Genomic DNA, 280,542 nt, shown 5'->3' on the forward strand with positions numbered 1-280,542 from the left:
GCCGAGCAGTGGGGGATGGGGAAGCCCAGGGCTTGGCGTGCGCCAGGCTGCAACTGGCCACAGATGCCAAACTAACATCCCTTGGTGGGCGCCAGCGGGTGGAGGGGCCCATTTCCGTAAAGCCTGGGGAAGCCGCCTGTGATCAGCTGTCTGCTCCCTGCCGGCCGCCTCGGGAGGAACAGCCAGTCAGACCTGCTCCAGGAGGCAGGCAGAGTGTCAGATGCTGGCTCAGAAGAGTCATGCCTAGTGGCTGGAGCAGAGGGTGACGCCGGACCAGGAGTCGGGACTGGGCTGAGGGCTGTGCCGGAAGCAGGGACAAGCCAGGATCAGAACCAGCATGAAGCATGGCCGTCCCCTCCCCTGGTCACAGCGCCCCTCTGCGGAGGGATCCAGCAGGAGCTGGCGATAGGAAGCTCTGGGGGGCGGAGCGTTTCCGACTAACCCCTCGTCTGGGAGTCCAGAAGCCTGTCCCCACAAAGCCCATGTTCCCCCGGGGGCCCTGTGTGGCTAATCTCCACGTTAAGGGCACTGGCAGCTAAAAGCGCAGCTGACACCTGTCAAAAGATAGTGGAAGTAGGTTCCCAAAGGCAGAGGTAGGAAGCCAGCAGCCCTTATCCCTTATCTCCCCGCCGCCGAGGAGCCCGAGGTGTGTGCCGGCGGATTTATCTCCGCGAGTGACAAAAAGCCCGGAGGAAACAAGCTCCTGGGGCGAGGGGGGTCCCGACACATTGCTGGGCTGTGGCCGGGCGCTAGACGCAGTGCGGCGCAGGGGAGGGTGTGAGGAGTAGCCATGGCCACCGTACACACACGGCCCAGCCTCTGGCCCCTGGAGCGAGCCAGGCCCGCCCGGTCAGAACAGGCTCAAGACACTAGTTTAGACACAAGGGCAGAGCACAAGAGACTGCTCCTCTGCTCATCCTGGGACCAGGGATGGCTTGAGGGCGCGGGGGGCCCAAGCTCCCCAAGAGAGATGGCGAGGAGGTGGGGCCCTGATGCTGTTTGCTCTGGACTCTTGCACATAGCCACTGCCCCCGGAGCCTGGAATGGGACATGGCGTCCTGCTCCTGTGCCACTTGGCCCCCGGCTGGAAACAGGACAAGGCAGATTCGCTCACAGGGAAGCCGCTCCATGTTCCTGCTGGGAAGCTTGTACCATGGAACCACAAGATGGATTCTCATCTGGTCCAAAGGGGTGTGCGGTGGTGGGGAGCCGTGCCCAGGGGTTGTGTGGTGGTGGGGAGCCGTGCCCGTGGGTTGTGCGGTGGTGGGGAGCCGTGTCCAGGGGTTGTGCGATGGTGGGGAGCCGTGCCCAGGGGTTGTGCGGTGGTGGGGAGCCGTGTCCAGGGGTTGTGCGATGGTGGGGAGCCGTGCCCGTGGGGTGTGCGGTGGTGGGGAGCCGTGCCCGTGGGTTGTGCGGTGGTGGGGAGCCGTGTCCAGGGGTTGTGCGATGGTGGGGAGCCGTGCCCGTGGGTTGTGCGGTGGTGGGGAGCCGTGTCCAGGGGTTGTGCGATGGTGGGGAGCCGTGCCCAGGGGTTGTGCGGTGGTGGGGAGCCGTGCCCATGGGTTGTGCGGTGGTGGGGAGCCGTGTCCAGGGGTTGTGCGATGGTGGGGAGCCGTGCCCAGGGGTTGTGCGGTGGTGGGGAGCCGTGCCCGTGGGTTGTGCGGTGGTGGGGAGCCGTGTCCAGGGGTTGTGCGATGGTGGGGAGCCGTGCCCGTGGGTTGTGCGGTGGTGGGGAGCCGTGTCCAGGGGTTGTTCGGTGGTGGGGAGCCGTGCCCAGGGGTTGTGCGGTGGTGGGGAGCCGTGTCCAGGGGTTGTGCGATGGTGGGGAGCCGTGCCCATGGGTTGTGCGGTGGTGGGGAGCCGTGCCCGTGGGTTGTTCGGTGGTGGGGAGCCGTGCCCAGGGGTTGTGCGGTGGTGGGGAGCCGTGTCCAGGGGTTGTGCGATGGTGGGGAGCCGTGCCCATGGGTTGTGCGGTGGTGGGGAGCCGTGCCCGTGGGTTGTTCGGTGGTGGGGAGCCGTGTCCAGGGGTTGTGCGATGGTGGGGAGCCGTGCCCGTGGGTTGTGCGATGGTGGGGAGCCGTGCCCAGGGGTTGTGCGGTGGTGGGGAGCCGTGCCCGTGGGTTGTGCAGTGGTGGGGAGCCGTGTCCAGGGGTTGTTCGGTGGTGGGGAGCCGTGGCCATGGGTTGTGCGGTGGTGGGGAGCCGTGCCCAGGGGTTGTGCGGTGGTGGGGAGCCGTGTCCAGGGGTTGTTCGGTGGTGGGGAGCCATGCCCTTGGGTTGTGCAGTGGTGGGGAGCCGTGCCCAGGGGTTGTGCGGTGGTGGGGAGCCGTGCCCATGGGTTGTGCGGTGGTGGGGAGCCGTGCCCAGGGGTTGTGCGGTGGTGGGGAGCCGTGCCCGTGGGATGTGCGGTGGTGGGGAGCCGTGCCCAGGGGTTGTGCGGTGGTGGGGAGCCGTGCCCAGGGGTTGTGCGATGGTGGGGAGCCGTGCCCAGGGGTTGTGCGGTGGTGGGGAGCCGTGCCCGTGGGATGTGCGGTGGTGGGGAGCCGTGCCCAGGGGTTGTGCGATGGTGGGGAGCCGTGCCCGTGGGATGTGCGGTGGTGGGGAGCCGTGCCCAGGGGTTGTGCGGTGGTGGGGAGCCGTGCCCGTGGGATGTGCGGTGGTGGGGAGCCGTGCCCAGGGGTTGTGCGATGGTGGGGAGCCGTGCCCGTGGGATGTGCGATGGTGGGGAGCCGTGCCCAGGGGTTGTGCAGTGGTGGGGAGCCGTGCCTGTGGGTTGTGTGGTGGTGGGGAGCCGTGCCCAGGGGTTGTCCGGTGGTGGGGAGCCGTGCCCGTGGGATTTGTGGTGGTGGGGAGCCGTGCCCAGGGGTTGTCCGGTGGTGGGGAGCCGTGCCCGTGGGATGTGCGATGGTGCTCTCACATGGAACTCTGTCCTATGGGGTTGCCTCTGTCATGTTCCAGGAGATCTGGAGCATTCATCTCCATTCATCTCCAATTCCAGTCCCAACCCACAAGTGGCAAAGCCTTTAGGCCTCCCATCGGAATGAGCCACTCAGGATCCAGCCCTTCACCGTGGCCTTTGACCATCCTCCATTCTGCTATGGTTGACAGGCCGTGTGTCCTCCTCTGTCCGGCCATTCCTACCCACTAAGCAGCTACCAAACCCAGCTCTGCCGCATGCACAGCCCTGGCTTCTCCTCAGCTGGGTCCCCACCCCGGCAGGCTCCAGTCAGTGCCAAGTCGCTGGGAATGGCCCTGCATCGCCAGGACAACGCTCTGTTCTTTCTCTTCAGTGCCGCCATCTTTCCCTTCTTCTTAGGCAACCTCCCGTGCTGGGCCAGGCAGCTCTCGGATTTTGTCATTCCAAGCGGAGCGAAAGCCACGTTTTCCACTTGGTTTCCCTCCAAATGTCATTTCCATTACATCGTCAAGTCGGCCAGTTTAGGCTCTCGTCAGAATTCCCACCGAGTTTTACATCCCTATTTTAAGGACGAGATTTAAAAAGTGGAACCGTTTGACTAAAATTAGACTTGCCTGTCCCAGGGGACACTCCCGAAACGCACACTGTGTAACCCTGCGCCGAGTTCAAACGGCATTCCAAAGGGATCGCTCACAAACCTCCCTGGCAGGCCTGGGCCGGCGCCAGTCCAGCCCCACCGGTGTTTCTGTGCTGTGGAACCCGCAGTAACAATAGAAGCTCAGCGCCCAGCCTGCCGGCCAGCGTGGAATACAGCCGCTCGAGGGCCTTTCCACTTCCTTACCGGTGAGGTCAGGGTCAGGAGCTCCAGGACGGACTTTCGATCCCGTTGCGCCGGGGAATCCCAGCACTGAGTTCCCACGCTTGCCGTACGCCCTGAGCACATCCCGTGGACACGGCCCCGCCCGCCCCCTGCAGTACCACCCGCCCTGCAGCCACATCCCGGGAATGGAGCAATGCTCATCCTGACCCTAAGCCAAGGCTGCTGAGAATCGCCCCCAATAGCTGCTGTCTCCAGAAATGAAGCGTGTTCAGGGATGGTTTTATTAGCGGGGACGAGAGGGGGGTATTTAAATCACTCTGTTGTGCAGAGAATGGAATTACCTGAGCTTACCCTAGCAGAAAGTTGTTAAGTTGCTTTCAGACTCCTCGTAAGAACATCCGAGCAGCCAGACAGGGTCAGACCAAAAGTCTGTCCAGCCCAGTGATCCATCCCGTCGCCCATTTCCAGTCTCTGACAGAGGCCAGGGACACATTCTTACCCATCCAGCCAATAGCCATTGATGGACCCAACCTCCATGAATGTATCTAGTTCTGTTTTAAACCCTGTTATAGTAGGCGTGGCCTTCACAACATCCACTGCGTGAAGAGAAACTTCCTTTTGCTTGTTTTAAATCTGCTACCTGTTCATTTCATTCGGTGACTCCTAGTTCTTGTATCATGGGAACAAGTAAATAACTTCCTAATTTACGTTCTCCATACTTGTCATGCTTTTATAGACCTCTATCAGATCCCCCTTAAGGCCGCATCTTCACTTCCTGGACGCTTGCTGCTGCAACAGTCGATTTTCCGGAATTTGATTTAGTGGGGCTAGTAAAGACATGCTACATTGAAAGCTGAGGGTGCCCCCCATCGATGCGAATAGTCCACGAATTGCAAGGAGTAATGGAAGTCGATGGGAGTACTGCCAAGAGAGATGGTGCCAGGGTTCAAATGAAGGTACTTTGATTCCAGCTACGTCGTTAACATAGCTGGAGTGGCATCTCTTAATTTGAGCTTCCGCATAAGTAACTCTCCTGAGGTCTCCTCCAGCCCGAGGATTCGGGACTCTAGGGTAAGTAAAGCCGTGGTCCCAATGTCCTCTGTCCTAAGGGAAGAAGTCCCCGTTTTATTAAACTCTTCTGCATCTTTGAAAAAAAAAGAGCCAGTTTCTTTCATTTCCTTATTTGTAATTTGGGGTTTGGAAAAGCCCACCTCTCCACTGCTTCACACGTGATACAACCCTTCCGCTTCACCGTGCCCTTTGCTCCCAGAGAGCAGCAAGCACGCTGCAGCCTTCCCTGGCTGACAACCACACAGCTCATGAGGCTTGATGGATAAAGTCCACCTCCTCAGACGTGTTGGGTTCACGCGGACTGGAGGAATGTAGCTCATAGAAACAAGTTTCTGGTTTGAAATTCACAAAGCAAATGCAAAAGGGATGCTCTTCACTCAGCGCTTGGAGCCTTGTGATCTGCGCAGCCCCAGGATCGGGCCCTTCACAGAAACTGTTTCTCTAAACGTTCCTGCTAATTATCCCTATTTATCATCCCAGCCTGTTATCCAGAGACAGTGCTCTGCATAGTGCATGCTGCCCGTGCCCACAGCTCCCATTGGCCAGAATTCCCAGCCAATGGGAGCTGCAGAACAGGCGCCAAGGGGGGCAACATGCAGATCACCCCTGGGCCTAAAGAGCCAGGGCAGGCAAGGAGCAGCCTTAGCCCCACTGCGCCACCCACCGGACTGTTAATGGCCCGGTCAGCAGTGCTGGCGTTCCGGTCAAGCACCGGATACCTGGCAGGCCTATCTATGTGTCCCTGATAAGCACCTTCATGCTCCTCCCCTGCTGGAAGCCCTTTGCATGGCTGCAGCTTATCTGCTAGCTGAGTAGCCCAGACAGGCCCTATCACGAGAAATGGCCAGGACATTGATAACTGGAGTGTTTGGGGCCGGTGCATCCGGGACTAAGCATCAGCCCTGCCGGCTTTATCAGCTTCGCAGAATGCCAGCGGCTCTGGCCCTGGGACTGTGGAAATGGGAACAATCGGCCAAGCCCTTGGGCGCAGTCAGAAAGAGCGAGAGAGGGGCGGCTGCCCTCCGGTGTGGGCAAGTGGCACCTCTGGCTTTCTCGCTCCCTAGCCGGAACCCCTGGGGCCAAGGGCCTCCACAGCAGCAGGCAGAGCTCTGACCCAGAGACGGCGCGGGCAGGCTGTAAGGAGCAGGCTTCTGGCCCTCGCTAGGCAGCCAGTGGCCACAGCGGGCGGCGGTTCACAAGGGAGTGAGCTGTGGGTGGGCACCGCGGAGACGGCGTGGGGGCAGTCAGAAGCAGGCACTGAGGGGCAGTAATGGCGCCAGGAGGGAACAGAGCCCTCACTGGCAGTGTGTGCCAGGCAGCCCCAGGATGCAAACCCTGGGACCTGGAGCCCCCGTGCCATGGGCATCCGGAGTGGGCGGGGGCAGCTGGCTGAGCCTGGAAGGGAAGCCACCGTTCTGGAGTTGTGGGGGCAACAGCAGGTCAGGCGGCCTCTTGGTAATTCAGGGGGCCAGGGTCCGGAAGGGGGTGTTAGGTGTTTGGAGGGGGGTGCAGAGGTGGAAGGGTCATTCCAAGATGCCCGTCATGCCCAGAATGGGGCTCCCTGTGGGATGTGGGATGGGCAGCTAGGCTGAGTACTAGGCAGCCTCAGGCAGGGCTGGTCGGGCAGCTGTGACCAGCTGGGCATGCTGGAGGGAGCCAGGGCTGGTAGCCTGGGGAGGGGTAGCAGCAACCAGCGCTGGGAGGTGGGATCCGGCTCTCGGAGCCCTTTGTACCTGGGCCGCCGCCCTTAGCAGCAGAGAGCTCCCGACTGCCTTGGTGGTGGCCGCGATGGCCTGAGCCCAGCCAGCGCAGCCAGGCCAGGGCCACGACGCAGCTAATCCACCGAGCCACTTGCATGCGACCTCTTGAGCAGTGTTTAGAGGCCAGGCAAACAATTGATTTGGAATAATTGGTAAATGCTGCTCAAATAAAAACATTTAGACAAACGAGTTTGTCCTCGAGATGGTTAAATAAATATTTGGGGAAGTGACTGACACTTGGCCCGGTGCCTGGGGAGGCGCTGGCTGGGCCTGGCAGTGGTCGCGCTGTAATGGAGACCACAAGGCATTCCAGAGACACACAGCGCTCCCGCCCCACCCAGGCAGAGCCGGCCGCCTTCGCTGGGCCTGGCTTGCTGGCGCTGGACACGGCCCTCCTGGCAGGCTGGGCCAGCAGGAGGGACAAGAGCTGAGGGAAGAGCTGGGGCGAGGAGGGAGATGATGCGCAATGGGGGTGGCGCTTTGGGGGGCGTTGGCTGTGCCCTGGGGGTGGCGCTTTGGGGGGGCGTTGGCTGAGCCCTGGGGGTGGCGCTTTGGGGGGCGTTGGCGGCTGTGCCCTGGGGGTGGCGCTTTGGGGGGCGTTGGCGGCTGTGCCCTGGGGGTGGCGCTTTGGGGGGCGTTGGCGGCTGTGCCCTGGGGGTGGCGCTTTGGGGGGCGTTGGCTGTGCCCTGGGGGTGGCGCTTTGGGGGGCGTTGGCTGAGCCCTGGGGGTGGCGCTTTGGGGGGCGTTGGCTGTGCCCTGGGGGTGGCGCTTTGGGGGGCGTTGGCGGTGCCCTGGGGGTGGCGCTTTGGGGGGGCGTTGGCGGCTGTGCCCTGGGGGTGGCGCTTTGGGGGGCGTTGGCTGTGCCCTGGGGGTGGCGCTTTGGGGGGCGTTGGCGGCTGTGCCCTGGGGGTGGCGCTTTGGGGGGCGTTGGCTGAGCCCTGGGGGTGGCGCTTTGGGGGGCGTTGGCGGCTGTGCCCTGGGGGTGGCGTTTTGGGGGGCGTTGGCTGAGCCCTGGGGGTGGCGCTTTGGGGGGCGTTGGCTGAGCCCTGGGGGTGGCGCTTTGGGGGGCGTTGGCGGCTGTGCCCTGGGGGTGGCGTTTTGGGGGGCGTTGGCTGAGCCCTGGGGGTGGCGCTTTGGGGGGCGTTGGCGGCTGTGCCCTGGGGGTGGCGCTTTGGGGGGGCGTTGGCGGTTGTGCCCTGGGGGTGGCGCTTTGGGGGGCGTTGGCGGCTGTGCCCTGGGGGTGGCGCTTTGGGGGGCGTTGGCGGCTGTGCCCTGGGGGTGGCGTTTTGGGGGGCGTTGGCGGCTGTGCCCTGGGGGTGGTGCTTTGGGGGGACGTTGGCTGAGCCCTGGGGGTGGCGCTTTGGGGGGCGTTGGTGGCTGTGCCCTGGGGGTGGCGTTTTGGGGGGCGTTGGCGGCTGTGCCCTGGGGGTGGCGTTTTGGGGGGCGTTGGCGGCTGTGCCCTGGGGGTGGCGCTTTGGGGGGCGTTGGTGGCTGTGCCCTGGGGGTGGCGTTTTGGGGGGCGTTGGCGGCTGTGCCCTGGGGGTGGCGCTTTGGGGGGCGTTGGCTGTGCCCTGGGGGTGGCACTTTGGGGGGCGTTGGCGGCTGTGCCCTGGGGGTGGGAATCCCTGGGCCAGTGGAGGTTTAAGCCCCCCCCACAAACCTACAAAAACATATTCCTGGAAATGGGCAAGTCCCCGCAGCCCACCGAGTGGCCAGACTCGGACTCCCGGGGCTGGACGAGACCTCGGGAGGCATCGAGTCCAGCCCCCTGCTCCAGGCAGGACCGACCCAACTCAACCAGCCCAGCCAGGGCCTTGTCAATCAGGAACGTAAACACTCTAGGGATGGAGGTTCCACCCCTCCCCAGGGAGCCCAGCCCAGCGCTTCCCACCCGCCTAGGGAAAGAGTTTTTCCTAATATCCAACCTAGACCTGCCCCACGGCAACTTGAGCCCATTGCTCCTTGTTCTGCCACCCGCCCCGCTGAGAGCAGCCTCTCGCCAGCCTCTTTGGACCCCCTTCAGGTACCTGAATTGCAAAGTGCGTCCTTCTGGGGTGCTCACTAAGGGTCAGTGCTCGTGCAGCAGCCTGGGTCATCTGGCGAGACGTCTTCGAGCCCCTGTTCCTCAGTGTCCCACGCAGAACACTGTGCACAGGGCCCTGGGGGCAAAGGGGCTGGACCTCAACCAGGACCTTCTAAAGCTAATTTTTAACAGGTGCTGTAGCTTGTGGGGCAAAGAGGCTCATGTGCTGGCGTGAGGTGGTAACGAGGGGCAGTGTAACGCATGTACAGGCTGGGGAGGGTTCGCTGTCTATCGGTAAATGTCGATAACATCAATGTAATTGTACACGCGCACACACATGCAAACAGATTGCAAAATAGTTCCATTGACAATAGCTGAAATGTACCGCTAGGGACAGAAAAATGCTGCTTGAGAACGTATTCAAGTTCTAGTTCATGCTATTTACTTTGTGTATTTTGCCATGTGATACTGACAGTGTAACCGTTAGAATTACGTTTACCATCAGTCAATATATCAAAAACATCAGCATGTTTTGTTAGTTAGTTAGTTAGTTAGTTAGTTTGTCTTTAAAGTGCTACTAGACTATTTGTTGTTTTTAAAGTTTTTCAATAATTATTGTCTGATTTCCTGGTTGTCTAGGCCCCATGACCCCACATAATTTCCTGAAACAGGGAAAATTCAAATCAATATAAATGGGGGAAAGATGCTGAAATAAATTGATAGTATTCATCAGAATTATTTTAAAAATACAATGGTATTCTAGTATCAGAGGGGTCGCCGTGTTAGTCTGAATCTGCAAAAGCGATGAGGAGTCCTGTGGCACCTTATGGTATTCTACTTGGCCGACAGCATCGGGGGGGCGGAAGGGGGGCAGAGAAAGACGTGTTTCTATGGTAAGGTCCGGAGAGGGGTGTGTTTCTACGGCAGGGTCCGGAGAGGGGCCTGTTTCTATGGCAGGGTCCGGAGAGGGGCATGTTTCTATGGCAGGGTCCGGAGAGGGGTGGGTTTCTACGGCAGGGTCCGGAGAGGGGCGTGTTTCTATGGCAGGGTCCGGAGAGGGGCCTGTTTCTACGGCAGGGTCCGGAGAGGGGTGGGTTTCTACAGCAGGGTCCGGAGAGGGGCGTGTTTCTATGGCAGGGTCCGGAGAGGGGTGGGTTTCTATGGCAGGGCCCGGAGAGGGGCGTGTTTCTATGGCAGGGTCCGGAGAGGGGTGGGTTTCTACGGCAGGGTCCGGAGAGGGGCGTGTTTCTATGGCAGGGTCCGGAGAGGGGTGGGTTTCTACGGCAGGGTCCGGAGAGGGGCCTGTTTCTATGGCAGGGTCCGGAGAGGGGCCTGTTTCTACGTCAGGGTCCTGAGAGGGGTGTGTTTCTACGGCAGGGTCCAGAGAGGGGCGTGTTTCTATGGCAGGGTCCGGAGAGGGGCGTGTTTCTATGGCAGGGTCCGGAGAGGGGTGGGTTTCTACGGCAGGGTCCGGAGAGGGGCCTGTTTCTATGGCAGGGTCCGGAGAGGGGCATGTTTCTATGGCAGGGTCCGGAGAGGGGTGGGTTTCTACGGCAGGGTCCGGAGAGGGGCGTGTTTCTATGGCAGGGTCCGGAGAGGGGCCTGTTTCTACGGCAGGGTCCGGAGAGGGGTGGGTTTCTACGGCAGGGTCCGGAGAGGGGCGTGTTTCTATGGCAGGGTCCGGAGAGGGGTGGGTTTCTATGGCAGGGCCCGGAGAGGGGCGTGTTTCTATGGCAGGGTCCGGAGAGGGGTGGGTTTCTATGGCAGAGCCCGGAGAGGGGCCTGTTTCTACGGCAGGGTCCGGAGAGGGGCGTGTTTCTATGGCAGGGTCCGGAGAGGGGTGGGTTTCTACGGCAGGGTCCGGAGAGGGGCGTGTTTCTATGGCAGGGTCCGGAGAGGGGTGGGTTTCTATGGCAGGGCCCGGAGAGGGGCCTGTTTCTACGGCAGGGTCCGGAGAGGGGCGTGTTTCTATGGCAGGGTCCGGAGAGGGGTGGGTTTCTACGGCAGGGTCCGGAGAGGGGCGTGTTTCTATGGCAGGGTCCGGAGAGGGGTGGGTTTCTACGGCAGGGTCCGGAGAGGGGCCTGTTTCTACGGCAGGGTCTGGAGAGGGGCCTGTTTCTACGGCAGGGTCCGGAGAGGGGTGGGTTTCTACGGCAGGGTCCGGAGAGGGGCCTGTTTCTACGGCAGGGTCCGGAGAGGGGTGGGTTTCTACGGCAGGGTCCGGAGAGGGGCCTGTTTCTACAGCAGGGTCCGGAGAGGGGCCTGTTTCTACGGCAGGGTCCGGAGAGGGGCGTGTTTCTATGGCAGGGTCCGGAGAGGGGCGGGTTTCTACGGCAGGGTCCGGAGAGGGGCCTGTTTCTACGGCAGGGTCCGGAGAGGGGTGGGTTTCTGGTGGACGTGTTCAAAGGATGTGTTGGTGCCCATTGGCACAGAAGGGTTTGTGCCCCATAGGCGCATGTCTGCCAGTGGCGTGGCACAGAGGGCAGCTTCCCCATTTCTTGGGCTGACTTGCATGACTCGCTGCTCCTGGCCGACGGGCTGGGACGCTACACGAGGGCGAGGCAGCCAAAGGAGCTTGTGAAAGCGCCTGTCCTGTCCCCCGGCTGTGAGTGCGGCGGTGCAGAGCTGCGCCGCGCCAGGGAGCTGGAAGCCCTGCTGGAGTAGCCAGCGGCTGTGGTGTTTGACAGACGGCACGGTGGGAGGTACAGCCCCAGGCCCGGCTGGGGCTCATCCCCGAGGCGCTGCCGTGTTGACAGCTCCAGCCTGGCCTGCGCAGGGCGAGACGCCTGCAGCCAGCACACTCAGCGCAGGGCCAGCCCAGCCCAGCTGCCCGGGAACCACGCCCCAATGCCTCAGTCTGAGGAGTTCAAGCCCTGAGAAGCTGCCGGCCCAGGACACAGACTGCGGCGCGAGCGGCACCGTGCCCCAGGCTGGCCCGGCAGTCGCTGGCTCGGCCCGTGGGCTGCCACGCTCTCACACGAAGGCCTCGCCCCGCGCCCCCGTCTCCAGTTCAGTCCACAGGCCGCCCAGCACCCCGCTGCAGCCAGCCCCGGCTTTGTGCCCCCCCCATGCCTGGCAGCGTCAGCCAATGGAGCCGCCCTCCAGCCACTCCCCTCCGGGAGGGGAACCAGCCCATCAGCACAGGCCCAGGCCCTGCAAGGCAGAGGCGGATTAAACTTTTGTGGGGCCCTGGGCCAGAGCAGAGGGGGCCTCTCCTCCCCGCTTCCACCTGCCACCCCCCCAGTGCTCCTGCCAGGGAGCGGGGGTGGGGCACGGGGTGCCCATTTTTCCAGGACCCCCCAGTTGGCCGGGGCCCCATGGCACGTGTCCCATTGGCCGGGTGACTAATCCGCCACTGCAGCTAGGGCTCGCCTAGGCCCCTCACTGGAGATAGAAGAACTGAGGACCCTGGACATGGGGGCCCCATGGAGGCACATGTTCTAGCCCAGCGCTCCTGTCCTTACAGATGGGCTCACGCCGGAGCCACGTGGCGCGTCCCAGCACTGCGGGGGTGCACACCCAGCCCCCACGGAGGAGAGACTCTGACTGCGCCCAGGGCTCACACTGACACGCGTGGAACAGCCGGGGAGCCGGGCCCCACCCTGCACGTCAGGCTGTGACGCATGGAAGGCCCCGCCCTGCTCTCGGCACACCCGGCGAGCAGCCTGGACATTTGCAAGCCAATATTTATGGGAGTGGAAACCATTGGCCATAACCCTCAGCAGCCATGTCGTCTCTGCCCCTCCTCGGAGCGCTCGCTTTGGAGTCAGGGCTGGGGAATTTGTAAGAAGTAAATATTATGGGGAAAACATCAGGCAGCTTAATCGGAGCGTTAGGAAAGGGCAGACGTATTTGCTGTTAGTGTTGTCAGTTCATCCCAGCCCAGGGCTGCCATAACTCAGGGAACCGCCCAGACACCTCCGCACTGCGAGAGGGAGTTCGCAGCTCGAAGCCGAGGGAGGCCTGGCCGCTGTCAGGGCTAGCCAGACAGAGCTGCTGGTATCCCACCGCAGCCTCCTCCTGCTCTCAGCACCGCAGCCTCCTCCTGCTCTCGGCACCGTAGCCTCCTTCTCCTCTCGGCACCGCAGCCTCCTCCTCCTCTCGGCACCGCAGCCTCCTCCTCCTCTCGGCACCGCAGCCTCCTCCTGCTCTCGGCACCGCAGCCTCCTCCTCCTCTCGGCACCGCAGCCTCCTCCTCCTCTCGGCACCGCAGCCTCCTCCTCCTCTCGGCACCGCAGCCTCCTCCTCTCGGCACCGTAGCCTCCTCCTGCTCTCGGCACCGCAGCCTCCTCCTCTCGGCACCGCAGCCTCCTCCTCTCGGCACCGCAGCCTCCTCCTCCTCTCGGCACCGCAGCCTCCTCCTGCTCTCGGCACCGCAGCCTCCTCCTCCTCTCGGCACCGCAGCCTCCTCCTGCTCTCGGCACCGCAGCCGCCTCCTGCTCTCGGCACCGCAGCCTCCTCCTGCTCTCGGCACCGCAGCCTCCTCCTCTCGGCACCGCAGCCTCCTCCTGCTCTCGGCACCGCAGCCTCCTCCTGCTCTCGGCACCGCAGCCTCCTCCTCCTCTCGGCACCGCAGCCTCCTCCTGCTCTCGGCACCGCAGCCGCCTCCTGCTCTCGGCACCGCAGCCTCCTCCTGCTCTCGGCACCGCAGCCTCCTCCTCTCGGCACCGCAGCCTCCTCCTGCTCTCGGCACCGCAGCCTCCTCCTGCTCTCGGCACCGCAGCCTCCTCCTGCTCTCGGCACCGCAGCCTCCTCCTGCTCTCGGCACCGCAGCCTCCTCCTCCTCTCGGCACCGCAGCCGCCTCCTGCTCTCGGCACCGCAGCCTCCTCCTGCTCTCGGCACCGCAGCCTCCTCCTGCTCTCGGCACCGCAGCCTCCTCCTCCTCTCGGCACCGCAGCCTCCTCCTCCTCTCGGCACCGCAGCCTCCTCCTCTCGGCACCGCAGCCTCCTCCTGCTCTCGGCACCGCAGCCTCCTCCTGCTCTCGGCACCGCAGCCTCCTCCTCCTCTCGGCACCGCAGCCTCCTCCTGCTCTCGGCACCGCAGCCTCCTCCTGCTCTCGGCACCGCAGCCTCCTCCTGCTCTCGGCACCGCAGCCTCCTCCTCCTCACGGCACCGCAGCCTCCTCCTGCTCTCGGCACCGCAGCCTCCTCCTACTCTCGGCACCGCAGCCTCCTCCTGCTCTCGGCACCGCAGCCTCCTCCTGCTCTCGGCACCGCAGCCTCCTCCTCCTCACGGCACCGCAGCCTCCTCCTGCTCTCGGCACCGCAGCCTCCTCCTGCTCTCGGCACCGCAGCCTCCTCCTCCTCACGGCACCGCAGCCTCCTCCTGCTCTCGGCACCGCAGCCTCCTCCTGCTCTCGGCACCGCAGCCTCCTCCTGCTCTCGGCACCGCAGCCTCCTCCTCCTCTCGGCACCGCAGCCTCCTCCTGCTCTCGGCACCGCAGCCTCCTCCTCCTCTCGGCACCGCAGCCTCCTTCTGCTCTCGGCACCGCAGCCTCCTCCTCTCGGCATCGCAGCCTCCTCCTCCTCTCGGCACCGCAGCCTCCTCCTGCTCTCGGCACCGCAGCCTCCTCCTCCTCTCGGCACCGCAGCCTCCTCCTCTCGGCACCGCAGCCTCCTCCTCCTCTCGGCACCGCAGCCTCCTCCTGCTCTCGGCACCGCAGCCTCCTCCTCTCGGCACCGCAGCCTCCTCCTCCTCTCGGCACCGCAGCCTCCTCCTCCTCTCGGCACCGCAGCCTCCTCCTCCTCACGGCACCGCAGCCTCCTCCTGCTCTCGGCACCGCAGCCTCCTCCTGCTCTCGGCACCGCAGCCGCCTCCTCCTCTCGGCATCGCAGCCTCCTCCTCCTCTCGGCACCGCAGCCTCCTCCTGCTCTCGGCACCGCAGCCTCCTCCTCCTCTCGGCACCGCAGCCTCCTCCTGCTCTCGGCACCGCAGCCTCCGCCTGCTCTCGGCACCGCAGCCGCCTCCTCCTCTCGGCATCGCAGCCTCCTCCTCCTCTCGGCACCGCAGCCTCCTCCTCCTCACGGCACCGCAGCCTCCTCCTCCTCCTCTCGGCACCGCAGCCGCCTCCTCCTCTTGGCATCGCAGCCTCCTCCTCCTCTCGGCACCGCAGCCTCCTCCTCCTCACGGCACCGCAGCCTCCTCCTCCTCCTCACGGCACCGCAGCCTCCTCCTCCTCTCGGCACCGCAGCCTCCTCCTGCTCTCGGCACCGCAGCCTCCTCCTCCTCTCGGCACCGCAGCCTCCTCCTCCTCTCGGCATCGCAGCCTCCTCCTGCTCTCGGCACCGCAGCCTCCTCCTCCTCACGGCACCGCAGCCTCCTCCTCCTCTCGGCATCGCAGCCTCCTCCTGCTCTCGGCACCGCAGCCTCCTCCTCCTCTCGGCACCGCAGCCTCCTCCTCCTCTCGGCACCGCAGCCTCCTCCTCCTCACGGCACCGCAGCCTCCTCCTGCTCTCGGCACCGCAGCCTCCTCCTGCTCTCGGCACCGCAGCCTCCTCCTCTCGGCACCGCAGCCTCCTCCTCCTCTCGGCACCGCAGCCTCCTCCTGCTCTCGGCACCGCAGCCTCCTCCTGCTCTCGGCATCGCAGCCTCCTCCTCCTCTCGGCACCGCAGCCTCCTTCTGCTCTCGGCACCGCAGCCTCCTCCTCCTCTCGGCACCGCAGCCTCCTCCTCCTCCTCTCGGCACCGCAGCCTCCTCCTCGTCACGGCACCGCAGCCTCCTCCTCCTCTCGGCACCGCAGCCTCCTCCTGCTCTCGGCACCGCAGCCTCCTCCTCCTCACGGCACCGCAGCCTCCTCCTCCTCACGGCACCGCAGCCTCCTCCTCCTCTCGGCACCGCAGCCTCCTCCTCCTCCTCTCGGCACCGCAGCCTCCTCCTCCTCTCGGCACCGCAGCCTCCTTCTGCTCTCGGCACCGCAGCCTCCTCCTCCTCCTCTCGGCACCGCAGCCTCCTCCTGCTCTCGGCACCGCAGCCTCCTCCTGCTCTCGGCACCGCAGCCTCCTCCTGCTCTCGGCACCGCAGCCTCCTCCTCTCGGCATCGCAGCCTCCTCCTGCTCTCGGCACCGCAGCCTCCTCCTGCTCTCGGCACCGCAGCCTCCTCCTCCTCTCGGCACCGCAGCCTCCTCCTCCTCTCGGCACCGCAGCCTCCTCCTGCTCTCGGCACCGCAGCCTCCTCCTCCTCTCGGCACCGCAGCCTCCTCCTCCTCTCGGCACCGCAGCCTCCTCCTGCTCTCGGCACCGCAGCCTCCTCCTCCTCTCGGCACCGCAGCCTCCTCCTCCTCTCGGCACCGCAGCCTCCTCCTGCTCTCGGCACCGCAGCCTCCTCCTCCTCTCGGCACCACAGCCTCCTCCTCCTCTCGGCACCGCAGCCTCCTCCTCCTCACGGCACCGCAGCCTCCTCCTCCTCACGGCACCGCAGCCTCCTCCTGCTCTCGGCACCGCAGCCTCCTCCTGCTCTCGGCACCGCAGCCTCCTCCTCCTCTCGGCACCGCAGCCTCCTCCTGCTCTCGGCACCGCAGCCTCCTCCTGCTCTCGGCACCGCAGCCTCCTCCTCCTCTCGGCGCCGCAGCCTCCTCCTGCTCTCGGCGCCGCAGCCTCCTCCTGCTCTCGGCACCGCAGCCTCCTCCTGCTCTCGGCACCGCAGCCTCCTCCTCCTCTCGGCACCGCAGCCTCCTCCTCTCGGCACCGCAGCCTCCTCCTGCTCTCGGCACCGCAGCCTCCTCCTCCTCTCGGCACCGCAGCCTCCTCCTCCTCTCGGCACCGCAGCCTCCTCCTGCTCTCGGCACCGCAGCCTCCTCCTGCTCTCGGCGCCGCAGCCTCCTCCTCCTCTCGGCACCGCAGCCTCCTCCTCCTCTCGGCACCGCAGCCTCCTCCTGCTCTCGGCACCGCAGCCTCCTCCTCCTCCTCTCGGCACCGCAGCCTCCTCCTCCTCGTCCTCCTCCTCCTCTCGGCACCGCAGCCTCCTCCTCTCGGCACCGCAGCCTCCTCCTCTCGGCACCGCAGCCTCCTCCTCCTCCACCTGCTCTCAGCACCACAGCCTCCTCCTCCTCCTCCTGCTCTCGGCACCGCAGCCTCCTCCTCCTCCCCCTCCTCTTGGCACCGCAGCCTCCTCCTCCTCTCGGCACCGCAGCCTCCTCCTCCTCCTCTCGGCACCGCAGCCTCCTCCTCTCGGCACCGCAGCCTCCTCCTCCTCCACCTGCTCTCAGCACCGCAGCCTCCTCCTCCTCGTCCTCCTCTTGGCACCGCAGCCTCCTCCTCCTCGTCCTCCTCCTCCTCTTGGCACCGCAGCCTCCTCCTCCTCTCGGCACCGCAGCCTCCTCCTCTCGGCACCGCAGCCTCCTCCTCTTCCTCTTGGCACCGCAGCCTCCTCCTCTCGGCCCCGCAGCCTCCTCCTCCTCCTCTCGGCACCGCAGCCTCCTCCTCCTCTCGGCCCCGCAGCCTCCTCCTCCTCCTCTCGGCACCGCAGCCTCCTCCTCCTCTCGGCACCGCAGCCTCCTCCTCCTCCTCTCGGCACCGCAGCCTCCTTCTCCTCCTCTTGGCACCGCAGCCTCCTCCTCCTCTTGGCACCGCAGCCTCCTCCTCCTCTTGGCACCGCAGCCTCCTTCTCCTCCTCTTGGCACCGCAGCCTCCTCCTCCTCCTCTCGGCACCGCAGCCTCCTCCTCCTCCTCTCGGCACCGCAGCCTCCTTCTCCTCCTCTCGGCACCGCAGCCTCCTCCTCCTCTTGGCACCGCAGCCTCCTCCTCCTCCACCTGCTCTCAGCACCGCAGCCTCCTCCTCCTCTTGGCACCGCAGCCTCCTCCTCCTCCTCTCGGCACCGCAGCCTCCTTCTCCTCCTCTCGGCACCGCAGCCTCCTCCTCCTCTTGGCACCGCAGCCTCCTCCTCTTGGCACCGCAGCCTCCTCCTCTCGGCACCGCAGCCTCCTTCTCCTCCTTTTGGCACCGCAGCCTCCTCCTCCTCTTGGCACCGCAGCCTCCTCCTCTCGGCACCGCAGCCTCCTCCTCCTCCTCTCGGCACCGCAGCCTCCTCCTCCTCTTGGCACCGCAGCCTCCTCCTCCTCCTCTCGGCACCGCAGCCTCCTTCTCCTCCTCTTGGCACCGCAGCCTCCTCCTCCTCCTCTCGGCACCGCAGCCTCCTTCTCCTCCTCTCGACACCGCAGCCTCCTCCTCCTCTCGGCACCGCAGCCTCCTCCTCCTCTTGGCACCGCAGCCTCCTTCTCCTCCTCTCGGCACCGCAGCCTCCTCCTCCTCCTCTCGGCACCGCAGCCTCCTTCTCCTCCTCTCGGCACCGCAGCCTCCTCCTCCTCCTCCTCTCGGCACCGCAGCCTCCTCCTCCTCCTGCTCTCGGCACCGCAGCCTCCTCCTCCTCCTCCTCTTGGCACCGCAGCCTCCTCCTCCTCCACCTGCTCTCAGCACCGCAGCCTCCTCCTCCTCTTGGCACCGCAGCCTCCTCCTCCTCCTCTCGGCACCGCAGCCTCCTTCTCCTCCTCTCGGCACCGCAGCCTCCTCCTCCTCTTGGCACCGCAGCCTCCTCCTCTCGGCACCGCAGCCTCCTTCTCCTCCTCTTGGCACCGCAGCCTCCTCCTCCTCCTCTCGGCACCGCAGCCTCCTCCTCCTCCTCTCGGCACCGCAGCCTCCTTCTCCTCCTCTTGGCACCGCAGCCTCCTCCTCCTCCTCTCGGCACCGCAGCCTCCTTCTCCTCCTCTTGGCACCGCAGCCTCCTTCTCCTCCTCTTGGCACCGCAGCCTCCTTCTCCTCCTCTCGGCACCGCAGCCTCCTTCTCCTCCTCTCGGCACCGCAGCCTCCTTCTCCTCCTCTCGGCACCGCAGCCTCCTCCTCCTCTTGGCACCGCAGCCTCCTCCTCTTGGCACCGCAGCCTCCTCCTCTCGGCACCGCAGCCTCCTTCTCCTCCTCTTGGCACCGCAGCCTCCTCCTCCTCCTCTCGGCACCGCAGCCGCCTCCTCCTCCTCTCGGCACCGCAGCCTCCTTCTCCTCCTCTCGGCACCGCAGCCTCCTCCTCCTCCTCTCGGCACCGCAGCCTCCTCCTCTTGGCACCACAGCCTCCTCCTCTCGGCACCGCAGCCTCCTTCTCCTCCTCTTGGCACCGCAGCCTCCTCCTCCTCCTCTCGGCACCGCAGCCTCCTCCTCCTCCTCTCGGCACCGCAGCCTCCTCCTCCTCCTCTTGGCACCGCAGCCTCCTCCTCCTCGTCCTCCTTCTCCTCCTCTTGGCACCGCAGCCTCCTCCTCCTCCTCTCGGCACCGCAGCCTCCTTCTCCTCCTCTTGGCACCGCAGCCTCCTCCTCCTCCTCTCGGCACCGCAGCCTCCTTCTCCTCCTCTCGGCACCGCAGCCTCCTCCTCCTCTTGGCACCGCAGCCTCCTCCTCTTGGCACCGCAGCCTCCTCCTCTCGGCACCGCAGCCTCCTTCTCCTCCTCTTGGCACCGCAGCCTCCTCCTCCTCCTCTCGGCACCGCAGCCGCCTCCTCCTCCTCTCGGCACCGCAGCCTCCTTCTCCTCCTCTCGGCACCGCAGCCTCCTTCTCCTCCTCTCGGCACTGCAGCCTCCTCCTCTTGGCACCGCAGCCTCCTTCTCCTCCTCTCGGCACTGCAGCCTCCTCCTCTTGGCACCGCAGCCTCCTTCTCCTTTTGGCACCGCAGCCTCCTCCGAGAAGAGTAACGGTAGTTCAAATTAGAGAGCCTAATTCGAACTACCTACTCCGTGCTGCGTGTAGCCGCGGGCACGGAGTCCGCACTAATGGGGGTTTAAAAATGGCAGCGCCCGGCAAGATGCAAATGAAGCCCGGGATATTTAAATCCTGGGCTTCATTTGCAACTTCAAATGCCTACATTAACCACCCTAGTTCAAACTAGGGGGCTAGTGTAGACATACCCTGGGAGTCCAGTGAGCGTGGCCTGGGGATGGGCAGCCCTGGGCCAGGCGTGTCCCGGGAGCACGCAGACCCCACACGCTGGCTGTGCAGAGGCAGCCGGTCACGTGGCTATTTGGAAACACCGGCGCACATTCTAGTCCACAGGCCTAGAGCCACGAGCATAAATTCTGTAGCAGAGGTTAGCTCATAGTGCTCTGGGACAGGGTGCCTGCTCACCATGGAGGATGGCTGTGTAGACACACCTTAGTTCCCGGGGGGGGGGGGCAGTTCTGTATTTACTCTCTAAGGCCTCGTCTACACTTACTCCGAGATCAACATTCCAGTAATCAACCTTTCAGGGTTTGATTTAGTGAGTCTAGTAAAGATCATCTAAATCAAATGCTTATTGCTCCCCCATTGACCCCGGTATTCCACAGGATCGCAAGGAGTAAGGGAAGTAGATGGGAGAACTTCTCCTGTTGACCTCCTGCAGTGGGGCCATCCCAGACACTTGATTTAAGGTACATCGACTAAGGTAATTCTCGTAGCTGGAGCTGTGCATCTTATGTTGAATTTCTGGCATGATGTAAACCTGGCCTCTCTCAATTAATGCTTGTAGGGGGCTGAAGAGGGAGGAATCTAAGGTTCTATAAAGGGGACCCTATAAACCTACAGCATCTCATGGAGCACAAGACCTTTGCCACGTCCTCTGGAATTCGATAGTAGTGATCTCATTCCAGTTCAGAAGGCTGGTCCATGAGTTCTAGCAGAGCCTTCCTTCTCCCCAGCTGTGAAACGGCGGGAGCCTGGCCACGCAAGCTGCAGCTTGTTCCTGGTCGCAGCTTTTATCCACGTGCAGTTACCATTGGGCCACTTGCCAAAGGCTGCAATACCCTCTGCACCACTGGCAAGAGCAGGCAGGCAGGCTCTTGTCGTGCAAGGTGCACTGACGTGCAAGCAGAAATTATTTCAGTGTCTGGCCGTGACATGCAGAGCAGGAAGCTGGGCCCTTCTGGCCGCAAAATCACTGACTGTCACCTGAGCCCCCATCTCCCAGCTCAGTGCCCGCAGCGAGCAGGGGCGGCTCCGGGAGGGCGCCAGTCTCTGTTCCAGGGCCAGCCCAAAGGCCTCAGGCAGGAGAAACAGTCGGGAGTCGGGCCAGCACAGGCTCCAGCTGCTGGCAGCAGTGGTGGCTGATCTGAGACCAAGTCGTGGCCGTGGGAGCAGCCGGGCAGGTTCAAACGCCTCTGAGGGAGAGGCAAGAGCTCTCTCCCCTGCTTTGGGTGTGCCGGCTGCTTTGCTGCCTAACGGGGGCAGGGGGCAGTTACAGCACAGGCTGGAATCACCGCCACGGGGCAGGGGACTGGATGTCAGGAATCCTCATCCGTGTCTGGAAATGGGGTCAGGCAAGACCAGACAACCACTCCTGCGCCAGCCCTGCCCAGCCAGCAGCCCCTGCCCAGCCCCTGCCCAGCCACCAGCCCCTGCCCAGCCAGCATATCCATCAGTGCAGTGGCAGAAGGATGAGGGGACCCTCCTTTCCCACTTGAGGGGTGAAATTCGCTGCAGTTGCTGCAGATCAGAACGAACCCTTCTGCCCCGTGAGGTTTCTGCCTCTCGACCCTTCTTTCAGTCTGGACATGGAGGCTGTGTCTAGACTGGCAAGTTTTTCTGCAAAATCATCTGCTTTTGCGGAAAAACTTGCCAGCTGTCTACTCTGGCTGCTTGAATTTCCGGAAAAGCACTGACAAGCTCATGTAAGATCGTCAGTGCTTTTCCGGAAATACTGTGCTGCTCCCGTTCAGGCAAAAGTCTTTTTCCGAAAGACTTTTGCGCAAGAGGGCCAGTGTAGACAGCACAGGACTGTTTTCTGCAAAAAAGCCCCAATCGCGAAAATGACGATCGGGGCTTTTTTGCGGAAAAGCGCGTCTAGATTGGCCACGGACGCTTTTCCATAAAAAGTGCTTTTGCAGAAAAGCGTCCTGCCAATCTAGACGTGCTTTTCCGAAAATGCTTTTAACGGAAAACTTTTCCATTAAAAGCATTTTCGGAAAATCATGCCAGTGTAGACGTAGCCGGCATGTCTGACTCCCCAGCCACCCTGCCTGTAAGCAAGGGGGCAGCTCCTGGCCCTCAGGGGCCGTGGGTCTCAAGCCTGGGGAACGGGAGGCTTGGGCAGCAGGAACGGTGCAGGGGTGCAGGCACATTTTTAAGAGTGGGGGTGCTGAAATCCAGCTCCTCATTCTATACACCCCCCCCATCCCTAGTCCACACGCACGTGGAACTCTGACCGTGGGTGCCAGTCAAAGGAGCCCACTGGCAGAACTCTGGGGTCCTGATTGGCTCCCGACTTCTATTTCAATCCAGCATAGGCCGTTGGCCATGAAGTAGGGTTCAGCTTCCCTTGTGCTCCTGCCCCCCGTGCCTGACGCTGGCCTCCTCGTAGCCTGCCCTGCCTGGCCCCTGAATCCTGGAAAAACTCGAAAACCAGCGAATGGTCCCGCAGCACCTTAGAAACCCCCAAAACGTGCCGACGGGCTCATGGGCGGCCGTGGGCGCAGCCCGCTGCTCAGATGCCTGCAGTATGAAAGGCCCAGGTCCAAAGGGCACCGCGGAGCCTTCCCCAGCTTGAGATTTACGAACGAGGCTGAGCTGAGCCCTGGGTGTCCGTCACACTGTGCACAAGGCAGCATCTCCCTTGAGCCGGGGGCCAGGAGGAGGAGTGGGAGCAGGTTTACTGCAGCCGTTCAAACGCTGAGTCCCCCTGGCTGCAGGACATCGCTTACTGGGGGCTCCACACAGCTGCGCAGCCGCAGGCCCTGCACTGCCCCTGGGAATGGGCAGCAGGCCCCTCCACTTCACGAGTCCACGGCCCACCACCAGCCCTGGAAAGCCCTCGCTCGCTCGCGCTGGCACTGAACCCGGCAGAGCTGGGGCCATGACCTGTTCCATCCCTCCACCCCGCTCCTGCCTGCAGGCCCCTTGCTTCTAGCCCTGCCTGGCAGGGCTTCATACACTGCCAGTCCCCACCAAGGGACTTGGCTGCAGCTCAGACAGCAGGCCCCTTTGTTCCTGCTCTGCTGGCAAAGGTGAATTCTCCAACTACACTAGCTTAGCTCCCAGCATGGCTCCCCCGGAGCACCCCTGGGCAGAGCAGCAGGAGGGAGGATGGTGCAGGGCTCTGGGGCTGCTGGCATTGTCATCCTGGGCAGCTGAGACTGGCTTCAGCCAAGTCCCATGAGAGCAGGGGCTGATGGGGACCTAGTGGTAGGGTTGCCAGGTGTCCGGTATTGACCTGGACAGTCCAGTATTTTTGCCTTCTGGCTGGTAAAAAAATCCAGAAAATACCAGACACCTAAACTGTCCTAAACTGTCCGGTATTTGCTGATTTTTTTTCCCACCAGGAGGCAAAAATACCAGACACCTGGCAACCCTATGACACACTCAGCAACTGGGCCCAGCCCCCCAAGCCTCCCGGGCCCTCCCGCTTACCTGGTTCTGCAGGGAAGCTGTCAACTGGCTCGATCAAGAAAACAAGATGGCTGCCAGCAAAAAGCTTCAAAGGCTTTTCTTAAAGGGGCCATGCTCTTTTTTATTAGTAGTATTTTGTTCAACAACTTTGGTCTGCCCCCTTTTTTTTCCCCAACAGAATTTTTTCCCCTGTGTTTTGTTTTGTTTTGTTTTTTGTGGGGGCAGGGTTCAGTATTTTTAGTTAAACCATCTGGCAACCCTCCCTAGTGACTCCAGCCACCCTTCAGGTCCCGTGGCACTAACGATGCTGGGAATTACATGACCCTCAGCCAACAGTCCACAACATACTCCCAAAGACCCCTCCCCTCAGCCCCACAGCCCATCTGACACTCCCAGAGACCCCTCCCCTCAGACCCACGGCCCATCTCACACTCCCAGAGACCCCTCCCCTCACCCCCCATGGCCCATCTGACACTCCCAGAGACCCCTCCCCTCAGCCCCACAGCCCATCTCACACTCCCAGAGACCCCTCCCCTCAGCCCCACAGCCCATCTCACACTCCCAGAGACCCCTTCCCTCAGTCCCACAGCCCATCTCACACTCCCAGAGACCCCTCCCCTCAGCCCTACGGCCCATCTCACACTCCCAGAGACCCCTCCCCTCACCCCCCATGGCCCATCTCACACTCCCAGAGACCCCTCCCCTCAGCCCTACGGTCCATCTCACACTCCCAATGACCCCTCCCCTCAGATCCACGGCCCATAGTGCAGTTGCAGAAATCCTTGCCCTGAGCCCCACAGTCCGTGATGTGCTCTCACGCAGCCACAGCTCAGCAGAAGCCTAGAAGCGAGAAAGGCTGGGAGTGACAGGGCCAATGACTGTGCGTGTCGAGCACAATAAAGGAGGGGAAGAGTCGTGCACTATTGGGTTGTAGAGGCTCAAGATCCCATCTAGGAGTAGCGGGATTCGGGCTTTACTCTGCCTGGCTCTCCATGCCCTTCTGGGAGCAGCGGCCCTGCAACACAAGGGAGCAGGCAGCTTCAGAGAGAGCAAGAAAGAGGTTAAGGCCTAGGGGCTGCTGAGGGGGAAACATCAGAAGAGCCAAAGGTAGCATTTAAAGCCAGAAGGGCCCCTTAGTCTAGTCTCGCTGCCCACAGATCCCTGGCCATTGCCTGTTGCTCCTGTTTGTGCTGGGCCAGTCAGGAGTGGCTGAGCTAGGAGACCGGACACTGAGGGTATGTCTACACTACAGCGCTAATTCGAACTAACTTAGTTAGTTCTAACTAAGCTAATTTGAATTAGCGCATCCAGACTTAAAAACTAGTTCGAATTAGTGTTTTGCTAATTCGAACTAGCATGTCCACACAGAGTGGACCCTGAACCGGGGTTAAGGCTGGCCAGAAGCAGTGCCGGCAGGGCATCAGATGAGGACTTAGAGCATGGAGCTGCAGTCTCAGGCTAGCCGAGGGCTGTGCTTAAAGGGTCCTGACCCCACCCTGGACAGACAGTTCTCAGGGGATTCCCCGCTTGCAAAGCAGTCCTGGCTTGGAGTGCCTGAGTGCCCACACTCGGCACATCACAGCACTCGAACATCAGCCCGGCTGCACTTGCCGCAGGCTGCCATCTGGAGAGAGGGGTCAATCGGGGGGCTGCAGGAGAGCTTCCACCCCGAGGAGCCCACAGAGCCACCCCAGTCCTCCCCATTGGGGGCTCGTACCCCATTCCTCCCTCACCTCCTTCCACTTACCCCTCCCTAGGCCCCCCTTCCTGATGTACAAAATAAAGGACACGTGTGTTCAAAAATAGAAACTCTCTTTATTGAACAAAACTTGGGGAGACTGGGAAAAGGAGGTGGGAGAGGGGAAGAGACAGGGTGGGAGAGGGGAGGGCAACTACAATGATGAGGGGTTTGGAACAGGTCCCATATGAAGAGAGCCTGGGCCCGCACCCCACAGTGCCGCGGGGGTTATTGTGTCCGGCCGGCCAGGGAGCAAGGCTGGGGTTGCGCTGCCACCTCCTCAGCACTTGGCACAAATCTCATGTTATCCAGCCTTTGGGGCCTGGAGGACCAGGGACCCTGCCATCCCCAGCAGGCCGGCTTTCCTCGCCGAGCGCCCTGTGGGGACCTCCACTTACTGGCCATTTATCTGTATCAGGATGAGAGAGCTCGGGGGAGTCCGAGCTGACGACTGATCGGCCCAGGCCATGGCGAGGGTCCCCAGCAGAGCCGCCCTCGGAGGGCACGCCAGGGCGCTGGCCATGGGGCATGCCCCGCAAGGACACTGTGACTCCCGTGCTGGAACTGCCCAATGAGTAACCCTCTCATTCTGCCCGCTTCCTGCAGCAGCAGAGGGAGCTCCCTGTCATGCCCCCGAGGTCCTGACCGACCGGCAGAGAGTGAGAGACCCAGATTGTTTTCCAGCCAGAGCTATCAATCCGCCCGCCCCGGGGCTGTGCAGTGAGTCCCATCCCGCAGGACTCCCAGTGGCGCCGTGCTGGAAAGAGTTAAGTCCGAGGTCTGCTGCTATTTCGGAGCCGCTGGAAAGCCGGCTGTCTGAGACAAGGCGCCTCCCGATTGGCCAAGCTGCTGTTGGTAGTAATACGGATCAGATATCCAACTTCTGTCTTCCCCAAGACCCTTTAGTGATAGTTGCTGCTCCCTGCTAGACTATGACATCAGCCAGGACACCCAGTGATGCTGCTGATAGTAAACTCTGAGCAGGAGGAGGGTCCTGCTAGCGCCAAGTTATTTAGTTCAGCCCAGCACAGGGGCGAGCAGTTGGTTTCTGTGGAGGGGCAGTGCTGGATGGGACCAACTCAGTTCCAGTCCCCTGCTGCGTTCTGCAAGCCCCGCTCTGAACGCACCCTGAGGCCCTCAGGAGAGCTGGATGAACCCTGGGGTCCTGGCAGCGGCCCGCTTGTCTCCTCGGAGCCAGTCCCTGCTTCGAGCGCGGGGCTTTCGGGACCTGTGCACAGAGAGTCACCATGACGCTACTGGGTTCTGAGCATTCTTTGCTGATCCGGAGCAAGTTCAGATCAGGTAGGGCTAAGCATCAGGAATTGCGTCTAAAGCTTTCCTCTCCGGCCAGCCTCAGCCGGACACTGCTTTTCATTAAGTGTTCGAAAGCCGCATGCAAGTAAAATAACCAGGGAGTCGTAAAGCTGTCACGGCTTTGCGCTCCCAGAGGCTGCTCTGCAAGGAAGAAATGCCCTTTCTTCTTCTCTCTTACGGTTTAGCGGCTTCTTCGCTGCTTTCAATTGATGTCTGTGGTGTGTGTTGGGAGAGCGACGGTTCCCAGGGCTCTTGGCCTGGACCCTGTTGGAAAGGACTGGGTCAGAAATCCCAAGGAGCGGCTGTGAGAACCGACATGCCTAATCCCCTCCATATATATCCCAGGTGCTAGCCTGTACACACGCTCGTCAGAGAGCAGACGGGCCTGACATTTCCTCTGACATCCAGGCAACTGACTTTGTTCCATTAAGTGGTGACTAATTGGAAAAAAATGAATTTGCAGAAATGCGTCATTTTTAGAAGTAAAAATAACAAATGGAACATGCAAAATATGTAAAGTGACATCATCAGAGCCATAAAGCCAGAGCCGCCCAGCTGAGGGCCGCTTTCACAGGGCTGCAACTAAAACATGCCCCCCTCTCGCGAGTCAATGGAAGTCCCAGGGAGGGGGCGTCTCAGAGGGCAGCCTGCGTGAGTCCAGGTGAGTGACGGGAACCGTGGGATGGGGGCTCCGACTCAGCCCCGCTGTCCGTGGTCTATAGAGCTGGGTGGATATGGGGGGGCTGTTCTTTCTTTGAACTTACACTAATGAATGTAAATTAATTGATCGTAATGCAAGAACAACGTGTCTGACAACCTGCTCGCAGGTCCCCTCCGCCCCGCCAGACCTTCACCCACTCTTGGTTTGCCTTTGTGTGTGCTCGGGCTATAAGATCAGAGGCTTCGGTACCAGCCCTAGACATGCTGGTGTTATCTCACACAGCTGGGTGGTCAATTTAAACTTTGTTTTCTCAGCAAATACAAAGTTGGCAGTTGGTTAAAAACCCAAGTGTGTGGGGGTGGGGAACCACAAGGGTCCTAGCCTGGCTAAGTGCCACACAGCTTGGCTCCAGGACTTTGGTGTGGTTTCCGTATCACTGCGATCTTACATTTCATTAGATGGAGGCGTTCCTTAGACTCTGCTGGTGTATTATGGTCCATTCCTGTTCACTGGAAGGACATCTCGGTTCCTAGCGATTCAGGCAGCAACTCCAAAGCAACACTGCCACCTTCCTGAAGAGAGGGGGATGGGGATGGGGATGTGTTCTGTGTCATCACATTCTTTTCAAATGAACCACCCCTGGTTTTCAGACTCACTTCGGGGTATTTGCAAGAGGAGATTATTATGGAGCTGACTGCAGAATTTCAAAACATATTTTGCTAATGATTTTTTTAATTTAAAGTAAACGTTTAAGTGGGTCTTCACTTACATCCATTCTCATGACTTTCAGCAATTGTAAAGCAGTTGATTTCTGGCGCATTCTTCACTTTGTGGCTTTTGTTCCCAGAACAGCTGTTTGGCTGCCGAAAGATACGATGCCGATTTGACAATATGTTGCCTATTTATTACTTTAGGGCACATCTTCCCCAAATCCCAGCTTTGTGGATGTTTATTTCTAGCCATGGTGCAGCTGAGTGCCCGAGATGCCTCAGGGCCAGCATTAACAGCCTCCCAATCCCAGCTGCTGACATGGCTAAAACTGGGGGGAGAAGAGAAAGGTGAATGTTGGCAGGAACCAGAGTCCTGTTGGCTTGAGTCTGAGGTAAATTGCCACATGACACGCAATAGAGGAGCAAACTGAGTAAATGACTGAACCAATCACTCTCAGTTTGGAACAAGTCGTTTATGGGCTTGGCCCTTGCTTGCTCTTGCACAAACCCCGTTCACAGCCTCTGGAAAATACCCATGCTGCTGTCAGGGAGTAGAGGACAGAGTTGGGTCCCACACCCGCTTTGCACGGGCTTTGCATGGGTGTAAATGACACCCGGGGGTCAGGCATGGAGAAGCAGGCCCTCACAGGACCCTCTTGCCTTGGGAAAGGTGTAAGCAGGCAGGTGGCAGCTGAGGGCTGTGATCATTCCCTCAGGTAAACTCTTCTTTGTGACTCGTGATCACACGTGTCCATTGAGCAGCTCGGTGTCGAGGTGGCTCAGGCCGGAGGAGCGGGCTCTTGCCTGAGTCACTGACATACAGAAAGGGCTGTCGGAGACATAATGGGCAGTGGAAACATGTTAATGGTCTGACCCATGTCCTAGTGCCAGGCTCCACAGAGCGTGGCGGTCCTCCGGCGGTACAGACAGCTGTTCCCTCCAGTTGCTGGAGTCATTTTGACCTATTGACGGCCCATCTCGCCTAGTCGCTTGGCTCCACGTTGGCAGCTTCAGTGGGACCCAGGAAGGGAATGAGTTTCTGCAGGCAGGAAGAAGCAGCTGGAGATGGCCTCTGTCAGTCCCTGATGATCCTCCCTTGAGTCCTGTGCCCAGAAACATGGCGAGTTTCTCCTCTCTCAGCTGCCCTCAGCGGAGGGGAAGTCCTGGGCACAGCTGTGCAGACCCTGCAGCAGTCACCGTCGCATGCAAGGGACAGCTGCTCCGAGTGGAAGGTGGGAACCCAGCTGTGCTGTGCAATGGGAATAACCCACACGCCAGCAGCCCCAACGTGTTGCAGGCACTAGGGTTTTCTTCACCTATTTCCTAGAAGTAAGAGACAAGGATTTGTGTGTGTGTTTATTTTGTCTATTTTGCCAAAGATAAACATGCAAACCTGAGGTCATCCTGACAAATTTTGCAGGAACAATGATTCTTCCAGCTAGCCTGGCTGCCATGCTGTCCTGCAGGCTCCAAGTATCAATGGGAGCACATTAAATCAACTGGGACACGCAAGGGGCCGCTCCAGGAACCTATCTCCCTGAATGTATTTAACCCTTTCCAGAACAGACCCTTCCTACAGAGAGAGCCGCTGGTCTCAGGCATTACTGGAATGCCACAGCACACACCACGCACCAGCTCTGACAGCCAGCAAATGCAGCACGAACCAGCCCTCACTCTGAACCTGTTCCTAGAGCCCTGCATGTGCATCTGCACCCGCTCCATGGGCAGCCAACGTGGTCTGTGGATGCAGGTAAAAGCCAATAGCTGCAGACTTGCAAGGCTCTACTTGTTTCCACCTTCCCTGGTCACCAATGAGGAAACATTTTAAAAGTCCTACCCTAACAGTACCACAGTGCTAGGAATGGACGTGCAGGTCGAACGTCTCTAGTCCGACGTCCACGGACCTGACCGGCGCCGAGCCAGAGAATTTGCCGAGCCATGGGAGGCCGATATTGTCTAGCAGCATGACCAGCACTGCCGTGCTAACTGGGCCCTAGAAGGCATTTCAGGGTACATTCGAGCTAAATAACAGCACAGAACACTGAGAGCCAGGACTGGTGGCTGTAAACAAATGTTATGGGATTGCGGGAAACCTGGCCACACCCATGATAAGTGGCCATCCGGCTCATTCAAATCATGCCAGATCATGGGTGTTGCTGGACCAGAGAGCGCTGGAGTAGAGATTCAGCCTGTATAATATTCTAGACACATCTCAGCATGACCTAGCACTGATGGTGCCCTAGGCTGACAGTGGGCAGCCTGTGCTGTGTGGACGGACAAAGGTGCCTTTGTCTGGCTGCAGCAGGGGTGCCAGGCTGCATGTAGGTGAAGAAGTCGGTTGAGACCTTTGGCTTACAGTGAATGAGCAAAAGGGAAAGAGGGTTTCTCTGCACTGTACATGTACAAGGCGTGAGTCCCCTTGAGTGTCTGAGGCCATCCCGCCACTTACTGGAGGATCGATGCCCTGACAATTGATCTTCCAGGGTTCAATTTCGCAGGTCGCACGCTTAGCCTCATTTGCATATTACTCGCTCAAGAAGATGCGAGTGTAGACATAGCCTGCGGGGGCCTCTGTTGGCGCGGGCACTCCTTGTGATGGGACGTCGACAGGAGCGTTTCTCCCCTCGACCTCCTCCTGTGGGGGCGCCCCAGAAAATCGATGCCAGTACATAGACTCCAGCTGCGCAGATCCCATAGCTGGAGTTGCGCATCTCGCATCGGCTTTCTTCACCAGTGTAGACCTGCCTGAGGGCGCACAGCTCTGTTCGGTGGAGGGGGAAGCAGATGCGGTAATGGAGAGCAAGGAAGCTTCTGGGGACCGTCTGAAGATTGTCTGGGGACAAGGTCTGACCTAAGGCTGTTACTGGAATCGTGGCTCGGGATTCCCAGCTTGCGCCCCTGCCTAGTATCCCCGAGTGGCAGATGAGCCCCAAAGGGTAATCCAGGCAGCCATGGAGGCAGGCTGGGGCAGCTCCCCAGGGCCTGGGCAGGAGGGGCGGGTCCCATGCCCTCTGACAGGGAGGCAGGAGTGAGGCTGATGGAAACTCTTGGGCTGGATGCTGACATGTGCCCCTACCGGCCTTAGTGAAGTCGGTTCTCAGACAGACAAGGGCGAGGTTGTGCCGGATCACAGACCTGGGACAGACTCCCCCACGAAAAGGAGTTGCCTGTGTGCTCCTCTCAAGGCCTGATTCAGAGCCTTCACCTTGCAGATCCCTTAGCATGTGCGGGCCCCCTGCGAGGACTCAAATCTGTGCTGCGTGCTCTGCCTCCAGGGTGCTGACCGCGGCTCCCAAGCAGGAGCCAGGCTTTTCAAACTAGGGTGCCCAAGCTCAGGTGTGTGCAGGTGCAACCCCGGTCCTTGGGCCCTGTGCCTCAGCTTCCCCTTCTGAGAGCAGGGGCGATGTCACCCGCCGTCTCCACAATGCACCGGGCTAAGGTGTGGGGGCCAGGCTGGCCCTGCTGTTCCATAGGAGGGCTCCGTGCTCCTAGGGCACTTCACGCGCTGCTCCATGTTCCAGTGGCCTGCCCAGGCACACGCACCAGCAGGCTCTTGACCCAGAGGCGTCACGGGGCAGGAGCTGCTCCCAGATGGACTCCGTCTCCCAACCCAGTCAGTAGCAGGGGAGGGTCTGGAGACAAGCACGGATGCTGCCAGCCGGCAGGAGGAGAGACCAGGCATTAGTGGGTGCAAATCCTCTCTCTTCGCACTCCTATTCCCCCGCTGCCCATGACACACAAGGTGCCAGGCAGCAGGGAGCTGGCCAGGACCTAGCGTGTCCTGGGCACGGGACTGGCTGGAACGCACAGGGGCCTTGCTGCAGCCAAAGGCTGGGTCTCTGCCTGCATCGGCCACATGCCACCTGGGCCTCTTAGGCAGAGCCATGGCCCTGATCTCCCTCTGTCCCTCTGCCTGCCAGCACCTGCACCCCTGGGAGCAGGGGCTGGGGACTGCCCTTCCAGCCAGGCTGAGCCTGAGGGGTGATGGGGCCTGAGAAACGCCCAGTGCAGAGCCCATGGCGACAACGGGGGGGCTGTTCCTGATGCATCCTATGCAGAGTCCCTCCCCAGTCCCCACTGTGACTGCCACAGCCGCACACTGCCCAAGACCACGCTGCATCCAGCCGATACAATGCACTGGGGCTGGCAGCTCGGCCCGAGGGCAGGATGTCTCATGTCACAGACCTCGCCCTCCTGGCCTCTGTGCCAGGGGTCCCATAGACAGCCCTGCTCTCCCTTGGCTGACAGCAGCCAGGCCGTGCCCTGCTCTCGCTTCTCCGTCCCCCGGAGCTAGCCGGGAGCAGCTCATGGGCTGTGGCTGGACGTGAGCCGTCCATCAGGGACCTGACACACCTTGCAGCTGCCCTCTGGCCTGGCACGAAGATCTGGCCTTAGCAGCTGATCAGACCAGACCAAACCCTCCAGAGTTCGTGGGGAGGGAAACACGTGGCAGGTTTCCGGTTTCTGCCAGGGCTGCTGTGGACAGGCCTGGCCCCAAGAGTGGCTCAGCTGTCACCCCGGAGCCAGCAGCGAAATGGACTGTCTGCAGGTTCACCCTGTTTGCAGGCAGGCTGGCAGCTGGGGCCAGGCCGGCTCTAGCGACCTGTGGGTGCCGCACGGCTTTACCCTTGTTTGGCATCGCAGCGCTGGCCATGGAACTGTCCGCGCCAGGGTGGTGCAGCCTCTGACCCCCAGAGCAACCCTCCTGCACAAGCAGAGCCGGGCGTCCCGCTGCCTGCCAGGAGGTGCTGCTCTCTGCCGTGCTGTGGGCGCGCTGCCTGGCGTGGCCGGAGGCGAAAGGCCCTCTGCGCGTGCTCAGTCTCGGCAGGGGCAGGGAGGGACGGGAGCCGTTTGTAGAGTGGGGGCGCTGAACCAAACTGTGAGCCCGTGTGTGAAGGAAACCACGGCAACCCAGGGAGCGGCCCCCCGCCCGCGGCAGAGGGCTCTGACCGGTCCCCTGGTGGCCCCGGGGGGCTGACAGAACGTGGAGAGGTGCTGCCCCCTGGAGCCCCACGCAGGATCTCGGGGAGATGAACGTCTGGCTCCGTGGCCGAGCCAGGGGAGAGGTGGCTCCCTGTGGGAGCCAGTCCCACGTGGCGATTGACGGGGAAAATACCTCAGCCCGGCTGCTGAGACCCCAGGGCAACCGCAGGAGCCAAGACTGGAGCCCCCCACGGACAGCGAATCCACAGCTCGACTGCACGCACACTGCCCTGTCGGGGCAAAGCCTCTGGGAACGTCACGCCCATTCTCGCTGCCCCCGCTGAGCGGACGCTCACGGCCCCCTGGCCTGTTTCTGCCAATGGTGTCCCGGAGGCGCCTGCGGGCCTGTGGGCTACCACAGAGTCATGGGCCCTGGCTGAGGCCCAGCCTGTTACCAGTCTCCTGGGAGAGGACCAGGGGAAGGCCAGACCCCGGGACCCCCAGTCTGCTGGGCCAGGCCCATGGCCTCCAGGACTCCAGTGACACAAGTGGCCTTTGCAAAACAAGGGAATTGTTATGAGTCACCTGGCTGCAGATCCGCCAGCCCTTGGAGCAGCCCAGGGGGGCAAAGCTAAGCTGCGCTGTTGCCCACTCTGGTTAGCCAGAGCCCAGCGCACAGTCATGAGCCCCATGGCCAGTGCTGTCCCTCTCTCACGGCCGTTTTTCCGACAACACCTGAGTTCTGGCCACACTGCAATCCCACTCTTCCGAAAGGAAACGGGAAGAGCAGGGGGTTTCCGGCGTTGGTATCCTCTTTCTACGAGGAGGAAGCTCTGTCGGAAAAAGGTGCGTGTGGGCGGGGAGGAGGGAGTTCTTTCGGAAGAAGGGGAAAGAGGGAAAAGCCCCAGTGCCCTGGTGGCCCATAGCAACCGCAGCTGACGCGCGGGAGCGTCTGCTCAGTGTGGACGCTGTCTGGCCAAGGAGCAGGTGAGCTGCTCTGTGTGGACGTGCTCTTGCAGAAGAAGGTTTTTTGGAAAATCTCTTCTGGAAGAAGCCTGCAGTCTAGACATAGCCTCAGTGACATAGCCTTACTTCACAGGCTCCTTCCCCCAGCTCACACCTGCCGCTCACTCCACGATTGCCTGCTCTGTTCATTCCTTGGCACTGGCAGCGCGTTGGTCTGACCCAGTATGGCCAGCCTCCTTTGTTCCTGAGCGACTCCACAGCTTCTCCTGGCCACGGTTCTCCATTATCAATCAATGGTGTGTCCTGGCAAGGACGGCATGTGGAGACCCCCTGCTCTGCCTTTCTCGGGGGCTGCAGGGACACGCCAGCCACGTCCAGGAGCACAATTGCCACAGGGAGAATGGCTCCAGTCAGGACAGGTTGGGCGTTCCCCACTAGGAAGCAGGGAAATGTGTGTCCCTCTGGGATGGGAATGTCCTGGGGCAGGGGTTCTCGTCGCTTGCCCTGAGAACAAACTTGGACCTTTTTCCCTCACTGGGAAACCATGCAAAACACAGGGGAAACTGAGGCACGTGTCGCCTTTGTATGAATATTGCAGGCAATCCCCACTTTGCCACGGTGGCCCAGGCTAAGGGGCATGCTCCGGGCTTGCCTCGCCCACAGAAAAAGGAAGCATGACAGGGTAACTCAAGCCAAGTAGCCACTGGTCCAGCCCCCACACTGATGAATATTTAAGTGTTTACACACGGGACAGCTTGAGCATTCTTCCCCTTCGTGCGGTGGCGAGGACACGCTGCTGGGACATAGGAAAGTTGGGTCTAACAGGTCTCCCACATGCCGGGGGAGTGGCCGACCAGCCGGCTGCGAGGGACAACTCTCTCTCTCTCCCTGCAGGAAAGGCCTGACCGGGAGAGGCAGGGCTATAAATCCCAAGCGCAGACACCGAACTGCCCGTGAACGGGGCAGGGGTTCGCCCCCACCCCCACCCCGCCCCACAGCATTTCCAACCGGCACGCTGGATCCGGGCATCCCACGTCTGGCACCGCGCTCCCCATGCCCTGCGTTGCCTTTTCAGTCCCCGTCTCTACGCTGGACACGCAGGAGTAACCGTTAGCCTGGGCGAGGACTAGCAGCCCCAGAGAACGTGACACGCTGCCGGCTGGGTGCATGCGGAATGCTGGACCTCAGGCCTCCTGGATTTTCTTGTGGGCTGTGGGCAGACAGCGTGGGTTAGTGGTTAGTGCGATTCCCAAAGCAGCCAAGCACATCGATTGAGCACACGTCGCGTGGCTGAGTCTTAATTCTGCTGGCCTGGAGGCCTGGCTTCTCTGCCTCGCTGTGTCCCAAGTGGCTGGGGCCAATCTCGCACTTCGTTTGTTTGGAAAATGCTGTTGCTGATACTTGACCTGAGCTGACATTGAGGCTTTGCATGGCTGGGAAATCACAGCGCTGCTGAGCAGTGAGGGGAGAGGTGGGAGCCGACTGCTCTCCTTGCGCTCAGCCCCTGCTCACTTGTCCCTGGCACGCTGCCTGCCGGCGCTGACGCAAGCGAGAGGAAGTGAAGAAGCCTGGGACATTTGTAACAGCTGGGCAGAGCGCAGCCGGGCTGGTCCCTGCGGCTGAGCTGGGCAACTCGTGTGCCTTTCCACTCGGGCTTCTCTTTCCACGATTCTATGAGCTCAGGAGCCCGGTTTTCCGCACAGGCAAAGCCGCAATTGCTCCCCAGTGCCAGGGCCTCTCCAGTCACGACCCCTGCCCCACTGTGCATTTCTCCTATGCTGCCACCCGGGGGTTGTTTCCCCTGTGACTACAGCAGCATCCAACCCAGGGCTGGAGACTGGGGGAGCGGCCTGGGGAGCATCGCCCCCCAAAGTGGACATGCCTTCCCCTTAGGCTTCCCCTCTCAAGAAGCAGTGGTCCCCCTGCTGCACCCAGCCCTTGCGCCTGGAGAGCTGGACGATGCGCTGCCTTAGTGTTCGCACTAGCACCACCTGCGGGGGTCAGGGCCCTGCACTGAGTGGCCTCCCTGAAGGCTCCCGGTAGAGTCTCTGGAGACCCCCGGCCGGAAGTGGTTCCTCTGTGGAGGTGGCTGCAGTGTTCAGTCAAGGGCAGCTCCCCCGCGCCTGTCTGGCGGAGGCTCCGGGACCTGGGGACGCTGCAGGTGGTCAGTCCGTTGCCCAGTGTTGTCGCCATTGTCAAGTCCAAGTCGAGTCTCGCGTCACACACAATGAACCCGAGTCGTGTCTCAAGTCGAGTCACCGAGGCGCCTTAAGTCGGACTCGAATTCAAGTCGTGGGACTCGAGTCAACAACTCTGCCGTTCCCAACCTGCCTTCCTCAGGCAGCTCTCCCTGGGCCATGAGAAGCCCCAAGGAGCCGCTTGGACGTGGCTAGATGCAGATTTCCTTGGTTTTCCTAATGCTAATTAAGTATTTTAGGAAAAATTGCTGGAGCAGCCACCAGCAAGAGTTAGTGACCACACTCTGAAGCCAGCAAAGTAACTGTGAGCACCCGGGTCTAAACACTTGTGTGACATGTGGGTGCTGGGAAGCTAAGATCGGAGAATCATAGACCACAGAGTAAGAAGTGACAGAAAGGTGTAGCCCTCTGCCCTGGTGCAGGATTTGCTGTGTCTAAACCATGCAAGACAGATGGCTCCTTCTTTTGGAAGCTTGTCACGTCCCCTCAGTCTCCTCCTTTCCAGACTAACCACCCCCGTTCCTTCAGCCTTTGTTCTATACCTGCCATGCCATTGCTTTGATCCCATATGAAGAGAGGCTAAAGCAACTGGGACTTTTCAGTTTAGAAAAGAGGAGACTGAGGGGGGATATGATAGAGGTCTATAAAATCATGAGTGGTGTGGAGAGGGCAGATAAAGAAAAGTTATTTATTAGTTCCCATAATAGAAGGACTAGAGGACACCAAATGAAATTAATGGGTAGCAGGTTTAAAACTAATAAAAGGAAGTTCTTCTTTACACAGCGGGTAGTCAACCTGTGGAACTCCTTGCCAGAGGAGGCTGTGAAGGCTAGGACTATAACAGAGTTTAAAGAGAAGCTAGATAAATTCATGGACGTTAGGTCCATAAAAGGCTATTAGCCAGGGGTAGGAATGGTGTTCCTGGCCTCTGTTTGTGGAATGCTGGAGAGGGATGGCACGAGACAAATGGCTTGATCATTGTCTTCGGTCCACCGCCTCCGGGGTACCTGGTGTTGGCCGCTGTGGGCAGACAGGCTACTGGGCTAGATGGACTTTGGTCTGACCCACTACGGCCGTTCTTATGTTCGATCATGTCACCCCCCGGGAGCTCCCCATTTCTCCACATCCTCTCTATTCACTGGCGGCGACAGTGGACACAGAACGCCAGCTGAGGACTAGCCAGTGCAGAGCAGAGTGGGACTGTCACCTCCCGAGACTTGCCTGCTACATCAGGCGGCATTTGCTCCTTTGCCGACTCGGGTTGTGGGGCTGATCATCCCACTGCCTGCTGCACCAATTGAAATGAAGGAGGCATTAGAGCAAATAGCATCCGCTGCTCCTGTTGTATCCCTGGTGGATTGGACCCCTCCCCTGTGCCCGCCCCCCTGTCCTGGATGACCGATTACAAGAGCTCACAGGCCATGGTCATAGGGGCCCCTTAAGTGCCTAGGTCGACTGTGTCTCTGACAAGAGCCAGTGCTGTCGGGAGCAATGGTGTGTTCTGGGTAAGAAAGGGTCCAAATACCTGGCTCCTTTTTGCATAGAACGAGTCCTAATTTCACATGTGCGTGTGGAAGGGGCACCGTGCGCATGGCGCGTGTGGGAGGGGCACCGTGCGCATGGCGCGTGTGGAAGGGGCACCGTGCGCATGGCGCGTGTGGAAGGGGCACCGTGCGCATGGCGCGTGTGGGAGGAACACCGTGCGCATGGCGCGTGTGGAAGGGGCACCGTGCGCATGGCGCGTGTGGGAGGAGCACCGTGCGCATGGCGCGTGTGGAAGGGGCACCGTGCGCATGGCGCGTGTGGGAGGGGCACCGTGCGCATGGCGCGTGTGGGAGGAGCACCGTGCGCCTGGCGCGTGTGGGAGGAGCACCGTGCGCATGGCGCGTGTGGAAGGAGCACCGTGCGCCTGGCGCGTGTGGAAGGGGCACCGTGCGCATGGCGCGTGTGGAAGGGGCACCGTGCGCATGGCGCGTGTGGGGGGGCACCGTGCGCATGGCGCGTGTGGGAGGGGCACCGTGCGCATGGCGCGTGTGGAAGGGGCACCGTGCGCATGGCGCGTGTGGGAGGAACACCGTGCGCATGGCGCGTGTGGGAGGAGCACCGTGCGCCTGGCGCGTGTGGGAGGGGCACCGTGCGCCTGGCGCGTGTGGGAGGGGCACCGTGCGCATGGCGCGTGTGGGAGGAGCACCGTGCGCCTGGCGCGTGTGGGAGGGGCACCGTGCGCATGGCGCGTGTGGGAGGGGCACCGTGCGCCTGGCGCGTGTGGGAGGAGCACCGTGCGCCTGGCGCGTGTGGGAGGGGCACCGTGCGCATGGCGCGTGTGGGAGGGGCACCGTGCGCCTGGCGCGTGTGGGAGGAGCACCGTGCGCCTGGCGCGTGTGGGAGGGGCACCGTGCGCCTGGCGCGTGTGGGAGGAGCACCGTGCGCCTGGCGCGTGTGGGAGGGGCACCGTGCGCATGGCGCGTGTGGGAGGAGCACCGTGCGCCTGGCGCATGTGGGAGGGGCACCGTGCGCATGGCGCGTGTGGGAGGAGCACCGTGCGCATGGCGCGTGTGGAAGGGGCACCGTGCGCATGGCGCGTGTGGGAGGAGCACCGTGCGCATGGCGCGTGTGGAAGGGGCACCGTGCGCATGGCGCGTGTGGGAGGGGCACCGTGCGCATGGCGCGTGTGGAAGGGGCACCGTGCGCATGGCGCGTGTGGAAGGGGCACCGTGCGCATGGCGCGTGTGGGAGGGGCACCGTGCGCATGGCGCGTGTGGGAGGAGCACCGTGCGCATGGCGCGTGTGGGAGGGGCACCGTGCACATGGCGCGTGTGGAAGGGGCACCGTGCGCATGGCGCGTGTGGGAGGGGCACCGTGCGCATGGCGCGTGTGGAAGGGGCACCGTGCGCATGGCGCGTGTGGGAGGGGCACCGTGCGCATGGCGCGTGTGGGAGGGGCACCGTGCGCATGGCGCGTGTGGGAGGGGCACCGTGCGCCTGGCGCGTGTGGGAGGAGCACCGTGCGCATGGCGCGTGTGGGAGGGGCACCGTGCGCATGGCGCGTGTGGAAGGGGCACCGTGCGCATGGCGCGTGTGGGAGGGGCACCGTGCGCCTGGCGCGTGTGGGAGGAGCACCGTGCGCCTGGCGCGTGTGGGAGGGGCACCGTGCGCCTGGCGCGTGTGGAAGGGGCACCGTGCGCATGGCGCGTGTGGGAGGGGCACCGTGCGCATGGCGCGTGTGGAAGGGGCACCGTGCGCATGGCGCGTGTGGGAGGGGCACCGTGCGCCTGGCGCGTGTGGGAGGGGCACCGTGCGCATGGCGCGTGTGGAAGGGGCACCGTGCGCATGGCGCGTGTGGGAGGGGCACCGTGCGCCTGGCGCGTGTGGGAGGGGCACCGTGCGCCTGGCGCGTGTGGAAGGGGCACCGTGCGCCTGGCGCGTGTGGAAGGGGCACCGTGCGCATGGCGCGTGTGGGAGGGGCACCGTGCGCATGGCGCGTGTGGAAGGGGCACCGTGCGCATGGCGCGTGTGGGAGGAGCACCGTGCGCATGGCGCGTGTGGGAGGAGCACCGTGCGCATGGCGCGTGTGGAAGGGGCACCGTGCGCATGGCGCGTGTGGGAGGAGCACCGTGCGCATGGCGCGTGTGGGAGGAGCACCGTGCGCCTGGCGCGTGTGGGAGGGGCACCGTGCGCATGGCGCGTGTGGGAGGGGCACCGTGCGCCTGGCGCGTGTGGGAGGGGCACCGTGCGCATGGCGCGTGTGGGAGGGGCACCGTGCGCCTGGCGCGTGTGGGAGGAGCACCGTGCGCATGGCGCGTGTGGGAGGGGCACCGTGCGCATGGCGCGTGTGGGAGGGGCACCGTGCGCATGGCGCGTGTGGGAGGGGCACCGTGCGCCTGGCGCGTGTGGAAGGGGCACCGTGCGCCTGGCGCGTGTGGAAGGGGCACCGTGCGCATGGCGCGTGTGGGAGGGGCACCGTGCGCATGGCGCGTGTGGGAGGGGCACCGTGCGCATGGCGCGTGTGGAAGGGGCACCGTGCGCATGGCGCGTGTGGGAGGAGCACCGTGCGCATGGCGCGTGTGGGAGGAGCACCGTGCGCATGGCGCGTGTGGGAGGGGCACCGTGCGCCTGGCGCGTGTGGGAGGGGCACCGTGCGCCTGGCGCGTGTGGAAGGGGCACCGTGCGCATGGCGCGTGTGGGAGGGGCACCGTGCGCCTGGCGCGTGTGGAAGGGGCACCGTGCGCATGGCGCGTGTGGGAGGGGCACCGTGCGCATGGCGCGTGTGGGAGGGGCACCGTGCGCATGGCGCGTGTGGAAGGGGCACCGTGCGCATGGCGCGTGTGGGAGGAGCACCGTGCGCATGGCGCGTGTGGGAGGAGCACCGTGCGCATGGCGCGTGTGGGAGGGGCACCGTGCGCCTGGCGCGTGTGGGAGGGGCACCGTGCGCATGGCGCGTGTGGGAGGGGCACCGTGCGCATGGCGCGTGTGGAAGGAGCACCGTGCGCATGGCGCGTGTGGAAGGGGCACCGTGCGCCTGGCGCGTGTGGAAGGGGCACCGTGCGCATGGCGCGTGTGGGAGGGGCACCGTGCGCATGGCGCGTGTGGAAGGGGCACCGTGCGCATGGCGCGTGTGGGAGGAGCACCGTGCGCATGGCGCGTGTGGGAGGAGCACCGTGCGCATGGCGCGTGTGGAAGGGGCACCGTGCGCATGGCGCGTGTGGGAGGAGCACCGTGCGCATGGCGCGTGTGGGAGGAGCACCGTGCGCCTGGCGCGTGTGGGAGGGGCACCGTGCGCATGGCGCGTGTGGGAGGGGCACCGTGCGCCTGGCGCGTGTGGGAGGGGCACCGTGCGCATGGCGCGTGTGGGAGGGGCACCGTGCGCCTGGCGCGTGTGGGAGGAGCACCGTGCGCATGGCGCGTGTGGGAGGGGCACCGTGCGCATGGCGCGTGTGGGAGGGGCACCGTGCGCATGGCGCGTGTGGGAGGGGCACCGTGCGCCTGGCGCGTGTGGAAGGGGCACCGTGCGCCTGGCGCGTGTGGAAGGGGCACCGTGCGCATGGCGCGTGTGGGAGGGGCACCGTGCGCATGGCGCGTGTGGGAGGGGCACCGTGCGCATGGCGCGTGTGGAAGGGGCACCGTGCGCATGGCGCGTGTGGGAGGAGCACCGTGCGCATGGCGCGTGTGGGAGGAGCACCGTGCGCATGGCGCGTGTGGGAGGGGCACCGTGCGCCTGGCGCGTGTGGGAGGGGCACCGTGCGCCTGGCGCGTGTGGAAGGGGCACCGTGCGCCTGGCGCGTGTGGAAGGGGCACCGTGCGCATGGCGCGTGTGGAAGGGGCACCGTGCGCATGGCGCGTGTGGAAGGGGCACCGTGCGCATGGCGCGTGTGGGAGGGGCACCGTGCGCATGGCGCGTGTGGGAGGGGCACCGTGCGCATGGCGCGTGTGGAAGGGGCACCGTGCGCATGGCGCGTGTGGGAGGAGCACCGTGCGCATGGCGCGTGTGGGAGGAGCACCGTGCGCATGGCGCGTGTGGGAGGGGCACCGTGCGCCTGGCGCGTGTGGGAGGGGCACCGTGCGCATGGCGCGTGTGGGAGGGGCACCGTGCGCATGGCGCGTGTGGAAGGAGCACCGTGCGCATGGCGCGTGTGGGAGGGGCACCGTGCGCATGGCGCGTGTGGGAGGGGCACCGTGCGCATGGCGCGTGTGGGAGGGGCACCGTGCGCCTGGCGCGTGTGGGAGGGGCACCGTGCGCATGGCGCGTGTGGGAGGGGCACCGTGCGCATGGCGCGTGTGGAAGGGGCACCGTGCGCATGGCGCGTGTGGGAGGGGCACCGTGCGCCTGGCGCGTGTGGGAGGGGCACCGTGCGCCTGGCGCGTGTGGAAGGAGCACCGTGCGCATGGCGCGTGTGGGAGGAGCACCGTGCGCATGGCGCGTGTGGAAGGGGCACCGTGCGCATGGCGCGTGTGGAAGGGGCACCGTGCGCATGGCGCGTGTGGGAGGGGCACCGTGCGCATGGCGCGTGTGGGAGGGGCACCGTGCGCATGGCGCGTGTGGGAGGGGCACCGTGCGCATGGCGCGTGTGGAAGGGGCACCGTGCGCATGGCGCGTGTGGGAGGAGCACCGTGCGCATGGCGCGTGTGGGAGGAGCACCGTGCGCATGGCGCGTGTGGGAGGGGCACCGTGCGCCTGGCGCGTGTGGGAGGGGCACCGTGCGCATGGCGCGTGTGGGAGGGGCACCGTGCGCATGGCGCGTGTGGGAGGGGCACCGTGCGCATGGCGCGTGTGGGAGGGGCACCGTGCGCATGGCGCGTGTGGGAGGGGCACCGTGCGCCTGGCGCGTGTGCTGAGGCTGCAGAATTACTCTCCGAAAAATCTCACTTTTGTTTCCTAAGAGGTGCTGGAATTTGGCAGGACCCACCCTCCCGTGTGGGGTTTTCACTAAATATTTACTTTGACTGTAAGTCGCAGTTTGTATTCGGAGCACGGACAAGCACAAAGCAGTGACATGGCGCGTCAATGCTAAGGAGCCCGTTCCTATTCGGCTCCACGTCAGACCTGAGGGGAGTTTCATTCTGGGTACGGCGAACGGTGGGCAGAAGGTGAAGGCTAATGAAGGGGGGAGCTGAGCTGGTCTGAACTCCCCCAGGCTCCCAGACCCTAGACGTGTAGGGCTGGACTGGACCAAGTAAATCTAAACCTGCCTGACAGGTGTTTCTCCAACCTGTTCTTAAAAACCTCCAGTGATGGGGCGTCACCTGCACAGGGCTGGTGTTGTGCCCCTGCCCTGGAACTGTGTCTTGGAGGGAGGGTCTCTCTCTTCCATCCGGGAGCCCCACTGCCTCCTAAACACACCTGTGGGGGGGCCAGTTCTCCTGCGTGCAGCCCGTCAGACCTCACCAAGGGGGCTCTTCCCCCACCGGCTCAGTGGGAGGCCACCGAGTCCCTGGGGTCCTGGGTCTCAGGCCTGTGATCAGACCAGTCCAGTGGTCAATACGCCAGTTTCTGTGATGAGGCCCAGGCCCTGGTGCAGGGCGGGGCAGCAAGCAGGCACAGCAACAGCCAGGTCTCCTTGTGCAGGTGGAGATCCGGCAAACGCAGGCGGAGCGGGGAGACGGCCACCCAGGGGTTCGGTGGCAGGAGGGAGGCAGGCCCACCCCCTCCACTGCGTCCCAGCCCAGGGCCCTAACTGCAGCAGGGCAGCCGGCTACTGGGTCAGCGGGATCCGCACCGCAACTCGCTGACCGCTGCTCTGGCTCAGCCAAACTGTGGGCAGCCATCCCGGGGCTACTTCCGTTCTCCCCCTCTGTGCACACCCGGGTCTCCGGCCGGTCCACTGGGGGCTTGACAGCTCTGACTGGCATCCTGGGAGTCCTTAATGCCCCCCTGATCTTTCCATCGGCTCACGGCCCTGTGTGCATTCCAACCACCCTCCCCAGATGCACGCACTGTACGCTGGTTCCCTTTCGAACCGCCCCAGAGTCATCTGCACCTTTGTGCGTCACATTCTTCACTTCCCCTCCCCCGTGTTCCACCCAGACTCCAAATGGCAGGACCTCCTACCACCAATAGACGGAGGGGAGCATGGGCCTGTCTCTACTCCATCTTGGTTCTGCGGCCCCCTGGGCACATGGCTCCTTTGGATGTGGGCGGGTTAATGCCCTACTGGACCTCAAAAGGAGCACGCCTGTTAATACGCCCCAGAATGATTTTCAACTTTACAGCAACTGTGTCCCAATCCACTCTGCAGCCCTGGCCTTTTTCAGACGCGCTGCTGCCTGGCCACTTATTTCCTGGTTTGTAGTTGTGAACTTGATTTGTCCTTCCTACGTGAAGCACTTTGTATTTCTCTTTGTTGAATTACTTGTTGTTGAATTCCTTCCAATACACCACGTTGTCCAAGTCATTTTGAATTTTAATCCTGCCCTCTAACATGCTTGCATACCCCCCAATTTGGTATCAAGCAAAGTTTGTAAGCAGACTTTCCATGCCATTTCTTGAACTCGTTAATGAAACTATTGATAAAGTACTGGTAGTAAAACAGCACTGAAGAGAAACATTCACAAAATAAAAGTCCTTTTCAGTTACATCACATGAAGGGAGACAATGAAATGTTTTATAAGTTGATTGCATACAAATTCTAGAAATATCAAGATGTGTTAACTTGAGTGCCTAGTAGTAAAGTATGATATTGATAGAATAAGCATCACAGAAACTTGATAGAAGAATGATAATCAATAGCAGACAGTATAAACTATATAGGAATTACAGATTAGGTCATGCTGGTGGAGGAGTATATAGAGGAAAGAAAGTATAGAGTCAAATATAGAGAAATCTTAAATGACTCAAACGGTACTGTAAAATCTCTACGGCTAGAAATTCCATGCTGGAATAGTAGGAAGATAACAGCAGGAATATACTATCAGCCACATGACTAAGTTGGTGACAGTGACTGTGAAATGCTCAGGGATATTAGAGAGATTACAAAAATAGAAAACTCAGTAAGAGCTGGGGATGTCAACTCTTCCCATATTGATGTGGTTCTTGTCACCTTAGGCTGAGATGCAGAAATCAAGTGTCTAGCCACAATTAATGACTGCTTTTTGGAGCAGCAAAATCATGCAACCCACAAGGGAAGAGGCAATTCTTACTTTAGTCGTAAGCAGAGCACAGCATGAGCTCCGAGTGGTGAATAACTCATTAATAGTGATGTAATTAAATGTAACGTCCTGTGGGAGATGTGAGTGTAGCCAGATGCCACGGACGGGCCACAATGAGAATGCCATGCTTAAAGCACACTGCAAGAATCAAGGCAGACAATCCCCGAAAACAGGGGGTTCATTTTTATAGTTCGATCCACCAAGTCAGTATCCAAAGGGCTTTTGCGGCACCTACTGGCTAACCAGAAGCCAAACACAGTCCTTGGCTTCCACCCAGAGAAGTAGTGAAAGGTCACAGAAAACCCAATTCAGTCATATGTGAGGTTCCACTAATCCCAAAGGATCAGAGGGGCAGCCGTGTTAGTCTGTAACTTTTAAAACAATGACACATTAGAGACTCACCAAATATATAGCATCATGAGCGTTTGTGGGTAAAACCCACGTCATCAGAGGAGTTGAGAGGAAATAACAGAATCCAAGATACATAGAACAGCAAAAGGCATTTCTCTGTCAACTGTAGGATCTGTGTTAATGGAGCTGTCTAAGTGGGCTGGATGTGTCCCATTCATAGCTTTGGATGTGGAAATGTGAATGTTAAAGGCAGGGAAATTGGCATGTTAGTGCATTAACCAATTAATGCCTCTCTCTATTCAAGCCCAGGGTAACAGTGTCAAATCTGTAGACGAATACCAGTTCTGCAGCCTCTCTCTGTAACTGGCTGGTGACCTTCCTTTGTAGAAGGATGGCTACTTCTAAACCCAGGACTGAGTAGCCCCAATTTTCTCTGCCTTTAACATCCACATTACCACGTTCCAGCTTCATGTCCTTATGTTGCAGTTTTATACTGAATAGTAACAGACCCAGAACTGACCCCTGCAGGACCCTGCTAGATATGCCCTCTGTGACGGCGCGTTGGGGGTCCCCCGTCTCCTGCACCCCGAAATGGCACAAACCGACTGCACCAGCCGGTGGAATAGAGGAAGTTTATTGCCTCTCCAGGATACAGCACAGCACAGATGGAATCTGGTCACAGAGCTGGGCTAGGATGCCTCAGGCCCCCTTGAGATGGGGGGAGACTGGGCCCCTAAACTCCAGCCCCTTTCCCTAGGCTGTCTCCTCCATGCTTCCAGCCAGCCACTCTAACTAACTCTCTTCCAGCCCTGCCCCCCAGCCAGGGCAGCTCCCCCTTCCTTTGTTCCTCCATGGGGTTTATCTGGTTTGGCATCACCTTTGCATAGTGAGGTTTTCCCTGCTGGGTCTTGCTCCAGACAGCAGAGGTCACCACCGCCCAGCAAGTACCCCCACTACGTCACACCCTCCCAATTTGAGAGCCAACCTCCAATGCTGGCTTGTTGTGTATGGACCCACCTGACAGTAATTACACCTAGACCACATTTCCCTAGGGGTATGTCTACACTACCCCGCTAGTTCGAACTAGCGGGGTAATGTATGCATACCGCACTTGCTAATGAAGCCCGGGATTTGAATTTCCCAGGCTTCATTAGCATAAGCGGGGAGCCGCCATTTTTAAATCCCCGCTGCTTCGAACCCCGTGTAGCGCGGCTACACGGGGCTCGAACTAGGTAGTTCGGACTAGGTTCCTATTCCGAACTACCATTACTCCTCGTGAAACGAGGTGTACCGGTAGTTCGGAATAGGCACCCTAGTCCGAACTACCTAGTTCGAGCCCCGTGTAGCCGCGCTGCACGGGGTTCGAAGCAGCGGGGATTTAAAAATGGCGGCTCCCCGCTTATGCTAATGAAGCCCGGGAAATTCAAATCCCGGGCTTCATTAGCAAGTGCGGTATGCATACATTACCCCGCTAGTTCGAACTAGGAAGGTAGTGTAGACATACCCTAGTGTTTTTATGAGAATGTCAAATAGACCTGTTCCAAAAGTCATCCTAAATATAAGATCCCACACCTCCTGCCTCTCCCCACCCCAGATCCCGCGTCTCCTGCCTCTCCCCACCCCAGATCCCGCGTCTCCTGCCACTCCCCACCCCAGATCCCGCATCTCCTGCCACTCCCCACCCCAGATACCACGCCTCCTGCCACGCCCCACCCCAGATCCCGCATCTCCTGCCACTCCCCACCCCAGATACCACGCCTCCTGCCACGCCCCACCCCAGATCCCGCATCTCCTGCCACTCCCCACCCCAGATACCACGCCTCCTGCCACGCCCCACCCCAGATCCCGCATCTCCTGCCACTCCCCACCCCAGATACCACGCCTCCTGCCTCTCCCCACCCCAGATCCCACATCTCCTGCCACTCCCCACCCCAGATACCACGCCTCCTGCCACGCCCCACCCCAGATCCCGCATCTCCTGCCACTCCCCACCCCAGCTACCACGCCTCCTGCCACTCCCCACCCCAGATCCCGCATCTCCTGCCACTCCCCACCCCAGATACCACGCCTCCTGCCACGCCCCACCCCAGATCCTGCATCTCCTGCCACTCCCCACCCCAGATACCACGCCTCCTGCCTCTCCCCACCCCAGATACCACGCCTCCTGCCACTCTCCACCCCAGATCCTGCATCTCCTGCCACGCCCCACCCCAGATCCCGCGTCTCCTGCCACTCCCCACCCCAGATACCACGCCTCCTGCCTCTCCCCACCCCAGATACCACGCCTCCTGCCACTCCCCACCCCAGATCCCGCATCTCCTGCCACTCCCCACCCCAGATACCACGCCTCCTGCCATGCCCCACCCCAGATCCCGCATCTCCTGCCACTCCCCACCCCAGATCCCGCATCTCCTGCCACTCCCCACCCCAGATACCACGCCTCCTGCCTCTCCCCACCCCAGATCCCGCATCTCCTGCCACGCCCCACCCCAGATCCCACGCCTCCTGCCTCTCCCCACCCCAGATACCACGCCTCCTGCCTCTTCCCACCTCAGATCCCACGTCTCCTGTGTCTCCCCACCCCAGATACCACGCCTCCTGCCTCTCCCCACCCCAGATACCACGCCTCCTGCCTCTTCCCACCTCAGATCCCACGCCTCCTGTGTCTCCCCACCCCAGATCCCACGTCTCCTGTGTCTCCCCACCCCAGATACCACGCCTCCTGCCACGCCCCACCCCAGATACCACGCCTCCTGTGTCTCCCCACCCCAGATAGTGCATCTCCTGCCTCTCCCCCAATCCACCAACATCCCAGAGTCCACACCCCAACCTCCTGCCCCAGCCCTGAGCCTCTTCCTGGAGCCAACCCTACACACCCTCTCCTGTGCCCCAAGCCGCCTCCCACACCTCAATTCCTGCCTCAGCCCTGAACCCCCTTCTGCACCAATCTCCCTCCCGGAGTCTGCACCCCCTCATGAACTCTGATTCCCTGCCCCAGAATTCTCAGCCCGGAACCCTCTTCCTCACTCCAGAGCTCTTGTCCCCACTCGGAGCCTCCACCCCCTCCTATATCCCAGCCTCTGCCCCATCAGTGCCTGTGAGTGACGGGGGTGATCAAACGGGGGGGCAGAGTGAGCTGGGACATGCCCTCAGAGAGGGGTGGAGAAGGGGTGTGGCCTCAGGGCAGGGGCGGGGCAAGGGTGCTTGGGTTTGTGTGAATAGACAGGTGGCAGCCCCACTTCCACGTGTGCTACGAGAGCTCCCCTTCTCAATAGAGGCCCCCTCTGTGCCCCGAGCAGGGCTTGAGGGGCTCCCACATTCCCTGCACGGGGGTGGGGCACCAGGGCGGCCCCATCCCTTCCTTTCAGACACACCGTGATGGAAACCTTGCAGCCCCCCCCCCCCCCCCCGACTGATGGGACAGCTCAGGACTCTGTGCTCTGCGACAGGTTCCCTGCAGTATCGGGTCCACCGCTGGCCCATTTGGAGAGTTTTCATGCTCTTTAAATGGGGATCAGCTAAGAGGCCCTGTCTGTGCCCTCTCTCCCGCTGGTCGCTCGGCCCCAGTGGGACGCTGCCTTCCAGACACAGCTATTGAATCAAACAGACCACAGCTTGGCAGGAGCTCCCTGGCACACCCCTCCATCCCGGGGGTGCCTCTTTTCCGGGGCTACGGGAAAGCCTGGCTCTCCCCCTCGGTGGCAGAAAGGGGCGTGTCGCTGAATGCTCTGCTATGGGGCTGTTTGCAGAGAACGACCTGCCCAGGCAACGCGCCCATCTCTTCCTGACGCTCCTTCTCTCTCAGTTTTACAGTTACGGCTCCAGCAGAGACGAACCCGTGAGCAGCTGGCAGACCAGGGCATCATGCCACGTGAGTACCCACCTGCCACTCTCCAGGGTCACCAGAGCGCCCATGTGAGGCGCGGGGCAGGGCGTATATCAGACAAAGCCTGAATAGCAGGACAGTCCCTATAAAATCGGGGCCTCTGGTCTCCCTCCCTCTGCCCCAAGCCAGCGAACCAAAGCAAAGCTGCCAGTTCTTCCTGCACATGCTGCGCTAGCCACCTGCTGCCTGAGAGGCTCCCCCCAGGCCGGGTGCCATGCTCCCCCCTGGCCGGCAGGCTGGGCTGAGTACGCCCTGCTGCCTCCACACTGCCCTAGCTGTACTACACCCTGTCTGGAGGGTCACAGTGGGCTGTCGGCGGAGCCGCTCCACTGTACGCTGCTGAGGACCTGGCCTGCTCACCGTCATCCTTTGGAAAGTCCCGCTCTCTGGCTGCACACGGTCACCTCCTGTTCCGTCCGACGTCTCCAGTGTCGGCTCAGGCGCGGTTGGGCCACGCAGGTCGCTGCATGGTCAGAGCTGGAGTCCGGTATCACCTCTGAACCTGCCAAATGCCGGGGCTCTCCTGGACCTGCTCGTTATCGGGCACGTTCAGGCCCAGAGGCTGGCAAGCCCATAGCAGGTTGCGGGGATCTATCTGGATTTTCTGCTGGACTGAAGTTCCCGGAACGGGCGGGGAAAGTGCTCAGGGTTTCTGTCCACATCTCAAGCTGCTCTGTCCCAGGGCAGCGCCGGGCAGCTCAGCCAGCTGCTTCATTTCCCAGAGGCAGGAGTCAATAAAACCAAGGAGCTGGCTTCCCGGAGCCTTGCACAAGGTACAGCCTGGGAGCCAGCAGGGACTGTGCTGCCTCATGGGATGCACATCCAGCCCTTTCCCCGGTGCAGCCCGAAGGCCCCAGCAGGTTCGTAGCCAGAGGCCAGCTGGCAGCCTGGAGAATCAGTGCATCTCCCGAGAGCCAGCCCTGTGCTGCCTCCCCAGCTAAGCCCATCCACGTTGGGCCCCGGCCAGCGTGGGGCACTCAGGTGCTTTGCCCTGCTCTGAGTCCCAGGCCTCCTCGCCAGGGGCCGTTGGTGGGACCCAGGCAGCACTGGCTGTCGCCCCGTGCTTCCCAAAGCCAAAGCCAACAGCACTGGGCTAGCAAGGCAAGAATGAAAGCGGCACCTGCACTGCCCAGCTCAGCCCTCCCGTGTGCCTTGTCACGGACACAGAGCACAGGAGCCGGAATGGCCCCGGTCAAGGCTCTGTCCTCTCCCGCTAAGGACTGCAGCTGCGCAAGGCTCATCCACTTCTGGCTCTGGTGTTGGCTGCTCTGCTTTATGGTATGGACGCCCATTCACGGCCCTCAGGCCCAGCCAAAGAGAGCACTACGGTCTCTGCTCTCTGCTCTCCGCTCTCCATCTCCCAGCACTTCCCCCGCCTGCTCGCTCTCATTCTCTTGCTCTCACGAGGCCGCAATCGGTGTTGTTAGCAACAAAAGGCCAGTCGGCGTGGTATGGCCCCTCCGGCAGGCAGCACTCAGGAGTAAGGCCCCAAAGAATGAGGCTGGCATCATAAATATTGAGTCCTTTTGATTTGCACTCTGGGTTTGAGCTTGGCAGGTTCATACCTTCAAGCGTTGCTCAGAAAACAGGAAGTCTGGACTTTCTTATTTTTAATGCAAATTGAGATTCACATGTAAATCCAAGAGCCTGGGGTTGTAAGCAACGCCCCCGACATTGTCAGACTTGTGATAGAATTGCAAGAGCTGGTGGCGGTGCCAGTTTGCTGTGCCACCTCGAATATCTCCTCTCAGAGGAAAGGCCCACAGTTGTGAAGGGACACGTTCAAGAGGAGCGTGCAGAACGTCCCAGTGCGTGTGCATAGGCTGGTGTTCCGTGAACACAAAGGTCTGTGCACAGAACTCCCCTGATGGGATGAGTGCATGGGGCACCTGCCCCTTTAGAAACTGGAACCTAGTCCTGCATTCGGGCCCGGCCAACGAGCTCGCGGGGCCCACGCTGTGGTTGGCTGAGCCGCACGGCCACGTGGCTCACCAATCAGGGCAGCGAGTGAGCAGCTGGGTGGGCGGGGCCAGGAGCTGGGCCGTGTGGGGCCCTGAACGTGCGGGGTCCAAGGCATCCGCTTTACTCGCCTTGCTCGGAGGCTGGGCCTGCCTGCATTGCACTGGCTCTGGCGCAGAAACTTCACAGGCCTGTTCCCCTGGCTTAGAGCTTTGTCCCCCTCTCCCCTTCTGCGCTGGCGTCTTGCAGGCCCCGCCCAGGGGCCACGTGGGGAGAGACTGCGCGCTCAAATGGCTCAGTCATTTTTGCGAATGAAGACAACAAAAGACACTTTTGCTGTTATACAAACGTGCCCATTTCTGAGCAGCACCAGGGCAGACAGAGGCCATGTAACAGCGAGGGGGTGCTGCACCGTTCACCAGTGCAGCTTGCAGAGGGTTTGAACGCATGCGTTGTGCATGCACAATGAGCGTGCACTAACAAGAGGGCTCTGTTCCTAGTGGTGTCCCCCTGTTCTGCTGGCACTGAGCACACGTGTGTACACTGAATTCCTGAAGGGGCACATGGAATGGACCCTCATTCCATACACTGAGGTGAGTGTGGAATGAGGTGGGGCTGGAAGGCCCAAAACGTGCGGTCTACAATCTACCAAAAAGCTGTTCTTTAAACCTGGGTGCCGTGCTACTAAGGGCTGGGACCCACAAGGCAGCAGGCTGGATACGATTGCTCCTCGACATTGCTCAGGGCCTTAACTCAAATACGTTTTGTTTTTCTTCATTTCAATCGCTTCGCCGGGGTGGGGAGGGGGAGGCGGGTCCAGGTGCAGGCTGCCCCGGGGAGAGAGGACAGCCCAGCCCTCTGTCACTGCAGCAGCTTGAGGCCAGGTGAGAAGCGCCTCTCCGTGGCTGCTGCAGCTCCAGCGGGAGAGGGCTGCATGTCCCTGGGTGGGAGTCAGACAGACAAACAGACAAACTCCCTACAATATATAGTAGCTAGCTGTCCCATTCTCCACCCCTGCTGGCCCAGTGGGGTTAGAGCTGTCCCAGTCCCCATGCTCCCCCTTGTGGCCCATCTACAGGAGAACTGTCTCTCCTACCAGATCCCTTCCTTTCCATTTTATGAGAAACTACTGAATTCCAGGCACATCCCATTGTCCTGGCACAAACGAAATCTGACCTTGTTTTAAGTTATAAGAGGAAGTTGCATGCCAAATTTGGTGGTCCTAGCTCTTAAGGTTTAGGAGGAGTTCTTGAACCAATGGACTTGCAGATGGACACACGGACAGACAGACAAACTCTCTCACATATATGGCAGATATTAGACAGCTCCTCTCTGAGACCCAGCACTGTTAAGAAGACACGAGATAGCAGGCCTAAAGCCTGAAACTTGCCCAAGAGCAGGCATTGTCAGTCCTGGATTTTGGACAAGGGTAATTTAAAATCCCCGAGCCAGATTTTCTGCTGGCATAATTCTTCTGCAAAGAATTTGCCCGCCCCCCGACCATCCTTATAACTGATCCATTCCTATAATGTCCTGTTACCATTTACTGAAAGAGCATTAAAGTGAAAGCCTCAAACAAATACACAGACGGTGCCACGAGGGGACAGCCTCATGCTGTCTGCGATCAGTTCCAGAGGCAATGGAGGGAGGCAACCGCCAGGGCCTTGCAGCCTCCGGGGTGGGCGGGGACCGAAGAGAGAGGAAGGCTTACAGACAGGCCTCTCCCTTCCCCCTAGCTGAGGATGGTGCCAGGTCACAGCTCAGCCTGGCTCAGAGCACAACAGATGACCATGAGCAGAGACTCAGCCTTGGTGCAGTCAGTGAGGGGAGCTCTGGGCTCACACTAAGGTAACTGAGCCAAATCTGCCCCTAGCGACCAGGAGACCTAGGACACGGGGTGGGGGGGGGGGGGGCCTGACCAAACGTCTCGCCCGGGTGCACGTGTTCCAGGCCTGCGCTAGGCACACTGCCCCGGGGAACTGCAGGGAGGCATGTGCCAGAAAGCCAGGAGGCTCCCAAACGGCACGTGGGTCTCGCTCCACAAAGGGCGTGTACCCAAAGGGGGCGAGAATGGACGGAGTCTTCCCCTAGCAACCTGCACAGGGGCCAGCCCCAAGCCACCGGCCAGACTCTGCCAGCTGGCCCAAGGGGAGGGCAGGGAAGGAGCTAGCCATGCACTGCACTTGGGGCTGGACCAGCTGCTGCTAAGAGGTTGATTCCAGGTGCCCCAGTAGAATTCTGCCCGATTCTGCCACCCAGACTCTCCCAAACACCGGGCTGTGCCATGAAGGCACAATCTAGTCCTCCAATTGGTGCGTCAAGCAAGGCAGCTTCGTCCCTCTTCTGCAAAGCCACCTGCACTTCCAAGCCCTCACAGATCTGCCCCGACGTGGTGTCTGAAGAACCAACGCTAGCAATACTCTTGTTTGTTTTGCAGACTAATACAAGCTGCGGCAGCCACATAATTCCTCCAAAATCTTGGTAAATGACTAAATTCTGCAACACGTTCCTTATGAATAGCACGACATGAAGTGTGACCCGGTCAGGTGCTGCCCAGAGAAACCTCATAACACTAGGACTTGGTAGCGACCTGGGCTATCAAAAGTAACGTCCCGGACTTACTTCGTTGTATTGTTCACTCGTTTCATTTTGCTTTTGGCTAAAACACTGTCCTCATGGCTGCTCACCACAGCACGGCACCACAATCATACGAGCATGTCTGTCTGTCTGTCTGTCCGCTCTTGAAATGCTGGAACTAGGAAAAGGTTCCCTGGCCCTTTGAACTTAGCTGAGGTCCATCCCACTTTTTCATTGGATCCATCCCCTTCCACCAGCCAAACCACCCAAATTCCCTTTGGCTTCCCCCTTCTTCCCCCACGTTTATTTGCTCTGCTCAAGCTCCCCATTCACTACCACACTCTGGGGTGCTAGGTCTGAGCCCTGTGCTAAAGGAATTTCTATCCCCTTGTTTGTTCCTCTCCAGGACGGGGCAGCACGCTAGCGACACGAAACAGACCCCTCAGCCCCTCCCTTTCGAATGTCCCCTCCCTGCAGTGCAGGAACCCAGGAGATGTCCGAGTCATTTCCCTGCAGACCCGAAAAGACTGATTCTTGCTCCATCTATGCCCAGCCAATGGGGGACAATCTGAAACTGTGGCCTTGCCTTGGTCTCTGCACTTTGGAAACCTCGGTTTTCAGCCCCAAACAGCACGAACTTCTGGCTGAGCTTTGGCGTCAGGCTCCAGATGCCGCACTGGGAACAGGCTCCGTGCCCTCCAGTCCCAGGAGCTGATACCGAGATGATGCTAAAGCCCTTAGCGCTGAATGGCATTTGGAAGTGCCCAGAAATAATCAAAACTGGCTCTCAGGAGTGACTCCCCCAGCTGTATGTAAGGCCTGGAGAGCTGTGGGCCTTAGCATGTGCAACAGGGACCCCCCAGCCGAGCTGAGGCAGGGGAAATGGAACTGGGGAGATGCCCTTCTCCTGGCCTCCCTCTTGGAGGGGAACCAAGCGCCTGTGGGAAGAGGGTCTCTGCTCACCTTGGCTCCCAGGCTGGGTCCTGTGCCCACGTAGGGCTCCCCAGGCCCACAGCCCAGCTGCCCAGAGCCTTTCCCAGGGAGCTGGAGAGAAGCCGCAGGGAGCCGCAAGGCCGCAGGGTGGGAGCTGCCGAGGAGCAGAGGGTGGCTGGTGTGCGGGGAGGGGAGCGGAGCACACAATGGAAGCCGCTGAGTCCCGTGTTTAACCGACGCTTGCAGCCCGAGCGAAGAACGGCGCGATCCCTTTGTTTTCCCACGTGCCCTGGACGGGGCCTCGCCGTCTGAGCCGCTTGCAGGGCCTCCTGCTGCCAGGGTCCCGTAACGAGGTCCGCTCCTGTGGGCACCGACGCTTTGCTTTCTGCCCCCCACTCTGCTCTGAGGCCTGGTGCTGGGACCCACAAAGAGCTCCCTATGGAGCGCTAAGCTGCACAGCCTGCGCCATCTCTCTGCCTTGTGGCTGCTGCTCTCCATACCTCTGCTCCCCTGCCACGGCCTCCCTGAGACTCTGGTGAGCTCCTGGGTAGCTACTGTTCAGATCCCGTTGCTGACTGTGCCTCTGTCTCCTCTTGCAGCCCTGCAAAGCCCACCTGCGTTCCATGAGCAAAGGGAGACCCCGGAGCGAGCCAAGGTAACTTCTTGCACGCGTGCGTCGGACGGGAGTTGTGTGCTCTCCGCCGAGTCGGGGCACTGACAGGGGCTGCACAGAGCAGCACTGTAGCTGTTGGGCCTAATACCCTGCTTCCACTGACGCCAACGCAGCTTCTTGCCTGGCCGCAGCATGGCCCGCGGCTGCACGCTGCCCGTGTGAATGGAGAGCAGGAGCGGCCATGGGGTGCAGCTCATGGAGGGCCTCCAGGGTAGCAAAGAGGATCCCCGGCATCCCCAGGGCCTTCAGACAGCCCCTCCCCCCGCTGCCTTTCCTTTGCAGACATTTGCAGAAATGGATTCAGGCTTTGCCTGGACTGTTACAGCCCCCGGTCTGCTCACGCCAGGGCACCAGCGCGTGGAGACGGGCAACGTTGCTCTTGGCATCACTGGCTTCCCCCCCACGGAAACCTGTAACAAACGCCACCCGTGCAATCCGGCGTAGCCAGCCCGGCGCCCGGAGAGCCCTTACCCGGATGCTGCCCTCACCGCAAAGCCCTGCTCTCCGCAAGTCCTTAGCAGGCTTAGCTCCAGCCCAGCAGGAGAGGAGCTGCAGTGTATGGCCCTACAATAGGGCCCCGACCCACCCAGGGAGCCCCACGTCACTGCCAAGTCCTGCAAGTCCTAATTCTACCTCCCATGTAGAAACTCTGCCCCCCCAGCCACCCACAGAATTAACTGGATGGCCCTTGTAGACACGTGCGCGCGCACGCACCCACACATACATACACACACAGAATGAACCAGATGGCCCTTGCAGAGACACAGTCACACACACACACACACACACACACACACACACACACACGCAGAATGAACCAGATGGCCCTTGCAGAGACACACACACAGACACACACACACACACACACACGCAGAATGAACCAGATGGCTCTTGCAGAGACACACACACATACACACACACACACACATACACACACACACGCACAGAATGAACCGGATGGCCCTTGCGCGCGCACACACACACAAACAGAATGAACCAGATGGCCCTTGCGCGCGCGCACGCACACACACACACACACACACACACACACACACACACACACAGAATGAACCGGATGGCCCTTGCGCGCACACACACACACACACACACAGAATGAACCGGATGGCCCTTGCGCGCACACACACACACAGGATGAACTGGATGGCCCTTGCGCACGCACACACACACAGAATGAACCGGATGGCCCTTGCGCACGCACACACACACAGAATGAACCGGATGGCCCTTGCGCGCGCGCACACGCACACACACACACACACACACACACACACACACACACAGAATGAACCGGATAGCCTTGCAGACACAGACACACACACACACACACACACACACAGAATGAACTGGATGGCCCTTGCACGCGCGCGCGCACACACACACACACACACAGAATGAACCGGATGGCCCTTGCGCACACACACACGCACACACAGAATGAACCGGATGGCCCTTGCGCACACACACACTCACACACACAGAATGAACCGGATGGCCCTTGCACACACACACACACACACACACACACACACACACACACACAGAATGAACCGGATGGCCCTTGCGCACACACACACACACACACAGGATGAATCGGATGGCCCTTGCACACACACACACACACACACACACACACACACACACACACACACAGAATGAATCGGATGGCCCTTGCTCACACACACACACACAGGATGAACCGGATGGCCCTTCCACACACACACACACACACACACACACGATGAACCGGATGGCCCTTGCAGACACACAAACACACACAGAATGAACCGGATGGCCCTTCCACACACACACACACACACACACACAGAATGAACCGGATGGCCCTTGCACGCACGCACACACACACACACACACACACACACCTACCTCTTTCTTCCAGCTCTGGGGGGGTTACTGCAGGCTCACGGGACTTGGCATTTTAGGGGCCTGCGTAGATTTTTCATTTCCGCCTGCAGTCGGAGGAGGGTTTGCCCGTATCCTTCTCCCACTCCAGTGAATGGGGCGGAAGCCCCAGGCTGCCGTCGGGAATGGCCTGTTTGTGGCGGGAGAGCTGGCTGAAAGATGGAAACCTTTTCCAAGAGAATTTCCATTCAAATCACGTCTGGCTTTTCTCCAGCGTGTTACATTTTGAATTGTCCGGCCCAGCTCTACGGCTGCTCAAAACCAGAATGCAATTCTGGTGCAAACCCTTCCCTGAAAAGCACCGTGCCTTTTGTCATCCCCAGCCGCCTCTCCTTTCTGTCTGACCGTGTGACTGCCCATCTAAGGCAGCCCACGCTTCCCGTGCTTACCTGCGGGGCTGGAGCCAGGTGGCTTGCAAGGAAGATCGTGGCCCCTTACTCAGACTGAGGCAGGCCGGGCCCAGGCAAGCGTGTAGGTGCTGAGAATGGAAATGGAAAAGGTGTTAGGAACCAGGCTAAGAAACTATAGGGAGTCAGAGAAATAGGGGGAGGGGGATTGAGAGGGACGGGGGGCAGGAGGTAGACTGGGGGTGCCTGTGGAGTGCAGGACTTTGGCAGAAAGGGAAGTGGGGTGGAGCCCTGAATATTGAACAAGGATCCAGGGAGGAACTGAGATGCCCTTTCTTGTTCCCAAACAAGTCACACTTGCCATCAGGCAGCCAAGCCCTAACCTCTGGCTTGGCAGCCTGGCCCTGCAGCACAAACCCCTCTGGCAGCTGAGGGCTCTGCTCACGCTGCCCCAGCTCCGGAGCCCGCCTCAGGCACCTCTCAGCGCTGCCAAGGGAACCAAGTCGGCTTTCCACGCCCCCCACAGCGCACACTGCGGCCCCAGCTCCGCCTCGGTAGGAGGGCAGTGTACTATAAACAGCGGCAGCCATGGCGAGGAGCTAGCCGCCCAACCCGAGACCATAGACGTGAACTCCAGGCGGGTAGCCCCTCCACCATGCATGTTGCCACGACTGTGCTACTTTTAGTACTAGAGATGCAGCCGAGTTAGTCTGGACTTGCTAAAACAAAAGAGAGGACAGTGCAGCACTTTAAAGACTAAGATCACCTAATAAACCATCTTGTTAGTCTTTAAAGTGCTGCATAGTCCTGTCTTTTGTTTGTGCTACTTTTAACATGCTAGCTCAATCGGAGGTATTTCCTCTGGCTGCCAATCACACCCCAAGCTCAAAGTGTAAACACACCCTAGGAGGGTTTCCAGGGTTCACATCCCGCTCCTGTTTGCCTGGGGCCCAGCTCACAAAGCACAAAGACCAAGACAACAGTTAGAAAAATCTCACCAGTGAGAAATAAGATACCTGCAATGTTGACAGTAGAGACCAAACCTCTGGTGTGCTGATTCTGTCGCATCAGTCCAAAACCAGCTAATCCCCAACAACCCTTGTTTTCTCTTTTGCCCTCATGTCTCTCCCCATGTCACCTCCATTAATAGTTGGTTCATGCCGCATACAGAGCAATAATAGCAGCGTGGCTACACCAGGAGGGGACTATCTTGTTTTATAGGGCTGGCCCTGGCTGGTTCATAACAGAAGATAGGAATTCATTCAGTTACTCTGCGAGAGAGTTGTTTACAGCTCGGTAAACAGGCATGTTATGTGAAGGAATTAACTTGAAATGTTTAGGAGTGATCCTGTGAACTAATACAGGAGTGTTTGTTTCATGCAATCATCAAGGACTAAGGTAGAAACAAAACCTCCCTATGAAAAACTAGCACGTGCAGGAATTTTCAGGCAATTTAAAGTATTCTTGAGGTATCATATTTTACTGTTCAAGTATTCACGAATGTCTCTGTCTCATTCTCCAGAAACTTCCACTGCCTTTGGCTACTTGCCTTGGGGAAGGGCTGTGAGTGGGGTGCCCCAAATGTCTTTGTTCTCCACGCATGCTAAAAAGCACAACGCATGGCAAAAATATCCTCCGGTTTCTAGGGTCACCCTGTGTTAGGGCAGTAACCAGATGACATTTGGCTGTTTACCTGAATCTTCTGCAAATTCCATGCTCTGCAAACTGGGTCTAGAAACCTGATACTAATGCCATCTTTTGAGTGTCCCAATATTTTCTGCTTCTACTGATGCTAAAAGCAGCATCTCCCTCCTTTGTGCCACTGACCCACCTCTCCCGCTCAGGGCTGGATTAAGGGAGGGGGCTAGCCGGGCAGGTGCCCAGGGTGCCAACCTATGGGGGGGCGCCTGACTGAAGAGGTAAGGGGTGCCACGCGCCCGGGGCAGGCCCAGGGGCTGTGGACAGACCCCTAGATTAGAGGGCTGAGTCAGGAATCTCTCTCTTTGGGAGCCTAGAATGTGAAATTAGCTACATTAAATGAATCCAGCAGCTCCAGCTGTTACCCCAGAGGTCTTTCAGAGCACAGGATCCCACAGAACTGCACACGGTGGCTGTGTCTAGACTGCATCCCTTTTCAGTAAAAATCCGATTTAAATCCCCCCCACTTCATTTGCATAAACATGGCTGCCGCTTTTTTCCGGCTTGGAGCTTTGCCGGAAAAAAAGCACCAGTCTAGATGCGGATCTTTCGGAAAATAAAGCCTTATAAAGGAATAAGGGATCTTTCGGAAAAGGCTTTATTTTCCGAAAGATCCGCGTCTAGACTGGCGCTTTTTTCCGGCAAAGCTCCGAGCCGGAAAAAAGCGGCAGCCATGTTTATGCAAATGAAGCAGGGGGGATTTAAATCCCTGCTTCATTTGCAATTGCGCTGTGTCTAATTTGCATCTCTTTTAAGGAAAAGGGATGCAGTCTAGACACAGCCACAGTGAACAGTGAATCGAGAGGTCTGCCCACAGCCCCTGGGCCCATCTAGCCCATAAACTCCACATTCCTTGTAGCGCTGGCTCCTCTCGGCCCTTCCTGGCACTACATAGCGGAAGAGGTGGGTCAGTAGCGCCAACGAGGGAGATGCTGCTTGAGCCAGCACAAGGCACCAGGAAACATGGCTGCACTGGAATCTGGGTGTGGTTGGATCCTCCACCCAGCTGCTCTGGTGTGTTTTCTCTCACAGTCATCTGCATCAGAGGCTGCAGAGGAAGGACAATTATGGAATAACTTACCAGGGGAAGTTTCTTCCTAACATCAAACAATCTGTGCTCTGAAGCATGGAGGCGCAAGAGCAGGTTAGCACAGGACAGACCGGGAATGGGGGAGACAGAATGGCAAAAGTAATAGTGTGATCCAAATGCTTGGCTAGTCAGGAGCAATATGTGCAAGCTGGCACCTGTCTAGCTGGGAGCAGGCTGCAATTTACTGCATGCAGAAGAGAGTTTGGGGAGAGACGTGGTGATGACTTTGTAAAATGTGACTTAGGGATTAAGCGGAGCGAGATGTCAGGGATAAGCGGGAAAGTCCTCTCATGGACTGAGAACACATTAACAGACAGGAGAGAAAGGGCAGGAATAATTGGTCAGTTTTCAGAATGGAGGGATAACGAGTGGTGCCCCTGGAGGGTCCAAAATGGGACTGATCCTGTTCAACATATTCATAAATGATTTGGAGAAAGGCATAAGCAGGGAGGTGGCAAAATTTGCAGATGATACTAAACTGCTCGAGATAGTTAAGTCCAAAGCAGCCTGCGAAGAGCTTCAAAAGGCTCTCACCAAACCATGTGACTAGGCAACAAAATGGCAGATGAATATTAGGGTACGTCTAGACTACATGCCTCTGTCGCCAGAGGCATGTAGATTAGGCTACCAAGCGGCGATTTAAATAATCGCCGCTTCATTTAAATTTACATGGCTGCCGCGCTGAGCCGACAAACAGCTGATCAGGAGACATGCCCCACACCTGGGCCATCGCTGAACGGTCAGGGCATCCCTGTGTCTCAGCACGTCTCTGTCCCCGTGTTGGCCCGTACCTGGCACCACTTAGCCGCTCACTCGGTGGAAAAGCAGGTTTCCTTTCTTCCTGCGAAAAGACGACAATTCCAGCAGCTGAGCAGCCAAACCAGCAGGGTGAACGTATTGGCTGGGGCTGGTGGTCTAATATTCTCTGCACTTGTGTCCTGCAGACTGAAGATTACCTAAAGCACAAGACCCGGAGCAGGCCTGAGCATCCAGACCTGGTCAATATGCACATTTTGCAAGGTAAGGCTGAACGAGCTGTTCCTCGCACACCCTCTAACGCTCCGTCTCCCCTGTGGCCCAGGCCCGGTTTCCCTGCAAGATGAACCTGCAGGGCTACTTGGCTCCGGATGCGGGTGGCAACCAGACCAAGTAAGAGGATCACAGCACCAGGTGTTTCATACTGTGCCCAGTGCAGCCCTCGCAGGCCCCGAGAGCCGGCGTCGGACCTGCGGTCTGTCTGCTCCGCATCCCGGGACTGACAGTGCTTGGCACCAGGGTCAGCAGAAGGGTTTGGTCTCCAGACAGAGAGAACTGGGTGTGTGATGGCCATGAGAACTGCAGGGGACTTGTGGCACCTCCTCCTGGCCTCTCCCAACAGCCTCCATGGCCGGCTGTGGAGCCCAGGGGGCTGGCCCCAAAGCGCCAGGAACCTAGTCTCACTCCAGACACCCCATCCCTGCCTCCTTGTCCCCCACAGAGACCAGGCCCCATGGAGCCCTCGCAAAAGGCTCCGGTGGGGCGGGGAGGAAGGAGGGGGCATGGGAAGACGTGGAGATGAGCTGGAGTAAGAAACTGCAGGTCCCAGGCAGGGGTGACGGGCCCTCACGTTCCCTGGCAGGGAGCTAGGTGCCGCTCCACAGCACTCTGCCCTGGCACAGCCATTGAGCAGGGGCAGGCGATGGCTGGTTCATTGGTGCAGGCCCTGGACAGTGGGGTGAGCGTCAGTCAATCAGCGCGTGGCCGTGTCCGAGAGGATTGTAAGGGGAGGACAAACAGCCCCAGGAGCAGAGTCCGGTTCTTTCTGTGCACTCGAATATTTCGGCAATATTTCGCTCCCGTCGGGCCGGCAGAGCCCGCGCTGTGCGGGGAGAGGGGCTGGAATCTCCTCTGCGCCTGCCGCACCCACGGCTTGCAATGAAGTTTCATTGCCGACTGTTGATCAGACAGGACCCGGCGTTACTCCGCGGTCCCAGGCTGAGTCTGCAAGGCTGGAACCTCCGGGGAGAAATCTTTTAGTTGAGAACGGAGATGCCCGCCCTGGAAACCGCGGCAAAGGAAGCCTGTGGAGACACTTGGTCCTTGTCTGGGGCTTCTCTCTCTGTTTACCGCTTCCACCGGCCATGCGCTTCGGTGTAGCCGTGATCCCGGAAGGGGAATTTCTTGCTGGCTGAGCATTCTGTACCCAGAGCACAGGTCCAGCAGGGCTGGGAAAAAACTGTTCCATTTTGGCCTTTTAGAATCAGCCGCAGAGGGGTCCATTCAGGCTACTCAGATGAAGCTGAAAAGAGCCCGACTTGCAGATGATCTCAATGAAAAAATTGCTCTCAGGCCAGGCCCTTTGGAGCTGGTGGAGAAGAATATTATTCCCGTTGACTCGGCTGTGAAGGAAGCCATCAAAGGTGGGTGCGTGTATGGACAGCGCCTGCGGGGCAGGGGCTGGGCACTCAGGCAGGCGTCTGCAGGAAGGGACCGGTAGGAAGTGGGGAGCCACGGCAGCCCCTACACTAGCTCATCGGACTGACTGCAAGCAGCCTCCAGTGGCAGCCTGGCTGCTCTTCTCCCACCCTGCTCCCGGAGGAGACAGGGCGCTGACGCTGGCTCCCAGCAATGTCTCCCGTCAAGCTGCCTTGGAAAGAGACTCCTATTTTCCACATCCCCCCACGCGCCATGCCTCACAGCCCAGCCCGCCTGTGGCTAAGGACCAAGGAGAAGGAACAGCTTCCACCGGCAGCTTCGCCTCCCGCAGCCCAAGCAGGGTCAGTTCCCTGGGCAGCGGGGTCAGGCCAGTCCAGGCTCAGGCGACAGCCAGGTGCAGCAGGGCCCAGCTGGTGTTTGCGTGGCTGGCCGGCTGGTCTTGTGCTTGTGCTGACGTGCCCAGAGTGGCCGGAGGCCTGGGGGGATGAGAACGCCTGTGGTGGGGCTGTGGGCCGCGGTGTGTTGGCCGGGTCTGGTGCCCCCTGCCTCCGCAAAGGGCATGGAGAAGGGTCCCCAGTCCGAAAAGTGGCATTTTGCACTTGCTCTCACCGGGGCAAATGGCCTCCAGGCTGCAGCTCAGCAGCGCCCAGAGAGAGCAGCCAGGCGGGGACTGGGCCCCATTCCACAGCCAAATGCGCTGACCCTGCAGAGCGCCCGGTGACTCGGCGCCGGCCTGCGGCACAGCGCCCTGCTCTCCCACTCGGGGCGCCGGGTCCGGGGGCCGGCCTGCGGCACAGCGCCCTGCTCTCCCACTCGGGGCGCCGGGTCCGGGGGCCGGCCTGCGGCACAGCGCCCTGCTCTCCCACTCGGGGCGCCGGGTCCGGGGGCCGGCCTGCGGCACAGCGCCCTGCTCTCCCACTCGGGGCGCCGGGTCCGGGGGCCGGCCTGCGGCACAGCGCCCTGCTCTCCCACTCGGGGCGCCGGGTCCGGGGGCCGGCCTGCGGCACAGCGCCCTGCTCTCCCACTCGGGGCGCCGGGTCCGGGGGCCGGCCTGCGGCACAGCGCCCTGCTCTCCCACTCGGGGCGCCGGGTCTGGGGGCCGGCCTGCGGCACAGCGCCCTGCTCTCCCACTCGGGGCGCCGGGTCCGGGGGCCGGCCTGCGGCACAGCGCCCTGCTCTCCCACTCGGGGCGCCGGGTCCGGGGGCCGGCCTGCGGCACAGCGCCCTGCTCTCCCACTCGGGGCGCCGGGTCCGGGGGCCGGCCTGCGGCACAGCGCCCTGCTCTCCCACTCGGGGCGCCGGGTCCGGGCGCCGGCCTGCGGCAGAGCGCCCTGCTCTCCCACTCGGGGCGCCGGGTCCGGGCGCCGGCCTGCGGCACAGCGCCCTGCTCTCCCACTCGGGGCGCCGGGTCCGGGGGCCGGCCTGCGGCACAGCGCCCTGCTCTCCCACTCGGGGCGCCGGGCCCGGGGGCCGGCCTGCGGCACAGAGCCCTGCTCTCCCACTCGGGGCGCCGGGCCCGGGCGCCGGCCTGCGGCACAGAGCCCTGCTCTCCCACTCGGGGCGCCGGGCCCGGGCGCCGGCCTGCGGCAGAGCGCCCTGCTCTCCCACTCGGGACGCCGGGTCCGGGGGCCGGCCTGCGGCACAGCGCCCTGCTCTCCCACTCGGGACGCCGGGTCCGGGCGCCGGCCTGCGGCACAGCGCCCTGCTCTCCCACTCGGGGCGCCGGGTCCGGGGGCCGGCCTGCGGCACAGCGCCCTGCTCTCCCACTCGGGGCGCCGGGTCCGGGCGCCGGCCTGCGGCACAGCGCCCTGCTCTCCCACTCGGGGCGCCGGGTCCGGGGGCCGGCCTGCGGCACAGCGCCCTGCTCTCCCACTCGGGGCGCCGGGTCCGGGGGCCGGCCTGCGGCACAGCGCCCTGCTCTCCCACTCGGGGCGCCGGGCCCGGGGGCCGGCCTGCGGCAGAGCGCCCTGCTCTCCCACTCGGGGCGCCGGGTCCGGGCGCCGGCCTGCGGCACAGCGCCCTGCTCTCCCACTCGGGGCGCCGGGCCCGGGGGCCGGCCTGCGGCACAGCGCCCTGCTCTCCCACTCGGGGCGCCGGGCCCGGGCGCCGGCCTGCGGCACAGCGCCCTGCTCTCCCACTCGGGGCGCCGGGTCCGGGCGCCGGCCTGCGGCACAGCGCCCTGCTCTCCCACTCGGGGCGCCGGGCCCGGGCGCCGGCCTGCGGCACAGCGCCCTGCTCTCCCACTCGGGGCGCCGGGCCCGGGGGCCGGCCTGCGGCACAGCGCCCTGCTCTCCCACTCGGGGCGCCGGGCCCGGGGGCCGGCCTGCGGCACAGCGCCCTGCTCTCCCACTCGGGGCGCCGGGCCCGGGCGCCGGCATGCGGCACAGCGCCCTGCTCTCCCACTCGGGGCGCCGGGTCCGGGCGCCGGCCTGCGGCACAGCGCCCTGCTCTCCCACTCGGGGCGCCGGGTCCGGGGGCCGGCCTGCGGCACAGCGCCCTGCTCTCCCACTCGGGGCGCCGGGTCCGGGCGCCGGCCTGCGGCACAGCGCCCTGCTCTCCCACTCGGGGCGCCGGGTCCGGGCGCCGGCCTGCGGCACAGCGCCCTGCTCTCCCACTCGGGGCGCCGGGTCCGGGCGCCGGCCTGCGGCACAGCGCCCTGCTCTCCCACTCGGGGCGCCGGGCCCGGGGGCCGGCCTGCGGCAGAGCGCCCTGCTCTCCCACTCGGGGCGCCGGGTCCGGGCGCCGGCCTGCGGCACAGCGCCCTGCTCTCCCACTCGGGGCGCCGGGCCCGGGGGCCGGCCTGCGGCACAGCGCCCTGCTCTCCCACTCGGGGCGCCGGGCCCGGGCGCCGGCCTGCGGCACAGCGCCCTGCTCTCCCACTCGGGGCGCCGGGCCCGGGCGCCGGCCTGCGGCACAGCGCCCTGCTCTCCCACTCGGGGCGCCGGGTCCGGGGGCCGGCCTGCGGCACAGCGCCCTGCTCTCCCACTCGGGGCGCCGGGTCCGGGGGCCGGCCTGCGGCACAGCGCCCTGCTCTCCCACTCGGGGCGCCGGGTCCGGGGGCCGGCCTGCGGCACAGCGCCCTGCTCTCCCACTCGGGGCGCCGGGTCCGGGGGCCGGCCTGCGGCACAGCGCCCTGCTCTCCCACTCGGGGCGCCGGGTCCGGGGGCCGGCCTGCGGCACAGCGCCCTGCTCTCCCACTCGGGGCGCCGGGTCCGGGCGCCGGCCTGCGGCACAGCGCCCTGCTCTCCCACTCGGGGCGCCGGGCCCGGGCGCCGGCCTGCGGCACAGCGCCCTGCTCTCCCACTCGGGGCGCCGGGCCCGGGGGCCGGCCTGCGGCACAGCGCCCTGCTCTCCCACTCGGGGCGCCGGGCCCGGGCGCCGGCATGCGGCACAGCGCCCTGCTCTCCCACTCGGGGCGCCGGGTCCGGGGGCCGGCCTGCGGCACAGCGCCCTGCTCTCCCACTCGGGGCGCCGGGTCCGGGGGCCGGCCTGCGGCACAGAGCCCTGCTCTCCCACTCGGGGCGCCGGGCCCGGGCGCCGGCCTGCGGCACAGCGCCCTGCTCTCCCACTCGGGGCGCCGGGTCCGGGCGCCGGCCTGCGGCACAGCGCCCTGCTCTCCCACTCGGGGCGCCGGGTCCGGGCGCCGGCCTGCGGCACAGCGCCCTGCTCTCCCACTCGGGGCGCCGGGCCCGGGCGCCGGCCTGCGGCACAGCGCCCTGCTCTCCCACTTGGGGCGCCGGGCCCGGGGGCCGGCCTGCGGCACAGCGCCCTGCTCTCCCACTCGGGGCGCCGGGTCCGGGGGCCGGCCTGCGGCACAGCGCCCTGCTCTCCCACTGGGGGCGCCGGGTCCGGGGGCCGGCCTGCGGCACAGCGCCCTGCTCTCCCACTCGGGGCGCCGGGCCCGGGGGCCGGCCTGCGGCACAGCGCCCTGCTCTCCCACTCGGGGCGCCGGGTCCGGGGGCCGGCCTGCGGCACAGCGCCCTGCTCTCCCACTCGGGGCGCCGGGTCCGGGGGCCGGCCTGCGGCACAGCGCCCTGCTCTCCCACTCGGGGCGCCGGGTCCGGGCGCCGGCCTGCGGCACAGCGCCCTGCTCTCCCACTCGGGGCGCCGGGTCCGGGCGCCGGCCTGCGGCACAGCGCCCTGCTCTCCCACTCGGGGCGCCGGGTCCGGGGGCCGGCCTGCGGCACAGCGCCCTGCTCTCCCACTCGGGGCGCCGGGTCCGGGGGCCGGCCTGCGGCACAGAGCCCTGCTCTCCCACTCGGGGCGCCGGGTCCGGGCGCCGGCCTGCGGCACAGCGCCCTGCTCTCCCACTCGGGGCGCCGGGTCCGGGGGCCGGCCTGCGGCACAGCGCCCTGCTCTCCCACTCGGGGCGCCGGGTCCGGGGGCCGGCCTGCGGCACAGCGCCCTGCTCTCCCACTCGGGGCGCCGGGTCCGGGGGCCGGCCTGCGGCACAGCGCCCTGCTCTCCCACTCGGGGCGCCGGGCCCGGGGGCCGGCCTGCGGCACAGCGCCCTGCTCTCCCACTCGGGGCGCCGGGTCCGGGCGCCGGCCTGCGGCACAGCGCCCTGCTCTCCCACTCGGGGCGCCGGGTCCGGGCGCCGGCCTGCGGCACAGCGCCCTGCTCTCCCACTCGGGGCGCCGGGTCCGGGCGCCGGCCTGCGGCACAGCGCCCTGCTCTCCCACTCGGGGCGCCGGGTCCGGGGGCCGGCCTGCGGCACAGCGCCCTGCTCTCCCACTCGGGGCGCCGGGTCCGGGGGCCGGCCTGCGGCACAGCGCCCTGCTCTCCCACTCGGGGCGCCGGGTCCGGGGGCCGGCCTGCGGCACAGCGCCCTGCTCTCCCACTCGGGGCGCCGGGTCCGGGTGCCGGCCTGCGGGGGTGGAAGGAAAGACCCTGGGTTCTGTGCGCTAGGAAATGCAGGTGGCAGGATTGGGACTGCTCCTTCCCTTTCAGCCGCAGCTAGCACCTGCCCGGGCCAGCCGTGCTCCTGTGTCTGCCCGGGACCGGTACCGCTCCGGCTAGCACCTGCCCAGTAGCAGTTTGGCGAGCACCTTGCCGCAGCTCAGCGTTGTTGCGTAAAACATGGCGGGTTAGGGCAATTGCAGCACAGTGGGAACGGGGGTTTGGCCCTGCTTAGTCACATGTGCTCTCAGCCTCAGCTCCAGCGGATCACAGCTTGGTCTGCAAATTCAGACCTTATCATTGAAGAAATCCTCCATGGCCACAGAGCTCAGACGTGCGGGCTCTCGCCAGCCTCCGTCCTGCCGGCAGAGGTGCAGGCTGTGCCGGCCTTAGGCAGCAAATCCTGCTGCACGCTCGGGAATGGGAGGGGCCGCAGTCCCTGCTCACGGCAGTCTGTGGCTGGTGGAGCGGCCCTGCCCAGTGAGGGGTGCGGCCCAGGTGCCGAGGCATGCACTGAGCGAGGCTCTCTCTTAGACAGTGCTCCCCAATGGGCAGAGGAGCCCCACCACTGAGTTGAAGGTGCCTCCCCAGCAGAACAAGCAGGAGAAGCTTTGCCTGCCTCCCTGGGCACCGCGCCCTTGAATCTACCCTTCCTTGGCTGTTCAGTGCCAAGGGTGCACAGGCAGGGTGCACCCAGGGGTACAGGCTGTTCGAGTTACCTAGCGCACTGGCCAAGGCAGAGTGGCCACGTGGTGCGTTTGCCAGGTGGCCATTCCCTGGGGCTGGCAGCGAGGGAGCTGCGGCTGCAGAAGGTTGAGGCTCTCAGGCAACATGCCGGGGTTAGCCGACGTGCCAAGGTTAGCTGACGTGCCGGGGTTAGCCCATGTGCCGGGGTTAGCCCATGTGCCGGGGTTAGCCGACGTGCCGGGGTTAGCCGACGTGCCGGGGTTAGCCGACGTGCCGGGGTTAGCCCATGTGCCGGGGTTAGCCGACGTGCCAAGGTTAGCCAACGTGCCAGGGTTAGCCAACGTGCCAGGGTTAGCCAATGTGCCGGGGTTAGCCCATGTGCCGGGGTCAGCCGACGTGCCAAGGTTAGCCAATGTGCCGGGGTTAGCCGACGTGCCGGGGTTAGCCGACGTGCCAAGGTTAGCCCATGTGCCGGGGTTAGCCCATGTGCCGGGGTTAGCCGACGTGCCAAGGTTAGCCCATGTGCCAGGGTTAGCCCATGTGCCGGGGTTAGCCGACGTGCCAAGGTTAGCCGACGTGCCAGGGTTAGCCAATGTGCCGGGGTTAGCCCATGTGCCGGGGTCAGCCGACGTGCCAAGGTTAGCCAATGTGCCGGGGTTAGCCAATGTGCCGGGGTTAGCCCATGTGCTGGGGTTAGCCCATGTGCCGGGGTTAGCTGACGTGCCAAGGTTAGCCCATGTGCCAGGGTTAGCCCATGTGCCGGGGTTAGCCGACGTGCCAAGGTTAGCCAATGTGCCGGGGTTAGCTGACGTGCCAAGGTTAGGCAATGTGCCAGGGTTAGCCGACGTGCCGTGCCGGGGTTAGGAGACGGGCTGGGGATAGGCAATGTGCCAGGGTTAGCCGACGTGCCGTGCCGGGGTTAGGAGATGGGCTGGGGATAGGCGATGTGCCGGGGTTAGCCGACGTGCCGTGCCGGGGTCAGCCAACATGCCCATACAGAATCAGGGCACCGTTCCTGGGGTTATTGCTCCTTCCATCGAAATTCTCCCCCCCCCACTGGAGCAGGCATGGGACCAGCCCGGTGCTGTGTGGCGTGGTAAAGCCGAAGGGTCATGGCACACGCTGCTCGGACTCTCTGGTCATGTGCCCCTGACCCGTTGCCTTTGTCTCACTTGCGAAGGTGCCCAGGGGAGCTTCTCTAAGCCAGCTGATGCTTTTGCCTTTGAAGAAGACAGCAGCAACGATGGCCTGTCCCCGGAGCTGGCCAGGAGGGAGGATTCGCAGGGCTCCTCAGAATCACCAGCAGGCACCAAGACCTCAGAAGCCATTTCCTCTGCCCCATCAGGGACAACTCAGGTAAAGATGGCCGTGTTGTGGGACAGGCCAAGGCTTGGCCGGGGGCCCGCTGGGGAAGCCTGTCCCCTCTGCCCAACGGGCACGCTGCACGCTGGGACACCCTGCTTCCCGGGGGGCACCCAGCCCCGGGGCAGGTGGTGCTCGGGGCTCAGAACTTACTGCTGGGTCCTGTGCAGAGCCCCCGTGAAAGCTGCTCCTGGCTCTGAGCGCTAGCTCCTCCCTCCCTCCCTCTCTCACGCACGCTGCCTGGGCAGGGCGTCCCGGGCCACGGACCCACCGGAACGTCACTCGCCGGCCACACACAAGTAAAAAGCAATGAATCCGGGGGGGGGGGGGGGTTAGAGCGAGAAATAGAAACCCTCCAACTAACCCGCCTTGGAGGCGGGGCTTCCCACCGGGCAGAGCTTGTGTCTCCAGCCTCGTGGGGGGCAGGGGGTCGAACGGCGCGCCCAGCTCCAGGCCTGCAGGACAGGTGCTGAGACGTGCCGTGGTGCCGTCAAGTGCAGGCTTTAAACCCCCAACGCCTGTGTCCGCACAGCAGGTGCCTCCTTGCCGCCCCCACGGCCTGGGGGCCTGTGCTTGCGAGGGAGGGGGCTGATTCTGCCTCAGCGCACCCTCAGGAGCCCGTCCCACCGACGGCGATGGCTCAGGATCCGGCCCTGGGCCCTGCTCTGTAGAATGGAGATGGGGCAGCAGTGCCTGGGCTGACAAGGAGAGCAGAGATGGGCCTGCCAGGCTCAGCCAACTGCCTCCTGGTTCCTCCAGCTCTTGCGCTGCTCTGTATCCGGGCTGAGGGACCAAGCGGCTCTCGCCTCTGGGGCATGCAGGGGAGCTGGGTAGGGTGGGAAGAGCAGGGGCCCAGCGCTTGGGCAGGCCCCAGAGGGAGGCCTTGCAGGGTCTGTGGAGCGGAAAGCCGCGTGCGGATGCCAGATCCGTGCCCCAGAAGAATCCCTCTGCAGGGCTGTGCCCAAGCCTGCCAGGGGTGCTACGGAGTCTGGCAGCCACAGGCTTCTCGTGCTTCCTGCCCCTACAGTCTCAGGCTGCAAATGCCTTGCCGAGGGTCCCCCTCTGCCCTGTCTCATGGGGCCAGTGGCTGTGGCTGCATCCGCTAGCCCCTCGCGTGCCTGTGGGCTGGGCAGCTGCCAGGGCATCTGCAGCTTTCCCCCTGGGCCGGCAGGCCGGGCGGCGGCGAAGCCGTGGGAGGGCACACCAGGAGGAGGCTTTCCAGACCCAAGGGTTGGCAGGGGCAAGGGGAGTGGTGCAGCAGGCAGCAGACCTGGCTCGCAGCAGGGCTCCTCCCCAACAGCGCGGCTGGAGAGCTGGGTTTGTCACTGACTCCAGCCGCACAGCGTGAGCCCAGAGCTGGCGTACGTGGCTTGCCAGTCCAGCTGCCCGGAGCGTCACCCCTGGGCCTTGCTGCGGCTCTGTCCCCGTCTGAGACAGTGGCATGTGACGTGGGCTGGTGCCCGGACCCTGGGCCAGTCCCCTCCGAGGGCCCGGGCAGCAGGCAGACACACAGCATCCGCGGGGAGAGCACTGGGGTGTTCTGCAAACGCTCCTGAGCAGCTGGGCCCCTGCCAGGGACGGATTCTTGGCCAGGCAGCCGTGCTCCGTTCCAAGGGCTTTGTTACATGGCGTACTTGGCAGCGGGGACCTCCAGTTTCCAAGCACTGGGGCAGGTGGCCAAACGACTGTCCATGCAGTTTGTCTAACTGTAGCGGGCTGATAAAACACCCCTGGTGTCAGGCACATCCAAAGCAAGGCAGGGCGCAGGGACGGAGAATTCCCTGTCTTCCTGCTGGGAAGGGGGAGGGCATGGCACCGTTCGAGCTGCCTGTTGGGACAGTCCAGGCAGGTGATGGCTGCCGGGCTCCAGCTGGGCGCAAGATTTCATCCTGGGTCTTCGTTTGTTCCCTCTGCTTGACAGAGCAGCCTCTGCGCACGAGGCTGGGCTGGCTTGGGCCATGTCAATTGGCCATTGGCTCTTGGGGCGCCAGAGCTTTGCACTGCTTGTGGCAGGACGCCCCCAGCTGCCCGGGGATAGCCCAGCCCGAGGCCAGTGGCTGCATTTGGGCCGTCCATGGGGTTTGACACTGAACAGAGGAGGCCTCGAGCCTCATCCATGCTCCCCCTTGCTCCCAGGGCTGGACATGGGCAAAGAGTGGGAGCGCCCAAGGAGACCCTCTCGGCGCTGCACCCCTGACTTGTGCAGGACCCTGGGGCTCTGCTCCAGGAGTGGGAGGCTGAGACAGGCTGGCTGCCCTGGCACAGGGGGTGTAGGGGCTAGTCACCCTGAGTCTAGCCCAGCTGAGATGCGAGGGGCACACTCGGGTACTAGCCCCTCCCGCCGTGTCCACGGCCATCGCGCCGAGCTGGTCTAGTGTGACATCCCGCCGGGGGTGCAGGACCCCACCGGCCTCAAGCCAGTCAGCCACACACCGTGGGGACGCCCTGCAGGGCACCGGCTCTGTGCCTGGAGAGGGGCGGTTCCTGTACTGCTGGGAGTTCGGCACCAGGTGCTGATGGCGACTCGCTCTGGTTCCAGGATCATTCCCACAGCTCGGAAAAGCTCATCACTGACCTGACAGTGCAGAACAGCCAGTGCGAAAGCCCAAAGCAGAGGAATGGCCACCAGAGCCCTCCCCTCCTGGTGCCGGCAGCCGTGAAGGTAACATCCCTGCTCTGCCCCCTTGCAAAGAAAGAACCAGCCAGCCAAGGCCTTGAGCTGCATTTTCTTAAAGCATATTAGCAGCCAGTTCCAACCCACAGCAATGAAACCCTGCCCCAGGCTGCCTAGCACCTACGGGCCTCTTCAAACCTGTCCCAGTCCACAGGAAGAGCGGATTTGGATACTGCTGCATACTGCACACAGTAGTAGAACAGCACGGTCGAGAGGATTAGATAGATCGATAGATCGATCGATCTTCCTCCAAGCTATGGCTTATACCGTCTCCTTTCTCTCTTTCCAGTAAAAACAATGAGGCATGCTTGTGGCCCCTTAAAGACTAATCCATTTGTTTGGGCATAAGTTTTTATGGGTAAAAACCACTTTGAGTGGTTTTTACCCACACAAGCTTATGCCACATTAATCTGCTAGTCTTTTAGGGACCACAAGGATGACCTGTTTTCTTTAAAGTTACAGACTATTAGGAGTGGCTTCCCCCCTCTCCTCTTGTGGGGTGGGTCCTGGGTTATTTCGTGGTACCTGGTGTCTCTGTTACCCCAAAAAATTCCCACTGGAGACCACCCAGGGTTACACTAGCATGGGTTTATTGACTGAGGAATTAACACTCCACTATATGGTTAAACGATAGAGGATAGAGCTGCCACCAAAGGTTTAAACTAGAGGGAACCAGCTCTCTCTCTCTCTCTCTCTCTCTCTCTCTCTCTCACTCTCACACACACACACACACACACACACACACACACACACACACAGAATGAACTGGATGGCCCTTGCAGACACACACACACACACACACACACTCACTCACACACACACTGAACCGGATGGCCCTTGCAGACACAGACAGACAGACAGACACACACACCTTACTGCAGGCTCACGGGACTTGGCATTTTAGGGGCCTGCGTAGATTTTTCATTTCCGCCTGCAGTCGGAGGAGGGTTTGCCCGTATCCTTCTCCCACTCCAGTGAATGGGGCGGAAGCCCCAGGCTGCCGTCGGGAATGGCCTGTTTGTGGCGGGAGAGCTGGCTGAAAGATGGAAACCTTTTCCAAGAGAATTTCCATTCAAATCACATCTGGCTTTTCTCCAGCGTGTTACATTTTGAATTGTCCGGCCCAGCTCTACGGCTGCTCAAAACCAGAATGCAATTTTGGTGCAAAATCTTTCCTGAAAAGCACCCCATGGAAAAGGCCCCAGGGCCGCTCTCTGCGTAGTTTACTGCAAGTCCCCTTCATTCTCCATTGACCGTCATAATCTAGACAATCGCACACAAGAATTTTCAATCAAACGAGTGAAGCCAGTGACTGTCGCGCTCCGCCCAGGAGACGCCAGGACTGGTGTGCGGCTCCGTCTGCAGGCGCCTTACTCCACTGACGAGCTGCCATGAGGGTGAAGACGTAGAACTGTGGGAGAAGCCATTCGGACAGACTCCGCTTGGCCAGTTCTCTGGGTTCTGAGACCAAGGCAGCCCCGCCAGCTCCAGGGAGAAGGATACAAACTGGGAATGGAAAATTTTCCCCCAAAGGGCAGCTGCTTGGACACTGTTGGTACCTCGGGTGTGATGGGGAGCACTTTGGGGTTCGTCACTGAGGCTGTGTCTACAGCTGCTCGACAAAACTTTTGTCCTTCCCGGGTGCTTTACCCTTCCCCCAGTGAGCAACCAGGGTTTGCCATGGCCAATGCAAGTGTGAACGCTGCACTGTCAGCAGGGGATCGAAACCCACTCGTTGGGGTGGAAGTTCTGACAAAAAGCATTCGCACACGCCGACTTCCGGCCACCGGGCGGTGCTGCCGCAGCCGTGTGGCCATGAGCTGGCTAGTGCAGGCACCCCCTTAGAGGCAGACCCAGACTTGGGGCCTAGGCATGTGGGCAGAGCCCTGGCGGGGAAGGAAGTGCCCATCCTCTGGCTCTAGGTCTCTACAGTCAGGACTGCGAACGAGTCATCACTTGGGCAAGTCCAGCTCCAGAGCTGATTTCCCAGCTAACCCTGCTCTTTTCCCTGGTTCGCAGCCAAAACCATCCAGCGATAGCAAGAGCCGCCACAAAAAGCCCAAGGACACCAAGCCAAAGGTGAAGAAGCTGAAGTATCACCAGTACATCCCGCCTGACCAGAAAGCAGAGAAGTCTCCTCCACCCATGGACTCAGCCTATGCAAGACTCCTCCAGCAGCAGCAGCTCTTCCTGCAGCTGCAGATCCTCAGCCAGCAGCAGCAGCAGCAGCACTTCAGCTACCCTGGGCTCCACCAAGCCCAGCACAAGTGAGTGAGCAGCCTGTACGAAACAAGGTCTGCACCTTCCAAGCACGCCTGCAGGTCGGGCCTCTGTGCCTGCTGCCCCTTCGTGCAGCACGTCAGGGCTCTGGGACCCCGGCCCGCCCAGAGCCAGAGAGAGGAAAGACAGCAACACAGCCCCCGAAAATGGACCAGCCTCAGTCCTCTCTCTGCAGCCCCTCCTAGGATTTGGCAGGCTTGGTCAGCTCCTTCCTAAGGGCCCTGTAGAGGGTTTCCAGTGTCCCTGACCATCACCTCGGGGGGAGCTGTGACATAGTGGGGGTACTTTGTTGGTTGCTAGGCTGGGCAGTGGGTTGTGAGTGACCTCCACTGGCTGCTGGCTGCAGCACGGCCCAGCAGGGCAGGGGATGAGTCAGTATGCAAGGGGGCTTCAAAACTCCCAGACAGGTATCTCCCAGGGAGCGGAACAATGGGAAGAAGGGGAGTGGAGCCCTGGCTGGGGGAAGGCTGGAAGGGAGTTAGGTTTCTGGCTGGTAAACTCCATCTATTCTACTGGCTGGTGGAGTCTGTCCGTGCCACTACGGGGGTGCAAGAGATGGGAAAACCCCGTCGCGCCGTCACAGAAGCATTATCTCCGGGCGCCCCTTGAGGGGAAGAGGAGAGCAGCCATCAGGCAGAAGTTGAACTGTACGTTAGGTGGGCAGGGTCTGCTCTTTGGCCACCCTTCCGTCAGTTGGTCCCATTTTCTATTAATCAACATGGCAAAACCTGGACACGGTTACCAACCCCTCTCCTTGGTCATTGCAGGCAACCAAGTGAGCAAATCATCAAAGGTTCAAACTCTTCAGCAGCTCCCATCACCAGCTTGCCCCTTTCTCCAGTGAAAACCACCTTTGCTGGGCAGACCTGCATTCCTTCTGCCAAGCCCGGCCCTCTGCCTTCCAACCTGGATGATCTAAAAGTGAGTGCAACCTTCCTGTCAGCTGGTCGCTCGCAACCCTAGGCCCCGGTGCCAGTCCCGCCCACTGTCAGTGCCACGGTACGGGGGCGGGGGGAAGCTGGCTGGAAGATGCCCTTGCTTGTTACAGGGGAGCTGAGCGCCTGGCTGGTCCTGAGACCAGTGACACAGCGGTACTAGACAGCCTGCTCTTGCTGCGGAGCAGGATCCCTTCACTGCCATCGGCCTGCGGCAGGCGCTCAGAGCTGTGCAAAGCGGTTGCAGGAGAACCCAAAGGGAGACTCCCTGGGGAGCTGTCTGTGGGGGATAAATCCAGACACTTCTGCCTGAACAGCACGAGCCCCCACTGCCGGGCACGACGGACTAGCCCCGTAGCTAGAGGCTGTACCTACTGTAGAGACCAGCCAGTGCTGGGAAGGGGCGGGGAAATAGCGACTCGCCTGGGCTACATGCACAATTCTTTCAGGCTTTGTCCTGTGCACTCAAACACCAGCCCAGTCTCTTGCACAACTGGGGCCTCCTTGTACAGAGCCGTGAGGATTAGCGAGGGCGGTGGGGATGTCCTGGCTGAGCCATCGCCGAGGCCTGGCCCTGAGCTATGCGGCTCGAAAAGCACCAGGCCCGTTAGCTCATGGCCAGGAGCAGACTCACCACCAGCTAGAGGGGGGCCAGCTGCCAGCAGGGACAGCCAGCCCTGCGTCCCATGAGAATGGCTACCCTGGGAGCGCTGCTGGGCACAGCCCGGGGTGCGCTCCTTCGGCCGGAACCTGGGTGCTGCGAGTGGCCCGGCAGGGGTGGATATAGGGCAGGGCGAGCGGGGCGGCCGCCCCGGGCCCCGCACTTCAAGAAGCCCCGTGCATGCACCGTGGCAAGGTGGGGGCCCCGCAAAATTGTGCTGCCCTGGGCCCCGCAAAATCCTCATCTGCCCCCGTGGCCCGGGGCAGCAGCCAGGGGGTGCTCACGGCGGGAAGCGGCCGCAGCGAGGGGCGAGGGGGCCGGGAGTGCGCACCACTGACTGGCTGCTCTGCCGCTAGGTGTCAGAGCTGAGGCAGCAGCTCCGCATCAGAGGCCTCCCGGTGTCCGGGACCAAAACCGCCCTGATGGAGCGTCTGCGGCCCTTCCAGGACTGCGGCGGCAGCGCGGGGCCGACCTACAGCGAGATCACAACCGTCACCTTCCCCGTCACCCCCACCAGCACAGTGTCCAGCTACCAGGCCCAGCCCTCGGCCAGCATGCTCCCCGGCAGCTTCTACCCCTTCGGCAGCACCAGCTCCACCCCGCCCATCTCCCCGGCGTCCTCCGACCTCTCCGCCAGCGGCTCCTTGCCAGACACGTTCAGCGAGGGGCCCGTGACCTCACCCCCCTTCGCTCTCCAGCCTTCCCCGGTGCCGGGCAGCGCTGACGACAGCCTGGTGGGCAGCGTGACGGGCGGGAGCATCCAGCTGGAGCTGGAGGGGATCGACACGGAGAAAGACAAGATGCTGGTGGAGAAGCAGAAGGTCATCAACGAGCTGACGTGGAAGCTGCAGCAAGAGCAGAGGCAGGTGGAGGAGCTGCGCATGCAGCTGCAGAAGCGAAAAAGGAGCAATGCCCAGGAAGAGCAGCCCCTCGGCCAGCGTTTCTTCGGTGTTCCTGTCAAGCAGGAGAGCCCGGTCTCCAGCTGCCCGTTCTCCAAGCAGACTGCCCCGAATGCCCAGGCCACCAGCCTGGACAAGCCGCCTCATGCTGTGCATAGCCATTGCCTGGAGTCAGCGGGCCAGAGCGCCACCACCTCCTCCACCTTCCTGAGCCCGCAGTGCTCGCCGCAACATTCGCCGCTGGGGGCTGCCAGAAGCCCGCAGCACATCAGCCTGCCACCGTCCCCTAACAGCCACCACCTGCTGGCCGTGTCCCCGGGCACCCCGGGGGAAGGGCGCAGCGGGTCCCCACAGGCCACCCACCGACTTCGTCCAGCTCCGGTGAGTGGAGGAGGCGCCTGGCTAGTGCCGGTCAATCCTGGCTCCGTGGAGGCTGCACCGAGGGGGTGGCTTAGCCAGGTCTCTAGCCTGGGGACGAGGCTGGGCACAGGCCTTCCCGCAAGTTCTCCAACGCGCCCTGGCTCTGACACGGGCACAGCCCGTCCTGCAGCACTGCCCAGCCGCAGAAGTCGGGTGCCATAGTTCCCAACGGGAAAAGGGGTCGCCCCAAGCTCACGAGCACCCCCTTGTGGCTGGTCCCAGCCTCCAGCATGAGGGGTTGCTGATTGCTCAGACCCTGCTGCCCCCCAGCGTGAGGCTGGCGCTGGTCCCTGAACTTCCCTCCCCCCGATCCTGTCTTCCCCTGCCGGACCAGCATCCCCCCATCACGTTGGCATGGCCGAGCGAGGCAAAGGCTTGGGACAGAGCTCTCCAAAGGGCCCCTCCTGGCCAAAACGGGCCGTACGGCTGCCTGTGCAGAACGCCACCAGCCCGTCTCTGGCAAGAACATGGGCCAAATGAGCAGCTGGCCCCGCAGGTCTCCCTCAGAGCCGCTGCTGAGAAACTCTCTGTTCAGTTGCAGGCGTCCTGCGAGGCCGCTGGCAAGCCCGCGAGCGCTCTGCTAGTGCTTTCGGGAGGGGGCTAGACAGCAGGGCAGGGCCCCGGCCCCTCATTCCCCTGGGGACGAATCAGCCTTGCACCTTCTTCCCCCACTGGCGCAGAGGGGTCACTGGGGAACTTAGATCACAGCCACGTGTTCCAGGATTCCCAAGGGGAGGGCCAGAGATTTCAAGCTGACGGGTGTCAAATGGGCCTCCCTTGCAAACCAGCCCTTGCGAGAAGTCCTTAGTAATGAGCCACTGTGCCCCTAGAGCGCCTGTGGCCAGGGCTCAGTCACTGCATCTGCCAGCTGCTGCATTGCCCAGCGACTCAGCCCATCGCGTCAGCCCAGGGAGATGGGCTTGGGCGTCAGAAAACAAGCCCTGTACTGATTAGCATGAGGCCTGTGGGGATCAGCCCGAGCTGCTGGGAGAGGTGAGCTCTGGGCAGGGAGGTGGGTTCGCTCACCAGGAACGTGCTGTCTTTGGGACCTTGCTGTCCAAGGTTGGCCTGTATTTTTCACCAGTTGATTATTGTCCGGGTTTTGCTCTTCCTCTTGTTGTGGTGTCCGAGGGTCAGAGCTGAGCTGCCCAGCGGTGCTGAAAGATAAACGCTCAGGGTCACCTCCTGTCAAGACGTGCAGGAACGATGCATGCAGACAGCTGAATGGGTTCCTCCTAGCTAGGGGAACTCACTTCCATCTCCTGGGTCCGTCTGTCCTGCCGCAGGCTTGCTCCTCCCCTCCCATAGTCTGGTTGGCAGTGGAGTGATGCCATGGACTCCAGTGGAGTTTACACTGGGGGGAAGACAGGTGGAGCGAGAGGCAGCGGGAGTCCACCCTTTGGCCGGTGGATTGATTGCGTTTCCCTGTATTTCCCCCACGCAGATGGCTACGCAGGCAGGTCAAAAGTTTTCTATTCCATCCCCAAGCTTTTGTAAGTCAAGCCCAGCCCTCTCGGAGGTAAAGCAGCCTCCGTCCTATGCGGATGCAGTGAAGCAGGTAACTGCATGGTTTGTACTTTCTACAGGAGCAGGTTTTACCCTGTTGCGCTTGCTCTGGTTTGACTGAGCTTCATGCAGCTAGTGGCCGTGGCAATTCTAGCAGTTGCCTGGTCCGAGTCAAGCAGGCTCATTTCATGGGTCTGAAAAGAGCCTGAACTGACGTTTTTGGCCTGAGTGCACAAAAGGTGCTGAGTGCCTGAAAATCACTGTGATCCACAAAGCCGGTGCCCAGGCTCCCGGCATGGGGAGAGTTAGGCGCCGCAGACGGCGATGCCCAGAAGCCAGCCAGCACACAGGGTGTGAGGCCAAAGAAAGGATCCGTGGCCAGTGCTTTCCTGGCAGTAAAGGGGACAGAGACCATGGCATCCCTCAGAGCTGCTAGCCCAGCAAGGTGGATGGCCCTGGTTCCAGTCCCACGGCCACCTGAAGGAGGATCTCTTTCGTGTGAACTCCCCTGGCCAGCCTCCCTTGTAACTTAGCCCCCTTCGGCCCCCGGGGCATGGGCAGGACATTGGTGCCTGGACTCTCCCAGGGAGGCGGGTGCCCCGTGCCAGGATGAACCTTTGCTGCAGAAGCCCTGGGGGCCCAAGGCAGCGACAGAAGCAGCAGGAGCTTTGTGCATCCCAGTAGTCCAGCCGCCGGCTGCATGGCTAACTGCTCGTTCGATGGGACAGAAGGCACCAGAGCGGGTTTTCTTTGACACGAATACGGTGCTGGTGAAAGGGGCGAGGCCGGCAGCCCTGCCGACTGCTGTCCTGCACACGCAGAGCAGAAAGGGCTAGTGCCGGCGGCAGCTCTGGGTTTTGGGTGCCCCAACTGAGACACCTCAGCTGGCTGGGAGCTCCAGTGGGTGGCACCAGTGCAAATACCAGCGTGTTCTGCCCCCCCCCCCCCCGCCCCCAGCCTCATGCCTGAGACACCCCTGAGGCGGAGCAGGCAGCTCGGTCTCTGCAGCCTGGTACAACCCTGGCATCTCAGGAGCCGCCACTGAGGGCCACTGTGCGCCAGCTGGGATAGGGGCTGCTTGGTTCATTGGCAATTGGACCAAACTCATCCACATGGGCCACTGGGCAGCAGCCAATGTCCACACAAGCACTCAGCCGAAAGAGAGGCCAGCAGCAGCCCGGGCTCCCCTGGGAGCAGCGGTGAGGGCGGGGGAGCAGGCCCCTGGTGTGCTGGGCACAGGCATCCCACGCAGGCTGTGTGCAGCAGGCTCCCTCAGCCCAGCTCAGAGCGGAGGCTGCTGGACGTGGCTCCGACCGTGGCTGTGCCACACCAGGGAGCAGCGAGCCCTGTCCCACCTGCAGGAAGGGAGAGAGACCAGCTTGCAGCTCGGGAGCCCAGCTCGCTCACACTGCAGAGAGCCCTGCTCCCGGCTCCCCCGCCTCCCGGGCACGCGGTGGGGTGTCAGCACGCTGGGGACCACTGGCCCGAGAAACGGCTTAACCCTGCTCTCCTCTTGTGCTGTTTTGCTGCAGCAGATGACTCGAAGTCAGCAAATGGACGAGCTGCTGGATGTGCTGATTGAGAGTGGAGGTAGGTGGAGACCTGACACCTTCCACCCCGGGCTCTGGCTGGAAACACGGGCTCCACACCATGGCGATGAACATGGGACCCTCGGCGCCCCTCGGGATGCGCTCTGGGGCTGCCGTCTTGCATTGGCTTTCCCTGGGGAAGGAAAGAGAGCAAGTGCCCCACCCACACCTACTCCCCCACAGAGAGAGCACGTCCTGCCCACACCCACCCCACAGAGAGAGAGAGAGAGCGGCCCACCCACCCCTGTCCCCACAGAGAGAGAGCGTCCCCCCACACCCACCCCACAGAGAGAGAGAGAGCGGCCCACCCACCCCTGTCCCCACAGAGAGAGAGCGTCCCCCCACACCCACCCCACAGAGAGAGAGAGAGCGGCCCACCCACCCCTGTCCCCACAGAGAGAGAGCGTCCCCCCACACCCACCCCACAGAGAGAGAGAGAGAGTGGCCCACCCACCCCTGTCCCCACAGAGAGAGAGTGCCCCACCCACCCCTTCCCCCCAGAGAGAGAGAGTGCCCCACCCACCCCTTCCCCCCACAGAGAGTGCTCCACCCATGGCTGCCCCCCACAGAGCTCTGTGCCCCCCCCATGCAGTACATGGACACCGCGACACTTCTTTGAGGCCCAGAACTGTTAGTCACCCTGTGACCCGTTTTGCCCAGTCAGAGGGAGATGTGCTGGTGCTAAGTTGGCAGCCTTCCCAGGACTCTGACAGCCCTTACTCTGCCCTCTAGGCAAGCCCTGGGGCACCCCAACTCCGAGCACCCAGCCCCAGCCGTTGCCCACTCCCAGAAATCGCCAGAGATCTCCAGAGAAACTGCTCACCAGCCTCGGATTCAATTACCAACTCGCGCTTGGCTCAGCATGGCAGCCCCGAGACCCGCCGAGCATCTCCCGGGGTTAGGAAGCAAGAGGGAGATTTCAGCGGTGTAAAGGGGGCAATGGAAACGGGCCTGGTTAGCCCTAGAGCCCAAAGAGGCGGCCCTTCCACACACACTGTCCCACTGCCACAGAGGAACTAGCGCCCCGCTCCCGTTCGGCCAGCAGTTCCGGAGACTCCAGCCCCGTGTTCCTCCTGGCCGCAGACATGTCCCTTCACGGCTCAAGTCCCAAGGAGGAACTGGGACGAGTTATTGGGTCCCACAGCCACCACCGGCAGCACTTTCCAAACCCTCCGTTTCCAGGTGCCCTGGCCAGACACACACGTGAGCACTTGCTAACAGAAGCTCTGCCACCTGTCGTGGCAGCGTCTGCTGAGTGTCTGACCCGACACTTCTGCACCTGTGTCCCGCCCCAGAGGTTCTCCTGGCCGTGAGTGCTGGAGCCTTGCACGGTGCACAGGCGGCCCTTGCAAACCCGCGCCAGGCGTGGGAATTGCCCCTCTGCACCTCGGGGAGCAGTGCTGCCTGTTCCCACCCAGCAGAGGGCAGGGATTCCTCAGCTGCTCTTGGCATTGCAGGGACAGACCCGCTGGGCCCCTCGGCAAGAGCCCAACCCCCCACCCACCCTCCTTCCCGGGTCACACAGGGACCCTGCTTCTCACCAGGCTCAGAGCCCTCAGGCGGTCACCTATGTCTAAGAGATGCTAGTGCTTGTTCAAAAGCATCAGCTGCATGAGCAGATTCCTCCCGTTTTCACCCTTTTGCCCCTTGCAGACAGTTTCCCATCGTCACTGCATGAACAAGATCACGCGCGTCTTCAGTGCTCGTAATACCTTACCCCTTCCCAGCTTACCCAGCTGCTCTTCCTCTGGGTCTCCTGGCACTGGCCCCTGTGGGAAGGCAGGACACGGGGCTAGAGGGCCCTTGGGTCTGACCCAGTCTGGCCACTCTTGTGCTCACACGTACCACGTTTCTCCTCCCAGGCTCCCCCTTAAAGCTTCGACATTCGACTCTGCGTGTCACAGGAGCCATGTGCAGCAGACACGTCTCTGTCCGTCCTTCTCTTTCCCCAGATAAGCAGACCAGTAACTGTAGCTGATCTCTAGCCACCACACCAAACATCACCACCAGTGTGCGAAGTGCAAACCTCTCAGTGCAACAAGCTGTGTATATGGCCCTGCTTGCTGCACCACTGTGAAGGGTGCCCCCCACAATACCCTCCAACCCAGGCCCTCCATCACACCCTGTGCCGCTCTGCCATGCTCCAGGCTCCAGCCTGCACGTTCACTACCACGTCTGGGTGGGGACACAACAGTGAGACAGGCCAACAAACAGCAAATCATCCCCTTTTCAGTGACACCGCGCATGACTTACCTTGCATGAAACACACCACAACTGCGTCACAATCGCACCTGACTCACCTTGCCGTGAGCAATACGGGGGCAGTGCCACGCTGCCCCTCTGCCGTTGCCCATCAGGAACGCATCACGGGGGCTCACCTCTCAGCTGCTTCCCTACTAGATAACTGAGCCTTCCAAGCAGCTCCGGAGCCTGGCTCCTGAGCTGGCTCTAGGTCCCAGGTGTTGCCGACAGCAGCGGGCTGTGGGTAGCTGAGCCCACGGATGCCAGGGACAAATCAGGCCATGCCGCGTGTTGGGCAAGTTGACAAGAAAGCCCCGGGCCCAGGTGTCCGGTTCACAAAGGGTCAGAGCAATCCTGTGACCGAGACACCCCCTGCCTGAGAGTCCCGTGGCCCGTCCTCCATGCCACGCGCTCCCCAGGCTGCTGTCCTCTCAGCAGTGAGACCGCGCTCGTCCGTGTCAGCAGCAGAACCCCCAGCGCTGCCGAGAGCTAACGAGGCCTCTCAGCACAGGCCTCTTGCAAGCGGGCAGCTGCAGGAGGACCATGTGCTGGGTCTCTGGAGAACTCCCGTGCCTGGAGCAAGGGGGGAAGGAAAATCCAACTCCCAGGCAATGGAGGCTGGTGCTTTTGGCCATAGCGCAGCTGCAGATAAGAGAAGTAACACAGGCCTCAGCCAAGATGGGCCTTGCAATTGAAGACAAGCAGTCTGGGTGTGATGAGTGGGAGAAAAGGGAGCTGGTGGAGGGGAGGGAGACTGTTGGAAGGCATCCGGCTCTGCCCGCAGAAGGCTGGGGGGAGACTGAGCAGAGCAGAGTGGTGGGTAACTGAGGGGAAGCAGACGGTTCCAAGGATGTGGCCAGTGCACAAGGCTTGGGCCTAACCTCCCCATTTCCTCTTGCAAACAGAAATGCCAGCCAATGCCAAGGAAGATCGTTCCTGCCTCCACAAAGTACCTCAGATCACAGTGTCCTCAGGCAACGCCGGCGCGCCACTTCCCAAGGCCTCTGCTCCATTTGAACACCTGCCCTCAGCCCAGCTCTCCTACGACCACGGCACAGGCAGCGGCGACGCCCATCTCGAAGTCCTGCTAAATTCCCAGAGTCCCCTGGGGAGGGTCAGCGAACTCTCCCTCCTGAAACTGGGCGGCGAGGAGCCGCACTTCGAAGGGCTGATGGACGGGTTTTCCAGCAAAGTGGCAGATGAACTTCTGACAGCGCAGGAGATTCCCCTCTCGCCCATGGAGACCCAGCTCTCGCCCTCTCCAGAGGGCTCTGGCTTACAAATGAGTTTCACTGAATCACCCTGGGAGACGATGGAGTGGCTGGATCTCACCCCACCCAGCTCAGCCACTGGCTTTGGCTCTCTCGCCACCACGGGGCCCAGCCTTTTCAATATCGATTTCCTAGACGTCAGCGACCTCAGCTTAAACCCCACCATGGACCTCCATTTGCAGCAGTGGTGAGGGGAGCAGAGGCAGAGACGCTGCCTGGGTGCTGTGCCGCCAAAGCCGCCCACCACAAGTGCTTCCTTATGCCGGATACCCAGCAGGGAACCTGGAGTCTGTCCCAGGACATGATTTCTGCCCTTTTCCAGTGGCTGAGACTTGTCAGCACAAGGACTCCGACTCTCTCACGCCTGCGCGGCTACTGGCGCCTTCAAAACCGAGCTGTCTCTCCCCAGCACGTTGCTGCATTTCCAGCGTGCGCAGCCATTCACGAGAACTGGAGCAGCTCGTGACAGCGTGTGGCAAGGAGACCATGCCTGGCAGGAAGGGTCCAAGGCTACTCGCTGCCGCCTCATCTCCTTTGAGAAATACTGCACGGCACGTCTCGGCCATGGAGAGCGGCCCCGTTTGGGCAGGAGTCTTATGGGCAGCGAGTGCCCGGCTCTCTGCTCAGCCCAGACCAAACACACTGCACGGTGCACCCGGTCCTCCCACCTGGCCGCCTGTCTCCATCCCAAGTAGTCATGGATGGAAAATGGCTTTGGAGCCAAGCACCCATAGCCCAGAGAGGTGCCAGAATTCACATGCATGTCACCCCTGGGGAGCGAAAGCCAAGGCGCATGCCATGCTGCACAGCCGGTTTCTGATTTAACCACAAGGCAGGCCCCAGCTGCTAAGGCTGCTCAGAGCTACGGGAAGACCCGGACGCACTGCTGCGGCTGTTGTGTGGTATGAATAACGCGATAAATACAGCTCCAGCAGGGGCCAGGCAGCACATTGAATCAAGAAGTGAACAAACCAAAGCTCTGGAGGGGTCCCTGGGCTTTTCTCTGCAGTATGAGAAAGCAAGGGTGAGCCACGCCTCATCCTCAACTGGGAGAGCCACCGAAATCCAGATGCAATAAATACCCCTTGTGACCGGGTGTTCCCCCAGCGGGGAGCGGGTTACAACTGGTCCTTACTTGTGCTTGAGTTACGTGACCATCGGCTTGTGTGACCTGTGCCCCTCTGCCAGCTCCTGCCAGCCGTCCCTCGCCTTCCCTTCTCTGAGTTTCCTGCCACGCCCCAGCTGCCAGGCGCAGAGCAAGGGCACCCAGAGAACAGCTGTGAATCCCCCAGGCGAGAGGAGCTTGCTCGCTCCGGCTGATCAGTGACGGAGCTTTGCTGCAGCCCTGGCTGCGGGAGGAAGCCTCTGGCCTCCTTGGAATCACAGTGCACTCTTGGAGGGACGCGTCTCCTGTTCCGGGACTGCATGCCAGCGGCTTGCGATGGGACACACTGCTGCTGACAAAGAGTTAGAGCAGGGGCAGCCCGTGTGAACTTAATCTTTGTGTTGCTGGACGGGCTGCAAACTGGCCTGGAAATCCCTGGGGAAGAGCTCAGTGCGAAGGGACCGGGGGACTCCCATGCAGGTACCTTGCTGAAGCATGTGGCTTCTGCAGCCCTTTTGGAGCCAGTGGGTGAGGGATCATGTTGCTGCGTGTTGTATAAAGGACACGTTAGTCGCTTTTTAAAGTCACTATTTAAAGCGCCACTTTTCTAGTGTACAAATGTCACTGGGCACTGGTAGTTAGAACACTCACACTGCAGTTTGTTAAAAGAGTTTTTTTAATAAGTGAGCGATTTTAGAAACCATTCCAGGGCGAGTTTTAATAGCACTTGCAGCCAGAGTAGTTTAGCTGCTGCACTGCCGAAATGTACAGGGCTTTCCAGATAGTTTGCTCCTCTCGACAAATGTATTTCCTTATTTAAAGTGATGCTGCCAACTTAAAACCTGTAAAGAGACACGTTTCCTCAGCGGTGTTCCCGACATCATTAATAAAACCACCTTGTCCTGCGCTCTGCTCTCAGATGACCTCTTCCTTCTGCTCAGCTGGGCATGGAGAGAGTTCAGGTTGCTGGGGCCTTCAGACCCTCGGGGGCTTGTGTGTTTATTGAAACCCCACATTTTCCCAGGCAGATTCATAACTCACTGACCGGAGCATTGCCCTGGCTTGCAAGAGCGAGCGGTGGCACTTTTAGAAACCTTGATCTCTGGATCGGACGTGAGTGACACAAAAGCAATGGCTGGTGCTCTGTGCACTGGCCCCTCTCCCAGACTCATCTTCTGGGGCCAGCCCGAGGGGCCTCCGTGTCCAGCGTCTGCCGGGCTCTCTCGCCGGCCTCCGTGTCCAGCGTCTGCCGGGCTCTCTCGCCGGCCTCCGTGTCCAGCGTCTGCCGGGCTCTCTCGCCGGCCTCCGTGTCCAGCGTCTGCCGGGCTCTCTCGCCGGCCTCCGTGTCCAGCGTCTGCCGGGCTCTCTCGCCGGCCTCCGTGTCCAGCGTCTGCCGGGCTCTCTCGCCGGCCTCCGTGTCCAGCGTCTGCCGGGCTCTCTCGCCGGCCTCCGTGTCCAGCGTCTGCCGGGCTCTCTCGCTGGCCTCCATCGCCGGCCTCCGTGTCCAGCGTCTGCCGGGCTCTCTCGCCGGCCTCCGTGTCCAGCGTCTGCCGGGCTCTCTCGCCGGCCTCCGTGTCCAGCGTCTGCCGGGCTCTCTCGCCGGCCTCCGTGTCCAGCGTCTGCCGGGCTCTCTCGCTGGCCTCCATCGCCGGCCTCCGTGTCCAGCGTCTGCCGGGCTCTCTCGCCGGCCTCCGTGTCCAGCGTCTGCCGGGCTCTCTCGCCGGCCTCCGTGTCCAGCGTCTGCCGGGCTCTCTCGCCGGCCTCCGTGTCCAGCGTCTGCCGGGCTCTCTCGCCGGCCTCTGTGTCCAGCGTCTGCCGGGCTCTCTCGCCGGCCTCTGTGTCCAGTGTCTGCTGGGCTCTCTCGCCAGCCTCTGTGTCCAGTGTCTGCTGGGCTCTCTCGCCAGCCTCTGTGTCCAGTGTCTGCTGGGCTTTCTCGCCGGCCTCCATGTCCAGTGTCTTGTGGCTGGTGTCTCTGTCTCCCACACACACATTAGAGCTGCCAGCCCCTGGACTGGCCTGGAGTTGCCAGGAATTTCAGATCAAGCTTCAGCTGGGGATTCAATCCATGATGAACTCGCCAGACACGCCACCAGGTGGCCTGGGGAGCTGCTGCAGTAGCACAGCGGGATGCCATTACACGGGCCATGTGGCACCGTATTAAAGCTTGTGCCCTGCTCGGGCTACGTGGATTCAGCTGAACTTCCCAGCATGGCCATTTTCCCTGGTGCCCAATAGCAGCTACTGCGGGGCCGCCAGGCACTGGGCCCGGCCAGGACACCCCAGCTCTCGCCAGCGAGGAGCAGCAGAAAACGGTCCTGACTAGGGCAGCCAGGTGTCCGGTTTTGAATCGGACACTCCGGGGTTGGCGCGTGTTGTCCGGGGAAGAAACGGAGACACTAGACCTGTCCCGTCTGTTCTAACTCAGGTGTGATGTCGATTGTGATGTCACGGCAAGTGTGTCCGGGATTTTTGTTGAACCCAGCTGGTGACCCTAGTCTGGACACAGGGCTGGGCCTTGCCAGCCGTCCTTGTCTCTGGCTTGGGATAGTCTCCCTGCAGGCTTTCCTGGGGCCTTCCCACCAGTGCCTGCCTCCTCCCTCAAGCCCTGGCTTCTCGGGGCCACTCAGAGACGTGTGCTGGCATGTGGCGTGGGGGCTGGGAAGGGCCCTGTGAGAGCCGTCACCAGCACAGCCGCACTTTGCTCTTCTGAGAGCCCAGCTACCGGCCCGGCCCCAGCGCAGCCTCGGCAGCTCCTTGGCCTCCACCCCACCCCCCAGAACAGCCCCCTGGGTCCAGGCGCATTCTTGGGGATGCCAGATGCCGGGCACCCAGCTTCTTTAGCCACCGGAGTCAGTACTTCCAGCTGGCAACGGCACATCAGGCAGACCCAGCACAGCTCTTGCCCAGGGGTTCTGTTAGCAACGGGCCCCCAGCAAAACCCAGGGTTGCCAGATGGTTTAACCAAAAATACCAAACTGCCCCCACCCCCAAAAAAACACCAGGAAAAAAAATGCTGTTGAGTAAAAAACAGGGGGAGACCAAAGTTGTTGAGCAAAAAATAATAAATAATAATAATAAAAAATAACAGCATGGCCCTTTTAAGAAGAGGCTTTTTGTCTGTGGCCATCTTCTTTTTCTGCTCCAGCCACAAGACAGCTCCGCTGTGGAACCAGGTAAGTGGGGGGACCTGGCGGGGGGATCTGGGGAAAGGGAGGCCTGGGGGCTGGGACTGATTGCTGAGTGTGTGTAGTCTTGCCAATGTCTGGTATTTTCACCTCCTAGCAAGGAAAATAAATCAGAAAATATCAGACATTTCAGGTGTCCGGTATTTTCTGCATTTTTAACCAGACAGGAGGCGAAAATACCAGACACCTGGCAACGCTAAGCCCAGCAGCCCCCCCAGTCAAAGTCCTGCAGCTCCCCCCTCGCACACAAGGCAAAGTCCTGCCGCTCCCGCCGGGCTTCAGGCCTAGAGCTGAATGCGGAGGCCAGGTGCAATGAAAGGAGCCTTACAGGGCGTGGACACGGACACGAGAGCGGAGGAAGCAGGGGGTGAGCCTGGCGTGTGGCCTCATATTTACCCTTGCAAGCAGCCGCCCCTCTGCAGGGCCTGCCCCCCCCAGCTCTGGCGCGACAAGCTAACGCGGCAGGACCCCCCTCCCCGACACACACACACACACACACACACACGCTGCTGCAAGCTTGTCCCTGCACCCTGCGGAGCCCTGGAGGGGGAGGAAGCGCAGAGAAGCTTCCGCTCTGCCCCCGGCAACACCGGGCCCTGGGCCCCGCTCCCCAGCAACACCGGGCCCCGCCCCCTGCCCCTGGAGTGCTGGGAGCAAGCCTGTGGGACCAGGTGCAGAGGCCTCCCTGGCGCTGGCCGGCAGAGATGCCGCGTTCCTGGCGCGCTGGTCGGAGAGGCTGCCAGGCCTGGGACAGGCTGCTGGGAACTGCCTGGGCCTGGACGCCGCTTGGCAGGGACGTGGGTGGCGCACTGGAGACAGGAGGGGGGGTCAGTGGAGTCAGTGGGACACAGGATGGGGAGGCTCAGACACCCCGTCAGAAAGATCCGTCTGGTGGGGGTGGCACAGCCACAGGCCAGGGGGTGACAGCTGGGTGACTGTGACCCACCCGCCCTTCAGGGGAAACGCTCAGACTTGCACCACCTCTCAGCAGGGCATTTCCAGCCTTGTGCCAGGGCTGAGACACCAGCAGAGTTCAGTGCTGGCAGCCTGCCGACCCCGCCTGGAGGTGACAGTCTCAGAGCACATACCCCATAACCTACACCCTGCCCAATTGACAGCTGCTGGCGCACACCCGTCCTTGTCAAAGAATACGCACTGATTGATGAACTACAAACATGCACCTGCGTCACACACACACACACACACACACACACACACTCACTCACACCGCCCCCCAAGCATTTACCCTCCTCTCACTCTCTGCACATAGACCCATAATGACAAAACCAGACACACACTCTGCATCTACTCCCATTCCAGGCCCTCACTCTTCCATGCGCACTGCAGAAGGATGCAATTACTAGCTCTTCACACTTGTGTCAAGGCAGCCCTACAGTCAACTTCGCGCCTCCAAACTGGTTCACAACCAACCAGTAGCAGTTTGGAGTCCCCGGCGTGTCTCATGCTTCTCCACCAAGCGGACAGCTCCCAGCTTGCGTGCTTGTGCCGCGGAGCTGGGGCGAGCTCTGCACACAGGTCCAGGAAGGTGGCTTCTCCTCCAAAAATCCTGTAGCTATGGCTCATCATACCAGCCGCACATGACAACGAGCTCCCTCTACTCAGGACTAATTTCCTGAACCAAAAATCCACAGTCCCCATGAATATATTTAAACGCTGGCTCTGTGCGTGCCGTGCACTTCTCCGCAGCCGTTGGCCATCCCCCAGGCCCGAGGTTAGGAACCATTTTACCCACCTTTTTAATTTTCCACGTCTGTAACCTTGCTCCATTTTGGGGCAGGTGGAGCTAATTCGTCCTCTAGGGGCTCTGCTTTTCCCAAAAGATTCCCCGCTATCCCATAATAAACCTACCCTCTCCTCCCTGCACTATGGCCTCATCCACGCATTGAGACCCTGCAGTTTTGCCTGTCTAACGTGCTGGGGCCTTGGAGCTGGAAGCATTTCAGGAAATGCTGCCATGGGAGCCTGGACTTTAATCTCTTATCTAGCAGCCTACGTTTGGCCTCCCTTCTACCGTGTCGCCCTGGCACAATCGCTTCCTGCTTCCTAGCACTGCACGGAAATCTGTCTAGACAGCGTCAGAAACTGCAGCCTTTGCACCCAGGCAGCAATTCACCAGGTGGTTTTCCCATTCGTCACAAAGCCAGACATCCACATTTCGAATGACCAAACCCTCCATCTCAATTACCTGGAGTCCCCGCCTGGGATGTATCCCCTGTGGGAGAGGACACTGCAGCCTCTGTAGGTAGGACCCCACCTGTGGGATAATTTCCCTCCGCACCAGCTTGATTTTCTCCTTTCCTGAGACTTTCCTGCTCCTCCAGAGCACAGAGACTGTCCTGGAAATTCTCCTCTGCCTCCCTCAGCTCCTCCAGTCCAGCTGCTCTGGTCTCAGGATCCTGCACTCATTCTCCATGGGCCAAGAGCTGCTTGCACAGCATTCGGCCGTACGCCGCCTGCCTGCGAGCCAGGGAGTTGTACGTGCTGCCTTTGGTGCCACGAACGGGCAACGCCCTGCTCTGCTGGACATCTGCCTGCTGGAGCTTTACTCTTGCAAACACTGTGCGCCAAAGTAAACTCCCTCCTGGCTGCTAGCGCCTGTGGTCACTTTGGAGCTGGGTTTTTAAATCCCTGTTCTTCCCGAGTCGCTTCCAGAGTAGCCCCTTGTTTAAGGCTCCTACAGGGCTTAGGGATCAAAGCCTCCAGAAGATGCTCTCAGCCTGCCTGTCAGGCCCAAGGCTCAGTAGAATCCCTCCCCGAACAGACTGACTCACTGTTGATTATCCAGGCACAAGGAATCCACGAGAACCAACTCACCCCGGCTCCTTCACCCGCAGACGTCCAGGGAGGAACTTCCACTTGCTAGCACCTGGCTGGCATTCCTGGCGCGGCTAGGACCAGCTGCATGACGGGAATGTTAAAATCAATGGTTTTTAGCTTCTTGGGGAGAATCAAGTGCGCAAAGGGGGTGGGGGAGCAGCCACTCGCCAGCCAAACGGCACCCCCGCGCCCATGCCAGACGGCTGACAAGATGACGTTCTCCAATTCTTTTGGAGCAGCGTCTTAGTAGGCAAAGCGCAAGGTGAGGACTGTTTGGTGTGGGCCACACTAGGGACCAGGCGGCCAGCTCCTTTGGCACCTCTCATTAATGTGCAGGTAAAAGCCGGTTCTCACTGGTAACTCCAAGCAGCGTGAGACGTTCTGGGCATCTCATGCTACCAGTGTTAAAGCAGCCTCCTAACTTCCATGCGTTGCAAAGGACAATTTTCTAATGCGACAAGTATTGTATCCAGCCCCAGCTCACAAACACGTGAACAGAAGTGGGGGGGGGGGGAATATGATTGTTCTGACTATGACACGTTGAGAGTGATCTGGCTGTTTGTCTATCGCTGCAGTGCTGTCTGCGTCCTGGGTGAAAATGTTCAGTCAGTCTTTGGTGGCGTTTGCAGGCACCTGCAGTCACTTGCTCTAGAAAACCCAGTCACTGCACCCTGTGAACTAGTGTTTCCATAACAATCCCTTCCTCCCACGATCAGATTCACAGGCTGGCTGGCAAAACGTTAGGTAGGAAGGGGCAGCCAAGTGGGGAAAATAATGCAAAACATTTGGGAGGTAGGTGGTGTTAAAGGCCTCAGCCCTGGAGCTGTGAGGAAGCAGAGGCTGCTGTGGAAATATGGTTCCTCTCTCAGCTGTTGGAGTACAAGGGGTAAGTTGGGCCTACTGAGATCTGGAGGGAAATCTAAGGTAAGGTAGGTAACATGTGGGTAGGGCTTTTCTTATTTGAAATCCTTACTGTTTGCTGCTGCTACGAACAAAAACATTATTTTGTTTTCTCAGGCCTGAAGAAAAGAGCAAAAGCTTGTCTCTCTCCCCAAATTCAGCAGGATGTGCCGAGAAACCATGGCCAGTGAACAGGGGTAGTGTAAGCTGGCGACACAACCTTGAAGTCGGCCAGATTGCAGGATTCCATGCTGCAAGCAGCACAGGAGGGGAGCATGTGATGTAGATAGGAGCCCACGGCAGGGCCTTGAGGGGTCAAAGGACAGTTCCCTCTAAAGCCCGACAACTGGCTAAAAACCTACATTTTAAATATAACACGTGGGGAAAGGAGATGCTGAGAAGAATGAAAATAAATTAGCAACTCCGAATGGTAGAAAGTTTCTACTAGAAGCAAACGGACACAAGGAGAAATTTGTAGCCAGCCAAGGGAAATACAAGAGGGAGTCTTTTTAAAGTATATTAAGAACAAAAGGTATCCTAACCGTTGTACTGATCTGTATGCCTGGAACAGTTAATTGTCAATGATGCAGCAAAGGGAGAGATTTCAAGAAATATTTTAGTTCTCTATTTGGGGAAAAAAGCCAAATGGTGCTGTCATATCGTATGGTGATGAAATATTTTCCACTCAAGTTTTAAATGGGCTGGCTGGAGACCTCTCTGGACCATTGATGTTGATTTTCAATAATTCTCAAAATACTGGGAAGATACAGAGGGAGGGAAGAAAGTGTCAATACCAAAAAAGCGTAAATGGCATGAGCCAGAGTAGGCCCGTCAGCCTGACATCAATACTGTACAAACTAATGGGATCAATGGCATGGAACTTGATGCATTAAGAATTAAAGGGGCAATAGAATTAATGCCAATCAAATGGCTTTATTGAAAAGAGAACTTGTCAAACTACCAGATGAGAAAAGAATCATCTTACTGGACTGTCGCTGTAGAGGAAGGCAGCAGACAACCGGGGCAGCATAGGGGGTCATAGCACTCACTGCTGGGGAAGGAGGCTAGGAGAACTGGGAGTTGCCCACACATCCACGGAGGGGTTGAAGATAGACGCTCTCCAGGGGAGAATGAGGTTCATGGTCACCAGAGAGGAGGCGCAGGTAGTTCAGAGGGATGTGGAGGAATGGGATGTCACTCAATGACCTGCTCCAGCAGTGCAGCAGAGAACAGGCCATGGAGCAAAGGAGAGGCTGCAACTGAAGAGCCAGGCAAGGGCCAGTGCTACTGGGAAAGCAAACGGGTGACTATGAACCCTCCGAGCCACATGGCTGCCTGCATCCCGCACGCTCCACATGGAGAGGGGCAGATGAACTCCTCAGCCACTGCTGAACCTGCGCCTTTCCGGTGTCACTGACGGATGGGCAGGCATCCACCCCCTCCTGGCACAAGGGGACTTCACTGCACGGGGCCCCTTTCTGCAGCCTGAGGGAGTGCTGGAGGCCAGGGCAGCTGCAGCATGGCTGCTACAATAGCGAGGGTGAATGAGTGAACACGGAAAGCACACCTGCCAGCCCATACAAGGCAGGGCAGGAATCCCTCACTATGGAGGCAGGGAAAAGAGAACGGAGGGAAAGTGCATCTGCTTCTGCACAGGGAGTCCTGGCTGGCAACACAGCACTGGGCAGAGGCCAGCAGTCCTGTACCCAGTGGAAATCACTGGCATGAACCAATGGACCATGTCAATCAGCTGGAACTGAAATGCAGGTAGCGGAGTCCCCCCCCCCCCCCCCCAAGTGAGATCAGAAACAGGCCCCTAACAACCTGGCAAGAGGTGAATGGCTGAGATGAGGGTCTCTGGTCACTAGACAAACATGTGGGGTTTGCTAGGCACCCATTGTGGGTAAATGGAAGGAGCAATGAAGCCTGTTTTACATAACAATTGCTGGCAAACGAAGGGCCATCTGAGACAAGAGCCACATGTCAAGACGAATTACTTGGGAAGCCGGGTTCCCTGGGATTGGGCAAACTGAGAGGGAAGCCAGGAGACAGCATGCAGACCCTGAGCAACAAGCAGGGTGCCTGGGCATGGAAGGGTGGAAAGGCAGGTGGGGGATTCCTGCTACTGTATGTACCTACAGCATCCAGGGGAATGGGAACTTACATACGTTCTTTGCACAAGGTTCACCAAAGAAGGGATCTGATTCATATCACCAAGCCCTGCTCCAAACAGAAAGAACCAAGCAAGGCCCCAAATATTGGCTAAAAGCTTGGTCCAAAGGGGCAACAATACTACAGCTCAGTTCTGAGCTGTGGAGTGGGCTGTGGGGCAGCAAAGAGAGACAGCTGCCAGCACACAGCAACTGCCACCATTGCAGGCGAAGGAAGAGCGAGCAGGGGGTCCTCTGGACACTTGGTGTTTATTTGACAACCAATTTAGAACCAAGGACTGCACCCTGTATGGGCCAGTGTCCCAGAGTCTGGCTGGATGCCGAGGATGGCAATTGGAAATTTCAACAGCATTTACAGGGTCCTCCCACGGTGTCTCTGACCTTATCAAATAAAAATAACAAGGTCACAGTCGCATCCTAGTTTTATTACAACTGGCCTGCAGGCAAAGGGCAGAGCTATTACAGAGACACTTGGATTCCAGGTGCAGCATATTAAATAGCGGAGGGAGTCAAACCAGAATATAGGAGACAATATTCTGAAGATCTTTGAAGCAGTTTACGTTACCAAGCTCCATGGTACAGACAAGAAGGCAACATCCCTGCACATCAGCGTGATCACTTTTATACATATGTCGATGGTACAAGAGAAATAACCAGCGCTCACAATGTACAGCTCTTACACTATTTTCACAGCTTCTGAACACTATACACCTTTTAAAAAAAATAAAGATACATTGTAATAAATGCGGCACCGTAATAGTTTCCGACACCCTCTGATTAATACACTAGATTTGCCTTTCTGGACAGCTGCTGCCACAGCCCATTTTGAACTTGGCTTTGACACCGGGAATGCAAAGCATCTAATGACCATTTCCTAGAAGCTGCACAGAAATGTGCCGGCCCTGCTGAAGATGGTGGGGTGGGGCAGGGCACGAGGCCACACATGATTGCAGGGGATGGTGCCAGGGCGAACGGGTGGAAAGTTCCTGGCGGGAGGGTGCAAGGAGAAGTGTGTTACCGCGAATGCTTCATGGCTAATGCTTTCAATCGTCTTATCCGACTAACTGAAGGTGCTAAGGAAACGGAGCCATCGCCTAGGAGAATTCGGGTTTGCTTTTGTCAGCATAGACAGGCAAAGCTTTCACCTCCCGCTCCACTGCCGAATTCTGAGCACAGGGCAGAGAGGAGCTTCAGGAAGTGGGAACATAATACACCATGGACCTGGGCGGGGCTCGGCTCAGAACCCTCCTTTCCGATTGACGGCAGAAGGAGCTGAGGGTATCCAGGGCCCTAGAGAAGCAGCCAACATGCTCAGCAATTGCTCAGGACAGCTAGCATGGGCAAGCCTGGAACAGAGCCATGCCTCATAAAGCCATCACCAAAGAGTCTGGAGAAGTGCTGGGAGTCAAGGGCAATAGTTCAGTCACAGCCCAAAAGGGACGGGGCTCTCTCCTTCCTCAGCTGAACACACGTGGGGGGAATGGGGCTGAGGGCTGGTTTCCAGCTGTCTTCTCATAGTCTAAGTGTTTGGGAGAGCTGCTTGGGAAGTGGGGAAAACGTCCTACAAGAACGCCGGCAACAGGGCAGCTTTGCTCAGTCTCTTTTGAACCCTCCACTTTTGGTTTTCAAATTTTCCAGGAAGTGTTTATAAAAATGGAACATTCTGATTTTGAGAAAACCTCACTAGCTGGCTAGGCCAACCAACTGAAAATCGCAGCATCAAATCTGGGAACTCTCTTCCAGACCCAGTTTGTCATTTATAATCTACCGAAGATTTTGAACGTTTTGAAAACAATCAGAATGTTTGCATGAAATTTTGTCATTTTAAAAAGATCAAATTTCAGCTCAAGTTTAACTGTTGGCCAGAAGAGCACATCTGGATGGATGTACTAGGCGATGCTAAAAAACCATGCTAATTTCCAGGGTATCCAGACTTCCAGCATGCTCTGAGCAACTCAAGTGTAATTCAGATCTGCATACAATAATTAGGACCACTCTGAATCACAGAAGACAAGCTGAACAGAATATACTATTTACAGCAGTGTGCATTGCCACAGCTAAATTGGAGGAGGACAGCTCTGAATCCTAGTCCTGGATAAAGGTGGCTAGAAGGAGAGCCACAGAGATTTGGTCATGTGATGGATAAGGAGGAGAGCCTGGTGGTCTGTGAAAAGGTGATAGATTGTGATTTTGGAACAGGAAAGAAATTATACCTATTTCCTGAATAACCACGCCATAGACTAAACCGTGGCATACCAAAATGAGCTGGAGAGGCTATACACTGCACTTTTTGAGTAAGAGCAAAGCCAGCTAGTGAGCACTGTGCAGCTATAAATCAGGTCACAAGCAGGTTAAATTTAATCGAGTAGTTTAATAATTTTTCAGGTCAAAGGTCTTATCTTAGCAGGTAACAATTTACAGGGTGGCTAGTTATAATGAAAAGTGGCTGGCTTGGTAAAAGGGAGAAGAATACATTATGTCTCATCTCTGAATATTTTAATGTTAACCTCTTTCAATGCATCATATTTTTGGTAAAGACATATTCACTATATTTAACATGATCTCTCTTTTACAGGAAGTTCAGCTGAGCACTGTCCCAAAAAATACTTTGAGACTGTAAAGCAACAGAATTTCAGAACAGTAAATCTATTGCACTTTGTGAAGAATAAAATTCTCCTTTGCCTTTCCAACTCTGAGGCGTAAAGATTCTCATCGGTTATGCAAGTTCTTCTTCCTCCAGGCAAAGTCTCGTTATGTTCAGACAAACAATGCTTACCATTTTAATATTATTACTTGAAACAATAATTGGAAGAGTTTGAGAGAAAAATCTTTCCAGTAGCCGCTGAGAAGTCTCCAAGTTTTGAGTCTAGAAATGATTTTTAGGTGCTATCCAATCACGGTCAACAAATAAATGTTCTTATTTCCACATTTCATGAATATGTCCACAAAAGAGCAAGATGAGGTCTCTCTGTGACCCACACTAACACTGTGTGATCAGGTATAACAGGGATGCACTTTCTATGTGACAATAGTATACAGACAGGATGGAAAGAACACCAATATTATTGCACATGGTGTCTGGGCGAGCATTAAACACACTGCAATAGGTGATGAAAATTCTTTACAGCTTGTTTTCTCTCAGCCCTTTCTCTAGAGTTGGAGGAAGCAGCAGCGTCAATCAACGTACATCGGAGAGCTGGGCGTCGTTGGCATCTGATCCAGGATTTTGCAGACATAGCAGGCCACGTCCACTACACGCTCCTCATACATCAGAATGAAGGGATGTTTCTGGAAGCCAAAAAGGGAACAATAAAGTTAGTTTCACTTTATGACATGAAAGGGAGGCCCCAATAGAAACGGATACATCAGAGGCCTCAGTCAGCGTGGGGCAGGGTTGTCATGTTGTAGGACTACAGATACAGCCTGTTCTGATGTATTTAAAGGAAGGGAGCGCCACCTTTGAAACCCACAACATAATTAATTGCAATATGTTTCTGGGATGTTGCCAGGAATCAGGAAATCCTGACTCGTAAGCAGTGAAGTGGGAATGACAACAGGAATAATTCTACGGTAGAATCTTGGCGTTCTAAACACCATTCATAACTCTGATCAAAACATTACGGTTCTTTTAAAAGTTTACAACTGAGCAATGACTTAACAAAAGAAAAATGCTGCTTTTAACCATGCCAACTTAAATGAAACGAGCACAGAAACAGTTTCTGTATCTTGTCGATTTTTTAAATTTCTCTTTATCGTTTTAGCAGTTTACATTGTAATGACTAGTCCTTTTGGCTCCAAATAATTTCAAAATGCTCTACAAAGACCAGTGCTAGTTCCACTTCGCCGATGGGGAAATGGGGGCTCACAACAAGGACGTGACTTGCCCAAAGTCACCCAACAGGCCAGTGGCAGAGCGGGGAACAGAACCCAGATCTCCAGAGTCCCAGCCCTGTGCTCGAGCTGGGAGGCCACACAGGCTACCACGGTGGATAAAAATTGATGATTAAAAAAATATATATATTTTTATTTTTTTTTAAATCATCAATAAAGTACTAAATTTCTCATTTTTAAATGACAATTACAATTCAGTCTCATCACATGCATGCTACCCCTACACTGACCGTCTCAGGAAAAAAGCAGTAATGGCTCCAGTCTGCCCAACCTATTAATCAGCTCTTGCTGCTTGGAAGTTCAGAACTTTCCATTTCTGTTTCTCAGCACACTAACAATGAACATCTGCAAAGACAGGCAAAGGCTGGATGGGATTGTGTTTGTTCTGTGCTTATGCGATGGTGGACTTTGGCCGAGCAGAGCAGAGGAGGAGTTAAGACACTGTTTTAAAGACAGAGACAATAGATAGGAAAGGACAGAGGCAGCATAGATAGGAACAGTGGAGTGGACTGGGAAGAAAAAGGGAAGACACTATTCAGCACAAACACAGCTTCCTCTATTCCCCCACACTTTCTCCACAGAAAAACTGTCCTGGCTTCTGGGTGTGAGGGACCCTATCTGGGAATATCTGAAGGAATTCGTTCCCTGTAAAAGGAAAATGCGCCAAGCGTAAGCAGAGCAAGAAAAAGATGCAGGCCCAGCTGCAAGAATGAAGGCATCATAAGGAAAACTGCTTATTGGGACAAAAGGATGTGGATGAAGCTTTGGATATGGCCGAATGGATTAACTGGTTAGTAACTTAATTCCAAAACCAGGGAGCAGCCCTGTGGCAGCTTAAAGACTAACAGATTTATTTGGGCGTAAGCTTCCGTGGGTAAAAACTCCAGGCTGTTCTTCAAGCCTCTCTCCCTGTCTTTCAGTATAAATGTGATTTGACAAGTAAAATCCCAGCCTGCTTGCTGTGTTGAACGTTGCTAGAAAAAACAGTTAAGCTGAGCTAATCCTTATTTTACAATTGTTTAATGAGTTAACTAGGTTTAGATGCTATCAGCCAAGTACACACATAGCACAGCAAGAGAGATCTTGAGGTGCCAGTTGCCACTGTGTGGCATTTTCTTAGTTTATATCGCATAACACACGCCCCTTATTTTGGAACAGCATGGCCCAGACCAGAATGGTGATGTCTAAAATCTATTCCCTGATAATTCAGCTTTTCCTAGGGAACCCCATTCTGTACTTGTTCTCTCAAAACACAGAAGTGCCATTGAGTTCAATGGGGCTTGCTCCAAAATTAACTTTACGTTCAGTCAGTCTTAGCTTGTTTGGTAACTTGATTTACATAAATCCATCCTGCTGGCTAGATCCAACAGTGCTGCAGGGGGCCAGTGACTAACATTGTGATTGTGATGGAGATGGAGATGGAGATGGAGATGGAGGTGGAGATGGTCTGTACAGCAACCAGCACTGACTGGGGGCTCCATCCTCAGGGCCTGACCCTCCTGGGCAGAGCACAGAGTGACTGGGATGACAATCCCATGAGAGTGGCAAGGGAGTTCCAGGAGAATGTAGCTAACCACATATAAGTGGGCCAGGGCACCCTTCCCACCTCCAGACAAGCTGCAAGGGATCTTGCCATCCAGAGATGGAGTTTCCTGCAGCCCCACATGCCTTGCTGGGCAGTACTTCAGGACTGGGGGCTCGGCACTGGTCTGGCCAGCTACTGAATCATCTGCAGCCCTTACTGCAGCAATATGAGCTCCTTGGGGGGAGCGAACTACCTGCTCTCCAAGCATCTCATGGAGAAGAGTCACTTGTAGCAACTGTGGTTTGGTCTGCTGGGCACACGTCACCAAATCATGGGGCAGCCATGGAAAGAGGAAAGACGGTTACTTTCCTCGTAACTGCTGTTCTTCAAGTGCTTGCTTACATCCGTTCCGTCTAGGTGTGCGCGCCCCGTGCACAAGTTCCGGAAGCTTTTTGCCCTTAGCAGTACCCGTTGGGCCAGCAAGGGAGCCCCCCGGGAGTGGTGCTGGCATATCCGAGCGCATAGCCCCCTGCTGGCCCGCCACCCCCTCAGTTCCTTCTTGCTGGAGATTCCGATGAAGGTGGAGGTGGGCGGGATCGGAATGGACAGAAGCAACACATCTCGAAGAACAGCAGTTACGAGGCAAGTAACCGTCTTTTCTTCGAGTGCTTGCTTATGCCCATTCCGTCTAAGTGATTCCAAGCAAATGCCTAAGTCCGCCAGGGTGTTGCATGACCCTGGCAGGTAAGTGGCCTGCAAATGAACCTCGTGTGCAATGCACAGATCCCAGAGGGCTAGCGCCTCCTGGCACAGGAGAGAGGAATGAACACCACCGTGACGGTTGATGTAATACATCGCCGTCGTGTTGTCCGTGAGAACGGACACACACTTCTCCCATAGCTGGGGCATAAATGTCCGACAAGCCAGCCGAACTGCCCTCGCTCCCTGACACTGATGTGCAAGGTCCTCTCTGCCCCTGACCACATACCTTGCATACGGAAATCCGCCAGGTTTGTACCCCATCCTGCGTCGGATGCATCAGTCACCAGGTGGACCGTGGGGGAGGGGTGGTGGAACGGGACTCCTTCACATACTTCAGAGTTCCTCAGCCACCAGTTCAGGTCGATAGGATTGCTGGAGGGACTGTCACTACCAGGTCGATATGGTCGCGGGCTGGCCTGTACACTGTCGCCAGCCAGTTCTGGAGAGGCCTGAGGTGGAGCCTGGCGTAGCGCACCACATACGTGCATGCTGCCATGTGACCCAAAAGCCTCATGCAGTTCTGCGCTATGGTCATGGGGGCAGCCTAGAGGCTGCGAATGATGTCGCCCAGGGACAGGAACCATGGATGTGGGAGGGACGCCCGGCCGCACGTCATATCCAAACATGCCCCCACAAACTCTATCACTTGGGTGGGAGTAAGGGTGGACTTCTCTTCGTTCAGTATGAGCCCCAACCCAAGAACGTTTCCCTGGGTAGGTCGATGTTGGACAAAAGTTGGTCCCTCGACTGGCCCTGATCAGCCAGTCGTCTAGGTAAGGGTAAACGTGCAGCTCTTTCCTTCGAAGGAATGCTACCCACTGCCGCCATGCACTTGGTGAACACCCTGGGCGCTGTGGAGAGGCCAAACGGCAGCACCGCAAACTGGTAATAGTCCTCGCCCACCGTAAACCGAAGGTATTTCCTGTGGTGGGGAACAATCGAGATGTGGAAGCATGAGTCCTTCAAATCAAGGGTGGCGTACCAGTCTCCTAGATCGAGGGAGGGGATGATGGAGGCTAGTGCCACCATCCTGAACTTTGACTTTCTTAAGAAGGCGTTGAGTCCCCTGAGGTCCAGGATGGGCGGACTTTGGGATCAGGAAGTAGTGGGAATAAAAGCCACTTCCCTGGAAGGATGGGGGACCTACTCTAGAGAAAGTAGCATGGAGATCTCCTGCCTGAGCAGGGTCTCGTGAGAGGGGTCCCTGAAGAGGGACAGGGAAGGGGGATGGAGGGCGGGGAAGAAAGGAATGGGATAGAGTATCCCCTCTGTACCGTGTCCAGTACCCAACGGTCCGTGGTGATAGCGCACCAGGCCCGGTAAAAGGGGGATAGCCTCTGGCAGAAGAGTTGATCTATGGGAGCGACTGGAACTCTGTCCTCGGGCGCACCTTCAAAAGCTGGGCCTCAGCTCCTGGGACTTACTGGAGGGTCCAGGGTTCTGGTCAGGGGGACCCTGCAGTCTTCGCCTATTCCCCCTGGCTGTGGGAGCCCTAGACCCCCCTCCTCCTATCAAACCGCGGCCCTTGCTGATAGCCTCTCTGCGGCCTCTGGTTGAGTGGATGCCGCTGCGGGGCCGGACTGTGGATGTCCAGGGATTTTAGGGGGTCCTGGAGTATTCAAGGGTGTGTAGCTTGTCTGTTTGCTCTGAGAACAGCCCGGAGCCCTCCAAGGGGAGGTCCTGTAATGTCACCTGGACCTCCTGCAGTATGCCGGAGATCTGGACCACGAGCACCTGTGCATAACAATGCCCGTGGCCGTGGCCCCAACTGCCGAGTCTGCGGCATCCAGGTCAGCCTGCAGAGCTGTTTGCCTGCAGTGCTTCCTTCCTCCATAAAGGCGGCAAACTCCTACTGGGAAGCTTGGGGCAGCTGGTCCTTGAATTTGTTCACCGCCACCCAAGAACTGAACGTGTACCGGCTGAGCATCGCTTGCTGGTTTGTGATCCTCTGCTGTAGGCCCACCGTAGCATGCGCCTTGCACCCCAGCAGGTCCAACTTCTTTGGCTCCTTACTCTTCGGAGTAGGGCTCCACTGCCCCTGCCTCTCCCTCTGGTAAGCTGCCTGGACCACTGCTGAACCCGGTGGTGGATGCGCGAAGAGATGCTCGTGCCTCTCAACCCCTTTTTGTGTCGGGGCAATGGAGGCTGGTGTCTGCCATAAGGTCTTGGTTATCTTTGCCATCGTTTTATTCAGAGGGAGGGCGATCTTAGCCAGGGCGTCAGCCATAAGAATGTCCACCATTGGGTCCTCCCCGTCCTTAACCTCCTCTGCCTGTATCCCCAGGTTCTGAGGAGGTCCTGATGGCCTCGCATGTCCATCGTAGGCATGCCCGGAGATGGATCTGCTAAGGCCTCTTCCAGTGATGAGGATGAGGACTCCAGCAGCTGGGGTTGAACCATAACCGTGGCGGCAGGCTCAGTCCTGGGGCCAGGGCTCTGGGCAGGGCCTGCTGGAAGGGGCTGACGGGATGGTTCAGCCGATTCACCTCTCGACCCTGGGGGGCTGGCTCTAGTCTCTGAGCCTGAGTCTCTGGTGAGCGGGGTAGCCGAGGGGGCAGACCTATGGCTAGAGCGCACCGAGGACACCACAGAGCCTGGTCTCGACAGGTCATGGCCTTGTGCCTGATGATAGGCCCATAGTGTCCAGAAAAGCCACTGCATAGGCGGGGGGGCCATGTCTGGACCATGGGTGGGCTGCGATGCCCCAAGCGGTGCCGAGACGAGGACCGGTGACCCGACCTAGAGTGGTGCGCTGACTTACGGGACGAGAGAGACCCTAGATGCAGCCGACCGTCGAGAGGAGGCTGACGAGGCCAGAGACTCCGCTTAGGACTGTGAAGAGTATTCTGATGCTGACCACAGCGATGCAGAAGACCCTTGTTCCCCCTGAGCCGCATGGTGAGCCATGGCAGACGGTTTCCCTCTGTGGGGTACAGGTGGTACCGGCAGGGGCGGCATGGCGTGGGACTCTAGTACCGGAGTGTGCGGTGCTGCCAGAAGCGGTGCCGACTCTGTGGGGAGAGGCGCCCTCCTCCATGGTGTCTCCTGCACCGGGGGCGGCGGTGCCAGCGATGCTGAGCCTGGCTCTTGCCTGGGCAGTGCCGGGGCCGGCTTAGGCACGTGGGTCTCCGGCGTGGATGGCCTCTGGACCTCCTCCAGGGATAGGTTCTGGCCCCCTTGGGCTCCCGATGCTACTGGGCTCCTCCCTTGAAGCACCGGCTCCCGGGGGCAGGTGCTCCGGTACAGCTTCCACGGAGACCTTTCACTTCGCGCCCGTTTACTAGTCGATGGCACCAGCGATTGAGATCGGTGCCTTGGTGCCGGGAAGGTGCAGTGTGCCTTGGAGCCCCCTCTGTCTCTCTAGTTGAGGCCGGTGCGCTGCCGGCTCTGGTGGGGGGCTGAAGTGCCAACTCCATTAACAGGAGCTTAAGCCTGGAGTCTCCCTCTGTCTGCAGATCTCGCAGGCGTTAGTTCAATGGCCCTCACCCAGGCATTTCAAACAATCTTTGTGCGGATTCCGCGGGGCCTGGGTTCGGAGCTCTGTAGACATGCCCTCCTCACCTAGGGAAGCCGGAAACTACTATCAACACTATCTAATCACTATCTAACAAAGAGCAACTGCTAACTACTCCTAAGGAGAAACTATTTACATAAGAAAGCGAAGGGCGCACTTGCTAAGGCAAGCAGAGCGTTCCAGCCACTGTCAGGGTGGAAAGAAGGAACTGAGGGGGTGGCGGGCCAGCAGGAGGCTATGCACTCGGATATGCCAGTGCCACCCCAGGGGGCTCCCCTGCTGGCCCAACGGGTACTGCTAAGGGCAAAAAGCTTCTGGAACACGTACACGGGGTGCGCACACCTACGCGGAATGGACATAAGCAAGCACTCGAAGAACAGCAGGTTCCCCCACATGAATGGAGCTGTGGGGCAGACAAGACTTTATCTAGCACCACTTTCCTTGGGGCTCCATGAACAGTCCATGCAGCAGAGCCCGAGGGCTGCAGAATAGCGGCCTCTCGGGGCTAGCGTCTGTCTCCAAGCCTGCAGAGCTGACACACCGAGGACCACAGCCAGGCTGGTGTTTGGGGGCACATGCCTATTTGCACCTGTGCACAGCGCAGTGGTACTCCGCCTGAACGAGCGTTGTTAACTGAGTTGCTATAATATGGCAATTTGCAGAGCTGAGACACCACTAACCGGAAAAGGGGTGCTGGTTTGCTTCTAACACTTCTATTGCTTGTTACACACCTGGCTACACTTCATGGCAAATGCTGATTTCTGCCTGGAAACTGAGGAGACGTTTACACAAGTTTTACTGAACAAAAGCTTCACCTCTCCAGCTGCTCTTTATGCATCAGTCTGCAACGAACCCGGAAGGCAGGCTGGCGAGTAGACTGTGGCTGCAGAGCCACTAGGGGGCGCACAAGACCATCCCCAGGGGCCCGGAGCTCGGCACAGGGATGCATCCCGGTTCTGAGCCCCTCAGGTTTAGAACATGAGGCCCGCTGGATGCAGGGGCCGCTCACTGACTTCAATTACAGCCGGTCACAATCAGGCATGTTTAAACAGCGAATGAGCCACGCTCCTTCAAGGCAAAGCCCTCGCTCTGGCAGTGCCCAGGACGCAGGGGGTCCTGGGCAGACACGTCGCGGGAAGCCATCTTGTGCTTCCCACGCGAGAGGAGGAAATTCCCGTACTGGAGAGAAGCTGTAAGCCCAGCGAAGGAAAACGGTATTTAAGGAGTGCAGAACCCCGCTGTTTTCATTCCGAGAACCCAGCACTTGCCAACCTAAACATTCAACCCTGATTCCGCAAGCTCCCGCCCCCCAGCCCGCCCACTCAAGCAGTTCGACTCACCAGAAGCTCTTTATACTTTGGCCTTTTGGACTCGTCCTTCGTAAGGCTACAAAAGATCAGAGAGGGGTTAGGAGGAGGCAGATCTGTAGCCACATTCCACAGAGGTTGAACACTGGCTGCATGGGACAGAGGACTGAGCCCACTGCATGACCTGGCTACTAGCTACACAACACAGGCAGCCCCACTTACCACCAGCCTGTTGTCCAGAGACCAACAATTTGGCTCTTGGAACAGGCCCTGATACTACACACTCTACATGAAACGTCTCCTTTCCACGGCATGTCAGTGCTGCCCGACTGACCCAGCAGGGACACGCACTGCAAGAGACAGCCCTGCCCAAGGCTTGGGGCCAGGAGAACAGCCACCCTGAGCATCTTAGCTAATGGACCATGAAGGTACATCTCCTGTGCCCCTGCCCCACCCTCCTGGTACCCCAGTCACACAGACTATGGCTGGCCCACAGCAGCCTCCCTCCAACACAGGGCAGGAGGAAGTACCCACCCTGCTCCCACCCCGTACACCTTCCGCCACAGTCACTGGGAGCCGTGGGGCTTATGGGTTCAAATGGCTCCTGATACTGCCTGCCAGGCTGGCAGAAGGGGGGTAGAGAGGGAGCCAAGGGGCACAGGGGCAGATCCTCTAATGCCACCCTGGCTCGCTTCCCCCATGCCCCACATCCCAGCCTGCTGGTACCCAAGAGACACTGCACAGCTGGGCTGCACGCTGCACAAGGGGTGCTACTAGCCACACTGCTTGGGTACCTTTTAGCGCCAGGCCCCGCATCCCAAGTCCATGCTCAGCTGTTGGTTTCGAAGCGCAGAGCACTCCCCCAGAGGAGCTGGGCAGGCCAGCCAGGGTGCCATTCTTAACCCACATGCCCAGGGGGCTGAGATGCCCCTGAGCCCTTAGGGTTGCTGGGAGGGGCTGCAACCAAGCCCCAGGTGCACATACCCAGTGTCCAGCCGTGTCGTGCTGGGAGCCTCGGGCCCCCTGGCCGAGTGGGTCTGAGAGCACAGACGAACAGGTGCAGGCATGCCAGCGACCAGCAGGTGGCAGCACGATCCTCAGCAAAGCAATTCCCATAGCAGGGCCTGCGGGGCTCCCCGGGGACTGTCCACACTAGTCTGCTGGGCCACAGTCAACAGACTGTTCGCAGGCTGCTGTGGATCCTCCCCACTCCAGTGGCACAGCCAGGATGGGCAATGATGGGGCCAGCCTGCCACGGGGAAGGGAGGAATCCACTGATCTGCGTGACCTGCTCTGCCTGTGGGGTGCTTCTGCTGGGGGGAAATTGGGGGCTTGCCCTGAAATGCCCCTCTAGGGTCCAGATGTGGGAGCTTGCCCTCTTCAGCTAGTGTGCCCAGCGCTGAGCAGGGGCAGGTCTTGCAGGGGGGCTTGCCCCATTCCAGCCACCCAGTGCTCCCGGCAGGCAGAAGGGTCAGGGTGCAGGGCTAGCTGCAGTGCTCCAGCCACATAGTAGGATCTGGGGGTCACAAGCCCCCAACTCTGTACACCGGATGAATGGAGCAGGGCTAGCCCCTAACCCTGTTCTCCAGGCCTGGCTAGAGCACTGGGCGGAGAGGGCAAAGCCCCGTGTCCAGGCGAAAGCAGAGCCAGGACTGGGGGAGGGGACCTAGATCCTCTGCCGGACAGACCGGCAGACAGACTGACTGGCCTGGGTCTCTACCCTTTCACAGGGACAGGCTGGCATGTGTCTTATCCCACCTTCCTAAAAGGCGCTATGCAGATCTCTCCCCACGTCTTTTCATCCCTGCCTCTGGGAAGAAACAGGTATGGGGCACCCCTTGTTTGCCTTCGGTCAAATTTTGTAGCCCTAAAATACTCCATGTAAGTTAAATTAATGTGCAAAAATGCTGAGAGCTTGATTTCAGCCGGCTGCAAAACATCCACGTGACTCCTCTGTTCCACACCTTTAAAGCGGGAAACACTTACCACAAGTTGACAAAGTTGATAAAACTGGGCGAGAATTCTCTTTCCTCTGAGTTATTCAACTGTGGTGGGTCTCCTTTTACTACTTGTGTCAGCTGATCAAATACACTGTTCCATTTGGGGTAGGGGAACCGCCCCGTGGCCAGTTCATACTGCAAAGAGACAGCAAGAACACAGGCTGGGTTAATAAAACACAAAGGGTCCTGCAAGCTGGGTAGGAAAATATCCCCCCAGATGCCCAAGGAACACTCAGGATGGGAGGGGGAAGCTAGTTCTCCAGCTACGCTGACATAAACCCCCATTTCTTAGTGTCCTACAGGCAGTTGGCAGCATGGACATTTTACCCTGGCAGAGCAAGAGAATGAGCATTTCAGACTGTGGGGAGGAAGACAGCATCTTAGTAGTAGGGATGGAAGCAATTAGTCGACTAGTCGCTCCCCCCCTTGCTGCACGGGTGGGGGGAGCAGGAGCTGGTGCAGTTGCGAGCCAGGAAGCAGCTAACAGGCTCTTAATACATTTAAAAGGCACAGCTGCAGCAGGGTTAGTTCCCAGGCTGGGAGCTAACCCCACTGCAGCTCCCCCGTTTACTGACTAGTCAATGGAAAATCCATCAACTAGTCGATTATTTGAGTATACTACATTTAACATCCCTAATTAGTAGTGGCTCATTCTGCACTTGGGGTAAGCAAATTCTGGCTGCTTCTTACTAGTTACTCCCCATGTCGCCAGCTCCACCCCCTGTGAATAAAGTACTGCTCTCCGAAGGCATGGATACAACCACTGAAGGAATGCGGCACCAGAGGGGGACCAGTGGGTGGGATGAAGAACTGGCTGAAACTTGCTGAGTAATAAAGGTCCACCCAAAGTCAGGGCTGCTCCGGGAGTTATTTAGGCAGACCCGAGGCCACAAAGGGAAACCAGCATTCAAGAGCCACGCCCGTCCTAGTGCTCCCTCTGTCTGTATGATGCAAGTTGCTATTCCCATCCCACAGCTGAGTGCACCTGTAAGGATTCAGGGAAGCCATCATCAGAACAGCGAGCTAATCAGTTCTCTAGCCTGTAGCAGGTGTCTATTTCCACCTTGGACTGGAAAGGGGCCTGTCCCCCCGACCCTGCCCACAGCAGAAGTGGACTGGAACTGGCGCCTCACACACAAGGGCAGGGCAGCTCAGAGCACTGTGTGTTTGCTTTGGAAAGCTGGCCAGCACTATCACTGTCTACAGGCGAGCCCATAACATGCCCCAAAGGAAAGACCTGTCCACAGGACACTGGCCAGAGCACTCACATACCAACGTAATTCCCAAGCTCCAGACATCTGAGCGGACGTCATAGCCTTGTCGGGATGCACTGGGGTCTATTCTCTCAGGCTGAAACAGAAACGCCACAGGTAAGCAGTGTGCAGCACAGGAAGGAGCGAGTGAAACGTAATGAGTAACGCAGCTCAGTACCCAGAAACAAGCCCCCTGTGCCTCAGCAGAACTCACTGCGGCAGACATCCAGCCCCCCGGAAGAGCACGGCCCTCACAGGTGCACTGAGGACTGAACACCAAGCTGACCTGCCAAGGAAACATGATGGAGCTCGCTCGCTTTGCTCTGACGTGATCACTCGAGGTTTCGTCACCTCAGAAATTCTCCGGCTAGCAAGTCTGGCCTTGCTGGTGTTCCTCGAAAGACCCTTGGAGCTGAAATGAGCCCTGGCCAGCCTTGGATGGGGAGGCCAAAGCACCCTGAGCACAATGTGTGTGTTGGGCAGTGAGTTAAATGGATGTTAACAAAAAGCCAAACCACACAAAGGGTCTTATAGTGTCTAACTAAAACCTGGGGCTACCGGTGCCCCAGACTCCGGGTCAGGTGCTTGGGAGATCAGGGTGCTAGAAGTGCTGCTGGCCTCCCAAACCTGGTGCTCCAGGGAAGTGAGGTGTCTCAGTTGGGGACCACGTCAGTGAAGGCTGCCGGGGGGGGGGGGGGGTTGCTTCTCACTTGTATGGCCTTCAACTGATTTTTCTGTGAGTAAATGGCCCCGACCCAAAAAAGGTTCCCTACCCCGCCATAAATAAAGACAATGTTGAAACCTTTTGTGTTGGACATAAATTAATGTTTTATTTTATTTCAAATAAAATTTGGTAAACTAACATGAGAAAGTTAAAGTGCTTAATCGGTTTAATAATTGTGATTAATATTTCTTTCCTACTGGTTAAATTAAACCATCCTCCCTAGCACTAGCAAAATGGCTCAGGCGTAATTATGTAATTAATAGCAAGTTTCCATTAGCAATTGGTGGTCTGCAGAAAGATTTGCATTTGAGTAACGATGGGCTATGAACTAAAAAGTTTGAGAACCATTGCTACAGAGAAAGCCAATATCTGTTGGATACGGAGCACGTGCATCGGACTTTTGAAGGAATTAGCAGGTGGTTTAGGGAAAAATACTGGGAGTTGGAAGGGCTCATAGATATGAAACGAGGATGGAATTTTAGGTAAGAATTTGAGGTGGGTGCAGAGGGTGACCTTGTCCTTAAAAAACATGGGGGGGGGGGTCCTGCCATGTGTTCTTATCCCCCCCAATACGACGGGCAATGCATGGTCATGAGAAATGTGGCGAGATGTCGTAAGGAGCCTGAAGCGAGTGGCTCGAAGGGTTTTACCACGAGTGCATGAAGGACTAGGCTTAGGTCCCACAGGATCACAAGTGGTCTCACATCAGCATGGAGGATTTGGAGACCCTAGAGAAATTGTTTTGTGGTGGGATGGGTAAAAATGGAGACGTTACCCACCTCCTGATGGAGTGCTGTGATTGCTGCTCGATGAACCCAGAGAACAAAGGGGAGGCCCAACTGTCTGGAGTGTGAGGGGACAGTCCAGTACCAGTGGGAGTGGTGCTTTCACTGCATCTCCTTTGAGGTGCACCACATCGTGAACCGCCTCCTTTTACGAGTATAGGAGGAGCAGTGGAAGGCTTTTTGCTATGGAGGAGGACATGTTGCACCTGTTCTGAATTGTCTTGTTCTGCAGGCTGTGAGCTGGAGCCCTGGGAGATCTGGGTAATGTAGCTGGCCCGGTTCCTGAGTTAGGATTCAATTCAATACTATCAATTTAGGACTGAATAAGAATCTTAACTGGTTAACACATTACAAAGACTATCCACATTTCCACATCAACTGCTATGAATGACCACTTCCTCTCTTGACTTGATTAGCCTCATTTACACAAGTACCCTCTTTCTTTTGTTGTCCTTATAGATACCCTGATGTGATGGGGCAGGGCTGCCCTGCACTCCCACCCGGAAAGGGGAGATGGTGGCACGGCCGGGGATGTGGAGCGCAAGCCGCAGCACCGAGAACACAGCGCATGTGTCAGGAACCGAGCAGGCGCCTCAGTGTGATGTCAGCGGCTGGCGACAGGGCGAGGGTGTCACCACACCCTCCCCGAGAGTGGACGATGGCCTGGGGAGGGGGGGCGGGAGTAGGAGAAAGCGAGGGGGAGGCAACAGTGCCCACTCCGGCAAGCCACGCAGTGGGGGGGGGGGATGCTGGCATGGGGGATGGAGCCAATAAGGGGCTGAGGATAAAAGAGGGAGAAGGAAAGGAGAGCGGAGGATGAGACCTGTCGGGTAGACAGGTGAACAAGCATCAGCAGGAGGCCAGCCGGGAGGAAGTGACCTCGGGTAGGGCTGAGTGGACGCCCAAGGGTTGGTGCATTTACCCCCCACCAACCGAGATGGGGAGGATTCTCCGTCCTTGGGGCCCTGGGTCGGGACCTGGAGAGAGGGCGGGCCCAGGTCCCCCTCCCGCAGCCGGGGAGCTGAGCCGACCGTGTTTCACACAGCAGTGCAAAGCAATCGGGGGAGGTCACCCAGGTCGCGCCAGGTGGGCGTGAATAAACGCGTAATTACTAAAAACTGTGCCGAGGGCCATGTGGTATTTATGCGAACGGTCACACTTGGTGGAGAATGTGGGCAGTGATCTAAAGGTGTAAAGTAGGGAACTGAAAAGGAATTTAAAAAAAAACAAGAAAAGAAAAAAAAAACCCAGAGGATTTGTTTTTTGTTGGGACTTCTTCTCTGTCTAAGGATTCATCATGGAGATGAACAAGCTACTGGAATGGCTCTCTGAAAGCCAGCAGCAACAGCAGCATCATCAAACCCAGCTGGTATAACAGCTTGCCGCACAATATCAAGAACAACAGAGGCAGCTGCTCCGCGAACTGTCTGACCTGACGACAGCCGGAGGAAGGTCTGGCCCAGGCCTCCTAAGGGAAGGTGAGGAGGAGGGTGGGGCTGGATCCCAACTACCCATATGTCTGGCCAAAATGGGACTGGAGGATGAGCTGGAGGCGTTCTTAGTAACGTTTGAGCGGGTGGCTCTGGCGGCCAAATAGCTGGAAGAGCACTGGGCCACACTCCTCACACCCAATTTATCAGGCGAAGCACAGTTGGCATATCGTAGCCTATCCACATGAGATGCCCTCCACTACTCTAAAGTGAAAGAGGTGATACTCGATCAACTGGGAGTCACCCAAGGCCTATAGACAGCGCTTCTGCCAGGAGAAGTATGCTTCTGGGAAAAGACTGAGGGTGGTGGCCCAAAGATTGAGAGAGGTGGCAATGGCTGGAGCCCGATCAAAAATTGGGGGCTCAGGTCACCGAAACAGTAGTGTTGGAGCAGTTTTTGAAGATCCTTCCAGCTGAAGGACAAAGATGGGCCTGGTGCCACCAGCCTACCACACTATCAGAAGCAGTGACATTAATGGAGGACTATCTAGTGGCAGAGGGAGTACTAAAAGGGGACCAAGGAGGCCACCAAAGTCCTATTGCCCAAGCCAAAAGGGCTGAGACCAGGAGGACCGAGGGGGGAACCGGAGACGGTACCGAGTGGAAGACCAATCCGAACAGATAAAAGGAAGCTAGAGTCTGTGTGGCCCAGACCTCCAACCGGGAGCGAGGAGGAAAGACCCCACGCCCAGGAAAAAAGGGAAAGGAACCCCAAGAAAGGAACCCCACTACGAGGTATGTGTTTCCAGTGTGGGCAGGAGGGACACTACCAGTGGGATTGCCCCCGATGGACTGCACATTCGGGAACCTGCTAGTACACTCGGCCGAAGTGAGGGTTGGAGAAGGGACGAAGATAATGATACCCGTAAAAGTAAGGGGAATAGCAGTGAATGTGATGGTGGATATGGGCTGCGGGCAGACCATTGTCCGGGCAGACTTAGCAAAGGGAGATGACGCTAAGGGCAGCCCTGTGTGGATGCGCTGCATACACGGGCAGGGGCGAGTCTATCCCATGGCATGGGTCTGGCTGGATGATGGGTGCGTCGCCCAACAATGAAAGGTCATATTGGCCCCATCTCTGATTTACCCAGTCCTTCTGGGAAGAGATTGGCCGGGACTGGGAGCCGCCCTTGAGGTCTGGGGCAAGCGGGCCAAGAACCCCGAGGCGGCGTCGGAGACCAACCCTTGCAGCACCAGGAGAGGTGGAGAAAAGTGGGCCAGCAGGGGACTCCAGCAACAACCCGGTACCTAGAGGATCAGATCCAATTGATGGGATTCGAAATTTGGAAGTCGATGAGGGCGATTTTGTTCAACTGCAGCAAGAGGACCCAACACTACAAAGGGCCTGGGAGAAAATGAGAACCCGAAGGCGCCCCAGCCAGTTGGCCCCTACTTTGAAGTATGGAATGACCGCTTCTATTGGGTGGTGGACACAGTGGGGGAACAGGAAGGAATGCAGCAGTTAGTGGTGCCCATTCAATATACATGGAGGGTACTAGCCCTGGCCCACTCCAACCCGTGGGAAGGGCACCTGGGTCAGGAAAAGACTCAACAACGTGTGGTACAGCATTTCTTTTGGACGGGAATTTATAGGGAAATCTGAAAATACTGTTGATCTTGCCCCGAGTGTCAGCGAATGAACCCAGCAAGAGTACCGAAAGCCCCCTTAATAGCCTTCCCCATAGTCGGGGTACTCTTCAAACGAGTGGCATTAGACTGGTGGGGCCTCTAGAGAGGTCTAGCAGGGGCCACCAGTACATTCTGGTAGTTATAGACTATGCCACCTGTTACCCCGAGGAAGTACCTCTGCAAAAGGCTCCGGCCTTAGTGATAGCAGAGGAATTGGTAAAGATCTTTTCAAGGGTAGGGTTACTGCAAGAAATCTTGACAGACAAAGGGACCAATGTAACCTTGCGGGTAATGAAGGAGTTATGCCGAATGCTAAAGATTAAGACGCTCCGGACCTCCATATATCATCCCCAAACGGATGGGTTGGTGGAAAGATTCTATCCAACACTAAAGGCTATGCTATGGAGATTAGTAGGGGATCACCTGCAAGAATGGGACAGACTGTTGCCAGCCCTCATTTGCCATTAGGGAGGTACCACAGTCCTCAGTTGGATTCTCCCCGTTTGAATTGTTATACGGACGACAGCCTCGGGAGATCCCAGACATAGTAAAAGAGGGCCGGGAGGAGCAGGAGACACGAGGGCAGGGGACAGCTCAGTACCTCTTGCAGTTATGAGGAAAGTTACAAAAAGTCAGGCAGTTGGTGGCAACCAACATAAAGGGAACCCAGGAGAGGCAAAAGCAGTGGTCCAGAGGCGGGTGTTCCAACCAGGAGACCGGGTTCTTCTACTGCTGCCCTCACAAGAATGTAAACTCATGGTGAGATGGCAAGGCCTGTTCGAAGTGCGATGGAGGGTCAGGGAGGTGGACTACGAGATACAACTCTCAGGGAGACGGAGGGATCCGCAAGTATACCATGTTAATGTCTTAAAAAGGGGGAACCTGCAGGAGCGCCTCCTCATAGGTCCCCGGCCCCCCGAGCCAGAGTGGGGCATGTGGAGTGGAGAGCTCACCCGAGAAGCTCCAGCCCAGGTGGAGGAAGAGTTGAATCCCGGACAACAAGGAGAGGTGCAGGAGCGGTTACCAAGATTCGCACACTTTCTCACGAAGTGACTGGGGAAAACGACACTCGCACAACACGAGATTTCTACAGAACCTGGTAGGAAGGTACACAACCTGAACCGTGGAAAATGTGGGAGGTGGTCCGAGAGGAGCTCCAGGCAATGAAGCAATGGGGGGTGAGGGGGTACTGACAAGTCATATAGTGGCTGGCAGAGTTCTATCGTACTGGTACCTAAGACCGACGGGACCATGAGATTCTGAATTGATTTTAGGAAAGTGAATGCAATATTCCTGCAGAGCCTGGCTCCCCAGCGCACAAAGAGAAGCCACTTCTCCTGGAAGAAGGAGCTGGAGGGTTTCAAACAGCTGAAGTTTCCAGCAGGCCCTCGAGAAGGAGGAAGTGTACAGGAAATGCCATATAAGTCTGAGATCCAGCATCAGGCTGTTTCTTCCTCTGGGTCCTTTGTGCTTGGGATAGGATGGGGCAATAGGGGTCTGTCCCCACAGCTGGGCTCTGGGGGTAGGGGTTGTAGGCATCTGGGTCAGGGATGTCCCACAACTAGGTTCTGTGGAGTGGGTACATACATAAGAACATAACATAAGAACAGCCGTACTGGGTCAGACCAAAGGTCCATCTAGCCCAGTATCCTGTCTACCGACAGTGGCCAACACCAGGTGCCCCAGAGAGTGTGCACTGAAGACAAAGATCAAGCGATTTGTCTCCTGCCATCCTTCTCTAGCCTCTGACAAACAGAGGCCAGGGACACCATTGCTATCCCCTGGCTAATAGCCTTTTATGGACCTAACCTCCATGAATTTATCCAGCTTCTCTTTAAACTCTATTATAGTCCTAGCCTTCACCGCCTCCTCTGGCAAGGAGTTCCACAGGTTGACTACCCGCTGTGTGAAGAAGAACTTCCTTTTATTAGTTTTAAACCTGCTCCCCATTAATTTCATTTGGTGTTCTTTAGTTCTTCTATTATGGGAACTAATACATAACTTTTCTTTATCAGCCCTCTCCACACCACTCATGATTTTATAGACCTCTATCATATTCCCCCTCAGTCTCCTCTTTTCTAAACTGAAAAGTCCCAGTCTCTTTAGCCTCTCCTCATATGGGACCCGTTCCAAACCCCTAATCATTTTAGTTGCCTTTTCTGAACCCTTTTCAAGGCCAAAATATCTTTTTTGAGGTGAGGAGACCACATCTGTACACAGTATTCAAGATGTGGCCGTACCATAGTTTTATACAGGGGCAGTAAGATGTTCTGGGTCTTATTTTCTATCCCTTTCTTAATAATTCCTAGCATCCTATTTGCCTTTTTGACCGCCGCTGCACACTGTGTGGAAGTTTTCAGAGAACTGTCCACGATAACTCCAAGATCTCTTTCCTGATTTGTCATAGCCAAATTAGCCCCCATCATACTGTACGTATAGTTGGGGTTATTTTTCCCGATGTGCATTACTTTACACTTATCCACATTAAATTTCATTTGCCATTTTGTTGCCCAATCACTCAGTTTGGTGAGATCTTCTTGGAGTCCCTCACAGTCTGCTTCTGTCTTGACTGTCCTAAACAGTTTGGTATCATCTGCAAACTTTACTATGTCACTGCTTACCCCTTTCTCCAGATCATTTATGAATAAGTTGAAAAGGATTGGCCCAGGACTGAGCCCTGGGGTACACCACTAGTTACCCCTCTCCAATCTGAAAATTTACCATTTATTCCTACCCTTTGTTTCCTGTCTTTTAGCCAGTTCTCAATCCAAGAAAGGACCTTCCCTCTTACCCATGGCCATGTAATTTACACAAGAGCCTTTGGTGAGGGATCTTGTCAAAGGCTTTCTGAAAATCCAAGTATACTATATCTACTGGCTCCCCCTTGTCCGCATGTTTGTTAACCCCTTCAAAGAACTCTAATAGATTAGTAAGACAGGATTTCCCCTTACAGAAACCATGTTGACTTTTGTCCAACAAATTATGTTCCTCTACATGCTTCACAATTTTATTCTTTACTATTGTTTCGACTAATTTGCCCGGTACTGAAGTTAGACTTACCGGTCTGTAATTGCCAGGATCGCCTCTAGAGCCCTTTTTAAATATTGGTGTCACGTTGGCTACCTTCCAGTCATTAGGTACGGAAGATGATTTAAAGGATAGGTTACAAACCACAGATAATAGCTCAGCAATTTCCCATTTAAGTTCTTTTAGAACCCTTGGATGAATGCCATCCGGTCCCGGAGATTTGTTAATATTAAGTTTTTCTATTTGTTCCAAAACCTCCTCTAATGACACTTCAATCCGGGACAGTTCCTCAGATTCATCACCCACAAAGGACGGTGCAGATTCAGGAATCTCCCCAACGTCCTCAGCCGTGAAGACTGAAGCAAAGAAATCATTTAGTTTCTCCGCAATGGCTTTATCGTCCTTGATTGCTCCTTTTATAGCTCGATCATCTAGGGGACCCACAGGCTTTTTAGCAGGCTTCCTGCTTCTAATGTACTTAAAAAACATTTTGTTATTTCTTTTTGAGTTTTTGGCTAGCTGTTCCTCAAAATCTCTTTTTGCTTTTCTTATTACATGTTTACACTTGATTTGACAGTGTTTATGTTCCTTTCTATTTATCTCACTAGGATTGGATTTCCACTTCTTAAAAGATACCTTTTTGTCCCTCACTGCTTCTTTTACATGGTGGTTAAGCCACGGTGACTCTTTTTTAGGTCTCTTGCTATGTTTTTTAATTTGGGGTATACATTTAAGTTGGGCCTCTATTATGGTGTCTTTAAAAAGTTTCCATGCAGCTTTCAGGGATTTGGCTCTAGTCACTGTGCCTTTTAATTTCTGTTTAACAAACCTCCTCATTTTTGTGTAATTCCCCTTTTTGAAATTAAATGCCAGGGTGCTGGACTGCTGAGGTGTTCTTCCCACCACAGGAATGTTGAATGTTATTATATTATGGTCACTATTCCCAAGCGGTCCGGTAACGGTTATATCCTGGACCTGATCCTGCACTCCACTCAGGACTAAATCGAGAATTGCCTCTCCCCTTGTTGGTTCCTTCACTAGCTGCTCCAAGAAGCAGTCATTTAAGCCATTGAGAAATTTTATCTCTGCTTCTGTTCCTGAGGTGACATGTATCCAGTCAATATGGGGGTAATTAAAATCCCCCATTATTATAGAGTTCTCTATTTTGGTAGCCTCTCTAATCTCCCTCAGCATTTCTATGTCAGTATCGCTGTCCTGGTCAGGTGATCGGTAATATATCCCTACTGCTAATTTCTTATTATTGGAGCATGGAATTACTATCCATAGCGATTCTATTGAACATGTTGATTCACTTAATATTTTTATTTCATTTGATTCTACATTATCTTTCACATACAGTGCCACTCCGCCACCCACCCGGCCTGCTCTATCCTTTCTATATATTTTATATCCCGGTATGATTGTGTCTCACAGATTTTCCTCATTCCACCAGGTTTCAGTGATGCCTATTATGTCTATCTCCTCATTTAATACGAGGTACTCTAGTTCACCCATCTTATTAGTCAGACTCCTAGCATTTGTGGACAAGCACTTTAAAAATTTGCCACTGGTTATTTGTCTGCCCTTCCCTGATGCATTGGATTCCTTTGTATGCGGTAGTTTGTCAGCTCTGGCCAATGGTTTGCCCTCTCCCCTCCTCTCTTTCCGACTACAGCTTAGAGAATCTCTATCAACGGATTCTCCTCTAAGAGAAGTCTCTCTCCGATTTACGTGCATCTCCGCACCAATCGGCTTTCCCCCATCTCTTAGTTTAAAAACTGCTCTACGGCCTTATTAATGTTTAGTGCCAGCAGTCTGGTTCCACCCTGGTTTAGGTGGAGCCCATCCTTCCTGTACAGGCTCCCCCTCTCCCAAAAGTGTCCCCAGTTCCTAATAAATCTAAACCCCTCTTCCCTACACCATCGTCTCATCCACGCATTGAGACTCTGAAGCTCTGCCTGCCTACCTGGCCCTGCGCGTGGAACTGGAAGCATTTCTGAGAATGCCACCATAGAGGTCCTGGATTTCAGTCTCTTTCCTAGCAGCCTAAATTTGGCCTCTAGGACATCTCTCCTACACTTCCCTACATCATTGGTACCTACATGTACCACGACCCCCGGCTTGGGTACAAGTGTCTGGCCCCATAGCTGGGCTTAAGGGAGAGGGGGAGTGGGCACCTGGGCCAGGGGACTCCCCCAGCTTGCAAACAGGGGCTGTTAACAGTGAGTTTGGGAGGAAGGAAGCTAATCCAGGACCCTTGAGGGAAGTGGCTGTCTGTATTGTGTATTTGTGTTTGCGGTTTTCTTGCTGTGTGCTGAGCATGTGTTTGGCTGTTTGGGTTTGTTTGTTTTTCTCCTCCTCCCCACCCACCATGGAGTGAGTGCTGCGGCTGGCAGGTGGAAGCTGTGAGTTAGAAGCCTCTGCTCATTGGTTGAGCCTTAATCGGGGGAGGGGCTATCAGGCAGTCCAGGACTTTATAAAGGAGTGAGTCAGCGACCAGGGAGCTTGCGAACAAGGGCTGTTAACAGGGAGTTTGGAGAGGTAGTTGGGAAGGGGGTGAGATACACTTGCCATTCTTTAACATCTTTTCACTACACTCCTGCCCTTCAAGAAGGTATTTAATAACTGAGGGATCTCTCCGAAGGAAGGCTGGGATGGATGGTGATAGCTCTGCGGTTGTTACCTGCACAGCATGTGCCATGTTTGTCTTCCTCCCAAAAGAAAGAAGGGATTTCATCTGCACTAAGTGCAACCTGGTCACCATTTTGGAAGAAAAGATTAGAGGACTTGAGGCCCAAGTATCGACCCTATGTTCCATCAGAGAGGACGAAGACTTCCTCGATGGAAGGCAGCGTTTAATCCTGCAGGCACAGCAGGCTGAAGGGCCACTCAGGGCAGCACAGGACAAGGAAGAGAACAGGCAGCATGTAACCTCTAGAAGGAAAAGGCGGCCAACTCAGGTATCCCCCATTCCTTTAGAGGTAAGTAACCACTATCAGGCTCTCTCCACAGGCACTGCGGTGGAGAATGCGTTGGCAGGGACCTCTCAGGGAAGAAATCAGAAGGGAACACCGGAAGGCACGGGATTCATAGTCTTAGGGATGGGGGTTCCATGACCACCCCTGCCAAAAAAAGGCCACTAGTGGTGGTGGTCGGGGACTCCCTCCTAAGAGGGACTGAGTCATCCATCTGCCATCCTGACCTGCAGTCTGGGAAGTGTACTGCTTACCAAGAGCTCACATTCAGGGAGGAGTATAAATATAGAGCTTGAGAATGCAGGGGAGTTATCAGGAAGGCAAAAGTGCAATTGGAATTGCAGCTAGCAAGGGATGTGAAGGGGAACAAGAAAGGTTTCTACAGGCATGTTAGCAATAAGAGGGTGATCAGAGAGGGTGTGGGGCCCCTACTGGATGAAGGAGGTAACCTAGGACAGATGATGTGGGAAAAGCTGAAGTACTCAATGCTTTCTCTGCCGCTGTCTTCACGGACAAGGTCAGCTCCCAGACAAATGCACTAGGCAGCGCAGTATGGGAAGGAGGTGGGCAGCCTTTGGTGGGGAAAGAACAAGTTACGAACTATTTAGAAAAGCTAAACGTACACAAATCCATGGGTCCGAATTTAATGCATCCGAGGGGACTGAGGGAGTTGGCAAATGTCATTACAGAGCCTTTGGCCATTATCTTTGAAAACTCATGGAGATCAGGACAGATCCCAGAAGATTGGAACAAGGCAAATGTAGTGCCCATCTTTAAAAAAAGGGAAGAAGGACGATCCAGGGAACTACAGACCAGTCAGCCTTACCTCAGTCCCTGGAAAAATCATGGAGGGGATCCTCAAGGAATCCATTTTGAAGCACTTGGAAGAGGGGAAGTGATCAGGAATAGTCAACATGGATTCACCAAGGGCAAGTCGTGCCTGACCAATCTGATTAACTTCTATGAAGTAACTGGCTCTGTGGATATGGGAAAGTCAGTGGACTTTAGCAAAGCTTTTGATACCGTCTCCCACAATATTCTTGCCAACAAGTTAAGGGAATATGGAATATATAAATGGACTGTAAGATGGACAGAAAGCTAGCTAGACTGTCAGGCCCAATGGGCAGTGATCAACGGCTCGATGTCAGGTTGGTGGTCAGTTTCTAGCAGAGTGCCCCAAGGATCTGTTCTTGGACCAGTTTTGTTCAACATCTTTATTAATGACCTGGATGAAGGGATAGATTGCACCTTTAGCAAGTTTGCGGATGACACTAAGCTAGGAGGAGAGGTAAATACACTGGAGAGCAGGGATAGGGCCCAGAGTGACCTGGACAGATTAGAGGATTGGTCCAAAAGAAATCTGATGAGGTTCAACAAGGACAAGTGTAGAGTCCTGCACTTGGGACAGAAGAATCCTAAGCACTATTACAGGCTGGGGACCGACTGGCTAAGTAGCAGTTCAGCAGAAAGGAACCTGGGGATTACCGTGGATGAGAAGCTGGAAATGAGTCAACAGTGTGTCCTTGTAGCCAAAAAGACTAATGGCATATTGGGGTGCATTAGGAGGAGCATTGCCTGCAGATCCAGAGAAGTGATTATTCCCCTTTATTCGGCTCTGGTGAGGCCACGTCTAGAATTTTGTATCCAGTTCTGCCCCCCCCCCCCCCCCCCCATAGAAAGGATGTGGACACATTGGAGAGGGGCCAGCAGAGGGCGACCAAAATGATTAGGGGGCTGGAGCACATGACCTATGAGGAGAGAGTGAAGGATTTGGGTTTGTTTAGTCTGAAGAAGAGAAGAGTGGGGGTGCAGGGTTGGTAGCAGCCTTCAACTTCCTGAAGGGAGGTTCCAAAGAGGATGGAGAGGGGCTGTTCATAGTAGTGACGGATGGCAGAACGAGAAGCAATGGTCTCAAGTTACAGTGGGGGAGGTCTAGGTTGGATATTAGGGGAAAACTATTTCCCAAGGCGACTGGGGAAGCACTGGGATGGGTTCCCTAGGGAGGTGGTGGAATCTCCATCCCTAGAGGTTTTTAAGTCTCGGCTTGACAAAGCCCTGGCTGGGTTGATTTAGTTGGGGTTGGTCCTGTCTTGGGCAGAGGGCTGGATTTGATGACCTTCTGAGGTCTCTTCCAGCTCTATGATTCTAAATACTCCCTCCAACATCCCCATGTCTAGACTGCAAAAAGACATTGGAAAACAGGAAACGATTCAGAACAGAGCCACAAGAAAACTTGGACACCTAGACTGACTGCCTTACCAGAGGGGCTTGAGAAGCTCAGTCTATTTTCCTTAGCCACGAGAAAAGGAAAGAGGTGACGTGACGACAGTTGTAAGTGCCCCACTCCTACAGTCCCTATAGGCATCACTACCAGAGGATCCCTGTGGTGAAGGTTGCTTTGGCCATGACTACTTCTCCTGCTCCCCTGATCTGCCGCAGGACACCCTCTATGCCACAGGCACACTGCAGGGCCCAGAGCTGCAAGAGTCATCTTCCTTCCCATCTTGGAGACACTGCATTCTCTTGATTGCACCCAGCCCAGCTTCACCCCTCTCGGCACACAGCAGCTATGCCCCATCCCTGCAGTAGGCAAACTTCCCTGTACAAGATGGGAATCTCTCCTCCCTTTGAGTCTTTGATTCACTTTTTCATTCACTTGTGCTGGGGGCAGGAACAGCAGCTGAATCTTCCCCCGTCCCCTCTGGACTTAAAGAGAAAGCGCCCCGCAGCCACGTTTCTGCAGGGCAAGCAGGGCTAGATCCAGTAGTTTGGCAGGCCAAATACAGCCCGTGGGCCGTATTTTGCCTAGGCTTGCTTTAGCAGCTGCTTGACAACGCCCTGTCCCCTGCCAATCAGCTGAACTCCCTGCCTGCGTCAGCCAGCTGTGAGGCTCAAGCGCCAGTGCAGCTCCATGCTACCCGGGGCAGGGGAAAGAGTGGGACTGAGCTCCTGCCAATGAAAATCAGCTCATGTGCCACTGATGGCACGTATGCCGTAGGTTGCCGACCCCGATCTAGATGGTGCTTGGTCCTGCCTTAGGTGCAGGGGACTGGAAGTGGTAACCTCTTGAGGTCCCTTCCGGTTCTAGTGTTCTAGGATTGTAGAGCCATTGGTCATTATCTTTGAAAACTTATGATGAGCAGAGGAGGTCCCAGATGACTGAAAACAGGCAAATATGGTGCCCATCTTTAAAAAAGGGAAGGAGGAGGATAAAGGGATTACAGACTGGTCAGCCATCCCTCAGGTCCCCAAGGAATCCATCTTGAAAGGATGAGAGGAAGGTGACCAGGAACAGTCAACATGGATTCACTGAAGGCAAGTCATGCCTGACGAACGCAATTACCTTCTATCATGTGGTAACTGGCTCTGTGGATATGGGAAGAGCGGTGGACTTAATATACCTTGACTTTAGCAAAGCTTTTCATACGCTCTCCCAGGGTACTTGCCAGCAAGTTCTAGAAGTATTAATTGGAAACCAACTGTATGGTGGATAGAAAGCTGGCTAGATGATCAGGCTCAATGAGTAGGAGTCACCAGCTGAATGTTTAACTGGCAGCCAGTGCGAAGTGGCGCGCCCCAGGGGCAGGTCTTGTTCAACATCTTCACTAATGACCTGGACGAGGGGATGGGTTGCACCCTCAGCAACTTGCAGCTGACACTAAGCTGGAAGGAGAGGCAGACACACTGGAGGTAAGGGTAGGGTCCAGACTAGGGATGTTAAATTTAGATTAACTGGCTAATTGAATAGTTGATGCAATTTACATCGACTATTCGATCAGTCGATAAGCCTCTGTCTTTGAAGTGTAGCAACAGCCCCAGGGCTGCTGCTACACTTCAAAGGCGAAACGCTGCAGGGAGCACGGTGCCACTGGGGGACTCAAGCAGCGTTTCAGAGTCCAGCAGAAGGCGGTGAAAATGATTAGGGGCTAGGGCACATGACCTATGAGGAGAGGCTGAGGGATTTGGGTTTATTTAGTCTGCAGAAGAGTGAGGGGGGATTCGAGAGCAGCCTTTAATTACCCGAAGGGAGGCTCCAAAGAGGCTGGCGAGAGGCTGTTCTCAGCGGTGGCAGATAACAGAACGAGGAGCAATGGGCTCAAGTTACACTGGGGCAGGTCTAGGTTGGATATTAGGAAAAACTCTTTCCCTAGCAGGGAGGGGAAGCGCTGGGATGTGTTTCCTAGGGAGGGGGTGGAATCTCCATCCCTAGAGATTTTAAGGCCTGGCTTGACAAGTCCTGGGCTGGGATGATTTAGTTGGGATTGGCCCTGCTTTTACAAATGGAATGGAGTAGATGGCCACCTGAGGTGTCTTCCAGCCCTAACCTACGATCCCAGACACGCACCCCAACTCTGTTTCTCTGCCTCCCTCAGTTTTCAACCTATTTTTATTTTAAAGAAGAGGCCAATTCAGTTGATAAAACCAGTTCAGGTGGCTGAGGGACAACAATAAAAAACTCAAAGCCACGAACCCACGAATTACAAAGCAAAGGCACATACCTACATCCATCACCCTCCCTTGCGCACACCTGCTCTCTCATTTAGCCAAGACACCAACCCTAGCCAGCAGCAGCAACCAGGGTCATGTCCGGGTACACGTAACCCTTCCTCTACGTAATGCCATCATTCCTGTGAGATTCATCCGACACCACTGAGTCTGACGTTATTCCTCTTAGGAACCTTCACCAGCTCGTTCCAAGCAGTGACTGTGCCCACCCTGTGTGCTGAGTGCTGTCAGAATTCAGATGCAACCACCTACTGCCTACGTATCAGTGAGTAACAGCCCAGCTGGGCTCAGTTTGGGAGCTGGAGCTACACGAAGCCCTAGGCCTGGTACTAACCAGGCCTAGATCACGTGCCTCAGGACTCTCAACTTCCACTTCCTGTAATGACCCAGGCACTGGCTACTGGGCTACAGGGCCCTGGAGAAGAGCTGTCGCTAGGAGCCAATTTTTAAACTCTGCACCTGACTCCAAGGGAAACAGCAGCATCTTTCCCTGCAAAGCTCACACCTGCCCTAAGGGACTGGCCTGCCCACCACGGCTGGTGCCAGGTCTTGCTTGTTTTGTATGAAAGCTCTTGCTGCCTCCTCCCCCAGAGAGAGATGTGGGGCAGCCGAAGTGCAGACATGACCTCACGGTGGAAGCTGTTCAATGTGGCTGCATGCCAAGCGATGCAGTGAGCTAAGTTTAGACCGGAGAGGTCCCACACGGAGCTAACCTCAGCAACATTTTTAGCTTATGAATGAGCAAAGGGAGGTATGTTCTCAGCCTAACTCACTGAAGTATGCAAGTGACATCACTAGCATGCCTCTGACACGCAGAGATTGCTCAGAGCTCAGGCATCTCCTCCGGGATTCTCTACGCAGCTTATGTCAGACGCGTGGAACCGTGCCATGGTACCGGCACGTCTCCTCCTAGGCTGTTTGCTCGTGTCTTAGTTCCTGCTAACACGCATCTCCATCAGAGGGCTATTCCCGAGAAATAAGCACCACTCCATTCTACAGCCTCCGAGGGATCTCTGATTGCAGGACCTACGATCAAAAAGCAGCCTGACTGCTGCTAAGTGAGCAACTGATCCCACAGAGAACCTGGTGATCAGGCCTGTGAAGCTTCTGCTGCTCAAACGCTGAGTCTTGGTGCAGCCAGTGCTGCTGCTCTGTACATACCAATGGGTCACAGAGCTCACACCCCCAGTCTCCCCATTGGACATGCACATGGAGACCCCTGTGAAGCGTGCTACAGAGGCTGCATTGTTACCAGGCGCAGGAATCCCCCTTTCAGTGCTTGTGCTGAGCTCTGTCATAGCATTGGACTGCAGAGGTAGGGCTACCACACGGCCAGGAAGATTTTCCTTTCCGGATAAGAAATGAGTTGCTGCAGACAGAGTTGGTGAATCCTCATCTCACTTATCCCTCAGAGGTATTTCTGATGTGCCTCACACTGCAGGGCCTGGGCAGTGCACACTAGCTGGCAAGCCAAAAGGCATGTGGTAAGTCCCATGTACAACATCCACCAGCAGACAGTCAGCTTTGTAGCCACAATCAGCAGCCAGCTTACTCCCTCTCACATTGCTACCCCTGTCCACTTGCTGAAAAATCTGCCTGCTGCGTAGCTACCTCCTTGCACATCTCCTGGCCTTGATGGCTTTGCAACAAGAAAGGAACAGCCCCTTAATTCAAGTGTCAAAACTCCTCCCTCTCAACTGGATCACTCTAACAAATCCTGCTTGAGCTAGGATTGTTATGGGCTTGTTTCACTGGAATTAAGAAAACCATAAGAACACAAGAACATGTCTCTGTTCCCATTTCGAATGAGATTTTGAACCTGTGGCCCTCAAGACACTAAACAGCAATGTTCACGGGGGACCAACTGCTAGGCCAAGCAGCAAGGGGCACTTCCTTCCCAGCTGCCTCTCTCAGAAGCCTGAGGAGCAGCTCCAGAGTGAGTCCTAAGCTCTCTGAGCAGCGGCTGTGCTCTCCCTGGTGTCTGCTACATCTCCCGGTAGGAGGGGAGTAATGTGGTTGTTCCATCACCTGCCTTCCCTGTCAGGTTGGGAATCCCAGGGAGAGGACGGGAGCTGGAGTCTGGGAAAGCCACTAGCCAAGGCAGCTTCTCTCCCCACAGCCCCTGGGCAGCTCGTGAAAAGGCAGGAGACAGTGGAGTGACAGACAGCCAATTGGCTCCAGTTCAGCCCACACAGACTACAGCTGCCTGAGCACTAGGAATGGGACAGCGTAACGGTATGAATGGTTAACCAATGAGAATGAGCTTATCGGTTACCATAACGGTTACACGCAGGCTCTAGCCCCCCTCCTGGGGAGCCAGCTGCCGCCCTGCGCTGAGGGCTCTGCGTATAAAGCTTATACTGCAGAGCTTGCCATGTGGCCGGCTCCCTGGGAGCGGGGCCAGCTGTCGGGAGCCACTCCTGGCACACACTGGCTGCCGGCTTCACTTTCGGGGAGCCGGCTGTGCTGAGGACTCTGCAGTAAAAGCATTATACCGCAGAGCCCACAGCATGTAACCGTGGAGATTTTCAGTGGCTACAGTTACCTAATTAACTGCTTAAAAAAGGCCCATTGATCCTCACCTCATCATAATGAAACACAGATGTGAAAATGATTCCAGGCAATTTACAGAATGTGAGCAAATGAGAGGGAGAAGCCAGCAGGACCTCACTGGCAGTCAGCTGTGCAGAATGCCAAGAGACTGTGAAAATGGGGCACGAGGATGAACACATGAACACAATTAACATCGACGAAGACTGGCAGCTAAGGGGAGCCCAATGTGAAGTGCAACGGGATTCAAAGTGGTTAAGGGAATCAGACGTAGCAGGTGATGGCCAAGAACCCTGGGGACAGAGCTCAACAACAGAACACACCCAGGGATCAACAGCACCGTGGTGTCATTCAAGAGACTTATTCACAGCCAGGAAAGGGAGACCAATAGTGGGGTGTAAATAAACGGCCACGCTTGGATCTGTAGCAGCCCAGCAGCTCTGCATTCTGATCCACAGCAGCAAACTTCTTTCCGGGGAATCCACAATCCCTGCTCCACGGGACCCCTGGCCTTCAGGGTCAGGTTTACAGAAAGCTTTCCAAATGGCTCTATGACAAGCTGGCAAAGTCCTGGGTGACTCTTAGTGGTGTGACACTCATCTCAGCAGAGCAATAGCTATGTCCTTAGCCCAGATGAAAATATGGATTGAGATGTTCAGAGCAGTCCAGAGAATCGAAAGTGTCCCTAAACCCCACTGACTGCTTTGAAAATCACAATGGGAGAACGAAGTGATTCTTCAAAAACCGGTACAAAGATGGAGCCATTTCCATTCAGCTGCTTTTGGCAACTATTTGGTGTTCCCCAGAACTGCACTAGCTGGGTGCAATTTGGAAATGTGGCTGTCTAGTGACTCGCAATAATGAAAGATTTTGCTGTGTCTGAATTACGGTCATCTCACAAACCCAGGGTCAGTGCAGATACAAACCCTTTCCTACCGAGTTTCCTTTTCCCCTCACCATGCTGCTTATTCCAGTCTGCAGCTTTTGTGCTGATGGAAGATGCTGGACAGTGAAGTCCTCACTTTGTCCCAGAATAACCATGGCCTGGACAGCTGTTCAGACTCCCCTCTGGATGTACTTTAACTCTCCCCTCTCGGGTCAGAAGGAAACCCGGACTCTGTGGCTTGTTTTGTCTAGGACTCGGGGCCGGGGGGAGGGAGGAGACCCTGATGAGGCCACCAGTGGAGCAGATCACTTTAGGTTTGCAATTGTCATTTTTAGTGTGCGGATGCCTGCTCTGGGGAACTGGACTGAGGCATAACTCAGCTAATGGGTGGGAATCTCTAGTCAACATATCTGTGACGGGCTGTTCTCGGCCCGCACTGAGGAGCCCTAGGGGGGGCAGGGAGAGACGGGGTTCTCCGCCACGGTGCCCGAAGGGGGAGAGCCTGCGCGCTGCAGACGCTGGCCGCGGAGGCTCCCTCCGCGGCTGCAAAGCCGAGCCGCGGCTAACACGCCGCCCAGCGGCCAGGGGTGGGGCAGGATGCAGATGGAGAGTGCGCGCCGATGCTGGGGGGGGCGGCGTGCCGGTAGCGCGTCACCTCCGGCAGGCCATTTAAAAAGGACCCGCTGGCAAGGCAAGGGGGACGCGACCTTGGAGGCCGGCTCCCGAAGGGCTTGGGGCCGGGCGCAGGGAGACGCCGCCCCAGGAAGCCCGGAGCCACAACGAGGACCCCCGGAGGCGAGTGATCGAGGTTCCCCCAACTGCGGGTCATCAACAGACTCGGACCTTCCAGCATTGGACGGACTTCTCCAGCGCTGAACGACCGAGCCACGGCAGGCTACGGGGACCCCATGGGGAGGCCAATGGGGTTAGCGGCGGGGAGGAAGCAGCCCAGGGCGGGGCCCTTTTGGCGTCCGTGGGTGAACGCGTTTCGGGAAGGAATCCCACGTCCGCCGCACAGGGAGCTAGCAGACCCCTGTGCTTAGGGCCCCGGGCTGGGACCCGGTGGAGAGGGAGGGCCTGGGTCCCCCTCCCCTCCCGCCATCGTCGGGAGTTGCAGGTTGCTCCAGCGCCGACGAGCCGGAGCCTCCGGCAGAGACCGCGGGGAAAAACCCCGCTCAAAGGGACAGGCGACCCCTGGGCTCGCAGATCCCCCAGACTCGGCCGAGCGGGGTGATCGCACCCAAAGACACTATATCAGACTAGACTCCGGAAACAACGGACCGGAGGCCGGCGACGGGGTCCGCCGAACCCCTCTCCCGGGGCAGGAGAGGGTGATCGCACCCCGCCACGGTCACAATATCCCATGGTCATCCCAATCCCCGCAACAAGACTGTCAGATCCCACTTACTGCCATGTATGGTCTGCACCCAGCATCTCTTGTTTTGGCGATGGAGTCCACAAGTTGTCCACTAATGCCAAAGTCACAGAGTTTAATATTCCCATTTCTGTCCAGAAGAATATTGGAAGGTTTGATGTCTGTGAGTGAAAGAAAGAGAAATAAGTCATGACTGGAAATCTCCATGTCAAAAGCCACATGGCTGTGCAATGACAGACACAGACAGGAGAAAATTAGAGCTACAGCTGAATATTCGGTGCCAACTCTGCCTCTTTGCGTTTATGTTCAGTGGTGAGGTCACCACGTATTTCCCAAACATGGGATCTACATTTGCCCTCCCTGTGCCTCCTGCATCCAAGTCAGGCTTCTCCATCTTTGCGAGGCAGATCCCCTGTCACCTGCACCTCTTCCTGCTCTCCCCTCACTCAGTCCCCGCCTCTCCCAATCTCCCCCTGCGCAGCCTGCTCGCCATCACCTTCACGCTGTCTCCCATGCCCTTCCTCTGAGAGAAGCAGTGTCCCTCTCTTCCCAAGTGTCACAGGACCTATTGCTCCTTCACATTGCAGCCCAGAATCATCCCCCCCCCCCCGCTCCACGCAGTGAGATCCAGCACAGCTCCTGGGATGTTCAGTGAGTTTGGACTCGTCCGGCTGGGTCTCTACTAGCACATAAGCTCCTTAGGGCAGGGTCTGTTTTCTCGTGTGGCAACTACAGCTTGCCCAATGCAGGTACAAACAGCTCTGGCACTTGGAAACTGAAAATATTTGTTGTAACAGATGGATGGTCAGAAGCTATCCTGTTTCAGACAGACACACATATTGTGAAATGCCTCACAGAGTGGGCCTCAGTCAACTAACTACAGCTCACTGTAAATTCCTAGTGGGGAAAAGATGCAGGCCATTTTTACCACAGTAGCCAACAAGGTCCTGCCATGAGGGCAGGGGACTGGACTCGATGACCTCTCGAGGTCCCTTCCAGTTCTAGTGTTCTGTGATTCTATGATCCCCAGTATCCCCACTTAAAATTCTAGGACAATGGAAGCTAGGCCACGTCTTCACTATAGGGAAGATGGATGCTGCCGCGATCTTCTGGAATTCAATTTAGTGGGTCTAGTAAAGACCTGCCAAATCAAACTCAGAGGCCACCCCCACTGGTGACTGTTACTCCTGCTCCCATCGGCCTCTCACTATGGAGAACGCCTGGAAACTAAAATTAAGGTATGTCAATTCCAGCTATGTAATTAACATAGCTGGAGTTGCACATCTTAATTCAACCTTCCCCTTTAGCATGGGCCCGACTCTAGTAAAATTCCTTGCTAATAAGTATGCCAAAATGTTGAAGTTCTCACACTCTGCTGGTGTCTGATTAAGTCACTTAAATGCGCAGTGTCCGGTAACAACCCTTGTTCAATGCAGTAGAGGCTGAAAGAAGTTATTATTTAAGCAAACAGACAGAAAATTAAAAGTAGTACTTGTTTAACACAAATGTTAGAAATTCTGGGAAACACAACATGAGTGTCCCTCTGTACACTCCCTTCCAAATATTGAAAGTTTGCAATGGCACAATTAAAGTCATTCACTCTGCCTCTATATCACCAGCCTGAGAAACACCAGAAACATGAAACAATTTGATCCAGGTGCGTCTCCTCAGTGACCACAGCCATGAGTCTTTTAGGGAATGCGCAGCCACACCACGTTCCCAGAAGAGACCTACGGCAGGAACTCCCTGTTAGACATACAGAAACAGGCACTCACTGCATGCAGGTGGGAAAGCTTCCACCTTCTGACAGTGGTTCTAATGGCAGACACAGGCATGGCAGATCAGTGTATAGAAACTGCACAACTAAGACTGGGGTACAATGGGAACTTGCTAAACCAGGAAAAACATAGACCAGCATGGGAATGACACATCTCATATGCTACCGGAGGCGTGTTTCTAATGCACAGCTCTGACTCACAGCCCCCTCGCATGCCAGGAGCACACAGGACAGAGTTTCTGCGTATTTAGAACGTCCGTAGACTACAGCTGTGAACTTCTTCAAGCCCTTCTGAAGCAGAGGAAGGGGCAGTGGGAAATGCTGGTGGCTGAGTCAGTGAATTTTCGCGTGAAAGATGTTCCCAGCAGCAGGCTAGTCATGTCTCTAAAGAAGGCCTATAGCAGGTGGCTGGGCTCCTAGGTCTGCCTTTGCTGACTCCTTAAGACTTCTGGGAAGATGGAGCAAGTCCCCTGGCCACTGCTTGACAGCTGCCTTTAATGCATCCTTCACGTGGTTGCTCTCACTTTCTCCTGAGATCGCCATTCTTGAAGGGTCCTCCCCTCCCAAGAAGCTGGGGCCTTCATTGAGTGCTAGGACCCTGGGAAATGAGGAAAAGGGCAGTAGGGGGATGGTCTGCTCCTTTTCCCTTGGGCTGTTGCAGTACTCCATCCTTGGTGCAGATTCTCCCTCCTGTCTGTATCTGCATTGAGTAAATCAGTGACATTGACCATTGGCCTTTGCTGCTCATGTTTTGGCTCCTTGCCCTGCTGAATTAGTGTGTCCCTGGAACAGAGCACAGAGCAGGCAGGACTAGAAAGGGGAATGACCGTAACAGCATCAGCACTTTTCCAGCTCCACTCCAGAGGAGTGCAGGGTTGAAATCATGACAAAAACTGTGGCTAGTCAATCATCCCAGGTGAAGAAAAGTTGAAAACTTCTGATCTAGGCTGATCTCCCATCCCTTTGGAAGAGACATAAAGACAGGGATCTGACCAGAGTCTCGCTGATGCAGACATGGAACACCGGGGTAGTTCCAGAGGCCTGGAAGAAAGCTAATTCAGTGCCAGTGTGAAAGAGGGTAACAGGATGAGCCTGTTAGCCTGGCATGGATCCCGGGCAAGATAATGAAGCAGATGAGATGGCTCAATGAGCAAAGAATTAGATGGCAATATAATTAATGGCAACCAACAGGGGTTTATGGTAAATAGAGCCTGTCAAACAAAACATTTTGTAATAAGATTACAAGTTTGGTTGGTAAAGGTGACATTGTTGATATAATATATCTTCCATTGTTGCTTACGGCATTGGTCCCATGATGTTAGAGACAACAAGCGTCCTCTGTATGCTGGAAAGGTGGTCTCTTTCACCAGCAGAAGCTGGTGATGATAAAACACACTACTTCACCCCCCTTCCCTTTGATGTAAAACACTTAGATTGCAATAAGGACATTTTGATTACAAACAAGAACGATATAGAATTAACAGAGTGCACATTAAATGTATTAAACAAGCAGACTAGTAAGACTGACAATGGAATGGTAAAGAGGGAATAATCAGTTTGACGGTGTTTCTAATAGAGTCCTCCAGGGAATGGTTCTTGGCCCTAGGCTATTTAAGAATGTAAGAAAAGAACAGTTACTTACCTGTAACTGTTGTTCTTCGAGATGTGTTGCTCATGTCCATTCGAAATAGGTGTGCACGCCGCGTGCACCACGTCTTCCAGAGCGTTTTCCCTAGCGGTACCCGTAGCGCCGGCGGGGCGCCCCCTGGAGTGGTGCCGCCATGGTGGGGCATAAGTACCCCTGCCGGCGCTGCCCCACCTCAGTTCCTTCTTGCCGGATACTCCGACGAAGGGGAGGTAGGGTGGGAGTCGAATGGACATGAGCAACACATCTCGAAGAACAACAGTTACAGGTAAGTAACCGTTCTTTTCTTCTTCGAGTGGTTGCTCGTGTCCATTCGAAGTAGGTGACTACCAAGCTAACCCCATGGAGGAGGGGTCGGAACAGTCATAACACCAGAGTCATAAAGGAAGGTGAACAATAACAGATTTATTTGAACAATTACACAGTGACAAGTCACCAACCCAGAACAAAGACAACCGGATCCATATATTTACATATTTACATCACAGATTCGAGGACTGCAGAGCCCACCCTTGCATCCTCCCTGGCCTGTTCAGGTAGCGCATAGTGTGTTGCAAATGTGTGAAGGGAAGACCAGGTGGCTGCCCTGCAAATTTCTGTGATAGGTACCTGGGCACCAAAGGCTACCGAGGACGCCTGCGCCCTAGTAGTGTGCGCCTTCACCCTGGGTGGGGTTTTCCCAGCCAGTTGATAACACTCTGCTATACATTGCACCACCCATCTTGATAACCTTTGCGTAGAAATAGGTGAACCTTTCCCCCATCCCCAAATGCAACGAACAATTGTTGGGATTTACGGAAGGGCTTGGTTCAGTCAATATAGAATGCCAGCGCTTGCTTGGCGTCTAGGGAGTGTAAAACACGCTCCTTAGGGGAGGCGTGTGGTTTAGGGAAAAACACCGGTAGATAAATCTCCTGAGACAGGTGAAAGTAGAAACCACCTTCGGGAGGAAGGTCGGATGAGGCCGTAGCCTTACATTATTATGCGAAAAAACGAGGTAGAGCGGTTCTATAGTCAGCGCCCTTAGCTCTGATACCCTTCTAGCAGACGTAATGGCTACTATGAAAGCAACCTTCAATGAAAGGTGCTTCAATGAACACGTAGCCAATGGCTCGAAAGGAGGGGACATAAGCCTGTGAAGGACCAGGTTGAGGTTCCAGGCAGGGTATCGAGCCCTCACCGAGGGGTACAATTTCTCCAAACCAGTAAGAAACCTTTTAACTACCTGGTTAGAAAAAAGAGAGGCTCCTGCCGTACCAACATGGAAGGCGGAGAGAGATGCCACATGGACTTTAACAGAAGAGAAGGACAGGCTACTAGAACTGAGTTGAAAGAGATAGTCGAGAATAGTTGGAATAGAGGCCGAAGACGGTTGTACTCCTCTCCGGGACGCCCAAGACGAGAAGCGCCGTCACTTGGCAGCGTACGACCGCCTAGTAGAGGGCTTCCTGCTGCTAAGGAGCACCATCTGTATTTGTCGGGAACATTCCCTTTCTGGTTGGTTCAACCACGGATAAACCAGGCCGTTAGGTGAAGAGACCGGAGATCCGGGTGAACCATTATCCCCCCATCCCAAGGTTGGGTTAGCAGATCCCGAACTGGAGGGAGTGCTATAGGGTATTGGGTCAGCATGTCCACCAGGATGGGGAACCGGAACTGTCTGGGCCACTTGGGGGCTATGAGGATGATCGAGGACCTGAAAGTTCTCGCTCTGGTCAATACCCTGGAAATTAGTGGAAATGGGGGAAAAGCGTAGAGAACGCCCTTTGGCCACGTGGTCGTTAGGGTGTCTCCCTTGGAAAATTTCCCCAGCCCCAGCAGGGTACAGTAGTTCCTGCACTTGGCATTGCGTGCCGAGGCAAACAGGTCTAGGTGGGGATAGCCCCACCTGCGGAAAACCTGACTGAGAACAGAGTCCTTGAGCGACCACTCGTGGGCTCCAAAGGATCTGCTCAGTGTGTCTGCAAGTAGGTTTTTGCACCCGGGGAGGTACTCCCCCTGAGGCATGGTATTGTGCATGACACACAGGTGCCAGAGACGCAGGGCCTCCTTGCATAGGGGTGGCGAACGCGCCCCACCCTGCTTGTTGAGGTAAAAAACCGCTGCAGTGTTGTCCATACGCACCAGGATGGAGTGGTGGGAGAGCCTCAGCAGGAATGTTTCGCAGGCCCTCCTCACCGCCCGCAGTTCCTGGACGTTGATGTGCAGGGACCATTCGGAATGGGATCAGAGGCCCTGAGTTCTGTGGCACCCAAGGTGTGTACCCCATCCCAGGTCGGACGCATCGGTGATCAGCGTCAGCGAGGGGGAAGGGGCGTTGAAGGGAACCCCGCTGCGCACCACGGATTCCTGGCTCCACCAGAGTAGGGAGTCCAGAATGTCCGGGAGCACTGTGACTATGGAGTCCCATAGACCCTTGGACTGGCAGAAGACCTTCGCCAACCACGCCTGCAGAGGTCTCATCCTCATCCTGGCATGTCGCACCGTGTAAGTGCATGCCGCCATATGGCCCAGCAGCCTGGAGCAGACCCGAGGTGTCGTGATGGGGGACCGAATTAGCCCTGAGATCAGCTCCACTATGGAGAGGAACCTGCTGTGGGGCAGGAACGCTCTTGCCACCTTTGCATCAAGGAGGGCTCCCACAAACTCTATGATCTGGGAGGGGGTCAGGGATGACTTCTCGACATTTATCATGAACCCTAACCTTAAGAAGAGAGCTCTTATGAGTGAAACGTGAGCTTCTACCTGCTCGTACGAGCGACTTTGGATTAGCCAATCGTCGAGGTACGGGAACACGTGTACCCCTCGATTGCGCAGAAAGGCGGCAACCACAGCCATACATTTTGTGAATACCCTTGGTGCAGTACATAACCCAAAGGGGAGTACCGTAAACGGAAAATGGTAACGGCCCACCATAAACCGGAGGAACCTCCTGTGACTGGGCCTGATAGCCATATGGTAGTAGGCGTCCTTTAGATCGAGAGTCGCGTATCAGTCGCCCAGTTGTAGCACTGGGATGACCGAGGCCAACGTCACCATTCTGAACTTGTGTTTTACAACCGCCTTGTTTAAGTATCGAAGGTCCAGGATAGGACGAACTCCCCCTTTTGGTTTTGGAACAACAAAATAACAGGAGTAAAACCCCTTGCCCCGCAGATGCGGTGGGACCCTTTCTATTGCTCCTTTTTCGAGGAGCGCCACCACTTCCTGAAACAGGATGTGTTCATGAGGGGTGTCCCTTACTAGGGACAGGGTAGGGGGTTTTGAAGGCGGTGGGCCCAGGAATGGGATAGAATAGCCCATATGTACAATGTTCAGGGCCCAGGCATCTGATGTTATCAGGGCCCATGCCTGGGAAAAACAGGATAGCCGGGCCCCAAACAGGGGGCCAGGGTGGCAGTCTGGTACAGGACTCTCGAATATCATGTCAAAACTGTGGCTTGCCCTGATTGGAAGGGCCATGGGGACCTGACCTGGGGCGACGACATCAACCCCTAGGCCCCTGAGGGTGTGCAGCCGCCCGGGAACCTCCACTGGAGGCCCAGGAGCGGCGCCTCCAGAAATCCCCACGGGGGACCTGGGGCTGCGCTCTAACCTGCTGCCTATATGGCAGTTGTCGCCGCTGTGTGGCCGGCGTATGTATACCTAAGGACTTCAAAGTTGACCTACTGTCCTTTAGGGTATGGAGCCTGGAATCGGTGTGCTCCGAGAACAAGGCCTTCCCTTCAAAAGGCAAGTCCTGGTTGGTATGCTTCACGTCCGAGGGAATCCCCGAGACGTGGAGCCACGCCCCGCGGCGCATAACGACACCAGTCGTCATGGTGCGGGCTGCCGAGTCCACAGTGTCCAATGCCACTTGGGGGGCAGTTCGTGTAATGACTTTACCCTCGGAAGCCATAGCCGCAAACTCCTGGTGGTCCTCCATCGGGAGTCAGTCTCTAAATTTTTCGACCGCCTGCCAAGTGTTAAAAGTATACCTGCTCAGCATTGCCTGCTGGTTAGCGATACGGAGCTGCAGAGCACCCGTAGCATAGACCTTACGGCCCAACAAATCCAGCTTCTTAGGCTCCCTTGCCTTTGGAGAAGGCCCGGGCTGGGGAAGCCTTTCTTTTTGGGCCGCGGCCTGTACGACCAATGATCCCGGGATGGGCTGGAAGTAAAGGAATTCGTGACCCGACTGCGGGACGAAATAACGCCTCTCTACCCCTTTTAGGGTAGGGGTCAGGGTTGCTGGCGTTTGCCACAGGGCATTAGTAATCTTTGAAACGGTTTTATTGAGCGGTAGAGCGAAACGCGTAGGGGTGTCCCCAGTGAGGATGTCTACCATTGGATCGGTATCCTCAATTATGGGCTCAACCGGAACAGCCAGGTTGGAAGCCATGAGCCGCAGGAGGTCCTGATGTGCTCTGGCATCCATTGATGGTAGCCCAGGCACTGGATCCGCCAGTGCCTCATCGGGGGAGGACGACGACAACTCCTGAATCAACACGGGAGCGGTCGTGACCAACTGCAGGGCCGGTTGGACGGTCTGAGCCTCCGGAGGGCCTGTCTCCGGTACCGGTGGTTGCGGTGCCACAGGATCTTGTTGCGGCACTCTAAGGGGGGAGGGAGGCGCCCTAGACAGGGACGCAGACGGGCGGGAACGGTGCCCTGAAGCCTCCGACCCCATAGATGGTGATGGCTGGCCCTGCCACTGGTGATAGGCCCAGGGAGTCCAAAAAGGCCATTGTGAATGAGGGGGCCACATCTGCTGGTTGTGGTCCCTCCGGTGTCTGGATCTGGACTTGTGGGTCGAGGATGCTCCCGAAGACCCTGACCGAACCGACACCGCGTCTGAGTCCGAAGAGTAATCGGACTCCGGCCAAGGCGGAGCCGATGAGGAGTGTGGTGCAAACTTGGCCATCGACTCAGGTTTGCCCGCATGGGCGCGGCGAGGATGTGCCATCTGCGGCACTGGGGGACCCATGCGTGGTGCGGCGAACTCTGCCGAGTGCGAAGCAGTCAACTGTGGCACCGAGGTGCCCAGGCCCAGTGCGGCGAACTCTGCCGAGTGTGAAGCAGTCAACTGTGGCACCGGGGTGCCCAGGCCCGGTGCTGGTTGCGTCATCAGTAGTTGTGGCACCGGGGTACCCAAGCCTGGTGCCATTTGCAACGTTTGCGGCACCGGGGTACCCAGCCCCGGTGTCGACTGTGTTGCGTGAAGTTGCGGCACCGGGGTGCCTAGGCCCGGTGCCGGCTGCATCGCCAGTAGCTGCGGCACCGAGGTGCTCAGGCTCAGTGTCGGTTGTGATGCCTGGAGTTGTGGCACCGGGGTGCCTAGGCCTGGTGCTGAGTGCGACGTATGAAGCTGTGGTACTGGGGTGCCCATGCCCAGTGCCGATTGCGTCGACTGGAGCTGCGGCACCGGGGTACTCAGGCCCGGTGCCGATTGTGTGGCCAGCAGCTGTGGCACCGAGGTGCTCAGGCTCGATGCTGACTGAGTCGTGCCCGACTGAAACGGTACCGGGGTGCCTAGGCCCGGTGCCGGGGTAGACCACTGGGTTGATGCCGGTGCCGATGACGGCACGGAGACGGACGCCGACTCCTGTGAGGCCACATGGCTATGGGGGTAGGGCACCGGTACGGCCAAGCGGGGCCCTGGCAAAGTGGAGAGCAGCGATCTGCCATGGCTGGAAGCTCCCTGAGACTGATGGCTCGGCGCCGCAAAGGGTGCCGTAGTAGCAGTGGGAGCCGACCCCACCGGGGGTGGTCCCGACGCATAAGCCACCATAGCATGCCGACCCGGGCCATGCATGGGCGACGGCGGTGCCCTCTAAGCCTCCAACGGGGGTGACCTCGACCCGTCCGAGTTGACCAACGACGGCGGGGAGGTCGTAAGACTGATTAGGTCCTGCGCTGCTTCAAAGGTGTCCGGCGTAGATGGACGATGAGAGGGCAGGCGACCAGGGCTCACCAGGCCCCCTTGGTGCCGACGGTGCACCGGGGGGGAAACACGCACCGGTGAACTGCCGGTGCGGTGTCCATCGGACGTTGGCTTTTTAGACGGAGACCTGCCCCAGGACTTCTTCACCCTCTTAGATGGCGGAGAGTGAGACCGATGCCGGGATCTCGACGTCGATGCCCGGTGCCGGTGTGCAGCCTCGCGCATGGAGGCCGGTGCGCTGTGCACCGCAGGCTGGTCCGGCGGTACCGGTTGAAGCGCCGTCTCCATCAGGGGAAGCTTCAAGCGGGAAACTCTTTCTTTCCTCGTACGGGGCTTGAAAGACTTGCAGATTTTGCAGGCAATTGCCAGATGGGCCTCACCCAGACACTTAAGGCAGCTGTCGTGTGGGTCGCCCTGGGCATAAACTTCCCGCAGTCAGCGCACGCCTTGAAGCCTTGCAGCCCTGGCATTCCTTACCCCCAAGGGGGGAAGGAGCAAAAACAAAAAAACCTAACTATCTAACTACACAAACTATTTACAATGTGAGAAACGGGAACCATTAACTATCTAATCCTAACAGACAGAGAGAGAGAGACGCTCCAACGACCGACACGGCGGTAAGAAGGAACTGAGGTGGGGCAGCGCCAGCAGGGGTATTTATGCCCCGCCATGGCGGCGCCACTCCAGGGGGCGCCCCACCGGCGCTACGGGTACCGCTAGGGAAAACGCTCCGGAAGACGTGGTGCACGCGGCGCACACACCTACTTCGAATGGACATGAGCAACCACTCGAAGAAGAACAGACATACACAGTTAGATCAAAGGACAGCTAGCCCAGTATCCTGTCTTCCAATGGTGGCCAATGCCAGATGCCCCAGAGGGAGGGAACACAACAGGTAATCCTCACATAATTTACACTGTTACTCATTTACAGACATACAGAGGCCAGGGACACTATTCCTACCCATCCTGGCTAATAGATTCATGGAGGTTAGGTCCATCAGTGGCTATCTAGCTCTTTTTGGAACCCTGTTAAAGTCCTAGACTTTACCACATCCTCTGGCAAGGAGTTCCACAGGTTGACTGTGCACTGAGTGAAGCAAAACTTCCTTTTGTTTGTTTTATACCTGCTACCTCTTAATTTCATTTGGTGACCCCTAGTTCTTATATTGTGGGAATAAGTAAATAACTTTTCCTTATTCACTTTCTCAATACCTGTCATGATTGTATAGAACTCTATCATATCCCCCCTTACCCCTCTCTCTTCTAAGCTAAAAAGTCCCAAATCTCTGTTCATATAGGACCCGTTTCAACCCCCCAATCATTTTTGTTGCCCTTTTCTGAACCTTTTCCAATGCCAATATATCTTTTTTGAGATGAAGAGACCACATCTGTACACAGTATTCAAGATGTGGGAGTACCATGGTTTTATATAGAGATATTAAGATATTCCTGATCTTATTTTCTATCCCTTTTTTAATGATTCCTAACATTCAATGGGCTTTTTTGCCTGCCGCTGCACACTAAGTGGATGTTTTCAGAGAACTATCCACAATGACTCCAAGATCTCTCGAGTGATTATAGCTAAATTTGTCTCCATCATTTTGCATGGGTAGTTGGGATATTTTTAATCAGTGTCCCGAAAGAAAATACAAAATCATGGCTGATCAAATCTGTAGATGATGCAAAGGTTGGGGGAGTGGTAAATAAAGGTGGTCACAGATACAGAGTGATCTGGACAGCTTCATAGGATGGGCACAAGCAAACAATATGAGTTTTAACGTGCCCAAGTGTAAAGCTGTGGATCTAGGACCAGAGAACATAGGCCATGCCAACAGGTTTGTTTGTAGGAATAGTGGCTTAGACGTTCTCAGGATTCTGTATTCTGTACAATGCTTATTATGCCCAGAGTCCTGGCCATGTTCCAATGTAGTTAATAATAAGTATGTTAAATGTTGCGTAACTGACTAATCGAATAGTTGATGCAAAATGCATCGACTATTTGATTAGTCGACAGGACGCCTCTGCCTTTGAAGGTCTAGAGCTGTTTCTACGCTTCAAAGATGAAAGCGCCGTGTGGAGCACAGGGTCAGCTGGGGACTCGCTGACTCCAGGCTCTGTGAGGCACTGCCGCTTTGAAACTGCGGCTGTGTTTCAAAGACAAAAGCACTGCATGGAGCCCAATCCCCAGCTGATTGTGAGCTCCACATGGCAGTGTCACTTTGAAACACAGTGGGCTGCACGGAGTCCCCAGCTGATCCCGGGCTCCACACAGCGCTGCTGCGAGGAATCTGACACCAGGCTCCCAGGTGTTTGAAAGTGGCAGCACCGCACGGAACCTATAGTCAGCTGGGGAGTACCCAGCTGACCATGAACTCTATGTGGTTCTGCTGCTTTGAAATGCCGAGACGAGCATTTGCTTACAGATAGTCGACTAGTTCTTCACATTCCCAGTTAACAAAATCCTGCTTTTGTAAAGATCTGCCTTTCAACATTTTCAGCTGGACACAGCAGTCTTCATACCTGGCCCTACGCTGCTGTGCAGTTGTATGGAGTCCCAACAGTTGCAGTGTTCTACCTCAACAGTGGTTTCACTTTAGTGGTCCAGCATATGGCTAACTTTTCTAGACTCTGCATTTAAAATGCACCTGCAAACAATGCACATCCACCTAGAAACAGGAAGCAGCACAACAATTTTGCAACTGCAATTAAAAGGCCGAGTTTAGAAGATTAGTATAATATAATTTGTAAAACACTTTGAGATGCAAGGTGCTCTGTACAGACGTATGTTCTCACTACCTGCATTTACACACTTCACATATTAAGGGAAAATGGAAAAATGACTGAAACCATCAAAAACAAAATACTATGAATGTAAAGTATTTATATAGTCATGAAACTAATTTTAATGATCCACAAGTATAATTTTACTGTAAATAGGGACTAACCATGAAATTCAGCTAAATTAATTCTTGTACTTAAGAGGAAAAATAATTGAACATTTCTTTGCAAAAATTAAACCTACAAACTTACCTCTATGAATGATTTTCAAGTTTTCTTTTAAGTGGTTTAGTGCTTTCACAGTCTAGGAAAAAAGAGATTTTGTGGATGAAGAGCGAGTTACTGTAGTCACATTCCTGTGCTTATTAAACTCTCTGAGCAACATGAACCAGAACAATAGTAAGGAAACCTGAGTGTCTGAAAGGAAACAATATAAGACTTCTATACTGGTCATCAGCCTATTTTGACAGATTTCCGCACCCCTTTTTGGTGTATGTCCACTCTCCTACCTCCTTTCTGGACATGCAGACTTTTGGAATAGTGGTCATTTTGAATTTTTATGGGAGCATTACGACTGCTTGTATCTGAGCTTTTTCACATTTACAACTATTTTAAAGATGTTAAGAAAAACGGGGTTTTTTTTACACATTATATAAAGTTTAGTAAACAGAAGTATAAAGTGTGAAGGCAAATATGTTAGCAGATCTTTTGCATATTTGTATGCATTTTTTAAATTAAGGTATTAAATATTAGACATGGAACATGAATTTACCAAAAAAAATAATTGTATGGGCTTGTTTAGAAGCATAGTATAAAAAGAACTATTTTAAATATTACATATTAGTAACAGAGAATGTGGTTTTAGAGAAAACAAAGTGTGGTAGGTTTTAAGATGGCACAAAGGAAGAGGCTGTAGAACAGCTGAGAAAAGCAGAAGCGTTTCAGCTTGTTACAAAAACAAAAAGAAAATAAACTCACAGAATCCGCAAAAAAGTTTTAAAAAAACAGGAAAGGAAGAAAGCCTGAGTCACTGACCAAGAGGCAGAGCGAGAAGAAAAGCTCTTATCCTGGCAGCTGCCAGCAGTCAGCCAGTAATTCCACAACAATCGGCCTTGGGCAAGCCACGGCTTTTGGCTGAGTCAATCAGAAGCTATTCTTAGACAAATCCTAGAAGTACATTTTCCAGAAACAATCATAATGTCCCAGGAGGGGTGACTTTTGTCAGCTGGTCTCCTTAGGCATTGACGTCTTTGCAACTCACTGATGCTTTGAAAAGACTAGTGGAGGACTGTGTTCTGCAGGAAGAAAGCAGGATACCATGGCTAAGAGCTAACATGGGGTGCTTAGACAACCTGTCCCCAGACCCCTCTGTCAACCTATCAGTTATGCTCTTACAGAGAGAACAACCCACCACTCAGACCATTGTTAGAAATATCTTCCTCATCTTAGGCTGTGGGGCTAGTGAGGGACGAGAGCCAAAGGGGGCAGTTCAGTGTGTCCACAGAAAACCAATCTAAACCAAATCAAAACTAAGCACACCCAACAGATGTAACCTCAAGCTGTAATTCTAGGCTAGAGGAGGTATGGTGAACTTTGTATGTGCCGCTCTCCCTTGCTAGAGAGGAAGACTCCGAGAGTAGTGGAATAAGCACTTTACTTATAAACCTCTGGTGTTACTGGTGTCACTTTGATCACATCCCTTTTCTGAACTCCAATCCCCTTCCTTTGCATCTACACAAGACTTTTCCTAAGTGTGGATCCCATGGACAGGTTAGCAGTCTGACTGCCAAGCGATTTCTCTCAGTATGGCTAACGAAGAACCTACTCCAATATTTCCAAAGGAGAGGTCAGTAGAGCCCTGCAAATCTGCAAGTAACCATGGACCAGGTTTGTGGGTGGTGGATCGGATGGAGATACAAAATTTGTATCAGTGCAGGTCTCTAGGGTCAGACTGCTTTGGTATTTCATGCATGCAGCTCCTGTTACCTAGGGTCTTAATGAGCAGCATCCAAGCCCCTAACGGTATGATGATACATATACATAGGGTTCTCCTTCAGCCACTATCCCACTGCTCTGCAAGTCCAGTACCAGGACTTGTGTGTGCGGAGCAGGACTTGGGAAGGGCTGTTTTTGTTTATGACACTGTCCAATGCCTCTACTGTGGAAGGCTGTTTGAAAAACCCACTAGTGTAACTGGCTGAGGTTCGCTGACCTCTTGATTCCATTCAAATGAAGCCTCCATAGTTCTGGAACCAAAGGAAGGTTCAGAAATTGCCAGCTCCTCCATGCAGCCAGCATGCCCCACTGTGCCCATAAACCAAGTGATGGGCATTAATCCTCAGAAAGTACCTCCTCTAGCTTATAATTAGCATAAAGAGTAACACTTTGGTGAAATGGAGTCTCTGTTGTCCACTCAGTTGGGCCATCCCTCTAAAGGCTACTGGCATGCTGGCTCTGGGGACTAGAGGCTCCTGAGCTCTCTTGCCTTAAACATACAGATGTCAAACACCACTCCAAAAGCCCAATTTATTTCTGAGAATTTGCAGAGACAGTCACAGAAGTCAGAAAAGGCTGGAGACCCAGTGTCAGCCCCAATATTGCATGCAACGCACCCCATCGTGCCAAGCACTGGACCTCCCTTTCATTTTGGCAGTACCTGTTCACTCTGATGTTTACAGACATGGAGAATGCAATCAAGAGCAGAACTCCTATGTGCTCTGAAACTGGCTGATCAAAACTCTCCAAGACCAGATTTTTCCCACGTCTGAGTGGCCAGTATAAGTGACAGAAACAATCAGAAGAAAACACAAAATGCCTGAAATGTGGACATTTTGTATTTCATTACAGATTCAAAATCCATCACATTTCTTTATGAAAATATAGGGAAAAAAGCACTTCAAAAACGTGTGCTCTTCCATGATTTTTCCGCCAAAGTACCATTTTCATGAATTTCAGATGCACTGGAAAACTTGGGAGCAGCATGAAAAGAAGACAAACCAGAAGAGTTTGGCTCTCCATTGGTCCTGTCTGGAATGGGAGCCTACTGTCAAGCAATGAACCAGCCCAGGCTAGTACCATCGATTAACATGACAATCTAAGGGGAGGGTTACTGGAGGGTCAATTAACCAGCACAAAAAAGGGCCTTTGGATTCAGTATGATTTTCAGGCAAAAGCTTCTGGGTGTCTTTATTCACTGAGGCCTGCCCCTTCAGGGCTGCTGACTGCATCTTGGCTGAGAAATAAAGGTTAACATAGTAATAAAGAAATGATAAAACACAAACCGTAAAGATTCTACAGAACCAGAGGGAACAGAGCTAAAAGGTCAAAAGCATAAACTTTTAAAATGATCTTCAAGAATGTGCAAAAAGGAAGCAAACAAATCTAAATACTTACAGCTAAAGTGATTTTGCCTAAGATTTCTTCTGGAATAACATCATCTAATACACTATATACATATTTGTAAAACTTATCGAACGAGGTAGACATGAGCTCCATACAGATCCAACAATCACCCTAAAAAAGAGAAACAGATATCATGGTAAAATAATACATAATCAATAGAATGGAGAGTCCTTGAGAATCTGATCAGGGCCATGAACTGGCAGCATTTATTGTGCTCCAACAGTCTTGCCCACAAGAGGGCTAAAGTCTTGTAAAGAGTCTTGGGTGCACATTTGAATATGTCCAGTGGAAGTATGGGCATTTCCCTTCAGTTTATGTCAACCTTGCCCTACCAGGAAAAAGAGAAGACCAGAGGGAAGAGGCACCTCTTCTTCCTCTGTGTAAGATCCAAGTCACTGGACATGGAGTTGGCTCCTAGCACCCATAGCTGAGTCACTTTCCCCGATTTGCATCATTTTATTTAAAAGATGTAATGGCTACAAAACAAATTACACACTACACAGGACCCCAGATAAACCTTCAAACTAGGAACTGAAGCAATCCTCCATGAAAGATGAATATCCCTGCCTTGCACACAGTGCCCCTGCCCAGGTACAGTGCTGTCAGTGAAGAGAGGGGGATAGCTTTAACGGCACAATGTAACCTGAACTGTGCTACACAGATGTGGCTGCAACGGCTACCCGAGAAACAGGCTTTGATGAAACAAAGACGATGAGGCTGCAGCATTTTACTAAGCATTGTATTCTTGAACTTAAACCTTTGCAGACCTAAAACCTCAGATGGGTCAAGAGTTCTGACAACTAGACTGGAGTTTTTTCTTCTGGCTGAACCTTGTCCAGAGCAGGGGCAGAGAGAGGGTACTGACAAGACAAACTTTCGGAAGCGCAGTTCATATGGTGGGTTGCACCAAGTGCAGAATGAAAAGGTGGGTGGTTGAGTCTATGCTTGTAAGTGTTGTGCACTCTCATTTCCAACGGGTTCTGCCATGTATATGCTGATCATCAGTTTTCAGACCTTGGGACCATGCCTGGCAGTTCAGAGTTCAGTCTTGATAGTGTGTGGCTATGAATGAAGGCCAGACTTTTGATGTAAGTCAATTACAACCCAACCAATGTGCTCCAAAGAAGTTGTCTCAGCTCAGTGATAAATGTTTCTTGATTAGCCTTCTGAAAAGCTCTTACTTGCTAACACATGGGGAGGTGTGTAAGAGAAGTCTAGAATTTTACTTTAAGTAATTGAAAACTCATTGTTTTTTCTCCAGAAGAAAGAAATCTCCAATGTGTTACAACCCCATCGCTCCCATTTCACAGAGCTGGGGCCATGTTCCCCTAGAGATAAATGCCAGGAGTCCTGGGGGGATTTTGAAGCTACTGAGCTTCAGCAAAACCTTGTGTACAAGAGGAATGGGCAGAAGCGATGAGCCATACAAGGCAGGAGAAGAGTCCTGTGAGAGATCCTGGACTGTGGCCCAGGAGAGAGGAGAAATTGAGAAGTTCCTGCAGCGCTTCGTTGCCAACAGATCTCTTTGGGGAGTTCCCCACTTCAGGAAGATCACTCTGAAACATGTGGGTCGACAGTGTACTTGTGGTAGATGGAGAAGACTCTGCTGCGGTGATCTGAGAACTCATTCTGAGAACCTGGCAGACAGAAAGCCTTGAGCTGGATGGAGTGGGCTATGCAGAATTCCCACAAGCAAAGTACTTCCTGGCAAAGGGGAGAGGAGCGTGCTCCCCCTGTTTATTGATATAAAACATTATTATTGTATGGTCTGTGAGAACTGACACACATTAGCCAGCCACATGAGGTCAGACGTAAGGATGTTAAAGACTATCTGATAGAGGCGGCAAAGGGGGGGAAAAGGGGTACTTCAAAGCGGCAGTGGCCACACAGCTGAGCCAGGAATTAGCTGTGTGGTGCTGCTGCTTTGAAACGTCAAGGCGGCACTCAAAGGGGCAGTGCCGCACAGCTGATCCCCAGCTCAGGGTGTGTGATGCTGCCTCTTTGAATGCTGCCTTGGCATTTCAAATCGGCAGCACAACATGGAGCCCGCAGTCAGTGGGGGACTCTGAGTCCCCCGCTGACCCCAAGCTCTATGACGGCATATCCGCTTTCAAATGCACAAGACCCCCCGCTGGGGACTCTTGTACATTTCAAAGCTAGTACCCGCATGCAACCCGGAATCAGCGGGACTTCCCATTGGCCACGGGCTGCACACAGAGTTCCGCATTCCCAGCGGGGGCTCTTGTACATTTCAAAGCTAGCACCCGCATGCAACCCGGAATCAGCGGGACTTCCCATTGGCCACGGGCTGCACACAGAGTTCCGCATTCCCAGCGGGGGCTCTTGTACATTTCAAAGGAGGAATGTGGAAGTGCCTATTGACTAGTCAATGGAAATTCCATCAACTACTTGACTAGTAAATTAACCAATATTTAACATCCTTAGTCAGAATGCCTTGTAAGCCAGCTAAACTGCCCTGAGCGCTCTGATGCTGATGCATAGCAAGAGCTCTTCCGGAGACCAGAGGTACCGAGGGACTCAAAGCAAGCTCCCCACCCCATTGCTGATGCAGCTGTCACGAGAGACGCTGAGGATTGGGGCCTTAAGAAAGGGAATCCTGAACATACTGCTAATGGGTCTAACCATTAACTGAGGGAAATAATCACCGAGTGGGGGGACTACAATGTGTGTCTAGATGGCGTCAGCTTGGTGCGGAGACTGATGCCAGTCACACCTGAAGAAGTTTGAGCCGAAGTCTCACATGCTAAACCACATGAGATACGATGGCCTAGGAGCTATAAGCAATTTCTTGCCATGGTGATGGGTGATTCCTGAGGCTCTCTACAAGCATCATTATTGCGTGGAACTGTGCTTCTGGGAGAGTCTCGCTGGCCTGTAGTTGAGGATGGTCCTGATGAAGTCTACCCTCTGGACTTGTGTGTTCATCAGCAGACAAATATCAGCCTCACACTGGAGACCCAGTGGCAGGCAAATCAGCTTTCAGCACTAAAATCTGGTATCCGCAAGTGTTAGCTTGGATATAAGGCTGAGCCCGTGGAATGGGCACCACCCACGAGGATTTCTATAGAGAGTTCAAAATAGTAAGAGTCCCTTTGACCTTTCCTTAAGGATGGCTACATCCTACTAAATCAGGGTGTTGTCTGAGGCATACAGCTTGGACAAAGGGGCAGTTGCAGACTCTGCTCGCGGCTTCGGAGGCTGGACCGGGCTTTGCCTGGGAAGGATTTCAACTTGCACCCCAAAAATCCCACAGGAAATTAACTCCTTCCTGTTACAGTACACTGAAGGCTGCTACAAACAGAATTTTAAATTAAAATAAAAACCTCTGGTATAAATGAAACAAACTCAGATTGCCCACCTCTCTGAAGAGTGCTCCATAAAACTGAACAATATAAGGGCAGTCACTACTTCGCATCACTACATCCAAGTCCATTAGAAGCTGCTTCTGTTCCTTTTCATCCACCGTTGACCGAATTCTCTGAAAAAGTAAGGAGTGGCAGAGACTTTAACACTAATATGCTACTTCCACATCAGCAGCTGCCAGTGTAAGAGAAAAACCCAGTCTCGGGGTGGAGCACAGGGTCTCACAGACGTGAAAATGAGGCCATGTTTTTAAATGAGAAAATATTGCAATTAATAAACACCTAGTGCAAGTTAATTCAAATGATGAAATCTCTATTCAAATGTTACTCCAAATCTCAGCATTATCAGGTGGAGCTCATTAGGCAGCAGAAGACAATTGAAGATTTGCTTTATTCTCTTTAAAACCCAGAGCAAAATAATATTCAGGGTTTCATGATCAAAGTCACATAGTGGTGAGTTAGCCACAGTTCCCACTGATGCTGAGACATGTTTTGAAATGTATTCTATTTAAATTCTCTAAAGGAAAGAAATGAAGAGAATCCCCCACAGTGTGCTCACAATGTCTGAGACAAGTTAGTATTTTCACACTGTGGCTTATACTGCACATGCAAGGCAGGCTAAAAGAACAGACAGCTTTGCATTTCTTGGCTGCTAGTGGCCTCTGCTGTTACAGACACATAATGGTTTGCATTCTATTATAGCTTTCCAAAACTTGTGTTTCAGGATAAAAGCCTTCCATGGTCAGTTTCTGCCTGAAGAAGATTTTTGTTTCTTGAAAGCTTCAGCGAAAACCACTCAACTGTTTTCCAGCATGAGACAGGGAAAAAGGAGGGAACTGATTCATGCCAAAACTTGTGGAAAAACCGCCACACTAGGGCCGTGGTATCCAACACGCTAGCCACATGTGGCTATCTGGCTGGTTGAGTGAGGCTATTTGGCTTGAACAATATGGCCATTTGGCCAGTTAAGTGTGGCTAGTTTGCTGTAGCTGTAGGCACTATAGTGGTTGGACACCACAGCACTGGCGCATCATCTTGCCAACACTACTGAGAGTAGAACCACGGAGGTCAGTCAGACTCCTCATTACTAAGTGCTACACATGGCTGTAGGGTCAGGCTCTTGCACTGCAGTATTTGAGAAATAACATGTGATCATGTCATTGCACGTGTCTCGCAATGATGCACTCCTGGGGGAAGAGTAGCTGTTGCATAATTGTTCTTACCTTTGACATTTCCTGGTATTCTGAGTGCTTCACCACGCAGCCTTAATGTTCTAGTAACTTACATTTTTGCCTAGAACAATAATTCCCTTCTTTCCCAATGGATCCTAAGTACTCTAGAAAATTGGCATGCTAGTTGCACAGCATACACAGGAATTACTTCATCCATCTCCCCTCCAGTGCAGCCAAATGGGTGGGATACAGCAATCGCAGGCCCAGCGAGTGTATGGCTCAGGCCATTAACAAAGAAGCTACAGAAATGTTCATGTCTAGGTCACTGGTTCAAATCTACCTCTCAGCAGTTCAGTGGTATACGTGAAATGAGTTTGGTGAGACTGTTCTATGTTTCATTAAATACATGGTTACAACTGTCCATATTCTGCAGGCTCTCCCTGCAAAGATGTGAAGGGCTGAGAGCATCTAACATCTCCCTTTGGACTGTTGGGTGGGCTGGGGCATGAAGAAGCTTGCAGAACTGCTGCTTTTGCTTTTAGCTGTGGTGCTGATCGAGGACATTAGCAGCCAGGGTGGTGAGCCCAGCCCTCTTCAAGAACACTGAATGCAGTGGGCTCTTTCTCTGGGATGCTCCCAGGCCAGACAGCTACTCCTGTAAACACTGCCCGGCCGCAGCTTGTCTCCAAGAGGACACTCTACAAGCAGATGAACAGCTGGGGCTCAGGAATTAGTTCTTCTCCAGCTGGAAAGCTTGGCATCACCCTCCACGCAAAGTCACCTCCTCTGCGCACATCTTCCTTTAACAATGCTGCCTCTATGCCACATGTGCTTAACCCTCACCCATAGCCCCCATTACTAAAATAGGAGAACGCCCTTCTCAACGGTCCTCCTGTTTCTCCTGGCTCCAGCTCACACACAATGTTGTGATCAGCCCTCCCACAACTAGACAGCAGTTCAGCTGTGCCATCCCACATCAGAGCACAGAGTTCCTTGCAGGCTTCCCTTCTTGATTTTAACACCTTCCCTGGATTCTCCCCAGATACAGAGTGTTCTTGCTAGTCATCTACTACTGGCCTCTCCTTGTTCCCCTGCACAATCCATCAAAAACTCTTTCAAACAGACCAAAGAATAACAAGAAACCCAGGAAGACACATGATATCCTCAACCAATGCACCTTCGGGGAGTCCAAAGGAAGATCTGATGGAGGGACTAGGAAGAGGTTCCATACAAAAGTGCTAGAGGCTGAAGACAGGTGATTCCAATGGAGGGAGATGCAAACGTTGCATCCAGCATCAGTCCAGGCTATGAGTGGGCCTGGCCAGAAAGGGATGATCCCGTTTAGCCAAAGGAGATAGAAAAATTGTTCTTATTAACTTCAGAGGATAGGACAAAAAGCTATGGCCTTAAATTGCAACAAGGGCGGTTTAGGTTGGACATTGAGAAAATCTTCCTCTCGGGGCGGTTTAGCCCTGGAACAAATGGCCTCCAGGAGACTGTGGAATCTCCATAGCTGGAGCTTTTTATGAACAAATTAGACAAAGACCTGGCTGGTTATATCACAGTCCTAGTTTGACTGCAAGGGACTGGACTAGATGGCCAGTGGAGGTTCTTTCGAGTCCTACACATTTGTGATTCAATGGCCAGAGCATGCCATTTAGAACGGCGTGTAAGAGTGTGTCTAGACTACGCAGTTTTTTCGAAAAAAAGTGGCCTTTTTTCAAAAAAAACTTCATCTGCAGCTAGACTGCTGTCGCATTCTTTTGAAATTAAATTGAAAGAATGCGGCGGTTTTTTCAAAATTGGTAAACCTACTTTTACCAGGAAGAATGCCTTTTTTTGAAAGAGCTCTTTTGAAAAAAGGCATTCTTGAACGCAAACAGGGCTTTTTCGAAAGAGAGCATCCAGATTGCCTCAGTGCTCTCTTTCGAAAAACTCTTGTGGCTGTCTAGACGATCTCTTTTGAAAGAGGCTTGTAGTCTAGATGTGCCCTAAGTAAACACCCAATTCAATTCTATGTCTTACACTTCACCATCTAGCTATAATCCTGGGCTCTTGGTATCTGGCCAACAAGTGGCAGGAAAAACTGCTCTTTAGAGCAACAATTTAGGTAGAGTGTCACGTTAATATTTTCCCCGTACCATCCGGATTAGTCCCCTGTGCGAAAGCTCTCCAAAGCGCTCCAGTGATGTGCTAGTATAGATGCTCTGAGGGCAGACATGATTCGAACTCCCAAAACACTCCACTACAGCACCAGCAGAGTTCAGCTACAGTGTGTGGCGCAGACAATGCCCAGCACTGAAGAGATTACAACCCAGAAATGGAATCAAAGGCAGAAGAGGCTTCATCCAACCCAAACATACAAGAAAAAGGATTTAGCTGCACTGAACACTGACTAGTGGAAGCAGCTGCAAACTCCAACAAATTAAAAACAACGAACATGTTAAACTGAAGGACAAATCAGTGCAGCTCTTTGCAGGGCATCTACAAAGCCATCTTGGGCCACCTTGGCCTGGAACTGAAGATCAATCAAACACTCACACCAGAGCAATGCAACAGAAGGGCTCAAGGGCAAAGGGGGACTAGAACCTCTGACATGTTCCCTGATCCTGAAGGGTGACATCTACTTACCCAGGCATACGTTTCCCTCTCTGACGTGGACACTGGCTCTCTGTGTTCCAACACAGTCAGCTTACATGGAGGCATAGAGTTCCTTTCTCTGTTTTAAAACCTCTCTCTCTAGCTCACAATATTCCGCCAGCAGGTAGACCTGTTCTGAAAATGGAGTGCCTCTCTATCTCCCAGCCAGCTGCACAAGTGAAAATGACACACTGTAAAGTCTGATTAATAAATCGGACAGATTAACCATCTTCAGGCAGGCTGCTTTAGTGGCTCATTCACTATTATACACAAAATGGAAATGAAGACTTTGGGCAAAATCAGATGAGGGAATCCTAAGATTTCGCTGTCTCTCAGTAGGAACGCTTTGTAAGGCAAAAAGAAAGGACTGAGATTTTTCCCCTCCAGCGGGGATCATATATAAAATTTAGTGACATCTTGGGTGGCGTGTCATTGAGCATCATATGCTCACTTCAGAGAAGGAAAAACTGCAGCGAGATCATACGTTTTACCGTTCTCTCTTGTGGGAACCTGGTGCTCTCTGAGCTATTATAAGCTGCAGGTAGCCAGCAGTAAAAACAATCGCTATAAATGGGAGGGAAACTTAAAACATGTATTCTAAAGTGTCAGATAAGGTCAGGCAGCCGGATGGCAAAACTACCATGCGTGAGGCCACTGTACTGTTCTGGAGTGATGTGCCTAATTAGGTCAGGCCTCACATAGTGGGCATCTGTAGGCCTGACCTACTAGCAAATTTATCCAGATTGCAGTAGTGGATACTGAGCCTCTCTCAGATGAGATTAAAAAATGCTGAAATTATATTTGATTTTATTCAAGGTTTAATTTCCATAAACAGAATCTGAATGACCTTATCTCATTCAGAGCATGCAATGGATTTTCCTAGTTATGGAAGGACTTGGCACAAAGGGGCCAAATGAACAGATTGTTTCACATGAAAAACAATTTTTGGGGACAAAAATTATGGTGCAGGCACCAGAAGATATGGGAAGATATGAGCACAAAATCAAGATGTGGGGCACAAAATTAATCAAGGAACCAAAAGACATGAAGAGAAAGAATCCTTTTATTGCCTATACACCAATGCTAGAAGCCTGGGTAGCAAACAAGAGAAACTGGAATGAGCATAAATTCGATCTAATTATAGTACCGAAATGTGGAGGAACTGGCTAAGGAATTTGCTGATAGTTAATGTTTATTTTCAAAGTCTTGGAATACCAGAAAAGTTCCAGAAGACTGAAAGAAATATAACGTTGTGCCAATATTTAAAAAAGGTAAATGTGCTAAAACAAACAATTATAGACCTGTGAGCCTGATATCAATCCCAGAGTAGATCATGGAGCTGCTGATATAGGACTTGATTAATAAAGGGTTTATGGAAAATAGATCCTAGAAAGCTAACTTGATATATTTTTTATTAGATTACAAGTTTGATTGATAAGAATGTTGATGTAAAATATAACATTTTGGTTACAAACGTAGAAAGATATAAAATGTGGGACACAATAAATACATTTAAAGCTGTACAACTGGTTAGCCTTGAAATAGCTGTCAAAACATAAATAACTGTCAAATGCGATGTTTCTAGTGAGGTCCTGCAGGAACTGATTCTTGGACCAACAGTATTTGACATTTTATGAAAAAATGAAAGGAAACATAAAATCATCATGGATAAAATTTGCACATGAAACAAAAACTGGGGGAGCAGTAAGTAATGAAAAGGACAGGTCACTCATTCAGAGCAATTTGGACCAAGGGTAAACTGGGATCAAGCAGTTTGTAGGGTTGCCAGGTGCCCGGCATTTTCACCTCTCCTGGCTGGGGGAAAATTCAGAGAATACTGGACAGCTCAGGTGTCCGGTATTCTCTGATTTTTTTTTACCGGACAAGAGGCAAAAATACCGGACTGTCCAGGTGAATACCGGACACCTGGCAACCCTACTCAGGAAAACCATTTTATAGGAAATCTGGGGAAGACTCCACCATATAGTTCAGGGATTACCCATAGTAGACACCATTCTACTATTCTTCTGACACACATCATTAAGGAATCAGAAAATCTGAGGGTGATGCTCCAAAGGGCTAGAAGCGGAAAAAATGTGCTACAAGGCTTCTCATATAGACTTGGATCTAGAAGCAGCTCCAATATATCCTTGGCTGGAAGACAAAAAAGTATTCTTGTCATTTAAGTGCCCCATGAAAATCACATTCTCAGAACCCCTTGAAAAGGCCAGATTTGTGAACAGTTTCTGGAGCAGAGGAAGAAGTCCATAAGCTCTCCTGAATATTCATCAGAAGGTAAAATATGGGCCTCCAGGACAAGAGCTACTGGTGCTGTAGGTCTGGGAATTTAAGGATACTAGAAAAAAACATTTCCCCGCACCAGGAAGTTCAAGAATGCTGAACTGACACATGTAGGAACCTCAGACTAAGGGTCCATTGGACCATTAATTTCAATTAACTGCTTGAGGAAAGGGTTCGGTGACTGAGTTCTGATTCTCAGATGTGCAACTGGTGTCTCCTTAGTCAGCAGGCCTGGAGGGCCTGTCTTTAGTTCACATGTTGGTTGCTTTAAACAAATGCCTTAGGCTGTGAGCTCCTCTGAGAACAGGCAGCCCTTATTAAAGGCTCAGAAACAATAAACAGTTCACAATGTTTATTGTTTATTCTGTTTGTTTAATCACCAAAGAGCCCTGCTCTAACAGCAAGACTTCTCTCAGCATTCAGTCAGGGTCTGTAGCTCATTCTCTCCCATGCCAGGTGGAAGTGCCAGCGTGCCACAGAGCTCCTGTTGTTGTTTTCATATGCCTTCCTAACTGCTTGCAACTCTCGGCACTTATTTACCTGGAACGGAGTGGGGCCTACCACAGCAGTGTGGAAGAGAATTGGTTTTCTGATTCCAGAGATTCCACTGATAAGCAGGGCAGTGTATAGGTACAGAAGTGTGTCATGGCAGAGTTACCACAACCTGTCGCTCTCATACAAAGTAACTGGAGATCCTGGTGGGCAAATACTTGAGCGCTTCTTAAGAAGGAATCCAATTGTGAGATCTCTGGCCTAGACTCAAAGCTTGACAGAAGTGGGCCAGACTCTGAGAAGGCACTAAGGAGAGGGTCTGAAAATAAATGAAGAAGTTGGGCAACTTGAGCAGTTGAAAGATCTGGTCAGGATGGGCAGACACTATCTTGCAGGACCAGGTTATCACAAGTTATCTGTGATCCTCCTGCTGTAGGCTCTGCATCATCGATACTATTTGCCTAGTGTGGAAATAAGAAACAAGAGACAAGTCAAAGATCATTGTCTGGAACTGGAAATGGGTCTGCAAGATTGCAAAGTAGAGGCAGCATTGCTGACAAAGGCAAATTGGAAGATGGGGATGAGCTCTCTGTAGGACAAGGAAAAATCCCAAAGAGAAATCTTTATCAGAAAGACTTGGACTCAGTGCACCAATGGGCTTTGTGCACAGCTAATCAGAACCAGTGCTGGGCAAGACTGGTCTACTCTCCTTCCAGCCTGGCAGAGTGTTGAACGGACCCCCCAAACAACACAGTAGAATGAGTACTTTTTTCTGGTGAGATGAGATTTGCAAGGCTGCCCTTCAGTGCCTTACACTGGCTCACAGAAGGGAAGGATGACAGGAGGGGCGAAGGAGAGGAACTGAAATCTATGGGGAGGCTGTTTGATAGTTTTGACATCCCCTTGTCTGAAATGGATTTTTCTTTTTATTTGATTTGGGAGGCTTGACAATTTTGGAAGAAAGCTCTATTCTAAAAGGGGGAAATGGAGACACCCAAGGTGCTACATGTTTTTATTTGTTCATTATGTATTTTTCTTATTTGTTTCCCTCCCTCCCTCTCAGTTACCCACTTGAGGTGCTGCTTTTTCCTTTTGACTCAGGGCAGCACCCTGAAGGTCTGAACTAGCTCCCTCAGAATTGGCAGAGTAACCCTCCCCTCCCCCATGTGCTATGCTACCAGTTTTAAAGAAGCTGCTTCTGCAACCACTGCTTTGCTGCTGCCCCAGACTCTGCCATGCGCCTTGGAGAGACATGGAAGCACATCTGTATTTGTTATTTACTTTGAAACATGCCTGCAGAGGATGATGCAGGGAAGAGGCGAAACAGAGCTGGGCATGAGCTCTCATGCTGTAGTCCTTTGCTCATGTAGTAATGCTCTGTCAGCTTTAAAATCTTGCTGAAGTGTTTTCATGCCTGTGCAACAAAAGGGTGCACTCTCCTCCCTCAATGCTGACATTTTCGTATAGGATCACAGTCTTTTGGATTGTCTGTTGAAGCTGGCTAGGCTGATGATATCAGCTACTGGACAGCCTCAGCAGTAACACCTGCTGCCCGCTCAATAAAATGGTTGGCTAAGCCAAACTAGCATATCTGAAGGGAAACGATAGTGTGTCTGCTTGCAGATCCCGCTGTTTGGTGGGTACTGGTACATGGAGGCTGGCAGGACGGGTAAGGCTGCTCCGCGGCTCTGGTACGAAAAGCAGCAGATGTGACTACCGGAGCTCTGCTGACACTAGAGCCCTTTGTTGCATGCCATGATAAAGATGATGCCGAGCATGCAGCGGTTAAATGGAATACTTGGGCAACCAGGGAACAGTGGGCTTCTGGGCACCAGGAACCTGGCAGGATGGGTCGTGGAAGAAATGGAAAATGACAAGCAAGGTTGTCAAATGACCAACCTGAGGTAGCTGAGAGAACAGGCTCAGTGCCCAGAGTCCCATGTGATCCAGATCTAAAAGAACAGGGGATAAATATGGGGAAACTGAGCCACTCAAATTGGGAAAATCAGTGTGTTCATTTTTAAAACCTGTGATCTGTTTCTAGCCTGTAGGAGTCAGACCAGCTGGGAGGGGGAAAGGAGAGAGAAGAGGAGGCAGAAGGCTCAGAAAGATCCAATGAGGGGCAAGCCAACAACCACCAGTACTGGCTAAGGCCAGTGTTCCCTGCATGCTGGGTGCTTGTGCAGCTGCTCAGGAGAGAGTCCAGTGCCACCCAGCTGATTAGCAGAGCGCCCACAGCTAGGTTTTGTTTCTACTGGTGGGGCACATTCACACATGCCTCAGTGCACCCAACAGACATTTATTCCACAGATGGATAGAAAAGATTAGAGAGAATATTGGCTATGGCCTTTCCTGGAACAAGCGGGGCAAAAACCCAGTAACAGTGGCAACTGGAGTCCTGTGGCATGGGCCCTTCTAACTTCCAACCTCTCACAAACGAACTCATAGACTTTAAGGCCAGAAGGGACCATCGCGATCATCTAGTCTGCCCCCTGCACATTGGGCTGCCCAATCCTGTAATAGACTCCTCCCCTCTGGCTCTCACCTCAAATCATGGTTGAAAGACTTCAAGTCCCAGAGAATCCACCATGAAGACAATAGCCACCGGTCTCTGGCTTGTTGCTTCTAAAACATCATGTTTTGCTGGGGAATGACCAGCCCACACAGCTGAGAGCTTGTCTGCCACATCAGTGCTGTTGGAGCCAATGCTCTCCCCTGAGTCTGAAACACCAAACAGCTTGGGAGAGCCGGCCTGGAGAGTCTGTGAAGCCAACGATTGCTGCTGAATTCCACTCCCTGCTGCCTGCCACAATGCTGTAAAGCAGAGGAGGCGGCACACTACTGTGCAGCTGGCCATGTGCAGAGGTTCTTTGATCTTACCCGGCCCTGCTGTCCTGCCATGTTTTCTCTTTAAATGCGAGTTTCCTGTTCTCAAAAATCCTCTTCCTGCCAAGGGAGGGATGGAAGGAGGGGAACCAAGCACAGTGAGATAAAACAAAATATACTGGGAAAGCTCCTGCCTGCTGACAGAAAGTGGAGAGGCCTAGAGAACCCACCACCTGCTTCGTCAAGCAGAGGCAAGTCACAGGGCGTTAGAACGGACTCAGATGCTGGTGGTATCCTGAGAGCTAGGGAGAGAGGACGGATAACCCAGTGGGGACCGACTGTGTGGGACAACAGGGCCCAGCTGATCTGAAGAGACTCCATCTCCCGGACTGGCCAAAGAGCATGAGTCACAGAAATCAGAGGAAGCCACATCCAGTGTCCTCCCCAGCTGCTAGCTCAGAACTGACTCTGTGTGGAAAGCTAACCTTAAACAAGTCCAACATCAAGGCTCCTTGCCCTGAGATAACGGTTTTGGATTGATGCATCTTGTCATTTTTCCACCCAAGTTTCCTTATGCTTAATTTCCAACTCTTCGATGCCCACCAAAGCTACAGTCTTCACTGTACAAACTGAATGGAAGTAGTGCACCAGGGTCTTACCAAAGCAAGGGGTGGCCACTAGCACACCTGGGGAGCCTTTTTCCCTTCCGCATGTCAAGATTCACTCGCTGAAAGGCATAAAGGGGCACAGAAAGCCAAGTCCAGCCCCACCTTGTAGCGGATGCCAGCTCAGTGTCTTACTGCAAGGCTAGAGGCAGAAGAACATGGCACACAGCCCACCAGTTGAGCCCAGGGTAAGCAGTACCTCACAGTATCCTCCAGTGTCTCCTTCCATCCCCGACTGACTGAGGCTGGGGGTGCTGCTGTTGCAGCAAGTTGTCTCTGAGTCACGAAAGGCGCCAGGCATCAGTTTCCTAGGCGCACGTCATGTGGCTGGAGGAAGTAAGAGGACAGAGGGGGATGCTGGGGACAGGGACTGCACATACACAAAGCTCAGGCACCTGGGTCTGATCCACCTCTCTAGCACACAGGATGTTTGCTAGGAAGAGTGCTGGAACACATCCCCAAACTGGCTCCAACCCACTGGGAATCCACATGTCCAGACCCGCTCAGATGGTGTTTGGAGAGTAAGACCATTACATAGAGTGACACATACTTCCAGGTAACTTGGGTTCGCAGCTCACCTCTGCTCTGGAACATGGGTCACTATTTTGTACCTGTCACTTGATTTAGGAAGCGGATATTGTTAACTGTTATGCAGCACTAGTAAGAAGTGAGAATTCATCACTTCCAGAGTGAAACAACATCTACTACCCATCTCACCTGATCTGGATTGCCCAAAAATCCCCAACAGCATGCAGTGTTACAGCAAAGACAAAGATTATTTTATGTTACACAAGAGCTAGGAAAACAACATTTAAAAAACAAAAACAAACCCCCACCACCACCCATGAATTTGGCACTGGTATAACACAGCAAATGGACAGCTTGGGAGGCTGATCCCTTCTGCCTCTCCAGAACGGGGTCAGCACTGGTGATACCCCATGCTTTCACACTATGGTGAGAGAGCAACATGCTCTCTAAACACATGCTCACTCTGGCGAGGCTGTGAATTTCTGCAGCATGATACACTTGGAATCAGTCTTTAGCCACTAACTCATTTCACAAAGGACACCAAGCTGCCATTGGATGTTAACTCGTGCTTACAACCAAACTATGCTGGATTTGAACCAGTGATCAGCAGATGAAAGGTCTCATATCCCATTACCAGTCCTGAACCATCCAGTCCCCGCCATCCCCGACCCTGCAGCAATGGCCTCATGAGAGACAGGAGTCAGGTGTTTCAAGTGCACAAGCAAGATACAAGACCTTTACAAGTCAATTGACAGATAAGCCCATTATACACTGTTTTCAGCACAAGTACCCTTTATCCTGGAGATAAACAGAACAGAACAATAGACGGGTGACAGACGGATGAACATTAATTCTCCATCACGTTCCATCCATAATGAACTGAAGTACAAACACAATTATGGGCATCACCTACTTTAACTGCCATAATTTGCCCACTTGGTTTGTGGACCATTTTGTTGACTGAACCATAAGCTCCTCGTCCAATTTCTCCAAGGTCTTTCAAGTCCTCTGCAGTAAAATCCCAATGCTGTTCAGGGGAAATCTTCAATTTTCCTGATGATTCAATGCTGTGTGTTCTCAGTCTCTCTCTGTCAAAAATATTGGGAAGCAATTTTTCCACATTTTAAATTGTTTGTAACTTTCTCTTTTCAGAAGCACTTGATTAAACATTAAAAGAGAAGGGTTCACATAGGCTAAAAGCAACAATGTGATTTCTGGGAGGATTCTAGTTGGGGATGCAGGGTGGAGGGAGAATATTAAATCAGGAAAGAAATACATTTGGCACAGCTTTAAGTAGCTATATGTCTTAGCTGCAGCATAAGGCTTAATATGTCTCTTAGATCAGATTCATTCTAATTACTCTCATTTACATGGATATTTTCTTGTGTGCACAAAAATACATCATTGGGCTTGTAGCAGGACTCGGTATGGCATGCAGAACCCAGATGCTTTTGCACACTCCCCAATCCTGTGTACACAAAGCTGTGTGTGTCACCTCCCCTTCATATCGTGTTGTGGCAGGATATGAAGAGCTTGTTGATTTAAAGGAAAACTAATTTATTTCAAATACTATGTAATCACTTCAACTAGCTGCAAAAAGACTCTGAAGAGCCATTTTCAATATAAAATACCATGCACATTGACTATTGCTTAAGAAACCAGAAGCTGTCCGATCAATGTTTCTTGACAGGAGTGCCCAAGCCTGCAGGTATGAGATACACACAGCTTCCACAGCCCTCAATGGGCATTTGTCTGTATAAGGAATGCAGGATGATGCCCAGTTTGTGACAGAAGCTACAGGCTGCCACATTTGTTTTAAGGCGCTTCCTGTTGCCAATTTTGTTTCTAATGTTGATTGAAAAAGGAGTTTGTGTATATTCCACACTTTATTTCTAATCAATAACAGTGTTTCACTTAAAACAATTGCAAGTCTCCACTGTTTCTTGTGCATTCATTGGCTGATTCGTACTTCCTTGGTCATAAGCTATGCCAGGAGACTGGACGTCCTGTTTTAGAGTCTCGCTAATCAAAATGTTGCACGCACTAGAACCCTCTAGTATTATGGGGGCATGTTATCAAACCAGCATCTGTGAAAACCAAGGCGATTCTGTCACACTAGTCACCTGGAACTGGCCACATCATTCGGGCATTTGACCAAGCAACTGACAATTCCGCGGTTTGGTCAAAGGCGCAATAGTGAAGGAAAAGTGCCTTTCAGCCAAGGCTCCAAGTTTCTCAAATTAACTAGCCAAAGGAATAAACATGCGACAGGGTGTTGTTCCATGCTGACAAGTACAACAGAACATCTAGCTGCCAGTTGCTGTACACAACATATGCTTTGCTATTATGATGGGCTCACGCCTGAACTCCTCGAGTGTGTCTCCACAGCTTCTGGGAGCAAGTCCTGCAGATGGGGTGACAGGCTTGTGTAAGCAAGCTCACACTAGCGTGCTAAATGGACATTTCGACTTGGGATGGTGCTTGAGCTTTGAAGCCTAGGACTGGAGATTGGCTGCAGAACCCAAAATCCAGGCCAAGCCTGAACAGCTAGCCCAAGCCTGTTGGATGGGCTGAAAGATTCGCTCCCAGAAGCTGTGCAGACAGACATACTCCTTTGCACATCACTGCAACTCAGTTCAAGGGAGGTTGTGGTGATGATGGCAAAGACATTAAGGACACAAAAATCCACAGAAGCCTCAAAGATTCTTGGCCTTTCTTGATTTCTGTGTGTTTAACTCTTCAAAATAAAACACTGCAAAAACTTAGCTTGTGTATGGAATCTGCTTCACAAAAAGCAAGAAATGAAAAAAGGAAATGGAAGACAAGAAACAATTCAAAGAAACTGAACAGAAGAACAGAATAGAAGAAACCTCACCTCAGACTTTGCCACCAGCCTGTGTTGAACATAAAGATAATGTACCTGGGGAGCTGAGTGATAAGAGTTACAGCCTTCCTAGCTTCTCACACATGTTGATCTGACAACAATCTGAAAATGGTTCTGCATTTGCTGGAAGAAGCTAATAGGTCTGAACTGCTGCTCTGAAAGGTGCTCAGAATGGTTCTTCCTGCTCTGTCTGTTCAGCCAGAGCAACAGCAGGAGGGAATAAAGGCAGATATGCAGAGTGGGGATACCAAGCGCTGCTGATGGGGCCCTGCTGCTATAGAGGCTGCAAAATTTCTGATGGAATGTTTTCTCGCGGAAAATGCCAATTCATTGACAACAAACATTTCCCAGAAGCATGTCAAATATGAGAACATTTTGTTTCCAGGAAAAGAGCAATAAGATGAAAATATTCCATTTTGACATTTTCACAACAGAACATTTCCATTCTTTGTTTTGAGATCACTTTTTATTTTTAAATTTATTTTATAGCATAAAAATAAGATATGGCCATTAGAATGAAACATTTCAATTTTTTAAACAAAAATGCTTCGGTTGACTTCAAATCCCTCCCCCCCCCCCAGAATTTTGTTTAGAGGCAAATTTCAAAGACGACGGTATTACCTGTTTCAGTAACTGGTGTGCTTCAAGAAGTACTGCTCATGTCCATTTAACACAGGTGTGCGGGCACACCACATGCACCGGTGCCAGAAGATTTTCCCTTAGCAGTACCCTTAGGGGAGCTGGCTGGGGCACTCTTTAAAGTGTCACGCACATGCCACACTATATAGGGTGCCGCCAGCCCCCTCCACAATCAGTCCTCCTTGCCTCTAGTGACAGTGCTTCGCTCCTGCTCATCTCAGCATTAGCTGTTGCACACGTCCCTACTTGAACTGTGTTTTCCCTGTAAATAACTTCTATTGTTAGTTTACTCTTCTCAGTAGCTAGTTAGTGTGGGTCAGGATATTTTCCTCCCAGTCCTCTCCCCAAAACTTCATGAGACTCCCAGGGAGAGACAGTTGCACACCATGGATGTCTGCAGGGTCTGTGTGTTCCACATTGACAGAACAAAGCTATTTCACAAATCACCCCAGCTCTTCATTGACTATGCCGTCCGGATGAAGTGGCTCCCGATATGCACACAACAAACCTCTACCTGGATTATCTCCTGCATTCGGTCATGCTATCAGCCGCCCACCATGCAAGCCTCCTCAATGTCCTTCCTCGACAACGTTCCTACTCTGGATATTTACGAAGTTGCAATATGATTGTCAGTGCACTCCTGTGCCATGCTCTAAGCCCTGCTACAACAGGCCCTTTGGAAGAGCTGTGCTGCAGTCGGCGTGCCAACGAGCCCCACTTCCGAATATGCTGCTTGGAGTCACCTATGCTGAACGGACACAAGCAGGCACTCAAAGAAGGAAAGACAGTTACCTGTTTCCGTAACTGGCGTTTTTCGAGATGTGTTGCTTGTGTCCATTCAGCATGCTGCTCTCCTTCCCCACTGTTGGGAGTTGTCTGGTAAGAAGGAACTAAGCGTGTAGGGGGCCAGAGGTGCTCTGTATAACGTGGCATGTGTGCGCCATTTCAAGGGGTGCCTGAGACAGCTCCCCTACAGATATTGCTAAGGGAAAACCTTCCAGCACGGATGCCTATGGTGAACACAAACACCTACACTGAATGGACATGAGCCATCGCTCAAAAAATAATTTTGTGTTTTCACTTCTTTGCAACATGGGAAAGGCATTAAAACTCACAGAATTTCCTGCAAGCCAGAAAACCAACTTCCTGTTCTGCATCTGCCTAAAGGCAAATCATGTCATGTCCCTGCAGCAGCAGGGGGGAAAGACACAAGCATTGAGGGGAGGGGATTAAAGAAGTCTTAACAATGACTCTCTACCTACAGAGGACACTGCAGGTGCAAAGATAGTGGTGTGAAGCAAGGGTGCTCAGTAGAACTCAAACATGAAGGCAATTTGCTCTAGTTCTAGTGAAATCCCACTAACAATCCTGATACATTTTAATCATCTGTCCAAATAACGGTATGAAATGGTCTTTTGGCCAAATGACATGTTTAACAGAGTGGGACACATTTAGCACAGTCTCTGTTCGTGTTGTTAACTTCTTAAAAGTAAACACGGCCATTTTCCTGTGCAAAACACAGCCTAGATCTCAAACATTAATTTCAGCATTAAAATGTTATGTTTTTATAGTGATTTCTTCAGTGGAAAGATAATTTAGGACTTGCCTAGTGCAGGGACCTCTACCTCAGTGTAACTGCACATCGGTGCATGCCCCTGAGTAAATGCATGGCACTGGTTTCACATTCGAGTGTGCTGGTGTGAAACCAGGGTAAGTGCAAACAGTGTAATGCATCTACAATAAGGCTGCCATCATCATAGCCACATCAGCACAAAAAGCTCTGGTGTAGACAAGCACTTAGGGTATGGCTAGACTGCAAGGATCTATCAGAAAAAGACACGCAAAATGCAATCTGCATCTTGCATATCTTTTTCTGATACTTTTGTCGGAAGAGGCTTTTCCGAAATTTGGCCCGTCTAAACTGTGCCAAATTTTGGAAAATCCCCCTTTTTGAAAACCCCCTTCTTCCTCGTGGAGGAATACAGGAGCTTCTGAAAGAGCGTGTTTGCTCTTCCGCAGAAAAAGCGGAAGAGCAAACCCATTCCCTGGATGCGGCAGCAGATACCTCTGGTATCCCAACCCCTCCCAGCCCCTCGGCAGTCTAGCCATATCCCTAGAGACGGCATGTTTCAGGTATGCCCTAAAAGGCCACAACAGTGAATTTGGAATGAAAGTAACAAAGAGCAACTCTACAGAGCAATGCTGGAGAAGATTCTGTAAAGACTTTAAAGGTCAGTTTTCTCTTCTCCTCTCCAAGTCTGCTTTCTGGGGCTATGTCTACACTACAAGGTTTTTGTGCAAAAACCCGCGGAGCATCCACATTTCAAGCACATTTTTGTGCAAGAAAATCTACAGTCAATCGACAGAACAGAGGGCTTTTTGTGGTGTAGGTATTTCTCCTTGTACGAGGCATAACTCCTTTTTGCACTACATCTCTTGCACAAAAAGGCATGTGTGGACGCTCCACAGGGGTTTCTTATACAAAAAGAGCCTATCTGAAAAAGCACAGGTACTCTGATGGCCATTCTGTGATTGGCAATCAGAGCTTTCTTGCGCAAGAGCGTTCATACAGTGTGGACGCTCTCTTGAAAAGTGCATCGCAAAAGCAATGTGCTTTGAGGTGTGGATGCGCTTTTGCGCAAGAGGTTTTTGTGCAAGAACACTTCCACAAAAGACTTCTTGCGCAAAAATCCTGCAGTGTAGACGTAGCCTGACAATGCAATTCAGTGTCTTAGGCTAGGAATGTGGGTATTACAGCTATTCCCATGTTAGGCATTAACTCTTGCAAAAATCTAGCTGAACCCCAGGGACGCCCCAAGTTGGACTTGGCAGAGGGTGTTTTTAATTATTAGTACTAACACTTTGAATACCCACACACGAGGGGTTAGAATTTCTCTGCTGGGGATTTTTAAAGGATTTCAGAAGACTTTGGAAGTCAGTTCCCACTGAATTCACTGGAACTTGGGCTTCTAACTTTCTTTACTGCCTTTGAAAATCCTCATCTAGAATGTTAATCCAAAACTATCCGAGGGTTGGGAGTCCCATGGGGCTCCAACAGCTCAGACAGCTAGTGCTATATGTAGCACTTCATTGGAATAAATTGCCAAGGGAGGTGGTGGAATCTCCCTCTCTGGAGATATTTAAGAACAGGTTAGATAGACATCTGTCAGGGATGGTGTAGACGGAGCTTGATCCTGCCTTGAGGGCGGGGGGCTGGACTCGATGACCTCTCGAGGTCCCTTCCAGTCCTATGATTCTATGATTCTATGATTTGGAAAATGCCCACATAGAGATCTTACTACAAATCTTTACTTCACCGTGTCACAGCAGTTATAGTCAAGGGATTAGGAACATCAAACAAGGCAATTATTCTTCGCAGCAGTTGCCTTTTGACATAAGGAAAAAACATTAACAGATCCATCTTCGCAGCAGCCACAAAGGCTGCAGGCGCCTGGCACCACTCTTGGGATCCAAGGAGAGTGTCTCAAAAAATTTAGGACATCAAGTTTCCTATGGTAAGGTGGGTGAGCTAGACCTACACAGGAACCTTGGCGAGTCTAATAAGCCTACCAGATTCCAAAACTCTACTGAAAAATAACCATAAAAACTTGAGCCATCGATTAATCACAGTTAACTCATGCAACTAACTTAAAAAATTATGATTAATCACCATTTTAATCAAACTGTTAATAACAATATACCAACTGAAATTTGTCTACATTTTCAAATCTATTGATTTCAATTATAACACAGAACACAAACTGTAGAATGCTCACTTTATATTATTATTTTCATTACAAATATTTGCACTGCAAAAATTATAAAAGAAATAGTATTTTTCAGTTCACCTCACACAGATATTGTACTGTAATCTATTTGTTGTGAAAGTGCAATTTACAAATCATAGAATCATATAACACTAGAACTGGAAGGGACCTTGAGAAGTCATGGAGTCCAGTCCCCTGCCCTCACGGCAGGACCAAGCACCGTCTTGACCATCCCTGATTGATGTCTATCTAACCTGCTCTTACATAACTCCAGAAATGGAGACTCCATAATCTCCCTAGGCAATTTAATCCAGTGTGGAATACTTTGCATTTGTCCTTAAAACATCATCCTATTTATTTCAGACCATTTCTCCAGTTTGTCCAGTCCATTCTGAATTATGACCCTATCCTCCTATCCTTGCAACCCCTCCCTGCTTGGTATCATCTGCAAACTTAATAAGCATCCTCTCTATGCCAATATCTAATTCACTGATGAAGTTATTAAATGGAACCAGTCCCAAAACAGACTTCTGCAGAACCCCACTTGATATGCCCTTTCAGCAGGACTGTGAACTGTTAATAACTTTTCTCTCAGAATGGTTATCCAGCCACTTATGCATCCACCTTATAGTAGCCCCATCTAAGCTGCATTTGCCTAGTTTATTGACAAGAAGGTCATGTGAGACTGTATCAAATGCCTTTACTAAAATCTAGATATACCACATCCACCACTTCTCCCTTATCCACAAGACTTGCTATCCTATCAAAGAAAGCTATCAGATTGGTTTGACATGATTTGTTCTTTAGAAATCCATGCTGGCTGTTACCTATCACCTTATTATTTTCCAGGTGTTTGCAAATGAATTCCTTAATTACTTTCTCCATTATCTTTCCTGGCACAGAAGTTAAACTGACTGGTCTGTAGTTTGTTTTTATTCCCCTTTTTATAGATGGGCACTATATTTGCCCTTTTCCAGTATTCTGGAATCTCCTGTCTTCCATGTTTTTTCAAAGATAATAGTTAAAGGCTTAGATACCTCCTCTATTAGCTCCTTCAGTATTCTAGGATACATTTCATTAGGCCTAGTGACTTGCAGACATCTAACTTTTCTAAGTAATTTTTAACTTCTAAACCCTCCCCCATTTCAACTCACACTCACTATTTTAGATATTCCTTCATCATCAGACTTCTTGGTGAAGACTGAAACAAAGAAGTCATTAAACACCTCTGCCATTTCCAAGTTTCTTGTTGTTTCTCCCTCTTCACTGAGCAATGGGCCTACCTGTCCATAGTCTTCCTCTTATTTCTAATATATTTATAGAATGCTTTTTGGTAACGCTTTATGTCTCTAGCTAGTTTGAGCTCATTTTCTGCCTTTGGCTTTCTAATCTTGCCCCGAATACCTGTATTGTTTGCTTATATTCATCCTTTGTAATTTGACCACTTTTTATATGACTCCTTTCTGATTTTTAAATCATGCAAGATCTCCTGGTAAGCCAAGGCATTATTTTGCCATACTTTCTATCTTTCCAACGCAGTGGAATAATTTGTTTTTTTCCTAAAAGTCCACTCGGTCCTACTTCTTTTTCAGCCAATCATTAAGACAAATACATTTGTTCACATTTATGGGAGATAATGCTGTCCACTTCTTATTTACAGTGTCACCTGAAAGTGAGAACAGGCATGCACATGAAACTTTTGTAGCGACCTTAAATATTCATATGCCTCTTCATATTTCCATTATCCCAGATGACATGCTTCCAAGCTAGTAGCACTCGTGAAAAATGTGTTAATTAAATGTGTTACTGAATTTCATGGGGGATAATTGTATGTCTGCTGCTCAGTGTTTTACCCACATTCTCCCATATACTTCATGTTACCAGAGTTTCAGATAATGACCCAGCCAACGCACTGGCAAAATGCAAAGAAGATGCAAATGTGAGATTTTTAAAAATACAGACAGCATTGGACCCAAGGTTTAAGAGTCTGAAGTGCCTTCCAAAATCTGAGAGGGACAAGATGTAGAGCATGCTTTCAGAAGTCTGTAAAGAGCAACACTCTGATGTGGGAACTTCAGAACCCAAATCACCAAAAATGAAAATCAACCTTTGCTGGGGGCCACTGATTTAGATAATGGAAATGAACATATGTCAGTCCACACTGCTTTGGATTTTTATTGAGCAAAATCTGTCATCAGCATGGATGCATGTCTTCTGGAATAATGGTTGAAGCATAAAGGGACAGATGAATCTTTACCACATCTGGGACATACATGCTTTGTAATTCTGGCTACAACAGAGCTATGTGAACACCTGTTCTCATTTTCAGGTGACACTGTATACAAGGAACAGGCAGCATTATCTCCCACAAATATAAACATATCTGTTTTTCTGAGCCACTGACTGAGCAAGAAGTAGGGCCGAGTGGCCTTGTAAGCTCTAAGTTTCACAGTTTTACTTTTGAATGAAGGGTTTTTTGTTTATAACTCTACATTTGTAAGTTCAATGTTCATGATAAAGAGGTTGCACTGCAGTACTTATATTAGGTGAACTGAAATACCATTTCTTTTGTTCCTTTTTTACAGTGCAAATACTTGTAATAAAAAAATAAAAAATTAGAATGGAAAGTGTACAGTGCTGTTTTGTAATTGAAATCACTGTTTGAAAATGTGGAAAACATCTGAAAATATTGAAAAGGTATTGTATTATTAACAGCGTGATTAATCGTGATAATTTTTTAATCACAAGATTAATCGTGATTAACGTTTTAAACATTTGTCAGCCCTAATAAAGACAATTGTACATTTTTGGACATTTTGTATTGCAGTATCTTAGCAACAGGAATGCTGCAACTTTTCTATAGCACAGGAGAGAAGTCCTATACAAGCAAGCAGAAAAGATGGGGGTAATTACAGGCTAACCTGAAGATTACATCACAGCACTAAGGACCTACATACTGAAGCAAGACCAGGTCAAAAACGGGGCACATACAACTACGGGAATCTTCAAGCTCCTTTCTGCTGCTGTGGGTATAAGAGCAAAGAAACCTAAGAGCGAAGGGATGAAATACTGTGGTGGGAACATATAACAGGCAAGAAATGTAAGAGATGACTAAAAGGGATTCCATAAATGTGTCAGACAAGAGCAGTGTGGGTCCATTGCTCAATGGAGAACGTGAACTGGTAGGAACGCAGAGCTGCTCAATGACTTTACTTTAGTCTTCTCACAAAAAAATAACATGTGACCGGACAAGGTACCATAAACAATACATGGGAAGGGATGCAGATCAGGATAAATAAAGATCATATCATAGACATTCTGATTGACTTGAATGAATTAAGCCAGCAGGGCTTGATGCTATTCACCCAAGGGTGTTGAAGATATTAACTGAAATTTTTTTTGGAGCCAATGAGAATAATGCTTGCAAATTCCTGGATGATAGGAGAGGTCCTGGAAGACTGGAGAAGAGCTAATGTGGTACTCACATTAAAAGGGTCCTCTGGACATCCACTCTATACATTGGTGACTACACCGGACACAGGAGCCTGGAACTACAGACCAGTCAGCCGGACCTGGAGAACTGAGAAGCTCCTAGAGCAATGTATAAAATATTCAACTTGTGAACACCTGGGGGGGGGGGGGGGGGGTGAAGAGGTCATCACTAGCAGCCAGCAGGATTTACTAAGAACTAGCAGGATGTTCTTGTGTAAGAGGGTAACTAGTTTGGTGGATCAGGGAAATGTGTGGACACATTAGGAGCAACAGAGTCATCAGGCCCTTGGGCAAGGTGGGGCGGGGAGGCCAGTTCCACACCCCTGGAAGGGAGGGGTCTCTGTCAGAAGGGGCAGGGCTGTGGCTAGCCTCCCCCAGGCAGCCCTCAGCACAGCCTAAAGTCTGCAGGGCTCCAGTGGTGATCAAAAGAGCTCAGGGCTCCAGCTGCCACTGTTGCCACAGTTGGGAGCCCTGGGCCCTTTTGAATGACTGGGCCCGGGGCCCATTGACCCCCTTCCACACCATCAGTGGGCCTGGGTGAACATAATATACCTGGATTTCAGCAAGGCTTCTGACACCGTCCCACGTGGCAATCTGATAAGTAAGCTTCACAGAACTACCACTAAGTGGATACATAATTGATTAAACAATTGCAAATAGAATGATGTCAAATTGGAGGGAAGTCTCAAGTGGGGTTCCATGGGGATCTGCTCTGGGTCCAGTGCTTTTCACATCTTCACGAATGACCTTGATATAGGAACAGAGAGCTCACAGATCAAGTCTGCAGATGACACAAAGCAGGATGGCAGCGGTATTTGCAAACACTTTGGAGGACAGAGCTAATATTCAACTGAATCCTGATGAATTGGGAGTACTGGGCAAAAGATAAGAAAATGAAATTTAACAAAGACAAATGGAAGGTGATGCACTTTGGGAAGAAAAATCAATTGCACAAATACAGAACAGAGGATAACTGGCTTGGCAGCAGCACCACTAAGAAGGATCTGGGTTGTTATGGATCACAACCTCAACAGAAGTCAGCAATTTGATAATGATGCTGCAAAAAAGCAATTGCATGTTTAGCAATTGCATTGGCAGAGGGATAGCAGTCAAGTCCCGGGAGGTGACAGTCCAGCTCTGCACTGGCTAGGCCTCGGTTGGAGTTCTGTGTCCGGTGGGGCCACCAATGTATAGAGAGGATGTGGAGAAATGGGGAAGGGTCCAGAGGTGAGGGACATACGAACAAAAGCTGAAGGAACTGGGCAGTCTGACCAAAGAGGAGATGAGGGAGGGAATATGATAGTGGTCTTCAAATACTTGAAAAGCTTCCATAAAAAAGGAGACAAGTTGTTTTCTCTTCCCTCGAGGGCAGAAGAGGCAATGGGGGTCAAACTACAGCATGGCAGATTTGGATTAAATCTCAGGAAAAACATCCTAACTGCAAGAACAGCAGGACAATAGAACAGATGTTCAGGGAGGTCATGGAAGCTCCTTCATTGGAAGTTTTCAAAAGGAGGCTGGAGCCATCTGTCTTGGATGTTCAAATATAACAAATTCTGCATCTTATCCAGGGGTTAGCTAGATCAGAGGTTCTCGAAAGGGGAGTAAGGCGGCAGACATGGAATGAATTCTAGGGGCTATGAGAAAGCTTTAGGGGGGGAAATACCTTATGTGCCATTCTGAGCTGAGTGCCAGAGAGCGGCGCCAGATGGCTGATTGCCCAGCACTGACATCAGTGCCAGCAGCAGTGCAGAAGGAAGGGTGATATGCTGTTGCTACTCCTAGTTCTGCACTGCTGATAAAGGTGGCACTGCCTTCAGATCTGTGTGCCCAGCCAGCAGCCGCTGCCAGCAGCAGCAGAGAAGTAAGCATCGCAATGCCGTACCATGCCGCTCTTATTTCTGCACTGCTACTGCTAGTAGCGGTTCTGCCTTCAAAGCTGGGCACCTGGCTGGCGACTGCCACATGCCACTCTGACTTCAGAGCTGGGTAGCTGAAGAGTGGCAGCTGCTGACAGGGTACTCAGTGATGTGGTTATGTAAACTACTACAAAGAAAAGGAGTGTGATCAGGTAAATTTGAGAACCGCGGGACTAGATGACTCTTGTAGCCCCATCTAAACCTATCATTCTAAAGAGCTTGACAGACAAATTATGCTTTACAATTGGTCTAATGCAGGATTTCTGAAGGACGTCACTAACTGCACAGAAGTTGGTGGAAATACACTCATTATACTATTCCCCAAGCCTGGTAAAAAGATGATAGTCACAATGACCTTTTATAAGCTGGTTTGTGGACACTGTGCTGACAAGGCAAATTAGTGACCAAAAGCAGGGCGGATAAAAATCAATGATCTTTTAAAAAAAATAAGAAAAATCAATTTTTTTTATTGAAATCAGATTTTTTTAAATGTTTTTAAAACATCAATAAAATACTACTTTTCTCACTTAAAAATGACAGTTACATTTAAATTTAATCACAAACATGCTACCCCTACACTTACAGTCTCATAAAAATGAATGAATGGTTCTAGTCTGTTGCCGGCAACAAGTCTGTCCAGCTTAACAACTAACTAGCTCTTGCTTTTTGAAAATCCTGGCCTTTCAATTTCTGTTTCTCTGCAGACTAAAGCCACAAGTGCAAAGACAGACATGCTGTACAGGGTTAGTTTTGTTCTGTGCTTATGTGGTGGTGGAATTAGTTAAGAAACTGTTTCAAAGACAGAGAGACAACAGATAGGAAAGGACGGAGACAGCATAGACAAGAACAGCAGAGTGGACTGGGAAGAAAGAGAAGACACTATTTAGCACGCACACAGCTTCCTCTATTCCCCACTTTTGCCACAGAAAACTGTGGCAGCTTCTAGGAGTAAGAGACCCTATCTGGGAAAATGATGAAGAAATTTGTTCCCTGGGTAAAAAAGGAAAATGTGTCAAGAGTAAGCAGGGCAAGAAGATGATGCAGGGCCTAGTTGCAAGAATGAAACATAAGAGAGCTAGTTGTAGAAGTTTTAAGGATCCTGTACATTAGGTGATCTGAAGATTTGTCCGTTAGAGTTCATAACATTTGAAAATAAAAACAAGTTTAAGGACAAGTATCAGAGGAGTAGCCGTGTTAGTCTGGATCTGCAAAAGCGACAAGGAGTCTTGTGGCACCTTACAGACTAACAAATGTATTGGAGCATAAGCTTCAGATGCATCTGACAAAGTGGGTCTTTGCCCACAATAGCTTATGCTCCAATACATCTGTAAGTTTAAGGATAGGTTTCAGCTGGCAACACAGGAGACAGTTGCAAAGGTGCAATATTTATATAACATTTACGATTTAGTTTAATAAAATATAAGTGCTATTGTGTTTGTGTGTGTGATTTAGTTTTTAGCATTTCTCATGTACTGCTGCTGCATCTGCAGTTTGACACAGGTGAATATTATAAAAAATTAACATGTTTTAGTCATCAGATTTGTACTATTGTTTAACAAAAATGTGAAGCAGGACTCAGTAGGAAACTTGATTTAAATCAATGGTGTTTACTGGTGATTTAAATTGTGATTTAAATCAATTATTTAAATCAATCCACCCTGACCAAAAGCAAACTCATAATAAAAAGCTTTCACCCTAATTTTCAGATTTTAATAAGGCACCATTCGCAATTCTTATGCAAAAGCAGGTTTATGATTCTGGCTGATCAGTTTACACTGAGTCCATCAACTACTGTGGCTTCTGGCTAAATACAGTTTTCTTTACTGAGCCCCTAGCTTCTGTTTGTCAGAAGTTGAGAATGGGTGATGGGGTGGGATTAGTTGATGATCACCTGTCCTGTTCATTACTTCTGGGGCACCTGGCATTGGCCACTGTTGGAAGCCAGGACACTGTGTTAAATGGACCTTTGGTCTGATCCAGTGTGGCTGTTCTTATGTTCCTAATTAAACAGTAGCCATCTTTTGGATCTCACGGAGGCAGAAAACCTCCAGTAGCGAAGTTGTCATGTTATTTCAAGCAGGGATGTAAAATCCCATGTACTTTTTTAACCAGTTCAACATGATGCTGAACTGGTTAAAATGATTAAATGGAGACGGGTGGGCGCTGAAGCCCTGGGAGATGTGTCCATGGCGGGCCCTGCAGGGCTGGAGCAGTCACCTACCTTCAGCAGGCAGGGAGCTGCTCCAGCCCCCACTGGTTAACCAGAACTGGTAAGCATCACCCATTAAGACTGATGCTAACCAGTTAACCGGTTAATCTTTCACATCCATAATTTCAAGTGTCTTGAAAATGTCAGCTCGCCAGTGAGGTTACAAGAGAGTCCTGAAACAGTATTTTCCTTGCACTGAACAAGTCAACAGATTAATAGGGATTTCTGCCTCAGCAGAGGACACAGAATACAATGGTTTTGCTCCTACAGGTTGAACCTCTCTAGTCCGGCTCCCTCAGGACCTGACTGGTGCCGAACCAGACAATTTACTGGACCATGGGAAGTCAATATTGTCTAGCACTGGGCTGTTACAGGACATTTAGGGGTAAATTAGAGCTAAAATAACAGAACACTGAAAGCTAGGGCTGGAGGCTATAAACAAACTCCATGGGACCACGGGAAACTTGGCCATGCCCTTGATAAGTGGACACCCGGCTAACTAAAATCATGACGGCCCATAGATGTTTCCAAACCAGAGAGTTCTGGACTAGAGAGGTTCGACCTGTACTTGCTCATTTGTAAGATTTTCTGTTATTTTGTTCTCACATTCTAGTTGATGTTGTGTGTCTAGAACCAACCACTGATTAAGAGATCAGCAAAAGCTTGAAAAGAAGGAATTCCATTCAGCATTCCTCAGCCATTAAAACTCAAAGAAAAAACAAACGCCAGGTCCATCACCTTCATCATGAAGAAATGGGAGAAGCACAACAGAAGCCTGTTCTGACTTTCTGTGCCCCACCATTATTCAAAGCAAAGATCTCAGTAATGCATGGAAAACTGCACAGAATGTCTCATAGATCTTGCAGCCCAATTTAACACCCATTCAAATCCCCCAAAAACCTCTCACTGACTGAAGTGGGGGTTGCCTTGGTCCTAAAGGAACACCAACATTTGGCTTTCAGTTTATAGAGTACTCTTGATTTACACTTGTGTAACTCAGATTCCAAATAACTATCTTTAAGACACTTGAGCCCTCAAGTCACAGTGGCGTAAGTCACACTAGAACCTAGCCCTACGCAGGGAGCTCCAGAACACTAAACTCATTTTTGTTTCGTGTGAAACATGTAGAGAGTTTCACTGCCCATTCTACCAAGGATGGATCATCTAAACTTGTGTTGAATTAAAGCATTTTAACAGAAATATGAAAACATTTCAGCTAGCTAGTTTAATAGCCCTTTTCCCAAGCCACTGCCAGCTATCGGCAAGAGAACAGAAAATAGAGACATAACACATCATACAGAATCAATGTAAGAATAAGGAGAATAAATATTATATGTATATTTGAAAAATATACTGAAATATATTTCATTTTACATAAAAATAACTCAAAGAATGGCACAGTATTGCTGAGACAAATTTCATTACTTTATAGAAGCCATTTTTGCTGACATGGAAAATATTTGACAATGGCTAACAGACAGTTAAGCTTACTGTAGCCTGCTGGAAAGTTTCTGGATGAGGTCCGCTTCTCTCCTTTTGAAAGTGAACGGGACAATGTGATTACTACCCAGTGTTGCTTGTGTATCACTTCCGCCAGGAAAAGAGTTGTGAAAATGACAGGAAAACATGGTGCTGTTATCACATGACACAATAACGTACAACACATACTCATCTACATATACTGCCTTTGTCATGGCTAGCATCAGAAATTAGTGTACATTATGTTTTTCTTCCCCATTAAGCCTTACTAATAGACCAATGCAATAGTTCTTGCATTTGAAGATCTTTGAGCTGCACTGTTACTGGTAATACATTATATTGTATGCCTTTTGTTTTCTTCAAGCAATGCAAATATTTTCAATTTTAATATTAAAAACACTAATTGGAACAATTTACGAACAAAACAAGTGAATATTAACAACACTCAAACTGCACAGATCCACTACATTGATGATCATCACATAGTTCTTCTTGGGTCTGATAAAGAAGAATTTCTTACTACAAAAACTAGTGTGTCTACACTGCAAGTTTATTTCAGAAAAAGCTATTCCAGAATATCTTCCAGAATCTTATTTCAAAACAGAATGTCCACACCACAGGGAAGCCTCAAAATTAGTCGAAGGCAGGCTGCCCTAATGTGGACTCACTATCTCAATTTAGAGATAGTGGCACTGGGGAGGAATAACTTTAGAAAGGCCCTGATGAGGAGATATTTTGACACAGCAGCTGTGGAGCGTCCACAAACACTCTCTTCTGAAAGAGCTTTTTTGGAAGAAGCATTATTCCCTGTGGAATGAGGTTTACCAATGTTGGAAAAAGCCCTCTATTATTTTGATTTTCTTTCGAAATAATGCAGTTGCTGTGTGGACACTAGTATTGATTTTCCAGAATAAAGACTGTTATTCTGGAAAAAAGTGACAGTGTAGACACACCCTTTTAGTGGTGATTATGCCCATTTAGACCTGTCAATCCAAGTGAATCAGCCTATCCACTACTAAATACTATTTTATGTCTTAGACACACTAGATCCTTCACTTTTATTTCCAGACCTTTGCAGCTAACAGAACAGCCCAAGGCTACATACTACTGCATGCTGTGGGCCAGCTCTGGATTACAGCCTTTCACAAGCATTCCAAGTAAGAAATGTCCCTTTCCCATCACCAGGACCCACTTTCAGCACAGATGGATTCTGGGTTACACCCTTTACTAAGGGCTATGGGGATGACAGACTGGAAATGGTCACTCACATACCTGTACATACAAATAACGGCTCACAATTTTTTGAAACAAATGAATGCCTTTGCTCAGCTCATCATCGGCAAAGGCCCTAGAACTAAGTGTATCTGTTACAACCGCTTGCTAATGGAGCCCTTGTCACTTTTCTTAAGACTTAAGTAAAAAAAGTTATGTTAGGCACTCAAGTTAAGTGCTAAGGAACCTACAAGCTCTAGATTGCATTGCTTTCTCTGTTTGAGCAGGGTCTGGAAGTTTAGGTAATGACACTTCTTGGCTAATTCTGAAATTCAGTGCAACTTTGAAGGAAAACCTAATCCTGAAAGTAACACAATGGTATCTGCTATAGAAGAGGACATGTCTGGGACAAAGGAATCATCCTGCCTGGAGAGAAAAGAGGATTGCCTGCCCAAAAAGCTGTATAAAACACAACTAATTCAGTGATTACAAGAGAGGCCATAGAAATACCAACTGGAAGATTCTAGTACAGCACTGAACATAACATATATTTTGAAGACAACCCTCAAATAAGTCATGGAATTGTGGCAGTGACTGATCATCAAATGTATCCCCTAAATCTAGCTCTATTGTGACTGTCTTTAAATGTGCATCCACCTAAAATGGTTCTGTCTACTCTATTTCAGATCTACAAAGTACTTTGGCTAAACAGATTTGGAAGCTCTCCTGGAGCAAAGCCAACAATGCCAGAGTACCAATTTTCACTTCATTAATTTCTGGGGAATGTTATGATGCTAAAAAGGGAAAAAGCATCATTCCTGAGAGAGACCTGTTTGAAACATCAGAGAGAATGCACATGCCCACTGGATTTCACAGGATTCCACAACCTCTTGGAAGATGGCTGTCACCCCAACCTAGTTGTCTTAACCTGGCAACAATGGACACTACTGATATCTAATTCATCGTGATTACTTGCCAGCAATGATACCACTGAGGCAAAGCATGAAGGAGAAATGGCATATCCAGCACTACTCCAAATACTGTAGGTGTTCCACAAAGGAGGGGATCTGGCATAATGCAAGGAAAGAACTTCCCAGGACTACATGAGATCCATTGGAATTCTGACTGGGACATCTGGTTCTGAGGCCTTCCAACATGCAAAGCTTTGATGATGGAGCACAATTCCATTTATCTGAGATTCACAGCAGAGGTCTGCAGTCCCCTAATCACAATACAGAAGGAACCTAATCCATTTTAGTCCAATTCAGATGTCTACTTCGCCAATGTGTGGAGTGGCTAGAATACTTTAATCATGCTGTTCAAAAAACAAACTTGTGCAATTCCTCAACAATCTTGATGCAGAGCATACAGTGTAACTATGGCAGAATAGCTCCTCTGCATGGGATCTTCTTTTCGGATACCTCTGCAAGGGTATTTTTGGTTTGGTTTGTTTTTTTGTGCATCTCATCCATTCAGCCCACATTATTTCAACTTCCCACACGATAAGGTGCAATGGTAACATGAACAGAGAAAAAAAGCTGGCAATTGTGACCAGGAGGGGTAAGCCACAGTTCTTCAAGTTTGCATCTTTTCCTCCTGTTGTTGTCCATTGCATGGTGCTTGGCACAAGACAGAGGCATGATTTAAGAGGAAACGACCTGTCAGTTTCGAATCAGTGGACCAAAGGATTCAAAACAGCTCAGTAACCAAACAAAAACACAAACTGCTGCTCATGTGACAATGAGATTATTTTAATACTTAAAGAACAAAGTACTTGCCCTCTGTTTTGATTAAATTCAGCAGGAGCCTGAATATCAGACTGTCGATGACAAAACGTAATTCTTAAAACAGTTAACAGAACAAAAGATTTAGTGAGGGTTTGTGAGGCATAAGAACTGCCATACTTGATCAGACCAAAAGTCCATCTACCCCCGTAACCTGACTTTCAACAGTGATCAAGACAGAATGAAGAGAATGGATAATTATCAAGTGATCCATCGCCTGTCACCTATTCCCAGCTTCCGGCAAATAGGCTAGTAACACGATGTCTAATAACTTTAAAAAACAACAAACGGTCTGGTAGCACTTTATAGACTAAGAAATGTCTAATAGCCATTCATGGACCTGTTCTTCTTGAGTTTATCTAGTTCTTATAGTCTTGGCCTTCACAACGATCTCTGGCTGAGTTCCACAGATGGACTATGCATTCTGTGAAGAAATACTTGCTTTTGTTTGTTTTAAACTTGCTATTAATTTCATGTGGTGACCTCTAGTTCTTGTATTATCAGAAGGAGTAAATAACTCTTTCCTATTTACTTCCTCACACCATCATGATTTCATAGACCTCTGTCATATCCCCCTCAGTCATCTCTTTACAAAGCCAATAAACCCCAGGTTTATTAATCTCTCCTCATATAAAAACAGTTCCATACCCCTTATCATTTGTGTTGCCCTTTCCCAAAAGTTTTTCCAAGTCCATTCTATCTTTTTTGGGATGTTGCGACCTCATTTGCAGACAGTAATCAAGATGTGGCTGTACCTTTGACATATAGGGTTGCCAGATGGTTGAAACAAAAATACTGAACATCCTCTCCCCTTCCCCCCCCCCCAAAAAAAAAACCACCGTGTAAAAAATTCTGTTGAAGGGAGGGAAAAAACCAAAGTTGTTGAGCAAAAAAATAAAATAAAATAAAATAAAATAAAATAAAATAAAAACCAACATTAAAACAGCAGTCCCCCTTAAGAGTGAGTGCAGGGATAGGAACAGGGGAGTAGTTGAGCACTAAGACCCAAGGGAAGCATTGCTAGCCTAGGTCTTTTGGCCAGAAGCCATTTTCTGCTGGCAGCCTTGGGGAACCCAGTAAGCTTGGGGGTTGGGGTCAGGAGGCTTCAGGTGTTCGAGGTTTGGGGGGAGGAACGGGGAGGGGGCTGGCTCAGGGGAGGCCAGGCGCTGAGTGTTTGTAGGGTTGCCAGGTGCCTGGCATTTTCACCTCCTTTTTGGGGAAAAATTCAGAAAATATCGGTCATCTCAGGTGTCCGATATTCTCTTAAATTTTTTACAGGACAGGAGGCGAAAATACCGGACTGTCCAGGTGAATACCGGACTGTCCAGGTGAATACCGGACTGTCCAGGTGAATACCGGACACCTGGCAACCCTATTGATATATAGTGAGGTAATATGATAGTTCTGCCTTATTACTTACCCTTTTCTTATTGATTCCCAACATTCTGTTCACTTTTTGGACTGCCACTGCACACTGAGTGGATGTTTTCAAAGGACTATCTCTTTTTTGTGTCGTAACAGCTAAGGGTATGTCTACACTGCCACCCTAGTTCGAACTAGAGTGGCTAATGTAGGCATTCGAAGTTGCAAATGAAGCCCAGGATTTAAATATCCCGGGCTTCATTTGCATCTTGCCGGGCGCCACCGTTTTTAACTCCCCCTTAGTGCGGACTCCGTGCCCGTGGCTACATGCAGCACGGAGTAGGTAGTTCGAATTAGGCTCTCTAATTTGAACTACCGGTACACCTTGTTCCACCTCCCTCGTCTGCCCTTCTGCTTCACCCCCAGAATCCCCTGGCACCTGCACCTTCCCTTAGCCCTGCACCCTCCTGGTGCCTTCCCCTTTTCCTTACTGCTCCTGCCCCCTTTACCCTCTTTTTCCCTGATGCCCACCCTCCTCACCACTCTCTACCCCCATTCCCCTCTGTGCCCTCACACGACTTGTTCCATCCCCACCTCTCTCATGCCCACCCCTTCTTTCAAGCCTTCTCCAGCACCTCCCCCTCCCCCCTCTAGCCCCCAATGCCCTTATTCTCTCCTCTCCCAGCATCACCCTGTCCCCTCTCCCGCTGACACCTCCCCTCCTGCCCTTTTCCTCATTGTCTGCACTTGGCCCCCTGGCATTTGTCTCTCCTCCATGCTGTCCCTTGGTGCCTTCCCTGTCCGCACAAGCCCCTTCCTCTCCTACCCCCTTCCTCTCCCCACAAGCCCCATCCTTTCTCACCCCCCTCCCTCCCGCGCAAGCCCCATCCTCTCCCACCCCTTCCTCCCTCCGCATAAGCCCCTTCCTCCCCCTCCCCACAAGCCTCTTCCTCTCCCACCCCTTCCTCCTAGTTTTCCCCCTTCCCCTGCCGTGCCCTCCCTCCCCTACCTTCTGCCTTCCACTTTGCAGGGCCGAAGTCTGCACTCAGACCCCAGAAGTCCCCAGACTCCGAACCCGGAGCTAGACCGTGTGGCACAACGCCGCACCGAGCAGTTTTAAAATCCTGATGCATCTGATGAAGTAGGTCTTTGCCCATGAAAGCTTATGCTCCTACACTTCAGTTAGTCTATAAGGTGCCACAGGACTCCTCGCCGCTTGTCCTGGGATGTGAAAATTGGGGAACCTCAGGTAGGCATAAAGAGGTTATTCTTTCTCTGTAGTTGACACCAGCATGACCACTTCTTGAATACTATGTCCAGTTCTGATGTGCGCAATTCAAGAAGGATGTTGAAAAACTGGAAAGGGCTCATGGAATAGATGTGAGAATGGTTAAAGGGATAGAAAACAGGCTGTGTAGTAATAAAATATCTTTTTTGAGGTGAGGAGACCACATCTGTACACAGTATTCAAGATGTGGGCGTACCATAGTTTTATACAGGGGCAGTAAGATATTCTGGGTCTTATTTTCTATCCCTTTCTTAATAATTCCTAGCATCCTATTTGCCTTTTTGACCGCCGCTGCACACTGTGTGGAAGTTTCCAGAGAACTGTCCACGATAACTCCAAGATCTCTTTCCTGATTTGTCGTAGCCAAATTAGCCCCCATCATACTATATGAATAGCTAGGTTTATTTTTTCCAATGTACTTTACTTTACACTTATTCGCATTAAACTTCATTTGCCATTTTGTTGCCCAATCACTCAGTTTGGTGAGATCTTTTTGAAGTTCTTCACAGTCAGCTTCTGTCTTGACTATCTTAAACAGTTTAGTATCATCCGCAAACCCACCGACTTCCCATTTCCTGATTCCCTTTCACGTTGTGGACAAGACAGAGAACAGAACTGGCAATCACATTGACATTCCACAGCCTGAGGGCAGGCATTACTTTGTAAGATGGTAACTGCTTATTCAAAAGTTCACCCTTTAGCTATTCAGACTCTGACTAACGTGATGCAAGGTGGGCTCCTAACTACTGCAGATAGACCAACTTTTCCAAACTGAAGTAATTCAAATTAGGTTCCAACAGGCCAGTAGTTAGGATCCTAGCCTGGAACTCTGCAGATCCAGTTTCAATTCCCTTCTTTATCACAGACTTCCTGTGTGATCTCAGAGGTCACTTAATCCCTTCTGTAAAATGCGAGAAATAGCATTTCCCTATCCATCAGAAGTCTGTGGGGACAGACAGGTACATTGAAAAGAGTGTGACGTGATGGAAGCCAGATCAGTACCTGCTTTCAGAGTATGTTAGATTTAGGCACTTGAATAGGACTATCCAGATTTTCAGAAGTGATGAGCTTCCAGAAATCTCACTGGAGCAAATGAAAGCTGCAGATGACCCACTCACAAGTGACAGAACACACTGGTGTCAGGGCAGAAAGACCAGAAGTCCTGGCAGCATAGGGCTCTGTGATACCGATCTGTCAAAACCAATGAGAAAGGAGAAAACAGTCCTTTCATGTCACTATTGCTGCTGCAGCCATAAGACATGGCAAATACCAAAGAACAGCTAGCAGAGGGCACAGAGACTTACAGTAAAGACAAATTACAGAATCAGGAAAAGAAGTTAAACAGGGTGCAGAATAACTTAATAAATACAAAGCTATGGAACAACCCCTCTTCCCTGCTATTGCTACCTTCCTAAAAATAACCTCAATGCAGAATCTCTGCTCTGTAAAATGCCCGTGTTAGAGAGAATCCTGACTCAGTAGGAGGAAGGAAAACAGCAGCTAGAAACTGCTGCAGGTAGCACCTGCAATCCATACTCCAAAAAAGATTTCAGCAATATTTTCTTCAAAGAAGAGAACACCAGACAAAAGACACTAAATAAAGATGCTTTGCAAACCACATCAGCTACAGAGGCCTTGACAACTGATCTGTCTGTCATAGTCTGAAGAGATACAATTAACCAAACACACTCCCACAATTTATCAAGATCTCAGTGATGAAGAATGGAAAACAAAAGATGCTACTGACTCAAATTCTAAAGACTGCAAATTCTGCTCACCCCATCAGGGAACAGAAAGGTATCATATGACCTGTGCCCAATTAACAGTGTCCAATTAAGAGCATTTGAATATCAAGTACATGTGATAAAATGTTAAAACAAGCCACATACCCAGAATTATTCACAGGCATTTTTTGGCAAATGATTTTGAACAAGGAAATTTAAGAAAACTCCACACTGATGATTTCTATGCTGAAGAAGAACAGCTAATATGGCAAAGTCCCTGTATCTACTCTCTTACTAGTACACAAGGATAAACTCTGCAGTGTGAACTTGGTACAGCTTGAACCTCTCTGGTCTGGAAACATCCATGGTCCAGCATGATTTTAGTTAGCTCTAATTTACCACTAAATGTCTTCTCAGAGCCTACTAAGAAGCAGGGATGTTAAAAAGCGGTTAATAAAGTAACTGTGTAATTGATGAAAATCTTAGTGGTTACAAGGTTACAGGCTGCAGGCTCTGTCATATAAAGCTTATACTCCAGAGCCCACAGTGCAGCCAGCTCCCCGGATAGGGTACCTCTACACTGCACGCTTATTTTGAAATAAGCTATTACAGAAATACTCCAAAATAGCTTATTTCAAAACAGCATGTCTACATTATAGGGGAGCCTCAAAATTAGTCCGAGGCAGGCTTTCCTAACCTGGGCATGCTACCTCGAATTAGAGCCCCACGAGACATTGGGGAGTGATTACTTTGAAAGGCACTGGGGAGGAGCTATTTCGAAATAGCAGCAGTGGAGTGTCCACACTACTGTTATTCCGAAATAGCTATTTCGGAATAGGCATTATTCCTCGTGAAATGAGGTTTACAGAAGTCGCATTACGCTGTCCATTATTTCGAATTTATTTCGAAATAATGGAATTTCTGTGTAGACACTCGCATGGCTATTTTGGAATAATGTCCTTTATTTTGAAATAACGTTGCTGTGAAGATGCACCCATACAGAGGAAGCAGCATGGGGTGGCAGCCGGCTCCCTGGGAGCCAGTGTGTGCCAGAAGCCGGCTCTCTGATACAGAGCCAGCAGTGCAGGGTGGCAGCCAGCTCTAGTAAGCAGTGGTGGTAATGCTGCTAGGCAATATTGACCTCCCGTGGTCTGGCAAAATCTCTAGTTCAGCACCAGTCAGATCCCAAGAGTGCCGGATTTCAGAGGTGCAACCTGTACCAGAATACTAGTACACTTCAGGAATAATAATACTGCCCAGAAAGCCAATACCAAAATCACTGCATTCAAAGGGATGCTACTAAATTTGCTCAAATGAACTGAGTTCTACAACTCTAAGGAGAGCCAGGAGAAGTGCAGACCGATGTAATGCCATCATTCCGTACAACACTGCGCCAGTCAAATAACCTTTCCTGTATTGCGTCTATTCACATCTGCCTTCAGCAGGGACTCCTCGTCATAGATTCCTGTAGATCGTGTGTAATATGCACTAGTAACTAACAAGCACGTGGCTGAACCGATGGCATGAATTTTACTTGTGACCTAAATCGCATTTGGATGCGGAAGACAGAAGGTGAAAACACTTTATGTTGAGGGTCCATCTATAAATATTTTAGGTAGAGTGAATACTGGAGTGTTATTATAGATTGTTACAGAGTCCAACCGATTTAGACATTGCTTATAAACATGGCTTATAAAAAATTTTAATTCCTGCCACCAATGTTTATAATTATCTGTAACACATACTACAAATGTCTGTTATGTGTATATATCTACTAATGACTGATTAACTTTTTATAGGCTACGAATGCAATCGTAATAAAAAGTGTGACTGTGAAAGGATTATGTATTGCCCTGTGCACATCATCCCTCAGTAAACCACCTCAATCCTTAATATCCATTTTTACCAGGCCCCCATCAAGGGCAGCCTTCCTATTCAAGACACTACTTATGTATGTGCTTAAATCCTACATGTTGAACCTCTCTAGTCCAGCACCCTTGGGACCTGACTGGTGCCGGCTCAGACAATTTGCCGAATCATGGGAGGCCAATACTGTCTCTAGCAGCATTACCAGCACTCCCACTGCTTTCTGGGCTCTTAGAAGGCATTTGGGACAAATTAGAGCTAAATAACACAACAGAACACTGAGAGACAGGGCTGGTAGCTGTAAACAAACTTTATGGGACTGTGGGAAACTTGGCCATCTCCATGCTAAGCGGCCATCCGGATAATTGAAATCATACTGGACCATGGATGTTGCCGGACTACAGAGGTTCAACCTGTATTGACTTCAATCTACCTAAGCACATGCTTAAAGTTAAGTACAAGTTTAAGTGACATGGACTTAAGCATATTTATGATTTATACTGTCTTTCTAAACAAGCATTTTCAGAGAGGCAAAATAGGAAACACTGCACAGATTTTGTACTCTGCATAATGTAACTACTGTGGATTTTGTTGTTCCTCAACTTCTTGAACAGAGTCAGTAGTTTTGAAGCTAACTAATTACAATGACATATTATGGTATTTCTCTGCTTTGCACTATATTATCACAATAGGGCTAAGTGCTGTATACCTATGCAGGAAAAAAGCACCACGCTATCCCAGACTATTCACATGACACTCAAACAATAGACACAGTAAGCATGGCTACACTTAGACCTAAATGAGCTGCCCCTTCTTTTTAGGCTTCATTACGATTAAGACTCTGATTTAGTTATGGGTATTTTTAGTAAAAGGTCATGGACAGATCACTGCAATAAACAGAAGTTCACAGCCTAGGACCTGTCCCTGACTTATATTATATATACCCCTCACTAAATCTTGGGGGAGAGGGTCACTGCTGTGAGAGGACACCTTTGGGGGCAGGTTGCTGCTGGGGGCAGGAGCTGCCAACAGAGGCTGTGCCAAGTGCCCCAGGACCACTGTCAGAAACTGCCCCAGCCACCCCTAGGACTGCTGCTCAGGCAGTCCCGAGGACTAGCTGTCTGGGGCTGCCTGAGCAGCTCCAGTGCAGCTGGCTCTGGCACTGTTCCAGCTGTGTCCAGTCAGACTGGCTGCTGGACTATAAAAGCAGCTGGCTGCAGAGCTGTTCCAGCAGTAGCTGGTGTGGCAGGCTCCAGGGCCACCTGATGAGTTAGCTCTGAAGCCAGCTGCTTGGATGGCCCTGGGGTCAGACACACATGCTGTTGCAGAAGTCGTGGAGATCACAGAACGTCACAAGATCTATCAATTCCACAACCTCCATGATGGACACAGAGCCCTACTCATGATCCGATGGCCATGTGCAGTAGTAAGAACTAGAACTACACTTCACTCTAAAACCCTTCACTCTTATCTCTTGCATTAGGTGCTTCACACTGACATTAATCCAGTCCAGACCCACCCGTAAAGCAGTCACACTAATGTCATCCAGAACAAGAGCAACTAACTTGAATTCTCGGAATTACCCAACCATAGCAACCACAGGCCCTTTATTCAGTGGAAGAAAGTTTTTAAAAACAAAATCCACATCATGAGCTGTCCATGGACGAAAAACCCAACCAACATAACACTTCAAAAAGTCATCCCCAGCTGCATCCAAGTCACTCCACAGGAGCCGGATAGTTCAGGCGAGCTGCACTAAATCCAGGTTCTGTCAGACCAAGTAAGGTTCGGAGGCAATGATTCCTTTTCTCCCTCTGCTGACTGCATTAAGGTGGAGTTGTCTATAGGATCATGTAGGCAGTTCAGGGAGCCAAATTCCAGACTTGCTAGGGCTTGGTTTAGAAATACCTCCCAGGTGTAATCTCAGTCCAAGGCACTGTGAGTCAGGCTACTGTTTAAAGGTTATTCTAAATCCTCCCAAATTCTATCACATTTAGAAAATATTTAGGGTGAAATCCTGGCCCTGCTGAAGTCAATGGGAGTTTTGCCACTTACTCCAATGGATGTTACCTTCCATTTTCTGCACTGAAGAGGTGCACAAGGTATTTTGTTAAGCAACATCCTCTTCTCTTAGCTTTTGTTCACTCCTACAGGAATACCCTAACTCCCCAATGGGCTGGGAGGTGAGCACGTGATCCCTCTATCACTGCACACAGAGCCCCGTACTTAGCCTTCTAAATGCCTACAGCCCATATTTTTAGAAGTAGTTCGGCACCAAAATTCTTCTAAACATCTGATGCAGTCACTTAAAAATGGTACTTAGATATTTTTGAAAATGTTATCCCAGGGCATATATATAGAAGTTGCCCTAAAAATCTACCTTCTTTCAAAAAATGAGATGTTTATTTATTATTAAAGCAACTGATAGGCTCATTACAGCTAACTGAGCCAGGCACAATGTAGCTGTCATGGTGGAAGCTCTCCTGTATACCTCAAATCTCTGCATGAAACACTTTCAATAGGTTTAATATTGATCTTTCGCCTCAAAATCAGAGAAGCTAAAACCCTGCTCTTAGCTCAACATCATCCCGGATGCTATTTTTTCACACTATTCTCCATTTTTTTAAAGCAAGTGAGATGACAAGAAGAGCTTAGACACAGTCTGTGGTGAAGGGCAGCTAAACTTTGCCCAATGGCAGGAGTAGGAGGGCCACACCTAGGCTGGGTTGCAGCTCCCCTCACATTTTGTAGAACTATGGCCCATAACAAGTGCCAAAGCCAACAGGCAGTTCTTTCAGATCATTTGGTCCAACGTGGAACACTGCTTGCTGAGAACAATGGTCTTTGGATGGTGTCGCTCTGCATAAAACTTAAGTGTAACTTCAGGCTACACTGTGGAATTATGAAGGATACATTTGGCTGGTGGAATCTACTTTGGTTTCCTCTTCTGTAGTGGCTTCTTTGTTTCAGTAGCAGAATTTATAGGACAGCCTCAGCAGAACAGAAAACCACATTCATTGCCCTAGTCTCCATTTACATATTAAGAAACCACAATTTCTTACCTGAAAATCCACCAATCCAGCCTGATCAGTGCCCCGATCACAACCTGTCAATCAAGGAGAATACAGCTAATAGGCAATTACATTTTGTGGCTCCAATTGGTCAATACTAACCTGTTCCTCTCAGCTTCCCATAAATTATTTCAAGAGTTCAGAGAAGAAAAAGGTAAAAGAACAATTTGACAACAGTAAATTCTGCCCTTTTTGGAGGCAGATACAGTGGGACAGCCTCCGGATTGGTGGATCCAAGTCACAGAAACCTAAATTTCATGTGAGAAATTAACCTCTCTGTATCTTCAGATCCACCTATCTGGACCAACGGGATCTATACAGCAAAATCCATCAAGACAGGAGAGGTCAGCATTACCGTTCTGAGCCAGCATTGGCACATGAACCTAAAAAGCCCAACTCCACTCAATCCACAAGGCTTGGAGAAGAAGCAGTAACGTAATAAATAGAAAGCAATCTCAGTCAGAATGGCCCTTGAAAAGTGGGAGCCAGATGGTCTGAAATATCCAATTCAAATTAGTCATCCATTAATCTGTCTCATGAAAAGAGCGAAAAATGGTTCCAATCCATTTCAGGGCCTAGAGAGGTCTCTCCACAAAGGAAAAATGAATTTGGAGTCCTATGCGGTAGCCCACCAGTGTCTACAGGAGCATGGAAACTGTGGAAGGAGTGCAATCAAAAGGTAAGAGTGTTGTCTTTGAAAAAACAGAACCCACAAAGAAGCACAAGGATAAAATGCATGTCCCCTCAGTTTGTCTAGGTTTCCCACGTGACAGAGGAAAACAATCCAGACCACACAATCTGCGATGAGGCGGGTCACACATCTCCGAGTCTATATAAATGGACTAACCCACCTTTCAAACAGAAAGAACCATTACACCTTTTATCCTCTAATAGCATTTGCCTGCAGACACATCTTCTGTTAGTTTAACACTGTATCTGACCCTCAACATGTCCAAATTCATTGGGCTCCACAGAATCAACTATCCTAGAGAACAGCCTGGTCTCTAGCCCCCTTCATAACTGCAGTGCCCACATCACCAGAGTAGTGCTTACTCAAGAGCAACCTCACCGGTGTAACTAACATAAATCTGGAACTTAAGATCTCACCGCATCCAGCACAAGATTCTTCCATGCTTGACAGTACCCACTATTTCACAGATAGACTGCAAGGCAGAGAGCATCATGGTAGGCACACTGTCATGAGAGATGGCCTTCTAAGGGAGACTGAATATCTTATGAAGCAGGATGGAGGGGGAGCCTGAAAAAAGGAAAGGTTACAAGATAACCTCCTATGGAAAATCTGAGACCAAGACACAATGACACAGATGTGTTTGTATTTAAAAAAGGAAGGAAAGAATGTCCCTGAAGTGTAGGGCATATTTTAAGGAAAGAGAGCTGGAAACCTCTATCTTGGTTCTGAGATCTGCTGAAGTGCTCACAAAAAGTTTCTATATTTTTCACCTATTTGCAATGGCTACTTGAATTTCAGAAATATATTCCTAACTCAGCTGAAACTTGCTCAAAAAGCTGCAGAATAGAGGGAGCGATCAAAGACAGAAACACACCTCAGGGAAGATATTCTGGGGAAGCAGAAGGCACTAAGCTAAAGGAAGGGTGCAGCAACATGCAAAGCAGAATCATACTAAAAACAAAAACACCATCCAAATCCAGGAGCACCACAGCCAGCTGGGAAAACTCCAGGGGAAATTTCTGAGACTCGCCTTTGGCAAAACTCTTGACATCTGGTAAAGAAACCTCAAGAGGAAAAATTAAGGGACATCTTTGCACACTAGCTGAGTTCTGCTACTCTTACTCTTGCGGATGAGTAACCCATCAATCCAGACTGATGGATCTGAGGATACAAAGCTAATATTTTCTGTGACATTTTATCATGTTTAATCTCAGAAGCAGCTCTTTTCTCCACTTATATTCAACTTTTACACAAATCTCTCCCTATCTTGCTTGGAAAGTCAGTGAGATCTAGTCACTAAACGATTCCCCAAAATATGGATTTTGGCAAAATTACATTCTTCAGTCTACTATTTTTCATTTTTGTGCTATGCACTATATCACATTTATATGTCTTCACAAGTAAACACAGGAACACATATTTATCTTTAATGAAAAGCAAAAAGTACTGAATAGAGAAAAGGAAAATGATAGTCAACAGAACTGGAAATTAGTTACAGGTACAGCCTACTTGTGTATCAACTACAATTTAACTGATAGCTCTCTGTCCTATCCTGAAAGGCAGTAGTCCCAATTGAAGAAGAGTTCTAGCTTATCCTTTTCCTAATTTATTAAAAATCATTAAAACAAACTCTTTTACACTGATTCAAATTAGCATTTTAAACAGCCTACAACATAACTGACACAGTGAAACAGCTTTTCAATTAACATTACATGGTAGGAAGAATAATTTCAGAATTAATTCATTATTGGAGCCTTGATTTTATACTCACATGTGAGGATTTTGGAAAGGAACTGCAGACGTATTGAGAGTAAATCTTGCTGTGGATTTGAAAGGTGGATTTGCAAAATTCAACTTCAATGCTTTACGTTTACCTGGGAGAAATGAACAGAAAGTAATTTTTTTGTGGACAACAAAACATCCTATTCTTCAGGTATCTGGAATTAACCAGAACCAAAACAATATCAACAACAACTTCCCTCCCCAAAAACCATAAAATGTAAGAAAAGGGAAATGTTTTTCACATTAGCACACAACACTAGTGGCAAGGAAAGAGGAATGAAGTCAGAATTCCTACCCTAACTTTCCCCCAACTCACTATATGATCTGGAATACATGACTTGGCCTCCCTGCACCTGCATTTTTCCCCATATGTAAAATGCACACCACAAAAGTCTACCATGTCACAGGAGTGGTGAGATGTCCTGTAACATTTGTAAAGCACTTGAGATCTGTGAATGAAAGAATCTATAAATGTAGCATAACGACTGTTCCTTTTGTACAAGCCAATATGTGCTTTCCAGCAACCTTCGGGCAAAAAACAATGCTAAAATGGAGTGAAGGTTGACAGTGCCACATCACACAGGGCCACCTTCCTCCAGGACAAAACTGACTTCCTCTCCAAACTTGACAACATTACCATACTTCCTTGGAACACCATCCTCCCCAGTCCAGGGATGTCACTTCCCTATATACTGACATCCCTCACAATGACAGCATACTTGTCTGCCTCAAATATTTATAACACAACAGAGAACACTCAGATATCCTTACCAACACACATGACCAAAATCATCCATTTCATCCTCACCATAGCAACAACAAACACTCACCAAACCATGGGAACAGCCATGGTTGCTAGGATGGCTCCCCAACAATGCCAACCTCTTCATGGGCCACCTTGAAAAGAATGCCAAGACAAATGCACCTTGAAACTAATATACACCTGAGACACATCAATGATATTTTCATCCTCTGGACAGATCGCTTAAACTCCCTCACAGATTTTTACCACAATTTAAAACAACCGCTACCCATCCATAAAAATCTCAGTGGAACACTGCCACACTAGCATCAGCTTCCAGGATATCACATTCAGCTGCAGCAATGGAACCCTACAGATAACTATATCTAAGGAACTCATGGATCACCTCATCTACATTCAGATCCAATAACCACCCCAAACAGACTATGAAATGTGTTACCTACAGCCTGGCTCTCAGATTAGGTATGTAAAATCCTGGCTAATCAGTTAGCCAGTAAAACGTTAGGTTTGCCTAGCATTTAACCGGTTAACCAACTAAAGCCGCCAAGGCTGGGGATCACTCCAGCCCAACTGCAGCAGCTCCCAGTCCTCAGGTTTCTTGCCCTGGGGCTGCTGCCTGCTCCCAGCCCCCTTTCTAACTCAGATGTCACAGAATATTCTCTGAGGAGAAAGGTCAGGATATATACCTTACCACACTCAAAACTACCTTCACCAAACACAGATACTCTACCACAGCAGTAGATCTCATCATGGAATGCGCTACCCAAATACCCTAAGTGACCTGCTTCAATACAGAAATAAAATCCCTTCTGACCCCAGGCCCCTAGTTATAATCTGCTTCCCCAGGTAGGAAATAATTTATGGGGTATCATCAAACTGCTACAACCCACATTCAATGGGGACCCATTCACATTCCTAATTTGGCTGCATTCAAGGTACCAATATGAATAAATGTTTCCTCAGCCCTGCATTTCAGTAATTTCATTATACAACATTTCCAAATCTTTGCTCTTAATAGAAGACCGTCATTTTCACACTTACTTGATTCTGCTGAAAAAGTGTCCAAGTGGACGTCTGTAAATTAAGGTAGAGAATCATTCAGTGAGCTCACATACACCCCAGGCTGTAGTTCTCCCAAGGGGCTTGACTGGAGTGTATTTTATTATTTACAGTATTTGACAAAGAATGCATAAGGCATGAATTGCATAAACATTGAAGAATTTCTAGAAGCTTTATGATTTTTCATTAAAGGATAAGAATTCCCTTATAAAGCAGCCGTCCTCAGTGAATACACACCATGACTTAGGGAAAAATAAGAAGAGGTTTAACATAAGTTACTAAATAAGGAAAATGAGAAATGCTGATTTAAACACGAAAACCATTGTAGACTTTTACACTGACATCTTCTTTGGGAGGTGACTGCTTCTCTCTAAGGAGGGCAAAACAGCACTCTGGACCTTTACTGTGTGTATAATTTTTCGCATATTAAAATGTAACAAAAACCCTTTTGCTGTCACAAAACCCAAAGACTGGTGCAGTATCATCTGTGTGCTTTGAAAAGGGAGCAAGCGTCAGGAGAGAAAGGCTGCCTTCAGAATCTCCAGATAGCACAGTCCCTCACCAATGTCAGGCAGGGAGCACAAGATGCCTCTCCTGGATGCAGGAGACCTCTAACTGTGGGTCCACTCTCTTGTATTGCATTGTAGGTGGTAGAGGCACGTGGTAATTTTCTGCATTCTTTGGATGGTACTAGCTTTCTTGAACAGTACATGCTGCATCTTGTAGAGTTCCTTCACCATAGTTCAGACGGCAATCCCTAATATCCTGCGTTATGGGGAAATGTCTGCATTGACAAAGCCTATTTAACTTGATGCAAGCTAATCCACAGCAGCACATCCACACTCATAAAGCATTTACGTCTCAAACCCAAATAAGCACTTTAATAGCCATATCATTGCATTGCGGGCCAGCATAGGTAAACCCTTAATGTTGAGTAACACTGAGTGGAGTAAAACTGGCGTGTCGACACAAGGCCTGCTGAGACTCTACATCTGGTCTACACTAAGTCTCGGCTTGACAAATCCCTGGCTGGGTTGATTTAGTTGGGATTGGACCGCTTTGGACAGGGGGCTGGACTCAATGACCTCCTGAGGTCTCTTCCAGCTCTATGATTCTATGATTGGATTGTTCACACCCCTTAGAAACAGCTGGACAGACCTAACTCCAGGTGAAGGTCTAGTTACCGCCTGCTGCAAAACTAGGCAAATATCTAGATGAGTTGATGTTCCCCCAGGAAGACCTCTATGTACCCTTTGTTGGGAACCACTGACCTACACTGTCAGTGTAAATAGTATCTATACTGAGGTTCTACAACAGTGAACCTGTTGCGGAGCAACTATACTGCTGTAGCATTTTAAATGTAGGTAAGCCATTAGCTGACCAAGGACTCTCTGACCGTGGTCAGGCTGAGACGACAAAATTTTGCTGATCTATGCTGGCATACAGCCATCACAACTCTTACATAGATTTTGTGAATGTACACAGTTTTCTCCTTGTGTCCTCGGTACACACCCTCACCAAGACCACTTACATCGATGCAGAGTGCAGTGCACCAGCGGTAAGTATCCCAATGCCTGATTGGGCCAAAATGAGTCATGCAGGGATGACTGGGAGCATGGGTCAATTTCCCAGAAAGCAGTGTTCTCCACCCCATCCCTCCCATTTGGAACACTGTGCAGAATATGGGTCACTTCATCCCAAAAAAGGATATTGCAGAATTCAAGGAGCTTCACCAAATAGTAGCAAGAAAAAAAAAGTGTTTGGAAAAATTCCCATATGAATAGAGACTGAAAAGACTGAAGTTGTTTGCTTTAGAAAGGAGAAAAATAAGCAGAGACATTATAAAAGTATATAAAATAATGGATGGCCTAGAAACAGTCAATAGGTTCATACAGAGAACTTCTATTTGCCCTGTGTCACAATATAAGAACATGGACATGCAATGAATTTTCAAAGGTGGGAAAGTCAAAGGAAATACTTGTTTACAGACTGTTGTGATTAGATTGGAACTCGTTGCCACGGTACGTCATTATGACCTAGAATTTAGCAATATTAAAAGGAGGACTGACCATTTACACAGATAACATGGATTCCTTCATTGTAGCAGTTAATGTGAACACATTTTGAAAGGTTTATAAACCCTCCTGCTTCAGGAGTTAATCAGTTCTCTTGGGGATGAGAATGGTGTGGCAGAGTAGGCCACAGATGCCCCTTGTGGGATTTCTTGTACTGGCCACACTCAAGAACAGGACCAAGTCTGGCACCTGACATGGGCCTATCCTCCTCCATAACTATAGGAAGGAATTGAGGTTCCCACACATTCTCCATCAGTGCTATCTGCAGTTTCACTTGCTGTTACATATGTCCCTTAGTTTCTGCTTTTTCCATTCCAGTTCACCTGATGAATTAGGTTTTGCCCTCAAAAGCTCATGATTCTATATATTTTGGTTAGTCTATAAGGAGCCACGGGACCACCCATTGTTTTTAAAGTTACAGACTGACACAGCTGCTCCTATGAGATTTTTTTAGATATATTTGATGTCACTCTATTGTCTAACTGACCTCATTAGCAATAAAAAGTTTTATGGCAAACGGCTACAAGTTTTCTCTTTTAAAACGTATCAGAGAATGTTGCCCCTGTTCTCAGCAGCAGCCCCAGGGACTTCAGATGCTTAAAAGTCAATGCTTGTATCACTAAAGGGGTCATTATATACCTTAAAACTGTTCCTGCTCATTTATGCACGTTCGCTCCTCTCTACCCACTGTGTGTTAATTCTTGACAGGTACTTACTGAAAATGATTGTGTCACACCTTGGTCTCCTTTCCAGTAAATGATGCATCAGTTCTGCTCCTAAACTAAGTCCAATTTTCTATCTATTTTCTCTTTAATTGTTTTTGTATGAAATGGACCCCTAAACTTCATGCATTGCCCCAGTGGTCCAAAGTGCAGGAGGAACATTCCTTTCCTAGTCCTACAAACTCTCTTTAAAAGCATCATAATATGGTAGGATAGGATCATTTTATATCTAACTACAGCAACCATAATCTAAACAGAAGACTTGTCCTTAAAGGCACTCTCTCTCCCTCTCAGCGGCCACTCGATAATAAGTAGAACGTCTTCCTGTTACCCTATTTGTGGATCTGTAAATGGCTGACCAGCCTGAATCTGGAGCTGCAGGTCTTATTGCAGAAGAGGCAGGTGCTGGTGGATCTTGGAGCGACACGGGCCAGTTTTTGCTGCTTTTTTCTCCTTCTCCGCCTCTTCTCGTCTGCACTGTGGTGGGACCCTTCTCTCCCCTCATGGGTTACCACTCCAGTGGGGACAGTCCCAGGCAAGGTTCTCCCAAGTATCGACACTGATGCCGCACTTTTTCATGTTTGCCTTAAACAAGTTCTTAAATTGCGTCCTCTGGCCCCCAATGCTCCTCCGTCCTTCCTTCAGCTTAGAAAACAGGATCTGTTTTGGGAGACGCTGATCGGGCATCCAGACCACGTGACCAGGAGCTGATCAGGCATCCAGACTACGTGACCAGTCCACCAAAGTTGTTGGTAGATGATGATAGCTTCAATGCTGGTCATGTTCGATTCTTCCAGGACACTAATATTTGTGTGCCTGTCCTCCCAAAGGATAGTTAAGATTCTCCTGAGGCAGTGTTGATAATGTTCAAGTGCCGTCAGGTGACACTTATATGTTGTCCAAGTTTCACATTTGTACAGAAGTGTTGGAACAAACACTGCGCGGTACACAAGGAGTTTGTCTTGGCACTGATGTCCTGGTTCTCAAGGACCCTTTGTCTCAAGTGGGCATAAGCAGAGCTTGCACAGCCCTGGCGATGATGGAGTACTGCGTCAATGTTGACTTTGGCAGAGAGATAACTTCCAAAGTATGGGAAATGCTCCATGTTTTTCAGCAGTTCTCTGTTGATTTTAATAGATGGTGTATGAGATTGTCCCATTGGCGAGAGTTGATGGAGCACCTTGGTCTTTTTGAGGTTTAGTGTGAAGCCAAGATTCTCCTACGCTATAGCGAAAGTGCTTTAAGATGCTCTGAAGAGCTACGGGGGAAAAGAGCAGCAACCATATTGTCATCCGCATACTGGAGCGCTATGATCAAAGTCGTGGAGGTCTTGCTTTTGGCCTTTAGTCTCCTGAGGTTGAAAAGATTCCCATTTGTTCTGTGGGCAATCTTCACGCCATCTGGAAGCTTGCCATCAATGAAATGGAGGGTCATGGCGATGAAGATGAAGAACAGCGATGGGGTAATGACGCAGCCTTGTTTGATTCCTGTTTTGACTTGAAAGGAGTTGTTTCAGGATCCGTTATTACTCAGGACTGTGGCAGTCATATTGTTATGAAGCAGCCTCAGAATGCTGACAAATTTTGGGGGGCAACCAGTCTTTAAGAGGATGGTTCATAGGGCGCTACAGTTGATTGAATTAAACACCTTGGCTAGGTCGATGAAATTCATGTATACGGATTGATTTTGTTTGCGACATTTTTCTTGCAATTGCCAAGTGGTGTAGATTATGTCCACTGTTCCTCGGAATGGTCAGAAGCCACACTGCAACTGTGGAAGAATTTCTTCTGAGAGTGGCAGGAGTCGATTGGTAAGGACTTGAGCTAAGATTTTCCCTGCCACTGCTAGGAGGAAGATGCCGCGATAGTTTTCACAGTCCAATTTGTCACCCTTCTTGAAGAGACTGACGATCAGTGTGTCTCTGAACTCTTGAGAATCAGGAAACGGAGCTTAAAGGCACTATCATGTTATAGATGACATACATAAATGTATTTACTCTAACCACTCTTGGTATCTCTTTTCTGTAATTTTCATACACTATCCTTTAGGTATTTATTGGGAAACTAGAACCTTGACACCTAAACTTCCTCCCATTTTACACACATATCAGATGCTTCTTGTATGTATCCCAATTAAACTTCATTCATTCTATGTGTTCTATTTTAATAACTTTCCAAAAACCTACAGGACATGAATTATTTCCCATAGGACACTTGAACTTCTTTAATTCAGCAACCCTGGGAAACAGGTTATGCCAGATTAAAGATTTTGTCTGATCAGAGAGGGTGCTGTTGGGTCTGGGCATGAGTGGGTGACGATTGGGCTCTGGCACCCTGCTCCCTGGGACATACATGGCTCCACACTTCCCACCTCTATGGAAGCGGTGGAGAAAAGATTCAGGAGAAGTGGACACGGCTCTGTGTACTGATGCTCCCCCAAAGGAGCCGCTTCCTCCTCCATACCACAAGTGTTCCCAGATTAGGGATACCTGGAGTACAGAGGTTTAAGTATACTAGCTTTGCCTATTAGTTTTGTATTTTGTGTGAATTTAATTAATATAAGACAGTAACCTGGGACGTTTCTATCCATGACTCAGTACAAGAACAGAACATCTTACTGTTGCCTGCCAGGTGCCAAGACAAAGCAAAGGATATCCTGAGGAACACTGGGAATTTCCACTTACAGTAGATCACATGGAAACCGACAATACAAACAGAGGGACACAGGATACAGTAGATTAAGATGCTAGGGATTTATTAAGACAACTGAAGACAATGCAGGTGGGTCTCCTTCTAGTGCCAAGTGCAAGCAAGAAGAGAAGGCCAAACAATACATAAATCAATTGTGGGGGAGGATTTGGAGATTATTAGGTTTCCTACTTGGGATATGAGTATACACTTGTATATATGGAGTACCAGTTCCAGGGTTTAAAACCAGCTGTGTATGGGTAGGGACCCATACCAATTTCATGGTCATAGAATTTTAAAAATAATAAATGTCATGGTTTCGTCTATTTAAATATGACAGTGCATGGTGTTGTAACTATAAGGATCCTAACATAAAAAGAAATTTTGTGTGAGGGACAGCCACACAGGGAAGACTGAGGGACTACTATCCTTATTTCTGCAGGGCTGGAGAGCAGTGTTCCCTGTAAGCTGGCTGCTTGGGCATCCATTCAGGAGAGAGTCCAATGCAGAGTTTGGTTTCTATTTGCACATGCCTCAGTGCACATGAAAATGTATTCTGCACCTGGATGGCAAAGATTAGAGGCCTTATATGGAGTTAACCACCCGCTTTGGGCTGCATTCCCAAGCAACCCGACTCCAAAACGAACCGATCCTGGTGCGCTGCAGGCCGCTACCGGCCTCACACCGTCTACGGGCACCTTTTAACGGTTTCACGCCCTCTTGAACTCACCAGGACCGGGTCTTCTCAGAGTCAGGTTTCTTGGGATTGCAACCCAAAGCAGGCAGTAAACGCCATCTAAGGCGAAATACTGGCACGAGACCGATAGTCAACAAGTGCCATAAGGGAAAGTTGAAAAGAACTTTGAAGAGAAAGTTAAAGATTAGAGGGACCATGGCTGGAGAGTTGCAGCTGCTGGTGGGGATTGTAGCTCAGTATTGCTGTCTTCAGAGGTGCACCCTCAGTCAGCAGCTGCCACTATCTGGCCACTCTGCTCTGAGAGCAGCAGTGCAGAAAGGTGGCATGATGTGGTACTGCCATCCTCACTGCTGCTGGCGGGGAGCTACCTTCAGAGCTGGGTGCCTGACCAAAGGCTGCTGCTCTCCAGCTGCCCAGCTCTGAATGCAGCATAGAAATAAAGGTGGCAATATCTCAATCCCCCCTAAAATAACCTTACAACTCACTGCCTGTCTATAAATATCTGTTCATTATTAGTCCACACAAAAATCTTCATTGGCTGGAAGGGAAGATTGCTTGAACAATGAAGTTATCACTGAAAACCAAAAGAAATGGGAAGAAAAATTAACAGATGTATGATAAGCACATGAACTGAACATTCACCCATACTACCCATAAAGAAAGAGATAGCAACTATTCTGTTAGCCATACACATTAATTAACAAGAAGCAGCTTTAACTCCCATTTATAGTATCTACTTTATGGCTTAAAGTCAATGAAAAAAAACCTTCTTGACATTCATGACACAGGATTGACATATAGTTTAATCCACAAGAAACCGAATATGAACATTTTCAAAAAATTAGGAACATTATGAGGGATGTAAAATCCCATTTAAAATGTTAACTGGTTAAACCCACATTTCTCAAACTGTGGGTCCCGACCCCCTGGGGGGGGGGGGCACAAGCAACTTACAGGGAGGTCGCGAGCAACTTAGAGGTGGGTTGTGGTATAACAAAATTTGAGAACCCCGGGGTTAAATCGTATGTTTAACCAGCACGACCCACTGTGTGGCATGGTGAGCCCAGCCAAGCTGGAGCAGTCCCCTGCCTGAAGGTTGCTCCAGTCTGGCCGGGCTCACTGTGCTGCAGGCTGCACAGGTCGAGCCAAGTTCCAGTTAACCATTTATGTCGGTAACCAAACCCATAAGGTAAATGCAACTGGTTCACCCTTTCTATTCCTAAACATTATATCAAATATACAGTGTGGTACAAGTTCCAACTGTGTGTAATTTAACTTATACAGCGTAGCACATGACCTATGAGGAGAGACTGAGGGATTTGGGTTTGTTTAGTCTGCAGAAGAAAAGAGTGAGGGGGGATTTGACAGTAGCCTGCAACTTCCTGAAGGGAGGTTCTAAAGAGGATGGAAAGAGGCTGTTCTCAGTATTGACAGATGGCAGAACAAGGAGCAATGGTCTCAAGTTACAATGGGGGAGGTCTAGGTTGGATATTAGGAAAAACTATTTCACTAGGATGGTGGTGAAGCACTGGGATGGGTTCCCTAGGAAGGGGGTGGAATCTCCATCCCTAGAGGTTTTTAATTCTCGGCCTGACAAAGCCCTGGCTGGGATGATTTAGTTGGGGTTGGTCCCGCCGTGGGCAGGGGGCTGGACTTGATGACCTCCTAAAGTCTCTTCCAGCTTTATGATTTAATAAGCATAAAATATGTATTATAACAGTAACTGTAATTAAAACATTTTCTTTGCAATTTGTTACAAAATATATTGTATCAGCCAAAAGTTTATCAGTAGCAAGGCTGCCTCTTATTAATAAATGTTGTGTCTTGTAGAATAAATTGCTTTTTCTTTTTTTATACGCAGAGAGTAAATGCAACCTGAACAGCATGTCTTATGTTTTTCATTTACAATAACTTGATTTTTTTTGTTGTACTTTAATTTTTTTCCAAACAAATGTAGAAAGTGAAAAAAATTAATTATGTCCTTATTGGTCAACCAACCTTATCCTCTAGCCTACCAAGTTTTCATTTGGATTACATTTCCAAGAAAGCAAAGATTGGACAGGCCAGTCCAGGCAGGGAGGGAAGGGGTCCCACATGCTGCCTGCTGGCTACACCCCAGGATCAGCCCAGAGGCAAGGAAGGGGTTGCACGGGCTGCACACTGGCTTCTCCCTGGAACTGGCAAGGGGTCTCAGACTTTCACACGTGAACATCATGCAGTTTTCCTAACTCTTGTCCTGGACCTGGCTAGGTACTTCAGGAAGTGCTCGGTTCTGATTGTCCTGCCATTTTTCTTTTAAAATGGTAAGTAAAATAAATCCTGAGCTGCAGTCTAACCCCACTATAACACGTTGCACAGGAACAATGTGAAAAAGCACACGGATCGTCTTCGCTGCTAATTCCCTTAGAGCAGTGGTTCCCAACCTCTGGTCTGCGGCCCGATCTCTGGCTGCCAGGCTGTGGCAACTCTGGGGGCTGGGATACACCGCCCAGAGGCTCCCCTCCTGCAGCAGCTGTTGGGAGAGGCGTGTACTGCCCCACCGCTCAGCCAACCAGTGCTGGGCAGGGGCGGGGTCTCTTCTTACACGTGAAAGTGCGCTTCACTGTGCGGCGGGAGGGCTGCACAAAGCCCAGCACAGCAGCCACAGAGCAGCTGCAACTCGGGCAGCAGGCTGGGAGACAGCGCAGGACTAAGTAAGGAGGGTGGACAGGCACTGGGGGCTCCAGGGGTGGAGCTAGTGCTGGGAGGTTCTGGGGGGTGGGTGCTCTAAGAGGCAAGGAGCTGACACTGGTGGGCACTGGGGCATTCGGGGTGGGGGGCTACAGGGACAGGGCTGGCACTTGGGGGCTCTGGAGATGGGGCTAATATTGAGGACTGGGGGATAGCACAGGGGGGACTCTGAGGGAGGTTGGGAGCAGTGGGGCTCTGGAAACAGGAGGCTGGCCCGGGGAGGTCTGGTGGGGGGGGGGCTTTAAAGGGCGTGGGCTGGCACAGAGTCATTTGGGATTGGGGACTGGCCTGGGGGCACTGAGGGGTAGATGCAGAGGACTCTGAGGTCAGTGGCTGGAGCTGGGGGATAGTGGAGGGTGGGGAGCTCTATGGGTTAGGGCTGGCACTGGGGGACTCTCGGGGCCAGAGCTTTTGGTAGACCAGTAACATTTTATTTGCATATTCATTATGCCAAAATGTTGTGATTGACTGGATTTGCGAGTACCCAGTATAACAAGGCTGGGAACCACTGCCTCACAGCTTGTCTACACTTCCACTTTACTGCGCCGTAAAGCACCAGTGTAAACAGTCTCCCAGCACTGTTAGCTACGCCCCGTGCGGACGTGGGTTCCCTACAGCGCTGAAGAGCTCTCTCCCAGGACTGCCGCCATGATCCCACTGCCACATTAAAACGCAGCGCTTTAAATCAGCAGTGTCGACAAATCCTTTACATCACTCAGGCAATGCAGGGTCTTAAAACGTTCACAGGGCTTATGCTCCTGGAGGAACTGAGAGCTAATTAGCAATGGGAACAGTAGGCATACTGCTACATTTCTGCCTCAGAAAATGAGATCGATTAACTGTCAACAGCCACTGTTACTACTTTACTACATAGGTGGGCGGCTTCATTTGTGCCTCTAGCCTGCCCCCTGAATAATAAATAGCCCTACCCTTAGACACCCAAGAGCTGTACAAACCACTTGTTACAACTTACTTAGAAAGGACTACGTGGATAAAAAAAGTGAGACACTCTCTGTGTTGTAGGACCATGACCTACAATAGAGTCTTTGGCAATTCAGGAACACAGGGTTTTGAATATTTAGGAATCGGTTTTCTATCTGCTGAACAGGGGAGGGGAACCTGAGTCCCGGGAGGCCGGATGTAGCCCCCAGCTTGCATAGATCCAGCCCCCGAGGTTTAGATCCACCCGCCCAGCATTGAGGAGCCCGTGCTGGTGCTCCAGGTCCTCCCCCCGCTTCTTACTTGTGTGCGGCCCCTGACTGATTTTTTTATGGGTCAGTGGCCCCCAAAAAAGATTCCCCACCTCTGTGCTAAAACATGAGACAGAGTATTGGTGCAGTTTGCTGCAGACAACCGAATCAGACTGGGGATCAGGACAAACTAAGACCCAAGATTAAAGTACAGGCAGTCCCTGAGTTATGCGGATCCGACTTATGTCGGATCCACAGTTATGAACGGGGTTTTTTCCGCCCCGGAAGACGGGAGCGGCGGGACGCCCAGATGCGCCCCGGTCCCGCCACCCACATCCTCCAGGGCGAGAAAAGCTGCTCCGCATCTCCGTGGTCTGCTGGGGGGGGGGGGGGGAGAGACCAGGGAGACGCTGAGCAAAGCCGCAGAGCACGCGGGCAGCGGGAAAGCCCAGACGCGCCGCGGCTGTCTTTGCTCCCCGTCTCCCTGGTCTGCTGTCTCCAGCAGACCAGGGAGACGCGGAGCATGCGGGCAGCGGGACAGCCCACACGCGCCGCGGCTGTCCCGCTGCCAGCGTCCTCCGAGGCTTTGCTCCCCATCTCCCTGGGCGTCTGGGGAATCTGTCTGAGGAAGAGGGAGCGCACAAAGTCGTCTCCCCCTCCAAAGGATGCAGTGCCAAGGCGGCTCCGCCCCTTCTGCCTGAGGCCCTGCCCCTTCTGGGGGCCCAGCCCATGACCACATACTAAAATTAGTCAAGTGCCCCCCCCTCAGAAAAAATTATTGCCCACCCCTGATCTAGGGCATAAAAGGCAGTGTGCATCTACACCTCTCCAGTCACAAGTAACCTCCATTTCTTTCTATGAGCGATTGTTCCTATGTGTATTCCACATGGGTGACATGCGAACAGTATTCACACAGGAGGAGGGTGTGATGCTTTTATTACTGCCATTCCTATGGCTATGTCTGTAGTTGCTTCATGGACTACTGAGTGAGAATGTGGACAGAGTTCCAAGTTGCTGCCCTGCTGGAGAACATCCGCTAGTAACGCCATGAAGGCAGCTTGTGCTCATGTGAAGTGAGCTGTAGCAGTGTCTGAAGGGGGAATTTTTGCTATTTTGTAGGATTCAAAGATGCATCCCAAAACCCGCTTGGAAACCCTCTGGGAGGACATGGCTCGCTCACACAATCTTTCTTCTATATCAGTAAAGATTCTTGGAGATTTTCTAATGGCTCTGGGTTTTTGCAGTCAGAACACCAGAACATTGTGGAAGAAAACATTCCTATTGTCTTTGGAAGAAGCATGGAGTTTCTGAAAACACACAAGTCAGTGTACTATCTAATTGATGTGGAATTCAAATAATTTGGGGTAGAAATTTGAGGTGTAACTTTAAGAAAATCAACTCTTTGTGTAGCACCGTATAGGGAGAGCCTGACATAATGGCTCCTAGCGCACTGACCCTGCCTGAAGTAATGGCACCAACAGTGTCACATTCATGGCCAGGTGGGTTATGGCGTAAGTTTGCCATAGGTTCAAAGGGTGGACCTGCAAGTGTCGACAGGACATGGGTAAGGGCCTTTTGAGAGGTAGGTTTAATGATTGGCAGGGAGGTCCCAATCAAGCCCTTCATAAATTGTACAGTTGCTGGCAGGGTTTGAAGCCTGTGTCATGAGCTTCACCTGCACCTGAGCCTGTGGATCTGGACCAAGAAATGTATTTAAAGGCCACGATGGGCCAACAAATGCATCTAAAAGGCCATGATTTGGGGGGGGGGGGAGGCAGCTCAAAGCAAGAACTGTGCCAAATAAAAATAATACAAGAAAAACCAAAACCTAAGAGAAAAGGGTATAACACAAAGCAAGGTGCAGCAAGCTGTGTTGCTCAACTAGCAGATACCTGAATTGCTCTAGGTAACTGAGAAGGAACTGGCATGACAGTGGGTCTCTGCATACCCTTCTCTTGGGGCATGAGGGTGTTCTAGGACCCGTGCAAACACTTCTGACAAATCTCTCTAAGCAAGAGTGCATGTATTCTGATGTGGAGCACCCGTGGAGGCTCTGCAAGGGGGTCCTGACTGGTTTGGCCAAGAGGCTATCAAGTGCTGGCACTTCAGCTGCCCTTCCCCCTACCTCCTGCCCTTTGCCTTGGAGCTGTCTCTGCCTACCCCCAGGAGCCTCCTGCTTGCTGTGCAGGGCAGGGGAGAGAGAGAGGAGGGTACTGATGGCAAGGTGCCCGCCTCCCACTCTGTATTCTTTCTCCACAGAGCAGGGCTTGGGATGGGGGACGTTTGCTGGCTGCTTTTGGAGTGGTGCAGGGCCAGGGCAGGGGTGAGCCTGCCTTAGCCACACTGCACTGCCACCCAGGAGCCACCTGAGGTAAGCAGTGCCCAGTCGGAGCCCACATCTTGAAACTCTACCCCAGTCATGAACACTGCCCCGCACCCCAAAGCCCTGCCCTAGCCCTGAGCACCCCTGCATCCAAACACCGTCCCAGAGCCTGCACCTAGAACCCCCTCTGGCACCTCACTGCCTGCCCCAAGCTCAGCTCAGAGCCCCCCTTGCACTCCAAATCCTTATACCCAAGACCAGAGCCTGCACCCCAACCCACTGCCCCTGCCTGGTAAAAGTGAGGGAGGATGGGGGAGAGATGAAGGATGGAGTGAGCAGGAGCAGGGCCTCGGAGAAGGGGCACAAAGGAGGCAGGACAAGGATATTTGGGTATGAGGTAGATTTTGGATTCCACTTAAATTCAAAAAGTGATCTCATGCTTAAAAAGGTTGGAGGTCACTGAGCTAGAGGGTTTGCAAGCAGCCTCGTGTCACAGTAACTGGGTAGTTCAAGGTGACATAATATATCCATTTAGCCCCTATGTTCTCTGAGGGCTTCTTTTGGAAGATCTGACATCAGCATCTGGTTTAAAAGCCCGTATTTCAAAGTCCTCTAAAATCCACATGCTGACTCCAATTTTATTTGAAAAGTACTGTTAAGGAAAGTACTACTAATTAAACAGAGGGCTGTAGTCAGGCTAACGTAGTAATGATTCATGCTCCTCAACTGTCCTAAACGAGACTGAGTGGTATCCGAGAAAAGCAGGTCATTTGGTCAAGGGTTGGTCCTACACAGCCTCCCTACAGTAAGCAGGCTATATCTTTCTTTGCACATCTGCTTGAAGCAGGAAGGAGCAGAGATGCAAACAGGCCAGTTGAAAGTGGTAATGTGCACTTTCGCATATCTGAGAGCATTTGAGCTTCTTGTCCCTGGTTCTCAGAATAGCACTTGTTCCCATAAATCACTAAGGCCAAGTCCACACTACAAAGGGTTGTCAACAAAAATTAGGCCTCTTTAATTAAAGCATTTTCATTTAACCACTGCTGTGTGTTTACACTATGCTCCTTGTGTCACCAGAACACATCAACACCAGCAGCTTTTGCACTGACAGAGAGAGCAGTGCACGTAGGTAGCTATCTCACTGTGCAACTGGCCACAGGGCGTTTTGGAGAGGGTGTGCAATGCTTTGTGGGGCACATGCAGGGTCACACAAAGCAGGTTTCTCAATCCTATCATTTAATGGGCATACTACTAGATTGCCAGTTACTTTTCAACTGATGCATGTGTAACAGGGAGTGGGGGGAAGGAGAGACAGCGTGTGGGGGGTATAAAAAAGTAATTCTTCATAGATAAACGGAACAGGCAGCAGGTTATCACTGGTTGGAATGGAAGTCTCCAATCAGGTATTTAAGCACCAGATTGAGACTGAAGTGAAGTCTCTAATCTGGGTGTAGATTCCCAACCCCTTAATAAACACAAGATGAGCAAATATGGAGAGCCTTTCAACAGAGTGATGAAAAACAGATAAATGAAGCCAAATGGACCTTAACCAAGCTGACTCAATTTTTTGAGATACACCGGGTAATTCAGGGTAACTTGAGAGATGCAAAGATTAAGACAGAATATGGGGCTGACAATACCAAGCAGAATCTCTTCCATTTCCACAGAAAAGTAATGTGGGTTGATTTCTTTCTTCCATGCAGTAATAACTATTGCACATCTGCAGAGCAGGATTCTAGCCCTGTGAACTGTTGAGGAACCACACCCACTAGTGGAGAACCCTTAGGTTGGGATGAAGTACATGACGCTCTCATCCTGGAAGAAGTTTGAACAGCTGGTTTGAAATTTGAACAGTGGTGAGAAGTTTGAAGTTTGAACAGTGGTGAGAAGTTTGAACAGCTTCTAACATACAGATGAAGCACATAAGGCTACCCTAAGCAACGCCAATAAGGTAAGGATAATTCTGGCCTTGTCCTGATTTTGTTCATTACCCTTTGTATTAGCAGCGTTGTGGGAAAATATGCAAAATAGCCAGTTCTTCCAAGATAGAAGAAAGAAATTCCTCAAAAAGCAGTGGAGAGAAAAAGAGAGGGCACTTCTTGTTCCTGAAGGTGGCAAAGGGATCCACCTCTGGAAGTCTCCATCTTTGGAATATACTGTGCAGCATCTGAGAATCTAGCTCCTGTTCATAGTCTTATTAGCAGCATCTGCTGAGAATATCAACTGTGGTGTTCCAAATACCAGGAAAGGTCACAGCTGAAAATTGCATCTGATGAACCATTCACCTGTTTCACAGTTTAACAGCTTGGGCACACAGGAAGGGGGATCTTGCTCATCACTGCTTCTTGAAATAGAACATGCAGGATATGTTGTCTGTCATGACCTTGACATAGGGTATGTCTAGACTACATGGCTCCGTCGACAGAGCCATGTAGGTGAGCTTTCTAGACATAGGGAAATGAAGAGGCAATTGAAATAATCACCACTTCATTTACATCAAAATGGTTGCCGCGTTGTGCTGATCAGCTGTTTGGTGGCACAGCACGGTAGTCTGGCAACAGACGCCTTTGTCGACCGCTCCACTATGCCTCGTGGAATGAAGTTTACCGGGGTGGTCGACAAAGCCTTTCCTTGTCCACCGCAGAACGTCCAGACTACTGCGCTGTGCCGCCAAACAGCTCATCAGCACAGCGCGGCAGCCATTTTGATGTAAACGAAGCGGTGATTATTTAAATCACCGCTTCATTTCCCTTTTTTGAGTACGCTAATCTACATGGCTCTGTCGACGGAGCCATGTAGTTTAGACGTACCCTTAGTTCCCCTGATGAGGGGCAGAAAATGAAATCAGTTTGCTGATTGCCCTGAATTTCAACAGACTGATGAAGAAACTGGTTCCTAAAGGTGTCCATCTGCCGTCGGTCATGAGGGCAGTGAGGTGAGCTCCAATAGTGATACATTTATTGGAGCAGAATGTCCAATAGGAAGGCTTGTATAGCAGTTGGGTTGATTTTTCCACCAGACTAAGGAGTTCCTCACTTTCAGGAAAAACACCACATCCCAGTGCAGTGTGTCTCTGGTTGCACAGAGGCTGTTCTGAGCCAATCCTGGAAGCAGCAGAACCGTCGCCTTGTGTGTCAGTGCAAACTGCTATGTGTCCCAGGAACAGCAGTTTTTTGTGGTCCTGGCCTCCTCTGAGTTGACACAACAAAATTAAGACTCAATCTTTGAGAACGTAGGACCTGGCTGTAAATGATAAATTCAACAGGGAACCACCATCCACTTCCAGCAGATTCCCACGTGGATTAGTTCTTATCAAATGCTACAGAATATTTTAGCAATGATGTACGAGAAAACGTAAAATCAGTTTTTTTCCTGTCTTGTAGCAGGTCTAAAGTCTCTGGGGCAGGGACTGTCCTTTGCTCTGTGTCTGTGCAGCACCAAGCACAGTGGGGTCCTGGCCTACGAATGGGGCTCCTAGGTGCTACCACAAGACAAATAAATAATAATAGTTAATAAAGTCTGCAGGTGACATCGTACTACAGAATGAGACATAATATGGAAGCTGGGCTACCGAAAATGAGCATTTGGACGATTTGGTAAATGATCATATATGCATGTTAATACGCAAATAAAAAGTATTACAATATAGACACAAAGGCCATATTTATGGCATAAGGTATACTAGAAAAATATTTTACAGTCCATGTGAAAAACTGTATACTGGCTACTGGAATTGGTCTAGTGAGAACTGTTTGGGCCAGCAGGACCTAGAGTGGAACATCAAATTATTCCAAATATCTCTATCAGTAAAGAGGCCATTTTTAGTTAGAAGTATTTGTTTGTCAGTGATTTTTACTCTTTTTATGCCAGAGGGTCTATTATGATGAGGGCCTTTGACATTCACAGCTGTGAAAAACACATCATGGAGCATGAAAACTGACTTTTCCAGTGAAATCTGGCATTGGGGGTGGGGATTGGCAGTGTTTCCATCCTTACTTCTGTGCTACCTTCACAGCTGGTTGGCCAGAGAGGAGCGACAGCTGCTGGCTAGATGCCCAGTTCTGAAGGCAGCGCTGCCTAGGGCTTGGAGGGTGGGGTGTCCTGATGTAAGCTTTAGTGTATCTGAATTCTTGTGTTTATGTCCAAAAGTCCAGCCAGCTCTCTTTGCCACTGTCTCACACTAAATCTCACACTAAATCTCATGTTCAGCTGCTTATTTTCCATGACCCCTGAATCCTTTGCAGATTTGCTGTTTCTTTGTTATGTTCAGTCTGAAATGTCAGTGCTCTGATGAATCTTAAAATACAGACTGCTGTTGTGCCCAAGTGCCCTTGGCCATCCTGTGTGACAATGATAGCCCATTCAGGTTTTGTGGCCTTGAAGTCCTTGAATTGCACAGATCTTTTCACAGTGGTGCCAGGACAAGAAAGTAGCACTAGGTCACTCAAGCTACTCTTTCATGCAGCGCCTCCTTTGCGGACATTTCTCCATCACTTGTTTCTCTGAGACAACTACAGCCTCTGTGCATTTGGTACAGTAATATTTGGAAGATCACGTAGCTGTCTTTAATGTCATTAATGCAGCAACTGGAAATGAAGAGGACAGCCAGCACTATGTGATGACACAGCTCTCCATGGACCAAGTACTCTGCAGACGAGTGGGATGCAAGAACATCCCTAGGAACCTGGTGAGTACCCTTACCCTGACTGTTTTAGAACAGTCATGTCAAACATAATAATAGTTGCTCGCGGGCAGCATGCAGCCTGATCAAATTTTTTTGCATCCCACGACTACAGCTTCATAAATGATCTAAGTGCGGCCCGCCTGGTTACACTCTTTAAAACAGGGGTGGCCAACTCGTGACTCTCGAGCTGCATGTGGCTCTTCGATTAAAGAAATGTGGCTCCTGCTGGTTCTGAGCTGTGTGCCCAGACTGCTCATGGCTGGCCGTTCTTTGCATGCACCCCAGTGCCTGGAGGGAGAAGTGCATGGTGGCAGCGGCTCCAGGACCCAGGCATTACGTTAAAGCAGGGGCGAGGAGGGCTGGGGGTGCCTGGCTCTGGGGGGAGGGGGGGATTGGGTTAGAACAGGGGTATGGGGTGCCTGGCTCTGGGAGAGAGGAGGGAGATTGGGTTAGAGCGGGGGCTGGGAGTGCATGACTCCGGGGGAGAGGAAGGGGACTGGGTTAGAACGGGGGCATGGGGGTGCCTGGATCTGCAGGATGGAGAGGGAATTGGGTTAGAGCAGAGGTGGCTGAAGCACCTTAAACTCAAAGTCTTCATGGATGCAAATAACCATTTTACACATCAAATCCTGGAACCAACCGCCCTCCATCCCCCCAACAATTTACGTTAATTCTTATGGGGAAGTTGGACTTGCTTAACATTGTTTCACTTAAAGTAGAATTTTTCAGGAACTTAACTTCAATGTTAAGCAAGGAATTACTGTATAACTGTACATTTGACTGTATTAAAAGGGATACTGTTTGCATGTGCTCTGTTTACTAAGCAATCAAGATCACTATCTATCAGTAACATATCTTCATTATTTACTACACTCTTAATTTTTGTGTCATCTGCTAATTATCAGTGATTATTTGTTTCCTCTCCATTATGATCATAACATTCTCCAGTCAGAAAAAAATGACAATATCACAGATATCTAATAAATGATCAGCAGTGATTGGGCAGGTTGCAACAGAAGATCAGTAATCTGACTTCCAATTTCTGCCTGCAAAGTTAATTGAGGGCATGCATTTCAGGCCATGCACCTTTATCAAAACAGTGCCTAAGATCAGCACTCTTGTCTTTGTGCTTTCTCCCATACTGCCCCTTGGTCTTGAAATGCCCTCCCCTTCCTTGGAAGTTAAAAACCTATCCTCTCTTTCATGTAGGCCCTGCTCCAAAAACATGCACTCTGTCCATGAGGTATCTCAAATACCACCCCCAATTACACAATGAGCAATAAGCCGTAACAACCTCAGAGCTTGCACCTTTGGAAACATTGTTTTAGAGGGTAAGCTCCTTAGGGCAAGGACCATGCATTCTTCAATGCTAAGCTGGCATTGAGCACTGTAAGTAACACCAAGACACAAACTGATATTCATCACCACTCAAACGCAGCAATTCATAAAGCAAAAGTAAAATCAAACAGCAGCAGATGTGGTGCAAACCTACTATGATGACTGACAATTTATATAAATACAATACATTACATTAGACAACATGAAAAAGATTCCATATTAAAGAAGGAACCTACAGAGCAGAACAACTGAAAACAGCTAGCCTGAAAAATAATTTTCGATGATGATACTTCTAACAACTTGGAGCAAACTCCACAGATTCTCAACCAAGAAAAATAAAAGTGAAACTGGAACAGATCCTAATCATCAAAGGACATATAGAGCAAATAGTTTGAACAATCACCCCAGAAAGACAGAATGCAGATACAAATAGAAAAGATTGTTCGACCACTCTCCAGACTGTTGAAGGCAAACAATTTCCACACACATGTACTATCAGCAAACAGTGTTAATGGAAAATATGTGAGAGAGAACTGGACTGGCAACCCAGACCCCACCCCTTCTGACAGTTTAGAACACAGCAAAACAGCAAACAGATCCCAGCTTCAGGGCTTCTGAAGATCTGGAGCTGTGCGGTCAGCCTCAACTGCACCTTGTCGCTTGGTATTTAGAGGATTTTAATACAAAAATGCAAAGGGAAATGGAACTAGGCTAAGCTCTCTTTCTCTGGGGAAACAGAAGTTGTATGCTCAGTCTTGCTTTCAGTTACTCCCTGGAGCTGTGCCTGAGTGCACAAGACAGAAGCTGCTGGCACAAGCTGCTGGGAAAGGAAAGTTGGATTTTTTTTTTTTTTTTGGAGATCAGAAAGTTGATCACACTGCAGCCTCTTCCCTCATTCAATAATACTACTAGTAACACTGGTTAGCACAATGGTGTCTAACACACAGCTCAGCAGAAAACCACTATTTCATCTGCCTCTGTCAGCAATCCATGTAGTTTAAACAAAGCACCAAAGTAGGCAGAGCTGAAATTCTTAAGGATGCAGCACACACTTTGAGAGAAGAACGGATTGCGGCGATCAAAAATTGCCAGTTCCATTGGGTATAAAACAGTAATTTGAGGGTCTGCTTCACAGGTTAGAAAGGGAGAACCTGCAAACAAACTTAAATTACATAACTTTTGCCCACAATGGAATATTAATACCCATTTGCTTCAGCTTTCCACCTTCAAGCACACAAAACTGAGAGAACATCTGCAAATAAACAGTCCAACTTGTGTTTCTTTGGCAGGAAAATAGATCTGCAGTATAAATTGATGCTCATCTGCACAGAGGCCAAAGAGAAGGGGAATCTGAGCTCTATGCTATTTAGGACTAACAAGGCAAACTAGAATGCTGTAACTGTAAATCCACCTAGCTTAACCCTTATTGAAATCTTACATTGTATTCAGAGACCTATAGGCTCAGATTTTTCAAAAGTGCCCAGAATCCAGCAGGTCTTCTAATTGTCCATGGGAGCTGCAGGGTGTGGAGCACTTCTGAAACTTTTGTGCACAAGTCAAATGGTCTTCGAGCAGGTAAATGATATCACAGAACAACTGAAATGTTTTCATACACACTCAATTCTAAAAGTTCCCTTGATATTTTAAATACTCAGCTAATTAATTGATTAAAATATTAATCTCATGTGCCCAAACTCCTTTCTGCACAAAATACTCTCAGATAATGAGCATTGATTCATCAAAAGTACAAACCACTGCAGATATTTATCCTTAAATATTTCTAAGCATCTTCTCTCAGAGGGCCCGCTGCACTAACAAATAAAACCCCTATCTCAGCAAAACACTTTAGAGGTTTTCCTCCCCTGTTTGCAACCTCTGAACAATTTTTTCCCCATTTATTATATAGATTTCAAAGGTGGAGAGGACTGTATAAAATTATTTAGAAGTCTATAGTGTGGCAAGATTTAGACTCTTCAAATGCTTCCCTCTGAAGACTATTGAGTCTTTCACATTTTGTAAACCTATCACAACAATTAGAAATGGAATTATATAAGCCAATTGAATTCATTTCAGGAATGGACATTAGCAAAAATATTATTATAAATATTTTACTTTACCTAAGACCAAATCATTTTCAATTGTTGTAGGACCGATCAGGATTAGGGAAGCAGGTAAGCACATGTGTGGGTCTTGCTCTTTTTTCCATATATGACAAACTTCCAGGAACGTTTTACATGTTATGTTTCTAATTCAAAATTATTTTTGCCAACGTTTCCTGTATATGTAGTGATTGAAACAGATAAGCATGCAGGAACCTAAAGGTCTACTTGGACAGCTCCTCATTAATAAAATGGTTTGAGTACAGAGCAGTTATTTTTAGTCCATTGCTATTGTTTTCCACCTGCATTTAATGATGAACAGAGGTGTCTTGCTAAACAGACAAGAGGTTTGAGTTCAGCTCTTGTGAATGCCTCTATTTGCTACTAGGTCCTGATCCTGCAAAATGTTTAAACATGAAAACATTTTAATTGGCTTTAATGGGACTACTCACATGGTTAAAGTTATGTACTTGGGTAATATTTTCACAGCTGGGACACTGCCTTGTACCTTTTCCACACAGTAACTCTAAGCAATTCGCAAAAGAAATCCCAACATCCTACATCTCAATAATACACTGGGGAGACTGTCTCCATCATCCAAGGTGAGTGCACATCACTGCCAAAAAAGCTTGTGCTAAATCATATTTCCACCTTCAGACACAGAGACAAAACAGCTTTCGCCCAAAGTAGAGACCTCAAAACATGCAGTAATATGACTTTAGAGAAACCTCTCATTTCTTCTGGGGTCCCCGACCCAGCACTGTGTTCCTGGGCTGTTTGACATACACAAAAAACAAAAACACATGCCAGACGATTTTTCTCCAAGCTCTTAGATGATAGGTGCATTTTACTCCACTGGCTTGTTAAAGATGGCTTTCCTTTTATTCAGTGGTTTACTGTGCACTTAGGGATGTAAGAGTTTAACTGGTTAACAGGTTAACTGATAATGCTTATCACTTCCAGCTATTGGTTCAACTCCCAGCTGTTGGCAGCCAGCAGCTGCTGGTAGCCCCCGAAGTTCTTGGCGCAGGCTGCCAGTGGGTTAAAAAAATCCTGGCATGTAACTGTGTAGCCAATTAAATTGTTTTTGATTACACGGTTAGTATTTTTTAACCCTTTTTACATCCCTCCTGTGTGCTTAGCATATTTCTACCTGAGAAGCTTCAGAAGGCACAATGACAACTTCCTTGCTTTGTAGCGCTCTACACAGTTCAGTGATGGAGATCTTTTCCAGAAGGCTTGTGCTTCCTGTGAAATTTTGGAATAACCTTTCCTTTGCATACAAACCATTCTGCTGGCAAAACCCATACTTTCGTTTCATTTCATTTTCAGGGACCTGTGCTTTGTTTAAGAGTTCAGCTGCATAGTCCCTTTGCAAAACCAGACTTCTCTGACAGAGCAGTTCTGCATCCAGTGGGAAGGACTATGTCCACATGAACAGAGAATTCTGGTTGCAAGTGGACTCAAAAAAGATCCTAGTTTTATGCGAAGTCCTTAGTAAAGACAGACAGACATAAACAAACAAACTGAGAAAATATTTCTGATTTAAAAGTTTTCAGTGTCCATGGGACAGAAAAGAATCAGTAAGAGGCTGACATGAGATTAAGGACAGTGTCCTGTGAAAATATTAAAGCAACCTTTCCTAAAAGGTCAACTTTGATGGCAGAACTTAGAGTGCCAGCTTTTCTCAGAAACAAATTCCCTATGTAGCAAACTCTTTCAACAGGGATCTATGAACACATTTATCGCCACAGTAAACAATCTATATGTTCTGGGGGTTTTGTTTGCTTGTTTGATTTTTAAGAAAACATTTTTTGATCTGAGCAGGAATCAGCTAGGCATTCACACTTGGAAGACACGGTATCTGGTAGTTTTACTTAAGATTTGTTGTTTTATAAAATGAATTTAAAATACTGTTTCCCGGACAAACTTTAGAATTTGCCGCACTCTAGGACAAACTGTATTGTTAAAGGGCATGTCTAATTCAGTCCGCCAGCGGAGTGGTGATACAAGTTGTCTTTCTATGCACTGAACCTTTGTAAGTGTACCTCTTGTAAAAGCTATCCAAACAGAGTTGCAGTGCAAATAGCCATTAACCGAAATATAAACTGTCACGCCACAATGCAGAATATTCTCATTATAACATCTCACATTTATTTATATTCATTTTTCTAGCAAGCATGTACATTGGATATCAGTTTTTAAATTCCAAGACACCAATTATTGAATATTAGCAATTAACTCTAGATACTAAAATTCAGTTAAAATAATATGCATATCCATCAAGTGCAAAAAAATTTAAAATATATATTTAGAATGCAGAATGAGATGCAGAGTGGATTTTTACTGAACTACAGAACATTTACCAAAGATTGGGGAGAGGTACCAACAAAACTATGTTTTGGTCTCCAATAAAACTCCACTAACTCATGAAAGGCAATTGTGAAGGGTACTGTGAATTGAGTGACATAGCAATGCAAAGTATGAAAAGCCATGAGAGAAACAATAACAAAATTAATCCTAAAGAGCTTCCATTAGTCATCAAAAATTGCTTTGCAATGACTGATTTTAGTCTAGCCTTCCAACCCTTCTTTAAAATGGCTATACAAGTTTAGAAAGTTACCTACACTACTCTTCTCCCACAAAGGTGCACAGGTAGCAAAAAGTCAAAGCAATAGCAATGTGACCAATACTTACAGAAGGAACTTTTTTAGCTGCTCAGACCCAAGAATGTTGCATTCTTCAACTTAATTAATTTTTCTTAACATAGAGCTACATAAAAAAGAAAATGTTCTTTGAGAAACACTTCTAGTTTAAAGCAGCTGCTGTTCAAAAATTAAGTCCCACTTGGTTCATACTCCACTGGAGGTTGGCAATGTGTCACACGCCAGTGAATAATATGACTATCTGTGCACCTCTAGCTCATTATTTACTTGTAACAGACATAAGTCTGAAAGGCATCTGCAACTTTTACAACCAATGGTCTAATAGAAAACAATTTGCATTTTTTTCTACTTTTTAAGCAATATGAAAAATGGAAGCTCAATCAATGTATAATTGCCATGGTTGGTTAGTTGGAACAACAGAGGACACATTCCCAGAACCAAGACTGATATAAAAAATAAAAATAAAAGCATAATACTATAAAATGTGTAGCTTACTTTGTGCCTTTTCACAGAAGTTTATCTGAAAGCCTAAAGCAAAAAAGATAAGTTCTAGTTCATTCACTGGAAGTCACAGAATTGCATAACTATTAAAAGTCACATGTTTCAATGATCATTAATGTCTAAAAATTCTGAATAAAACTCATTTCATGGGCAAAATGTTACCCTGAGAAAACAACATGAAGTGCAGAAAGGAATCAAGGCATGGCATGGTCAGATCAGGGCAAGTTTATGACAGGGCTAATTTCATTGTCATATTAATAAAAATAAAACAGTCATAATTCCTTGGATTCCTTTGCAAATCCATTCAAACAATTTCACTAATAGAGGTCTTCTGCAGTAGCAAGTCACATTCATGAAGATTAAGACCTTAAAGAGGATTGTGCCCCAATAAAGCCAAACGTTTAGACTGAGGTAAGTAACATTTCAAAATATTTCATCAAGTCAAATGGTGTTTAAACTTAGCTTTTCCCACCAAGCAACATTCTGTGTGTTAACATCCAGGCAGCAATGGAGGACTAGGGTCTGTTAAAACGTGCTCTAATAAAAATATCAAACTAAATCAAACAAGTTTTCTCAGCTGAAATAAGGTAAATGTAATTTCCCCTTTAAGAGGTGGATACTGCTCTCCCTGGCTTTGATCATGTAATAGTGATTTACATAGCTAACCTACCCATCATTTGGGAGACTGAGGATTTATACCCTGTTTCTGATTTGCAAGACTTTTTTTATGCAGACAGCTGCATTTTTTCCACTCTTGACACCACCCCCACCTAGACTTCAACCCGGAATAATTCACCTCAGTACTGTACTGGGAATTTGTTCATTATAAATGGAAAGAACTTGAGTACAAATATTACTCCAGTTCACTGTCACTGAACACAATATCCAGCTTATGCAGAGTTACCACAACCCAGATCTGCCTTAGTAGGGAAATATGGCATAGGCTTTGCAGTGTATGTACTGGCATTTAGTTCTGAGGCACTGGCTGTAAATTAAGGAACTGCTTTTTTATCTCTATTTTTCAGATTGATAACTTTCAAAGTATGGAGGACTACAGGTTTTCCTGTAATGGTTAACAGGGATTCTGACTAGCGATGTTACATTTAGATTAATCAACTAATCAAATAACTGATGTAATTTGCATTGACTAGTCGATTAGCCGATAACGGCACCTCCGCTTCTGAAATGTAGCAAGAGCCCTACTGGCTCTTGCTACATTTCAAAAGTGGAAGTGACAGGAGCACAGCCAGCGGGGGACTCGAGCAGTCCCCTGCTGGCCCCACACGCCCTGCTTTTGAAATGTACAAGAGCCCCATTTCTTTGACCATTTGACTTGATGAAATATTTTCCAATGTTACTTACCTCAATCAGAAGCTAATCTAAACCTTTGGCTTTATTGGGGCACAATCCTCTCTAAGGTCTTAATCTTCATGAATGTGACTTGGTACTGCAGAAGCTCTTGTACATTTCAGAAGCAGGGTGCACGGGGCCAGCGGGGGACTGCATTTAAAAGGTGAAAGTGCCTCCAGTTCCCTGCTGCACCTCTGCCCCTTTTCCCCACGGAGGAGGTGCTGGAGGGAACCAGCTTTTAAGTTGGCTCCCCCCCACTTGCTGCCTCTCTCTGACAGAGGCAGCGGGGGAGGGGGGGAAAAGTGACTAGTTGAGTCACTAGTCTACCATCCAATAAGCAATTGCTTATCAGATAGCTGACTAGTCACTTACATCCCTAATTCTGACATGAGAGCATGCTTTGCCATCACTCCATCAATTTTCCTTCCCACAAGGAATCCTGGGCATGTGATGAAACCTGGAGAAGGTGGTCACCACCACATGTAGAAGCTGCATCATATCAAGCCTCTTGCAATCAGACACACTGACTTGACCCACTAAGACTTCCACGGCTCTCTCAAGCATTGCCTCTGTCTGATCTCATCCAAAGATGTGGGAGAGAAACATTCCTGTGACTTTTGGTGGAGTATTTAAAACGTCTTAACCAATTTCTTCACCCTGAGATTAGCATTCACAAAAAGTTACACCCATACAGTCATATAAAGGAAAAGCTGCTTGAACAATAACATGAAGCCCCCCCCCCCCCCCCCCCCCCGATTAGACAGTAGGACACTACCTACATTCCACACAGCCACGCCTCTGTTTTTTTAAAACAACACGCTGTCAGACAGGAGCAAAAGCAAGGAGTTAGACTTTGTGTCATGGGTTAGCATCCACGTCAGAAACATTTTAAAAAACGCACACTAAACTGTAACCTCAATGCTAATTTCTTGTGTAGCTAAACCATGGCTTAAATATGCATCCCAAACTCTGAGATTATAATTTCACAGATTCATTCTGGCACTTAACTAAAATATTTCCTTAATCCCTTGCTCATTTAGCTTTTAAACAGTTGCATATTTATGAAAGCATTACTATTCTTGACCTCAATGTAACAAACCAAAGTCACACAAAGGGAGCATATTCCAAATATTAAGGGAGTTCATAAAAGAAAAATCTGGAAACCAAAAACGTGAGATCCATTTACATCAGTGTTTCTTCAACTAAGTTCCGCAGAACACTGGTGTTCCATGAACCACTCACAGGTGTTCCGTGACCTCTTTTTTGTTTTTGTTTTTTGTTGTCTGACAACAATTTTTTTTGGAAGAAAATTTTCATAAATGTTCCATATAAAAAAATATTATTGTTTGGTGTTCCATGGTCTCAAAAAGTTTAAATACTAAACAATCAATATGCTACTATGGTAAAAAGCTGAACACATGGAATTATCAGTTCACTAGTCACAAACTACATTTCACACTAAGTAGCTGAAATCTCCGGGATAGTATGATACTGTGCTTGCCCATTAGCCCAATTCCCTAAAGATACAGCAGCAGCTAAAATAATTCTCTGGGTACAAGTTCTAAAAGAAATCATGCCAACAATACTGACACAAACATACTAGGCTATTGTTAATGTTGCAATCAGGGTACACACTAGGGATGAGACCGACTGGTCGACTATCCGATAAGTAAATGCTTATCGGATAGTCTACAGGTTAGTCTGCTAGTTGCTTCGGCTCCCCCATCCCTTGCTGCCTCTATCAGAAAGAGGCAGCAAGGGGAGGGAAAAGAGGAGGGGATGCTTCAAAGAGGCAGCACTGCGTGGAGCCCAGGGTCAGTTGGGGATTCCCCCGCTGACCCTGGGTTTCATGAGGTGCTGCTGCTTTGAAATGCTACATGGAGCCTGACGCCGGCTCCCCGCACCATTTCAAAGCGGCAGCGCTGCATGGAACCCGGGACCAGTGGGGGACTGCTTGCATCCCCTGCTGGCCCTGTGCTCCCTGCAGTGCTTTCGCCTTTGAAGTGTAGCAACAACCCTAGGGCTGTTGCTACACTTCAAAGGCCGAGGTGCCCTATCGATTAATCAAACAGCCAATGCAAATTGCATCAACTTTTCGATTAGTCAATTAATCGAAATTTAACATCCCTAATATACACTGTAGAAATCCAAAGTGAAAAAGGTCTCCTGCACTCCTGGCAACTTTCACATCCCTACAACACTGCCAGTAGGACATGCCAGCACTCCACAGAGCTTCACTCTCACACTCTCAGGAACATTTCAGTACAGGACTCACTCAAATTCATCTGTTCCAGTCACAAATGCTGCAGCTCCTGGCAGGTCAGCTCCTGCTCATTCTAAGTGTCCTGCTCCAGGGTGATTTTCCTTGGGGAACATGGATCTTCCAGCTCCCAAAACTTTCCCCCATACGAATCTCTCCATCAGCTACATAGTGCAAGGATTTCAGCCTGATGCCTGGCAAAGTATCCCGGTCTCCAGCTATCTCCAGTACATTGCAGTGTGGGTCTGCTGAGGAGCAATGTGTGCTACTGCAATCTCTGATGCACCTGCTTTGCACACCATCTCTGCACCCATGGTGCAATTCTGTGCCCATGGGCAGTTTGCAAGTAGCAGGGATCACATCTGGATGGAGATCCCTGGATCTAACAGTTGGGAGCAGCTGAGAAACCCAGCAGTGCTGTTAGCTAAGATGGTAGCTGGCTTTTCAGCCTCCCTCTGACACCCAGACACCATAAGAGAGGAACAGAGAGATGCAACAAGAAGCTGTGGATTACACAGGACACCCTCTCTCGTTTGTTGCTCCAACATTTCCTCTCAATGACACACCATGAGAGGCACAACTTGTCCACTACCAACTCTACACTGATCTCCTACCTGTTGATCGCTTATTTCTGGCCTCAGGGCCTTATCTCAAATCTGCATGGGCTCTTCAATGTGTTTGCATAGTCTGGCCTGTGTTCTGTGCAGCTGGGCTTCCTCACCATTGTTGCTGTCTGCTGCCAGAATATTCAAAGGTTTTCCAAGCAGTCTGAAGAGCTTGCTGGCTCCAGCATCTAGGCTCAGTTTCATCTCCATTATCTGCTGTTCCAAGCCAGCCTCTATCCTTTTCCAACTCAGATATTCAGGCCCGCCGAAGGAGAAGGAAGCAGGGTGGAAGGGGGCAATTGCCCCAGGGCCCAGTAATTCAGTTAGTGCTTCTATTGCAGCAGAGCCCCAGGCCCTTTAAAACACCACCAGAGCATGGCACTGAGGCCCGGAGAGGGCAGGTGCAGCACTGAGGGCTCTCTGCCACCAGCCCTGCCCCTTCAGAGCACGTAGCCTAGTGCTTCTTGAACGGTGCTGGGAGCGCAACCGGGCGCTTAAAGCAGAGCATGAGTAGTGCCTATATCTGGGAGACAACCAGAAAGAGAGACACCTTTGGGGGAGGCCGAGGTGTTATGGATCCTCGGTGACAATGCTCTCATTCAGAGCGCAGAGCAGTCCGAACTCCTGTACCAGTGAGCCGTGCCATGAACCCTGGTGCCAAGGGACACAGCCCAAGGGGGGTTAGCGGGGTCAGCCTACCTTCCCAGTGATCATGGGCAGGAGAGCAGCTACCCTTCTCTCTCAGACCCTTACTGAGATAAACCAAGCCCAGTTTCCCATCTGTTAGAGCCTGGTTCTCTCTCCTGCTACGGGTTCTCTAAACAATGTATGGCATGCCTCAGTTTACCAGTCTTTATATAAGTGCAATCATCATTCAGCCCTAGTGTGACTCCTCCCTTGTTGCTCAGAAAGTAAACGCTACCAGAGACCCCTTCATTGTCACTGCCCATTACTGATACTGATCCAACCATTGTACCAAGGTGGGGTACATCTGCTTTTGTTTTTCAAGCTGCTACTGTTGTAGTGGTAAGTGCCAGGTATCTATTGCTAGCTTTGGGAGTACAGTGTAACTAGCTAAGGCTGAGGTCACAGCTTTCCCTATTATTTACAATAAAGTACACACAAATCAAAACTAGAGTCAATAAAGGCAGAACTTGTATTTAAAGTATCCTGGTTTCTAGCTCAGAGAACTTTTCCCTGTGCTATGGGAATATTGTGCAGAGAAGTCTGTCTCTGTCAGCTACTAGCTGTGTTGTAAGAAGCTAGCAATGGAAACATTATGATTTGATGCAGACAGTACTGTCATCTCAATTGCATTAGGGATGTCTAATTTAGATGTAATATCTCAGACTTAAGATGACACACTGCAAAAATAGCAACTAGTCAAACTGAAGGAAAAACAAGAGAGAAGGGGTACCTACTTCTAAGTGGTATTATTCTACTCAGCAAATGCACAGTAATGTGTGAAGCAAAAATTGAGTTCTATGTGCTTATTCTTTTCCCCCCAAAGGATCCAAAGGTGAAAACCAATTATTTTTTTAAAATCAGATGTTCTTTTTCCATTTTAATCAAGCCAATCTGCAAACGAACTTGAATACTACTGCTTACATTTTAATCTCTGTCTGCATATCTAACATTTCTACACAATAAAGTCATAAAAACTCTACTACAATCTTGAAAACTCTCTACAATGCCTAGTAACATGTACTCTTACACTGCTATTCAGATGCTTAAACACCTACTTGCTGGATCCACCTCAGACTGCAGCACAAACCCACTCAGAAGGTATTCAGAATCACATGTTCTGTGACAGCTACTCTGAAGTAGGGATGTGAATATATAACTGTGTAAACAGTTAACCAACAATCCTGGGCTTATCCACTGACATTCACACTCTCGCCCTGCTCAAGAGCCGGCTGCCACTTGCACTGCTGCCTCCCCTGGAGCAGTGTGCAAAGGCTCCCAGGGACTGTGGGTGCATGTAACCACTGAGTTTTCCAGCCATTACACGTTTACACAATTACCTGAACTTTAACTGGGAGATACCAAACATGCAGGCTCCATACACAGATCTGACACCCAACTTCCTGTTGAGGCTGTGATGGGACACTTCATAGCTTAGCGCCTCAGTTTCCCTGTCTGAAAAATGGGAAACGTTTTTTTCTACCACAGAAGGGGTACTAGTAGGTTAAACTAATTGTTTGTACAGACCACAGAGATCTTCTGACAGAAGCAGCTTTGGAAGTACAAAGCATTACTGCTGCTATTATGACTTACCTAACCAAACATAAAAGATGATTGGCACAGGCCATCAGAAAATCAGCTTCTTACCCAATACCTTTGCACAGGCAAACAACTGCAATTGTGATATATTTTCAGGATCACTGTGAAAAAAGTTGAAGGACTTGGCAAGTCCAAGACATACCTAGCCTCCCACACGTAGGTCACTGGTCTGACTTCAAGTCAGTTATGACTGGGGGTTTGTCTACAATACCTGCCGAACTGATGGGCAGTGATCAGTCCAGAGACACAATAAATCGACTGCCAAGAGCTCTCCCACTGATTCCACCAGAATGAGAAGGGTAAGCAGAGTGGATGGGAAAGCAGCTGCCATCTACACACCGCAGTGAAGACACCATGAGAGTAGATCTAAGTTCGTTGACTTCAGCTACATTATTCACATAATAACGTCAACTGAAAACTATCTCCTGGGTTTATTTTTGTGGGACAAGGTAGGAGACTGTAACACACATTCCAAACAGACTGAATGTTCAGTGTTAAGGAACAAGTGACCCTCAGATCATTTCCTCAGTGTGCACAAAACTGCCTGCACAAACTTTCCAAACAGTCTTGCCTCCTGGGGAAAGATTGTTGAGAAAGATGAGCAGAGATGCCAAGTCCACCAGACATTTCAGCTGGCAAACCACCTTCAATTCACTGGCTCAGCAGCCCCTTCCTGATTCTTTCCCCTTCCACACAAAATTAGGATTGGTGTCATCTACAGATCTATAGTGGTATAAGTACGACACTCAGGGGTGTGAAAAGTCTACCCCCCAAGCGACATGGTAGCTGCGAAGCTAAAAGCGTGGCAGCATACAGGTGTTTTATTTCCCTCCAACATTCCCATTAGATAAAAGATCTGTGTGTATTATGAACTGAAAGGGGAATAATACCAACAGTGACAATTAAAATAATAATGTCTGAACTCTAGATCTCAAAGCATTTTACAGAAGATGGTATCCCGTTTAGAGATGGGGAATCTGGGGCATGGAGGTTCAGTGATTTGCCAAAGGTCACACAGCAGATGAGTAACAGAGCTTGACGAGAACACAGGTCTTCTGACTCTCACTCCAGCACCTTAGCCTCTGGACCATTCCTGCAAACTAACACTGCAGAACTGTGGCTACTGTAGATGCACAGAGTTATGAGAGAGAAGAAACAGACACTTTCCTCTCTGTGGCAAGGGCCTGACGGAAGCCAGGCAGAGGAAGAACTGAAGATGGACTAACAGCTCAAGCCCAGAGTAGGTGGGCATTGCTTAGTTTACATTTTTGTCTGTTATTTGGTTTTGCTGAGGGACTCAATGGAAACGCCCTGCCTGTCACAGCTCCTAAAGAAAAGTGAGGCTGAAGAGGAGGCGAGGAGTAGCAGAAGATGCTGACTTGATTGCTACTACTTTGTCAGACATAATTTGAGACAGATACCTTAAAAGGGGTGGAATTCCAATGTCATCCAATTATAAGGGCAGTCCACCACTATACCACGTGACTGAAATCACAAGGGGAATATGGCAGTTGCTGACATCTCCCACAATGACAGGGTATGCCAAAGATTAGAACTAAAACACCTCTGTAACTAGTCTCAGGCTAGGTCTACACTACAAAGATAAACTGGAAAAAGAAACACAATTTGCAGTATGCGAATTGCATATCTTTTTCTGATTTACTTCCGAAAGAGGCTTTTCCAAAATTTGACCCGTCTACACAGGGCCAAATTGAAGAAAAAACCCTCTTTTGAAACATCCCTTCTTCCTCGTAAAATGAAGTTTACGGGGATGCAAAAAACACGCATCCACTTTTCCCAAACCATTTTTTTTTTAAGTAGACACATTCCTTGGATGTAGCAGAGCTTTTCTGGGATACCAGAGGTACCAGTCTACACATAGCCTCAGAGGAATAGTGGTATTACTCTGTATCTGCAAAAGTAACAAGGAGTTCTGTGGCAACTTAACTAGCAGATTTAAGTAAAAACCACTTGCTCAGATGCATGGAGGTGGGTAAAAATAACTTCATCAGAATTTTTTTTACCCACAAAAGCTTATGCCCAAATAAATCTTTTAGTTTTTAAGGTGCACAGGACTCCCCTCTATCACTGAAACTCTCATGAGTTTTGGCCAGTGCCTCCCTCGTCCGGCACCCTCAGGACCTCTGTGGTCCAGAACCACAGAAATTGCTGGACAAGAGGAGGTCATGGCTCCCTATGTAGATATAAGGGTCTGCTCTCACCTGGGGCTGCATTCTGTACTGCCTGCCCTGCTGCATTCAGCCCACTGCCCTGCACCAGCCCAGGACAGGGGCTGCCCTGCTGCCTCCAGCCCCAGCTGGGGCTGTGCACCCATGTGCAGGCCCCACTGACACCAGCCCTGGCCAGGACTGAACTTCTGGCTACCCGGGCAGTGCTCCCCACACTTCGCCAGATGTGACCAGGGCTGCCCTCCTGGCCACTGGCTGCTCTGCCTCCAACCCCAGCTGGGGCTTCGCTCCTAAGCATCAGCCCTGGCCAAGGCTGTGCTCCCCCACACGTCATCCCACTGGGGCTGTGCTCCCCACCGACAGCCCAGCCTGGGCTGCACTCCTGCACGTGGCCAGCCAGAGCTGTCTGGTGCAACAATAGTCATGGTCCTGTCAGACCACAGATAGGGTTGCCAGGTGTCTGGTTTTCACCCAGACAGTCTGTTATTTCTGGGCCCCATCCGGTGAAAAAGAAGTAAAATGTCCGGTATTTTCTGTTGTTCTTGGATGGAAGACTGGAGGGGACATTGCTCCCCTGTCGCATCTGGCGAGGGCCGGGGGAAGTGAGGAGCACGGGGATTCTTAAAGGCACAGTGACCTTTTTAGTCTCCCCCCCCCCCTTTTTTTTTGCACTCAACCAAGTTTTTTTCCTGCCATATTTGGGATTTTTGGTGAAAGCATCTGGCAAGCCTTACTCACAGATGTTGCCAGACTAAAGAGTCCCAGATTTTAGAGGTTCAACCTGTAGTGCTGTTTGCTTCCTGCACTACCCAGGCTGAGCAAAATGTCAATAGACTGGACAGTTTCTTTTTCTCTTTTAAATTTCACTTTTTATTTATTGAGGAACACTTTATCTGAAATGTAGTGCAGATTTCAAGTTTTGTTTAAAAGACCACTTGTATCTAGGGCTGCTGCTACATTTCAAAGACAAAAGCACCATGTGGCACCTGGGGACTCCAGCTGATCCTGGGCTCCCCGTGGCACTGCCACTTTGAAATACCACATGCAGCCTGATGCCGGGCTGCCTGCAGCATTTCAAAGTGGCAACGTCACATGGAGCCTGGGGTCAGCGGGGGAGTCCCTAGCTTATCTTGGGCTCCACGCAGCACTGCCACTTTGAAACGCCACGTGCAGCCTGGGGACATTCCACCTGGTCCTGGGCTGTACGTGGCATTTCAAAGCAGCAGCACCGCGTGGAGCCCGAGGTCTGGCCCCAAGTTCCTCTGCCGCTTTGAAGCATCCCCTCCTCTTGCAGCCTCAAGGCATTGGCTTGTCAGATAGTCAACTAGTCCTTCACATCCCTAATTAAAAGTCCACTTTGGTTTAATATTTGGGGTGCCTTATTTTAACCATAAGCAAGTTCTCTTCTCTACTATATGCTGTTAAGATATTCAGCTTCCATTCTAACTACCATCATGTCTCCCAAGCCCTCCACATTCCACACATAGGAACTATAAACATGTGTGATTTTGGTGAAAACTCTCACACTTATTTTGAAAATTACATAGAGAAAAAGAAGGGAGCCTTTCTCCATGCCACTTTATTTCTTTAAATGGTCTTGACTTCACAGGCAAAAAGATTGTGTTTTTCATTCGTATGAGTTCAATCAAGTTAACATAATGATTGGAAAGCCACCTGAAGAGTTTTGAAGATAAACTAACTGTTTGAACCCTGCCTTCACTAAGAAAAAAAGGTATGTGTGTAACAGCTGACTGTGGATAAACCAAGTGTTAAAACTTCAGGTAGTCTTGCCAACATCAGTTTACACTGTGATATTTTGTATATGAATGCACAAACTGAGGCCTGGTCTACATTAGGAAATTAGGTTGATATAAATACGTTGTTCAGGGGTGTGAAATATGCACACCTCTGAGTAACACATTTATACAGACTTTAGTCCCCGGGTAAAAAGCACTGCTCGTGGACCTTGCTGCCACCTCTTGGGGAGGTGGAGCACCTACCCTGGGGAAGAACGCCTCTCTCCCAATACAGGCAGTCCCCGGGTTACGTACAAGATAGGAACTGTAGGTTTGTTCTTAAGTTGAATCTATATGTAAGTCGGAACTGGCGTCCAGATTCAGCCGCTGCTGAAACTGACCGCCAGTTCTGACTTACATACAGAATCAACTTAAGAACCCCAAGCGTCCCCAAGTCAGCTGCTGCTGAAACTGATCAGCAGCTGATTCCAGGAAGCCCAGGGCAGAGCAACTCTGCCTCGGGCTTCCTGTAGTCAGCGCTGGTCAGTTTCAGCAGCGGCTAAATCAGGACGCCTGGGGCAGAGCAGCTGGGGTGCTGCTGGGTTGCTCCAGTAGCGCCGCTCCTCGGCACTACTGGACCAACCCAGCAGCACTCCATCTGCTCTGCCCCAGGCGTCCTGATTCAGCCGCTGCTGAAACTGACCAGCAGCGGCTGAATCAGGACCAGAGCAGCTGGGGTGCTGCTGGGTTGGACCAGTAGCGCCCAGAGCGGCGCTGCGGGACCAACCGGCAGCACCCCAGCTGCTCTGCCACAGGCGTCCAGAGAAAAGCCTAGTCTGCTGGGGAGGGGGGGGGGGCGTACTAGCTGCGCCCCCCCCCCCCCCCACTCCAGCAGACCAGAAAGACACGGGCGGCGGACAGAGACGCACCGCGGTCCTGCCGCCTGGGTCCTCCGCGGCTTTGTTCCCAGTCTCCCTGGTCTGCTGGAGACCAGCAGACCAGGGAGACGGGGAGCAAAGCCTCTGAGGACGCCGGCAGCGGGACAGCCGCGGGGCGTCTGGGCTGTCCCGCTGCCGGCTTCCCCCGCGGCTTTGCAAAGCCTCGGGGAAGCCGGCAGCGGAGCAGCCCAGGCGCGCCTGGGGTGCCCTGCTGCCCGAGCCCCCCCGCGGCTTTGCAAAGCCTCGGAGAAGCCAGCAGCGGAACAGCCCAGGCGCGCCTGGGGTGCCCCGCTGCCCGAACCCCCCCTCGGCTTTGCAAAGCCTCGGGGAAGCCGGCAGCGGAACAGCCCAGGCGCGCCTGGGGTGCCCCGCTGCCCGAACCCCCCCTTGGCTTTGCAAAGCCTTGGGGAAGCCGGCAGCGGAACAGCCCAGGCGCGCCTGGGGTGCCCCGCTGCCCGAGCCCCCCCGCGGCTTTGCAAAGCCTCAGAGAAGCCAGCAGCGGAACAGCCCAGGCGTGCCTGGGGTGCCCCGCTGCCCGAGCCCCCCCCGCGGCTTTGCAAAGCCTCGGAGAAGCCAGCAGCGGAACAGCCCAGGCGCGCCTGGGGTGCCCCGCTGCCCGAACCCCCCCTCGGCTTTGCAAAGCCTCGGGGAAGCCGGCAGCGGAGCAGCCCAGGCGCGCCTGGGGTGCCCCGCTGCCCGAACCCCCCCTCGGCTTTGCAAAGCCTTGGGGAAGCCGGCAGCGGAACAGCCCAGGCGCGCCTGGGGTGCCCCGCTGCCCGAGCCCCCCCGCGGCTTTGCAAAGCCTTGGGGAAGCCGGCAGCGGAACAGCCCAGGCGCGCCTGGGGTGCCCCGCTGCCCGAGCCCCCCCGCGGCTTTGCAAAGCCTCAGAGAAGCCAGCAGCGGAACAGCCCAGGCGTGCCTGGGGTGCCCCGCTGCCCGAGCCCCCCCCGCGGCTTTGCAAAGCCTCGGAGAAGCCAGCAGCGGAACAGCCCAGGCGCGCCTGGGGTGCCCCGCTGCCCGAGCCCCCCCTCGGCTTTGCAAAGCCACGGGGAAGCCAGCAGCAGAGCAGTCCAGGCGCGCCTGGGCTGCCTCGCTGCCCGAGCCCCCCCGCGGCTTTGCAAAGCCGCGGGGAAGCTGGCAGCGGAGCAGTCCAGGCGCGCCTGGGCTGCCTTGCTGCCCGAGCCCCAACGCGGCTTTGCTCTGCGTCTTCCTGGTCTGCAGACCAGGGAGACGCAGAGAAAGCCCCAGAGTACATGGGCGGCAGGACCGTGAGGTCCCGCAGTCCGTGTACTCTGGGGCAGCCCCGTTCGTAACTGCGGATCCGACATAAGTCGGATCTGCGTAAGTCGGGGACTGCCTGTATGCAGTGTCTTCCATGGTGGATAAAATCAATGATTTTTCTTTAAAAAAAAAAAAAAAAAAGATTTGTTTTTAATTTAAATTGGATTTTTTATATTATAAAAAAATTGATTTAAAAAAGTTTTTTTCCTCAAAAGGCAATTTAAAGAATGTTAATTAAAATACATTATAGCTCAAAGATATCTCATCATGGAACAGGGATTATAAATTCTAATTATATAGTATGAGACAATATATTCATGTAATGTTTAAGAAAAATGTTGTAAATAAATTCCAATAGTTCATGGATTAGGGATCCAACTTTATGGGATTCCAGAAGCTTCTGCATAGATTATTTAGGTTAATCTATCTACTCAATGGGACTCAGTGCTCAGTCTAAAAAATACCATCAGAGATGCTAAATTCTGCAGTTCTCACTGTGGATTTGTGTCTCCAGAGATAAATGTTTTTAAATAAATAATATAGAGAGTTGAGAAATAACAGACCTCAACCCTATTGTCCCTCTGCAAATTTGTGTTCACAGAGTCAATCCCTTGCTGCTCCCTTAGAGTGCAGGTCTAAAAAATTCAATGAATAGAAGATTGTTGGGGACAGAATAGATCTGGACATAGAAGAATTCTGGAGATAAATGTGAGAAGGGAGGGACAGACAGCTGAAACAAAAGTGAAACTGTTGGAGCAGCATATTCCAGAAATCTTAAGGTCTTTCTGAGGGTGGCCTTCCTTGATCTGAGATCTACCATACCATTCTCTCACTAGAAGGGAAAACTTATAATGGCAGCAGACTGTAAGAGACCCAATTTGGGAATATTTCAATGAAGTTCCTCTACCTAGGGATAAAACATACAGGATTCTGAAAATTATCCACCTTCAAGATCACCATCATTTTCTACAGCTTCAGAGTTGTCTGCCACTGATAATGTTTCAGTCACATAGAGACAGCATATCACCTGAAGCATAAAGAAAAAAATTCTCCACCAGAAACAATCATAGAAAAGTTTGTGATAAGCACCAGTAAATTACCAAAATAGGTAATTCATGAAAAAATTGCCTGGTTTGTTTATGCAACAAACTCTCCTTTCCGTATGATTGAGAATCCACACTTTATTAACATGGTTCAATCATTAAACCATCTACCCAACAGAGCAGATGTTGCAGGCAAATTGCTGAATAAAGTGAATGAAAGAAACTGAGCAGTGTGCAAAAAGTTTAGAGGGTAAAATTGTTAATTGAGTCTTGATGGGTGGAGCAATTTCCACAATGATCCTGTTGTATGTACTTGTGTGACAACAGAAAAAGAGAATGTCTACCTTAGAAACAATAGACACACCAGGAAATGCACACACAACAGAAGATGTAGCAGTAAAAGCTATAACAAACTGTGGAAAAAAAATCAAATGTCAGACAGCGCTGCAAATGTATCCAGGATGAGAAAAAATTAAGATGACACTCCCAAGCTAATAACATACGGTTGCAGTGCTCACTTGCTGCATCTCCAAGCCAAAGACTTAAGTGTTCCAGAAATAAAGCTTAATGTTGAAACTACAAAACACTTTCGTAACAACCATTTTGTAGCAGCTGCTCTGAAAAAAGCAGGAGGAACTAAGGATATTAAATTGCAATTATCTGGCTAATCATGTAGTCAATACATTTGTATTGACTACATGACTAGTTGATAAGGGGCCATTCTGCAGAGCCTCACCAGGGGTAGCTGAACCAGTTCCGGGAGCCACCCGCACTGTGCCTCTACATTTTAGATGTAGTAACAGCCACCGGGCTCTTATTACATTTAAAATGCAGAGGCACAGTGTCGTGGACCAACACAAGCTGGGACTGCTCGGTCCTGGCTCCCTCCAATTCCAGCAGACCCTTTTCGCAGCAGCCAGGGCTGGAAGAGGGCAGGAGCGGCTCCAGCAGCAGGCCCTGGCGGCAGTCAGCCCTGGCTGCCGCGAACAGAGGCTGCTCCAGCAGCAGCCCCATGGTAATCAGGGCTGGCTGAGGGCAGGGGCTGCTGCCAAAGCAGCCACTAGCCACAGACAGCTCTGGCGGCCGAGAACAGAGGCTGCCCTGGCTACCATGAATAGGGGCTGATTCTAAGTGAAGAGAAGCCCTGAAACACTCATGCAGAGAAAGAGCTGTTCTAACTTCCGCCCACTTGCCACCATTACAAGGAGAGCTTGGGAGCGAGAGGGGTTGCTATCAATAAAGTGAATGCAACATTTCAAAAAAAGGAAGGCAATACAGTTTTCTTACAGTGTTCCTTCACTATTAAAGTGGTATAGTCTCAGTCTGAAGCAGTCGTAAATGCTGCTAATGCAGAGGTTTTTCAAAAGTTTAAAACTCTAAAAGGTTTTAATTTTAAAAGCAACCAACTGCACTGAGACTGATTTTTTTAAATAAGGGCTTGTCTGCATTACAAAGTCAAGTCAATATAAGACAGCTTACATCAACCTAACTATAGAGGTGTACACACTATAGATCCCTCCTGCCACTCTCACACACCTACTACACTGACTTAATAAAACCACCTGAACAATATGTGTAGCACTAAGGGTGATGTAGTTAGAATGATGGCATGTCAGTGCAGACGCTGTGTTGCTTGCATCAACCTAAATGGTTTCCACAAGATGGCCTACAATGCCAATTGTGACCACTTTGCTGTCCTGCAGCAGGTACATAAGTATGCATCCTTCCCCTTTTAATATCCTGGGGAAGTTTTGAAATTTTGTTTCAAAACATGTTAGATAATGCATATTTAAACACAATTTTGTACCGAGTGCTGACAGGTTGTGTTTAAAAACAGGTTAACAGACTATGATCAACTATAGAGAGGCTCTAGCATCTACCACAATCAACTAATGTTTTTAAATGCCTTTGTATCCATTAGGTACTATGTGTAAAATCCAATTGCTTAAAGCACAATAGTTAATGTGTTAGACACAACCTTTTTGCATAATCTAGACATGCCCTTAGAAAGTGACATTTGGGCGGAGGTTACAAGTCACCGTGTACAATGTTCAATTTACTTAGATCAACTGACAGACCTATTTTTCATCTGGCTTTTAATAAAAAGAGCTAGTTTCTAAACAAAACTGCACCTGCTATTAGACTAATAGTTTTCTGAGCCCTTGTGTTGGGAAATTAGGGATGCTCCCAGTACTAGTTTCCAACTACGCTCAGGGATGGCCAAAATGTATACCTATTAGCAAACATGCTGATTGATGGAAATTCTGCAGAAAGTAACTATAGCCCAGGCCTGCACAACATGCGGCCCACAGGGGCTCACTGTGCGGCCCGTGCCGACTATGGGCGGCGCGGCACGGCCCCATCCATTCTGCTGGCCAGGCGGAGCGCCGCCAGCGAGGGGGAAGTGCGGTGATTCTCACTGCCAGACTGCCTGCATGCAGCTCTGATGTGAGGAGGCGGGGAGCGAGCCAGAGAGCGGGATGCTGACAGATGCCAGTTCTCTGGCGTGACGTAGCGTCCTGACGTCACGACTGGCGACCACCAGATTTAAAGACAAAAATGTTTAGCCTGCATGTTCGGTATTTTTTGGGAGAGCATCCCTACTTGTGGCCTGCAGCTGTTTTCTTTGGAGTAATATGGCCCTCGCCGCTTTCCGAGTTATGCAGGCCTGCTATAGCCTAAACTAAGACAAGCAAAGCCTTATGCTCTGAGTCAGATCAGCCTAACATACTGAGAGATCCCAACTTAAACTTTTGCCCAGAATAGTGGGCAAAGAACAGCCAGACACAGATGAGTCACGTACCACAAGAAATATTTAAGTAGACAGAGCACTGATCTAATAAGGTATAAAATCCAGACTAAAACTTGCCTACTCTTGGCAAATGTTCACTTGTTTACATACTTCATTCAATGACTCGTCTGCTACAAAGCTCACATGTGTTTGTAAAAGGAAAACTCGAGTCTCACATTAAAATAACCTGCTACAGCACAATGACAGAGAAGAATAGGGCTATATCTAGCCTGTATATTCACACTTAAAACAAAAATGAAGAGTGTATTTGCTATTCATGTGGTCACCTAATAAAAGGTTAAGAGTCTGAAATCAGAAGTGAGTGCCTTCCTCAGAAGAATGGTTGCTTTTTTATTGTTTAGAAATCTTCAGAAATTGACAAAATACCATTAGTGAGATCTAGTTGCCCCTAAAGAAGAATTTACTCAAATGTATGCAAGTTTTCAAGCTACATTAAGTGTGTATTTCTGAGCCTTTAGCTTTACCCCCCCCAGAGACAAGACTCCAACCTCAGCTCAGATGTACATGGTGTAAACTGTATTTATTCTGCTTTTCTTTAGAGTGCAGAAGGCAAACGGTCACTAAATAGCACAGCAGTGCCAGCACAGACACACTCCTATCCCCTCCCGTCACACATGCTCTGCAGACACACATGCACCCTCACAAACACAAATGGTGTGCACATTCCCCCCCCGCATCTCCTGACAAAAGACGGGCAAATTCCAAGCTCCCTCACACACACACACTCCCAACTTCCACCTCTCAAACACACATTGCAGTCACACTTCCAGCTCCCCCTACACACACATACATACACCACAAATGCCCAGCTCCCACACACCCACATACACTCTGCAGAAACATCTGCAGCTCCCCCCCCTACACACACACTGCAGCCACACTCTTGCCCCTTCCATACTCACACTGTGGGCACAATCCCACCTCCCCCAAATTTACACTAGAGGCACACCTCCACCCCCCCAACTGAAAGCACACTCCCATCCCCCAATACAGGGGGGCCCATACTCTCATCCTCATCTGGCAGGCACACCTCCCCCATGGCAGACATGTTCCTCCTCCTTCCCCACACACATGGCAGGCACACTCCCTCTACATACACACCCTGCAGGAACACACATTGGAGGCACACTCCCTCTCCCCTCAACACACACACACACTATGTGGACACATTCCCAAAACCCTCACATGCATGCTCTGTGATTATACACCTGCCACCCTCACACACACAAGTTGCAGGAATACAACAAACCACAGCACAAACGGCAGGCACACTCCCCCCAGTCCTCCCAACACAAGATGGGCAAATTCTCTGCTTCCTCACACACACACACACACACACACTCTCCCTCTCTCTCTCACACACACACACACACACACACCAGTCACACACTCTCTCTCCCTCACACACACACACACACACACACAATGCGGGCACATGAGGAAACACACTCAGCTGCCTCCCCCCCCCACACACACACACACTCCATGTGGGCTAACTCCCATTTCTCTCTCACACACACACTCACTCTGCAGACACACATGAACCTCCCCAGCCGCACTCCTGCCTCACCCATATACAAACCGTGGACACAATCCTGCCTCCCACGCCCACATCATAGGCACACTCCCGTCACCAGACACACACACACACACCCACACACACACACACACACGCACACCCACCCCCACAGGTATACTCACAGTTCCCTCCCACAAAGACTGTAGGCATGCTCCACCGCACCCCCCAAAAAACACTGCAGGCACACTCCTGCTGCCACACACGGGTGGGGGGGAATGATACACTCCTACCCTCACCCGGAGCAGGCACACTCCCATGCCACACACATACAATACACCATGGGTTCCCAAACTGGAGGGCGTGAAGAAATTCCAGGGGGGGCGCGAAGCGACCCAGCCTCCCCCCCCCCCCCATCAAGTTTTGCTGCCCTGTTCAGTTCCTTTTTCTCTTTTTGCTGCTATTTGGGGGGGGGACATGAGGGTTTTTTAAAAATCAAAAAGGGGGGTGTGATGCCAAAAAGTTTGGGAACCACTGCTACGCAAACACACTGCCACCCCCACATGCACAAACTGCAGGCACACATATACTGTGAGCACACTCCCGCCAACACCAGAAACACACAAACTATAGGTATACTCCTGCCATTCTCACACACACAGTGAGCACACTCCCAGTTCCCTCCCACACACTTCCTCTACACGTATACCCTCTGGGCATACTTCTGCCTCCCCCACATACTGTCTGGGCAAACTCTCCCCTCCCCCCGACACATTCTGGAGTCACACTCCCCCTAAACACACACATTGCGGCCACACTCCCCCCCACATGGGCCCATACACACCCCTGTGGGAGCACCTCACACTCACCACACATGAGCACACACACATCCCCACAGGCGCACTCCCCCACCACAGGCAGGCGCAAGCATACTCCCCCCATGAGAGCAGGCGCAAGCACACTCCCCACCATAAGGGCAGACGCATGCATGAACCCCAGGAGTGCACACCCCCCACGGGCGCACTCTCCCCAGACAAGTATGCATGCACCTTCTGTGGGCACCCCCCACACAGACACGCACTTTGCCTCCTCCCCCCCCCACACGCAGACGCAAATCCTATGGGTGCACATCTCCTCACAGGTACACTCCCCTACAGACAGTACACACGCCCCTCCTGCAGGCACACCCTCACACACATGCACACACACCCTGTGGGCGAACTCCCTCGTACATATGTGCACATGCACGCACTGTGGGCACACTCCCCCCCCACATATGCACGCACTGTGGGCACACTCCCCCCACACATATGCACGCCCTGCAGGCACACTCCCCACACACGCATCCAGCCACCCACACGCACACCCTGTGGACACACTCCCTCACACACACACACACACCCTCCAGGCACACTCCCTTACACATGCGTTCACACACACACACACACACACACACCCTCTTCCTACCCCCAAACACATGCACCCACCCACATGCACAACCTGTGGGCACAGTCCCCCACACGCACACATACACACACACACTCCCCCTTCTCTCCCACCCACACGCCTGCCCACCCTGTGGGCACACTCCTGCCACACACACACACACTCCCCCCATACACACCCCTAGTGGGCACACTCCCCCCACCTCTACACACACACACTTCCTTTTCCCTCCTACACACACGCCCCGTGGGCACACTCCCCCAACACACACACACAGCCTGTGGGCACACAGCCCCACCAACACACCTCCTGTGGTCACATCCCCCCACGTTCCCCACCTACACAGCCTGTGGGCACACTGCCCCCCCCAAACACACACAGCCTGTGGGCACACTGCCCCCCCCAAACACACACAGCCTGTGGGCACAATACCCCCACACACACACAGAGCCTGTGGGCACACTGCCCCCCCACACACACACAGCCTGTGGGCACACTGCCCCCCCCCCCACACGCACACTGCCCCCCCCACACACACACAGCCTGTGGGCACACTGCCCCCCCACACACACACACAGCGCCTGTGGCCACACCCCCCCCCCCACACACACAGCCTGTGGGCACACCCCCCCCCCCCACACACACAGCCTGTGGGCACACTCCCCCTCACACACACACACACAGCCTGTGGGAGCACTCCACCCCCCCACACACACACAGCCTGTGGGCACACTGCCCCCCCACACACACACAGCCTGTGGGCACACTGCCCCCCCCCACACACACACAGCCTGTGGGCACACTGCCCCCCCACACACACACACAGCCTGTGGGCACACTGCCCCCCCCCACACACACACAGCCTGTGGGCACACTGCCCCCCCACACACACACACAGAGCCTGTGGGCACACTGCCCCCCCCACACACACACAGAGCCTGTGGGCACACTGCCCCCCCACACACACACACAGCCTGTGGGCACACTGCCCCCCCACACACACACACAGCCTGTGGGCACACTGCCCCCCCCCACACACACACACAGCCTGTGGGCACACTGCCCCCCCCCACACACACACACAGCCTGTGGGCACACTGCCCCCCCCCACACACACACACAGCCTGTGGGCACACTGCCCCCCCCCACACACACACACAGCCTGTGGGCACACTGCCCCCCCACACACACACAGCCTGTGGGCACACTGCCCCCCCCACACACACACACAGCCTGTGGGCACACTGCCCCCCCCACACACACACAGCCTGTGGGCACACTGCCCCCCCCACACACACACAGCGCCTGTGGGCACACTGCCCCCCCCACACACACACACAGCGCCTGTGGGCACACTGCCCCCCCCCCACACACACAGCCTGTGGGCACACTGCCCCCCCCCACACACACACACAGCCTGTGGGCACACTGCCCCCCCCCACACACACACACAGCCTGTGGGCACACTGCCCCCCCCCACACACACACAGCCTGTGGGCACACTGCCCCCCCACACACACACAGCCTGTGGGCACACTGCCCCCCCACACACACACAGCCTGTGGGCACACTGCCCCCCCACACACACACACAGCCTGTGGGCACACTGCCCCCCCCACACACACACAGCCTGTGGGCACACTGCCCCCCCCACACACACACACAGCCTGTGGGCACACTGCCCCCCCCACACACACACAGCCTGTGGGCACACTGCCCCCCCCACACACACACACAGCCTGTGGGCACACTGCCCCCCCCCACACACACACACAGCCTGTGGGCACACTGCCCCCCCCACACACACAGCGCCTGTGGGCACACTGCCCCCCCCACACACACAGCAGCCTGTGGGCACACTGCCCCCCCCACACACACACACACAGCCTGTGGGCACACTGCCCCCCCCCACACACACACAGCCTGTGGGCACACTGCCCCCCCCACACACACACAGCCTGTGGGCACACTGCCCCCCCCACACACACACAGCCTGTGGGCACACTGCCCCCCCCACACACACACACAGCCTGTGGGCACACTGCCCCCCCCCACACACACACACAGCCTGTGGGCACACTGCCCCCCCCCACACACACACAGCCTGTGGGCACACTGCCCCCCCCACACACACACAGCCTGTGGGCACACTGCCCCCCCCCCACACACACACAGCCTGTGGGCACACTGCCCCCCCCACACACACACACAGCCTGTGGGCACACTGCCCCCCCCACACACACACACAGCCTGTGGGCACACTGCCCCCCCCCACACACACACAGCCTGTGGGCACACTGCCCCCCCCACACACACAGCCTGTGGGCACACTGCCCCCCCCACACACACACAGCCTGTGGGCACACTGCCCCCCCCCACACACACACAGCCTGTGGGCACACTGCCCCCCCCCCCACACACACACAGCCTGTGGGCACACTGCCCCCCCCCACACACACACAGCCTGTGGGCACACTGCCCCCCCCACACACACAGCCTGTGGGCACACTGCCCCCCCACACACACACACAGCCTGTGGGCACACTGCCCCCCCACACACACACACACACAGCCTGTGGGCACACTGCCCCCCCCACACACACACACAGCCTGTGGGCACACTGCCCCCCCCACACACACACACACAGCCTGTGGGCACACTGCCCCCCCCACACACACACACAGCCTGTGGGCACACTGCCCCCCCCCACACACACACAGCCTGTGGGCACACTGCCCCCCCACACACACACAGCCTGTGGGCACACTGCCCCCCCCACACACACACACAGCCTGTGGGCACACTGCCCCCCCCACACACACACACAGCCTGTGGGCACACTGCCCCCCCCCACACACACACAGCCTGTGGGCACACTGCCCCCCCCCACACACACACACAGCCTGTGGGCACACTGCCCCCCCCCACACACACACAGCCTGTGGGCACACTGCCCCCCCCCACACACACACAGCCTGTGGGCACACTGCCCCCCCCCACACACACAGCCTGTGGGCACACTGCCCCCCCCACACACACACAGCCTGTGGGCACACTGCCCCCCCCCACACACACACACAGCCTGTGGGCACACTGCCCCCCCCCACACACACACACAGCCTGTGGGCACACTGCCCCCCCACACACACACACAGCCTGTGGGCACACTGCCCCCCCCCACACACACAGCCTGTGGGCACACTGCCCCCCCCCACACACACACAGCCTGTGGGCACACTGCCCCCCCCACACACACACACAGCCTGTGGGCACACTGCCCCCCCCACACACACACACAGCCTGTGGGCACACTGCCCCCCCACACACACACACAGCCTGTGGGCACACTGCCCCCCCCACACACACACAGCCTGTGGGCACACTGCCCCCCCCCACACACACACAGCCTGTGGGCACACTGCCCCCCCCCACACACACACAGCCTGTGGGCACACTGCCCCCCCACACACACACACAGCCTGTGGGCACACTGCCCCCCCACACACACACAGCCTGTGGGCACACTGCCCCCCCCCACACACACAGCCTGTGGGCACACTGCCCCCCCCACACACACACAGCCTGTGGGCACACTGCCCCCCCCCACACACACACACAGCCTGTGGGCACACTGCCCCCCCCACACACACAGCCTGTGGGCACACTGCCCCCCCCACACACACACAGCCTGTGGGCACACTGCCCCCCCCACACACACACAGCCTGTGGGCACACTGCCCCCCCCCACACACACACAGCCTGTGGGCACACTGCCCCCCCCCACACACACACAGCCTGTGGGCACACTGCCCCCCCCCACACACACACAGCCTGTGGGCACACTGCCCCCCCCACACACACACAGCCTGTGGGCACACTGCCCCCCCCCACACACACACAGCCTGTGGGCACACTGCCCCCCCCCACACACACAGCCTGTGGGCACACTGCCCCCCCCCACACACACACAGCCTGTGGGCACACTGCCCCCCCCACACACACAGCCTGTGGGCACACTGCCCCCCCCACACACACACAGCCTGTGGGCACACTGCCCCCCCCCACACACACACAGCCTGTGGGCACACTGCCCCCCCCCACACACACAGCCTGTGGGCACACTGCCCCCCCCCACACACACACAGCCTGTGGGCACACTGCCCCCCCCCACACACACACAGCCTGTGGGCACACTGCCCCCCCCACACACACACAGCCTGTGGGCACACTGCCCCCCCCACACACACACACACAGCCTGTGGGCACACTGCCCCCCCCCACACACACACACAGCCTGTGGGCACACTGCCCCCCCCACACACACACAGCCTGTGGGCACACTGCCCCCCCCACACACACACAGCCTGTGGGCACACTGCCCCCCCCCACACACACACAGCCTGTGGGCACACTGCCCCCCCCCACACACACACAGCCTGTGGGCACACTGCCCCCCCCCACACACACACAGCCTGTGGGCACACTGCCCCCCCCCACACACACAGCCTGTGGGCACACTGCCCCCCCCCACACACACAGCCTGTGGGCACACTGCCCCCCCCCACACACACACAGCCTGTGGGCACACTGCCCCCCCCCACACACACACACAGCCTGTGGGCACACTGCCCCCCCCACACACACAGCCTGTGGGCACACTGCCCCCCCCACACACACAGCCTGTGGGCACACTGCCCCCCCACACACACACACAGCCTGTGGGCACACTGCCCCCCCCACACACACACAGCCTGTGGGCACACTGCCCCCCCACACACACACACAGCCTGTGGGCACACTGCCCCCCCCCACACACACACAGCCTGTGGGCACACTGCCCCCCCCACACACACACAGCCTGTGGGCACACTGCCCCCCCCCACACACACACACAGCCTGTGGGCACACTGCCCCCCCCACACACACACACAGCCTGTGGGCACACTGCCCCCCCCCCCACACACACACAGCCTGTGGGCACACTGCCCCCCCCACACACACACAGCCTGTGGGCACACTGCCCCCCCCCCCACACACACACAGCCTGTGGGCACACTGCCCCCCCCACACACACACAGCCTGTGGGCACACTGCCCCCCCCCACACACACAGCCTGTGGGCACACTGCCCCCCCCCCCACACACACACACAGCCTGTGGGCACACTGCCCCCCCCACACACACACACAGCCTGTGGGCACACTGCCCCCCCCCCCCCCCCACACACACACAGCCTGTGGGCACACTGCCCCCCCCCCACACACACACACAGCCTGTGGGCACACTGCCCCCCCCCACACACACACAGCCTGTGGGCACACTGCCCCCCCCCCCACACACACACACAGCCTGTGGGCACACTGCCCCCCCCCACACACACACACACAGCCTGTGGGCACACTGCCCCCCCCACACACACACACACAGCCTGTGGGCACACTGCCCCCCCCACACACACACACACAGCCTGTGGGCACACTGCCCCCCCCCACACACACACAGCCTGTGGGCACACTGCCCCCCCCCCCACACACACACAGCCTGTGGGCACACTGCCCCCCCCACACACACACACAGCCTGTGGGCACACTGCCCCCCCCCACACACACACACACAGCCTGTGGGCACACTGCCCCCCCCACACACACACAGCCTGTGGGCACACTGCCCCCCCACACCCGCTCGCCCCCTCCCCGCGCGCTCCCCCCCGCCTGCCCCTCCGCTCGCCAGGCCCAGGCCGGCCCGCGTCAGGCCCGTGGCCCCGCGCCCTGAGGCGGCAGCCGGCGGTCCCGGCGCGCGGGCCGGGGCGGCTCGAGGGCCCGGCCGGGCCTAGGCGCAGGCGGAGGCCGCGGGGCCGGGGCCTGGCGGGGCCGCTCACCCTGCATGCTGCTGAGCGCCGTGTGCGCCTGCGAGCCCGGGGCGCCGGAGCCGGAGCCGCCGCTGGGGCTGGGAGCCGCCATTGTGCGCCGCGCCGCGCCCGCCCGCAATGCAGCAGGGACCCTCCCAGGCAGGACACCTAGAGCCCCGACTCCGTATCGCAGGCGCCGCGCCCGGCCCAGGCCGTCCCCGCCGGGCTCGCCTGACCCCTCCCCGCGCCGCGCCGGGACCCTGCCCCGCTCCTGCCCCGCCGGGTCCGCCTGACCCCTCCCCGCCCGCCCGCCCTGCCTCTGCCCCGGCCCTGCCCCGCCGGCCGCCGCCCGCCGCTGCCCCGGCCCTGCCCCGCCGCCCGCCGCTGCCCCCAACCTCCCTCGAGCCGAGCCCGGCTGCCTCCCTGCCCCGCCGGCCTGCCCCGGCCCCCGCCGCCGCCCCCGCCCGCCCCGCTCCCCCCCGGCCCTGCCCCCGGCCCTGCCCCGCCCTGCCCCCTCCCCCCCTGCCCCGCCCCTGCCCCGCCGGGCCCGCCCCCCCCGCCCCCGCGCGCCCCGCCCTGCCCCGCTCCTGCCCCGCCGCCCGCCGCTGCCCCGGCCCTGCCCCCGCCCCCCCCCCCCCCCGCTGCCCCGCCTGCCCCGCCGCCCGCCGCCGCCCCGGCCCCGCCCCCTCCCTCCCCGCCGCCCCCGCCCCCGGCCCTGCCCCGCCGGCCGCCGCTGCCCACAACCTCCCTCGAGCCGAGCCCGGCTGCCTCCCTGCCCCGCCGCTGCCTCCGGCCCCGCTCCTGCCTCCCTGCCCGGCTGCCTTCGTGCCCCTACCCCGCTCCAGCCTCCCGCGCACTCCTGCCTCTGGCCTTCCTGACTCCCCTGCCCTTCTGCCTTCCTACCCTCGCCTACCTGCCCTGAACCCCTGCCCAGCTCCGGCCTCTGGCCTCCCTATATCCCTGCCCTCCTACGCCTGCCCAAATCCTGCCTCTGGCCTCCCCCATAACCCTACTCATCTCCTGCCTCCCTCATACCCCTACCCTGCTGCTGCCTCTGGCCTCCCCCATATTGCTGCCCTAGTGCTCTCTAGCCTGCTCCCATGCCCTTTCCCTGCTCTTCTGCTGTTGCTTCCAGCCTGCTCCCCTACCTCTTCTCTTCCCTGGTCTGCTTCTGCCTCCGGCCTGTCCCTTTAGCCCTGCCCTCATACCCCTTTCCTGCCCTTCTCCTGCTACCTCTACCACTATTCAGCCATTCCTCATCAAAATGGCCACTCAGTTTTCTTATCAGAAACACATATCTGAATTCCTTTGCTGTTATATCCTTTTCAGTATCCCTTTCTATCTGGCCTTCCATAAGATCCAGTCTACTAATATCCATTAGTTCTGGGCCAACCCTGGGGAGTAGGCTATGGGCATGAGGGCTTCCCCTGCTCTGCTCACCCACCCAGTGCTCCAACCAGTGAGTGGGATCTGGGTGCAGGAATCTTCGGAATGCCTGGAGTGCCAGGTGGGCAGACGGAGAAGAGTCAGGACTGCAGGGGTGAGCCCCAGCCCATGCATAGCTATGCTCCTGCAGTGTGGCCTAGTAACTAAAGCATTGGACTAGGACTCAGGAGAATCTTTTAGTTCCAGCTCTTTTCCATCCATTTCTCTGTATTTCTGTCCCCCATTTATAAAAGTGCAACTATACTATCCCCCTTTGCAAAGCATTTTGGTATCTACTGATGTAAGTCCTAGGTATAGAGTTATAGAATCCTAGGGCTGGAAGGCTATGTCTACACTCGCGGGCGAGAAATATGCAAATGAGGCTAAGCATGGCATATCCCCTGAAAATAATCAGAGTAGCAGCATTGCACAAGAGGAATTTTGTTGCACAAGAAGGGGCAGTGTAGACAGCTCCTTCTGGCGCAAGAGTCTCTTGGCGATATTCCATTTTTAGCTTCATTTGCATATTTCTCACACAAGAAGCTGTGAGTGTAGACATAGCTGAAGAGACCTCAGGAGGTCAAGTCTAACCCCCTGCCCAAAGCAGGACCAACTCCAACTAAATCATCCCAGCCAGGGCTTTGTCAAGCCAGAACTTAAACACCTCTAGGAGTGGAGATTCCCTTAGGAAACCCATTCCAGTGCTTCACCACCCTCCTAGTGAAATAGTTTTTCCTAATATCCAACCTAGACCTCTCCCACTGTAACTTGAGACCACTGCTCCTCATTCTGCCATCTGTCACTACTGAGAACAGCCTCTCTCCATCCTCTTTGGAATCTCCCTTCAGGTAATTGAAGGCTGCTATTAAATCCTCCCTCACTTTTCTCTTCTGCAGATTAAATAAGCCCAAATTTCTCAGCCTTTCCTCATAGGTCATGGGCTCCAGCCCCCTAATCATTTTGGTTGCCCTCCACTGGACCTCTCCAATGCGTCCACATCCTTTCTATAGTGGGGGCCCCGGAACTGGACGCAATACTCCAGATGTGGCCTCACCAGTGTCAAATACAGGGGAATAATAGATCTAGATCTTCTCTAGATCTGCAGGCAGTGCTCTTATATGCACCCTAATATGCCATTGTCCTACATAAGAACAGCCGTACTGGGTCAGACCAAAGGTCCATCTAGCCCAGTAGCCTGACAAACAGAGGCCAGGGACACCATTTCTATCCCCTGGCTAATAGCCTTTTATGGACCTAACCTCCATGAAATCATCTAGCTTCCCTTTAAACTCTGTTATAGTTCTAGCCTTCACAGCCTCCTCTGGCAAGGAGTTCCACAGGTTGACTACCCGCTGTGTGAAGAAGAACTTTCTTTTATTAGTTTTAAACCTGCTACACATTAATTTCATTTGGTGTCCTCTAGTTCTTCTATTTAGGGAACTAATAAATAACTTTTCTTTATCCGCCCTCTCCACACCACTCATGATTTTATATACCTCTATCATATCCCCCCTCAGTCTCCTCTTTTCTAAACTGAAAAGTCCCAGTCGCTTTAACCTCTCCTCATATGGGACCCGTTCTAAACCCCTAATCATTTTAGTTGCCTTTTTCTGAATCCTTTCCAAGGCCAAAATATCTTTTTTGAGGTGAGGAGACCACATCTGTACACAGTATTCAAGATGTGGGCATACCATAGTTTTATACAGGGGCAGTAAGATATTCTATGTCTTATTTTCTATCCCTTTCTTAATAATTCCTAGCATCCTATTTGCCTTTTTGATCACCGCTGCACACTGGGGCTACGTCTACACTGGCCCCTTTTCCGGAAGGGGCATGTAAATTTCAGCAGTCGTCGTAGGGAAATCCGCGGGGGATTTAAATATCCCCCGCGGCATTTAAATAAAAATGTCCGCCGCTTTTTTCCGGCTTTTAAAAAAGCCGGAAAAGAGCGTCTAGACTGGCCCCGATCCTCCGGAAAAAGTGCCCTTTTCCGGAGGCTCTTATTCTTACTTCTTATTTAAATGCCGCGGGGGATATTTAAATCCCCCGCGGATTTCCCTACGACGACTAGTGAAATTTACATGCCCCTTCCGGAAAAGGGGCCAGTGTAGACGTAGCCTGTGTGGAAGTTTTCAGGGAACTATCCACGATAACTCCAGGATCTCTTTCCTGATTTGTCATAGCCAAATTAGCCCCCATCATACTGTTCGTATAGTTGGGGTTATTTTTCCCAATGTGCATTACTTTACACTTACTCACATTAAATTTCATTTGCCATTTTGTTGCCCAATCACTCAGTTTGGTGAAATCTATTTACAGACCCTCACAGTCTGCTTCTGTCTTGACTATCCTAAACAGTTTGGTATCATCCCCAAACTTTACCACCTCACTGCTTACCCCTTTCTCCAGATCATTTATGAATAAGTTGAAAAGGATTGGTCCCAGGACTGACCCTTGGGGGACACCACTGGTTACCCCTCTCCATTCTGAAAATTTACCATTTATTCCTACACTTTGTTTCCTGTCTTTTAACCGGTTCTCAATCCAAGAAAGGACCTTCCCTCTTATCCCATGGCCATGTAATTTACACAAGAGCCTTTGGTGAGGGACCTTGTCAAAGGCTTTCTGAAAATCTAAGTATACTGTATCTACTGGATCCCCCTTGTCTGCATGTTTTTAACCCCTTCAAAGAACTCTAATAGATTAGTAAGACATGATTTCCCTTTACAGAAACCATGCTGACTTTTGTCCAACAAATTATGTTCTTCTACATGCCTCACAATTTTATTCTTTACTATTCTTTCGACTAATTTGCCCGGTACTGAAGTTAGATTTACCGGTCTGTAATTGCCAGGATCGCCTCTAGAGCCCTTTTTGAATATTGGTGTCACATTGGCTACCTTCCAGTCCTTAGGTACAGAAGCCGATTTAAAGGATAGGTTACAAACCACAGATAATAGTTCAGCAATTTCCCTTTTGAGTTCTTTTAGAACCCTTGGATGAATGCCATCTGGTCCCGGAGATCTGTTAACATTAAGTTTTTCTATTTCTTCCAAAACCTTCTCTAATGACACTTCAATCTGAGACAGTTCCTCAGATTCATCACTCACAAAGGACGGTACAGATTTGGGAATCTCCCTAACATCCTCATCTGTGAAGACTGAAGCAAAGAAATCATTTAGTTTCTCCGCAATGGCTTTATGGTCCTTGATTGCTCCTTTTATAGCTCGATCGTCTAGGGGACCCACAGATTTTTTAGCAGGCTTCCTGCTTCTAATATACTTAAAACATTTTATTTCTTTTTGAGTTTTTAGCTAGCTGTTCCTCAAAATCTTTTTTTGCTTTTCTTATTACATTTTTACACTTGACTTGACAGTGTTTATGTTCCTTTCTATTTATCTCACTAGGATTGGATTTCCACTTCTTAAAAGATACCTTTTTGTCCCTCACTGCTTCTTTTACATGGTGGTTAAGCCACGGTGACTCTTTTTTAGGTTTCTTGCTATGTTTTTTAATTTGGGGTATACATTTAAGTTGGGCTTCTATTATGGTGTCTTTAAAAAGTTTCCATCCTTCTAGGCTACAAGGGCACACTGTTGACTCATATCCAGCTTCTCATCCACTGTTATCCCCAAGTCCTTTTCTGCTGAACTGCTGCTTAGCCACTCTGTTCCAGCCTGTAACAATGGTTGGGATTCTTCCGTCCCAAGGGCAGGACTCTACACTTGTCCTTCTTGAACCTCGTCAGATTTCTTTTGGCCCAATCCTCCAATTTGTTTAGGTCACTCTGGACCCTGTCCCTACCCTCCAATTTATCTACCTCTCCCCCTAGCTTGGTGTCATCTGCAAACTTGCTGATCCCATCATCCAGGTCATTAATAAAGATGTTGAACAAACCCAGCCCTAGAACTGATCCTGGGGCACTCCACTTGAAACTGACCGCCAACCTAACATCAAGACATTGATCACTATCCATTGGAGTCCAACCATCTAGCCAGTTTTCTATCCACCTTACAGTCCATTTATCCAATCCATACTTCCTTAGCTTGCTGGCAAGACTGCTGAATGTTCTGAATATTTACTCCCAGAATCCTCTTCCTTCTCTGATAAGCGAGTTGCAGGAAGGGAAACAAGAAGGAACTGACTGAAGGAGACGACTGCTCCAAAGTAGGAATGGGAAGCCTGGACTCAACTGATTGACTGGGGCGGGGAGGAGGGGGGCACTTGCTTCCCTTCCTGGCCACGAGGGAAGGGACATCACCTTTTCTGCAACTTGCTCCCCTGACCTCTCACTGCCCCTCACTCCCTGGAACCTGAATTTCACTGTGTGCCTTCCCCTTACTCCTGGTGGAAGCAGCTTCTTGCCAGGGAGGCTCTTCTACCCTCCAAAGTCAGAAGCCAGCACCAGCTGAGCCATTGAGAATCCTGTCTCCCGTAGAGTCATGGGTGCAGGAGAGCTGGGACAACCTGATGGTTCTTGCCACCAAAGGGAGAACAGGCACAGAAAGAACTGAGCAAATCAGATCAGCCATGCTCATGCCTTCTGCTTCCCTCCTGTAGCGTGGGGGTGGGCCAGAGGTACACACTTGTCGCCCATGGTGGGAGGGAGGGGAAGGGAGCAGAATGAGACCTAAGCTGCTGGCCTTTTTCTGCTCCTCTCCCCATTCATCCACCACCATGACAATGGTAAGGACCAATCAGCTCCTCTCACCCATCCGCATCTTACATTGCCTGGCTCTGGCTGCCCATCAGGCAGGAGTGGGGGATGGTGTGAAAGCAGCAAGGGATCAGAAATCACAAATAAGGCTAAGATTATGTAATGGATAATTTTAGTAAAAGTCACAGATAGGTCACGGGCAATAATGAAAAAAATCACAGAAATCAGTCACCTGTCCTTGACTTTCATTATAAATTCCCATGAAAAAATATATTCGAAGCAAGAGCAAGCCCAAGAACAGGATAGGCCCATTGCTCAGTGAAGAGGGGAAAACAACAGAAAACGTGGAAATGGCAGACTTTTTTGTTTTGATTTACACCAGAAGGTTGGTGGTGATTGGATGCTTATAACAGTGAATGCTGGCAAAAAGAGGAGGTAGGCTCAGAAGTTAAAACAGGAAAAGAACAAGTTAAAAATTACGTAGGTAAATTAGATGTCTTCAAGTCACCAGGGCCTGATGAAATGCATCCTAGAATACTCAAGAAGCTTATTGAGGATATATCTGAGCCATTAGCCATCATCGTTAAAAAACCACAGAAATTAACGTTGAAAAACCATGGAAAATGGGAGAGATCTCTAAAAAGGGAAATAAGTGCAATCCTAGAAACTATGGACCAGTCAGCTTAATTTTTGCCAGCAGTGAGGGGACCTTTAGCTGCAGCAACCCTGATTGGTTGCTCACCCCCAGGAGGTGCACTAGTGGGGCAAGCAGCCAATCAGCTACAATTTGCTAGAGAGATGGAGGTTCTTGTCTCATGGCAGATGGGCTCCTTGAATGGCCATCCTGTCGCCCTAAAAATGTAACAAGAGCTGCTGCTGCAGGTCTGGTGGGGATTTTTCATGGGGAGGCTAATTGATGATCCTTAGAAGAGTCTGGAACACTTTGGTCATTGGGGAAATCCCATAAAGTGGCAGGCCTGTCTGGAGGAAGCCCTGTGACCATGCTGATTTCCTCCACTACCAACTTTTTCTCTCCTTCTTCAGCTCTGCCATCTGGTCAAACAACAATATTTCCTGTCTCTCATGGCATCCCATTAAAAAATCCTAATATATTATTTCCCATCTTTGACTCCTTCCTTGTTAACCTCCTACTATCATGCTGTCCCCTTTTCCTGATCCCTGCAAAGGACTGTGCTGACTTCTTTAAATAGAAATTTGGCAAATGCTTAGAACTTGTGAGGATTCAGAATAATCACTGTTAAGACCTATAGGCAGATGCTCCAGAGAGAAAAGGGGAGTCTCTGATCCTTTTGGTGAAAAGAGAAGTTGTGCCCTTAGAAAACTTGCTATGCATAGGCTACCAATCCACAGTTCCTAATAACACATAGGAAGTCACCATGACGATATTCCATATTTGGGGTCGGGAAGGAATTTTCCTTCAGGGTAGATTGACAGAGGCCCTGGAGGTTTTTCGCCTTTCTCTGTAGCATGGGGTACAGATCACAGCTAGAGGATTCTCTGCATCTTGGGGTTTTCAAAGTATTTGAAGGCTTCAATATCTGAGATATACCGTATTTTCTGGCGTATAGGGCGACTGGGCGTATAAGACGACCCCCTAATTTTTTAATTAAAAGATAGGGTTTCGTCTTATACCCCAGCGCCCCTCCACCTCCTTTGCTCCCGGTGTCCCTGGTCTGCTAGAGACGGTCCCCAGCAGACCAGAGGCACCGGGAGCAAAGCCGCAGCAGCTTTGCAAAGCCGCGGAGGGGCTCGGGCGGGGCAGCCCAGGTGCGCCTGGGCTGCCCCCCCCCCACTCGGCCGGCTTCTCCCGAGGCTTTGTGACAGAAATATGCAAATGAGGCTAAGCTGGAATACCACCAAGCCTCATTTGCATACCTAATGAGCTGCCATTTTGCAGAAGAGGCTCTTGCACCAGAAGGAGCTGTCTACACCACCCCTTCTTGCACAAGAAAAACCCTCTTGCACAATGCCGCTAGCGGATTCTTTTCAGGAATAACGGCATTGCACAAGAGGGTTTTCTTGCCAAGAAGGGGCAGTGTAGTGGCTCCGTCCTGCCCCCGGCCTCACAGCGGGGCAGGAGAGCAGTCAGCTCCGGGGACCCTGCACGTGACCACGGAGGTGAACCGGGGACGTGGCTACACTCGCACCCCGCTGGCCCACCAGGGTCTCCGGGCTGCTCCCACCCAGCAGGCTGCAGCCGTGACCCCGAGCCACTAGGGGGCGAGCCAGCTCCGCACGGAGCCCTCGGCCCGCCAGGAGGGTCTGAGCCCCGCAGTGCGCCCAGCGCGGTCACAAGGGGAGCGCGTCCCAGGACTCGGCCAGCCGCAGGCCCCGCCCCTTGCGCTCCCGAGCCCCGCGGCGACTTCCGCTTCCGAGGCGGGCCCGCCCAGGGGAGGAGCCTCCTGGGGCGGGGCGGGGCGCGGGCGGCCTGTACCATGGCGGGGAGCGGCCCCGGCTCGGGCCGCCTCTGGAGACTCTGCAACCTCCTCATGGCCGCCTTCTTCGCGCTGGCGGCTGCCGTGCAGGTCGGGCCGCGCCTGAGGGGCGGGGCCAGTCGGGCAGGGGAGAAAGGGGCGGGGTCAGGCTGGGGGCGGGATGAATGGGGCGGGGTCAGGCTGGCAGGGGGCGGGGTCAGGCTGGCGAGGAAGGGGCTGGGGAGGGGCGGGGTCAGGCTGGGGGCGGGATGAATGGGGCGGGGTCAGGCTGGCAGGGGGCGGGGTCAGGCTGGCGAGGAAGGGGCTGGGGAGGGGCGGGGTCAGGCTGGGGGCGGGATGAATGGGGGAGGGGTCAGGCAGGCAGGGGGCGGGGTCAGTCTGGCGAGGAAGGGGCTGGGGAGGGGCGGGATGAGGCTGGGGGCGGGATGAATGGGGCGGGGTCAGGCTGGCAGGGGGAAAGGGGCTGGGGAGGGGCGGGGTCAGGCTGGGGGCGGGATGAATGGGGGCGGGGCAGGCAGGCAGGGGGAGGGATGAATCTGGGCGGGGCCAGTCGGGCAGTGGGGCGGGGGAGAAGGCCCTAGGGAGGGTGAATGGGGCAATGTCATTCAGGCTGGGAGACAAATAAAGGGGTGTGGGGTCAGTGGTGCTGGAACAGGGGAGAATGGAGTGGGGACAGTCAGGCTGTGGGTGAATGGGGGAGAGGCTGGGGGAGGAGGCTGAAAGTTGCATTTTCATGAAAAGATCACACTCCAGTACTTGTATTGGGTGAATTTAAATAGTGTTTCTTTTTTTTTCTTATTTACAGTGCAGAAATTTAAAAAATAAAGAGAAAGTTATCACTGTACACTTTGTATTCTGTTTTAATTTATACATTTCAAAATGTAGAAATCATCCAAAATATTTTGTAATGTGAGGCCTGATGTCTCCCAGTCATAGCATTTGATGTGGAAATGCGAATATCAAAGGCAGGGGAAATTGCATTTGTAGTGTGTTAACCAGTTAATATCCTTATTCAAAACCAAATTCAGCTGTTTCCCTTTGTAATCAGTTTTTGAAATTCCTTTGCAGAATGATGGTGACTTTTAAATTCATTGTTGAAAGTCCAGGGAGGTTAAAATGTTCCCCTACAGGTTTATGTGTGTTAACATTCCTGACGTCTGATTTGTGTCCATTTATCCTTTGTCACAGAAACTGTCCTGTTTGGCTAATTTACACGGCAGAGGGGCAACCTCATTCACCAGGTCAACCTGGGAACAGAGGCCAAGTGTCTTTATTCACAAGCTAGTACTGAACCCAAAGTACAGTCTTATTTGACTGAGTCCAAAGGCTAGCTGGCTTGGATTGGCAGTTTTGTCCTAATGTAAACATTGAAAGCTGTCCCCCCTTCTTGTACTTTGGTGTTATCCAGAAGACACTGTTGTAAACAATTTTGTTTAACTTAGTGCCTGGGAAAATGTGCTTCCTGCACAACAAAATTTTGATCTCTGGTTCTCTACATATGCATCCAGATGACAACAGCAGCAGGGTACCTATGTACACATGCTGGCTTTAACCAGCTCTCCCTTTCCAAAATAAGAGAAATCTGAGCCATCAGAATCCTTTTAAATAGAATACTTTTCATTCTTGCCCCAGCTGAGAGGACAAATGTAGATTTGAGATTCTTGATGCTAGATGAATGCCCCAAAGATCTTGTCTGAGTGCTCATTCTGACCTCTTTGTCATTGCAGATAAATGATCCTGATGCAGGACTGTGGACAGTGAGTATGACTTCAGCCTTTCCTAGCTGATGAAGAATCTGGAGTATTTTATGGGAGAGACTCTTAAATTCACTCCTTTGCTGCGCGTCTGCCCCCTTTTCTGTCACAGCCCTCTTGTGAAAGGTTTGCAGTGGCGTTTCTAGCTTCAGCCTGACCTGTGGCGCACAAGATCACAATATGAGTATGACTTCAAACTATCTGAATTGGTTCTGTAATTCTGCCTGGAGCAGGTAAAACTTGAAGCCTGCTTTAGATGAGCTTTACCACCTCCACATCCTGGATAATAGTCAACTTTTTAAAGTTACATCATTTGGAAACATAATCTTCTCTCTGAAGTGTGGGGGAAGCGGTGGATAGGTTATCAAGTGTGATTACCTGTACTGCAATTCCAGAGACTTTTATTCCATGTTACTGGGCCTCATGTACTACCATCTTTGTCTAGGGCATGGGCAGGCTGAATGTGGCCTGATAAACTACCAGATGCACCTCATTGCCATTGTCCCATGGCCCAGCAGCAGTCTCAGACAGGCTCCATGCCTTCCACATCCCACACGCTGCTCAAAGTAGCCTGTTGTTGGGGCCATGTGCTCTGCACACCATGAGTCCCTGGGAGAGCTTCACATGCTGCTCCCAGCACAATCTACTGCTTCCAGCTACACATGCTGCTCCCAGCACAATCTCGCCGTTCCCATTGGCCAGTTTCTGGGTAACAGGAGCTATCTAGGCCTGCAAGCAGCATGCTATGTCTGCTCCTCCTCTCCCGCACAGGGACTCTCAGTGCACAGAGCATGTGGCCCCTGCAGATGTCCACTATGAACAACACAGGGACGTGGAGGGTAGGGAGCCTGCCTGGAGATCATAGAACACTAGAACTGGAAGAGACCTCGAGAGGTCATTGAGTCCAGTCCCCCACCCTCACGGCAGAACCCAGCACTGTCTAATCCATCCCTGATAGAGGTCTATCTAACCTGCTCTTAAATATCTCCAGAGATGGAGATTCCACAACCTCCCTATACAATTTATTCTATTGTTTAACCACCCTGACAGTTAGAAAGCTTTTCCTAATGTCCGATCTAAACCTCCCTTGCTTCTTGTCCTATCCTCAGAGGCCAGGAAGAACAATTTTTGTCTCTCCTCCTTATAACAATCTTTTAGGTACTTGAAGACTGCTATCATGTCCCCTCTCAGTCTTCTCTTTTCTAAACTAAAGCCCAATTCTTTCAGTCTTCCCTCATAGGTCATGTTCTCTAGACCATTAATCATTCTTGTTGCTCTTCTGTGGACCTTCTCCAGTCTCACCACACCTTTCTTGAAATGTGGTGTCCAGAACTGGACACAGTACTCCAACTGAGGCCTAATCAGCGCAGAGTAGAGCAGAAGAATAACTTATTGTGTCTTGTTCACAACACTCCTGTTAATGCATCCCAGAATCATGTTTGCCTTTTTTTGCAACAGTGTCACACTGTTGACTCATATTTAGCTTGTGGTCCACTATGACCCCTCGATCCCTTCCTGCAGTACTCCTTCCTAGACAGTCGTTTCCCATTCTATATGTGTGAATCTGATAGTTCCTTCCTAAGTGGAATACTTGGCATTTGTCCTTATTATACTTCCTGTTTACCTCAGACTATTTCTCCAGTTTGTCGAGATCATTTTGAATTATGACCCTATCCTCTAAAGCAGTTGCAACCCCTCCCAACTTGGTATCATCTGCAAACTTAATAAGCATACTCTATCATCATCATCATCATCATCTTTCATGCCCACTGGCGTATAGGGCAGCAACAGAAGGAAATCTTTGTTGCTATTTTCATAACAAAAGCTTTTTCTAGATCAGGGTTGTTAGCCCTGAGCCAAACCCCTAACCCTGGAGGACAAGCGTACTCTATGCCAATATCTAAATCATTGATGAAAATATTGAATGGTACTAGCCCCACAACAGACCCCTACAGAACCCCACTTGTTATGCCCTTCCAGCAGGATTATGAACTGTTAATAACTGCCCTCTGAGAATGGTTATCCAGCCAGTTATGCACGCACTTTATAGTAGCCCCATCTAAGTTGTATTTGCCTAGTTTATTGACAAGAACGTCATGTGAGACTGTATCAAATGCCTTTACTAAAGTCTAGGTATACCACATCCACCACTTTTCCCTTATCCACAAGACTCCTACCAAAGAAATCTATCAGATTGGTTAGACATGATTTGAGACTCTCAGCACTTTGGTCTTCTATGTCCATCTCCACCTCAATCCAAAAGTGTACATTTTTAACATATACGGCAACACCTCCTCCCAGTTTACCCTGCCTATCCTTTCTGAGTAAGCTGTACCCTGAGTAAGCTGTTGCAATTGTGTGTATTATCCCACCAAGCGTCTGATAACAACTATGTCATAGTTGTGTTTATTTATTAGGACTTCAAGTTGTTCCTGCTTATTACCCATACTTCTTGCATTTGTATATAGGCATCTAAGCTACTGATTTGATTTTGCCTCCCAGTTCTGCCAGTCCCTCCTTTTTCTCTGCTGTTATAGCCCATGATCCCTCCCATTTCTGACTCAACTCCCAGGTCTCCATATTTTTCACTTAACAGATCCTACTGGGCTGCTGATTGGGAGTCATCTAGATAAGCACCTCCTGGCCAGAGCCTGCATCTGGCACCCCAGGTCCTTCTTCTCTTGCACCTCTGCCTCAAGTTGTAACCCAGTCCTTCAGCACTCATCCCCCTTCTCAGACTCTGCACCCCAGTCCCCTCCCCTAGGTCACAACTTAAACCCCTGCATCTCCACCTCAGGCCACAACCCCCACCCTGTAGACCCTCCAACAGCCCTCTTCCAGGTCAGAATCCTCTCCTGCACCTGTACCCCCTTCTGTATCCAGTCCCCTCCTTCATCCAAACTCCTTCCCAAACCCCACACCATCTCCCGCACCTCAGTTCCTTACCCCAAGCTCCCTTCTGCACCCAACCTCCATCCCAGACCTGCACTTCCTCCATTAATATCATGGAAGAGTGTGGCCCTGGACCACTTATCAACTTCTTGAAGTGCCCCTCCATCAAAAATGATTTCGTACCGCTGGTCTAGGACAAGCACCAACTCTCTCTTCTACTCCTTCTCTTGGGCTCACACCTCCTGATCAGAGAAGTTCTAGGCTCTGCATCAATTCTCTCTATTGTAATTGTTCCAGATCACCTGCTCTTCTGCATTGTGTAAATGATCTGGATGGGATGTGGCTGCTTCTCTGTGCTCTGCCTTCTCATTCTACAGGCTGGATTTGCTATATCTCTCTAACAGATGGTCTACGTTGTACCTGCTGTCCTTACGCTGCTTGTTGGCCTTACCCCGTCAATTACAGGTATGATACTGACATTCTAAACTGTCAGAGCTTCACTACAAAGAAATTAGTTTTCATTTTTTGTCATGGTAGGATGCAAATCCAGGGCTATGTGGAAATGTGTTCAGCTGTCCAGCACTGCAGGTAGTGAGGGATCCATTCCAAGCAGTAATAACTGCTTTTCTGCTGTAGGCGGATGTCCTGGAAATGAATTTTAGTCCATTGTCTCGAAATTAATTCTCCACCCAGAAACATCCTTGTTACTGCACCCAAACTGCCACAGTCTGGGTCTCATACAGAATGATCATTTATTGGGCTGACCAGGAGACTGCCAGTTGGAAACTTCCATGGTCTAAGGCGCTGCCATTCGTATTGGCAAGTCACTGAACTTCTTTCTGTTTCCTTGTCTGTAAAATTGTGATGATTCTTACCTGTCTCCAAGAAGGGCTATGTGTGAATGTTTGTACAATGTTCTGAAGAGATAAAAGCATTAACTACCCACTGTGATTTACCAAACAAGTGCACATATAGCAGGGTAGTATTCTTATAATATGGCTTGGTAAGGAGTTCTAGAATTGTATAGTCAACGCGGAATATTATTTTCTGGCAGAGACTGATGAGGCTGTATCTACAAGGACCCTCTCAGGCCAAATTTGGCCCAGAAAATAAAAGTAAGATTTATACAACTGAAGCTCAATATAAGTGTTTCCTGTTTTTTTTATCTCATTGGAAAGAATTTTGAAAAATTATTTTCTGTATGCTAAATAACCATGTACGTTGAATGAGTTTTATTGCGGATTAAGGAAAATACAGACAAACAACAAAGTAAAGTCTCCATGAAAGAGCACAATGTCTCTTCTATAACATGTTGCATCTGCCTCCCAAAATGATGCCTGTATTAAATACAAGTGTAACAGTCCCACCTTGTAAAGAAACCTGGCTCTGTAGCATTTGCAACCTCAACATCGGAGCATTTTGCTAGTGCATGAGAGCCTGCAAGAGAAACTGAAAGTCTATTTTCAATGCCCAAATTGAGATAAATGCTGAAAGTAAAGAAATAAGAATGTTGGAAAGGAAAATACCTTTTCCACATTCCTTTGGTTTAGAAAGCCTAACGTTTATTTTCAGCATACTTGCATATTTTAAGGACATTTGTTTTTCCTAATTATGTTTGTCTTGATTGTGCCAAATGAATAAGAAGCATTTCATGTCAGGACTGTGAAAGGCCATGAGCTGCCAGCAGTTCAACAGAGCCATCAGACTTCTATGTAAATCTTTTGCAAAGTTAAAAACACATACAACATAGGTCTCTTGTATACTGGAAGACTGCAATGGTCAGCTCTTGCCTGGAGCTCTCCATCCATTGGAAGGTTCTGCCCCCGAAGAGACTTTGTTTGTTAAGCCTTCCGGTTTTCTACTTCCTGACTTGTCATTATGGAGGTCAGTCAGAGCATCATTTGTCATTCACTCACCTCTGCCTCCCTTAGCTCTCCAGCATGGACCAGTAAGCCACAGAAGCCTGTGTATGGGCCCTTTCTAACCTATCCTGGAATATTTTGCCATGCTTGTGGCAAGGTCTCCCCTTGCCCTAGAATTCTGAGGAGCACCCAGATCTCTCTGCCAAGATCCTGAGCGTGGGCAGCGGGTGCGTGGCAGTCATGTTTCTTGCTATGTAGTCTTTCATTTGTAATGCTCCATGTCCTTTTCTGAAGTCACTGAACAGTGGAGCTTGCTTTTGTTTCCTAGGGAGGATCTGTGATAGTCTCCATAGCAGTGGAGCCACCAAGGAGTTAGATTCCTGGGAAAGAGAATCTGAAATCAACCCAGAGCTTGTGTTTGTCAATAGTATTTCTAGACCAGCTTTCCTTCATCATTTCAGACATTTGGATACTTAAAAGAGAAAGTCCTGCTTAGTGTTGCAGCAAACACTCCTGCATCTCTCCTTCCTAGTGCATGTGTATTAGTGGAAGAGTACATTTTCACGCAGCCTCTTTTACAGGCTGGAAGACTTAGCATGTGCTCCATGGAGCATGTTCTTACACATTTAGTAGCTCCGGTCTGTTCTTCCCCAGATAACGTCATCTGGAGGAGCCTGTCGGATCTGCATTCAGCTGCTTGTTTACTTGGGACCATTGCACTGGGGTACTCTTTGTTCACTTATGCAAAAAGTAACATCTTGCATGAAGAGGAAGGAAGGTGAGTAATTAATCTGTTCTGTGCTAACCCTCAAAGCCTGCGCATGAAGCAGAAAGTCCTCTGGCAGCTCAGCTGTCGTGGAGGAAGTCAGGCTAATAAGCAACTCGCCCAAGGCATTGCTAGTCCAGCAATATGTTGGACAAACAGTTGACAAAGGAGCCAGTGAGCACAAGTGGTAAATTGGCAGAATCCCCTATTTTCTTTGCTTGGGTCAGTCACAGATGGGGTTAGGGTCAGTTCTAGGACTCAAAACTCCCCAAATGGGCACTGCGTCCTTTGGAAGTCCCCTGTGTTCTGACTCCAGAGGTAGGAATTGGGTACGTTTCCACTATTGCATTCAAGGCAGATTGATGTAAATAAAGTGATTTAAATAATCCATTTTAATACACTTTTCCATTTGCATTTCAGTTATTTTCTGAAGAAAGGTGTACTCTCATTGGTCAATATAAACATTACAACATGTTGATTTACAACTAAGTAGAACTTTTACACAAGATTTGGTACAACTAAGTAGAACTTTTACACAAGATTTGGTACATCTTTTTGCCATCTCAGTGTACACTATGATTAATATACATCTATGTAAATAATTATAGCTTAATATTTTTCAAATTCTTAATAACCATACCTTTTAGTATGTCAGCAGATGGCAAATTATATATTTCTTATTTATTTAACTTTTTGTTTATGATTTGCCTAACTTCATTAGGATGGTAACTGGAATTTAATTACACACACACGGCAGCATGTAACATTTAAAGATATTAAAACAAACTTTAATATTTTGGAAACTTCCCTTAGCAAAACGTTTCACATTTACAACTAAATTATTTATTCAACAAACAAATTGACCGGTCAGTGAATTAAACAGATTATTTCAGGAAAGTTTTCAAATATGCCTATGTAAAAGTGACAGGATTTTAAATTCCTAATTTCTCTGAAGTGTTTTGAAAATTAGACAGTCTCCTAACTTTCTAGGCTGAATTTCTTGGGCCGTATTTATAAAGCTTGATCTCAAAAGTTAAAGTTGTGGTAAAACATTTTTCTCTATGTAGAAAAGCAGCCATAGACTCATAGATTCAGTGTGTAGATATTGTTTGTTTATATGTTCGAATGAGAATGTTTAGGCTTTAACATATTTTTGTATTCAATTTAGATTTCAATCTAAACTGGTTTATTTTTAATAAGAAAAACTTATAATTTAAATAAAATAGAAAACTTTTTTCCAAAAAAAATCATCAATTGTTATTAGGGATATGAAAGTGTAAACGTGTACACGGTTACATGTAGCCTCCCTCTGTCCCTCCCCACCTCTCAGTACTGCTGCCTCTGTATCAGAGGTAGCAGTGTGGGGGGCAGGCAGGAGCTGGTATGGGTAGAGAACCAGTTTTTAAGCCAACTCCCCACACATACTAGCTCCTGTGGAACCACTCTGATTCAGCTCCCTCCCCTCTGACACAAAGTACAGAGGCAGCAGTGCGGGGCTGGGGGAGATAGGTGGGAGCTGGTACACATGAGGTGCCATTTTTAAGATGGCCCCCCACATGCACTGGCTCCCAGAGAGCCACCTCCTCTTCCTTGCACGTAAATTTAACCACAGAAAATATCAGCGGTTATACATTTACCTAAATAAATGCATTTTAACATCTCTAATTGTTATCCCCTTACTTTTGTTTGGATGTACCTGTTTGTCTGGGCTGGGATGCTGTCCAGCTCCTGGAAACGCTGCTGCCAAACCTGGGGGAAAAGAGGTTGAAAGTGATGGAGGAAAAGTGCCACTAGGCAAAAATTCAGGGAGTCCTTTGAGTAAGCCAGGTGCTTGCTTGTGTACAAAGTAAAAGTGATGCTATCTTATGCTACTGTTTAAATGCACAGTGGGCACCATCATGTGTATCTTATAGGATTATCTGTATTTCTGTAAAAAATGTAGTCCAATGTTCATGGTGTAAGCTTATTCATATTCAGCTATCCTATCGTTTTATTTAGTATTAAAAGGTAGGAGTGTAATGGAAAACAAAAGCAGAAATCTTTGTGGATTGTGTAGGCTGGTTGTGTGTGTATGTGGAATTAGGGGTATGAATTCCATTCTGATTTGTCAGTTCAGATCCTAATTTAATAGTAAATCTAATTCCTCTAAGGGGGATGCATGCACACTTACCGTTTCCTTTTGCAGAGAGTTTGTCCTTGTGTAAGCAAATGCTTGTGCAATTGTACATTGATTTTTTTTTCTTATTTTATATAGGGAGTTGTTTGGGCTGGTGATTATTGCTGTATGGATGCGTCTTTGCCGCAATTCAGCAAAGTAAGTCTTTAATCCATTTGTATACTTATGGTTAATGCTAATAAAAGGGTCTATAAGCTACTGGGCTGGCTGCAGCTAGCTGTTTCCCTATCCGTAGGTGATTCTGGCTTTGTGCTGCCTTGTTGCATATTACTGTCTAAATCCTGCTCAGAAGTGGGCACAGCGCCATGCTCAGAACTTGTTGGGTTTCTGGAAGGACAAGGTCTGATGGTCATTTGCAGTGTAAAGGAAAAGGGAAGAAGGATGAGGTGAGCCCTGTCCACAGGATAACTTCCTGCCCCTGCAGAGTCTGAAGTTGGGGATGTTTCTTCACATCTTCTTTTATCTCATATATATGAATGAAACAGTGTCCCAGTTGATGCAGGCAGTAACTGCAAAAACTTAAGTAGCAAAAGTGTTCCCATTAGAACTCTGTTTACATGTTCTCAGAACTTTCTGAGAAGTGAACTTGAGCTGAAATGTACTGCGGGTTTTTTATTTCCAAGGTGTGTTGTTGGGTTTTTTTCTGTTTAAAAATGATTACATGTTGTCCTGCTGCTGTTGTATGAAGATTTAAAAATGTTCAATATCCTGACCACCAGCTTTTCCACATATGCGATTCAAAAACAGATAAATAATAACAACTCAGTAAGCCTTATGTGACTGTGTGAATGCTTGGATGAGCAGAGATGACTCTCATGAGCAAGACTCTTCAATGCTGGCCCCACTAGCACTGTGAGCTAGGGCTATTCCATTAGGGCTAAAGAGCAAAGATCCAGGGACCTGAAGAGATTCTGTCTTTGGTGAGCAGCATCTTCAATAACAGGCACTGCAAGGAACCATTTTTGTAATAAGCCAAGAGCCAGTATTTAAAGGAAACTGGCAATAGTGATTATCTATCATCTTAATTTGTATAGAAAAGGGTTAAATGTGTGTGTTATTCCATAAGTTTTTCTGGTGAGTTAAAATAAAATCCAGACCCAGCATAAATATGATCTCTAGGTACACCACAAAATCTCAGTGCAGTTCCACAAATCAAGGAAGGCCAGGACCTAGCACAGTAAGGGGGTGCAAAGAGTCTGCTTGCTGTTAAGGAGCACCATCAGATCTCAACTTAAGGACTAAAAAATATCCTTATTTCAAAAAGCACAAAAATACACTTAACTGCCTTTGTTCCTGGTATAGTCACTTCTCCATCAGTAAAGAGGCAGCAATGGAGGTGCAGCCTGAGTTTGCCTCATTTACACCAGGTCACTAAGAATTATACTTTGGTATGTGCCTAATGAAAATAGAACCTGGGGAATGTGCATATGGAAGCTGAAAAGCCCTATTCTCAAACTGCAGATCTGGGAAAATCTGCTGCTTGAATCCCTGGCTGTCTCCCATTTGTCCGTTGGTTGAAATTGCAGCCTTTCTTCCTTCCAGTGCCTGACGCTGCCTGGATTCTTACTGGCTGAATAATGGCCTGCTCTGTTCTCTTGTCCCAATAAAGAGCAGGGTTTGGGGGCAGGCGCAAAAGTTTCAGAGAAGCCACCTGCAGCAGTAGCTGGCAGGGAGATTTTGTGGTATGCTGACTGCAGCTCATTAGCACTGCTTGTTTCCAGGCTCCCCAGTCTGATAATGAGTCTTACCCTGAGCCAAGGCACCGCTGTTGCTAGCTGGGTTTGGTCTGAAATAACACCACCATTGTGTTTTGTTCTTTCTAGAAATCCCATGGGTGGAATGTGTCTGATGGGTGCAGTTACTCTCTCTTTCTTCCCCTTTGTATCCTGGCTGTACATTTATATGAACTCAGAGATGCGATCATCCTGGCCAACTCACTGCAAGACTGTGATTTAACCAGGCAGGACCAAACACACACAATAAATATTCTATTTTCAAGCTATTTGTCTTTGGATTTTGGTTCTTAGTTGACAACTGGTGTTGGATTGGCAGAAACTGCAGCTATGAACCAAGAACATCACCCTGCCCCTATTTCCTGTATTTTCCTGCCCTGCCACCAGCCTGTTTCAAGTCCGTTCCCAAGTCTCTATTGCCCCCTTGCCCACCCACTTGCATGTACACCTCTGCACCTACCCTCAGCATTTGTAGCCCTTCCTGTTCCCCCCCCCAATGCACTGCACTCCCCCATGATATTGAAGTTCCTCCCCTTCCCAGTGCAGCTGGAGGAGTCAGTATACCTATGCACCAGTGATTGTGTCTCCCCATACCTCCCTATTGGCACGCTTCTCCCCTGCCCACAGCCTAGCAGGGACCAGTAGTTGGCCTTTGCCTGCTCTTCCACTTCCCAGTCTCTCTTCCCTCTAGTGTTTCTTCCCTGCCCCTCCAGAACATGGCAAAGGAGACCATAGGTGGGACTTGCTCTCACCCTGTGGCCACCCCTCAGCCAACACATCTGTCTCTCCCTGTGGTTATCCTGTTGACCACTGGTCTAGACTCTATTGCTGCTGTGGCCACTGACCCCTCGGTTTGGGGAGCCCCCTCTGCCAGGGGAAGGAAAGGTAAGCACTCCGCCTGGGGAAACATGCAGGTATTTTATTATGGTGATGATTCCTAGCTTTCTCATTTCTGTATAGCTCCCCTTTTTGAAGTTAGATGTCGCTGTGGTGGGTTGTTTCAGTATATTCCCCCACAAGGATGTTGCATTTCATTACATTGTGGTTGCGATTATATTCATGTCTTGGAGCAGCTCATTACTCCATTTAGGACTTACTGTAGATTCCTCCTTCCCTGATGGTGTGACTCAGGATTTCCTTGGGGAAATTCTTGTGGGCATGGTTGCTCCTCAGCCCAGCTAGCCCCTCCTGTAGCTCTCCCACCCACTTCCTGAGACATTCCACCAGCAGGCATCTTTCACATTGGATGGTTGCCCCAGCCTGATTTTCTGAGTGGGAAATGCAGACATAATCTCTGCAATGGGCTTACCTTGCAGCAAGGGAGGTTTAGGTTGGACATTAGGAAAACCTTCCTTCCTGTCAGGGTGGTTAAACACTGAAATAAATTGCCCAGGGGGGTTGTAGAATCTCCATCACTGGAGATACGTAAGAGCCTGTTACAATTACATCTATCAGGGATGATCTAGGCCAGTGGTTCCCAAACTTTCTGGCATCACGCCCCCTTTTTGATTTCTGAAAAACCCTCACGTCCCCCCCTCATCCCCATAGCAGCAAAACTCGAGCAAAGGAAAAAAGAAATGAATGGGGCAGCAAAACTTGATGGGGAATGGGGGGAGGTTGGGTCGCCTCACGCCCCCCCCTGGAATTTCTGCATGCCCCCCCAGTTTGTGAACCCATTATCTAGATGGTGCTTGGTCCTGCCATGAGGGCAGAGGACTGGATTGGTAGAAGCATCCATGGTCAGGTTGTCGGGATACAGACACAGGTGGAGGAGACAAGTGTTGGTACTGGCAGCACTTCCTAATCATAGTAGCAATATTTGGACTCCTTACACACTCCCCCGATTGCAGTCCAGTGGTTCCTTAGCCTCTGGCTTTTAAGGCCTTCTCTCCTTGGTCAACCCTACCCCTCATTAACCATACAAAAGGAGGTGATCATAAGGCTGATCAAAGACAATCATGGGAACAAAGGCTCCACCAGTCCCCAGACACACAATCCCAACTGAAACAGTAACTGAAATAACCTGAAAAAGAAAAACACAAGCAGGCAAGCTAGTGTTTTGCTAGTATTATTACATATCTTTTAATGTCATTTGAGCCACAATAAATAACCAATTGTTCATTCTTAACTGTTTCAAGCAGAAGTTGTCCAACTCAAGTTGCATTTATTTCAGGTAGACTTGTTGGCAATCCCTTCTCTGCCCTACAGCAGGAAGCTAGATCTTGTTTCTTGCTTCTTGCAGAAGCTTTTAAGACACCAGCTCTGAAGGAAAAGGTGGGCAGTTGAGTCTCTATCAGACTTCAGCCTGTAAGTGTCATTGTGCAAACTTTCTATAAAAGAAGCTAATTTCTAGAGCACTGTTTGTATCACACACAATTATATTCACTACTGTCCTACTGTTTTGTGTAATACATTATTTTGTCTGGAATTCTACCTCTTCCCGTTAGTACCAGTTTATCATTATAGACATATATTGTTCCAAAGGCATGGCTCGCTGGTGGGGTTTCAATAATCCCTTCCAGAGTAAGATGATGAACTCCATGAGAATCTAAATAATAACCACCATCATGAAGGTGCCCTGCGAGAAAGCATACCACACACTTATGAGAATGGATGATGGAAAGGGCATCTTTATAATTCCAAGCAAGGCAAGTACTCTCTGTAGAACCTGGATGAATGGGAATATGACCTGCAGTTGGAAAAAAAAATAATGGTAAGAGAAATCACTAGTGACAACCATAGTTCAGAGTGTTTTATATCATCTCTTCATTTGGAAATTGATTCTGGAACCTTAGGGGCTTGGGATGTAGTGAAACCCCAGGAATTTCTCTTTAAGTTTCGGGGTTTGCACATAAGTTGTCCAGCCCTATGGAATGACAAGAATGCAGTCTCAGGTATTTTTAAGGTATCTGGATACTGAATCCCAGCTGAGTTATGCTCACTGACATTCACAAGATCACTGCCTTGGGTCATCAAATCTAAAGTTGTGCACTGAGGCTATTTCTACACTACAAATTACACTGGGGTAACTTACACTGATCACAGCTGTGAATTATTCACACCTCTGAGTAACATGAATTATACTGCCATAACACCAGTGTAGACAGCACTGTCGGCAGGAGAGCTTCTCACACTAACATAGCTACGGCTTCTGACTGGTCAGGAGCTTTTAAGCTGTAAAGCATCTTCACGGCCGTAAAGCTGCAGTGTAGATGTAGCCCAAACAACATAATGCCAGTCCCCAGAGGGGCCTACAGCACTCAGTGCTGGAAAAACGTTCTGATTTACATCTCTTTTCACAATTCTCATGTAGTGTAAAAGAATCTCATCGCCCTTTACTAGGTGCAGTCATGCTGTTCCAAGCTGTAAAGCGGTTGCTAGTGTCAGGGTAGGAGTCCAGTTATGAACGGTCCTCACTGAGTGCACCTGTTCTTGCTGTGCAGCCAGCTTGGTTGAACATAAGAACAGCCATGCAGCATCAGACCAAAGATCCTTCTAGCCCAGTGTCCTGTCTTCCAACAGTGGCCAGTTCCCGGTGCCCCAGAGGGAGTGAACAGAACAGGAAATCATCAAGCGATCTGTCTCCTGTCATCCATTTCCAGCCCTGACAAACAGACTACCATTCCTACCCATTCTGGCTAATACCCACTATGCTGGTCTGGTTGCCATGTCCTTGCTCTGTCTGTGTAGTTGGCTTGGCACACAGCTCAGTTCCATGGTTCTTTTGAGGTGCCAACTAAAGCCCAGGGAGAGGAAGAGATCTCCCACTGAGGCTACAGCTGTTCCATAGCACCTTTCATTGCCCTGGGCATTTGGCTCCCAAGAATAACATCCCTGCCACTTGGATCAAGGAGTTCCAGGATCCAGATACCCTATAATACAAGAGTTTTCCTTTCCCAAATCTCCAACAGTCCTCCTCCCCCCGCAAATGCCAGCATCACTGCTCCCCTAACAAAGCAATTTCCATACCCTGTGGTAGCCTACTGCCACTGAGTTAGAATGCTCTCAAATCTGCAGGCCCCTTTCTTGCCCTTGTCCAGCACCATCCCCTCCTGTTGTGTGAAGGGTAGTGTTTGTGTAAGTTGTGCGCTTGTGCAGCCACTCAGGAGAAATTCGAATGCCACCAACCAGGTTAGCAGAGTGCCCACAGCTAGTTTTTTTGGTTTCTACTGGTGATACACATTCACACATGCCTCGGTTCTCAAAATTTATTCTATACATGGAAAAAATCTGCACATGGGTGGAAAAGATTAAAGGGAACATTGGTGAGGGGAAACCTGAATGACATATAAGATATCAGTAGGAAATCTTATGAGTGAGGAAAATGTGAATACCATTCTGGAGTACATGCAGCATCCCATCAGTCTATCACTGGTTTATTCCTTCACAGATGTTACAATTCACATACACCAAAAAGCAGACCTACCTACAACCACAACTTTCTCTTGATTTGTGTCACAGAATGTAAGAACCTCATCAAACCAATCCAGCTGTGTTTGGCTAAATCCTCCATTGAACTCTACAAACTGTGGCTCAGCAAGTCCTGAAATAAAGAAAGGGGGTCAAGCACACACACCAAATAGCTGCTTCCAACCTACATTGGTTTTCTCTGCACATCTGAACTTAGGATAAACAGTGTCTTTTCTCCTGACAAGCTCTTATGTATCTTATGCCTCCAAAAATTCAGAGCCTTCCTGAATGAATGCAGGAAAGTGATTTTGCTTTGACAATGCCACACATGAGGGATTCCCGTTCTTGCATCAAAACTACCTAGCAGCACAGAGGTCGGAACTTTGAGTGGCTTTGAGTTGGCAGTTGGACATGAGTCCTGACGTGTGCTGAATTCCAGTCTGGTATCCTCAACAAGACAGAAGCAAGGGATCCTCTAAAATGCAAAGGAAACAAAAGCATGAGTGTGAATTTTTCAAAAAACAATGGACATCTCCTTGATCAAAATAACTGTAAGGTATGACAGCAAGGCATCCCTTAGAACATTTGCTAAACTAGGGAAGATAAGGGTGAGTCTGGTGTGATACACTCAAAGCAGCAGCATTAGTGGTCAGTAATTTGCCCACCTTTAAAGATGCATTACACAAAAGTTCAGATGCACCATGTTATGGATATGTGTGCACACCATAACTGTATCAACTAGCATACCTTAGAAATGCAATTATGATGCAGATGGTGCCTCCATTCCTAGTTCTTGAATTACAGACCTTATGAAACTGACTTATTGTCAGAGAAGTTAATTGTGAATAAGGCATCCAGAGATGAGTTATACATCAGTTGAGGTGACTGCACCAGCATCTCCTACAAATTTGGTAAACAGAGTCCATACAACACTTATTTTGAGAACATGGGAATAGGTAGGTATTACTGTACTCTGGGGGAGAGATGTTGTCATGGAATAAGTCACTAAATCCTTTGGTTATGTCTACACTATAGTGGCTCAGTTACAGTGCTGCACCTATGCTGCTGTAATGCTGCAGTGACAATTCTCCAACACTAGATAATCCGCCTTTCTGCAGTGGAAGAATTTTCAACTTTCTGAGCAACGTAGAAATTAATTAATTTTCAAGAGTAGTCTAAGGCCTTGTCAACACCAAGGGTACATCTACACCGCAACATTACTTTGAAATAACTAGCGTTATTTCAAAATAATGTCAAGTTGGAGGACTTCTTACTCCGATTCCGGTAACTCTCCTTGTACGAGGAGTAAGGTAAATTGGAGGAAGAGTGCTCTATTTCGAAGTAAGTGTTGTGTAGGTGCTCCCAATTTCAAAATAAGCCATGCAATTGATATAGCTCAATTTGCGTAGCTTATTTCGAGTTAAGCCCTGCTGTGTAAATGCAACCCAAGTCTGCTGCTCTCTAAGGCTATGTCTAGACTGCAGAGCTTTTCCGGGATACCAGAAGTATCCCGGAAAAGCTCTGCCGTATCCAAGGAACATGTCCGCTTTTCCAAAAAAAAGTCAGAAAAACGGACACGATTTTTCAGCAGCCCTGTAAACCTCATTTCATGAAGAAGAAGGGATGTTCCAAAAGAGGTGTTTTTTTCCAAAATTTGGTCCTGTGTAGATGGGCCAAATTTTGGAAAAGCCTCTTTCAAAAGTAAATCAGAAAAAGATACACAATTTGCATATCGCAAATTTTCTTTTTCTGATTTTTCTTTGTAGTATAGACATAGCCTGAGACTGCTGTTTAAGTTGGCACATTAGAGAAATGTCCCTCTTCCAGTGCCCAATAGATGAGCCCACTTCAAGGAAATTCAACTTATTTGGAGGTGCTGGAACAGACATCAATGAGCTAGACCTTTGGGGAAAGTGCAAGGGCGCCAGAATGTTAGTGGCCTACAGTGCTAAGGTATCTGGTCTTGGGAAAAGGTGTGTCTGTCTCTGACTGACTAAAAAAAGGTCAGGGTACAGTTGCTTCAATGTCTGGCTTGTAGGAAACCTCAGAACAGGTAACATTTCAGTACTGAGATCTAGCTGGCAGATAGCTCCTGAGCTCTGTCTGACTTAGGTCCTGTAAGCAGGCCCATCTCTACTACTCCCCACCAAAAAGTTCCCTGGAACAGACTGGCCTACAGTTGAAGAAGCAGGGCTAACCAAGCCGATGGAGCCACAAAGCCCAGTCCTGGATTGCTAAATTCACCAGTGAACTGTGCTCCCAAAGCTCTATTTGAATGTAGATTTGTAAACTATACACATCTATATTATTTCATTCTACCTTGGAAGGCAGCACCTCTAAAGTATATAAATGGGGTAATTCCAAAAACATTACATTAGGCTTGCAGTCTCTGCACTGGCCTAGAAAGTTTCATAGTGTAACCAAACAAGGCATTAAGGTGGAGCATAATAATTCCACCTTCACACTTATCAAGGTGTGCCCCCAAAACCCCTTTGTGGCCTTGTATGTTAATGCTGATGACCCCCTGAGAGTAACTGATGGAGAAGCCCCACAGAAGACTTTGCCATCAGGGAAAATATTGTGGAGGTGCCTAAAATAAGATTGTTTTAAGGAGCACCAGAACATTCTTAAAGGGAAAAAATCTGGTATACAGTTTGAGAGAGGCTCTTTTCTATTTAATAAAAACCTAGCTGAGAAAGATGGCACAGAACTTGAAGCAAGTATTTCTGCCTAATGTCCAGTGCACAGGACAAAATAATCTAAGAGCTAAAAAAGTTCTAACTTTCTTTACACTAAAAAATTGAGGTCCCAGAGTGGAAATTATGGGGAAAGAATGTATTTCACCCTGTTGTCTGTATGATCAAGATCAATGATGCTCACACTGATTTACTATCTAGTTACATATCTTACATTAATTATAAGTCTTCTGGCTATGAAGAGCAATACTATGGAAAGAAGAAGTTTGGGAATGCATGTTAGCCATTCCAAGGCAGTGCAATACCTATGGGACTATTCAGATTCTCGTTGGGGTTTTTCTCCTTCAGCAGCTTCAAAGAATCCTGGTATTTCTGGGTGGACTTGTCCCTCCCAAGCGTACTTAAGTCGTAAGAATCCAGCAGAACGAAGCGCAGCTGCGGGGCCGGGCTGAAGTGATACGCGTAGTACTGCTCCGGGCCCTGGCCCGTGGCGGCGGCGCCCAGGGCCTGGCTGTTGAGCCGCGAGCGCGCCAGGTAGTCCCGGGGGAAGTTGTACAGCTCGTGGTTGCCCCAGGCGTGGTGCACGGGCGCGCGGAGCCGCCCCAGCTCGCGCAGGACGCGGCGCAGGGCGCGCTCCGAGGCGCGGTGCTGCGCGTTGCGGCCGTCGATGAGGTCGCCGAGCTGCAGCACGAAGTCGAGGCGGCCGCGCTCCGCGTTCCAGGCGCGCACGGCGCTGCGCAGCAGGCCCAGGCCCTGGCGGTAGTAGCGCCGCCGCGCCCCGCCGAAGTCCGAGCCGTCCTCGAGGTCCGCGTACTGAACGTCCGCGATCACCCCGAAGGCGCAGCGCGGCGCGGGGCTCCCGGCCCCCGCCGCCTGCATGGCCCGGGCCGGGAAACCCCGCGGGGAGGGGCGGCCCTGGGGTTGTCACGGTAACCGAAGGCTCCGCGCTGGGACTTCACCGGCTCTGGCGTGACGTCATCGCGCCCCTCCGTCGGGGTCGGAGCCGCCGCGCCCGCACAGGGCCGCTTACCGAACTGCGGCGCCCCGCCCCCCGGCTGCGCGCGCAGCCCGGAAGTGCTGGAGGGAGGCAGGCAGGCGAGCGGAAGCGGAAGCGGCGTGGGGCCACACGGTGACGCCGGCTGCAGCATGGCGGGAGCCGCGCGGGTTTCCCTGAGCTGGGCGCAGCGACTCCGCGTTCCGGTGAGAGGCTGCCCCGGCGGCCCCCCCATCCCGTCCCCCCCCCCCGGCCGCGCTCTAACCCGCCCCTCCTGTCTCTAGCTGCTCGCCGCCCGCTCGCCGCGCTGGGCCGGGACCCGCCCGCTGGCCGCCGCCCCGCGCGCAGACGCCGCGAAGCCGGGTCCCTCGAAGCCCGGGGTAAGGCGGCCCCGGCCCGGCCAGTCCCCGTGCGCAGCCTGGGCGGGGCCGAGCGGGGGGGGCTCGGTGCTTCCCGGGGGCCCAGTGGGAGTCTCCACACGCTGCTGCCTGCAGCCCCCCCCGGCCTCCCCTGGGCAGCGCGGGGGGGAGGGGCTTGTGCTGCTCGCTCTGCGGGCGCGGGGGGGGGCTGTGTGGCCGGGCGCGGGGGGGGGCTGTGTGGCCGGGCGCGGGGGGGCTGTAGGGCCGGGCGCGGGGGGGGCTGTGTGGCCGGGCGCTGCTCCGCTCTGGGAGGCAGCACGTGGAGACGCAGACGCCTCTGGGGCCAGGGAGCTGCCAGGAGCCGCGCAGAGTCAGTATCAGGAAGCAGCTTTGCGCTCACTGCGCCGCTAGTGTTGGTCCAAGCAATCCCCAGGGCATTTTAAATTGCATGGGGGCAGCCGATGTGGTTGGTTGGGGGAGGGGGTGCATGGGGGTGGTAGGCAGGGTTTGGGAGAGACCCGCCCCAGAACTTTGGTGGAGCCCAGCCCTGGGTGAGGAATATTCCTGGTGCTGGGGCACCACGGGCCCGTATAACATGCCACCTATGTCTATGTGTAAGCGGTTGTATTTGCATAAATCCCTGGGTTTGGTTTCTATGGAATGGTTCTTTTAAATAGGATTGTAACTTCTCTCATCTGCTGGTATTCTGTCCCACAGTAAGAGCTGGGTGTTTATTTCATAAACACATACTTAGCACCTTCCTGCGTTTAAAAAAGATCTTAGTAGATTAGATGTTGATGTTAAATTTTTATGGAATCTCTTTCCTAGTAGCCAGTTTCCTGGAAGTCCTTGGCATTCACATTTGCTATTGGTGGAGCTTTACTGGCAGGAATGAAATACTTCAAGAAAAAAAAGGAAGAAAGTATGTACACATTGCATTATCATCCCAAAACCTTTGTAATTCCTCCCCCAAATATTTATAGCTGGGCAGATAAAAAGATCTTGTGGCCATGCTAGTTACGGTACTGCTGTTCTGAAGTGTGACAAGTAGGAGTGTGTGCATGGACAGTATGCTAGATACCTTCCAAACACATGAACCCCCCTTTCCCCAAATTCTAACTATACCTAGAAATAAGTTGCAGACCAAAATTTGTACACATTGTCTTTTTCTGTTCTGCCTTCTTAGTCTTATTATCCTTTTCCTGTTTAACTCATGGCCATTTGCTCTTTGATTGTCGCTTTGTGTTTTTACCTTGTGTGCATGTATGTGTATATACAGAATCTTTATCTGTTTTCGGTTGATCCAATATTTAACTTTGCTGCATTTGTTTTAATTTATTTTCTGTACGCTAGTTCTCATTTAAAACTTGTAGTTTTGTTGATTTGTTTTAAGTTGTTCTATTGCACCTAGTCTCATGTAGACAAGATTAGAGTATACAAGTTAGGCATGTAAAAGAATAGTCAAATAGCTGACTACCCGTTAAGCGTAGGCTTATTGCATTGTCAAGTCAATTACTTGCATTCTCCCCCCCCCATCCCCCGCCGCCTCTATATCAGAAGCAGCAAGGGGCGAGGGAGCAGGAGCTGGGGCAGGAGGCACCAACCCCGGGAACTAACCTTTCTGTGGCTCTGTAGTTTAAATGTAGTAAGAGTCAGGCCCTGGGTCCACCACCCTGCGCTCCTACTACACTTAAACTGCAGAGCCACAGCGGGGGTAGTGAGCGCCCCCCCCCCCCCATCTACTAATTGAATAGTTGATGGAAATTCCATCGACTGCTCAATTAGCTGATTAATCACAATTTAGCATCCCTACTACATTTATTCTGGACTTGGATGTCTGTTTCCAAGAGTATGGAACTTTGTGCAAAACTTAAGAACCTGGATTCCCAAGCCCTGTTGTGCTTTTTTAACCACTTTACTGTATCATGCTCTTTTTATAATGAACCCTTACCTAGTTCTTTTCTCATTGTTTTGATACTGAGAACCAGTTAGACTGGAAACACAGCAACTTCCTTTCCTCCCTAAGGCTCTATCTAGACGATAGTTTTTTTCCAAAAAAGTAGCCTTTTTCACTTGTGTCTAGACTGCCGTCGCGTTCTTTCAAAATTAAATTGAAAGAACGTGGCGGTTTTTTTTGACAGTGGTAAACCTCATTTTGAGGAAGAATGGATGCCTTTTTTTGAAAGAGTTCTTTCTTGAACGCAAACGGGTTTTTTTGAGAGCGCGCGTCCAGATTGCCTGGGTGCTCTTTCGAAAAATCAGATCACTTTTTCGAAAGTCTTGTGGTTGTCTAGATGCTTTCTTTCGAAAGAGGCTTGTAGTCTAGATGTGCTCTTAGACTCTCTAAAAGATGCTGACCCTTAACTGCAGGTGTACCAGCTCAGCTCATGTTTCCTGACTTCAGCCATCTTGATGATAACCCCCTTCTGGAACACAGTAAAATATAGTTTATATGGAAAATGTTACAATGTGACACTTTTCTTTCTAAAGTTGTCTTTTCCATGTTGGCGTAGCTGTCTTTGGTTTCTTGTGTGTGTAGCATAACCTTCCCTCATGCTCTGGTTTCAGTGCTGGAGAAGGAGAAGAAGCGGGCTCTTGGGAAGCCATTGCTGGGAGGCCCTTTCTCACTTGTGGATCACCAGGGACAGCCCCGGACTAACAAGGACTTCCTTGGCCAATGGGTGTTAATCTACTTTGGCTTCACGCACTGCCCTGATATCTGTCCAGAGGAACTGGAGAAAATGATTCTAGCCGTGGATGAAATCGGTAAACGAATCCAGTCAGAATCCTAAATCTACTGAAGAAGAGGTCCCTGTCATTGCAGAGCAGCAAGTTTAGTGTTGATTGACAGCAATTAGGGATGTAAAGTCCTGTTTAATCGGTTAACCAATTAGGCATGATTCTGTGGTGCGGTACTCTTGGCTTGGACTGGGGGGCTGCTTCCACGTGCCGGTTAAACAGTCTCCAGTAAGCATCACTAATTAAGGGTGTTGCTTACCGGTTACCAGTTCACGTTCCTAATAGCAATATTACTCAGAAGATGGAACTTTTTTTAGCAAATTGCTCTGTTTTTTTTTTTTAAAAAAAAGCTGTACTTTGTGTAATGAAATACTCCTGTCAGCTTACTAAATGGCAGTGGGACCTGCTCTTTAATGTGTGTGAAAATGCCAGCCTTATTTTGATCCTTTCTCTGACTGTATCACATTATGTGTAAATTTACATCAGACCATGCTTTGATCTTGGGGCAAGTACTGTATAAGGCATGCTGAATCAGTGTTGGGTTCCTATCATTTTTTATATTTGGCATTACCCTTTGGGATGTGGCATAGTCTTGCTAGAAGAGAGTTTATTTGTTGAAACCTAGTAGTGACCGTTAACCATGGACAGCTTCTTGATTAAAGGAAGGCTGGATCTATTTCTGAGAAGAGAGCTATGTCTGCATTAAAGAGATCTTGCTCGTTCATCCTTCTCATTCAGTCTTATGTCTGCATCTAATGTTTACATGGCAAAAATGTTGGGGAAATAGCAATCAGTGTAACTTACCCCAGCATATTATAGGGGCAATACATGGGGAACCCTGAACTGGCTGAATGCATATCTGTATGGTGTTGCAGCCCCCATTACTGGGGTTGGAGTGAGGTGGCCTCTATGTAGAACTCTCATGAGTGTCTCAAACATTCCTGTTACAATTTTACCCATAACATGTATGTAGGAAGAGCTACTGTCAATAAGTGAAAGATCCTATGGCAAAGATCTTGGCTCCACAGGACAAGGATTATCTCCAACATTGCAGTATTCAGACTGTGCATCTGTTGCAGAACCTTTTGTTTACCGTCTTTCGTATTCTTGGGATACAGAAGTCTAGCAGGATGTTTAAAATCCCAGCCATTTGGCCCTGTGTGGCACACCCAACACCAGTGAAGTTGAGCCACTTGACACACATGGGTGTGATTCTAGATGGCAGACTGAGAGAAGTCCACATCTGCTTCTTGAGGAGGGAGATAACGGGCTCTCCAGCAGTCTCTTCCTGTGTAAAGGAGGAAGAGCCTGGATGGTATCTGCCTGCAGGATGGACGCTTTCCTAGCAGGGAAGAAATCAGATGGCTCTGGTCAAAGGTGTGAGGGAAGGAACAAGGCAGAGAAATGGTTCTAGCTCTGTTGTGACAGTGAGGATGGCTGAAAGATGGCCACTGGGCCAAGTGAGGCGTGGGATTTGTTGGCGACAGGTTTCTCAGTTTCCCTAGAAGCAAACTTGATATGTTATGAAGAGTGGCAGATAGCCCTAGGAATGTGCAGTGCTGCTGCAGCAAGTAGCCTTAGTTACTTATTGTGCTGCTGCTGCAGGAGGAGCCTTCCATGATGTGTCGTCCTTCTCAGAGAAGGATGGGCTAGCTCGATAGGTGATGAAATGCTTGTGAGCCCTAGTAAAGAGTAGAGATGTTAAATTTAGATTAATTGGCTAATTAACAACATCTAATGGACTCTGAGTCCCCAGCTGACGCTGGGCTCCATGCGGCACTGCTGCTTTGAAACGCCGCGGGGAGCCCGTTTCAAAGAGACAGCGCCACATGGAGCCCAGGGTCTGCGGGGAAGTGCCCAGCAGACCCTGGGCTCCACACGGCGCTGCTGCTTTGAAACGCTGAGTGCAGCCTGCAGATAGTCGACCAGTTGTTCGCATCCCTAATAGGAAGAAGAGGGCCTCCCAGGGCAGACAGAAGGGTTTGGAGAAGTCCATTTTATCTCATTGCACTTCCTGCCTTTAAACATTAGATGTTATTTAACCTGCCTGTATCATTCCAATGTGTTCATCGTTCAGGCTGTGCCAGAAAGGCCCTCTGGACTATGACTCAATGTGTCTGTAACCTCGTTCTACAGAGGTGAGCTGTGGCATTGGGCTGCTGAGAGCAACATTAACTGTTAATCTTTGTGGTGACAGACAAGATCCCATCTCTGCCAGATGTGACTCCACTCTTCATTACCATTGACCCTGAGAGGGACACTGGAGAAGCCATTGCCAGATATGTGAAAGGTACCATTACCTGCCTCTTCCTTGCACCGAATAGCTGTGCGTTACTCATTGCTTTCCTTTGTGACGAGGCTCCACCAGAGCTGGTTCTGGGGGGCGGGATCTTGGAATGGCTAATGTGTTACGCTTCTGTGTGTAGAATTTTCCCCCAAACTGGTTGGACTGACTGGTACCAAGGAGCAGATTGAGCAGGTGGCAAGAGCCTATCGTGTGTATTACAGTTCAGGCCCCAAGGATGAAGACAATGACTACATAGTGAGTAAAAGCAGGGCCTGGGCCTGAGGGCTCCTGTTTCACTGATTTTAAGTCCAGAGAGAGAATTCTGGTAACTGAAGACCCTTTGTAACAAATGCCTGTTGACAAATATTGCTGATGCTAAATGGTTAAATTAGAGGGTTAGCCCCAAAGACCTGAACTGGGACCAAGGCGCCCTTGAGCTGGGTGTTGTGCAAACACAGCAAATGGAGGTTAAATCATTTACATCTTACATCCAGGGGCACATTTTACAGACTTTGTGAAGTCTCAATCTGATTTTAATACAACTTTAAAAATGTGGAAGCTTTTTATATTGCCTCAATTGAAACCTTTCCACCCTGCTAGAAAGGCTGCTGAAGCTTCTTTACTAGCTCCGTGTAGCCAGCAGAGGGAGCCCCATACCAGAGCACACATGCCTTTCCCCACATTCACAGCCTTCTCCCCATAGCTCACATTTCTCAGGAACTTTATTTCCCTCGTTGAGTGTGAGTCAGTTACTGGAGCCTCTCCACTGCCCTAACCCTTTGAGTTACATCAGACGAAGCTCAGACACTAAGTGCCCGTCTTGCTGTGGGAGCTCAGAGATGCTAGGCTGGCAGGAGCTGGAAGAGCCTCTGCTTAATCCGGGCCCCAGAAGAGCTGGGAGGAGGGAAAAGTTAGGGGGAAAACAGGTTATGCCTCATGTTCTCATCCTGTCTTGTCCTCTCCACCTGCCAGGCTTGAAGACCGGAGCCAGGGAAGCTGCCTGCAGCCGCTGCACAGCTCTCCTCCTTAAAGTGTCTATTTAAAGCTTGTTCTTGACTTTCCTCCTACTTGCCCCATTTCTACTCTAACTAGAGTCTGTCTTGTTGGTAAATTTCCAGTCAGAGAGAATCATATTGAAAGGCTTATCAGTCCTGTGTGACGCTGCAGCACCAATTTGCTTCCTGCTGTTTTACAGGTGGATCACACCATTATTATGTACCTCATTGGGCCAGATGGAGACTTTGTGGACTACTATGGCCAGAACAAGAAGAATTCTGAGATTGCCTCTTCTATCGCTGCACACATGAGACAGCATAAGCCAGCTAAAATATAAGAGCTTCAAAGGATGGTGCAAAATCAAACTGTAAGGCAAACTCCAGTGGGACTGACACATCTTTGCTTTCAACTGCACTGAACTTGTAAAACAGTGTCCTTATGTCACGTTTCCTCTCCAAATAAGGAAGGTATCTTATGTTGATTTCTGTGAAATGTAGCTGCTTTATCAGAAATTTGTACATAACCCTTCACATTTGGTGTAGTTGGCAGCAATTACTATGCTACAGAATGAGAAACTTGTTTGGGACTCTTATGTAGCACAGTTGGGAGCAAAGAATGTACATTTTTTACAGAACTATTTTTCTTGACGATACCTCTGCATCAGTTTCAAGGTCTGTGTTTTGGCCAGAAATAAGTAAGAACTGTTCTCCTCTTCAGGGAAGGCTGTTCCTGATATAAGTTGCAGACTCTGACATACCAAAGGGCTCTTCCCTCTTTTCTGCAATGCCTTTTGCTCTTGCACAGACACTTGCAATGTTTGGTGTACAGTAATGACCCTTAATAACAGTCGTTTCCTGTGATTTACTGGAGGGTGGAGAACTTTGAGGCACATTCTTTTCCACTTGTGGGAGCAGGCCTGTACAGTGGTCTTGTGGCTTGAGCCCAGGAATGCAGCATCACTTGCAGGCAAGCTTTTCAGTGTCCTAATGTAGTATGGTGTTACTCTCATTCGTAACGAAATAGCTTATGAGTTGGGGATGGGTTTTCTTTGGATGTAATCAACCTTCAGCAGCTTTTTAGTCTGACAGTTCTGGTGCACTGAATAATGGAGTGGAGGAGTGATGGGCAATTGGTATATGTGACCAAATCTGCAGACATAGGGCTATTGATCAGGTAAAATGTGTGGAATTCTCTGATTACAAAATAAAGGAATGACTCTTATGTTGCATGCAGTTGATTTTTGTAGTCCTCACAGTAGCTATCAAATCTGAATACCATCTTCAAAGAGAGCAGAGTGAGTATCACATTTATTCAGTGATGCACACTAAAAGTGGAGAATGCAATGACTTCTCAGTGTGCCTTGGATCTTGCTTTGAACAGGGTAAAATCCTTATTTACATGAGCATGTGAATAGTTCTTGAGAGGTGCACATTGCAGACTTATGGGTAGTAGCATAGTGATGTTCCTTCTCGCTGGCACAGCCACAGTAGGGATGTTAAATATCAGTTAATTGAATAGTCGATTAACCTCATGAATTCTTATTGGTTAGTCAACTATTCTATAGTCTCCGGGAAGCCCCTGTCCGTGAGGAGGGGTCTGAGCTCCCGGACCTGGTACAAGCCAGAACTGAGCTGGGCTGCCTTCCCACCTGGTGCCTTATACGCTTTAAATGCAGAGCCGCAGCAGGGGTAGATCCAGGACCCAGTGCAAGCCTGAACTGAGCGGGGCTGCTGGCCAGCCTGCTAAAAAACTTACTGGCAAGGGGTAGAAGGGAAATGCGTGTAGTCTGGAGCATTAACCTATAACTGTTACATCCCTAATCCACAGAAGAGGTGCTTCTCTCTTAGCTTGGCAACCTGAAGATTCCTTATACAGTTACTGTGCTCAAAGAGCCTTAGAGAGATTTATGAAGCCTTACAAAGATTTGTGTTTGGTCCAGCCAGCTGCTTGGAGCAGAGCTTCAACCCTTAGCAAACTAATATACTAAAACTTTGTCAAAACAAAAGACAGGACTATGCAGCACTTTAAAGATTAACAAGATGGTTTAATAGGTGATGAGCTTTCGTGGGCTCATAACCTAATAAAAAAAAGAAATTTTCTTCCACAATTTGATCTGAGGAAGTGGATCTGGCCCATGAAAGCTCATCACCTAATAAACCATCTTGTTAATCTTTAAAGTGCTGCATAGTCCTGTCTTTTGTTTCAGCAAGACCAGACTAACATGGCTACATCTCTATTACTAAAACTTTATCAGTGATGATTTAATATACCTTCTGATTCAAGGCCTGAGAGAGGGAAAAATCTTGTGTATTCCTTGCTGCGTAGCATCACCTACCCTGCTATCAACAACACTCTTCCCTCCACGGAGCTTTCACTCCATCTCTAACAGATACTGAAAACCAACATCCTTAGTGGCTTTCTACACTCCTGCATTGATAGTACATCTGTCAGGCACATCATACATGTAAGGTGTTACTCTCCAATAACATAGCTGAGGTCATGCGTGAGCTTCAGAGGGGGAGCTGAGTTAGTCTGTAACTGGAAAAACTTAAAAAACAAATAGTCTAGCAGCACCTTAAAGACTAACAAAACATGTAGATGAGATCATGAGTTTTCATGGGCACAATCCACTTCTTCAGATGACTGGAATATTAAAGGTCCAGTTCCAAAATAAATATTAAGGGATAGAAGGAAGGGAAAATGCGGGGAAGGGGAGAGGTCAGTGTTCATGTTACATGAAGCTAATAGAGAAGATGCAAATTGTTCTTACGTACCCATTGTTTAATTTAAGTCATTAGGCTGTGGAAGGTAGTGTGCTAGCCAGGTAAGGTCTTTATTCATACCTTTGTGATGGGTTTTGTGTTAGTGTGTGATGGTGATGGTTGGCGGGGGTTTTATCCATGCCACTTTTGTGATACTGCAGTGTGTGGTGGGGCAGTTTACCTGCTGTGGAGTGTAAAGGGTTAACACAGCCCCCAGGAGCCAATGGTGAAAGTGTTTGAGGCAGCCAATCTGAGCCCAATGGTGTTCTATAAAAAGTTGGAGCTTAAGTGGGTAGTGGAGTTAGTCTGTTACAGGGGAAAAAAATGGTCTGGTAGCACTTTATAGACTAACAAAATATGTAGATGGGTATTATGAGCTTTCATGGGCACAGCCCACTTCAGATGACCGGAGTTATGAGTTGGGGATACGAAAACTCGAAATAAATAGGGGAGGGTGGAGAGAAAGAAAGAGAGCGGGGAGGTGGGAGACAGAGTATGGTTAAGTATCTGGAGAATGGGTACTTAAACCTAAGCAGATAAAAATCCAAGTCAATAGATAAAGTCCTAAGACAGGAAGGAAACCACTCAGAGCTGTTAGAACCTTCAGTGGTTATTAAGTAGGTAGAGTCCCCACCAGCCTATATCACATTGAGTCTATTAGCATGTGAATTGACTTTGTGGATGAACTGTGATTCCAGGGCCTCCCTGTGTATCTGGCTTGTGGAGCTGGTTTGTGACAAGACAGCTACTTACAGGTCTGTCAGAACCCGTTGAAACTTTCTTTCACCCTGAATTGGAATGAAAAGTCAGTTTTTAAATGTCCTGCTAAAGCATACCCTGAAGGATTTCATTTAGGTCACCAAAAGCGGCGAGGAGTCCTGTGGCACCTTATAGACTAACTGAAGTGTAGGAGCATAAGCTTTTGTGGGCAAAGACCCACTTCGTTTCTTAAACTCTGTTCTGCAGCACACCTGTGTGCTGCGGAGAACAGAATTCAAAATGGCCACCCTTAAAGGGGCAGGTGACCTTTTTTGTCTACTTTTCCCCGACCCTTTTTCCCCTCAACTTCCCCCCAACTTTTTTTTTTTTTTTGGTGCTCAACAAAAAATTCTTGGTGTTCCTCATAAAAAAAATTGTTTGGTGTTCCTCGGTCTTAAAAAGTTTAAGAAACACTGATTTAGGTAATCTCAAAGTAACCTCAACAAAACTATTTCCCTAGGAGGGTGGTGAAGCACTGGAATGGGTTCTCTAGGGAGGTGGTGGAATCTCCATCCCTAGAGGTTTCAAAGCCTTGGCTGGGATGATTGAGTTGGGATTGGTCCTGCTTTGAATGGGAGTTGAACTTGATGGTTCCCTGAGGTCTCTTCCAACCCTCATCTTCTATAATTCTAAGTGTAGTTGTAGCCATGTTTGTCCCAGATTATCAGAGACACAAGGTGGGATGGGTAATATATTTTATTGGACTACCCTCTGTTGGTGAGAGCACCATGGATCCTCCACGCGCCAATCACAGCACATGGCATACCTCATCTACCATATTCACTTCCTTATTATGTGGGTGATACTAATTGCTAGATTCTTGAGTGAACTCATCCAGAAAGTCAGCCTGTCCCCTTGAGTGAACACTTCTCACAGTGGGCTTTCTGTCGGACTTCTCAGTCCTCAAAGGAAACCCTTGTAGAGTTGTTCCTACCAGCACAATAAATATGCAGCTGTTGTGGACACCACAAAATTTGGGGCACCGTTGTGCTACATTTTGTGGTATTCTAGGCAACAGCATGCTGTGTATGTGGCAGTGCCAGTGCTGGTGCCCATCCCCATCTCTGGGTGTATCCCTGCTGTGGGCTGCACTCAGCTTCCACTCACCAGCTGTTTTGCTACATGGTTGCAAGTGCACCAAAAAGTCAAAAATAAAGTTTTAAGGTAGTAATGTAGGAGAGAGACGGGATGGGTAACAGTCAGCCTTGGATTGTACTTAGCCTTCCCGTGTCTCTCCTACATTGCTAGCTTAAAACTTTATTTTTGACTTTTTGGTGCACTTTGTTCTTATTTTTAGTCTTTTAGTGCGCTTCTAGAAAGATTGTCTTTCAAAATTTAATTTATTTTTATTGTTTTTTGGACATAAATCTAGCGTGTTGCCTATGACAGGACAGAGGTCTGCTTGCGGCATGCTCTTATCTGCAGCACTGTGCAGCCAACTCCCCTCCTCCATGAGCCGAGGCTCACCCACGACGGCTCCTGTGGTGGCAGGGAGGTGGCAGAAAGAGGCCCATGACACGGTCAGGCCGGGGTGGGGAGAGGGGAGGCGGGGGCAGTGACAAGAGGCCTGCGATGGCAGCAGCTGGGCCACATTGGCGCATGCACAGGAGCGGTAAGTTGAAAATCTCATGACACACAGACAAGAATGGTGGCTGCTTAATAGAAAGATTGTCTAATAATAATAATACTCGGGTGGGTGACCTCTGGTGGCTGTGGAGAGCAATTGCTGACTGGCTTCGCAAGTGGCAAGAAGCTTTTGCTGCTGCTGGCAAGTGCTTATTTAATACATATCAGTAAAAATTAAAGTGAAAAATCTGGTGCCATGGCTAGAAATCTCCAGCATCCCAATTAAGTCAGTTGGGACATGATCTTAAACTTACTGTGTGTGTTTGTTGCAGTTTATTATGCCTGCCTCCACCAGAGCCTGTGTGTGTCAGAAGCACAATTAGACACAAGGGAAAGGGCTGCCAGCAGAGGGAACAGTCAAGGAAAATTTAGACTAGAGAGAAGGAAGCCCAGTACTAGTTGCAGTCAGGATGGCAGGGCCAGTAGGTACCCGAACATTATAGATCCTTCGCAATATTCGGCCTGCTGAGGGTTTTATTGAGAGTGCTTGAGGGGATGCATCATCACACTGGGCTTGTAGAGGCCTGATAACTCAGATGAGCTGAGCTGAATTGACCCTCTGGTCACAGGCTGTAATGTATAAAATCATAATTTAATCAAGGAAACTTTGCAAACTGCTTCCCCAACAAAGGAAATGCAATTCCCTGCAACACACCAAGCTGTTGTCATAGATGTTCCAGAAGGATGCAGTCTCAAGCATCCAAAGTTGGCACCAGCTAAAGGACTTTATTAAGACCGATAAGTAATTATTTTAAATTGTTTGTAATGCTTGTGCTTGTGTTTACTGTCTTTCCAAAGCCAGGAACATCAGCTAGTCTGTTCTGCCACTGCAGATTTGTTCCCTGTTGCACTTTTGCTCGTGTTTCCTCCATTCTTTGTTCAAATAGCCCAAGTCCACTCAGCACTTCTGGGAGACTATTGCATAATTTAAGAGAGTACCGCTTATACGGAACCCCCAAAGGAAAAGAGCACTAACCACTGGGCCCACTGCTGAATTCCCTGCCAAACCTGGATGCTTGAGACAGCATGGTCTCAAAGCCATGATCGGAGAGGAGCATGCTGGGGAATGGCTAAGCAGATGAGGGCGATTGCTGTGCTCAGGAGGATTAGATCTTGGCTGCTCAGAGGAATCCGTCTCTACAAAGCCTTGGCTGGAGGGCTAAGAATAACGGTGCCTTACAAGACTCCTGAACTGGCTCATGTCTGCTTGTGCGGGTGATACTGTTCCCCTAATAAACATGGAAGACATTCCGTAAGAGCTAGCTTGCCTCCTGTATCACACTGAAATGTACCATGATGTCAAGATGTTGGCAACAGTGTCATGCCTTAAAATGGCAGATTCTATTCTTAGCTCAGTGAGATGTACAAGTTAACAGTTCCTTTCCCAGCCAAAACAATGGTGTAAATTAACAAGAGGCCCGGTTGTGCTCTGACAACAGCATAAATCAGATGACCCCTTTTGAAGTCAAAGGAACTACACCCGCTGTCGGTCCAGAAGATGTTGAGGTTTCAATTGTTGCTCTGTTCCCTGTGCTCACAAAAATGTCGAGCTGCTTCAAGGACTGAAGAGCTGCCTAAATAGGTGACAGCTGATCATGGAAAAGGATGTGACCTTGATAGGTCATCTAGTCCATCCCTCAGCACTGAAGTAGGACTAAGTATTACCTAGACCAGTGCATTTCAGCTTTTTGGATGCCAGGGTCTAGCCTGCTGCCTGCCTAAACTGTATTAGGGAGTTTTTAGGGACCAGTACCAGTCCATGGCCCGGTTGTTTAAAAATCTTGCTCTAGACCAGGGGTTCCCAACCTTTTTCGGTCCCCATACCCTCTTGGCTTTTAGTAAACCTTTCTGTACCCCCTATTCAATAGGAAAGGAAAT

The 280,542-nt window shown here is 52.2% G+C and overlaps 5 protein-coding genes across 31 annotated transcripts; 3 read left to right on the top strand and 2 right to left on the bottom strand.

Annotated features, from left to right (window-relative positions):
- Positions 1 to 25,551: 25,551 nt before the first annotated feature.
- On the top strand, positions 25,552 to 85,385 carry MYOCD (myocardin). Of its 5 annotated transcripts, XM_075903445.2 has the most exons (15): positions 25,552 to 25,967; positions 48,236 to 48,301; positions 50,776 to 50,868; positions 52,713 to 52,879; positions 54,385 to 54,440; positions 60,479 to 60,554; positions 61,772 to 61,933; positions 68,716 to 68,891; positions 71,437 to 71,559; positions 73,591 to 73,838; positions 74,619 to 74,772; positions 75,804 to 76,727; positions 78,211 to 78,324; positions 79,805 to 79,862; positions 83,008 to 85,385. In XM_075903445.2, exons 6-15 carry the CDS (start codon positions 60,539 to 60,541, stop codon positions 83,562 to 83,564), a joined length of 2,532 nt encoding a protein of 843 aa, XP_075759560.1. In that variant the 5' UTR covers positions 25,552 to 25,967; positions 48,236 to 48,301; positions 50,776 to 50,868; positions 52,713 to 52,879; positions 54,385 to 54,440; positions 60,479 to 60,538; the 3' UTR covers positions 83,565 to 85,385. The 5 variants fall into 5 exon arrangements, with proteins under 5 accessions (XP_075759560.1, XP_075759561.1, XP_075759559.1 ...); XM_075903446.2 differs by lacking the exon at positions 50,776 to 50,868; XM_075903444.2 differs by lacking the exons at positions 50,776 to 50,868; positions 52,713 to 52,879 and having other exon boundaries at positions 25,552 to 26,640.
- An 8,591-nt stretch (positions 85,386 to 93,976) lies between these two features.
- Positions 93,977 to 239,589, bottom strand: MAP2K4 (mitogen-activated protein kinase kinase 4). 13 transcript variants are annotated; one of them, XM_075903425.2, is made up of 14 exons: positions 239,346 to 239,589; positions 214,003 to 214,035; positions 190,279 to 190,311; positions 188,464 to 188,566; positions 173,707 to 173,802; positions 158,219 to 158,393; positions 146,678 to 146,797; positions 143,290 to 143,409; positions 140,149 to 140,200; positions 127,805 to 127,932; positions 107,844 to 107,921; positions 106,558 to 106,706; positions 104,605 to 104,650; positions 93,977 to 96,860 (listed from the first exon to the last, which is right to left on the bottom strand). In XM_075903425.2, exons 1-14 carry the CDS (start codon positions 239,425 to 239,427, stop codon positions 96,747 to 96,749), a joined length of 1,329 nt encoding a protein of 442 aa, XP_075759540.1. In that variant the 5' UTR covers positions 239,428 to 239,589; the 3' UTR covers positions 93,977 to 96,746. The 13 variants fall into 13 exon arrangements, with proteins under 13 accessions (XP_075759540.1, XP_075759543.1, XP_075759542.1 ...); XM_075903428.2 differs by having other exon boundaries at positions 173,707 to 173,748; positions 239,346 to 239,583; XM_075903427.2 differs by lacking the exon at positions 214,003 to 214,035.
- Positions 239,590 to 247,732: 8,143 nt separating this feature from the next.
- Positions 247,733 to 259,305, top strand: TMEM220 (transmembrane protein 220). Of its 8 annotated transcripts, none has more exons than XM_075903417.2 (7): positions 247,782 to 247,943; positions 249,581 to 249,610; positions 252,877 to 252,964; positions 253,554 to 253,614; positions 254,995 to 255,139; positions 257,382 to 257,441; positions 259,127 to 259,305. In XM_075903417.2, the coding sequence occupies exons 2-7, from the start codon at positions 249,585 to 249,587 to the stop codon at positions 259,257 to 259,259; spliced, it is 513 nt and encodes a 170-aa protein (XP_075759532.1). In that variant the 5' UTR covers positions 247,782 to 247,943; positions 249,581 to 249,584; the 3' UTR covers positions 259,260 to 259,305. The 8 variants fall into 8 exon arrangements, with proteins under 8 accessions (XP_075759538.1, XP_075759533.1, XP_075759532.1 ...); XM_075903419.2 differs by having other exon boundaries at positions 255,016 to 255,139; XM_075903420.2 differs by having other exon boundaries at positions 247,783 to 247,943; positions 252,904 to 252,964.
- Positions 259,306 to 261,088: 1,783 nt separating this feature from the next.
- On the bottom strand, positions 261,089 to 267,021 carry ADPRM (ADP-ribose/CDP-alcohol diphosphatase, manganese dependent). Its single transcript, XM_006131407.5, has 3 exons — positions 266,448 to 267,021; positions 263,463 to 263,579; positions 261,089 to 261,725 (listed from the first exon to the last, which is right to left on the bottom strand). Exons 1-3 carry the CDS (start codon positions 267,019 to 267,021, stop codon positions 261,430 to 261,432), a joined length of 987 nt encoding a protein of 328 aa, XP_006131469.3. The 3' UTR covers positions 261,089 to 261,429.
- A 185-nt stretch (positions 267,022 to 267,206) lies between these two features.
- SCO1 (synthesis of cytochrome C oxidase 1) lies at positions 267,207 to 274,738 on the top strand. Of its 4 annotated transcripts, XM_075903412.2 has the most exons (7): positions 267,209 to 267,342; positions 267,421 to 267,516; positions 268,327 to 268,417; positions 270,064 to 270,261; positions 272,432 to 272,524; positions 272,661 to 272,776; positions 273,717 to 274,738. In XM_075903412.2, the coding sequence occupies exons 1-7, from the start codon at positions 267,289 to 267,291 to the stop codon at positions 273,852 to 273,854; spliced, it is 786 nt and encodes a 261-aa protein (XP_075759527.2). In that variant the 5' UTR covers positions 267,209 to 267,288; the 3' UTR covers positions 273,855 to 274,738. The 4 variants fall into 4 exon arrangements, with proteins under 4 accessions (XP_075759529.1, XP_075759527.2, XP_075759528.2 ...); XM_075903414.2 differs by lacking the exon at positions 267,421 to 267,516 and having other exon boundaries at positions 267,207 to 267,342; positions 268,324 to 268,417; XM_075903413.2 differs by lacking the exon at positions 267,421 to 267,516 and having other exon boundaries at positions 267,217 to 267,342.
- Positions 274,739 to 280,542: the final 5,804 nt, after the last annotated feature.

Source organism: Pelodiscus sinensis, chromosome 20 (assembly GCF_052426305.1).
Source record: "Pelodiscus sinensis isolate ZL-2025 chromosome 20, ASM5242630v1, whole genome shotgun sequence".
Taxonomy (NCBI): Eukaryota; Metazoa; Chordata; order Testudines; family Trionychidae; genus Pelodiscus; species Pelodiscus sinensis.

What these genes read in the sequence shown, in the direction of transcription:
- ADPRM (XM_006131407.5), bottom strand. Translation starts at nt 267,021, where the DNA reads ATGCAGGCGGCGGGGGCCGGGAGCCCCGCGCCGCGCTGCGCCTTCGGG. An exon ending in GAATCTGAATAGTCCCATAG is followed by an intron (nt 263,580 to 266,447) that starts GTATTGCACTGC and finishes TCTTTATTTCAG; the next exon opens with GACTTGCTGAGCCACAGTTT. An exon ending in AGAGAAAGTTGTGGTTGTAG is followed by an intron (nt 261,726 to 263,462) that starts GTAGGTCTGCTT and finishes TTCCAACTGCAG; the next exon opens with GTCATATTCCCATTCATCCA.
- MAP2K4 (XM_075903425.2), bottom strand. Translation starts at nt 239,427, where the DNA reads ATGGCGGCTCCCAGCCCCAGCGGCGGCTCCGGCTCCGGCGCCCCGGGC. An exon ending in GGCGCTCAGCAGCATGCAGG is followed by an intron (nt 214,036 to 239,345) that starts GTGAGCGGCCCC and finishes TTTTTGCTTTAG; the next exon opens with GCTTTCAGATAAACTTCTGT. An exon ending in CCTTTCCAAAATCCTCACAT is followed by an intron (nt 173,803 to 188,463) that starts GTGAGTATAAAA and finishes TCCTGGCGGAAG; the next exon opens with TGATACACAAGCAACACTGG.
- SCO1 (XM_075903412.2), top strand. Translation starts at nt 267,289, where the DNA reads ATGGCGGGAGCCGCGCGGGTTTCCCTGAGCTGGGCGCAGCGACTCCGC. An exon ending in CAAGAAAAAAAAGGAAGAAA is followed by an intron (nt 268,418 to 270,063) that starts GTATGTACACAT and finishes CTCTGGTTTCAG; the next exon opens with TGCTGGAGAAGGAGAAGAAG. An exon ending in TCTAGCCGTGGATGAAATCG is followed by an intron (nt 270,262 to 272,431) that starts GTAAACGAATCC and finishes TTGTGGTGACAG; the next exon opens with ACAAGATCCCATCTCTGCCA.
- MYOCD (XM_075903440.2), top strand. Translation starts at nt 25,913, where the DNA reads ATGACGCTACTGGGTTCTGAGCATTCTTTGCTGATCCGGAGCAAGTTC. An exon ending in CCGGAGCAAGTTCAGATCAG is followed by an intron (nt 25,968 to 48,235) that starts GTAGGGCTAAGC and finishes CTTCTCTCTCAG; the next exon opens with TTTTACAGTTACGGCTCCAG. An exon ending in CCAACCTGGATGATCTAAAA is followed by an intron (nt 74,773 to 75,803) that starts GTGAGTGCAACC and finishes CTCTGCCGCTAG; the next exon opens with GTGTCAGAGCTGAGGCAGCA.
- TMEM220 (XM_075903423.2), top strand. Translation starts at nt 247,854, where the DNA reads ATGGCGGGGAGCGGCCCCGGCTCGGGCCGCCTCTGGAGACTCTGCAAC. An exon ending in CGCTGGCGGCTGCCGTGCAG is followed by an intron (nt 247,944 to 249,580) that starts GTCGGGCCGCGC and finishes TTGTCATTGCAG; the next exon opens with ATAAATGATCCTGATGCAGG. An exon ending in CCTTACCCCGTCAATTACAG is followed by an intron (nt 252,965 to 254,994) that starts GTATGATACTGA and finishes CACATTTAGTAG; the next exon opens with CTCCGGTCTGTTCTTCCCCA.